The following is a 288358-nucleotide window of genomic DNA, read 5'->3' on the forward strand; positions in this document are numbered from 1 at the left end:
TAATGTCCATTGCTACACCTGTGTCCTGAACCACCCAAATGTCTAGGGGAAAGAAAAGACAAAACACAGTGCAAAGAAAAAAAAATGGTTTCAGAACTTCTTTTTTCCCTCTATTGAGAATCATTAGCACTTTTTGCTTCCTGTACTGTTATGAAACGCAATGCAGAATCACAATGAACATGGAGGTCAGAGCACATACAGTGAACTGACAATAACCCAAAATAATAGAACGAGCTCTGAGACGTGGGAACTCTGCAGACCGCAATCCCTAAGCCTATCAAACCACACTAAAGGTAGCCGTGGAGCGCTCCTGACCAGAACCTAGGCGCCTCGTCACAGCCTGAGAAACTAGCTAATCCTGAAGATAGAAAAATAAGCCTACCTTGCCTCAGAGAAATTCCCCAAAGGAAAAGGCAGCCCCCCACATATAATGACTGTCAGTAAGATGAAAACACAAACATAGAGATGAAACAGATTTAGCAAAGTGAGGCCCGACTAGCTGAACAGAACGAGGATAGGGAAGATAACTTTGCGGTCAGCACAAAAACCTATAAAAAACCACGCAGAGGGGACAAAAAGACCCTCCGCACCGACTAACGGTACGGAGGTGGTCCCTCTGCGTCTCAGAGCTTCCAGCAGGCGAGAAAAACCAATAAAGCAAGCTGGACAGAAAAATAGCAACAAAAAAAACATAAGCAAAACTTAGCTTTGCAGAGCAGCAGGCCACAGGAATGATCCAGGGAAAAAACAAGTCCACACTGAAACATTGACAGGAAGCATAGATCAAAGCATCAGGTGGAGTTAAGTAGAGAAGAAGCTAACGAGCTCACCAGATCACCTGAGGGAGGAAACTCAGAAGCTGCAGTACCACTTTCCTCCACAAACGGAAAATCCCAGAGAGAATCAGCCGAAGTACCACTTGTGACCACAGGAGTGAACTCTGCCACAGAATTCACAACAGGTCACCGAACCCTCACCAGGGCCCCCAGGACGATCAGGACGAGCCAGATGAAAGGCACGGACCAAATCAGCAGCATGGACATCAGAGGCAACAACCCAAGAATTATCCTCCTGGCCATAACCCTTCCATTTGACCAGGTACTGAAGCTTCCGCCTCGAAAAACGGGAATCCAAAATCTTCTCAACAACATATTCCAATTCCCCATCAACCAACACAGGGGCCGGAGGATCAGCAGAGGGAACAACGGACTCCACATATTTCCGCAACAAAGATCTATGGAAGACATTATGGATAGCAAAAGAGGCCGGAAGCGCCAGTCGAAAAGACACCGGATTAATAATCTCAGAAATCCTATAAGGACCAATAAACCGAGGTTTAAACTTAGGAGAAGAAACCTTCATAGGAACATGACGGGAAGACAACCAGACCAGATCCCCAACCCGAAGCCGGGAACCAACACACCGACGACGATTAGCAAAACGTTGAGCCTCCTCTTGAGACAACACCAACTTGTCCACCACATGAGCCCAAATCTGCTGCAACCTGTCCACCACAGAATCCACACCAGGACAGTCAGAAGGCTCAACCTGCCCAGAAGAAAAACGAGGATGAAAACCAAAATTACAAAAGAAAGGCGAAACCAAGGTAGCAGAACTAGCCCGATTATTAAGGGCAAACTCGGCCAATGGCAAGAAGGCCACCCAATCATCCTGATCAGCAGACACAAAGCATCTCAAATAAGTCTCCAAGGTCTGATTAGTACGCTCGGTGTGGCCATTTTTCTGAGGATGAAATGCAGAAGAAAAAGACAAATCAATGCCCAGCCTAGCACAAAAGGCCCGCCAAAACCTAGAAACAAACTGGGAACCTCTGTCGGAAACAATATTCTCCGGAATACCATGCAAACGAACCACATGCTGAAAGAACAACGGAACCAAATCAGAAGAGAAAGGCAATTTAGGTAAGGGCACCAAATGAACCATCTTAGAGAACCGGTCACAAATAACCCAGATAACAGACATCTTCTGGGAGACCGGAAGATCAGAAATAAAATCCATTGAAATATGCGTCCAGGGCCTCTCAGGGACTGGCAATGGCAAAAGCAACCCACTAGCACGGGAGCAACAAGGCTTGGCCCGCGCACAAGTCCCACAGGACTGCACAAAAGAACGCACATCACGTGACAATGAAGGCCACCAAAAGGACCTACCAACCAAATCTCTGGTACCAAAAATGCCAGGATGACCGGCCAACACGGAACAGTGAACCTCAGAAATCACTCTACTAGTCCATCTGTCAGGAACAAACAATTTCCCCACAGGACAGCGGTCAGGTTTGTCAGCCTGAAATTCCTGAAGAACCCGTTGTAAATCAGGGGAAATGGCAGAAAGGACCACCCCCTCTTTCAGAATACCGACCGGCTCTAAGACCTCAGGAAAATCAGGCAAAAAACTCCTAGAGAGGGCATCAGCCTTAATATTCTTAGAACCCGGAAGGTACGAGACCACGAAATCAAAACGGGAAAAAAACAAGGACCATCGAGCCTGTCTAGGATTCAGCCGTTTAGCAGACTCGAGGTAAATCAAATTCTTATGATCGATCAAGACCACAATACGGTGCTTAGCTCCCTCAAGCCAATGTCGCCACTCCTCAAACGCCCACTTCATAGCCAACAACTCCCGATTGCCGACATCATAATTGCGTTCAGCAGGCGAAAACTTACGGGAAAAGAAGGCACACTGTTTCATTAAGGAACCAACAGGATCCTTCTGAGACAAAACGGCCCCTGCCCCAATCTCAGAAGCGTCAACCTCAACCTGAAACGGAAGAGAAACATCCGGTTGGCGCAACACTGGAGCAGAAGTAAATCGACGTTTAAGCTCCTGAAAGGCAGAGACAGCCGCAGAGGACCAATTCGCCACATCAGCGCCCTTCTTCGTCAAATCGGTCAAGGGTTTAACCACGCTGGAAAAATTAGCAATGAAACGACGATAAAAATTTGCAAAACCCAAAAATTTCTGAAGACTCTTCACGGATGTGGGCTGAATTCAATCATGAATGGCCTGAACCTTAACCGGATCCATCTCTATAGACGAAGGAGAAAAAATGAAGCCCAAAAAAGAGACTTTCTGCACCCCAAAGAGACACTTAGACCCTTTCACAAACAGGGCATTGTCACGAAGGATCTGAAATACCATGATGACCTGTTGCACATGAGACTCCCAATCATCGGAAAAAATCAAAATATCGTCCACATATACAATCAAGAATTTATCAAGATAAGTCCGGAAGATATCATGCATGAAGGACTGAAAAACAGATGGAGCATTAGAGAATCCAAATGGCATCACAAGGTATTCAAAATGGCCTTCGGGCGTGTTAAACGCAGTTTTCCATTCATCACCCTGCTTAATACGAATAAGATTACATGCCCCTCGAAGGACAATCTTGGTAAACCAACTAACTCCCTTAATCCTAGCAAGCAAATCGGAAAGCAAGGGTAAAAGGGTATTGAAACTTGACCGTGATTTTATTCAAGAGGCAATAATCTATACAGGGTCTCAAGGAACCATCTTTTTTAACAACAAAAAAGAACCCTGCTCCCATCGGTGAAGAAGATGGCCGAATATGCCCTTTCTCCAAAGACTCCTTAACCCCTTTCTGACATGGGACGTACTATCCCGTCGAGGTGGGGTGGGCCCCCATGACCACGGACGGGATAGTACGTCCAGCGCGATCAGCGGCGTTCACGGGGGGAGCGCCGCCGATCGCGGCCGGGTGTCAGCTGTTTATCGCAGCTGACATCCGGCACTATGTGCCAGGAGCGGTCACGGACCGCCCCCGGCACATTAACCCCTGTCACACCACGATCAAAGATGATCGCGATGTGCCGGCGGTATAGGGAAGCTTCCCGCAGGGAGGGGGCTCCCTGCGGGCTTCCCTGAGCCCCCCACAGCAACGCGATGTGATCGCGTTGCTGCGAGGGTCTCACCTCCCTCCCTGCTTCCTCCAGCCCCGGATCCAAGATGGCCGCGGATCCGGGTCCTGCAGGGAGGGAGGTGGCTTCACAGAGCCTGCTCAGAGCAGGCACTGTGAAGGCTGCAGCGCTGCAAGTCAGATCAGTGATCTGACAGAGTGCTGTGCACTCTGTCAGATCACTGATCTGTGATGTCCTCCCCTGGGACAATGTAAAAAAGTAAAAAAAAAAAATTAAAATGTGTAAAAAAAAAAAAAAAAAAAATATTCCTAAATAATGAAAAAAAAAAAAAAAAAAAATTATTCCCCTAAATACATTTCTTTATCTAAATAAAAAAAACAACAATAAAAGTACAAATATTTAGTATCGCCGCGTCCGTAACGGCCCGACCTATAAAACTGGCCCACTAGTTAACCCCTTCAGTAAACACCGTAAGAAAAAAAAAAAAAACGAGGCAAAAAACAATGCTTTATTATCATACCGCCGAACAAAAAGTGGAATAACACGCGATCAAAAAGACAGATATAAATAACCATGATACCGCTGAAAGCGTCATCTTGTCCCGCAAAAAATGAGCCGCCATACAGCATCATCAGCAAAAAAAAGTTATAGTCCTGAGAATAAAGCGATGCAAAAATAATTATTTTTTCTATAAAATAGTTTTTATCGTATAAAAGCGCCAAAACATAAAAAAATGATATAAATGAGGTGTCGCTGTAATCTTACTGACCCGAAGAATAAAACTGCTTTATCAATTTTACCAAACGCGGAACGGTATAAACGCCTCCCCCAAAAGAAATTCATGAATAGCTGGTTTTTGGTCATTCTGCCTCGCAAAAATCGGAATATAAATCGATCAAAAAATGTAACGTGCCCGAAAATGTTACCAATAAAAACGTCAACTCATCCCGCAAAAAACAAGACCTCACATGACTCTGTGAACCAAAATATGGAAAAATTATAGCTCTCAAAATGTGGTAACGCAAAAAATATTTTTTGCAATAAAAAGCGTCTTTCAGTGTGTGACGGCTGCCAATCATAAAAATCCGCCAAGAAACCCGCTATAAAAGTAAATCAAACCCCCCTTCATCACCCCCTTAGTTAGGGAAAAATTAAAAAAATGTATTTCCATTTTTCCATTAGGGCTAGGGTTAGGGCTAGGGCTAGAGTTAGGGCTAGGGTTAGGGTTTGGGCTAGGGCTAGGGTTAGGGCTAGGGTTAGGGCTAGGGTTAGGGCTAGGGTTAGGGCTACAGTTAGGGTTGGGGCTAAAGTTACGGTTAGGGTTTAGATTACATTTACAGTTGGGAATAGGGTTGGGATTAGGGTCAGGTGTGTGTCAGGGTTAGAGGTGTGGTTAGGGTTACTGCTGGGATTAGGGTTAGGGGTGTGTTTGGATTAGGGTTTCAGTTATAATTGTGGGGTTTCCACATCAGGGGCTCTCCAAACGCGACATGGCGTCCGATCTCAATTCCAGCCAATTCTGCGTTGAAAGAGTAAAACAGTGCTCCTTCCCTTCCGAGCTCTCCCGTGTGCCCAAACAGGGGTTTACCCCAACATATGGGGTATCAGCGTACTCAGGACAAATAGGACAACAACTTTTGGGGTCCAATTTCTCCTGTTACCCTTGGGAAAATACAAAACTGGGGGCTAAAAAATAATATTTGTGGGAAAAAAAAGGATTTTTTATTTTCACGGCTCTGCGTTATAAACTGTAGTGAAACACTTGGGGGTTCAAAGTTCTCACAACACATCTAGATAAGTTCCATGGGGGTCTAGTTTCCAATATGGGGTCACTTGTGGGGGATTTCTACTGTTTAGGTATATTAGGGGTTCTGCAAACGCAATGTGACGCCTGCAGACCATTCCATCTAAGTCTGCATTCCAAATGGCACTCCTTCCCTTCCGAGCCCTCCCATGCGCCCAAACGGTGGTTCCCCCCAACATATGGGGTATCAGCGTACTCAGGACAAATTGGACAACAACTTTTGGGGTCAAATTTCTCCTCTTACCCTCGGTAAAATACAAAACTGGGGGCTAAAAAATAATTTTTGGGGGAAAGATTTTTTTTTTCAATTTTCACGGCTCTGCGTTACAAACTGTAGTGAAACACTTGGGGGTTCAAAGCTCTCACAACACATCTAGATGAGTTCCTTAGGGGGTCTAGTTTCCAAAATGGTGTCATTTGTGGGGGGTTTCTACTGTTTAGGTACATTAGGGGCTCTGCAAACGCAATGTGACACCTGCAGACCATTCCATCTAAGTCTGCATTCAAATGGCACTCCTTCCCTTCCGAACCCTCCCTTGCGCCCAAACAGTGGTTCCCCCCACATATGGTGTATCATCGCACTCAGGACAAATTGGGCAACAAATTTTTGGGTCCACTTTCTCCTGTTACCCTCGGGAAAATACAAAACTGGGGGCTAAAAAAATAATTTTTGTGGGAAAATTTTTTGTTTTATTTTTACGGCTCTGCATTATAAACTTCTGTGAAGCACTTGGTGGGTCAAAGTGCTCACCTCACATCTAGATAAGTTCCTTAAGGGCTCTACTTTCCAAAATGGTGTCACTTGTGGGGGGTTTCAATGTTTAGGCACATCAAGGGCTCTCCAAACGCAACGTGGTGTCCCATCTCAATTCCTGTCAATTTTGCATTGAAAAGTCAAATGGCGCTCCTTCCCTTCCGAGCTCTGCCATGCGCCCAAACAGTGGTTTACCCCCACATGTGGGGTATTGTCGTGCTCAGGACAAATTGTACAACAATGTTTGGGGTCTATTTTCTCCTGTTACCCTTGGTAAAATTAAACAAATTGGAGCTGAATTAAATTTTTTGTGAAAGAAAGTTAAATGTTCATTTTTATTTAAACATTCAAAAAATTCCTGTGAAGCACCAGAAGGGTTAATAAACTTCTTGAATATGGTTTTGAGCACCTTGAGCGGTGTAGTTTTTAGAATGGTGTCACACTTGGGTATTTTCTATCATATAGACCCCTCAAAATGACTTCAAATGAGATGTGGTCCCTAAAATAAAATGGTGTTGTAGAAATGAGAAATTGCTGGTCAACTTTTAACCCTTATAACTCCCTAACAACAAAAAAATTTTGGTTCCAAAATTGTGCTGATGTAAAGTAGACATGTGGGAAATGTTACTTATTAAGCATTTTGTGTGACATATCTCTGTGATTTAATTGCATAAAAATTCAAAGTTGGAAAATTGCAACATTTTCATAATTTTCGCCAAATTTCTGTTTTTTTCACAAATACACGCAGGTACTATCAAAGAATTTTTACCATTGTCATGAAGTACAATATGTCACGAGAAAACAATGTCAGAATCACTGGGATCCGTTGAAGCGTTCCAGAGTTATAACCTCACAAAGGGACAGTGGTCAGAATTGGAAAAATTGGCCCGGTCATTAACGTGCAAACCACCCTTGGGGGTAAAGGGGTTAATATAGCTCTGCATGGCGGTATGTTCAGGCACAGATAGATTAAAAAGTCGACCCTTAGGAAACTTGCAGCCTGGAATCAAGTCAATAGCACAATTGTCATACCGGCCTCATCTGACGCTGCGGCCGCTTCTCCTATCAGTCCCGCTCTCTCCATTTCTCCTCGCTGCTCTCAGTGTCGCGCCGGTTCCCCGCGTCCTCTTCCTGCTGCTCGGGGATTTCGGCGTGGGGTGCACGATCCTCTTCCCTCCAGTCCTGTACCTGCTCCACACATGCGCCTTAGGATGCGGGCGTGCACTTCTTCCTCCAGTTAACCATTTCGGACCCTCCCTGCTCCTGTCTTCTCCAATCAGGTACTTCTTTGGGCTATATCAGGCCTCGACTCCATAATGGAGGTGCCTGCTTGTTGTGTGCAGTTTGTACCTTCGTTTGGCCCTGTCTGGTTCAGATCCTTTTCTGCTCCAGTCTGGTCCGTTTGCTCAGGCTCATTCTCCTCCTGTCTTCCCTCCGTTTTCCCAGCCTGTCTCCCTTGGTTCGTCCGTTCCTCCCCTCTCCCTTTTACTTTCATTCCCAGGATTTCTCCTCCACTTCCGTCCTTCCCTTCTGTCCTTTCCAGAGCCGTCCCTCTTGGTGCCAGCTGTTGCGGTATTGTTCCCCTCGGGCCTGCTCCCCAACTATCCCTGTATAGGGGTTGTCATCTCGGGTTCGCTCGCCCCTGGGTGTATCAGTACCGTGACCCAGAGGGTCCACTCTCTGTCCGGTTCTTCCGTCCTCACGGTCACTATAGGACTGCGCTCAGATTTCATCAGAGTGCAGTCAGATTGTCAGTCTTCCGTCCTCATGGTCACTATAGGACTGCGCTCAGATTTCATCAGAGTGCAGTCAGATTGTCTCAGTCTTCCGTCCTCATGGTCACTATTGGACTGCGCTCAGATTACATCAGAGTGCAGTCAGATTGTCACAACAATCACAGTCCCTGTGCGGTGGAAGAAAACTGGACTTGGGCTCATCGAATACATCCTGAAAAATCAGACAAAAACTCTGGAATCTCAGGAGGTGAAGAAGAGGAGATTGACATCAAAGGAACATCATTATGAACCCCCTGACAATCCCAACCACTGGAGGGAACCCAAGAGCAGAATTCACAACAGTGCAGATAAGAATAAAGTTGACATTAGTGATGAGCGAATATACTTGTTACTCGAGATTACCCGAGCACGTTTGGGTGTCCTCCGAGTATTTTTTAGTGCTCGGAAATTTAGTTTTTATTGCCGCAGCTGAATGATTTACATCTGTTAGCCAGGCAATTCCCACATGTACTTATGCTGGCTAACAGATGTAAATCATTCAGCTGCGGCAATAAAAACTAAATTTCCGAGCACTAAAAAATACTCAGAGGACACTCAAGCATGCTGGGAAATCTCGGGTAACGAGTATATTCGCTCATCACTAGTTGACATCCCTTCAGATATTTGTAGACAGCTATTGTCTCCCCTTAGCATTCTTATGTGCAAACAAAACATTTCCAGACTCTTTAACCGTTCCTTGTAGGACATACTTTGCAGTCCGCTCACCACCCTAGTAGCTCTTCTCAGAACTTGCTCCAGTTTTTCAATGTCTTTTTTAAAATGTGGTGCCCAGAACCGGACACAGTATTCTAGATGAGGCCTGCCCAAGAAGGAGTAGAGAGGGATAATTATTTCACATGATCTAGACTCTATGCTTCTCTTAATACATCCTAGAACTGTTTTTGCCTTTTTTGCTGCAGAAACACACTGTTGACTCATGTGCAGTCTGTGATCTTGGGTGCTCTGGTTCAGTTTCCAAATACCAAGTAGAAGTGGTGAGAAGGTGTGAAGGTCACGGTGAAAAGAATTAACTGATGGTGATAGAAATAAAGTTGGAACAGATGTCTTTTCTGTTCATACTGAAAATGTAACCTGTTAGTAAATCAATCACATCAACGAGACCTTTTGTCAAAGAAAAGATCCTCTATAGGTGGGTATAGAAAATATGGAAGCCTAACAATGCGACCCTGAGATGATTATGTGAACACTCCATGAATCATATGGTTTGATCTCTTATTAACGTTCTGCTTTCTTTTATGTACTATCCAAGGTCTGGGTGCACATTTTATTTGATTGTTTTTCATGTACTATACTCTTATATTAGATTCTTGACTTGGGTGGAAAGAGAAAGCTGCAGCTCCTCAGTATTGCAGGCATTCTATTAGACCCAATCTCTTGCCTAGTAGGACCAGGGCCGTATTTAGAGTTTCTGCTACCCTAGGCACTTTTAGCGCTGCCTCCCCCTTTGGTAAGTACGACACTATCGGCAGTGACTTTGGCAAAAATCCCTGATATGAAAGTAGTCTTTTGCAGCAGATCTGGCAGTTTTTCCGCATCTGCCACGTAACGGATCACTTACGGCAACACTGTGTTTGGCTTCATTCATTTCCTATGGGATTTGTTGACATTTGCGGCACTTGCCGCAATTCGGCAAATGCGGTATCATACCTCCCAAGTTTTGAAGAAGGGAAAGAGGGATAAAGTTTGGGGCGCGCTTTGCGCGCCACGGCTAATGTTAGGCCACGCCTCTGACCACACCCATTTCACAAATAATCACACCCATATCCACATCACAACCACACCCATTTAGTACTGCTGATCACACTGTTTCATAAACAATAATTATAAAAAAAAAAAAATATGGCCACACAGTGCTCCATACTGTATAACCACCCCACATGATGCTCATACTGTATAATGGCCACACATGATGCTCCATACTGTATAATGGCCACACAGTGCTCTATACTGTATAATGGCCGCACATGATGCTCCATACTGTATAATGGCCACACATGATGCTGCATACTGTATAATGGCCACACAGTGCTCTATACTGTATAATGGCCACACATGATGCTCCATACTGTATAATGGCCACACAGTGCTCCATCTATATCTATATATATAATTGCCTAAGGGTTTTTCCGTCTGTCTGTCTGTCTGTCTGTCCTGGAAATCCCGGCTCTCTGATTGGTCGAGGCCGCCAGGCCTCGACCAATCAGAGACCGGCACAGCATCGACATAGAAATCCCGCGTCTCTGATTGGTCGAGGCCGCCAGGCCTCGACCAATCAGCAACGGGCACAGCGACGATTATGTCATAAAGGACGTAGAAATCCCGCGTCTGATTGGTCGAGGCCGCCAGGCCTCGACCAATCAGCAACGGGCACAGCGACGATGATGTCATAAAGGACGTAGACATCTCACGTTTCTGATTCAGCGACGTGCACAGTATCGAAGTAGGGACATGCATATTCTAGAATACGGGGACATGCATATTCTAGAATACCCGATGCGTTAGAATCGGGCCACAATCTAGTACTGTATGATGGCCACACATGATGCTCAATATTGTATAAGGGCCACACATGATGCTCTATACTGTATAATGGCCACACAGTGCTCCATACTGTATAATAGCGCCACATGGTGTTCAATACTGTATAATGGCCACACATGATGCTCCATACCGTATAATGGCCCCACATGATGCTCCATACTGTATAATGGCCACACAGTGCTCCATACTGTATGACCCCACATTATGTTCCATACTGTATAATGGCCACACATAATGCTCCATACTGTATAATGGCCACACATGATGCTCCATACTGTATAATGGCCACACATGATGCTCCATACTGCATAATGGCCCCCTCTCTCCCATCTTGTATGCACGGCTCATCTCCCCCCTCCCATCCTGCATGCATGGCTCATCTCCCCCACTCCCATCCTGTATGCATGGCTCATCTCCCCCCTCCCATCCTGTATGCATGGCTCATCTCCCCCTTCCACTCCTGTATGCATGGCTCATCTCCCCCCCTCCCGTCTTGTATGCATGGCTCATCTCCGCCCCCCTGCCATCTTGCATGCATGGCTCATCTCCCCCTCCCATCCTGTATGCATGGCTCAGCTCTCCCTCCCATTCCTGTATGCATGGCTCATCTCACCCCCCTCTCATCCTGTATGCAGGGCTCATCTCCCCCTCCCATCCTGTATGCATGGCTTATCTCACCCCCCCTCCCATTCTGTATGCATGGCACATCTCCCCCCACCCTCCTGTATGCATAGCTCATCTCACCCCCCATCCTGTATGCATGGCTCATCTCACCCCCCCTCCCATCCTGTATGCATGGCTCATCTCACCCCCCTCCCATCCTGTATGCATGGCTCATCTCTCCCCCCGCCCATCCTGTATGCATGGCTCATCTCCCCCTCCCCCTGCCATCCTGTATGCATGGCTCATCTCACACCCCCTCCCATCCTGTATGCATGGCTCATCTCCCCCTCCCCCTCTCATCCTGTACGCATGGCTCATCTCACACCCCCTCCTCTCCTGTATGCATGCCTCATCTCCCCCTCCCATCCTGTATGCATGGCTCATCTCACTCCCCCTCCGAATCTGTATGCATGGCTCGGCTCCCCACTCCCATCTTGCATCTTGCATGGCTCGGCTCCCAGTCCTCCTTCATCCTCCCCCAAGTCCTCCCTGGCTGTCTTGCTCACCTTTCCCACACCACACCGAACATCCCTCCATCTCTGTCCCGGCGTAGCACCTTCTTCCTGCGTGAGCTATCATGTGGTACCGCTCACTAAGGTCATGAATATGCGTCCATATTCATCACCTTAATGAGAGGTACCACGTGAGTGCTCACACAGAACGAGCTGCCAGTGCTGAGACCAGGCATCGCTGGAGTAGGGTGAGTATGACGTCTTCAAGGAGGGAGGCAGGCAGGTGGGCAGGCGGTTGGGCGGTCGGGAGGTGACCCCGGACTTTAATAATAAAAAGAACACAGAAAAAAAACCTTGCTCAGGTGCAGCCCCCCCGCATCGTCCCACCCTAGGCACGTGCCCTCAAGTGCCTAGTGGCAAATACGACCCTGAGTAGGACTAAGATGGCTGCTATATGGGCTGTTATAGGGCCCTATGCTGTCATAACACATTGACACTCCTGTGATATCTAGGTGGTTAAACTGCAGAGATCAATGTTTTCCCCCGTTTAACCTTAGTTTCCACAGAGCCTTAACTCTTTATGTCAGTTGGTCTATTGCAGCTAATTGCATGGGTAGACAAACAGTGAGAAAGTGTTGGCACCCTTGAAATCAGAAAATAAAGAATTTCTCCCAGAAAATTATTTCAATTACACGTTTTGTTATACACATTTATTTCCTTTGTGCGTTTTGGAACGACTCAGGATGCAGCAAACAAAGGAAGTAAAAATGGCGGCAACACAGATGTTACTGATGAGACAACCACTCACAACCTACCAATTCACTGAGGGGTGATTGCTTAAATTGCACAAAAACGGCTAGTATAGGGCACTGGTTTGAACCTGTGTTGCCACCATCTTTACTACATGGGTTTGCTGCATTCTGAGAGTACACTGGTTCTGGGCAGGCAAATACTGCTGCCCCTTTTTTGCTGTATTAATTGTTGCACTGCGCTGAGCAGTGCAGAATCAGAAAACGCTGAAGAGACTGGGGCAGCGGGGAACAGGAGAGGTATTTGATTTTTTTTAATGTATGGAGAATTGTATAGGGCCCATTACACTGTATGGAACATTATATGGGGCCATTATATACTGTATCAAGCACTATAGGGGGCCATTATATACTGTGTGGAGCATTATATGGGGCCATTATATACTGTATCAAGCACTATAGGGGGCCATTATATACTGTGTGGAGCATTATATGGGGCCATTGGATACTGTATGGAGTAATCTATGGGGCCATTGGATACTGTATAGAGTAATCTATGGGGCCATTGGATACTGTATGGAGTAATGTATGGGGCCCATTATATATTGCATGGAGCACTATTTAAGGCCCATTATGTATAGAGCAATAGATGGGGCATTATATGGGGCCTATTATACTGTATGGAACATTATATACTGTATGAAGCAATATGGGCGCCCATTATTCTGTATGAAGCAATATATGGGGCCCATTACACTACATGGCGGACTATGTGGTCTCCATAATACTGTACGGAGGCAGGGCTGCCACTAGAAATTTCGGGGCCCCATACTGGCAAAATTTTCGGGGCCCCCTTGAGACTCCGCCCAGGCTCCACCCCAGCCCCGCCTCCACGCTCCACCTCTCGAACTGTCCACAGTCCCACCGCTCTCTCTTGGAAAAACTCCACTTCTCACCTATCACACATTAACAGTTCCCATCACCAGATCACATACATAGCCAGCAGCTTTTGTTTTGGCCAAAAGATTTTTTTAAGCCGCCACCATAACACGGTAGACACTTTTGGCCGGGCCCTACTCTACTGTAACCTATTAAATATTTGTTAAAATATGCAATACAATTTAGGTATATTTTTATTTATTTTTCAATTTTTAAAATTACCAATAATATCACATAAAAAGAACAAATACCGCTACACCATGACCAGATGACATATTACCACCACAGTGATCGAATAATATCACATACAAAGAACAAATACCGCTACACCATGACCAGATGACATATTACCACCACAGTGATCGAATAATATCACATACAAAGAACAAATACCGCTACACCATGACCAGATGACATATTACCACCACAGTGATCGAATAATATCACATACAAAGAACAAATACCGCTACACCATGACCAGACCACATATTACCACCACATAGTGACTGAATACTACAATTCTGATCAGTAATTAAAAAAAGCACCATACGATCACCATAAGTGCCATTATGCACAGGAGATCTGTACTTAGTATGCAGTATGCAGATAATACAGTGATCACTAGTGAAATTATACACAGGAGCTCTGTATATAGTATACAGTGTATAGTGTCAGTGTATAGGTAACACACTGACTCACCAGTGACGTCTCTAGGTGAAGTCCTTCATCTTTCATCCAGCAAGCACAGACCGCCATCATTTCATCCAGCCAGGACTTCTCTCTGCAGGAAATAACACAGTTATCTCGAGCTCCACTTGTAGAATACATTACTTAATTTTTCCCAACTTCTACATTACACCACATGAAGAAAAAGAGGCGACATAGTGTCACTCTACACAGTAACAGTACCGCCCCCCCATTTAAAACCGTGTCCTCAAAAAATAAAATAAATACGGTACATCACTGCAGTAATAATATCCCTAAATTAGCCCCTATGGTAATAATATTCCCCATCCTGGCCACCGTGTGTCTCATTCCTGGCGTCAGCCATATGTTCTCCTAATCCTGCCCTCATGAGTATCCATTCTGCCCCATATGATCTCCCCATCCTGCCCCATATGATCGCCCCATGTGATCTCTCCATCCTGCCCCATCTGTCTCCATCATATCCATCCTGCCCCATGATCCTGCACGATCTGTCTCCAATTCTGCTCCTAGTGTCTCCAATCATGCCCCATGTCTCCATTCTGCCCATGTCTGCAATCCTGCCACTTGTCTCCAATCATGCCCCCTATGTCTCCATTCTGCCCCATCTGTCTCCAATCCTCCCCCATCTGTCTCCAGTCATGCCTCCATGTCTTTCATCATGCCCCGTATCTCCATTCTGCCCCGTGTCTCGCATTCTGCCCCAATGTCCAGCATTCTGCCCCAATGTCCAGCATTCTGCCCCCGGGTCTCACAGTCTGCCCCTGTGTCCAGCATACTGCCCCTGTCACTGTGTCCTGCATTCTGCCCCTGTCACTGTGTCCAGCATTCTGCCCCTGTCACTGTGTCCAGCATTCTGCCCCTGTCACTGTGTCCAGCATTCTGCCCCTGTCACTGTGTCCAGCATTCTGCCCCTGTCACTGTGTCCAGCATTCTGCCCCTGTCACTGTGTCCAGCATTCTGCCCCTGTCACTGTGTCCAGCATTCTGCCCCTGTCACTGTGTCCAGCATTCTGCCCCTGTCACTGTGTCCAGCATTCTGCCCCCAGTGTCTCCAGCATTCTGCCCCCAGTGTCTCCAGCATTCTGCCCCCAGTGTCTCCAGCATTCTGCCCCCAGTGTCTCCAGCATTCTGCCCCTAGTGTCTCCAGCATTCTGCCCCTAGTGTCTCCAGCATTCTGCCCCCAATGTCTCCAGCATTCTGCCCCCAGTGTCTCCAGCATTCTGCCCCCAGTGTCTCCAGCATTCTGCCCCCAGTGTCTCCAGCATTCTGCCCCCAATGTCTCCGGTGGTCCCACGCTGCTGCTTGCCTCTTCTCCGCCGTCTGGTCCTCCACCGCAGTGTAGGCCTGGCAGAGCTTCAAAAAGGAGGAAACACAGCGTCTGATGATGTCCATGAGTTCAAGACTTCAGGCAGTCATTGCCCACAAAGGGTTTTCAACCAAGTACAAGAAATGAACATTTTATTTAAAATTATTGAATATGTCCAATTACTTTTGGTCTCTTTAAAAACAAGGTGGCACATGTTAAGGAGCCGAAAATCCTAAACCCTTCATCCAATTTTAATGTGGATACCCTCAAATGAAAGCTGAAAGTCTGAACTTCAACTGCATCTGAATTGTTTTGTTTAAAATTCATTGTGGTAATGTCTATAACCAAAATTAGAAAAATGTTGTCTCTGTCCAAATATATATGGACCTAACTGTATATTATACTCACCTGGGGGGCGGTCCTGTGCGGTCCGGTCCGATGGGTGTCGCAGGTCTGGGTCCGGCGCCTCCCATCTTTTTGCGATGCCGCCCTCCTGCTTCTTCATCACTCCCCAGCATCCGTACTCCTCTGACCTTTCCCAGCGCACAGCAGTACTTTACTCTGCCCTCAACAGGGCAGAGAAGTATGCCTGTGCAGAAGCGAGATGCTGGGGAGCGAGGAAGAAGCAGGAGGGCATCGTCACAGGAAGATAAGAGGCGCCGGACCCGGACCCACAGCACTGGACCGCCGCCGGGTGTCAGTGTCTCCGGTACGTGTGAAAACTGTCACCACACGTGCCGGAGACACAAATGTGTGAAAGAGGCCTAAGAGGTATAGCTTTAACCCCTTCATGACCGGGGGATTTTTCGTTTTTTCGTGTTCGTTTTTCGCTGCCCTCCTTCCCAGAGCCATAACTTTTTTATTTTTCCGTCAATTTGGCCATGTGAGGGCTTATTTTTTGCGGGACGAGTTGTACTTTTGAACGACATCATTGGTTTTAGCATGTCGTGTACTAGAAAACGGGAAAAAAATTCCAAGTGCGGTGAAATTGCAAAAAAAGTGCAATCCCACACTGTTTAGCGATCAGGTTAATACTTTTTTTTATTTGATAGATTGGGCGATTCTGAGCGCGGCGATACCAAATATGCGTAGATTTGATTTTTTTTTATTGATTTATTTTGATTGGGGCGAAAGGGGGGTGATTTAAACGTTTATGTTTTTTTTATTTTTTTCACATTTTTTTAAACTTTTTTTTTTAACTTTTGCTATGCTTCAATAGCCTCCATGAGAGGCTAGAAGCAGGCACAACCCGATCGGCTCTGCTACATATCAGCGATCTGCTGATCGCTGCTATGTAGCAGAATTATGGAAACAGGAACACATGGGCTACTTGCACAGTGAACAAGTCTGTATGATCATGTTCACACACCACCAAGAAACCTGAAGACACAAAAGAGAATAGTAAAACCAAAAACACTCAGTTTGAAAAAATGTTGCAGTAATCCGCAAGTGCTAGTAAAAGATGTAAAAAACAGGGTATTTGGTTGATACGTTTTTTGCAAAAAATGTATACTAAGCTGCTCTACCAATCTTCACGGTATACCCTTATCAGAGCAGTCCTAACTAATGTATGCAATCCCTATCTGATGTATTTAAAAACCTGATCATCTGTATATAACCTGTGTGAACAGGGTTCAGAGAGGAAAAATCCATGTGTGCATACAGGGTAGAACAGCTTTTGTGCAGATAGCCCAAGAGGAGTGGTGGAACTCTCCAGTCTTGTAGACACAAGAGAACAATTATGGAAACAGGAACACATGGGCTACTTGCACAGTGAACAAGTCTGTATGATCATGTTCACACACCACCAAGAAACCTGAAGACACAAAAGAGAATAGTAAAACCAAAAACACTCAGTTTGAAAAAATGTTGCAGTAATCCGCAAGTGCTAGTAAAAGATGTAAAAAACAGGGTATTTGGTTGATACGTTTTTTGCAAAAAATGTATACTAAGCTGCTCTACCAATCTTCACGGTATACCCTTATCAGAGCAGTCCTAACTAATGTATGCAATCCCTATCTGATGTATTTAAAAACCTGATCATCTGTATATAACCTGTGTGAACAGGGTTCAGAGAGGAAAAATCCATGTGTGCATACAGGGTAGAACAGCTTTTGTGCAGATAGCCCAAGAGGAGTAGTGGAACTCCCCAGTCTTGTAGACATTTTTTCAAACTGAGTGTTTTTGGTTTTACTATTCTCTTTTGTGTCTTCAGGTTTCTTGGTGGTGTGTGAACATGATCATACAGACTTGTTCACTGTGCAAGTAGCCCATGTGTTCCTGTTTCCATAATTGTTCTCTTGTGTCTACAAGACTGGGGAGTTCCACCACTCCTCTTGGGCTATCTGCACAAAAGCTGTTCTACCCTGTATGCACACATGGATTTTTCCTCTCTGAACCCTGTTCACACAGGTTATATACAGATGATCAGGTTTTTAAATACATCAGATAGGGATTGCATACATTAGTTAGGACTGCTCTGATAAGGGTATACCGTGAAGATTGGTAGAGCAGCTTAGTATACATTTTTTGCAAAAAACGTATCAACCAAATACCCTGTTTTTTACATCTTTTACTAGCACTTGCGGATTACTGCAACATTTTTTCAAACTGAGTGTTTTTGGTTTTACTATTCTCTTTTGTGTCTTTATGTAGCAGAATTGCACGTGTGCTGTGAGCGCCGACCACAGGGTGGCGCTCACAGCGACGGGCAATCAGTAACCATAGAGGTCTCAAGGACCTCTATGGTTACCATTCACAAGCATCGCCGACCCCCGATCATGTGACGGGGGTCGGCGATGACGTCATTTCCGGCCGCCCGGCTGGAAGCGGTAGTTAAATGCCGCTGTCTGCGTTTGACAGCGGCATTTAACTAGTTAATAGGTGCGGGCAGATCGCGATTCTGCCCGCGCCTATTACGGGCACATTTCAGCTGATCAAAACAGCTGACATATCCCGGCTTTGGTGCGGGCTCACCGCGGAGCCCTGCATCAAAGCAGGGGAGCCGGCATCGGACGGTATAGTACGTCCGATGCCGGTAAGGGGTTAACTTTGTCAGTGGGAAAATAAAAAAAAATGTTCCTTGGGCTTGTGTTTTTTAAAGGGACACTGTCACCTGAATTTGGAGGGAACAATCTTCAGCCATAGAGGCGGGGTTTTTGGGTGTTTGATTCACCCTTTCCTTACCCGCTGGCTGCATGCTGGCTGCAATATTGGATTGAAGTTCATTCTCTGTCCTCCGTAGTACACGCCTGCACAAGGCAATCTCACCTTGTGCAGGCGTGTACTACGGAGGACAGAGAATGAACTTCAATTCAATATTGCAGCCAGCATGCAGCCAGCGGGTAAGGAAAGGGTGAATCAAACACCCAAAAACCCCGCCTCCATGGCTGAAGATTGTTCCCTCCAAATTCAGGTGACAGTGTCCCTTTAATTTTAGATATCAATAGATTGTACTTTTGTGGACACATCTATATTAAAAAAAAAAAAAAAAAAAAAGCGCTTCATTAGGGTTCTTTCACACGCCAGTATCTTCGGTACGTGTGGTGACAGTTTCCACATGTACCGGAGACACTGACATAGTCTGCGCACATATCAGTGTGTTTCCACGGACCGTGTGGTGTGGATGACAGCATGGATCACACAGTCCCATTAAAGTCAATGAGTCCATGTGACACGTACCCCACATGGATGCCATCCGTGCAACACGTATCGGAGCCTGGGAATCAGTGGACACAGGCACTCCAGCTCTTTTTGGCTAAAAAAAATCGTCTCTTCTTGCACATTGCGCTACTTTTCCTACTTTTGTCACTCCAGTCCCTTAGCTAGAAAGCCCGGGCCTCATTATATGGCCGGCTTCACACTCAGCGTATGAAAATACGGTCCGTATATTACGGCCGTAATACGCTGAAATGTCCCGAAAATAGTGGTCCGTAGCTCCTCCGTAGGCAGGGTGTGTCAGCGTTTTTTGCGCATGGCATCCTCCGTATGTAATCCGTATGGCATCCGTACTGCGTGGTTTTCTCGCAGGCTTGCAAAACCAACATACCGCTATAGAAATGATCCATGTGTCCCAAAAAGAAAAAAAAAAAAATATATATATATATATATATATATATATATATATGTCAGTAGACACATATATGTATATATATTACTATTTTTTCCAGCGCTATACAGCTTGAAAGCCGGTAATTCAATTACCGGCTTTTTCTTTCTCCTTCCTAAAACCCGACATGATTTGAGACATGGTTTACATACAGTAAACCATGTCTTCTCTCCATTTTTTTTGCAGATTCCACACTACTAATGTCAGTAGAGTGTATCTGCAAAATTTGGCCGTTCTAGCTCTTAAAATAAAGGGTTAAATGGCGGAAAAAATTGGCGTGGGCTCCCGCGCAATTTTCTCCGCCAGAGTAGTAAAGCCAGTGACTGAGAGCAGATATTAATAGCCTGGAGAGGGTCCATGGTTATTGCCCCCCCCCCTGGCTAAAAACATCTGCCCCCAGCCACCCCAGAAAAGGCACATCTGGAAGATGCGCCTATTCTGGCACTTGGCCACTCTCTTCCCATTCCCGTGTAGCGGTGGGATATGGGGTAATGAAGGGTTAATGCCACCTTGCTATTGTAAGGTGACATTAAGCCTAATTAATAATGGAGAGGCGTCAATTATGACACCTATCCATTAGGGTTGAGCGAAACGGGTCGAACATTTTCAAAAGTCGCCGACTTTTGGCTAAGTCGGGGTTTCATGAAACCCGATCCGACCCCTGTGCGGGGTCGGCCATGCGGTACGCGACTTTCGCGCCAAAGTCGCGTTTCAATGACGCGAAAAGCGCCATTTCTCAGCCAATGAAGGTAAACGCAGAGTGTGGGCAGCGTGATGACATAGGTCCTGGTCCCCACCATCTTAGAGAAGGGCATTGCAGTGATTGGCTTGCTGTCTGCGACGTCACAGGGGCTATAAAGAGGCGTTCCCGCCGACCGCCATCTTACTGCTGCTGATCTGAGCTTAGGGAGAGGTTGCTGCCGCTTTGTCAGAAGCAGGGATAGCGTTAGGCAGGGTCCATTAACCACAAAACCGCTTGTGCTGCAGCGATTTGCACTGTCCAACACCACCCTCGGTGTGCAGGGACAGTGGAAGTTTTTTTTTTTTTTTTTTTCCCCTCAGCGCTGTAGCTCATTGGGCTGCCCTAGAAGGCTCCCTGATAGCTGCATTGCTGTGTGTACGCCGCTGTGCAAACCAACTGCTTTTTTCAAAGCACAAATCCTCTTGTTCCTTCCTTTCTGCACAGCTATCTTGTTTGTTTGTCCACACTTTTTATTTCATTTGTGCATCAGTCCACTCCTTATTGCTGCCTGCCATACCTGGCTGAGATTACTGCAGGCAGGGAGATAGTAATTGTAGGACATTCCCTGTTTTTTTTTTTTTTGGTGGGAGATTAAGATTGGCAATTTGGCATTTCTGCTAGAGTGCCATCCCTGTGTGTGCCATCTCTCTCACATAGTGGGCCATAGAAAGCCTTTTCATTTTTCTGTATTTTTTTTTGTGGGGTGTATAAATTCTCCCTGATAAAAATACAGTGGGAGATTAATATTGGCCTTTGGGCTTGTGTGCCAGTCCTGAGTGTGCCATCTCTCTCACAAATAGTGGGCCATAGAAAGCCTATTTATTTTTTTTTTTGGTTTTATAAATTCTCCCTGAAAAAAAGGGAGATTAATATTGGCCTCTGGGCTTGTGTGCCAGTCCTGAGCGTGCCATCTGTGCCAGCCCTGAGCGTGCCATCTCTCTCACAAATAGTGGGCCATAGAAAGCCTATTTAATTTTTTTTTTTGTTTTATAAATTTTCCCTGAAAAAAGGGAGATTAATATTGGCCTCTGGGCTTGTGTGCCAGTTGTGAGCGTGCCATCTGTGCCAGTCCTGAGCGTGCCATCTCTCTCACAAATAGTGGGCCATAGAAAGCCTATTTAAATATTTTTTTGGTTTTATAAATTCTCCCAGAAAAAAAGGGAGATTAATATTGGCCTCTGGGCTTGTGTGCCAGTCCTGAGCGTGCCATCTGTGCCAGCCAGCCCTGAGCGTGCCATCTCTCTCACAAATAGTGGGCCATAGAAAGCCTATTTAATTTTTTTTTTTGTTTTATCAATTTTCCCTGAAAAAAGGGAGATTAATATTGGCCTCTGGGCTTGTGTGCCAGTTGTGAGCGTGCCATCTGTGCCAGTCCTGAGCGTGCCATCTCTCTCACAAATAGTGGGCCATAGAAAGCCTATTTAAATATTTTTTTGGTTTTATAAATTCTCCCAGAAAAAAAGGGAGATTAATATTGGCCTCTGGGCTTGTGTGCCAGTCCTGAGCGTGCCATCTGTGCCAGCCAGCCCTGAGCGTGCCATCTCTCTCACAAATAGTGGGCCATAGAAAGCCTATTTAATTTTTTTTTTTGTTTTATCAATTTTCCCTGAAAAAAGGGAGATTAATATTGGCCTCTGGGCTTGTGTGCCAGTTGTGAGCGTGCCATCTGTGCCAGTCCTGAGCGTGCCATCTCTCTCACAAATAGTGGGCCATAGAAAGCCTATTTAAATATTTTTTTGGTTTTATAAATTCTCCCAGAAAAAAAGGGAGATTAATATTGGCCTCTGGGCTTCTGTGCCAGTCCTGAGCGTGCCATCTGTGCCAGTCCTGAGCGTCCCATCTCTCTCACAAATAGTGGGCCATAGAAAGCCTATTTTATTTTTTTTTTGGGTTTTAGAAATTCTCCCTGAAAAAAGGGAGATTAATATTGGCCTCTGGGCTTGTGTGCCAGTTGTGAGCGTGCCATCTGTGCCAGTCCTGAGCGTGCCATCTCTCTCACAAATAGTGGGCCATAGAAAGCCTATTTAAATATTTTTTTGGTTTTATAAATTCTCCCAGAAAAAAAGGGAGATTAATATTGGCCTCTGGGCTTCTGTGCCAGTCCTGAGCGTGCCATCTGTGCCAGTCCTGAGCGTCCCATCTCTCTCACAAATAGTGGGCCATAGAAAGCCTATTTTATTTTTTTTTTGGGTTTTAGAAATTCTCCCTGAAAAAAGGGAGATTAATATTGGCCTCTGGGCTTGTGTGCCAGTTGTGAGCGTGCCATCTGTGCCAGTCCTGAGCGTGCCATCTCTCTCACAAATAGTGGGCCATAGAAAGCCTATTTAAATATTTTTTTGGTTTTATAAATTCTCCCAGAAAAAAAGGGAGATTAATATTGGCCTCTGGGCTTCTGTGCCAGTCCTGAGCGTGCCATCTGTGCCAGTCCTGAGCGTCCCATCTCTCTCACAAATAGTGGGCCATAGAAAGCCTATTTTATTTTTTTTTTGGGTTTCAGAAATTCTCCCTGGAAAAAAAAAGGGAGATTAATATTGCCCTTTGGGCTTGTGTGCCAGTACTAAGCGTTCCATCTCTCTCTCTCTCTCAGTCAGTGGGCCATAGAACGCATATTTTTGGTTTTATTTGTTTTCTAAATTCTCCCTGAAAAAATCATTTTATTTTATTTGGTTTCTAAATTCTTCCTGATAAAATCATATTTTTTTTATTATTTTTATTTCTAAAGTCTCCCTGAAAAAAAAAAAAAAAAAACAACCAAAAAAACAGTGGGAGATTAATATTGGCCTTTCTGCTTGTGTGCCAGTCTTGACTCCTGGGTGTGCCATCTCTCTCTCTCTCTCTCTCTCTCTCTCTCTCTCCAATTGTGGTCCATAGAAAGCCTATATTTTTTTTCCTTGATTTGGGTTCTAAAATCTACCAGAGAAAATAACTACATCAATCATTGGTAGAAAAATATTGGCCTCTGGGTTTGTGTGCCACTCCTGACTCCTGTGTGCGTCATCTCTCAGTCAGTGGGCCATAGAACGCCTATTTTTGGTTTTATTTGTTTTCTAAATTCTCCCTGAAAAAATCATTTTATTTTATTTGGTTTCTAAATTCTTCCTGATAAAATCATATTTTTTTTATTATTTTTTTTTCTAAAGTCTCCCTGAAAAAAAAAAAAAAAAACAGTGGGAGATTAATATTGGCCTTTCTGCTTGTGTGCCAGTCTTGACTCCTGGGTGCGTCATCTCTCAGTCAGTGGGCCATAGAACGCCTATTTTTGGTTTTATTTGTTTTATAAATTCTCCCTGAAAAAATCATTTTATTTTATTTGGTTTCTAAATTCTTCCTGATAAAATCATATTTTTTTTATTATTTTTTTTTCTAAAGTCTCCCTGAAAAAAAAAAAAAAAAAACAACCAAAAAAAACAGTGGGAGATTAATATTGGCCTTTCTGCTTGTGTGCCAGTCTTGACTCCTGGGTGCGTCATCTCTCAGTCAGTGGGCCATAGAACGCCTATTTTTGGTTTTATTTGTTTTATAAATTCTCCCTGAAAAAATCATTTTATTTTATTTGGTTTCTAAATTCTTCCTGATAAAATCATATTTTTTTTATTATTTTTTTTTCTAAAGTCTCCCTGAAAAAAAAAAAAAAAAAAACAACCAAAAAAAACAGTGGGAGATTAATATTGGCCTTTCTGCTTGTGTGCCAGTCTTGACTCCTGGGTGTGCCATCTCTCTCTCTCTCTCTCTCTCTCTCTCTCTCTCTCTCTCTCTCTCTCTCCAATTGTGGTCCATAGAAAGCCTATATTTTTTTTCCTTGATTTGGGTTCTAAAATCTACCAGAGAAAATAACTACATCAATCATTGGTAGAAAAATATTGGCCTCTGGGTTTGTGTGCCACTCCTGACTCCTGTGTGCGTCATCTCTCAGTCAGTGGGCCATAGAACGCCTATTTTTGTTTTTATTTGTTTTATAAATTCTCCCTGAAAAAATCATTTTATTTTATTTGGTTTCTAAATTCTTCCTGATAAAATCATATTTTTTTTATTATTTTTTTTTCTAAAGTCTCCCTGAAAAAAAAAAACAAAAACAAAAACAAAAAAAAAACAGTGGGAGATTAATATTGGCCTTTCTGCTTGTGTGCCAGTCTTGACTCCTGGGTGTGCCATCTCTCTCTCTCCAATTGTGGTCCATAGAAAGCCTACATTTTTTTTCCTTGATTTGGGTTCCAAAATCTACCAGAGAAAATAACTCCATCAATCATTGGTAGAAAAATATTGGCCTCTGGGCTTGTGTGCCACTCCTGATTCCTGTGTGCGTCATCTCTCACTCAGTGGCCCATAGAAAGCATATAGTTTGTTACATTTGTTTTCTAAATTCTCCCTGCAAAAATCTATTTTTTTTTTTTTGGGGGGTTTCTAAAGTGTTCCTGAAAAAAATAAAAATAAAAAAAAAATAATAGTGTGACATTAATATTAACATTTGTGCTTCAGTGACAGTCCTGCGTGTGGGGCATCTCTCTAATTTGCAGCCACCAAAAAAAGAGTGTGTAACATTGGGCCTGATTTTCGCTGTGGTCTCACCAACCTGTAAAGGGGTAGCTAAATCATACTGAAGTTATAGCTCACCGTGTAAGTTGTGTGACTGCAACAAATAACGTTAGTTTGGTTACGTTTTTAAAACAATGAGGAAGTCTAGTGGAAGAGGTCGTGGCCGGGGGCGTTCATTGTCAGCTGGTAATGAGGGTAGTGGTAGTGGTGGAGCATCAGGTGGTCGTGGGGGAAAAAATATTGCACCTAAGTCTGGAGCTGTGGAGCCAGGTTCGTCGTCCGGCTACACAAGGCCTCGAACGCTCCCTTTTCTGGGATTAGGAAAACCGCTTTTAAAGCCGGAGCAGCAAGAGCAAGTTTTGGCTTATCTTGCTGACTCAGCCTCTAGCTCTTTTGCCTCATCTCGTGAAACTGGTAAAAGTAAAAGCAGCGCGTCGTTAGTGGATGTTCACGGTCAGGGACAAGTCACTTCCTTGTCCTCTTCAGCAAAAACAACAACAGAGAAGAATGCAGCAGGCGACACAACGGGTTACTCCATGGAGCTCTTTACACATACCGTCCCTGGCTTAGAAAGTGAAGCAGTTAACAGTCCATGCCCATTACAAATTGAATCTGACATGGAGTGCACTGACGCACAGCCACAGCCAGACTACTATGCTGGTCCTTTGACTCAGACCACAACATTGCCCTCGCAGGGTGCTGATCAAGAATCAGACCCTGATGAGACTATGTTGCCCCATCACGAACGCTATACCACCGAACGACACGGTGACACAGACGAAGTTGCGCAGGAGGTACAAGAAGAGTTATTAGATGACCCAGTTCTTGACCCCGATTGGCAGCCATTGGGGGAACAGGGTGCAGGCGGCAGCAGTTCTGAAGCAGAGGAGGAGGAGGGGCCGCAGCAGGCATCAACATCGCCACAGGTTCCATCTGCCGGGCCCGTATCTTGCCCAAAACGCGTGGCAAAGCCAAAACCTGGTGGAGGACAGCGTGGCCATCCGGTTAAAGCTCAGTCTGCAATGCCTGAAAAGGTATCCGATGCTAGAAAGAGTGCAGTCTGGCATTTTTTTAAACAACATCCAATTGATCAGCGCAAAGTCATCTGTCAAAAATGTTCTACTTCCTTAAGCAGAGGTCAGAATCTGAAAAGTCTCAATACTAGTTGCATGCATAGACATTTAACCACCATGCATTTGAAAGCTTGAACTAACTACCAAACGTCCCTTAAGGTTGTTGCACCCTCGGCCAATGAAGCTAGTCATCAACGCAACATCCCTTCCGGCAGTGTAGGACCACCATTTAGCGCACCACCTGCTGTATCTGTGCAGGTATCTTTGCCAGGCCAAAGCAGTCAGGGTCAGGGAATCACCAGTTTCGTAGTAGGAAACACTGCATCTAGGGCACCGGCGGCAACAATACCATCTCCCACCGTCTCTCAGTCTGCCATGTCCACCGGCACCCCCGCTAGTTCCACGATCTCCAGCTCTCCAGTCCAGCTCACCCTACATGAGACTATGGTTAGAAAAAGGAAATACTTAGCCTCGCATCCGCGTACACAGGGTTTGAACGCCCACATAGCTAGACTAATCTCGTTAGAGATGATGCCCTACCGGTTAGTTGAAAGCGAAGCTTTCAAAGACCTGATGGACTACGCTGTACCACGCTACGAGCTACCCAGTCGACACTTTTTTTCCAGAAAAGCCATCCCAGCCCTCCACCAGCATGTTAAAGAGCGCATCGTCCATGCACTCAGGCAATCTGTGAGCACAAAGGTGCACCTGACAACAGATGCATGGACCAGTAGGCATGGCCAGGGACGTTACGTGTCCATCACGGCACACTGGGTAAATGTGGTGGATTCAGGGTCCACAGGGGACAGCAAGTTTGGGACAGTTCTGCCTAGCCCACGGTCTAGTAAACAGTTGTCTGTAGCCGTTCGCACCCCCTCCTCCTCCTCCTCCTCGTCCTCCTGCAGAAGCAAGAGCTCGTCCACAGACCGCAGTCGCACAAACACTCCATCCGCACCTGCCACTGTTGCACACCAGGTCTCCCATTATGGGGCAGCTACTGGCATACGTCAGCAGGCTGTATTGGCTATGAAGTGTTTGGGCGACAATAGACACACCGCGGAAGTTCTGTCCGAGTTCTTGCAGCAAGAAACGCAGTCGTGGCTGGGCACTGTAGATCTTGAGGCAGGCAAGGTAGTGAGTGATAACGGAAGGAATTTCATGGCTGCCATCTCCCTTTCCCAACTGAAACACATTCCTTGCCTGGCTCACACCTTAAACCTGGTGGTGCAGTGCTTCCTGAAAAGTTATCCGGGGTTATCCGACCTGCTCCTCAAAGTGCGTGGACTTTGCGCACATATCCGCCGTTCGCCTGTACACTCCAGCCGTATGCAGACCTATCAGCGTTCTTTGAACCTTCCCCAGCATCGCCTAATCATAGACGTTGCAACAAGGTGGAACTCAACACTGCACATGCTTCAGAGACTGTGCGAACAGAGGCGGGCTGTTATGTTTTTGTGGGAGGATACACATACACGGGCAGGCAGTAGGATGGCAGACATGGAGTTGTCAGGTGTGCAGTGGTCGAAGATTCAAGACATGTGTCAAGTCCTTCAGTGTTTTGAGGAATGCACACGGCTGGTTAGTGCAGACAACGCCATAATAAGCATGAGCATCCCCCTAATGCGTCTGCTGATGCAAAGTTTGACGCACATAAAGGATCAGGCGTCTGCACCAGAGGAAGAGGAAAGCCTTGATGACAGTCAGCGATTGTCTGGTCAGGGCAGTGTACATGACGAGGTACCGGGCGAAGAGGAGGTGGAGGATGAGGAGGATGATGGGGATGAGTATATTTTTAATGAGGAAGCTTTCCCGGGGGCACGGGAAATTGGTGGCGTGGCAAGGCCGGGTTCTGGTTTTTTGAGGGACACAAGTGACGTAGATTTGCCTGCAACTGCCCCTCAACCAAGCACAACCGCAGATTTGACAACGGGAACTTTGGCCCACATGGCGGATTATGCCTTGCGTATCCTCAAAAGGGACACACGCATTACAAAAATGATGAACGATGACGATTACTGGTTGGCCTGCCTCCTTGATCCTCGCTATAAAGGCAAATTGCAAAATATTATGCCACATGAGAACTTGGAACTAATATTAGCAACAAAACAATCAACTCTTGTTGACCGTTTGCTTCTGGCATTCCCTGCACACAGCGCCCGTGATCGTTCTCACACGAGCTCCAGGGGCCAGCAGACCAGAGGTGTTAGAGGGGCAGAAATCAGAAGTGGCGTTGGACAGAGGGGTTTTCTGACCAGGTTGTGGAGTGATTTTTCTATGACCGCAGACAGGACAGGTACTGCAGCATCAATTCAAAGTGACAGGAGACAACATTTGTCCAGTATGGTTACAAACTATTTTTCATCCCTTATCGACGTTCTCCCTCAACCGTCATTCCCATTTGATTACTGGGCATCCAAATTAGACACCTGGCCAGAATTGGCAGAATATGCATTGCAGGAGCTTGCTTGCCCGGCAGCTAGTGTCCTATCAGAAAGAGTATTCAGTGCTGCAGGTTCAATACTAACAGAAAAAAGGACTCGTCTGGCTACCCAAAATGTAGATGATCTAACCTTCATTAAAATGAACCACAACTGGATTTCAAAATCTTTTGCCCCACCCTGCCCGGCTGACACCTAGCTTTCCTATGAAAAGGTCTTGCCTGTGGACTATTCTGAATGACTTTTCCAATCTCGTAATTTTCTTCACCTGATTGTCCAGCATACGACATGTTTCCACCTCACGAAATGGCCAAACTCCCCACACGGGGCCGTGCTATCGCCACTTTGCGCTTGGACCCTTGAGAGTGCTGTTTGTCTGAAGAGGTGGGTGTGGCCGCTTTTGGTCGACGGCACTGCCACTGGGTCCCTCATAGTACAATAAAGTGTCTCTGGCGGTGGTGGTGCGCACCCAACGTCAGACACACCGTTGTAATATGAGGGGCCCTGTGCCTGTACCGCCGGCCACAAGACAGTTCCCCCCCCCAGCTCAAACAGTGCTCTACCACTAGCAAAATTATCTCTCACAGCTTCACCAATGTGTAGTCTAGCCGCTGACATCCTTCAATGCCTGGCACTGACAATACCATTGTTTTGACATTTTTGTTATGTTAGGCCTTCGAAGCCTGTCTGCGGTCCCTTCTTTCTACAACTACTACACTGACCAGGCCACTGCTGGCCGTGTTACCCTGGAACCAATTTAAAAGTGCCTACAGTCAGCCCAATTTTGTTATGTTAGGCCTTCGAAGACTGTCTGCCGTCACTCCTTCCACTAGACTTCCACTGACCATACACTGCTGCCCATGTACCACTGGAACCAATTTAAAGTGCCTACAGCCAGCCCAATTTTGTTATGTTAGGCCTTCGAAGCCTGTCTGCGGTCACTCCTTCCACTAGACTTCCACTGACCAGACCACTGCTGCCCGTGTACCCCTGGAACCAATTTAAAAGTGCCTACAGCCAGCCCAAGTTTGTTATGTTAGGCCTTGGAAGCCTGTCTGCGGTCACTCCTTCCACTAGACTTCCACTGACCAGACCACTGCTGCCCGTGTACCCCTGGAACCAATTTAAAAGTGCCTACAGCCAGCCCAAGTTTGTTATGTTAGGCCTTGGAAGCCTGTCTGCGGTCACTCCTTCCACTAGACTTCCACTGACCAGACCACTGCTGCCCGTGTACCCCTGGAACCAATTTAAAAGTGCCTACAGCCAGCCCAAGTTTGTTATGTTAGGCCTTGGAAGCCTGTCTGCGGTCACTCCTTCCACTAGACTTCCACTGACCAGACCACTGCTGCCCGTGTACCCCTGGAACCAATTTAAAAGTGCCTACAGCCAGCCCAAGTTTGTTATGTTAGGCCTTGGAAGCCTGTCTGCGGTCACTCCTTCCACTAGACTTCCACTGACCAGACCACTGCTGCCCGTGTACCCCTGGAACCAATTTAAAAGTGCCTACAGCCAGCCCAAGTTTGTTATGTTAGGCCTTGGAAGCCTGTCTGCGGTCACTCCTTCCACTAGACTTCCACTGACCAGACCACTGCTGCCCGTGTACCCCTGGAACCAATTTAAAAGTGCCTACAGCCAGCCCAAGTTTGTTATGTTAGGCCTTCTAAGCCTGTCTGCGGTCCATTCTTTCAACTACTACTACACTGACCAGGTCACTGCTGCCCGTGTACCCCTGGAACCAATTTAAAATTGCCTACAGCCATGTGTTATTATTTTAGGCCTTCGATGCCTGTCTGCGGTCACTCCTTCCACTAGGCCTCCACTGACCACACCACTGCTGTCCGTGTACCCCTGGAACCAATTTAAAATTGCCTACAGCCATGTGTTATTATTTTAGGCCTTCGATGCCTGTCTGCGGTCACTCCTTCCACTAGGCCTCCACTGACCACACCACTGCTGCCCGTGTACCCCTGGAACCAATTTAAAATTGCCTACAGCCAGCCCAATTTTTTTATTTTAGGCCTTCGATGCCTGTCTGCGGTCCATTCTTTCAACTACTACTACACTGACCAGGTCACTGCTGTCCGTGTACCCCTGGAACCAATTTAAAATTGCCTACAGCCATGTGTTATTATTTTAGGCCTTCGATGCCTGTCTGCGGTCACTCCTTCCACTAGGCCTCCACTGACCACACCACTGCTGTCCGTGTACCCCTGGAACCAATTTAAAATTGCCTACAGCCATGTGTTATTATTTTAGGCCTTCGATGCCTGTCTGCGGTCACTCCTTCCACTAGGCCTCCACTGACCACACCACTGCTGCCCGTGTACCCCTGGAACCAATTTAAAATTGCCTACAGCCAGCCCAATTTTTTTATTTTAGGCCTTCGATGCCTGTCTGCGGTCCATTCTTTCAACTACTACTACACTGACCAGGTCACTGCTGTCCGTGTACCCCTGGAACCAATTTAAAATTGCCTACAGCCATGTGTTATTATTTTAGGCCTTCGATGCCTGTCTGCGGTCACTCCTTCCACTAGGCCTCCACTGACCACACCACTGCTGTCCGTGTACCCCTGGAACCAATTTAAAATTGCCTACAGCCAGCCCAATTTTTTTATTTTAGGCCTTCGATGCCTGTCTGCGGTCCATTCTTTCAACTACTACTACACTGACCAGGTCACTGCTGTCCGTGTACCCCTGGAACCAATTTAAAATTGCCTACAGCCATGTGTTATTATTTTAGGCCTTCGATGCCTGTCTGCGGTCACTCCTTCCACTAGGCCTCCACTGACCACACCACTGCTGTCCGTGTACCCCTGGAACCAATTTAAAATTGCCTACAGCCATGTGTTATTATTTTAGGCCTTCGATGCCTGTCTGCGGTCACTCCTTCCACTAGGCCTCCACTGACCACACCACTGCTGCCCGTGTACCCCTGGAACCAATTTAAAATTGCCTACAGCCAGCCCAATTTTTTTATTTTAGGCCTTCGATGCCTGTCTGCGGTCCATTCTTTCAACTACTACTACACTGACCAGGTCACTGCTGTCCGTGTACCCCTGGAACCAATTTAAAATTGCCTACAGCCATGTGTTATTATTTTAGGCCTTCGATGCCTGTCTGCGGTCACTCCTTCCACTAGGCCTCCACTGACCACACCACTGCTGTCCGTGTACCCCTGGAACCAATTTAAAATTGCCTACAGCCATGTGTTATTATTTTAGGCCTTCGATGCCTGTCTGCGGTCACTCCTTCCACTAGGCCTCCACTGACCACACCACTGCTGTCCGTGTACCCCTGGAACCAATTTAAAATTGCCTACAGCCAGCCCAATTTTTTTATTTTAGGCCTTCGATGCCTGTCTGCGGTCCATTCTTTCAACTACTACTACACTGACCAGGTCACTGCTGTCCGTGTACCCCTGTAACCAATTTAAAATTGCCTACAGCCATGTGTTATTATTTTAGGCATTCGATGCCTGTCTGCGGTCCATTTTTTCAACTACTACTACACTGACCAGGTCACTGCTGCCCGTGTACCCCTGGAACCAATTTAAAATTGCCTACAGCCATGTGTTATTATTTTAGGCCTTCGATGCCTGTCTGCGGTCACTCCTTCCACTAGGCCTCCACTGACCACACCACTGCTGCCCGTGTACCCCTGGAACCAATTTAAAATTGCCTACAGCCAGCCCAATTTTTTTATTTTAGGCCTTCGATGCCTGTCTGCGGTCCATTCTTTCAACTACTACTACACTGACCAGGTCACTGCTGCCCGTGTACCCCTGGAACCAATTTAAAATTGCCTACAGCCATGTGTTATTATTTTAGGCCTTCGATGCCTGTCTGCGGTCACTCCTTCCACTAGGCCTCCACTGACCACACCACTGCTGTCCGTGTACCCCTGGAACCAATTTAAAATTGCCTACAGCCATGTGTTATTATTTTAGGCCTTCGATGCCTGTCTGCGGTCCATTCTTTCAACTACTACTACACTGACCAGGGCACTGCTGGCCGTGTACCCCTGGAACCAACATCAGAAAATATAAAAATAAGTATTTTGCTTATAAAAAAGAAAATACTGGTGAGATATCAAATGCAGACATTTTAACATTAAAAACAAACACACAACTCTAATCTGGTACAGTACTAAAAATGGCCACCAGCTACAATTACTTTCTCCTGCAAGTAGTTAACTGAAAGTTTTTTTAAATTGAAAACACACATATGGCATCCACCGAGTGTTGTCCTGTCGCGTCTTCTTTATATTATTGCCGAGAAGATGCAAAATAATGAAAATAATAAAATCATTAATTACCAAAATAATAGAGAAAGTCAACACCACATTGCAAATAAACATTCATTCCAAATAAAGAAGCAGGGCGCGTCCGAGGGTGAGTATATACCTAATAAGAATATAATCACCCTCGGACGCGCAATGCTTATTTCCAACAGCCTTCCTTCCTAAGAATCAGCCCTTCCGTCGTGTAGAGAGACGTTGTGTTACACTCCAAGGTGTTCCCCAGGTTGCCTTTCCTGAGCTTCGATCTTCCGGCTCTCGTTTAGTAGTTCTTGGAAACTACTCTGCATTAGGCCTTCAAATTGGGTATGGGGTGTAGAGAGATGGTGTGTTCCACTCCAAGGTGTTCCCCAGGTTGCCTTTCCTGAGCTTCGATCTTCCGGCTCTCGTTTAGTAGTTGTTGGAAACTACGCTGCATTAGGCCTTCAAATTGGGTATGGGGTGTAGCGAGAGGGTGTGTTACACTCCAAGGTGTTCCCCAGGTTGCCTTTCCTGAGCTTCGATCTTCCGGCTCTCGTTTAGTAGTTCTTGGAAACTACACTGCATTAGGCCTTCAAATTAGGTATGGGGTGTAGAGAGAGGGTGTGTTACACTCCAAGGTGTTCCCCAGGTTGCCTTTCCTGAGCTTCGATATTCCGGCTCTCGTTTAGTAGTTGTCGGAAACTACGCTGCATTAGGCCTACAAATTGGGTATGGGGCGTAGAGAGAGGGTGTGTTACACTCCAAGGTGTTCCCCAGGTTGCCTTTCCTGAGCTTCGATATTCCGGCTCTCGTTTAGTAGTTGTCGGAAACTACGCTGCATTAGGCCTACAAATTGGGTATGGGGTGTAGAGAGAGGGTGTGTTACACTCCAAGGTGTTCCCCAGGTTGCCTTTCCTGAGCTTCGATCTTCATGCTCTCGTTTAGTAGTTGTCGGAAACTACGCTGCATTAGGCCTACAAATTGGGTATGGGGTGTAGAGAGAGGGTTTGTTACACTCCAAGGTGTTCCCCAGGTTGCCTTTCCTGAGCTTCGATCTTCCGGCTCTCGTTTAGTAGTTGTTGGAAACTACGCTGCATTAGGCCTTCAAATTGGGTATGGGGTGTAGCGAGAGGGTGTGTTACACTCCAAGGTGTTCCCCAGGTTGCCTTTCCTGAGCTTCGATCTTCCGGCTCTCGTTTAGTAGTTCTTGGAAACTACACTGCATTAGGCCTTCAAATTGGGTATGGGGTGTAGAGAGAGGGTGTGTTACACTCTAAGGTGTTCCCCAGGTTTCCTTGCCATTGCTTCGGTCTTCCGACTCTCGTTTAGTAGTTGTAGAAAAGTACACTGCATTAGGCCATACAAAATGGGTATGGGGTGGAGAGAGATGGTGTGTTACACTCCAAGGTGTTCCCCAGGTTGCCTTTCCTGAGCTTCTATCTTCAGGCTCTCATTAAATTGTGGTTAAATGGAACAACTGCATTTGGCGTACTAGTTGGTTTGGGGCCTACTATCGGTGTCTGCCACTCCTTGCTGTTCTCCTCCACTGAACAAAGCTGTGCCGCCTGTTTACTACGGTTGCCAATTTTGAACTGCATTTCGACTACTTACTGATTTGGCCCTACTCTCTGTGTCAGCCTCTCATTCCAGTTGTCCTCCACTGCAATGCCCCCTGGTTATTCCTGTGTTACCAATTTTGAACTGCATTTAGCCCACTTTCTTCTTTGGGCCTATATCTGTGTTTCCACTTCATCGTGCCCATTGCCCAGCCAGTGATAGATGAGTCTGCTGGTACATTGACCCATAACGCAACATTCCCCGTGCACGCTACACAACAACATTGTGACCCTGCTGAAAGTCAGGTTGCTCTTCCCGCATACCATACCACCTTACACGGGGACAAAGAGGAAGGTGCAGATGAAAGTGCAGGTTCCTTCATCAGGTGGGGGGAGGAATACTAGTTGGCGACGTCACTGGCACAGGGCCTCTCATAGTACGCAAAAGTGTTGCTGCCGGTGGGAGGCGCCCCCGCCGTGCAAACACACCGCTGTACTTTGAGGGGCCCTGTGCCAGTGCCAATGCCAACGAGTGGGCCCCCCCTGCTTGCTCAGGTTCACAGCACTTGCAAAGTTGAAATACTTACCTCTCCCTGCTCCACTGCCGTGACGTGGTCCAGATTTCCTGGGCCCACTAATTACTTGAACCAGCCCTACCCCCCACAACTTTAGCCAAATGACCCCCAATTTCAAATGCCTTCCAATTATTATAAGGTAAATTACGCTTGACAAGCTTCATTAAGAAGAATGGATGGTTTTGACATTAAAATGGCCACTCTAGGTGTTTTCCTGGCCCCCACTCACTGCCGACTATGCTGCCCCATTGACTTGCATTGGGTTTCGTGTTTCGGTCGATCCCGACTTTACGTCATAATCGGCCGATTTCACTCGACCCGACTTTGGACATAGTCGGGTTTCGCAAAACCCGGCTCGACTCTAAAAAGGTCAAGGTCGCTCAACTCTACTATCCATTATTAATCCAATTGTAGTAAAGGGTAAAATAAAACACAAACACATTATTTAAAATTATTTTAATGAAATAAAAACAATGGTTGTTGGAGTATTTTATTCTACGCCCAATCCAGTCACTGAAGACCCTCGTTCTGTGAAAGAAAAAACATAATAAACCAACAATATACTTACCCTCCGCAGATCTGTAACGTCCAACGATGTAAATCCTTCTGAAGGGGTTAAAACATTTTGCAGCAAGGAGCTTTCCTAATGCAGGCTGCTCCTCGCTGCAAAACCCCGGGGAATGAGTCTAAATATAGATCAATGATCTATATTTAGCTTCATTTGCGGTGAGGCGCCCTCTGCTGGCTGTTCCTAGATCGTGGGAACTTTCCTAGAAAGCCTGGGAGCTTTCTAGGTAAGTTCCCACGATCTATGAACATCCAGCAGGGGGCGCCTCACCGCAAATGAAGCTAAATATAGATCATTGATCTATATTTAGACTCATTCCCCGGGGTTTTGCAGCGAGGAGCAGCCTGCATTAGCAAAGCTCCTTGCTGCAAAATGTTTTAACCCCTTCAGAAGGATTTACATCGTTGGACGTTACAGATCTGCGAAGGGTAAGTATATTGTTGGTTTATTATGTTTTTTCTTTCACAGAACGAGGGTCTTCAGTGACTGGATTGGGCGTAGAATAAAATACTCCAACAACCATTGTTTTTATTTCATTAAAATAATTTTAAATAATGTGTTTGTGTTTTATTTTACCCTTTACTACAATTGGATTAATAATGGATAGGTGTCATAATTGACGCCTCTCCATTATTAATTAGGCTTAATGTCACCTTACAATAGCAAGGTGGCATTAACCCTTCATTACCCCATATCCCACCGCTACACGGGAATGGGAAGAGAGTGGCCAAGTGCCAGAATAGGCGCATCTTCCAGATGTGCCTTTTCTGGGGTGGCTGGGGGCAGATATTTTTAGCCGGGGGGGGCCAATAACCATGGACCCTCTCCAGGCTATTAATATCTGCCCTCAGTCACTGGCTTTACTACTCTGGCGGAGAAAATTGCGCGGGAGCCCACGCCAATTTTTTCCGCCATTTAACCCTTTATTTTAAGAGCTAGAACGGCCAAATTTTGCAGATACACTCTACTGACATTAGTAGTGTGGAATCTGCAAAAAAAATGGAGAGAAGACATGGTTTACTGTATGTAAACCATGTCTCAAATCATGTCGGGTTTTAGGAAGGAGAAAGAAAAAGCCGGTAATTGAATTACCGGCTTTCAAGCTGTATAGCGCTGGAATAAATATTAATATATATACATATATGTGTCTACTGACATATATATATATATATACCTATTCTATGTGTACACATTTATTCTACCTATTCTACTGTAAGCTGTCAGTGTGATTTTACTGTACACCGCACTGAATTACCGGCTTTTCTCTCTAACAGCGCTGCGTATTTCTCGCAAGTCACACTGCTTGTCCGTGTGTAATCCGTATTTTTCACGCTTCCATAGACTTTCATTGGCGTATTTCTTGCGCAGTACGGTGACAAACGCAGCATGCTGCGATTTTGTACGGCCGTAGAAAGCCGTATAATACTGATCAGTAGGGTTGAGCGAAACGGGTCGAACATTTTCAAAAGTCGCCGACTTTTGACAAAGTCGGGTTTCATGAAACCCGATCCGACCCCTGTGCGGGGTCAGCCATGCGGTACACGACTTTCGCGCCAAAGTCGCGTTTCAATGACGCGAAAAGCGCCATTTCTCAGCCAATGAAGGTAAACGCAGAGTGTGGGCAGCGTGATGACATAGGTCCTGGTCCCCACCATCTTAGAGAAGGGCATTGCAGTGATTGGCTTGCTGTCCGCGGCGTCACAGGGGCTATAAAGGGGCGTTCCCGCCGACCGCCATGATACTGCTGCTGATCTGAGCCTAGGGAGAGGTTGCTGCCGCTTCGTCAGAAGCAGGGATAGCGTTAGGCAGGGTCCATTAACCACCAAACCGCTTGTGCTGTAGCGATTTCCACTGCCCAACACCACCTTCGGTGTGCAGGGACAGTGGAAGCTACATTTTTTTTTTTTTTCCCCCTCAGCACTGTAGCTCATTGGGCTGCCCTAGAAGGCTCCCTGATAGCTGCATTGCTATGTGTACGCCGCTGTGCAAACCAACTGCTTTTTTCAAAGCACAAATCCTCTTGTTCCTTCCTTTCTGCACAGCTATCTTGTTTGTTTGTCCACACTTTTTATTTAATTTGTGCATCAGTCCACTCCTTATTGCTGCCTGCCATACCTGGCTGAGATTACTGCAGGGAGATAGTAATTGAAGGACAGTTCCTTTTTTTTTTTTTTTTTTTGTGGGAGATTAAGATTGGCATTTCTGCTAGAGTGCCATCCCTGTCTGTGTCATCTCTCACTCAGTGGGCCATAGAAAGCCTATTAATTTTTTTGCTTGATTTGGGTTCCAAAATCTACCTGAAAAAAAATCACTAAATCAATCAGTGGGAGAAAAATATTGGCCTCAGGGCTTGTGTGCCACTCCTTACTCCTGTGTGTGCCATCTCTCAGTGGGCCATAGAAAGCCTATTTATTTTTTTGCTTGATTTGGGTTCCAAAATCTACCTGAAAAAATCAATAAATCAATCAGTGGGAGATTAATATTGGCCTTTGGGCTTGTGTGCCAGTCCTAAGCGTGCCATCTCTCTCTCTCAGATAGTGGGCCATAGAAAGCCTATTTATTATTTTTTTTATTGGGTTTATAAATTTTCCCTGGAAAAAAAAAAAAAAAGTGGGAGATTAATATTGGCCTCTGGGCTTGTGTGCCAGTCCTGAGCGTGCCATCTCTCTCACAAATAGTGGGCCATAGAAAGCCTATTTATTTTTTTGGTTGATTTGGGTTCTAAATTCTACCTGAAAAAATCAATAAATCAATCAGTGGGAGATTAATATTGGCCTTTGGGCTTGTGTGCCAGTCCTAAGCGTGCCATCTCTCTCTCTCAGATAGTGGGCCATAGAAAGCCTATTTATTATTTTTTTTATTGGGTTTATAAATTTTCCCTGGAAAAAAAAAAAAAAAGTGGGAGATTAATATTGGCCTCTGGGCTTGTGTGCCAGTCCTGAGCGTGCCATCTCTCTCACAAATAGTGGGCCATAGAAAGCCTATTTATTTTTTTGGTTGATTTGGGTTCTAAATTCTACCTGAAAAAATCAATAAATCAATCAGTGGGAGATAAATATTGGCCTCTGGGCTTGTGTGCCACTCCTGACTCCTGTGTGCGTCCTCTCTCACTCAGTGGGCCCTAGAAAGCCTATTTTTTGTTTTATTTGTATTCTAAATTCTCCCAGAAAAAAATCATTTTATTTTATTTGGTTTCTAAATTATTCCTGAAAAAATCATTTTTTTTTTTTTTTTCTAAAGTCTCCCTGAAAAAAAAAAAAAAAATCAAATCAGTGGGAGATTAATATTGCCCTTTCTGCTTGTGTGCCAGTCTTGACTCCTGGGTGTGCCATCTCTCTCTCTCCAATTGTGGGCCATAGAAAGCCTATTAAATTTTTTGCTTGATTTGGGTTCCAAAATCTACCTGAAAAAATCACTAAATCAATCAGTGGGAGATAAATATTGGCCTCTGGGCTTGTGTGCCACTCCTGACTCCTGTGTGCGTCCTCTCTCACTCAGTGGGCCCTAGAAAGCCTATTTTTTGTTTTATTTGTTTTCTAAATTCTCCCTGAAAAAATCATTTTATTTTATTTGGTTTCTAAATTATTCCTGAAAAAAAATCATTTTTTTTGTATTTTTTTTTTCTAAAGTCTCCCTGAAAAAAACAAACAAAAACAAATCAGTGGGAGATTAATATTGCCCTTTCTGCTTGTGTGCCAGTCTTGACTCCTGGGTGTGCCATCTCTCTCTCTCCAATTGTGGGCCATAGAAAGTCTATTAATTTTTTTGCTTGATTTGGGTTCCAAAATCTACCTGAAAAAAATCACTAAATCAATCAGTGGGAGATAAATATTGGCCTCTGGGCTTGTGTGCCACTCCTGACTCCTGTGTGCGTCCTCTCTCACTCACTGGGCCCTAGAAAGGCTATTTTATGTTTTATTTGTTTTCTAAATTCTCCCTGAAAAAATCATTTCATTTTATTTGGTTTATAAATTCTTCCTTAAAAAATCATTTTTTTTTTTTTCTAAAGTCTCTTTTTTAAAAAAAAAAACACAAATCAGTGGGAGATTAATATTTACATTTGCGCTTCAGTGACAGTCCTGCGTGTGTGGCATCTCTCTCATTTGTTGCCACCAACAACAGAGTGTGTAACATTGTGCCTGATTTTCGTTGTGGTCTCACCCACCTGTAAAGGGGTAGCTAAATCATACTGAAGTTATAGCTCACCGTGTAAGTTGTGTGACAGCAACAAATACCGTTCGTTTGGTAATGTTTTTAAAACAATGAGGAAGTCTGGTGGAAGAGGTCGTGGCCGGGGGCGTTCATTGTCAGCTGGTAATGAGGGTAGTGGTAGTGGTGGAGCATCAGGTGGTCGTGGGAAAAAAAATATTGCACCTAAGTCTGGAGCTGTGGAGCCAGGTTCGTCGTCTGGCTACACAAGGCCTCGAACGCTCCCTTTTCTGGGAGTAGGAAAACCGCATTTAAAGCCGGAGCAGCAAGAGCAAGTTTTGGCTTATCTTGCTGACTCAGCCTCTAGCTCTTTTGCCTCCTCTCGTGAAACTGGTAAAAGTAAAAGCAGCGCGTCGTTAGTGGATGTTCACGGTTAGGGACAAGTCGCTTCCTTGTCCTCTTCAGCAAAAACAACAACAGAGAAGAATGCAGCAGGCGACACAACGGGTTACTCCATGGAGCTCTTTACACATACCGTCCCTGGCTTAGAAAGTGAAGCAGTTAACAGTCCATGCCCATTACAAGTTGAATCTGACATGGACTGCACTGATGCACAGCCACAGCCAGACTACTATGCTGGTCCTTTGACTCAGACCACAACATTGCCCTCGCAGGGTGCTGATCAAGAATCAGACCCTGATGAGACTATGTTGCCCCATAACGAACGCTATACCACCGACCGACAAGGTGACACAGACGAAGTTGCACACGAGCTACAAGAAGAGGTAATAGATGACCCAGTTCTTGACCCCGATTGGCAGCCATTGGGGGAACAGGGTGCAGGCGGCAGCAGTTCTGAAGCGGAGGAGGAGGGGCCGCAGCAGGCATCAACATCGCAACAGGTTCCATCTGCCGGGCCCGTATCTTGCCCAAAACGCGTGGCAAAGTCAAAACCTGTTGGAGGACAGCGTGGCCATCCGGTTAAAGCTCAGTCTGCAATGCCTGAAAAGGTATCCGATGCTAGAAAGAGTGCAGTCTGGCATTTTTTTAAACAACATCCAATTGATCAGCGCAAAGTCATCTGTCAAAAATGTTCAACTACCTTAAGCAGAGGGCAGAATCTGAAAAGTCTCAATACAAGTTGCATGCATAGACATTTAACCACCATGCATTTGCAAGCTTGGACTAACTACCAAACGTCCCTTAAGGTTGTAGCACCCTCGGCCAATGAAGCTAGTCATCAACGCAACATCCCTTCCGGCAGTGTAGGGCCACCATTTTCTGCACCACCTGCAGTATCTGTGCAGGTTTCTTTGCCAGGCCAAAGAAGCCAGGGTCAGGGAATCACCAGTTTCGTAGTAGGAAACACTGCATCTAGGGCACCGGCGGCAACAATACCATCTCCCACCGTCTCTCAGTCTGCCATGTCCACCGGCACCCCCGCTAGTTCCACGATCTCCAGCTCTCCAGTCCAGCTCACCCTACATGAGACTATGGTTAGAAAAAGGAAGTACTTAGCCTCGCATCCGCGTACACAGGGTTTGAACGCCCACATAGCTAGACTAATCTCGTTAGAGATGATGCCCTACCGGTTAGTTGAAAGCGAAGCTTTCAAAGCCCTGATGGACTACGCTGTACCACGCTACGAGCTACCCAGTCGACACTTTTTTTCCAGAAAAGCCATCCCAGCCCTCCACCAGCATGTTAAAGAGCGCATCGTCCATGCACTCAGGCAATCTGTGAGCACAAAGGTGCACCTGACAACAGATGCATGGACCAGTAGGCATGGCCAGGGACGTTACGTGTCCATCACGGCACACTGGGTAAATGTGGTGGATGCAGGGTCCACAGGGGACAGCAAGTTTGGGACAGTTCTGCCTAGCCCACGGTCTAGGAAACAGTTGGCTGTAGCCATTCGCACCCCCTCCTCCTCCTCCTCGTCCTCCTGCAGAAGCGAGACCTCGTCCACAGACCGCAGTCGCACAACCACTCCATCCACAGCTGCCACTGTTGCACACCAGGTCTCCCATTATGGGGCAGCTACTGGCAAACGTCAGCAGGCTGTATTGGCTATGAAGTGTTTGGGCGACAACAGACACACCGCTGAAGTTCTGTCCGAGTTCTTGCAGAAAGAAACGCAGTCGTGGCTGGGCACTGTAGATCTTGAGGCAGGCAAGGTAGTGAGTGATAACGGAAGGAATTTCATGGCTGCCATCTCCATTTCCCAACTGAAACACATTCCTTGCCTGGCTCACACCTTAAACCTGGTGGTGCAGTGCTTCCTGAAAAGTTATCCGGGGTTATCCGACCTGCTCCTCAAAGTGCGTGGACTTTGCTCACATATCCGCCGTTCGCCCGTACACTCCAGCCGTATGCAGACCTATCAGCGTTCTTTGAACCTTCCCCAGCATCGCCTAATCATAGACGTTGCAACAAGGTGGAACTCAACAATGCACATGCTTCAGAGACTGTGCGAACAGAGGCGGGCTGTTATGTTTTTGTGGGAGGATACACATACACGGGCAGGCAGTAGGATGGCAGACATGGAGTTGTCAGGTGTGCAGTGGTCGAAGATTCAAGACATGTGTCAAGTCCTTCAGTGTTTTGAGGAATGCACACGGCTGGTTAGTGCAGACAACGCCATAATAAGCATGAGCATCCCCCTAATGCGTCTGCTTATGCAAAGTTTGACGCACATAAAGGATCAGGCGTCTGCAGCTGAGGAAGAGGAAAGCCTTGATGACAGTCAGCCATTGTCTGGCCAGGGCAGTGTACAGGACGAGGTAGCGGGCGAAGAGGAGGAGGAGGACGAGGAGGATGATGGGGATGATTATATTTTTAATGAGGAAGCTTTTCCGGGGCCAGTGGAAATTGTTGGCGCGGCAAGGCCGGGTTCTGGTTTTTGGAGGGACACAAGTGACGTGGATTTGCCTGAAACTGCCCCTCAACCAAGCACAACCACAGATTTGAGAACTGGAACTTTGGCCCACATGGCGGATTATGCCTTACGTATCCTCAAAAGGGACACACGCATAACAAAAATGATGAATGATGACGATTACTGGTTGGCCTGCCTCCTTGATCCTCGCTATAAAGGCAAATTGCAAAATATAATGCCACATGAGAACTTGGAACTAATATTAGCAACCAAACAATCAACTCTTGTTGACCGTTTGCTTCTGGCATTCCCTGCACACAGCGCCCGTGATCGTTCTAACACGAGCTGCAGGGGCCAGCAGACCAAAGGTGTTAGAGGGGCAGAAATCAGAAGTGTCGTTGGCCAGAGGGGTTTTCTGACCAGGTTGTGGAGTGATTTTGCTATGACCGCAGACAGGACAGGTACTGCAGCATCAATTCAAAGTGACAGGAGACAACATTTGTCCAGTATGGTTACTAACTATTTTTCATCCCTTATCGACGTTCTCCCTCAACCGTCATTCCCATTTGATTACTGGGCATCAAAATTAGACACCTGGCCAGAATTGGCAGAATATGCATTGCAGGAGCTTGCTTGCCCGGCAGCTAGTGTCCTATCAGAAAGAGTATTCAGTGCTGCAGGTTCAATACTAACAGAAAAAAGGACTCGTCTGGCTACCCAAAATGTAGATGATCTAACCTTCATTAAAATGAACCACAACTGGATTTCGACATCTTTTGCCCCACCTTGCCCGGCTGACACCTAGCTTTCCTATGTAAAGGTCTTGCCTGTGGACTATTCTGAACGACTTTTCCAATCTCGTAATTTGCAGCACCTGATTGTCCAGCATCCGACATGTTAACACCTCCCTAAATGGCCAAAGTCCCCACACGGGGCCGTGGTATCGCCACTTGGCGCCAGCACCCGTGAGAGTACTGTTTGTCTGAAGAGGTGGGTGTGCCCGCTTTTGGTCGACGGCACTGCCACTAGGTCCCTCATAGTACAATAAAGTGTCTGGCGGTGGTGGTGCGCACCCAACGTCAGACACACCGTTGTAATATGAGGGGCCCTGGGCCTGTACCGCCGGCCACAAGACAGTCCCCCCCGCCAGGTCAAACAGTGCTCTACCACTTGCAAAATTTTCTCTCACAGCTCCACCAATGTTTAGTCTATGCGCTGACATCCTTCAATGCCTGGCACTGTCAATACCATTGTATTGACATTTTTCTTATGTTAGGCCTTCGAAGCCTGTCTGCGGTCACTCCTTCCACTAGGCCTCCACTGACCTGTCTACTGCTGCCCGGGTTCCCCTGGAACCAATTTTAAATTGCCTACAGCCAGCCCAATTTATTATGTTAGGGCTTCGAAGCCTGTCTGCGGTCCCTCCTTCCACTAGGCCTCCACTGACCTGTCTACTGCTGCCCGGGTTCCCCTGGAACCAATTTTAAATTGCCTACAGCCAGCCCAATTTATTATGTTAGGGCTTCGAAGCCTGTCTGCGGTCCCTCCTTCCACTAGGCCTCCACTGACCTGTCTACTGCTGCCCGGGTTCCCCTGGAACCAATTTTACATTGCCTACAGCCAGCCCAATTTATTACGTTAGGGCTTCGAAGCCTGTCTGTGGTCCCTCCTTCCACTAGGCCTCCACTGACCTGTCTACTGCTGCCCGTGTTCCCCTGGAACCAATTTTAAATTGCCCACAGCCAGCCCAATTTATTATGTTAGGGCTTCGAAGCCTGTCTGCGGTTCCTCCTTCCACTAGGCCTCCACTGACCTGTCTACTGCTGCCCGTGTTCCCCTGGAACCAATTTTAAATTGCCTACAGCCAGCCCAATTTATTATGTTAGGGCTTCGAAGCCTGTCTGCGGTCCCTCCTTCCACTAGGCCTCCACTGACCTGTCTACTGCTGCCCGGGTTCCCCTGGAACCAATTTTACATTGCCTACAGCCAGCCCAATTTATTATGTTAGGGCTTCGAAGCCTGTCTGCGGTCCCTCCTTCCACTAGGCCTCCACTGACCTGTCTACTGCCGCCCGTGTTCCCCTGGAACCAATTGTAAATTGCCTACAGCCAGGCCAATTTATTATGTTAGGGCTTCGAAGCCTGTCTGCGGTCCCTCCTTCCACTAGGCCTCCACTGACCTGTCTACTGCCGCCCGTGTTCCCCTGGAACCAATTGTAAATTGCCTACAGCCAGGCCAATTTATTATGTTAGGGCTTCGAAGCCTGTCTGCGGTCCCTCCTTCCACTAGGCCTCCACTGACCTGTCTACTGCCGCCCGGGTTCCCCTGGAACCAATTGTAAATTGCCCACAGCCAGGCCAATTTATTATGTTAGGGCTTCGAAGCCTGTCTGCGGTCCCTCCTTCCACTAGGCCTCCACTGACCTGTCTACTGCTGCCCGGGTTCCCCTGGAACCAATTTTAAATTGCCTACAGCCAGCCCAATTTATTATGTTAGGGCTTCGAAGCCTGTCTGCGGTCACTCCTTCCACTAGGCCTCCACTGACCTGTCTACTGCCGCCCGTGTTCCCCTGGAACCAATTGTAAATTGCCTACAGCCAGGCCAATTTATTATGTTAGGGCTTCGAAGCCTGTCTGCGGTCCCTCCTTCCACTAGGCCTCCACTGACCTGTCTACTGCTGCCCGGGTTCCCCTGGAACCAATTTTAAATTGCCTACAGCCAGCCCAATTTATTATGTTAGGGCTTCGAAGCCTGTCTGCGGTCCCTCCTTCCACTAGGCCTCCACTGACATGTCTACTGCTGCCCGGGTTCCCCTGGAACCAATTTTACATTGCCTACAGCCAGCCCAATTTATTATGTTAGGGCTTCGAAGCCTGTCTGCGGTCCCTCCTTCCACTAGGCCTCCACTGACCTGTCTACTGCCGCCCGTGTTCCCCTGGAACCAATTGTAAATTGCCTACAGCCAGGCCAATTTATTATGTTAGGGCTTCGAAGCCTGTCTGCGGTCCCTCCTTCCACTAGGCCTCCACTGACCTGTCTACTGCTGCCCGTGTACCCCTTGAACCAACATCAGAAAATATAAAAATAAGTATTTTGCTTATAAAAAAGAAAATACTGGAGAGATATCAAATGCAGACATTTTAACATTAAAAACAAACACATACAACAAAAATCTGGTACAGTACTAAAAATGGCCACCAGCTACAATAACTTTCTCCTGCAAGTAGTTAACTGAAAGTTTTTTTCAATTTAAAACACAGATATGGCATCCACCGAGTGTTGTCCTGTCGCGTCTTCTTTATATTATTGCCAAGAAGATGCAAAACAATGAAAATAATAAAATCATTATTTACCAAAAAAATAGAGTAAGTCAAAACCACATTGCAAATAAACATTCATTACAAATAAAGAAGCAGGGCGCGTCCGAGGGTGAGTATATACCTAATAAGAATATAATCACCCTCGGACGCGCCCTGCTTCTTTCCGACAGCCTTCCTTCCTAAGAATCAGCCCTTCCGTGGTGTAGAGAGAGGGTGTGTTACACTCCAAGGTGTTCCCCAGGTTGCCTTTCCTGAGCTTCGATCTTCATGCTCTCGTTTAGTAGTTGTCGGAAAGTAGGCTGCATTAGGCCTACAAAATGGGTATGGGGTGGAGAGAGATGGTGTGTTACACTCCAAGGTGTTCCCCAGGTTGCCTTGCCATTGCTTCGGTCTTCCGACTCTCGTTTAGTAGTTGTAGAAAACTACACTGCATTAGGCCTACAAAATGGGTATGGGGTGGAGAGAGATGGTGTGTTCCACTCCAAGGTGTTCCCCAGGTTGCCTTGCCATTGCTTCGGTCTTCCGACTCTCGTTTAGTAGTTGTAGAAAACTACACTGCATTAGGCCTACAAAATGGGTATGGGGTGGAGAGAGATGGTGTGTTCCACTCCAAGGTGTTCTCCAGGTTGCCTTTCCTGAGCTTCGATCTTCATGCTCTCGTTTAGTAGTTGTCGGAAAGTAGGCTGCATTAGGCCTACAAAATGGGTATCGGGTGGAGAGAGATGGTGTGTTACACTCCAAGGTGTTCCCCAGGTTGCCTTGCCATTGCTTCGGTCTTCTGACTCTCGTTTAGTAGTTGTAGAAAACTACACAGCATTAGGCCTACAAAATGGGTATGGGGTGGAGAGAGATGGTGTGTTCCACTCCAAGGTGTTCTCCAGGTTGCCTTTCCTGAGCTTCGATCTTCATGCTCTCGTTTAGTAGTTGTCGGAAAGTAGGCTGCATTAGGCCTACAAAATGGGTATGAGGTGGAGAGAGATGGTGTGTTACACTCCAAGGTGTTCCCCAGGTTGCCTTGCCATTGCTTCGGTCTTCCGACTCTCGTTTAGTAGTTGTAGAAAACTACACTGCATTAGGCCTACAAAATGGGTATCGGGTGGAGAGAGATGGTGTGTTACACTCCAAGGTGTTCCCCAGGTTGCCTTGCCATTGCTTCGGTCTTCTGACTCTCGTTTAGTAGTTGTAGAAAACTACACTGCATTAGGCCTACAAAATGGGTATTGGGTGGAGAGAGATGGTGTGTTACACTCCAAGGTGTTCCCCAGGTTGCCTTGCCATTGCTTCGGTCTTCCGACTCTCGTTTAGTAGTTGTAGAAAACTACACAGCATTAGGCCTACAAAATGGGTATGGGGTGGAGAGAGATGGTGTGTTACACTCCAAGGTGTTCTCCAGGTTTCCTCGCCATTGCTTCGATCTTCCGACTCTCGTTTAGTAGTTGTAGAAAACTACACAGCATTAGGCCTACAAAATGGGTATCGGGTGGAGAGAGATGGTGTGTTACACTCCAAGGTGTTCCCCAGGTTGCCTTGCCATTGCTTCGGTCTTCCGACTCTCGTTTAGTAGTTGTAGAAAACTACACAGCATTAGGCCTACAAAATGGGTATGGGGTGGAGAGTGATGGTGTGTTCCACTCCAAGGTGTTCTCCAGGTTGCCTTTCCTGAGCTTCTATCTTCAGGCTCTCGTTAAATTGTGGTTAAATGGAACAACTGCATTTGGCGTACTAGTTGGTTTGGGGCCTACTAACAGTGTCTGCCACTCCTTGCTGTTCTCCTGGTTTCCTGTCCTGAAATTCCGTTTTCAGGCGCTCGTTAAGTAGTTGTTAATGTTAGACTGCATTTGGCCTACTAGTTGGGTTGGGGCCTACTATCGGTGTCTGCCACTCCTTGCTGTTCTCCTCCACTGAACAAAGCTGTGCCGCCTGTTTACTACGGTTGCCAATTTTGAACTGCATTTCGACTACTTACTGATTTGGGCCTACTCTCTGTGTCAGCCTCTCATTCCAGTTGTCCTCCACTGCAATGCCCCCTGGTTATTCCTGTGTTACCAATTTTGAACTGCATTTAGCCCACTTTATTATTTGGGCCTATATCTGTGTTTCCTCCTCATCCTGCCCATTGCCCAGCCAGTGATAGATGAGTCTGCTGGTACATTGACCCATAACGCAACATTCCCCGTGCACGCTACACAACAACATTGTGACCCTGCTGAAAGTCAGGTTGCTCTTCCCGCATACCATACCACCTTACACGGGGACAAAGAGGAAGGTGCAGATGAACGTGCAGGTTCCTTCATCAGGTGGGGGGAGGAATACTAGTTGGCGACGTCACTGGCACAGGGCCTCTCATAGTACGCAAAAGTGTTGCTGCCGGTGGGAGGCGCCCCCGCCGTGCAAACACACCGCTGTACTTTGAGGGGCCCTGTGCCAGTGCCAATGCCAACGAGTGGGCCCCCCCTGCTTGCTCAGGATCACAGCACTTGCAAAGTTGAAATACTTACCTCTCCCTGCTCCACTGCCGTGACGTGGTCCAGATTTCCTGGGCCCACTAATTACTTGAACCAGCCCTACCCACCACAACTTTAGCCAAATGACCCCCAATTTCAAATGCCTTCCAATTATTATAAGGTAAATTACGCTTGACAAGCTTCATTAAGAAGAATGGATGGTTTTGACATTAAAATGGGCACTCTAGGTGTTTTCCTGGCCCCCACTCACTGCCGACTATGCTCCCCCATTGACTTGCATTGGGTTTCGTGTTTCGGTCGATCCCGACTTTACGTCATAATCGGCCGATTTCACTCGACCCGACTTTTGAGATAGTTGGGTTTCGCGAAACCCGGCTCGACTCTAAAAAGGTCAAGGTCGCTCAACTCTACTGATCAGTAAAATACGGCAGATAGGAGCAGAGGCATAGAGAATAATTGTGCCGTATTTTTTGCGAGTTTTACGGACGTAGTTTTTGCGCTTACGTCCGTAAAACTCGCAAGTGTGAAGCCGGCCTATGGCTGTACGGGCGTCTAGTGAAGGCTTTTTAGCATTGCCAGGTTCTCAAGATTGTAGTTCCTGGGACCAGGCTCTCACTCCTAGTCTGTATTGCTGACTTGTGTTCTTTTATAATCCATGTACTCCCCTGTTCTAATCGTCCCCCTGTAATGCTCCACAGCTCAGGCTCAGCTCAGGGAGAATGACGCCTGCAGCGAGCGGCCCGTTACCTCAGAAATGACAGGACACGCAGCAGCAGCAGAGGTCCAATGACAGGACACGCAGCAGCAGCAGCAGAGGTCCAATGACAGGACACGCAGCAGAGGTCAGGGTATTTATTTTGTATTTTATGCTCATTTTTACAGGTGGAGACAGTGGGAGGAGACTACTACTCTTATCATCTGCTTGTGCTGGGAACCATGATGAGGGCAGCGTTCAGAGCAACCTGTGGGAAGTTGGGAACTGAAGCATAAACTAATCCGAGCTGCCGCCTCCAACTTTCACCGTCACCTAGAATGCACTGCGGGCGGCGCATGCGCACTTGTGCGGCGTACTAGCGTGGCAGGTTTGTAGTGCGCAGGCGCTGTCACACGTGTGCTCCCTGTGCTCCCTGTGCTGCAGCTACAGATCTGTGCCGTGCGGGAGGCCCGGTCCGGTTCCTGTGCAGCCGTGCATCATGTTACCGTTCTCGTTACGGCGTCTGGCCCAGGTGAGTGGCACTGCAGGGTCCGGGGTCAGGACAGCTGGCACATAGATGCCTGTGGTGGGCGCCCTCTGTGCAGGAAGCGGTGATCTATGATCGCTTCTGTGACTTGTGCTGCAGATTTGACTTCTTTGCAGTTCTGTATGTAAGAGCTGGTGAGATGTGTGCTGTGTACACCGCTGCAGGCTATGTGGGCGCCATAGAAATGCATTGTTGTTCCATGGGGACCTACTTGCCGCAGGTGCACAACTTTTTCTTTTTGCAATGTGTGCATTGTGTCACAGTCATAAGGACCTTTAATACTGGGTGTCGGAATCTGATTGGCTGCTGTGACTCGCTGGAGTTTTCCTTTTCACTCCCACTCTGCGCTGTGTTCTGCAGGGGACGGCTCAGCGCTACCGGGGTCTGTCCGCGATCACAAACACTGACTGTAGATGACGCTTATTAGGCTCTTACTACTCATTTCTGTAGTAAAATCTCTATTCATATGTTCATTTTTTAATTTTACGCTTCAGGTTTTAAAAAAACGCATGGAATCCACTGCAAACTAGGCACTGTCCAATCAGAAGGCTGCAAAAAATGCTTTGGGGACAAAAAAAAAGCTCAAATTCCTTTAAGATATGTGCACATGACATCTATAAGATGCTGACTGCCCCAACAAGATGTTCAAGCCGAAAACACATCGGGAAAACGACTTTTTATTTTCCGGAAGCCTCTTTTCTGGCATCTTTTCACTTGTTTTTGCGTTGCATTCACAGCCGCCATCTTTCCCTTTAGAAACTTAAACTAAAGCCGGTAACAGAAGCTCCAAAAGACTGAACAGGCGTTTTGACGTGTTCATCCTTTGTAGCTTTTTGGCCGGCGCTCATAGCAAGTCAGCAATTCTGCTACATACGGGTAATCTGATTATCGCATGTATGTAGCAGAGCTGATCGCATTATGGCAGCTTCTAGTCTCCATTGGAGGCTATTGGAGCATGCCTAAAGTAAAAAAAAAAAAAAAAAGTTTTTAAAAATAAAAGTTCAAATCACCCCCCCCCCTCCCTTTCGCCCCATTCAAAATAAAACAAACAAAACAAGAATGTAAATATACACATATTTGGTATTGGCGGGTTCAGAATTTCCCAATTATTGGTATAAAAAAATAATCCAATTGCTAAATGGTGTAATAAGAAAAAAAGTCAAAACGCTAGAATTACGTGTTTTTGGTCAGTGCAACATTAAAGTAAAATGCAATACTGGGTGATTAAAATATGAAAATGGCGCAATTTTCTTTTTTTTTTTTTTTTTTTTACTTTAACAAACTTTTGGATTTTTTTTTTTCACCACTTAAATAAAAAAAGAACCTTGACATGTTAGGTGTCTATAAACTTGTAATGACATGGAGAATTATAATGGCAGGTCAGTTTTGGCATTTGTTGAACATGGTAAAAATTTTTTCCCAAAAATCCATTATGGAATTGCCCTTTTTTTGCAATTTAACTGCGCTTGGAATTTTTTTCCCGTTTTTGAGTACACGATATGGTAAAACCAATGGTGTCGTTCAAAAGTACAACTCCTGCAAAAAAAAAAAAAGCCCTCACATGCCCATATTGACGGAAAAATAAAGTTAGGGCTCTGGGAAGAAAGGGAGCAAAAAACGAAAAAGGGCTCTGTCATGAAGGGGTTAATGTTTGCTAGGTTAACGGCCATCACTTCTGTCTAGCAGCTGTGGCCGAGCATGCACAGTGCTTAAACATGTAGTGTTGAGCGAACGTGCTCGGATAAGGTGTTATCTGAGCATGCTCGGGTGCTAACCAAGTTACTTCTTCGTGTTTCAAAAATATGTTTGAGCCCCCGCAGCTCTATGTATAGACAGCCACTAGACATGCTGCCGCAGGGACTCTAAAATATTTTTTGAGCACGTCGAAGTCACTCGGTTAGCACACGAGCATGCTCCGATAACAGGCTTGTAAGTGCCGATGTAAAATCATCTTATTTGCTGGAATTCATGATCTGGCGAGCTTTAGTGACTCCGCGTCCTCCGATGCTGCAGAGGGAAAGATGCCTGTGCTTGCAGGATGGAGGGCGCACATTTTGGGCCAGTGGTACACCCATGCCACTTGTCTGAAGTATCAATCCTCCGGACGTCAACCTGATAACAACCCCTTAAATGAATATCAATGCTAAGTGTAAAATACACTAAAACGGCAAAAAAGCACCAAAAATACTTGTTTAAAAAAAAAAAGAAAAAAAAAAAAAGGTTTTAACAAGCCGAAAAATGCAGAAAAGAGTGTAACTGAAACCTGGGGATGGTCCGTACCTTAGTTTGGGCTCGGACCATGAATGTTGGTTGTGAGGGTTCAGCTTGTTGGCGTCTTATCATTCTTCAACACAGCTGAATGTTGAATGTAGATATGGTAATAGCTGCCAGACCCCACTAGTGAGCTTGTCTCTAGGGCAAATGATTCCTACAGGAAAAATCCAATATATTTTTAAGCAAAGGTCTCCTAACCATTTAGGCATTAGGTTGCTCACCCAATTGGAAAATGTTGTATGCTTATGGCCAAAATGTTGACTTTAAGAGTACATTACTCCTCAAATTTTAAAGGGACGATCCAGTTTCTATTGAGTTTTTCTGATGGGGAAAGGGGATAACCCCATTGTAAAGAACTTTTATAGTGTTTTGATGCTACAATATACTACCTGGAGTTCTTCATTAATACTTTGCATACCGTATATACTCGAGAATAAACTGAAACCCCTAATTTTGACACAAAAAAATGGGAAAACTTAATGACTCAAGTATAAGCCTAGGGTGGAAAATGCAGCAGCTACTGGTAAGTTTCAAAAATAAAAATATGTACCAATAAAAGTAAAATAAAATGAGATATCAGTAGGTTAAGTGTTTTTGAATATCCATATTGAATCAGGAACCCCATTTAATGCTCCATACAGTTCATGATGGGCCCCATAAGATGCTCCATATTAACATACGCCCCATATAATGCTGCATAAATGTTGATTATGGCCCCATAAGATGCTCCATAGGAACTTTGCCCTATATAATGCTGCATAAAAGTAGATCATGGCCCCATAAAATGCAGTTTATGCTGATATTATTAACTGTACAGTATATCTGCTGCTGCAATAATAAAAAAAAAAATGACATGCTCACCGCTCATCGCTGCCCGCTACTCCCCAGCTCCCTCCGCAGTGACAATTCAGGCAGAGGGCGGTGCGCACACTAACACATCATCGCGCCCTCTGACGTCACAGACAGAGGACGCTGAAGACGGAGCCCGGGGGTGGAACGAGGACAGGTGAATATCACGCAATGCCCCCCACTTTATACTCACCTGCTCCTGGCGCGGTCCTTGCACGTCCCTGGTTATCCGGGCGCTGACAGCTTCTTCCAGTGTTGAGCGGTCACCTGTACCGCTCATTACAGTAATAAATATGCGGCTCCACCCCTATGGGAGTGGAGTCGCGTCCATATTCATTACTGTAATGAGCGGTACCACGTGACCGCTCAACACTGGAAGAAACTGTCAGCGCCCGGAGAACCAGGAACATGCAGGGACCGTGCCAGGAGCAGGTGAGTAAGATTAGACAGCTGCCGCTCCCTGACCCTGGAAATGACTCGAGTATAAGCTGAGAAGGGCAATTTCAGCCTAAAAAAATGGGCTGAAATTCTCGGCTTATACTCGAGTATATACGGTAATTGTGAACTATAGTTAGATGCCTCCCGTGCTGTGGATGGGATTTCAAGAAAATCTGCAATGTAAAGAGAATGGCGATACCAATGTACACCTTTAAAGGGAACCTGTCACCCCCCAACATCGAAGGTGAGCTAAGCCCACCGGTATCAGGGGCTTATCTGCAGCATTCTGTAATGCTGTAGATAAGCCCCCGATGTATCCTGAAAGATGAGAAAAAGAGGTTAGATTATACTCACCCAGGGGCGGTCCCTCTGTGGTCGTTCCGATGGGCGTCGCGGTCCCGTCCGGGGCCTCCCATCTTCTTCCGATGACGTCCTCTTCTTGTCTTCATGCTGCGGGAAAGGTCAGAGAGGCCGCAGCGTGAATACAAGAAGAGGACGTTGTCCTATGAAGATGGGAGGTCCCGGACCGGACCGCGACGCCCATCGGATCGGACCGCCCCCCAGGTGAGTATAATCTAACCTCTTTTTCTCATCTTTCAGGATACATCGGGGGCTTATCTACAGTATTACAGAATGCTGTAGATAAGCCCCTGATGCCGGTGGGCTTAGCTCACCTTTGATGTTGGGGGTGACAGGTTCCCTTTAAGTTTACAACCGTGCTGCTGTAACGAGCAGCGGATTTTCTGAAAGCAAACAAGCTGCGTTTTTGCTCCACTGGAATATACCCTTAGGCCACATTCACACGTTCAGTATTTGGTCAGTGTTTTACCTCAGTATTTGTAAGCCAAAATCAGGAGCAGAACAGGTCCAATCAGAAACCCGTCAGGAAAAGTGCCCAGAAAACACTTAGAAGAATTATCGTTCATATGCTCAGGATTTTACAGGGAACCTGTCAGCAGGATTTTGCTGATTGTAATACACATGGCCATTATACTGAATAAAATGAAACCTGTGGTGCAGAAATCCGTTTTGTGGATTTTGTGTAATCGGGGTTTGAAGGTTTAGTTTGTAATCATGGCTTTGAGGCGGGACTGTGGGTAGGGTCTTTGGCTCTCCCATGGCCGCCCCTTTGTTCCAGGCGTCATTATCGTCATCCTGGTTTGAACTTCGTGCTGTCTAAGCCGCATGCGTCACTAGCGCAGGTTGACCTGACAGTCTTCAGGAACATGTCGCCGGTGCGCCGCATAGGTAGATTGAGATCTTGGCTTGTTATTGAACCATCGCAAAGTTAAAACCAGGAGGATAATAAAGACAACGTGAGCAGCGGAGGAGCCGTAGCAGAGCCGAAGAACCTGCCCACAGTCCCACCCCGATGCACCTAGCTAGGATTATGAGGAAACTTCAAATGATAATTGCACAAAATCCACTCAACGGATTTCTTCACCACAGTTATCGTTTAATTCGGCATAACAGCACCTATTTGGCCACGTGTATTTTACTTAGCAAAATCCTCCTGACAGGTTCCCTTTAAGCAAAATAACCTGACCAGCACCTCCATATAGTGTGAACAGGTGCAAACTGCAATGTCCGCATAACATACAAAACATACATACTTTATTTTTTAAGTATCGTACTTCTTTTTGTTAGTACATTCCATTCAGCAACAGTGTAGTCTAGATCTCATGTTTGCATTCATCTTGGTCCTTACAGAATGCTGCTGTCCCCCTTTTTTTTTTGTAGGTTCCCTTTAAGCATCTTTTAACCGCTTCAGGTTTCCAAAAATGTCAAGCCGCCAAAAGAAGTGACCTGACCATACTTCAGGCGGGTTCTACATTTAAAGTTTTCCATGCTGTACAATAAAAGTCAATAGGAAGGCTCAAAAGATGCCTGGACATCTTAGGCTACTTTCACACTTGCGTCGGTACGGGGCCGTCGCCACGTGTCGGCCCGACGGACAATGTGTGTTAAATGTAGCACAACGTGGGCAGCGGATACAGTTTTACAACGCATCCGCTGCCCATTGCGATGAGCAGGGAGGAGGGGGCGGTGTTTCGGCCGCACATGCGCGGTCGAAAATGGCAGTCACGACGCACAAAAAAAGTTACATTGAACTTTTTTTGTGCGTCGCGTCCGCCAAAAACACGACGCATCCTTCGCACGACGGATGCGACGTGTGGCTATACATCGCAATGCGTCTCTAATGCAAGTCAATGGAGAAAAAATGTTAACATTTACCAAGACTTCACCGGTAAAAGTCCAATTTTACTTTTCATTTTGAGCTTTTACTGATGGCATCGGTGAATGTCCAGATTGACCGGTAAATGCTAGGTTTTACCGTCCTTCTGACTTTTACAGTAACATACATAAACTGAAGAGCCCGGCGTTGCCTGGGCATAGTAAATATCTGTGGTTAGTTATAGCACCTCACTTCTCTTTTTCCCATCACGCCTCTCATTTTCCCAATCACATCTTTCATTTTCCCCCTCACATCTCTCATTTTCTCCCTCACACCTCTCATTTTCTCCCTCACGCCTCTCATTCCCCCCTAACACTTGTCATTTCGACCTCACATCTGTCATTTTACGATCACTCCACTATTTTCCCTCACTCCTCTCATTTTGCACTCACACCTCTCATTTTCACCTCACACCTCTCATTTTCCCCTCAGTATATACATGTTTGTCATCTCCCCTGTAAATAGTGTATACCTGCTGTATGTCATCTCCTCCTGTATATACCGGTGTCATCTCCTCTTTTATATAGTATATACATGTATGTCATCTCCTCCTGTATATAGTATATACGTGTCATCTGCTCCTGTATATAATATATACAGTACCTGTAAGTCATCTCCTCCTGTATATAGTATATACCTGTATGTCCTCTCCTCTTGTATATAGTATATACCTGTATGTCATCTCCTCCTGTATTAGACCTCGTTCACATGTTATTTGCTCAGTATTTTTACCTCAGTATTTGTAAGCTAAATTGGCAGCCTGATAAATCCCAGCCAACAGGAAGCCCTCCCCCCTGGCAGTATATATTGGCTCACACATAATAGACAGGTCATGTGACTGACAGCTGCCGTATTTCCTATATGGTACATTTGTTGCTCTTGTAGTTTGTCTGCTTATTAATCAGATTTTTATTTTTGAAGGATAATACCAGACTTGTGTGTGTTTTAGGGCGAGTTTCGTGTGTCAAATTGTGTGTGTAGAGTTGTGTGTGGCGACATGCATGTAGCGACTTTTGTGAGATGAGTTTTGTGTGGTGACATGCTTGTAGCAACTTTTTGTGTGTCGAGTTGCATGTGTCAGGTTAGTGTAGCAAGTTGTGTGCAGCAAGTTTTGCGCATGGCAAGTTTTGTGTGGCGCGTTTTGAGTATGTGCAAGTTTTGTGTGAGGCAACTTTTGCATGTGTTGAAACTTTTGTGCATTTGGCAAATTTTCTGCTTGTGCAAGTTCTGCGTGTGGCGAGTTTTCCATGAGGTGAGTTTAGCACGCGTGGCGAGTTTTGCGTGAGCCTAATTTTGCATGTGGCGAGTTTTGAGCGGCGACTTTTGTGTTTCGACTTTTATGTGGCAAGGTTGGTGTATTTGTGGTGAAATGTGTGCTGAGGGTGGTATGTATGTTCAAGCACGTGGCAGTGTGTGGCGCGTTTTTTGTGTGTTCATATCCCCGTGTGTGATGAGTATCCAATGTCGGGGCCCCACCTTAGCAACTGTACGGTATATACTCTTTGGCGCCATCGCTCTCATTCATTAAGTCCCTCTTGTTCACATCTGGCAGCTGTCAATTTGCCTCCAACACTTTTCCTTTCACTTTTTCCCCATTATGTAGATAGGGGCAAAATTGTTTGGTGAATTGGAATGCGCAGGGTTAACATTTTAACAACTTCTTGAAACGTACACCCATATCAACTACTTATCACTTATAAAGGGAACATTCCATATTATAATATGGGTCATATTCTGGACAATGTTGGGGTAATCGTGATTAATAACTAGAAAAAGACCGCGGCAAAAAACGATCAAACACCCATAATTTATAAAAAAAAAAAAATACACAAATAACTTTATTAAGTATTTACCAGGAACAGGAACATAGGACAGTAAGGTTCATGCACATGTCAGAAACGCAAGGGTGCACATCAATGGGGAGATAGTTATATAAATGCAATACATGGGTAGCACAGCCCAACAGTATTTAGCCATGTAAATATGGCCATATAGACAATTGCATTTTAAGTCCAACTATAATATATACAAAAACCCTAGGTAGACATAATGATATAAATATCCAAGTTGTACTTACCCTGTTTCCCCGAAAGTAGGACCCCCCCGAAAGTAAGACAGGGTGGGGGTTTCGGGGGGGTCCTCCAATGTAAGGCCTCACCCGAATGTAAGGCAGGGTTGGGGGGGCCGCTGTGAAATGTAAGGCCCTTACCTTTGGGCCGCCGCTGTCCCCCATTGGGTCCCCAGGCTCCAGAGGTGTCCTCAGGTGCAGCTGGGCGGGTCCAGCGCTCATGGGGTTAACTCGCCGTGTTAACCCCGCAATCCGCCCAGCTCAACAGCTCATTGGCCGCCCCTGCTCCCCACGTCACTGCCGGCCCCCGGCTCGAGCGCTGATTGGCCAATCAGCTCGAGTGCTGATTGGCCGCCCCAGCCCCACGTCACCGCTGTTTCCCTGCTGATTGGCACAGCGTTCCCTGCAGCACAGGCCTTCCGCACCCACAGCCGCACCGCAGAGGGAAACGTCCAGCATTTAAAAACCAAGTAGGGAAACATGTACTGTATAGGGTATGGGGCTGTGTGCAGTGGGATACGGCACTGTTATGGGGTATGGGGCTGTGTGCAGTGGGATACGGCACTGTTATGGGGTATGGGGCTGTGTGCAGTGGGATACGGCACTGTTATGGGGTATGGGGCTGTGTGCAGTGGGATACGGCACTGTTATGGGGTATGGGGCTGTGTGCAGTGGGATACGGCACTGTTATGGGGTATGGGGCTGTGTGCAGTGGGATACGGCACTGTTATGGTATGCAGGCAGAGGGTATACGGCAATTACCGTACAGTACCGTACCGTAGTGTGTACGGTAGTAACAAGATATTCTTGATACGCTACATTTGTTTTATTCTACTGTTTGGTGATGACCGACTCTTCAGCATGTTAATAAATGTTGATTTATTGGTTAAAAAGAAATTGTCATTTTTTTTTCGGCTAATGTAAGACCTCCCCCGAATGTAAGACAGGGTGGGACTTTTTGGGGTAAAATTAATGTAAGACAGGGTCTTACTTTCGGGGAAACACGGTACAAATAGGTGACTACCAGAGCAGATAAGGACGTCCACACACCCACTGAGTGCACCTGCCCCGACGCGCGTTTCGGAGTGATGGCCTTTTCCAAGGGGTGATGGGAAAGGGGAAATGGGGGGGATATAAAAGGAAACCAGCCACCAATCATTCTTCCGATTACAAACATGTGATTTAACACACCAATACAGTCTTCCCAAAGTGCCGCACATAAGTATTGCTGTGATCACTTCCTGGATGTGTTCCATGCATGTGACACGGTCACGTGATGTTTATAAACACGTCATTGCATAGCGCCAAGTCCGCCTCCTATGACGCATGTGTCACCGCGACAACACAGGACGCGAGGCGGCGCCGGCGTCAAGCACAAGGCGAGAGACGTCGCCATGGCAATGGAGACGCCAGAAGCCGCCCAGCGAGCCGAGGTCCGCAATGCACATGCGTACCAGCGGATGGCAGCCGTATAAGAAGTTGAATATCCTAATCATCGCAAGATGTATGACTCACTATAGGAACCGGCACAGATGTCATATAGGTATACGGCTAAGGCCTCTTTCACACTTCAGTTGTTTGGCGTCAGTCTAAAACCGCCATTTTACTCAAATAACGGATCCGTCAATTTTTTTTGACGGATCCGTTATTTTCCCATAGACTTGCATTAGCGACGGATTGTGACGGATGGTCGTCCGTTCCATCCGCCATGCGACGGATCCGTCGAAATTTGGCGGACGTTTTCTGAAAATAGACGGAAATTGGAACTTTTTTTGTCAACGCCGAAATGGCGGATCGCGACGGATCCGTCGCGTCCGCCATTCCATAGAATGGGCGACGGATCCGCCGCAACCGTTTTTTCGGCGGATCCGTCACCCCAATCCGTTTTTTCAATTGCGCATGCTTCAAAAAGTAGATACTTTTCCCAGACAACCCCCAAGTAACGGATCCGTCAAAAAAACGGATCCGTTAGAACCGTTTTCTCAACAATTGTGACGGATCCGTCAATCCGTCACTATGTCGGTAGTGACTGACGCCAAACAACTGAAGTGTGAAAGAGGCCTTACATATACACGGTCATATATAGGAGAAAGAAGTTTGGCAGCAATACAGGAAATATATACAATACATCATAAATAACCATATCTACATAAGACATCGGGCCCAAACATGCTCACAAAGATATTAGATACACAATATATTATAACTATTATTAGGAGTGAAACGCCTCCACCAATACATAGCCACATGTTATGGAACCATATTTTCAATGCGGAATGATACTTCACAAATACATCACTTAAATATTTCATCTGCATGAATCTCCTGACCCATTCAAGATATAAAATGCCAAAATATTTTTACACTTCTTTGATAATATACATATATACAGGCATCAAAAAATACATCTGGAATATGCATACAGATGGTATAATGTTGAGATATGAAGTCATTCCTCAATCCATTTGGCTTCACACGTCAATCTCTGCCATCGCCGCATTGGAAGACTCCAAAGGAAAGGGGAAAGAACGAAAGTTGGACGGTAACTGAGTAAAAAATTATAAAAAAAGTTAAAATCATAGAACACAAACATGTACAATAAACCAGTGGAAGATGGAAACCTAATATAGTTATAGAAATGGAACAAAGCTCATTGTTTCGTTTAGCCCATTAGGATGGACAGTGTCTAATGCCCAGATCCATCTTGTCTCACAGCGTGCTAGTTTCTGTGCCAGATCTCCACCGCGGATGCCAGGGTCAATCATGTCAATCCCTCTTATCATAAGTAGGGAACTGTCACACCCATGGAATTGCTTAAAATGCCGCGGTGGTGTCCTAAGCGTGGTTACGTCATCATGGTCGGCCGCCGCCTGAATCCCCAAAATGTGCTCACAAACCCACACCTTCAATTGTCGAGTGGTCATCCCAATGTAGAGTAACTTACAAGGACATAAGGCAAAATAGACCACATGGCGGGACGTACATGAGATATGCTTCCTAATCTCATATACTCTTGTACCCGATGCATTGAAAAATGTCGTGGTGCGGTCAACTATGAGACAGGTGACGCACCGACCACAAGGAACACAACAACGCCTAGGACGTCCGCCATCCAGAAAGGTAGGCCTGGGTTCACATTCGTAATGGCTGTGCACAAGATGGTCTCTGAGGTTTTTGGCCCGTCTAATCGTAATACTTGGTGTACAGGGCAATAGTTGATTTAAAATAGAATGAGTTTGAAGGATGGGCCACGCCCTCTGAAGACAACCCTTCATTCGTGAGAATTGGGCATGGTAGTTGGTAATAAATCTTATTTTTTGATTCGTTTTTTGAGCCCTCTTTTTATATAATGGGGATTGGTGTGACAAGTATCTGGCTCTATTGTAGGCTCTTTTAACCACTCATCTGCTATATCCCCTCTCATGAAACCTTTCAAAGAGTTCCCGTGCATTTCTTTTGAATTCATCGTCATTAGAACAGATTCTGCAAAGACGCAGAAACTGTCCAATAGGAATAGAGTTAATTAGAGGTCTAGGGTGGGCAGAAGAGGCGTGCAGCAACATGTTGGTGGATGTTTCCTTCCTAAAAATCGATGTCTGTAACATATCTTCAAAATCCCTCCACACTTTCACATCAAGAAAATCAATGTTATTTGTATCAGCCTGATATGTAATGTGGATGTTCTTATCATTGCGATTGATCCCTTCAATGAAGTCCGTCAATTGCACAGAGTTCCCCTGCCAGATCAGGAACACGTCGTCGATGCACCGCACCCAAAAGGGGATGCGGTTCATCGACGTACCCAGATCTGACAGGGGGAGTTCCCTCTCCCACAGCCCCAGGAACAAGTTGGCATATGCCGGGGCAAAGGAAGCCCCCGTGGCTGTGCCCTGGAGCTGTAGGAAGAAGGACCCCTTGAATGTGAAAAAATTGTGCGAGAGGGAAAATTCGAGGAGTTCAAGAATTAGACTACTGATCTCTACAGATAGATTTGACATGTCTAGTAAGTACTTGGTGGCTGCCAAACCGTCTGCATGTTTTATGTTGGTGTACAGGGATTCAACATCACCAGTCACCAACATAGTCTCAGGTCCAATATACAGACCATCCACCCTTTTAAGGAACTCCCCTGTATCCATAAGAAATGAAGGAAGGCTTTCAACCAGGGGCTGTAACTTAGAGTCAATCCAACAATTGACTTTTTCTAGGTAATTTCCTGAGCCAGAGATGATTGGATGTCCCGGGGGGGCCTCAATATTCTTATGTATCTTGGGTAGAAGATACATAGTGGAGATGGTAGGGTCCTGTACTTGCAGTGCTGAATCCAATTCTTTAGTAATTACCTCATTCTGAACAGCAACATTTAAGATCTTAAGTAATTGGCTCACAAATGCTGATAATGGATTGTAAGTGAGGCATTTGTAACATATTTTATTATTCAGCTGTCTATATGCCTCTTTTTCATACAAGGACTTAGGCCAGATTACAATGTTGCTGCCCTTATCACCTGGCTTCAGCACTACATCAGGAAGTAAAATACACGTGGCCAAATAGGTGCTGTTATGCTGAATTAAACGATAACTGTGGTGAAGAAATCCGTTGTGTGGATTTTGTGCAATTATCATTTGAAGTTTCCTCATAATCCTAGCTAGGTGCATCGGGGTGGGACCGTGGGCAGGGTCTTCGGCTCTGCTACGGCTCCTCCGCTGCTCCTATGACGCTCTCGGGGCCCAGACGTGTGACTGTGCAAAATTTTGTGGCTACACACACACTAGGAGCAAAATAAAGGGGAGAAGCCAGCGCAGCCTAAGGTTAAGACGCAATACATAAAGTGCAAATGCACATATTAATTTCTAACTGTATTTTCAAAATGAGACATTTAGCAAACAATTGATCAATTCTTTGAGCCACCCAATATGAGATTGCCGTGAAGAGGCGGGGTGGCTCAAAGAATTGATCAATTGTTTGCTAAATGTCTCATTTTGAAAATACAGTTAGAAATTAATATGTGCATTTGCACTTTATGTATTGCGTCTTAACCTTAGGCTGCGCTGGCTTCTCCCCTTTTTTTGCTCCGTTTTTGGTAAGTGGCTGACCACCACTGTTGCCGTGCGCCGCGCCTGGTTATGTGCGCCATTCTTTCTGTGTCTCAGTGATTGATAGGCTGCTGTTCACATACAGCAGCCCTGCCCTGCCTCAGGCTCTGTTTAATTATGCACCTGTGCCTCAGCCTGTTTAACTCTTCATCTGTGGCTTTAGATGGGCAGTGTGGAGGTTGGATCCGAAATGTCTGTCTGGACCTGGTCAACCTTTATCCTCGCTTGCCTACTCTGGCGCCATGGGGGTGACTCATTATATGCTCCAGGTACAGCATGTTTTTAATGTGGTCTTGCATTTAGTTCATTTAGGAGGCCTTTATGGCACAGCGAATATAAAAAACGTAGTGTAGGACTGCCCCAATATGAGATTGCCGTGAAGAGGCGGGGTGGCTCAAAGAATTGATCAATTGTTTGCTAAATGTCTCATTTTGAAAATACAGTTAGAAATTAATATGTGCATTCGCACTTCATGTATTGCGTCTTAACCTTAGGCTGCGCTGGCTTCTCCCCTTTTTTTGCTACACACACACTCAGCTTTATATATTAGATGTTCACATTTTCTTAGGGTCCTTGGGTAAACGTACCAGTCACAAAAGGAAGCGATGAAACCTGTAGGGGTATGTTCCCACGTTACGTTATCAATGTAAAATTGGGGCAGGCGAGCGCACATTTCACCTTTTGTATTATTCTGCAGACATCTGTGCATTTTAAATACTTTGCAATGCAAAGGGAGAGTGCGTGCGCTGGGGGGGATTCCTAAGTCTGCAGTAACACACAGTGTGTGCAGACTTATCGGTTTTATCTGGACAACCCCTTTTAAGGGCTTGTGCAGACAATCATGTTTTTGGTCCCGAGTGCGACCTGACAAAACATCAGTTCACACTCATGCCAATTTTATTCTGCGGGGCTGTGCACATGTCCAATTTTTTTTTTCTCCTTGCACAGAGTGTATATTTCAAAAAAGTCCCCATGATCCTCAGCTCCTACCCGCATGACCGTGTATGGCACGACCTCTTTGTAGTATTTCATAGCTGAACCTACAGTGGGACGTCTGTCCACTAATGGAGCAGGCACAGAGTGCAACGAGCAGGATGAATAGGTTGCATGTGATGATGAAGGTCTTAATTAACATTTCCCCCACATAGTGTCCCCTCCATAGCGTGCTGTGTTGTCGAGTTAGTCCGCCATCGGTATAAGGGTTAATAATGATCATACTGGAAGCAGAATTGGCATAGTGTTATGTGTAGGAGTAAGTGGCTGGAAATGGGTTTATTATGATCTCTTCAGAGACACGGCACGCTCGGCTGACTTTATAGCCCAATTTTGTTGGCTTTGTACCATGCTGCTGTGTGTGTGTGTCTGCACATCTCTGGCATAAGTAATTTTCCAGCGGCCACAGCTGGCCGGCCCCAGTGCAGACGGCTCCAAGTGTGTGTTTTCTTATTATCTAAAGGCGCTGGACCTTGATTGTTAGTACATGAGCCGAGGGAGGGGAAATAGCGGAGGAGACATTGCACCAAGTCATTGAGCTGAAGAAGTAAACCCACAATTCCCTATTATTCTTTGGACTTGAACTCTGTGACGGCTCAAATAAAAGGATTTGCTTATGTTGGAACGTGCTTGTTTGTAGAGCCGTCCTGTCAATAGGTAGCCATCGATGGCGGCATGTTACATGCAGGCATCCTGTGATTGTTCAGCACGTAAATAGTGTGCGCTTTCAACATTACACAACTGACTTATTAATCAATCTGCGATTTTGTAAAAAAAATGCTAAAAATTTAAAAAAAAAATTTGGACCGAATAGTGTCACAGACGTCTATACGCACAATGTAATAGTGAGGATGAGTAGTACAAACGTCTTTTTCAAGATGGGTCTGCGATTCTGCCGGTTAATGATTGCTGTAAGTGCTCTTGGGGTACGTGATCAGGAATTGCTGCAGGTTTTGACTCTGCGTATTTATGCAGCAGCCAGATGTTACAGCATAGTGGATGGGATTTCTAGAAAACTCATGTCCACTCTACGCCATAGCCGCCTGCAGTCACTGGCATGCGGTGTGTCTTTCAGGACCGCAGCATGTCAATTTCTCTCGCGGAGACGCTGGTCTTCACCACAGAAATGTAATCCATAGAATGTATTGAATGCGGTAAATCCACACAGTTCAGTGGATACATGCGGATTTACCTGCGTTCATATGTCCCGTTTGGGCAGGGTGGACATATAATAGTGGTCCTCTCACCTCTTTGGGACCCGATCACCTACAAAGCAGGAGGAATTGTGCGATATGATGAGCTATTGGACTGCAAAGAGCCCATGTACTCTGCTTGCACAGGATTCCTTTTCTGTCTGTTAGGCCGGGGTCACACTTGCGAGTTCAATGTGAGAAGCTTGCCCAAGTCTCTGGCATCAATACCTGGCACTGCCACCGGCACTCGGGTCCTGAGTGTGCGGCTGCATGAATTGCTATGCAGCTGAACGCTCTGGTCCCGAGTGCCGGCGGCAGTGCTGGGACTTGAGGAGAGAGACTTGTGCGAGTTTCTCGCATTGAACTCGCAAGTGTGACCCCGGCCTTAGGGCCACACTCAGCGAAGTGAAGCCAAAATCCTTTGGACCTAAGTTAGGTTGGTGTATGCTAGCTTTCATCTTCAACAGTTTCTGCTCTGTGGAAAAGAACAGCAGACATGCAGTAAAAAAACCTGCAAACATGTCTGCAGACATTCATCGCATGTTAAAGGGAACCGGTCACCCCCAAAATCGAAGGTGAGCTAAGCCCACCGGCATCAGGGGCTTATCTACAGCATTCTGGAATGCTGCAAATGTTAGTTCTTCTATTTTCTGTTTGTACTTTTTGATCGTTCGCTAGTTGTCACTTAGGCTTTCAAAGCATTTTTTTCCCCCTATTCATATGAATTGGTGAAAAACGCTGCAAAAACTCTTGAAAGAATTGACATTCTGCAGATATGAAACTGCTCAAATCTACATAAGAAATAAGCAGCGTGAGACTTCAGAAATGTCATTCACTTTGCCGGTACAGTAAGATGCTGCATTTTTATTTTTCATGGATGTAAAATGTGTGAGCAAGCTGTTAGAGCATAACCCGTATTTACTGCATTTGTCCATTAATAACGTTTCTCTTGGCAGGAAAAACGCTGCTTAAAATACTCACATTTTTGCTGTGTTTTTTGCATGTGCTGCGTTTAAACACCGGAAAAATGCGGCAAAATAAATACCTTGCGAACAAGCTCTTAGAACTATAATTCTTATTTCTATACATACTCTACATTACAGAGGGGACTTGTACAGACAAAAAAGACATTACGGAATAACTCATAAAATTCAACAGATACCAAGAGGAGTGAGGGCCTGCTCACAGGCTTAGTCTGAGGAAATAGGGGAGACACAAAAGGTAAATGGTAAAAAGTGCCTGTATGGAACGGTCCATCAATAAAATTCAGCCCTTTTTATTGACATCGAGCACTACTCAGCAACTGCAGATTCCAATGCAGATTTGCCGGCCATATCCACAGCGACATCCGGTGACCAATTGACAGGCCGTGGACTGTAAAGGGGTTGTCCACTGCTAGGACAACCACTTTTGAAATATTTGTCCCCCTTAAAATAATAAAGCTTCCCGTGCTGGCGCCATTCCCGCGTTGTCGGCACTTGCTCTCTCGGGGTCTCCGGTGTGGTTGTTGTGACGCCGGTGCCCAGTCAGCGCCGCCTTCGGACAAATCGAACATGAAGAGGAAGTGCTCAATTCGTCAGGAGGCAGGGACAGTGACACCAGCGCTGATTGGCCAGCAGGGTCACGTGTGAGAGCAACCGCACGAGAAGCCCCGGGAGAGTGAGTGCCGACACCGCGGGAACGGGGCGCCAGCACGGGAGGTGAATGTAAGGCTTCTTTCACACTTCAGTTGTTTGGCGTCAGTCACTTCCGACATAGTGACGGATCCGTCACAATTGTTGAGAAAACGGTTCTAACGGATCCGTTTTTTTGACGGATCCGTTACTTGGGGGTTGTCTGGGAAAAGTATCTACTTTTTGGAGCATGCGCAATTGAAAAAGCGGATTTTGGGCGACGGATCCGCCGAAATGACGGTCGCGACGGATCCGTCGCCCATAGGCGGCCATTTCCGGATCCATCGCGATCCGCCATTTTGGCGTTGACAAAAAACAATGTCCGTCTATGTCTAGATCACGTCCGCCAAATTTCGACGGATCCGTCGCATGGCGGATGGAACGGACGACCATTCGTCACAATCCGTCGCTAATGCAAGTCTATGGGAAAATAGCGGATCCGTAAAAAAAAAAAATGACGGATCCGTTATTTGAGGAAAATGGCGGTTTTAAACTGACGCCAAACAACTGAAGTGTGAAAGAGGCCTAAGCTGTAGTATTTCATGAGGGGTAGACGTTGTCCAGGTAGTGGACAACTTCTTTGAACCCTTAATACCAGTCAACATACAATGCAGATTTTCTGGGACTTCATGAACTCTTCCCCAAAAGCTTCTTCCATAATCATGAAGTGAAGCGGATGTTCACCATTTTTGCGCAGTGCTGAGAGAGTGACAGCTGGACCTGCAGCCCCCCGCTGCCTGCACCATACAGCCTGTTGGTTGATGCCGCCATATAGTTGTGCTCAGCTGACATTTTTCTAATGTGTGTCTTTTTTATTTGCTCTGTATTTTACACCTTTTTCCTGAGTTCCCATAAGGTAAAGTGCTGATTAGAAAGCGTGTGTGCAGACATGCCTTCAGAGTTCTCTGCTCCTGAAGTGTTCTGTCTTTATTACATTTCTGTATCCAGACAATGGGCGAGTTCTTCTTGGATGAGTCCTTTTCAGGTCCCTCCTTTTTACTTTATAAGGGTATGTGCACACGTATCTGTGAGGGCTGTGGATTTTTCCGCAGCGGATTTGATAAATCCGCAGTGCAAAACCGCTGCGTTTTTTCCTGCGGATTTATCGTGGTTTCTATTGCTGATTCCGCTGCGGGTTTACACCTGCAGTTTTCTATTGGAGCAGGTGTAAACCCACGGCGGAATCCGCACAAAGAATTGACATGCTGCGGAATGTAAACCGCTGCGTTTCCACGCGTTTTTTTTCCGCAGTATGTGCACTGTGGATTTCGTTTCCCATAGGTTTACATTATACTGTAAACACATGGGAAACCGCTGCAGATCCACAGCAAAATCCGCAGCGTGTGCACATACCCTAAAGTGCTCTTTACTTCTCCCCTGCAGTGGCAGGGAAGTAGGAGTCTTCACTCTCGGCCCCGGGCCTCGGAATGCCGAAGTGTCCAAAAATGAATTTCTATTCACATTGAACACTATTAAATATTTTGAAAGAAAAATCTGTTGAATTAACATTGTTGGGTGGACTAGATCTCCTATCTCCTTAAAGGGAATGTTTCTTTAGAAAATAAAACTGTTTTTAATCTGATTTTTGTGTTAATCAATAATAAATAAATATAAAAAAGTGTGTGTATGTATATGTATGTGTGTATGTGTATATATATATATATATATATATATATATATATATATATATATATATATATATATATATCACACACACACACACACACACACACACACACACACACACACACACACACACACACACACACACACACACACACCTCCCCTTGAGAAAGTGAGGCTGACAGCGGTGGAACATACGTCGGGGTGCATTCAGTGAGCATTAAAGCACACGGTGAGAGATTTTATTTTCCTTTCCCTACCCTCTCCCCTCTATGCCCACTATGTCGGGCACATCTAACTGATATAAAGCCTAAGGCTATGTGCACACGTTGCGGATTAAGGTACCGTCACACTAGACGATATCGCTAGCGATCCGTGACGTTGCAGCCTCCTCGCTAGCGATATCGTCCAGTGTGACAGGCAGCAGCGATCAGGCCCCTGCTGTGCTGTCGCTGGTCGGGGAAGAAAGTCCAGAACTTAATTTTGTCGCTGGACTCCCCGCAGACATCGCTGAATCGGCGTGTGTGACACCGATTCGGCGATGTCTTCGCTGGTAACCAGGGAAAACATCGGGTAACTAAGCGCAGGGCCGCGCTTAGTAACCCGATGTTTACCCTGGTTACCATCCTAAAAGTAAAAAAAAACAAACGCTACATACTTACCTACCGCTGTCTGTCCTCGGCGCTCTGCTTCTCTGGTCTGGCTGTGAGCACAGCGGCCGGAAAGCAGAGCTGTGACGTCACCGCTCTGCTTTCTGGCTGCCCGGCGCTCACAGCCAGAGCAGAGAAGCAGAGCGCCGAGGACAGACAGCGGTAGGTAAGTATGTAGCGTTTGTTTTTTTACTTTTAGGATGGTAACCAGGGTAAACATCGGGTTACTAAGCGCGGCCCTGCGCTTAGTAACCCGATGTTTACCCTGGTTACCGGGGACTTCGGCATCGTTGGTCGCTGGAGAGCTGTCTGTGTGACAGCTCTCCAGCGACCAAACAGCGACGTTGCAGCGATCCGGATCGTTGTCGGTATCGCTGCAGCGTCGCTTAGTGTGACGGTACCTTTAGGCTTAGGAATTTCTGGTGCGGATTCTGCCTCTCCTGGCAGAAAACGCACTTGCGGATTTGTCGTGTTTTTTCTCCAATTTTGCTGCGGTTTTCTTGCGGATTTCTATAATGGAATGGGTACAAAAACGCTGCAGATTCACAAAAAAGAAGTGACATGTTACTTCTTTTAAACCGCAGCGTTTCCGCAGCGGATTTTCTGCAAAGTGTGCACAGCGGTTTTTTTTTTCTCATTGATTTACATTGTACTGTAAATCAATTGCGGATCTGCAGCGTTTCTGCACCTCAAAAAAACGCTGCGGATCCGCAGTGAATCCGCAACGTGTGCACATACCCGTAGAGAGCTGGTTGACATGTATGGCAATTTCCCAGGTGGTAATTTGTGAACATTAATTATGAAAGGGCCTTGATTTATTTAAGAGGGATTCATCCTATTTATTTATTTCTTTATTTTTTTCTTGTTGATATTCAGGGAAGGGATTATTTTCATCTATTGTCCTCACCTACCCATTACCTATATAATTGTCATGATACAAAGTAAATGGTGTGCTGAGTGCTTTAAAGGGACACTGTCACCTGAATTTGGAGGGAACAATCTTCAGCCATGGAGGTGGGGTTTTCGGGTGTTTGATTCACCCTTTCCTTACCCGCTGGCTGCATGCTGGCTGCAATATTGGATTGAAGTTCATTCTCTGTCCTCCGTAGTACATGCCTGCACAAGGTGCAATCTTGCCTTGCACAGGCGTGTACTATGGAGGACAGAAAATGAACTTCAATCCAATATTGCAGCCAGCATGCAGCCAGCGGGTAAGGAAAGGGTGAATCAAACACCCGAAAACCCCGCCTCCATGGCTGAAGATTGTTCCCTCCAAATTCAGGTGACAGTGTCCCTTTAATCTTTCTGTTTTTTTTTCTATAACACATCTATTTATACTGTCTGTGTCTTTATGAGCATTTTTTGTATTGTGATTAAATAATATATATATATATATATATATATATATATATATATATATATATATATATATATATATATATATATATATATATAAATTTTTAGATGGTGGCCCGATTCTAACGCATCGGGTATTCTAGAATATGCATGCCCACGTAGTATATTGCACAGCCACGTAGTATATTGCACAGCTCATGTAGTATATTGCACAGCTCATGTAGTATATTGCACAGCCATGTAGTATATTGCACAGCCCACGTAGTATATTGCCCAGTGACTGAGTATACAGCACAGAGCCACGTAGTATATTGGCCATAAAAGCACAGATGATTGGCCTCGGGGAGACCAAAACATCCAACACCGCGGAGACACCATCACGTGTTTCTCAACGCAGGGATTCCAGATGCATGTAAAGAAGCTGCCAAGCATGGTATATTGGCCAGTCACGTAGTATATTACCCAGCCACGTATGTGACAGGTTAAAAAATAAACATATACTCACCTTCCGAGGGCCCCTTGTAGTTCGGTCACTTGACCGTGACATCATGGCAGGTCCTTCCCGCGCAGGCGTGTAAGACCTGTGATGAAGTTGCGGTCACATGACCGTGACGGCATGGCAGGTCCTTTTCCCATACCGTCCTTGGCACCGGAAACCTGCCGCTTGCATGGAGCGGTCACCGGAGCGTCACGAAAGGTGAGTATATAATGATTATTTTTAACATTAAATATTTTTACTATTGATTCTGCATAGGCAGCATTAGGGTTAAGCGAAACGGATCGGTCATTTTCATAAGTCGCCGACTTTTTGCAAAGTCGGGTTTCATGAAACCCGACCCGATCCCTGTGTGGGGTCGGCCACGCGGTCGGCGTTTCCTATGACTCGTTCAGCGCCATTTCTCAGCCAATGAAGGTGGACGCAGAGTGTGGGCAGCGTGATGACATGGGTCCTGGTCCCCACCATCTTAGAGAAGGGCATGGCAGTGATTGGCTTGCTTTCTGCGGCGTCACAGGGGCTATAAAGGGGCGTTCCCGCCGACCGCCATCTTACTGCTGCTGATCTGAGCTTAGGGAGAGGTTGCTGCCGCTTCGTCAGAAGCAGGGATAGCGTTAGGCAGGGTCCATTAACCCCCAAACCGCTTGTGCTGAAGCGATTTCCACTGTCCAACACCACCATTTCTTTGCAGGGACAGTGGAGGCTAGATTTTTCTTCATCAGCTCTGTAGCTTATTGGGCTGCCCTAGAAGGCTCCCTGATAGCTGCATTGCTGTGTGTACGCCGCTGTGCAAACAAACTGCTTTTTTCAAAGCACAAATCCTGTTGCTCCTTCCTTTCTGCACAGCTGTCTTGTTTGTCCACACTTTTGTGTGCAGCAGTCCTTTTTAATGCTGCCTGCCATACTTTTCTGAGATTACTGTAGGGAGATCGTAAAGGTACCGTCACACTAGACGATATCGCTAGCGATCCGTGACGTTGCAGCGTCCTCGCTAGCGATACCGTCCAGTGTGACAGGCAGCAGCGATCAGGCCCCTGCTGTGCTGTCGCTGGTCGGGGAAGAAAGTCCAGAACTTTATTTGGTCGCTGGACTCCCCGCAGACATCGCTGAATCGGCGTGTGTGACACCGATTCAGCGATGTCTTCACTGGTAACCAGGGTAAACATCGGGTAACTAAGCGCAGGGCCGCGCTTAGTAACCCGATGTTTACCCTGGTTACCATCCTAAAAGTAAAAAAAAACAAACACTACATACTTACCTACCGCTGTCTGTCCTCCAGCGCTGTGCTCTGCACTCCTCCTGCTCTGGCTGTGAGCGTCGGTCAGCCGGAAAGCAGAGCGGTGACGTCACCGCTCTGCTTTCCGGCCGCTGTGCTCACAGCCAGTACAGGAGGAGTGCCGAGCACAGCGCTGGAGGACAGACGGCTGTAGGTAAGTATGTAGTGTTTGTTTTTTTTTACTTTTAGGATGGTAACCAGGGTAAACATCGGGTTACTAAGCGCGGCCCTGCGCTTAGTTACCTGATGTTTACCCTGGTTACCAGCATCGTTGGTCGCTGGAGAGCTGTCTGTGTGACAGCTCTCCAACGACCAAATAGCGACGCTGCAGCGATCCGTATCATTGTCGGTATCGCTGCAGCGTCGCTAAGTGTGACGGTACCTTAATTGTAGTACAGTCCCTTTTTTTTTTTTTTTTTGTTATATCTCTTCAAGCCACTTTCTGCCACAGAAAATATACTCTAATACAGTGGCCGTGATTTCTTCACAATTCTCCCAGAAAAAATAAAAAAGTGGGAGATTAAGATTGGCAAATCTGCATCTGTGCCAGTCCTGTATGTGGCATCTGTCTGTCATTTTCTGCCACAGAAAATATACTGTATTACAGTGGGCCTGATTTATTCACTTTTCTCTCAGAAAAAATAAAAAGGGGGAGATTTTTATTGGCAGTGTGTGCATCTGCGTCAGTCCTGTTAATGGCATATCTGTCTGCCACTTAAGCTGTGTACTGTTATACAGTGGGCCTGATTTTCCCTGCAGTCTCACCCACCTATAAAGGGTAATTTAAATTCAGCACAAGTTTGCGTACACCTTGTAATTGTTTTTACAGTACCAAATACTGTTTGTTTGGTTACATTTTTCTAAGAATGAGGAAGTCTGGTGGAAGAGGTCGTGGCCGTGGGCGGTCATTGCCAGCTGGTAATGATGGTAGTGGTGGTGGAGCATCAGGTGGTCGTCGGAAAATCAATATAGCACCTAAGTCTCGAGTTGTTGAGCCAGCGTCATCGTCTGGCTACACAAGGCCTCAAACGCTCCCTTTTCTGGGAGTAGGAAAACCGGAGCAGCAGGAACAAGTTTTGGCTTTCCTTACTGACTCTGCCTCTAGCTCTTTCGCCTCCTCTTCGGAAAGTGCAAAATGTAAAAGCAGCGCGTAGTCAGTGGATGTTCCCGGTCAGGGACAAGTCACTTCCTTGTCGTCTTCACCCAGCACAACAGAGAAGGATGCGTCAGGCGACACAACGGGTTACTCCATGGAGCTCTTTACACATACCGTTCCTGGGTTAGAAAGGGAAATTAACAGGCCATGCCCATTACAAGATCCGACATGGAGTGCACAGCCACAGCCAGATTATTATGCTGTTCCTTTGACTCGATCAGAACATTGCCCTCGCAGTGTACTGAGCCAGAATCTGACCCTGATGAGACTGTGGAGCCCCGTCACGAACGCTGTAGCACCGGCTTACACGGTGACACACAGGAAGGTGCACAGGACATAGAAGAGGAGGTCACAGATGACCCAGTTGTTGACCCCGATTGGCAGCCATTGGGGTAACAGGGTGCAGGCGGCAGTAGCTCTGAAGCGGAGGAGGAGAAGCCGCAGCAGGCATCAACATGGCAACAGGTTCCATCTGGCAGGCCCCTATCTGGCCAAAAACGTGTGGCAAAACCAAAACCAGTTGTAGGACAGAGTGGCCATCCGGTTAAAGTAGCTCAGTGTGCTATGCCTGAAAAAATATCCGATAGTAGGAAGAGTGCAGCCTGGCATTTTTTTAAACAAGATCCAAATGATCAGTGCAAAGTCATCTGTAAAATATGCTCAAGGACCTTCAGCAGAGGTCAGAATGTTAAAAATCTAAATACAAGTTGCATGCGTAGACATTTAACCACCATGCACTTGCAAGCCTGGACTAACTACCTAACGTCCTTTAACGTTGTAGCACCCTCTCACAATGAAGCTAGTCAGCAACGCTACATCCCTTCCCTCACTGTAAGCCCACCGTTTACCACACCACCTACAGTAAATGTGGAGGTTTCGTCGCAAGGCCAAAGCAGTCAGGGAATCACCAGGTTCGTGGTAGGAAACACTGTATGTAGGGAAACAGCAAGAATACCATCACCAACCCTCTGTCTGCCATGTCCACCGGCACCCCCGCTTGTTCCACCATATGCAGCTCTCCTGTCCAGCTCACCCTACATGAGACTCTCGTTAGGAAAAGGAAGTACTCATCCTCGCATCTGCGTACACAGGGTTTGAACGCCCACATTGCTAAACTAATCTCGTTAGAGATGATGCCCTACCGGTTAGTTGAAAGCGAAGCTTTCAAAGCCCTGATGGACTACGCTGTACCACGCTACGAGCTACCCAGTCGACACTTCTTTTCGAGAAAAGCCATCCCAGCCCTCCACCAGCATGTAAAAGACCACATTGTCCATGCACTCAGGCAATCTGTGAGTAGAAAGGTGCACCTGACAACAGATGCATGGACCAGTAGGCATGGCCAGGGACGTTACGTGTCCATCACGGCACACTGGGTTAATGTAGTGGATGCAGGGTCCACAGGGGACAGCAATATTGGGACAGTTCTGCCTAGCCCACGGTCTAGGAAACAGTTGGCTGTAGGTGTTCGCCCCCCCCCTCCTCCTCGTCCTCCAGCAGAAGCGAGAGCTCGACCGCAGTGGCACGACCACTCCATCCGCAGCTGGCACTGTTGCACACGAAGTGTCCCATTATGGAACAGCTAGTGGCAAGCGTCAGCAGGCTGTATTGGCAATGAAGTGTTTGGGCGACAACAGACACACCGCGGAAGTTCTGTCCGAGTTCTTGCAGCAAGAAACTCAGTCATGGCTGGGCAGTGTACATCTTGAGGCAGGCAAGGTAGTGAGTGATAACTGAAAGAATTTTATGGCTGCCATAGCCCTTTCCCAACTGAAACACATTCCTTGCCTGGCTCACACCTTAAACCTGGTGGTGCAGTGCTTCCTGAAAAGTTATCCGGGGTTACCCGACCTGCTCCTCAAAGTGCGCAGACTTTGCTCGCACATCCGCCGTTCGCCCGTACACTCCAGCCGTATGCAGAACCATCAGCGGTCTTTGAACCTTCCCCAGCATCGCCTAATCATCGACTTTGCAACAAGGCGGAACTCCATACTGCACATGCTTCAGAGACTGTGCGAACAGAGTGTTGCTGTTATGTATTTGTGGGAGGATACACATACACGTGCAGGCAGTTGGATGGCAGACATGGAGTTGTCAGGTGTGCAGTGGTCAAAGCTACAAGACATGTCAAATCCTTCAGTGTTTTGAGGAATGCACACGGCTGGTTAGTACAGACAACGCCAAAATAAGCGTGAGCATCCCCCTAATGCGTCTGCTGATGCAAAGTTTGATGCACGTAAAGGAGCAGGCGTCTGCAGCCGAGGACGAGGGAAGCCTTGATGAGTCAGCCATTGTCTGGTCAGGGAAGTCTACAGGACGAGGTGGCGGGTGAAGAGGAGGATGATGGGGATGAGTATTTTTTGGATGAGGAAGCTTCTCAGGGGGCAATAGAAACTGGTGGCGTTGCAAGGCCGGGTTCAGGGTTTTTGAGGGAGACAAGTGACGTTGATTTGCCCGAAAGTGCTCCTCAACCCAGCACAAGCACTGATTTGACAACTGGAACATTGACCCACATGGCGGATTATGCCTTGCGTATCCTCAAAAGGGACCCACGCATTATAAAAATGATGACTGATGACGATTACTGGTTGGCCTGCCTCCTTGAGCCTCGCTATAAAGGCAAATTGTAAAATATCATGCCACATGAGAACCTCGAACAAATATTAGCAACCAAACAAGCAACTCTTGTAGACCGTTTGATTCAGGCATTCCCAGCACACAGCGCCGGTGATGGTTCTCACATGAGCTGCAGGGGGCAACAGGTTAGAGGTGCAGAAATCAGAAGTGGCGTTGGACAGAGGGGTTTTCTGACCAGGTTGTGGAGTGATTTCGCAATGACCGCAGACATTACAGGTACTGCAGCATCAATTCAAAGTGACAGGAGACAACATTTGTCCAGTATGGTTACTAACTATTTTTCCTCCCTTATCGATGTTCTCCCTCAACCGTCATTCCCATTTGATTACTGGGCATCCAAAATAGACACCTGGCCTAAATTGGCCGAATATGCATTGCAGGAGCTTGCTTGCCCAGCAGCTAGTGTGCTATCAGAAAGAGTATTCAGTGCTGCTGGTTCAATATTGACCGAAAAAAGGACTCGCCTGGGTACCCAAAATGTTGATGATCTAACCTTCATTAAAATGAACCACTCATGAATTTCTAATTATTTTGCCCCACCTTTCCCGGCCGACACCTAGCTTTCCTGTAAAAAGGTCTTGCTTGTGGACTGGTCTTACTGACTGTTCCAATCTCTTAATTTGCAGCTGCCGTTTGTCCAGCATACAACATGTTTACACCTCCCTAAATGGGCTAACTCCCCCCCACGGGGCTGTGGTCTCGCCACTTGGCGCAAGCACCCGTGAGAGTGCCGTTTGTCTGAAGAGGTGGGTGTGCCCACTTTTGGTTGACGGTGCTGCCACTGGGTCCCTCATAGTACAATGAAGTGTCTCTGGCGGTGGTGGCGCGCACCCAACGTCAGACACACTTTTGTAACATGAGGGGCCCTGGGCCTGTACCGCCGGCCACGAGAGAGTGTTTCCCCCCCCAGCTCAAACAGTGCTCTACCACTTGCAAAATTATCTCTCACAGCTTCACCACTGTTTAGTCTATGCGCTGAAATCCTTCAATGCCTGGCACTGACAATACTAATTTGTTGACATGTATGATGGTAGTTAAAATATTCAAAGGCCCTGTCCTACATTTACACCAGTAAATATTTTGCGCCAAATTACAATGTCTGAAAGTCAGCAGAGGAGCCCACCCCTGTACCTAAGTATGCCACCCTTTTTGTTTTGTTGTTTTGCGAGACATTAACATCTATTTATTTTTTAGGAGTACTAACTGTCACACTCCTTCCAATTGTCCCCCGCTGACCACACCAATGCTGCCTGTGTACCCCTGCAACATAATTCTAACTGCATTGAGCCTAATTTGTTTATTTTAGGCCTACTAAGTCTGTCTGCGGTCCCTCCTTCCAATTGTCCTCCGCTGACCACACCAATGCTGCCCGTGTACCCCTACCACATAATCGAAGCTACATTGAGCCTATTTTATTTTAGGCCTACTAAGTCTTTCTGTGGTCCGTCCTTCCAATAGTCCTCCACTGACCACACCAATGCTGCCTGTGTACCCCTGGAACCTATTTAAAAGTGCATAGAGCCTACTTTTTTTTATTTTGGGCCTACTAAGTCTGTTTGCGGTCCCTCCTTCCAATTGTCCTCCACTGACCACACCAATGCTGACCGTGTACCCATGTAACCTTTTTTAAACCTGCATCGAGCCAACTTTGTGTTGTAAGGCCTACTAGCAGTGTTTTTCTATGCCACTCAATACAGCTGTCCTCTTAAAAAAAAAAATAAAAAAAAATAAACTGCAATTGTCAGGTTTTCAGCCTATCGGAATTTTAAAACTGCAGTGGGGCTACTAGTTTGGTTGGGGCCTACTAAGTGTCTGCCGCTCCAAGGTGTTCTCCAGGTTGCCTTTCCTGACCTTCTATCTTCAGGCTCTTGTTAAATAGTTGTTAAATGGAAAAAATACAGTGGGGCTCCAAGTTTTGTTGGGGCCTACTAACGGTGTCTGCCGCTCCTTGCTGTTCTCCTGGTTTCCTGTCCTGAACTTCGATCTTCAGGCTCTCGTTAAGTAGTTGTTAATATTACACTGCATTTAGCCTACTAGTTGGGTTGGGGCCTACTAATGGTGTCTGCCGCTCCTTGCTGTTCTCCTGGTTTCCTGTCCTGAACTTCCATTTTCAGGCTCTCGTTAAGTAGTTGTTAATATTACACTGCATTTAGCCTACTAGTTGGGTTGGGGCCTACGAACGGTGTCTGCCGCTTCTTGCTGTTCTCCTCCACTGAACAAAGCAGTGCCGCCTGTTTACTACTGTTACCAATTTTGAACTGCATTTAGCCTACTTACTGATTTGGGCCTACTCACTGTCAGCCTCTCATTACAGTTGTCCTCCACTGAACAAAACAATGCCGCCTGGTTAGTCCTGTTGCCAATTTTGAAATGCATTTAGCCCACTTTATTATTTGGGCCTATATCTGTGTTTCCTCCTCATCCTGCCCATTGCCCAGCCAGTGCTAGATGACTCTGCTGGTACATTGACCCAGACCGCTACATTCCCCTTGTACGCTACACAGCCAGATTCTGACCCTGCTGAAAGTGAGGTTCCCCTTCCCGCATACTATACCACCTTACACTGGGACAAAGAGGAAGGTGCAGGTTCCTTCATCAGGTGGGGGGGGGGATACTCATTGGCGACGTCACTGGCACAGGGCCATTCCTAGTACGCAAATAGTGTCGCTGCCGGTGGGAGGCGCCCCGGCCGTGCAAACACACCGCCGTACTTTGAGGGGCCCTGTGCCAGTGCCAATGCGAACGAGTGGGGCTCCCCCTGCTTGCTCAGGATCACAGCACTTGCAAAGTTGAAATACTTACCTCTCCCTGCTTCACTGACGTGACGTGGTCCACGTTTCCTGGGCCCACTAAATACTTGACCCAGCCATACCCCCCACAACTTTAGCCAAATGACCCCCAATGTCCAATGCCTAACTATTATTATAAGGTAAATTAAGATTAACAAGCTTCAGTACCAAGAATGGATGTTTTTGCCATTAAAATGGGCACTGTAGGTGTTTTCCTGGCCTCCACTCACTGCCGACTATGCTTCCCCATTGACTTGCATTGGGTTTCGTGTTTCGGTCGATCCCCGAAAATCAGCCGATTTCACTCGAGTCGACTTTTGAGATAGTCGGGTTTCGCCGACTCGACCCTAAAAAACTAAAAGTCGCTCAACCCTAGGCAGCATCAATAGTAAAAACTTGGTCACACAGGGTTAATAGCGGCAGTAACGGTTGAGTTACCCGCAGCATAATGCGGTCCGTTACCGCTTGGATTAACCCTGTGTGAGCCGTGACTGCGGGGAGTATGGAGCGGGCGCCGGGCGCTGACTGCAGGGGAGGGACTAATCGGACTGTGGCCGTCGCTGATTGGTCACGGCAGCCATGACAGGCAGCTGGCGAGACCAATCAGCGACTTGGATTCCATGACAGACAGAGGCCGCGACCAATGAATATCCGTGACAGACAGAAGGAAGAAGGACAGACAGAAAGACGGAAGTGACCCTTAGACAAAATAAATATATATATATATATATATATATATATATATATATATATATATATATATATATATATATATATATATTATATACACGCAGTACAGACCAAAAGTTTGGACACACCTTCTCATTTAAAGATTTTTCTGTATTTTCATGACTATGAAAATTGTACATTCACACTGAAGGCATCAAAACTATGAATTAACACTTGTGGAATTATATACCTAACAAAAAAGTGTGAAACAACTGAAATTATGTCTTATATTCTAGGTTCTTCAAAGTAGCCACCTTTTGCTTTGTTGACTGCTTTGCACACTCTTGGCATTCTCTTGATGAGCTTCAAGAGGTTGTCACCAGGGGTGGTCCTTCAACAATCTTGAAGGAGTTCCCAGAGATGCTTAGCACTTGTTGGCCCTTTTGCCTTCACTCTGCGGTCCATTTCACCCCAAACCATCTCGATTGGGTTCACGTCTGGTGACTGTGGAGACCAGGTCATCTGGCGTAGCACCCCATCACTCTCCTTCTTGGTCAAATAGCCCTTACACAGCCTGGAGGTGTGTTTGGGGTCATTGTCCTGTTGAAAAATAAATGATGGTCCAACTAAACGCAAACCAGATGGAATAGCATGCCGCTGCAAGATGCTGTGGTAGCCATGCTGGTTCAGTATGCCTTCAATTTTGAATAAATCCCCAACAGTGGAAATCTGTGCTTTGGTCTGATGAGTCCAAATTTGAGATCTTTGGTTCCAACCACAGTGTCTTTGTGCGATGCAGAAAAGGTAAACGGATGAACTCTGCATGCCTGGTTCCCACCGTGAAGCATGGAGGATGAGGTGTGATGGTGTGGGGATGCTTTGCTGGTGACACTGTTTGGGATTTATTCAAAATTGAAGGCAGCCTGTTCTTGAGATTCTAAAGCGCTGATGTCAGCGGATCCCAGTGATCAGTAGGTTATCAGTAGGTTACTGAGAGTAAAAATAGTCCCCAAATATTCTTTAACTACGTTAATAGTAAGAAACTAAAAAATGATACTGTTGGCCCCCTTAAAAATAGTCTGGGTGAAATGGTGGATGAGGATGAGGATAAAGCCAATATGCTAAATGACTTTTTTTCATCAGTATCAGGGTGGATTTGATTTAAATCTAACTGATTTAAATCACGATTTAAATCACGATTTAAATCACAATTTAAATCACTAGTCAGTAAGGCTTGATTTAAATCAGTGATTTAAATCAAAGTTTCTACCTAACTGAATTTGACTCCGCAGAGGTCCCAGCCTCTTCTTCACGGCAAAAATGTTACAACATGAACAGAGTTGAGAAAAAGACCTTAATCCTATTGTTCTACAAACCTATGAATACAGAATCAAACCCTTCAGTGCCAAGTCCAAGAAGTTAGACAATATGTTTCTGATTGTTTGGAGTGGAATAGATCTGCACAACACAAGAAGAATGTGAATCTAAGTGTGAGGAGGAGGAAGGGCAAGCAGACAAGAAAATGAAAGTGAAACTTTGAGCACAATACTGCAGCATAGCCACAGACAGACAAGTCTGGATCTGTTTGTGTGTACGATATGAGGTTTATTACATTCTTTCCTTATAATGGCAGCAGGCCGTAAAAGAGACCCAGTTTGGGAATATTTTAATGAAGCTCCTTCGCCTATCGGTAAGGCAGGCATGCGTGCAAAATGCAAACGATGCAACAAAGAGATGTGCTCAAAGTTTAACTTTCATTTTCTTGTCTGCTTGCCCTTCCTCCTCCTCACACTTAGATTCACATTCTTCTTGTGTTGTGCAGATCTATTCCACTCCAAACAATCAGAAACATATTGTCTAAAGGTACCTTCACACTAAGCGACGCTGCAGCGATACCGACAACGATGTCGATCGCTGGAGAGCTGTCACACAGACAGCTCTCCAGCGACCAACGATGCCGAGGTCCCCGGTAACCAGGGTAAACATCGGGTTACTAAGCGCAGGGCTGCGCTTAGTAACCCGATGTTTACCCTGGTTACCAGTGAAGACATCGCTGAATCGGTGTCACACACGCCGATTCAGCGATGTCTGCAGGGAGTCCAGCGACGAAATAAAGTTCTGGCCTTCTAGCTCCGACCAACGACATCACAGCAGGATCCTGATCACTGCTGCGTGTCAAACACAACGATATCGCTATCCAGGACGCTGCAACGTCACGGATCGCTATCGTTATCGTTGTGAAGTTTAGTGTGAAGGTACCTTAACTTCTTGGACTTGGCACTGAAGGGGTTGATTCTGTATTCATAGCTTTGTAGAACAATAGGATTAAGGTCTTTTTCTCAACTCTGTTCATGTTGTAACATTTTTGCCGTGAAGAAGAGGCTGGGACCTCTGCGGAGTCAAATTCAGTTTTGAGAACTGCGCAAGTAAAGCGAGCTTCTGTGATAATATAGGAGAGAAACTGCCCACTAATCCTACAGAAACCTCTGGAAGAGCATGGCATTGTGAATGTTACACATATACAGCCTTTATTCTATTGAGTTAAACAACTCAGCTTTATCTCATGATGGAAGAACCTTTGGATGGTAAAATATTTTCCTCAAAAAGCAGTTTATTGAAAAAAATCCGATTTAAATAAAAAAAAATCCGATTTTTTTTTTTTTTATATATATTTTTTTATTTAAAAAAAAAAAACAAACAAACATTGATTTTTATCCACCCTGATCAGTATTTACACAAGAAAATCCCATGTCAGACAATATGATCAGTGATAAAAATTCCCCATTAAATGTCACCTGCTTAACCCAGCAGGAAGTGCGGCGGCGTCTAAACATCACTAAAATTGACAACTCTCCGGGCCCGGATGGGATACACCCCCGAGTACTGCAGGAACTAAGTACAGTCATTGATAGACCATTATTTTTAATCTTTAAAGACTCCATAATAACAGGGTCTGTACCACCGGACTGGCGTATAGCAAATGTGGTGCCAATATTCAAAAAGGGGACAAAAACTGAACTCGGTAATTATAGGCCAGTAAGCTTAACCTCTACTGTGGGTAAAATCCTGGAAGGCATTCTAAGGCAGAGGTCCCCAACTCCAGTCCTCAAGGCCCACCAACAGGTCATGTTTTCAGGATTTCCTTGGTCTTGCCCAGGTAATAATTGCATCACCTGTGCAATGCAAAGGAAATCCTGAAAACATGACCTGTTGGTGGGCCTTGAGGACTGGAGTTGGGGACCTCTGTTCTAAGGGATGCTATACTGGAGTATCTGAAGAGGAATAACCTCATGACCCAGTATCAGCACGGGTTTACTAGAGACCGTTCATGTCAGACTAATTTGATCAGTTTCTATGAAGAGGTAAGTTCTGGACTAGACCAAGGGAACCCAGTGGATGTAGTGTATATGGACTTTTCAAAAGCTTTTGGTACGGTGCCACACAAAAGGTTGATACATAAAATGAGAATAATGGGGATAGGGGAAAATATGTGTAAGTGGGTTGAGAGCTGGCTCAGGGATAGGAAACAAAGGGTGGTTATTAATGGAGCACACTCGGACTGGGTAGCGGTTAGCAGTTGGGTACCACAGGGGTCCGTATTGGGCCCTCTTCTTTTTAACATATTAATTACAGGATGATTTATGTAAACTAGAAGCTTGGGCTGATAAATGGCAAATGAGCTTTAATGGGGATAAATGTAAGGTCATGCACTTGGGTAGAAGTAATATGATGTATAATTATGTGCTTAATTCTAAATCTCTGGGCAAAACCGTCAATGAAAAAGACCTGGGTGTATGGGTGGATGACAAACTCATGTTCAGTGGCCAGTGTCAGGCAGCTGCTACTAAGGCAAATAAAATAATGGGATGCATTAAAAGATGCATAGATGCTCATGAGGAGAACATAATTTTACCTCTATAACAGTCACTAGTTCGACCACACTTAGTAACATAGTAACATAGTTAGTAAGGCCGAAAAAAGACATTTGTCCATCCAGTTCAGCCTATATTCCATCATAATAAATCCCCAGATCTACGTCCTTCTACAGAACCTAATTGTATGATACAATATTGTTCTGCTCCAGGAAGACATCCAGGCCTCTCTTGAACCCCTCGACTGAGTTCGCCATCACCACCTCTTCAGGCAAGCAATTCCAGATTCTCACTGCCCTAACAGTAAAGAATCCTCTTCTATGTTGGTGGAAAAACCTTCTCTCCTCCAGACGCAAAGAATGCCCCCTTGTGCCCGTCACCTTCCTTGGTATAAACAGATCCTCAGCGTGATATTTGTATTGCCCCCTTATATACTTATACATGGTTATTAGATCGCCCCTCAGTCGTCTTTTTTCTAGACTAAATAATCCTAATTTCGCTAATCTATCTGGGTATTGTAGTTCTCCCATCCCCTTTATTAATTTTGTTGCCCTCCTTTGTACTCTCTCTAGTTCCATTATATCCTTCCTGAGCACCGGTGCCCAAAACTGGACACAGTACTCCATGTGCGGTCTAACTAGGGATTTGTACAGAGGCAGTATAATGCTCTCATCATGTGTATCCAGACCTCTTTTAATGCACCCCATGATCCTGTTTGCCTTGGCAGCTGCTGCCTGGCACTGGCTGCTCCAGGTAAGTTTATCATTAACTAGGATCCCCAAGTCCTTCTCACTGTCAGATTTACCCAGTGGTTTCCCATTCAGTGTGTAATGGTGACATTGATTCCTTCTTCCCATGTGTATAACCTTACATTTATCATTGTTAAACCTCATCTGCCACCTTTCAGCCCAAGTTTCCAACTTATCCAGATCCATCTGTAGCAGAATACTATCTTCTCTTGTATTAACTGCTTTACATAGTTTTGTATCATCTGCAAATATCGATATTTTACTGTGTAAACCTTCTACCAGATCATTAATGAATATGTTGAAGAGAACAGGTCCCAATACCGACCCCTGCGGTACCCCACTGGTCACAGCGACCCAGTTAGAGACTATACCATTTATAACCACCCTCTGCTTTCTATCACTAAGCCAGTTACTAACCCATTTACACACAATTTCCCCCAGACCAAGCATTCTCATTTTGTGTACCAACCTCTTGTGTGGCACGGTATCAAATGCTTTGGAAAAATCGAGATATACCACGTCCAATGACTCACCGTGGTCCAGCCTATAGCTTAGCTTAGCACTTAGAATACTGTGCACAGTTCTGGTCTCCGGTGTATAAGAAAGACATAGCTGAACTAAAGCGGGTGCAGAGAAGAGCGACCAAGGTTATTAGAGGACTGGGGGGTCTGCAATACCAAGATAGGTTATTACACTTGGGGCTATTTAGTTTGGAAAAACGAAGGCTAAGGGGGGGGATCTTATTTTAATGTATAAATATGAGGGGACAGTACAAAGACCTTTCTGATGATCTTTTTAATCATAAACCTAAGACAGGGACAAGGGGGCATCCTCTATGTCTGGAGGAAAGAAGGTTTAGGCATAATAACAGACGAGGGTTCTTTACTGTAAGAGCAGTGAGACTATGGAACTCTCTGCCGTATGATGTTGTAATGAGTGATTCATTACTTAAATTTAAGAGGGGATTGGATACCTTTCTTGAAAAGTATAATGTTGCAGGGTATATACACTAGATTCCTTGATAGGGCGTTGATCCAGGGAACTAGTCTGATTGCCGTATGTGGAGTCGGGAAGGATTTTTTTCTCCAAAGTGGAGCTTACTCTTTGCCACATGGGTTTTTTTTTGCCTTCCTCTGGATCAACATGTTAGGGCATGTTAGGTTAGGCTATGGGTTGAACTAGATGGACATATAGTCTTCCTTCAACCTTAATAACTATGTATGTTACTATCTCTTATCCTATCAATACGGGATTACTTTTATTTTTGGTGACCATTTAATTGCATACGTTTTTCCACGGAGCACTGCCAATAATCCATAGAGGGATGGTCACAAGAAGAGCCTCACACCCCCGAAGTTCCATGAACTTTGTGGCTAAACTCTTGTTTTACTTTCATGGAGGCAAGTACCCTGAACCAGCAGTGAGCAGGTAGGTGGCTTGTCCAATATTTCGAGTTATGCTGAAAAGGTATAAAAAAAAATAAAAATGGTTGAACAGTGACTAGTTAGGTAGCCTCCTCCAATAGGTGTCACCAGGCAGATGATGAAGGGCAATGATGTACTCTCATTATTATTATTTTTTATTTATTATTTTCTGAACCTGATTTTTGTTCTGTATTTCACTGTAAAAAGTTACGTCAAAAATGTTAAATAAAAAGCTGCTCGGTATAACTGAATATACTAAATGAGCTGCTTGTTAAAGTTTTGTTATCTGATGTATTGTAAGGTTTCTATTTGATAACAGTGTCATTGTGTTGCCTGTTTCCGTCTCTGTAACACTAAGTGCAGTAGCCATTACATATGATTACCGGACTCCTTACTTATCTCTTCCAGCCATTAAGAAGATGCTGCCATGTTCGAGGCCAACATACAAGACCGGCATCTCAATTTGGGAGCCAGCCCTGGAATGGACAGGAAAGCTTGGCAGAGAATGACCCCGAAATGTGGGACCTAGTGCGGAAGGAGAAAGACAGACAGTGTCGTGGACTGGAGATGATTGCCTCTGAAGTAAGCGCTTTTCCCGGCACTTTAGATGCATTTTGTACATTTGATTTGTATTTGCTATGTTTCGGATACAGCCAGCATTCTTTAATGTTTCTGCCTTTTTTCCAGACTGATGGTCGGATATCTAATATGAAGGAACCGTGCTACTATCGGCACTATACTGATGGTCATGGTGGTTAGAGCATTTACCGGAGCACTAAAACCATAGGCCACAATTCATCAGCACTTTTAGGCCGACAAACTAGTCAAAATTAGCTTTGGAAATTTTTAAAAAGTAATTTGAGCAATGCGAGGCTGCTCAGAGCTTTTACGATTTATGGGTTTCCGCTACGACACATTGGACAAAGTTGGGGCGTGACGGAATGTGGCGACCACTGCTCCTCAAATTCATAGCGAGCTGTGGCATCCCTTACTCCAGTCAGTGACTAGAGTAAGCTTTGTAGTGTGACACACAGGAAAACGCAAGCCACTTTCATGATTCATTAAAAAGTGTGCACCGCTTAATGAATAAGTCGCCTCTGACTCCAGCACACCCTCTCAGCCAAGACGATGTAAAAATGCCAGTCTTGATGAATCGGGGGCCATAGAAAAGCTAAGGCATCCTAAAACTTCCTACTGTAATCTCATCTTTTTTTCCTTTAAACCTATTTTGCCTCATATTACATTAATCCGTGTAATAAATGTTCTGTGTCTCAGGAGCTCAGCCTTGTCCGTCTTTCTCCTTACAGTCCTGTGTGTGGCTGTGATACAACTGGCTGCAGCAGAATTCTCCCTGCTGTGCTCTGCCTGTATTAGGACCAAAGACAGCAAAGCCTCTCCATGTTAATCTGGTCAATGTGATAGGATCTGGTCTATTGACACTCAGCTCAAACTCTGTCAGAGATTAAGCCGAATGTCACCTTAGTGGGCTCCGATTCTCTTCCATGCAAGAATCTGTCACGGGTGCGGAGAAGATGTTGAACTTAATTTTTCAATCTTCATTGTATGGTTGCGCTGATGTCTGACTGCACTCTTATGACATCAGAGTGCAGTCCGATGTTTCCATCGCACCCATGGACTTGTATAGGTGCATGTGATCCAAATTTGTGAGCCACTCGCAACATTCTATAAATCGACATGAGTGAAAATCACCCCTCTGCACCGCTATAAAACATTGATTAGCACTTAGCCATGTTATACGCGCATGTTAGCGCGCCGTTAAACTGCGGCAGACTAACAAACAATGAGAAAAATTACATTTCTGGTTAAATTAAAGGGAACCCATTGTCAGGATTTTATACCTCACAGTAATGTCCTGTATGTAAAAGTGCTGTGATGCGGAATACCTCCATACTTCACTTGTAGAAATCCTTATTCCCGTTTTAGCCATGTCCATTGTTGAAATCTTCTGCGAGTGAGTGCAGCAGGTCGGGCCATATAACTGCGCCTCTCCCTATCTCCCGCCTGCCTCCGCCGTCTGACTAACATTTCCTATATACCTTCTACTCCAATGTAATCTTCCTTTTTTGTCTTTTCTCCCTTCAATAGAATTTCTGCAGTCGAGCGGCTTTGGAAGCTCTTGGTTCCTGCCTCAATAACAAATATTCAGAGGGCTATCCTGGGAAGAGGTGAGCTGCAGCATCCACAGAAGGATTACTGTACTGATGGTTTGATTGTACTGATGGATTTGGTGTGAGGCTATGTGCACACGTTCAGGAATTCATGCAGAAAATTCCTGAGAATTCCGGACATTTTCTGCATGAAATCCGCAAGAAAACCGCATGCGTTTTTGCCGCGTTTTTGCCGCGGTTTTTTCCGGACACTTCCCAATGCATTTTGGAGTGGGAAATCTGCAAAAAAACCGCAAAAAGATAGAGCATGTCCGGATTTTGTGCGGTATGCGGTTTTTTTGCGGAAAAAAATGCATCGTGCACAAAACATCCGGAATTCATTCTAAATGATGGGATGCTTATTGTATGCGGTTTTTTTGCGGTTTTATAGCGTTTTTATCGGGAAAAACCGCGAAAAAACCGCAACGTGTGAACACAGCCTAAAGGTTTTAATCTTGGGCTGAGTTCACTTAGTTGAGGTGTACAATTTAATTTTTTTTATTACAACATTAAATTTCATTGTTAAAACAAATACCGTATATACCCGAGTATAAGCCCACCCCCTAATTTTGCCACAAAAAAATGGGAAAACTTAATGACTTGAGTATAAGCCTAGGGTGGAAAATGCAGCAGCTACCGGTGAATTTCAAAAGTAAAAATAGATACCAATAAAAGTAAAATGAATTGAGACATCAGTAGGTTAACTGTTTTTGAATATCCATATTGAATCAGGAACCCCATATAATGCTCCATAAAGTTTGATGGGCCCCATTAAATGCTCCATATTAAAATATGCCCCATATAATGCTGCATAAAGGTTAATAATGGCCCCATAATATGCTCCCTAGAGATATTTGCCCAATATAATGCTGCACAAATGCTGATTATGGCCCTATAAGATGCTCCATACAGACACTTGCCCCATATAGTGCTGCACAAACGTTATGGCCCCATAGATGCTCCATACAGACACTTGCCCCATTTGCTGTGATAAAAAAAAAAAAAAAAATCACATACTCACCTCTCCGTCGCTCAGGCCCTCAGCTCTTTCAATATTCATGTGCTGATGGTTCCGGCGCCGCTCCATCTTCAGTACTGGCGTTCAGGCTGAGGGCGCGCACTAACTACATCACCGTGCCCTTTGACCTGAGCGTCACTGCTGAAGATGGAGCGGCGCCGAAACGAGGAGCAGGTAAGTATCGTGCAGCGCAGCGCTCCCCTCCCTGTTATACTTACCTGCTCCTGGCGCTGTGCAGTCCCTGCTTCCCCGGCGCTGCAGCTTCTTCCTGTAGTGAGCGGTCACCGTTAATTTTCCACTCGAGGGGTTGTCTAATCCTGGATCCGGAATATTAGAGGTGAATGGTCCGACAAGGATCTTGGTGCATACTCCATATTGAACAGAGATGGGACATAGATGAATTGCACCACACCATGTTTATTCTCAGAAGTGATTGGCATGAGTATACCTGCGCTGATGGGTTCTTCCACCTCCACACATCTATCCACCCTAGTTAGGGCGTTTCCATTTGGCTGTTTCGCTGCCGATCTTCCAGCCCTGGACATGTGCGTGTTCTCATGTGAATTACAAATGTTATTAAAATTGCCCATAATTATTAGCGGTAATTCTTTTTCTTAATCTGGACATTAGAAAAGGGAGGGGGTGTATATACCACTACAATAATACATTTGAAGCATGCCACCTTACAGTGCACCCTCCCCAAATGTTCACACCTCATCTTTAAAAAGGTCAATATATTGAAAGGGATTTTCCTTTTGATTTAGAATGTGAACCCTCCTTGAGTAACTAGAGAAAACCCGAGTGAAGTGCAAGCCCAATCCATGCTGTATTCATCCAACTAATGGGCTCGGCCACCATGTGCGTTTCTTGCAGACCTACGATCATTGCCCCCAGTTTCCTAATATATTCGAAAATGGCTTGTCTTTAATTTGTCTCCCATGTCTCGGATATTCCATGAGTGACCCTTAACTGCTACCCCTATGAGAATCCAGGGAAATATCTGCCCATGCCCTCCACAACTGTGCATTTCACCTGTCCCAGCAACCTAAATGTATCCCAAGTTCCAACCATATGCACATCCCACAAAAAACACTGCAAAGTAAATAAATTCAGAAGCCAAAATATATATTTTGGTAGCCAGACTAACACCCCTCCCCTAGAGGCAGGAATACTGTTGGGTGTACATCTATGCATCATAGCCAAGTAATATATATTTTTTTAGTTGTATGGAGCTTTGCTTTCATGTTAGTTGCCAGGAGATGTAACCAAAACCGGGAGGATATTCCAGCTTTACAGAGGGCTTGTTACCAGCTGGTCATTATTTTACTCCCACTGCCTTTACTATTCAATTTTTTTATTTTCTTGTAAATCCACCTTATGGTTCCAAAAATATGGGGCATTTGATCTTATTTGGTGCTAATTTTTATGCACTTTACCAAGAGGGTGTTGCTCATGAATTCTCTGGTGGCGTGTCTTTATGCTGCTCTGCACAATTGCGCTGCAAACAATCCTTGCTTGTTAAAGACCATACAGATTTGCACTAAATTAAAAGGCTAGTAGCTCTACAGGCAATATGGTGTGTATGTATGTATGTGTGTGTAAGCCGACCCCCCCCCCCCCCTAATTTTGCCACAAAAAAATGGGAAAACTTATTGACTCGAGTATAAGCCTAGGGTAGGAAATGCAACAGCTACCGGTGAATTAAAAAAATTAAAATAGATGCTCCATACCATTCATTATTGCCCCATATATGCTCCATGTAAAGCTGTGCCACATATAATGCTCTGCACCGTTCATTATGGCCCCATAGATGCTCCATATAAAGCTGTGCCATATATAATGCTCTGCACCGTTCATTATGGTCCCATAGATGCTCCATATAATGCTGTGCCACATATAATGCTCTATACCGTTCATTATTGCCCCATAGATGTGCCATATAAAGCTGTGCCATATAGTGCTCTGCACCGTTCATTATTGCCCCATAGATGTGCCATAGAAAGCTGTGCCATATAGTGCTCTGCCATATATAATGCTCTGCACCGTTGATTATTGCCCCATAGACGTGCCATATAAAACTGTGCCATATATAATGCTGCTGCAATAAAAAAAACAAACTACATACTCCCCTCTCTTGCTTGCAGCTCCTCAGCGTCCCGTCTCGGCATCTCTCCGCACTGACTGTTCAGGCAGAGGGCGGCGCGCACACTAGTACGTCATCGCGCCCTCTGACCTGCACAGTCACTGCAAGAGGACACGAAGACAGAGCGGCGCCCGGCGTGTGGAACGCGGACAGTTAACTATGACATACTTACCTGCTCCCGGCGTCCCTGGCTCCTTCTCCCGGACAGCTGGTCTCCGGGTGCCGCAGCCTCTTCCTCTATCAGCGGTCACTGGCACCGCTCATTAGAGGAATGAATATGCGGCTCCACCCCTATGGGAGTGGAGTCCATATTCATAACTTTAATGAGCAGTCCCACGTGACCGCTGAACAGGGGAAGAGCTGCAGCACCCGAAGACCGTGGGACTGCAGGGACAGCGCCAGGAGCCCCGGAAGCAGGTGAGTATGCCTCAGACCTCTCTCCCCCTCACCCGCCGACCCCACCGCTGACCGTGACTCGAGTATAAGCCGAGAGGGGCACTTTCAGCCCAAAAATCTCGGCTTATACTAGAGTATATACGATATAGATATATATAGCAAAGCAAAAGACATTCTCAAATAAGAGTAAAATCTGGAAACTTATTAATCTGGCAACTCTAAAGGAAACCTGTCACTTTGGAAAACACTAGTTATCTGCAGTTATAAGAGTAACCCCTTAAAGACCGCCAATATGCCATTTAATGGCGGCAGTTAAGGGTACTTATTCCACATCGTCGCTTTATAAATGGCATTGAGAAATAAGTGTATAGCGCCCCCCGCTTCGGAAATTCTCCGGGGTCTCGGCTACCAGGGGTAACTGAGACCCGGGAGGACATGATTCGGGTCGGTTTTTACCAACCCGAGTGTTGCGATCACCGTTATACATGGAACAACGGCGACCACAAAAAAAAAAAAAAAAATAACTTTCCCATTTACCGTATTTTTCGCTTTATAAGACGCACCTGATTATAAGACGCACCCCCAAATTTGGTGAAGAAAAAAATATTTTTTTTATGTTAAATGGGGGTCTGTCTTATAATACCAGTGTCCGTCTTACAAATCATACGTCCCTCATCCTGGTATCTATATAACCCTCATGCTTGTGCTGGCACATGCCCCCCTGCTGTCAGGCACATGCCCACTTGGTCACTATATGCTTCCCTGTGCTGCTGGTAGACACATGCCCCCCCTGGGTTACTATATGCCCCCCTGTGCTGCTGGAAGACACATGCCCCCCCATGGTTACTATATGCCCCCCTGTGCTGCTGGAAGACACATGCCCCCCCATGGTTACTATATGCCCCCCTTGCTGCTGACAGGTACACCCCCCCCCCCCCCCGGTCACTATATGCCCCCCAGTGCTGCTGGCAGGTACAGGCCCCCCGGTCACTATATGCCCTCCCGTGCTGCTGGCAGACACATGATCCCCCTGTGCTGCTGGCACACATGCCCAGACCTTGTGCTGCTGGCAGACACATGCCCCCTCCTCCCCCTGTGCTGCTGGCAGACACATGCCCCCCCCCCGTGCTGCTGGCAGACACATGCCCCCCCCCCGTGCTGCTGGCAGACACATGCCCCCCCCTGTGCTGCTGGCTGACACATGCCCCCCCCCCTGTGCTGCTGGCAGACACATGCCCCCCCCTGTGCTGCTGGCTGACACATGCCCCCCCCCCCCCCCTCGTGCTGCTGGCAGACACATGCCCCCCCCCCCCCCCGTGCTGCTGGCAGACACATGCCCCCCCCCCTGTGATGCTGGCAGACGCATCCCCCCCCCCCTGTGCTGCTGGCACACACAAACCCCCCCCGTGCTACTGGCAGACACATTCCCCCCCCCCCCCCCCCCCCCCCGCTGGAGGCCACATGGCCCCCCGACCTCCACCCCCGCTGATGGAAGACACATGACACCCCCCCCCTTACCCTTCCCGCTGCTGGAAGACACATGACTGGGGGGGCGATATCCATGATGGGAGGGGGGGGGGGGGGATATGCAGGCACATGTAATATTTGCTGCTCCCCTGTGGGTCAACTCGTACAGCTTCAGCACCAAGGTGATGGACAGCGGGTGCAGTGAATACACATGCCCCCCCTGTGATGCCCCCCTGTGCTGCTGGAAGACACATGCCCCCCCTGGGTTACTATATGCCCCCTCTGCTCTCTGCAGCCTGGAGCCAGCCCACCCCAGCCCCCTGACACCACTTCAGAGCCGCATCCCTCCTCTACAGCACAGCACATCACCCCCACAAAAGTGCATCTTATAATCCGAAAAATACGGTAATTTCTCTTTCCGCTGATATAATCTAGCACATCAGAGGAGAGAGAAATGGGGTCCCCCGAGAACACCCCTCTGGTATCTCTGGACCCTCCTGCATCCCCCGATCCTGTTCCCCGGCCGTCGGCGTCTTCCGGGAAGTAAATGTTGGGCACATGCGCAGTTATAAAAAATTATGACAAAATAAAAATTTATTTCCATTAGGGTTAGTGTTGGACTAGGGTTAGGGTTGGGCTAGAGCCAGGGTTAGGGTTGGGCTAGGGTTAGGGATGGAACTAGGGTTAGGATTGCGGTTAGGGTTGTGATTATGGTTGGGATTAGGGTTGTGTTGGGAATTAAAGGTGTGTTGGGGTTGGGATGTGTGTTGGGGTTAGAATTGGGGGGTTCCACTGTTTAGGTACATCAGAAGGTCTCCAAACATGACATGGCACCCACCATTGATTCTAGCCAATTTTGCATTCAAAAAGTCAAACTGTGCTCCCTCCCTTCTGAGCCCTGCCATGCACCAAAACAGTGGCTTTCCCCCACAGGATATCTGTGTACTCAGGAGAAATTGCACAACATATTTTGCAGTCCAGTTTCTCCTGATACCATTGTGAAAATAAAAAAAAATTGGTTCCAAAGTTAATTTTTTTGAGAAAAAAGTAAAATGTTCATTTTTTTCCATCCACATTGCTTTAGTTCTCGTGAAGCACTTGAAGGGTTAATAAACTTGAATGTGGGTTTGCGCACCTTGAGGGGTTCAGTTTTTAGAATGGTGTCACTTTTGTGTATTTTCTGTCATATTGACCTCCAAAACTCACTTCAAATGTGAGATGGTCCCTAAAAAAATAAGTTTATAACTTTTGTTGTAAAAATGAGAAATCACTGGTCAACTTTTAACCCTTATAACGTCCTAACAAAAAAAAAAATGTTTCCAAAATTGTGCTGATGTAAAGTAGACATATGGTAAATGTTAGTTATTAACTATTCTGTCCCACATATCTCTGATTTAACCCCTTTACCCCCAAGGGTGGTTTGCACGTTATGGACCTGGCCAATTTTTACAATTCTGACCACTGTCCCTTTATGAGGTTATAACTCTGGAACGCTTCAACGGATCCCGGTGATTCTGACACTGTTTTCTCGTGACATATTATACTTCATGATAGTGGTAAAATTTCTTTGATATTACCTGCGTTTATTTGTGAAAAAAACGGAAACATGGCGAAAATTTTGAAAATTTCGCAATTTTCCAACTTTGAATTTTTATGCAATTAAATCACAGAGATATGTCACACAAAATACTTAATAAGTAACATTTCCCACATGTCTACTTTACATCAGCACAATTTTGGAACCAAAATTTTTTTTTGTTAGGGAGTTATAAGGGTTAAAAGTTGACCAGCAATTTCTCATTTTTACAACACCATTTTATTTTAGGGACCACATCTCATTTGAAGTCATTTTGAGGGGTCTGTATGATAGAAAATACCCAAGTGTGACACCATTCAAAAAGCTGCACCCCTCAAGGTTCTCAAAACCACATTCAAGAAGTTTATTAACCCTTCAGGTGTTTCACAGGAATTTTTGGAATGTTTAAATAAAAATGAACATTTAACTTTTTTTCACCAAAAATTTACTTTAGCTCCAATTTGTTTTATTTTGCCAAGAGTTACAGGAGAAAATGGACCCCAAACCTTGTTGTACAATTTGTCCTGCGTACGCCGATACCCCATAAGTGGAGGTAAACTACTGTTTGGGCGCATGACAGAGCTTGGAAGCGAAGGAGCGCCATTTGACTTTTTAATGCAAAATTGACTGGAATTGAGATGGGACGCCATGTTGCGTTTGGAGAGCCACTGATGTGCCTAAACATTGAAACCCCCACAAGTGACACCATTTTGGAAAGCAGACCCCCTAAGGAACTTATCTAGAGGTGTGGTGAGCACTTTGACCCACCAAGTGCTTCACAGAAGTTTATAATGCAGAACCGTAAAAATAAAAAATAATTTTTGTGAAAAAAAAATGATCTTTTCGCCCCCAATTTTTTATTTTCTCAATGGTAAGAGAAGAAATTGGAACCAAAAAGTTGTTGCACAATTTGTCCTGAGTACTCTGATACCCCATATGTGGGGGTAAACCACTGTTTGGGCGCATGGGAGACCTCGGAAGGGAAGGAGCGCCGTTTGACCTTTCAATGCAAAATTGATAGGAATTGAGATGGGACGCCATGTTGCGTTTGAAGAGCCTCTGATGTGCCTAAACATTGAAACCCCCCACAAGTGACACCATTTTGGAAAGTAGACCCCCTAAGGAACTTATCTAGAGGTGTGGTGAGCACTTTGACCCAGAGAAAAGTATAATACCAGATGACCAAATTAGTATCAATCAAAAAAATAATACCAAAACTAATATATACAATAACTTTATTTCAAAACCAAAAAATGCGATTAAAAACTTAGCACAACGCCCAAAATCCCTATCGTTAGGGATTGGGTAGATAAAAAATCTGGCCTGATAGTTAAAGGGCAGACGGGTGGGAGCAGGATAAAAAACCCTATATGTCCCTGATTACTCCCTGCCTGTCAGCGGAGGTTGGCACCCTCTTGGACGCAATATGGCGCCCCCGCTCCTCGACTGCTAACCCTAAAGGCCCTACAAATCCCTATAGTAATGTGGGGATGCTAAATACCTCTAGATACCTACTAACTAGCACCCAGACACACCAAACCACATATACCACCAAAAACACCAGACGGTGAATCACCAATAATAAATTAAGTTAGGAAAGCACGATCTGACCGTACCACGCCCTACAGATATGTTGATATAAGGCTATCCTACTTAATGGCTATTGCACCCTCCAAAAACCCTACCTGGTAATACCTGCCTGACGGCGGAGGTTGGCACCCTCTTGGACGCAAATTGGCGCCCCCGCTCCTCGGCGGCTGTCCCTACTGACCCTTGGACGATCCCTATCAAACAGGGAACCTGTAAATATGTGTCTAAGGGGCTACACTAGTGTGCCTTGCCAAATTACCCCTATTGCTCGGTCAGACCAAACTCAGATACCCAATGACACAAGCACACCGTGGTCTAGAACGCTATCCTTGTTAAAGCCCACCAGAGTATTCAACAGATATTAGCACATATTAAATGGGTATAACAATAACCTCCCCCAGGTAAAGTTTTATAAATCTTAGATGCTCATAGCCACAACACTAACTCAGATATGGAGATCTCATGTTACCAAGGGCACAATACAACTGATATATAAACATTCATACGGTGCCCCAATTGTAAACGTACAAATGGTGAAATACCAAAAAGAATACCAATAAAAGACCAGATACACTTATCTGTGTTCAGGTCTCGCCTCTACGCGTTTCCCCCCCATGATATGGTTCCTTAGGAGGCGTATGGGTAAGTCAAAATCCGTGTGCTGAAGACACATCAGAGATAGGTGCTGTGCCTGGTTGTGAGCACTTTGACCCACCAAGAGCTTCACAGAAGTTTATAATGCAGAGCCGTAAAAATAAAACAAAATTTTTTTCCCACAAATATTATTTTTTAGCCCCCAGTTTTGTATTTTCCCAAGGGTAACAGGAGAAATTGGACCCCAAAAGTTGTTGTCCAATTTGTCCTGAGTACGCTGATACCCCATATGTTGGGGTAAACTCCTGTTTGGGCACACGGGAGAGCTCGGAAGGGAAGGAGCACTGTTTTACTTTTTCAACGCAGAATTGGCTGGAATTGAGATCTGACGCCATGTCGCGTTTGGAGAGCCCCTGATGTGTCTAAACAGTGGAAACCCCCCAATTATAACTGAAACCCTAATCCAAGCACACCCCTAACCCTAATTCCAACGGTAACCCTAACCACACCTCTAACCCTAATCCCAACCCTATTCCCAACCGCAAATGTAATCCAAACCCTAACCCTAACTGTAGCCGTAACCCTAACTGTAGCCGTAACCCTAACTGTAGCCGTAACCCTAACTGTAGCCGTAACCCTAACTGTAGCCGTAACCCTAACTGTAGCCTGGAAATAAATACATTTTTTAATTTTTTTTTATTTTTCCCTAACTAAGGGGGTAATGAAGGGGGGTTTGATTTACTTTTATAGCGGGTTTTTTAACGGATTTTTATGATTGGCAGCCGTCACTCACTGAAAGACGCTTTTTATTGCAAAAAATATTTTTTGCGTTACCACATTTTGAGAGCTATAATTTTTCCATATTTGAATCCAGAGTCATGTGAGGTCTTGTTTTTTGCGGGACGAGTTGACGTTTTTATTGGTAACACTTTCGGGCACGTCACATTTTTTGATCGCTTTTTATTCCGATTTTTGTGAGGCAGAATTAGCAAAAACCAGCTATTCATGAATTTCTTTTGGGGGAGGCGTTTATACCGTTCCGCGTTTGGTAAAATTGATAAAGCAGTTTTATTCTTCGGGTCAGTGTCGGGGTCGTCACGACAATACCCTTCCTTCACCAGTCATTCCAAATCAGATTTAAAGCAGTGGTACCGGAGTGAAGAATGAGTCAGACAAAAGCTGGTTCAAACTCAGTGCCTGCTTATGCTTCCACACGTAGTGGTAACCCCACAGCAACTACTTTATTTTCTAATGCACAACATTATATGACCTATTGGGGGAAGGTGTGCAGAGGGCGGGGTTTAAGCAATGTATCTAGTATTCAGTCCTTCTGGTTGGTCTGACATCATATGATGGATCCTCCTTCCTCCACGTCACTTAAAATTTCCATTTCTCCAAGAACGATACCTTAGCTTCAGAAACGAAAGTGGATTCTTGGCAAGAACTAAAACTAAGGCGTCACGTTAAGTTTCGATTTCCAGAGAAATGATACTTGGCTTCTGGAATGTGAAACTTGTTTCTTCAGCAGAGTGAATCTAGGACAAAGGTGAATACTGGCAGCCATCTTAACTACAGTTAAATTTGCATTAATAAGCATGAAGGGGAAAAACTTATTGTTTCACAGCATAAGAATATACAAAAGAGTATAAAGACATATATTTTCACCTTGACAATCCCCCCTAAACACTAAGTTTTTCCCTAAAAAGAAAGATCCTTCGAGACTGTCCATGTGATGGGGAAAGGGGAGGTGGATTTCTTCATCCAGACACCTCAGAAGCTCTCCCCTTGTGAGAGGCCTCCAGGCAGCTGAACCCTTCACTAGCTTCACATGGAGTTCTCCCACTGTCCCTAAACTAAATCTCTTAGCATCATCTGAGAATAAGGGGTTTTGTCTAATTTCTTGAGGGGGACATACTTGGGGATCTCCCCTGGATCAGTGCCATCGTACTCTGGTGAGTCTACTTCTTGGTTGAGGAAGGTGCCAGTCGGAGTTGCCTCAGTGATAATCTTTTTATACAGGGGAATAACACAACAGAGAACTATTGATCCAACTACAAGGAGAGCAATCAGTACTAGACAAGCTTGTTGAAGGAATCCTTTGAGCCCACCCAACCAACCGGAAAAGAAAGATGTGTCTACTCCAGCATTAGTTTTTAATTCTGCTGCTAACCCATTTATCTTTTTAAGGGCTATCATGGTCTTTCCATTTACCCCAGAGTTCTGAGGGATATAGGTACAACACTCCTCTCCCACCATCCCACAGACTCCTCCTTTCTCAGCTAAGATCATATCAAGGGCTAGTCTGTTTTGGAGGGTCATTCTAGTGTTAGGGCCTAACTCCTCAACTATACCTTGGAAAGCACCATAGATAAAATTGACAAACCTTTGTTCACTGTAATATATGTAATTGATCCCATCAACATTTTTATTAATCTGCACTTGTGGATTAAAGAAGCAAAGCTAGCATAGATCTGGTTCTGGGCTTTAAATTGGTCAGGCACTCCAATGCCATCGACATATACCAATAGATCTTCTTCATAACTCATATGGAGCTGATCGAGACTTCTCCTCTTTCTGGTATATTCATCAGCTGTTTCCGGATCCCAAGGTAAAATCTTGAACTGCATAGCTAGTTTAACAAGGGTGCATTGACCTGTCCAGGCATTAGGCAACCTAGGACGGAGCTTACCATCTCCACATAACCATTAAATGTCGTACATATACTGTGTATGATTAGCTAGCAAATCAGTATCTAGAGAACTGTTCTCTTTGCAGAAACCTGTCTCGAAGACCCCTACTGGTGTACCTGTAGTGTCGTGGGTATTATAGCAGGTATAATTATCAGCTAATACGGTTATCCCCCCTGGGACCTTTAGTTTGGGTTCTTCATGAATTAGTGGGACATAATCTGAGCAATCAGTGGACTTTAGACCCTTCAACAGATTCATAACACAGGCAGTAGTATTAAGTATATCCAATATATCCCAAATTTGATCATCTGGATAATCTGTGGCCCTAACCAATTTATCCCACATTTGTATAACTGACAATTTTATTGGCTACACCCATCTGTACTACTAATCTTTCATGATATTGTACAAACTTATTATTCAAGAATATTGGAGAATTTAGACTGTCCCATGCGGTTACCAGTATTATTATATGGAACTACGAAAAACTAAAACATTATGTCCCCTTATTTGCCACTAGTCTGTTTGACCAGCTTGCAGTGCGATATGTGGATCCATGTCGGCCTTCCTTCCAGCTTTACTGACATAGGAGTGATGAGGACTTGGTAGGGACCGTCATACAAGGGTTCTAGTCCGTGTTTTCTGACATAGCTTTTCACGACCATAAAACCACCAGGCTTCAAATTGTGACCAATATCGGTTTCTGCTGAATCTGGAAGGGAAGAAGAAACTAAAACATGGGTGTTAGCAACATTTTTACTAAGCTGAATAACATATTGAACAGCACGGTCAATTTCTTCTGACAACTACTGAGACTGAAAATTTGCAACTGAGAACCTAGCACCAAACAATATCTCCTATGGGGACAGGCCATATTTTGCAATAGGGGTAGTATGAATGTGTAAGCCCTGGCCATGGAGCCGTAGTCTCCTGCATCATTTTGGTCAATTGTCCCTTCAGTGTGCCGTTCAGCCTCTTAACTTTCCTACTAGATTGTGGATGGTACGGAGTATGGAGGGCTACAGTGGATCTAAGCATTGTCAGAACCTCCTGATACACGAGAAGAAAAGGCCGGGCCTTGGTCACTTTCATCAACTTCTGGAACACCATATCTGCATATAACTTCTATCACCAGTTTCTTTGCAGTCACGTTGGTAACGGGGAATACTTCTGGCCAACTGGAGAACATATCGACAACCACCAGACAATATTCATACCTTCCAGACTTGGGCAACGTGATGTGGTCCTGTCGTCCACCTGGAGCTTTTGGAAAGGATAATCGGGCTTAGCAAGATGCTTCGGGGGTACACGTTGAAGTTGACCGAGATTGCAGGTCTGACAGATACCTCGATGTGTGGGCCCATGCGCCCACGTGGCAATAGCAGGGTACATCCGCTTAGGGAGACACACAAGTTGGTCCTTTTTCCAGTGACCATTGTCCATACGTGCTCCATCAGCTTTCCACTGCTTCACTTCTTCCTTTGGAAACATTCTCTGCATCGTCATTAAGCGGTCTTGCGGGGTCCGGCAGAAAACCTCAGTCTGTCGTAGATCATCAGGTTCCTGTAGAGTCAGTGTTTCTTGTAACTGTTTACGCTGAGAGCGTGTGGTCACCATAGCTGGTATGGTCTGTTCAACGGGTAGGAGAGCATCAGCTTTTGCTTGCATATCTGCAAAGGTGTTACCAACAGTCTGTGGACTGTTCCATAGTACCATGCTCCTTAACTTTGATAATGGCCACCTGGGTAGGTAATTCGATTGCGTCCATGAGGGTTTTAACAGCTTCAACATTCTTCACTGAGTCCCGGCAGTAGTAACAAATCCTCGATTGGCTCATAGGGCTCCGAAATCATGAGCAATACCAAATGCATACTGTGAGTCCGTGTATATATTAGCCCGCCTGTCTTTGGCCAAAGTACATGTAGTAGACAGATCCTGAAATTCTGCTTCTTGTCCTGACAGGATGGGAGGGAGTGAGTGCAGCTCCGTGCACTACAGTGTCTTCCATAGTAACAGCGTATCCTGTGTGGAGTCTGCCAAAATCATCAGCATATCTTGAACAGTCTTTCAGGGCTTTGTAGAGAAATTGCATTATGCGGGGTGCGTCTGGTATCCACTGACAACAATAAGTACATAGTCCAAGGAAACGTTGGAGTTCAGTCTCATCTTTTGTAGCTGCCGGCTATTTTTCTTCTGTGAGGTGTCTACCACCCCGAAGGAGACAGTGACCCAAAAATATCACTTGACCAAGGCAGAACCGAAGTTTCGAGGCCGAAACCCGACAGTTCAGATCTGCCAGATACTTGCGAAAACTAACAGTGGCAACAATGGCTTCCTGCTCTGTCTGTGCACACAACAAAAAACAAAAAATTTACCCACATACTGAAGCAACGTGACATAGGTATATTCTAACTGCCAGGGTTAGAGACACTATCCCCCCTATTTTTTTTTTTTTTTTACAAACTGATTGGGAAAGGGCATGTAAGATACACATCTCATTATACTCATCTACATAGGGGTTATATAACGTAAGGACCATCTGACCATCATCTTGGCTCACCAACTCTCTAGGTCTGCTCAGGTGCACTTATACGTCCATCATATTGTCTTTGTCTGTATAATGGGAAAGGTTTGTTCTCAGGGTCAGCCAATTATTTTAGCGTAGCTAGCTAGTCAGAGGGCTTCCAGGGATAATACTCCTGTATCTGTCTTGCACTACCTGATGTGGTTGGTTCTCTGGTGGTGGGGGGTGACTAGATGACCGGTTGGGGGTGACATGACATGCTGGTCTACAGCTCCTTCCCAAAAGGATTACTGTCAGCTTACTCCCAAAAGTTAATGTCCCCACTAACCACAATCCTGTGTCAGCTTCTTATATCACTACATGTGATCTTATCTGGACAGGATTCAGCGTAATTCACTTAGGTTGGGTTGCAGCACAGATTATACAAGTATTTCTCCAGTCTGGGTTTGTCTGATCGCAATGTTTACAAATCCATCTGTCTTGTCTTGGTCTGAGAATTAACATGGCAAGGGAGATTTCCAGACACAGGGTTAAAATGGATATTGGAGTATGAGACTGGATTTGTGTAGGGGAGGGGGAGCTGGAGCTGAAATCTGTTTCTTGGGCCACTGATAAGGAAGCGAGCTGCGAGCTGTGTCCTTGAAGCTGTGGGGGCCAGAGAGCGTTGGGGGCTACAGAGCGAGCAGAGATCGCTGCAGCTGCTGATACAGAATGGGTTAAGTTCTTCTGGAAACTTTGTACTACTTTTAATGCATCGTCCGGAGTGGAATTCTCGATGTCAGGTCTAACTGACATTATTGCCTCTTTCAATTCAGATTTAAAACTCTGACATCAAAGCTACCACAAAAATATGTGAATGGGCTTTATTATACAGTGAAAACCCCAGATCTTTAAACACTACCATAAGGACACCCATAGAACTTCTCGGCAGTCTAGGATATATTGGTGCCTTGGGGTTAAGGGGCACAGAGCTTAGTCGGGAGGGACCATATTACCTAACAGGGAGCCCCCCTGTACCAAATTTCTTATTGTTTGCTTTCCCAACACATTAATCTCAGTCACTTTCTCAGTTCCTTCCTGCACCATAAACATCCAGTTTTTTTTTGTTTGTTTTTTTTTCAACGTAACAAAACAGATCCAAATTCACTTTCTCTGTTAATCCTTAATTTGCTATATATCAACCATTCAACTTGAAACAGGTGAATCTTTTACCAATTTTTTTTTTTTTTTTTTCAATTACACTGATAACCAAACAATCTCTTACAAGTGCCTTCTAAAACAAAACACCATATTTTACTTTAAACTTACAATAATTCTTACTACACAAAGGGAAAACGCAGCGACTCGACCCCCTCCATAGCAGAAACACGGAACAGATAAGAACATCACAGCATTCCTCAACACAAAAGAAAGCAATAGCGCAGCGGTTTGACCCCTCCCATCGGGTGTCTCGGAAAACCACACAGAGTAACGAAATTCAGCAGTTCTCAGACTCAATTGATTTCTACAAAACCTTCACACAACTCATATGCCAGAACACCCTAGGAAAACTAATGATTCAGGTATTTTATAACCAAACACGGGCTCTGCATCCTTTCATCTTTCCTCTCCATCAACCTTTTTCAATTCCTCGTTCTTTAAACCTCGCGCAACTAGCAGATGAGCTTGCGCTTGTTCTAACAGTCCTTCATCTTTCAACATTCTTGACTGCCTTCTTGCCCTCCCGTGACTCTACTATTGTCTAGACTTCCACAGCATCCTCACTTAACTCGTGGGGCACGGACTTCTTCTGCTATAAGAGACGCAACATGACTCACAGAATACTATGCCCTTCTGCAGCAGGCCGCTGACAGCGACAGCAACACTTGTGTCCTAAGCACGGAGCCTCGCGTTCGACGTGCTATGAATAAAGAGCCTCGCGCTCAATATTTTTCCCTAACCTGAACACCAGTGATTACAGTCTGCCCTGTCACGATATTCTAAACGTTGGGAGGCGGTCTCCTAGTGAGACCCCTCCACTGAGATTCTGATGGTCCCCCCACTTGGGACGTCTTAATTACCAATGTGATTCTGGTGGTCCCCCCACTTGGGACGTCTTAATTACCAATGTGTGCAAGTAAGTGATTCTGGTGGTCCCCCTCTTGGGACGTCTTAATTACCAATATGTACAATATCACAGAGGCTGCGTCTCCTATCCCTTTCTCACAGCCGCCCCCAATCCACAAACTTCCTCAATCTTTCACTCTATCACTACTAGGCAATAGTCACGGGTAGGGTGGTTGAATGGAGTACAATGACCGGTGGAGGAGGTGTGGTGTACACGAGGACGTGCAGAATGCAACGTCTCTCAGTTGCTGGTTCGAAGCGTGGCACGGGATCGCGCTCGGTCTCACCACTCGACCGGTCACTCCCCAGACCCAAGGAGACCACCCACAGACTAACCAATAACGGCTGAAACACTAGCAAGTGTGACACATACATAGTATGCGATCTCCACTTACCGTGCTTAGAGGGTGATCAGTCCTCGAGGTCAGCCACTACGGGTGTCATCCACGGACGTCCAGGCATAGGTCCAGGGGGTCTCGGATCGCGGGCCACGCCCCACGTTTGTTGCGCCAAATTGTCGGGGTCGTCACGACAATACCCTTCCTTCACCAGTCATTCCAAATCAGATTTAAAGCCGTGGTACCGGAGTGAAGAATGAGTCAGACAAAAGCTGGTTCAAACTCAGTGCCTGCTTATGCTTCCACACATAGTGGTAACCTCACAGCAACTACTTTATTTTCTAATACACAACATTATATGACCTATTGGGGGAAGGTGTGCAGAGGGTGGGGTTAGGCGGGGTTTAAGCAATGTATCTAGTATTCAGTCCTTCTGGTTGGTCTGACATCATATGATGGATCCTCCTTCCTCCACGTCACTTAAAATTTCCATTTCTCCAAGAACGATACCTTAGCTTCAGAAACGAAAGTAGATTCTTGGCAAGAACAAAAACTAAGGCGTCACGTTAAGTTTCGATTTCCAGAGAAATGATACTTGGCTTCTGGAATGTGAAACTTGTTTCTTCAGCCGAGTGAATCTGGGACAAAGGTGAATACTGGCGCAGCCATCTTAACTACAGTTAAATTTGCATTAATAAGCATGAAGGGGAAAAACTTATTGTTTCACAGCATAAGAATATATACATATACAAGAGTATAAAGACATTATATTTTCACCTTGACATCAGTACGATTACAGCGATACCTCATTTATATCATTTTTTTTATGTTTTGGCGCTTTTATACGATAAAAAACATTTTATAGAAAAAATAATTATTTTTGCATCGCTTTATTCTGAAGACTATAACTTTTTTATTTTTTTGCTGATGTTGCTGTATGGCGGCTCGTTTTTTGCGGGACAAGATGACGCTTTCAGCGGTACCATGCTTATGTATATCTGTCTTTTTGATCGCGTGTTATTCCACTTTTTGTTCGGCGGTATGATAATAAAGCGTTTTTTGCCTCGTTTTTTTTTTTTTTTTTTTCTTACGGTGTTTACTGAAGGGGTTAACTAGTGGGCCAGTTTTATAGGTCGGGCCGTTACGGATGCGGCGATACTAAATATGTGCACTTTTATTGTTTTGTTTTTTTTATTTAGATAAAGAAATGTATTTATGGGAATAATATATATATTTTTTTATTCATTTAGGATTTTTTTTTTTTTTTTTACACACTTGTAAAAAATTTTTTTTACTTTTTTACTTTGTCCCGGGGGGGGGGGGGGGGGGGGACAATACAGATCGGTGGTCTGCCAGTTTGCACAGCACTCTGACAGATCACCGATCTGTCAAACAGCGCTGCAGCGTTACCAAGTGCCTGCTCTGAGCAGGCACTTGGTAAGCCACCTCCCTCCCTGCAGGACCCGGATCCGCGGCCATCCTGGATCCGGACTTGCTGCAGGGAGGAGGTGAGAGACCCCCGGAGCAACGCGATCACATCGCGTTGCTGCGGGGGTCCCAGGGAAGCCCGCAGGGAGCCCCCTCCCTGCGCGATGCTTCCCTGCACCGCCGGCACATCGCGATCATGTTTGATCGCGGTGTGCCGGGGGTTAATGTGCCGGGGGCGGTCCGTGATCGCTCCTGGCACATAGTGCCGGATGTCAGCTGCGATAAGCAGCTGACACCCGGCCGCGATCGGCCGCGCTCCCCCCGTGAGCGCGGCCGATCGCCTATGATGTACTATTCTGTCCTTGGGAAGTAAAGCCCACCCCACATGGACGGAATAGTAAGTCTAATGGCAGAAAGGGGTTAAGGGTATAAAAATTTAAAGTTTGAAAATTGCAAACTTTTTGCCAAATTTCCGTTTTTTTCCATAAATAAACGCAAGTAATATCGAAGAAATGTTACCACTAACATGAAGTACAATATGTCACAAAAAAAAAACAGCCTCTGAATCAATGGGACCCGTTGACGCGTTCCAGAGCTATAACCTCATAAAGTGACAGTGGTTAGAATTGTAAAATTTGGCCTGGTCATTAAAGGGACACTGTCACCTGAATTTGGAGGGAACAATCTTCAGCCATGGAGGCGGGGTTTTGGGGTTTTTGATTCACCCTTTCCTTACCCGCTGGCTGCATGCTGGCTGCATTATTGGATTGAAGTTCATTCTCTGTCCTCCGTAGTACATGCCTGCACAAGGCAATCTTGCACAGCGCAGGCGTGTACTATGGAGGACAGAGAATGAACTTCAATCCAATATTGCAGCCAGCATGCAGCCAGCGGGTAAGGAAAGGGTGAATCAGAAACCCCAAAACCCCGCCTCCATGGCTGAAGATTGTTCCCTCCAAATTCAGGTGACAGTTTCCCTTTAAGTTCCAAATTGCCTTTGTCACTAAGGTGTTAACCTCTAGGTGAAGAGTGTTCCAATGCTGGAAGTAAGGCTACCAGTGAGCTGTCGGCTTTCAGTCATTGTGGGCGGTGCAGGGAGCATTGCCATACTGTGAGTGCCACTGTAAGCACGCCCCTGTACTTTAACAGATGGCGCTGTAGAGCATCTGTGCAGATCAGGCTGTCAGTCTCCGAGAGTGCTTACATCGGTACTGTGAGTGATGAGTACAATTGCTGCCTGCACCGCCCCCATGACTGAAAGCCGGCAAAATAAGTTAATTTTTTTTCCTGAAAGGTACAATTCTAGTAATATAGCTGTACAGCATGTTAACTCAGTTTACCTGCAGATTAACCCTATATTTCCAGGTAAATAGTATTTTTTTTTTTTTTAGTTTAAGTAGTTATAATCTCTCCACTAGATTTGCAGCGCTGCAGTTGAGGAGTTTGGATTGAGTGGCAGTCGGGTATGTACCCAGCTACTCCATTCAGTGTCTGTTTTTGTTGGTGCCATATATTTTGCGTCTTCTGAGCGGTGTCACTCAGTCTCGTAGGCAGCGGCAGGGCACATGCTTGATATCTACTTGCTTTAATCTTGCTGCTGGGAGAAAATCTCTTTAACAAAAGTAGCATTCCTATTCAGTAGTTCATGACTGTCAAAAAATTCTTTTATTTTCCAACACCAGGTAGAATTCATATTTTATTGCTAAATATTGGTTTATTTTAATATGAAAATGCTAGATGTCCATTATGGTGTCTCAGTTAGGGCTCTCCTAAAGTTATTCCCACTCCCAGCGCCCCCCAAAAAGTTATCCTATATCTATAGGGTGTCTCGGCGAACCCAAGATCGGGCTTTTGAACCCTCCTGTCTTGAACGGAGAAAAGGTAAATGTGCTCTGCTTCTTCTCCATTTATTGCCTATGGGACTAAGTGCAGCACTCGACTATTTTTGGCAGTCCCATAGACAATGAATGGAGTAGACACCTCATCTCCACTCCTTTGAGAACAAGACTGCATAGGCTTGTTCTTGGGGTCTGATCTCAAGATCGCTGGGGGTCCCAATGGTAAGACTGCTAGTGTTTAGGGGATGACTTTATTTTGGGAGGTGGGGGCACACTATTAAAATACCAAATATCTTGAAATTGCAGAAAATGTAATTTGTGCTTGTTTGTGTCTTTTCTATAGGTATTATGGAGGGGCCGAAGTGGTGGATCAGATTGAGTTGCTGTGTCAGCGACGGTCATTGGAGGCCTTTAAATTGGACCCAGAAAAGTGGGGTGTGAATGTGCAGCCATATTCTGGCTCCCCAGCTAACTTTGCAGCGTACACCGCACTTCTGCAGCCACATGACCGTCTCATGGGGCTCGATCTCCCAGATGGAGGACAGTAAGTATACAGGAGTCGAGTACATTGTCCACTCGGTGATGAAACCAAACATACAAAGTCTGTGCATCAGGTGAGAAAGGAACCAAATGTGGTTTATCCGCTCACACTTACTGATGGGCACTGACAATCCAATTCATAGGATATTAAAACATTTTTATTTTAAATGCTTTAGAGCCTAAAATAAATACAAAAAATACAGTTTTAATGTCCTACAAATTGGATTTTCATGACCTTTTAGAGAGCTGGGCTCAGCCACATTTGGCTCCTTTTCTTCTGATCTCTGGTCGGAAGACTCTTGGACCTGCAGTAGCTGTTCATACCTATATATGCATCTCAGGTTAGAATATCCTTCATGGCGTTATTTGTTGTTCTTCTCGAAGACCCTTTTTTCCGCTTTTCTTTGCTCTACGTTTCTGCTATGTCTTTGCATTAGGACATGTTTCTACATCTGATAGAATTATATAATCCCAGTTGCAGTTTCCCACTGATTTATTGCTGAATTTGTAATTAACCGCCTGTATCTCGCGGTGACGTTACCTTTCAGTTCACACTCTACCCTTTTCTATACATTACAATAGACTGTCTCTTCTTTTTCTATGTGCCTTGAACGTTACTGATGCCGCCGGTTTGGCTTATGAGATTTGTCCAGTCCATTGATAAGGATTGAAGGGGAATTCTCCTCTCACCAAGTGGTGGTCGGGAAGTGCTATCACTTGGCAATCTCTGGGGGTCCAATACTTATCCGAGAGTGGAATAGGCTGTAGCCTTCACATATTTTCGGCACAGAAGAGTTTTCAGCTACTCGCCACTCCAGGAAAATCCTGTGAAGGTGAAGCGGCACTGTGACACCTTTATTCTGAGGATCAATGGGGGTCCCAGAGGTGGGATCATTACATCCTGGCATACCCCACCAATATCGCTTACTAAGGTGGGAAGACGCCTATAAGGCATGGATATATCTTCTCGAAAAGCTCATCACTCCCAAGTAGCCTCCATTCAGTTCTGTGCGTTTCTGCCAGTTGTCGTTGATTTACATAGAAGTGGCGCTATATAGATAGATTATAATTTATTATATTCTGGTATTAAGGAGGTTGTCCACGACTTCTTGATTAACACCCAGCACCCCTGTCATTCAGCTGTTATCGGTGGTGACCGCTGGCCAGAAGTACTCACTTGCCGATCTGCTATAGCGGCTGAGGCTGGGTACTGCACATCTGCCGTGAAATCATTAGGATCCGGATGTGTAGTACCTGCTGTGAGAAGACGACCAGCTTGGCAAGTGCGTACTTGTGGCTGCTGACACCGGTAACAGCTGATCGGCGGGGATGCTTAGGTGTCGGACCCTGGCCGATCAGACATCGATGGCCGGACATGCCATCCATGTAAAATTAGTGGACCGCCTCTTTAATGCTATGATACATTGTCATCTTCTAATTTCACACATTGATACCATTTTACATTATTGTCACAATTATGTATTTTTTATATTTTAACTCTCTCCCTCCCACCCGACCATAAGCTGCACGTTATTGCTTGTATGTAGGAGTTGGCGATCTCTTCTTTCTCTGCTGCGTAATTCTGAGCTCTTACTCAATGATTACAGAAAAACCCCTTATACTCTGACAATTTCTGTAATAACACAGGTCTGCAAAAAAAAATTTTTTTCAAGAGCTGTTTTGGTTATTCCACATAATCTTTGTTTTTAAGTGCGCTGAATCCGAAAATGACCTCCGTTTTGTCATAGGGCATCACGTTTTTCTGACAATTTAAGTAACTAGGTTAAATAAGACAATACCTCAAAATAAATGAAAAGACTCATAAAATTAATTTTTTATTACAAATGTTTCATGAAAATCATTTTTTAACTGCAATGAGATCACTAACACTTAGTAAAATGGATTCTTCTTCCCCGTGAGGCTTCTCTTGGTACATTTACGCTTGTGAGGAGCATCTGGAACGTCTCTCTGAAGCGTCCAACAGTAGTCTGCCATCATTGTAATGCTCCATCTTCCCTGGTATCTTCTTTCCATCTCGTTAATGTCCTGGTGGAATCGTTCACCTTGCTCTTGACTCACAGCTCCCAAATTTTCAGGAAAGTTATCAAGGTGGGAATGGAGGAAATGAACTTTCATACTCATCAGGCAACCTAAAGCTTGAAATGCTTTCAGCATTCGTCCGACGACTTTTTTTTTTTGTAGTCAGGGTCTTGTATATCTTCAATGCATTGATGTGAATTAATTAATAGTAATTTTGACTTTCAAAACCCTAAGATAAAAAAAATACCAAAAATTGAGAAAAATATACTAAATTTGAAGAGAATTTTGCAGCAAATCCTGACGTCCAGGATTTTTTTTTCAACATTTTTTTCCGTTTTCAGCACACCAAAATACATGGAAATTAGATGAAAATAATCAAACAGCTTTTCAGTTGCAGACCTGTGTATTCTGCTTTACCTAGTTACGTCGTATTGTAACCTGACAATCTGTTCTTTTTCCCAGCTTGACCCACGGGTACATGTCCGATGTGAAGCGCATATCTGCTACCTCCATTTACTTTGAATCTATGCCTTACAAGCTGAATGTAAGTACCCACTTGTGGCTACTATTTGGCCCCCATAAGAGGCGAGTTTCCAAAACTGTAGCAAAAAAGTGAAGTAGTTAGGCATGGCAACCAGTCAGGTTTCTGCTCCTATACACCACTGACCAATCCGATGCCTTTTGGTTGGTTGCCATGGGCAACTACTGCCTATTGGTTGCCAAGGACCAATTATTACTGCACTTTCGGTCCATTGTGAGAAAAGCGAACTACAGGTGTCGTTTTACTTTGCACCTGTTTTAATACATCACTTCCACCACGTCATAATAATTTTTATTTTTTTTTTTTATTCCCAGCGATTCTGACATTTACATAAGAGCTGAATCTAAATGAAACCTAGTACATTTCAGCTAATACGACTGTGCCCAATATTGTGTGTGAATATGGACATGTTTGTGGGGTGTGCACAGCCCCCTGATGTAATGGTATGGCCAGTAAGCCGGCGTGGTGCACTACACGTACCTGGCACCGGCGTCCTATCTAAGCCTTTTTGTGTGCATTTCTATTACTGGACAACCATCCCCTCATGGAGGATCGGTGTGCGAGTGGTTGTTAATCTGTGTTTTGCACCCGGGGCATATACTCTCTACGTTATATATATTGGTATCACCATATCAATTCTTCGGATTTGCTGGTACATAAAGGACAATGGGTTATTAAACAAATCTCAGACTCAATTATGATTTAATTTTTTTTTTTTTTATATAATTTTGAGTAGAGAGCAATCACGTTACATATGATAAAATGCACATCTGTACATATACTGTATTTTGCGGATTATAAAACACACCAGATTATAAGACGCACCCCAAATTTTGAGGAGAAAAATAGGAAAAATAAACTTTTTTTTTTTTTTTTAAATAAAATGATGATGCTTCTTATAATCCATGCGTCTTATTTCTTACCGAGGGTGGTGGCTACGGTGAAGTGGGGTCCCAGGGTCGCTACCGGAGGAGGCAAGAGTGGAACGTTGCTGCAGGCTGGGATGAGGGGACGTTTGGTTGTGCGGGGGTGCTGAGGTCTCCATCTGTGCATGCGCTGCCCCCGGCAGCCATTTTGCCGGAGTCCACCGCATAGTAAACCATGTAAGTGCAGGGGCTCTGGGGTTTCACAAAATGTCGACAGAGCCCCCGCAGCACCGAACATCCGCAGCAGCGTATAAAAAAAATGTGTATTAAAGCACTAATAACCATGTAATACAACCAGGAATCTGAATACTAAAAAATAGGTCACTTTAATCTATACTCTGAAGGAACAAAATCACATTAAAAACAATTTAAAGCAAAAAGTGATCAGTTTTTTTTTTCAATAGGATAAACTAGATCTCCACATTGCAACATTTCCCTGAAGAAACCACTAATTGCTGGCGTAATACGTGGGGCTCATATGTTCTCCCTTTCTATATTTCTAGGGTAGAACCGTTAGGTCACACACCGATATTTGATCTGGTATTTATATTACTTATAAAGCTTTATATTAATATTAATTTATGATCTGTTTGACTTATTACAGCCACCATTTTGCTTTAATGTTTTATTCTTGGGGTATGTTTCTATGTTCCGTAAAGGCAATGCTTTGGACGCAGCAGATCCTCGCTCCGCCCAAAGCGCTGCCGGCTTTTGTACGCGTGGTGATTCCGCATGTGTTCAATGAACACATGCGGAATCACCGCATCCTATACATAGACTGTGTTATTTATCTTGCAGTGACTGAGTGTCTCCATAAGATATACTTGATGCAGTCTAAAAAGACGCGCAGCATGTGCGTATACACAGGGGAGCTGAAGGCGTCCGTGCACGGATAGTGGAGATTGCATTTCATAAAATCCCATCCATTATGCTGTAACATCTGGGCGCTGCAGATGTACGCAGCGTCCAATCCGCAGCAAATACTGAATGTGGAAACATACAGTTATAGGAATTTTTCGATTGGTTACTATATATATGATTGTTATATTTACTTTTCAGTCCTTTTGTTTGGTAGAAATATATAATATACACATAGTAAGTGTTTTATTTTTTCTGTACCCTGTTGTAGGGAGGTGTTTTGGCTCTCCACATACCGTATTTTCCGCTTTGTAAGACGCACTTTATTTCCCCCAAATTTGGGGGGGAAATGTGGGTGCGTCTAACAAAGCGGATATACCGCTTACCATTACAGGCTGGGAGGAGGGGGTGTCCGCCGCCGCTACCGCCTGCCGCCGCTGTCGTCCGCCGCCACTGCCGGGGTTGTCCGCTGCTGCCCCGGGTGATGCTGAAGGCTCCGGTGCTGCGGGGGGCTCTGGCGACATATTGTGAAAGACCAGAGCCCCCCGGCAGTTCTTCCATGCGTTCCAGTATGACTAATTCCGGGAAAATGGCCGCCGGAATCTCGGGAGATGAGATTTCAGCGCTGAGATCTCATCTCTCGAGATTCCGGCGGCCATTTTCCCGGAGTTAGTTCCAGTATGACTGACTCCGGGAAAATGGCCGCCGGAATCTCGGGAGATGAGATTTCAGCGCTGAGATCTCATCTCTCGAGATTCCGGCGGCCATTTTCCCGGAATTAGTCATACTGGAACGCATGGAAGAACTGCCGGGGGGCTCTGGTCTTTCACAAAATGTCGCCAGAGCCCCCCGCAGCACCGGAGACAGCCCTACAGCACAGGAGCCCCCTGCAGACCCCTCATCCCAGCCTGCAGCAAAGGAGCCCCCTGCAGACCCCTCATCCCAGCCTGCAGCAAAGGAGCCCCCTGCAGACCCCTCATCCCAGGCTGCAGCACAGGAGCCCCCCTGCAGCACAGGAGCCCCCTGCAGACCCCCTCATCCCAGCCTGCAGCAATGCTCCACTCCTGCCTCCGGCAACGAGCCTGGGACCCTGATCCACCACAACCACAACCCCTGGTAAGTAATAAGACGCATGGATTATAAGACGCCCCACCAATTTATTAAAAAATAGTTTTTTCCTATTTTTCTCCTCAAAATTTGGGGTGCGTCTTATAATCCGGAGCGTCTTACAAAGCGAAAAATACGGTATATATTATGATCCATTGTGGAGATCTAATTTGTCCCATTTCAAAAAACTCATCCTTTTTTTGTTTTTGTGCTTTTGTTCACTTTTGTATTCAGATTACCTGTTGTATTTTATGGTTACTATTGCCTTTATACACAGCTTTTCTCTTTCATTTATGGATTTTTGGAGTAAGTACAAGAGTTCTGAAAGATCGATTTCAAAATGTGGATAGTCTGTACTATGAAATCTGGTGATGCATCCACTTTAAACTGGTTCTCTTCAATCTATGCCTCCAAAATGCCCCCAGGGCCGGTAGTATTCAGCCTTGTTCTACTCTAAAGATGGCCATACACAACGGTCAATCGGTTGTCCGCTCTCGCTCCTGACTTTCCCATACACATAGTGTTATTGTGTTTCCACTGGGGAGACAGGAGAAAGCTGCTGCCAGAAATTCTGGCAGCTGGTTATTTCTTGGAGAACAAGGGTGTTGGGCATTGAAATTTAAACTCCGCTATCCTTAACTCCATCAACACCATCTGTTGGGAGGTTCCCCTACACATGAGATGTTTAGCTGATATCTGTGGACTTGGCTGACTTTTAAAGTGAATTGGGACCTTAAAGGAGTTCTCGGAGAATGTGATAAAAATGTCACCTGCATCAGCTTTGAAGCTGCAACCCATCCTAGTCATGTCAGGACAGGTTGCTATCTGAAGAAGCACAGACTGACTGGTGTCTCAATTGTCAGGGGAGCAGCATCCAACTTAATGTGTTCACTCCGTGCTCAGTCTTCGCTGACTGTCAAAAACTGGTTAAGAAATGATCACGGAGGAGGACTGAGGCTACAGCTCTGAGTACGGTAACTCATGGCTGAGTGAGCAGATCAGGTTACGATGCTGCTCCTCTGACAGTTGAGACACCTGTCTCGAGCTGTTTTTCTTTAGATGACTACCCATCTTGACCGGTAACTAAGACAGGTTTCAATGTGAAATACGTTGCAATGTTCATTTTTATCACCGTTTTGGAGAACACCTGTGTGTAGAAGCCACATCAGATGTATGGAAGGGATTTCAAGGATGAAATGGAGATCAGGTTACGATGCTGCTCCTCTGACAGTTGAGACACCTGTCTCAAGCTGTTTCTCTTCAGATGACTACCCGTCTTGACCGGTAACTAAGACAGGTTTCAATGTGAAATATGTCGCAATGTTCATTTTTAGCACCGTTTTGGCGAACAGGTGTGTGTAGAAGCCACATCAGACGTATGGAAGGGATTTCATGGATGAAATTCAGTCAGGGGCACCCTAAATGAACAATTCAAGAAAAAAGTTTGACAAAATAAGTTAGTGAAAAATAAATGCGCAATTAAAGAGAAGTGAGTAGAATGTGAAACATTACAAAAATGCAAAAGATGAATGAAAACATATGAAAAAAAAAAGTGAAATGGTGTAAAATCGGGACTTGTAGTAAAGTGTAAGTAGCTCGAAACACAGCCAGGTTGAACCGTATAAATGGCCATAAAACAACCTGCACACACAAAATAATATATAAAAAAATTGACATTTCCAAATCAATAAAAGTAAACGACACCGGTGGGAAGCTAAAAGATGTTTTCTTGGATTCATACTTCACCTCCCCCGCATACACATTTTACTTCTAAAAGAAAGGTTCACTGATGCAACTTCCAAACCATTATGGAAAATAAGGGATAAAAATGCTGCTCAGTGGTGATGGATCATTTGTGGTCATTGTAATAAGCGTAAAGAAATAATCGTCTTTGCAGACTTCTACATAAACAGGATTCTTCCATGCCGGCTTATAATGTAGTGTTTGTTCTCCCGCTGCTTTCGCTTCCCGGGGCTATTTAAGTCTTTTATTACAGAATATAAATGCAAGGTATTTAGAAAGTTTCTTTTGAAACTGAAGATGACAACTGAAAAACTATTTTATCCAGATTATAAATAATGCTGAAACGATTAGAATGGCACCGAAAAGTTGCTGTAATTCAGTTGTGACACCATCAGGTAAGCCCAGGTTTCAGCATCCCAGCTGTTCTTTATGAAGCTGTGCGGAGTTGGAATGGCACCAGGTACAGTCCCTGCCAAATAAAGCTGTGAAATACACAATCCTAAAACGATCACGTGGAAGGCTGTCGAGTGGGGAAATTAGAAGGAATGCTTACCGGGGGAGCTGTGCGGTATAATTAACATCTTTATCTACCAAAAGCGTGGAAGCCTTAGGTATTGGGTAAAAATGCTGTAATGTGCTGGGGTAGTTATTCCTTAAAGCAGATCTGGCACCAACGCTCCTAATAAAATGCATTCATTATTAACTAGATCTCTTGTATCTGATGAGGCTGGTGTACTTACTTTAACATGTGTATGCATGGCTATACAATCCTCTTTAAAGATAGACAAACCTTATTTTCATAAAATGCACATCTTAATATGCGCAGTATGCAGCCATTTTGACCTGGATTTTCAAAGTATTTTCATTGGCCTCATCAGGTCGAATAGATCCATTTAATATTTTGGGAAGTATATATTGTGCACTCTTGTGTCAGATCTGCTTTTTAAGGGAACTTTTCACCAGGTTTTCCCAGTATAAACGTGTATTATTATTATTACAACTAGTCCCTATTCACTTCAATGAGCTGAGCTTGATGTAAGTGACCTACCCATAAACAAATATACAGTAGGGAAAATATGTATTTAATACACTGCCGATTTTGCAAGTTTTCCCACCTAGAAGGAATGTAGTAATTTTTATCGCAGGTACGCTTCAACTGTGAGAGACAATGTGATTTTCTGGATTTTTTTAAAATCATTTTTACATAATTAAATTGAATCTTATTGCATGAAATAAGTATTTGACACAGTAGGAAAACAGAACCTAATATTTGGTACAGGAACCTTTTGTTTGCAATTAGGGGTCAGACTTTTTCTATAGTTTTTGACCAAGTTTACACACACTGCAGCAGAGATTTCGGCCCAGTCCTCCATACAAATCTTCTCCAGATCTTTCAGGTTTCGGGGCTGTCACTGGGCAACATTGAGTTTCAGCTCCTTCTAAAGATTGTCTATTGGGTGCAGGTCTGGAGACTGGGTAGGCCACACCAGAACCTTAAAATGCTTCTTACGGAGCCACACTTTAGTTGTCCTGGCTGTGTCTTTCAGGTCATTGTGCTGGAAGACCCAGCCACGACCCATCTTCAACTCTCTACTGAGGGAAGGAGGTTGTTGGCCAAAATCTCACAATACTTGACCCCATCCATCCTCCCTTCAATATTGTGCAGTCGTCCTGGTCCCTTTGCAGAAAAATACCCCCAAAGTATGATGTTTTCCCCACCACGCTTCACGATTGAGTAAGTGTGCTTGGGGTTGTACTCCTCTTTCTTTTTACTCCAAACATGACGAGTGGAGTTGATACCAAAAAGTTCTATTTTGGTCCATCTGACCACATGACCTTCTCCCATGCCTCTGGATCATTCAGATCAGATGGTCATTGGAGAACTTCAAACAAGCCTGGTCATGTACTTGCGTGAGCAAGGGTGTACCCTACAGGATTATAATCCATGATTGCATAGTGTGTTACTCACGGTAATGTTTGAGACTATGGTTCCAGGTCTCTTCAGGTCATTGACCAGGTCATTGACCAGGTCCTCCCGTGTACTGTAGTTGTGGGCAGATTCCTGACTTTTCTCAGATTCAGCCTGACCCCAAGAGATGAGATCGTGCATGGAGCCCCAGAACGAGAAAGATTGACAGTCATCTTGTTTTTCTTCCATTTTCTAATAATTTGTGCCAAGAGTTGTTACTTTATTACCAAGCTGCTTGCCTATTGTCCTGTAGCCCATCCCAGCATTGTGCAGGTCTACAATTTTGTCCCTGGTGTCCTTAGACAGCTCTATGGTCTTGGCCATGGTGGAGAGGTTAAGTGTGTGGACAGGTCTGTCTTTTATACAGGTAACGAGTTCAAACAGGTGCAATTCATACAGGTAATGAGTGCAGAGTAGGAGGGCTTCTTAGGGTATGTGCACACGCTGCGGATCCGCAGCAGTTTCCCATGAGTTTACATTACAATGTAAACCTATGGGAAACAAAGAACGCTGTGCACATGCTGCGAAAAAAAAAAACGTGCAGAAACGCAGCAGTTTACATTCCGCAGCATGTCACTTCTTTCTGCGGATTCCGCAGCGGTTTTACAACTGCTCCTATAGAAAACCGCAGTTGTAAAACCACAGTGAAATCCCCCCCCAAAAAAAACGTGGTAAATCCGCGATACATCTGCAGCAAAAACGCAGCGTTTTTGCCCTGCTGATTTTTCAAATCCGCAGTGGACCATTCTACGTGTGCACATAGCCTTAAAGAAAAAATAACAGGTCTGGGAGAGCCAGAATTCATGCTAGTTTGTAGGTGACCACATATTTATTTCATGCAGCCAAATGCAATTTAATTATTTAAAAATCATACAATGTGATTTTTGGGATTTTCTTTTCTTTTCTTTAAGATTCTGTCTTTGACAGTTGAAGTCTATGTACGATAAAAAATTACAGACCTCTCCATTGTTTGTAGATGGGAAAGCTTGCAAAATCGGCATATTTATTCTCCCCACTGTTGTGCTTGCTATGCTGCAGACTCAGATGTCACTCAAGTTGTATACTAGTCATAAATATAAACCGTATATGTTTTTTATCTGTTTTACCTATTAATGGGCACATCAACTTGTAACTAATTCACTATAGATTTCCTATAAGAAAAAATGCACAGCAGCAAAATACCCACAAAATTGTGCAGATTTTGTTGTGGGAATGCTGCTTTCTCTGCTGAAGGCGCTATCTTTAATCTCCACCCGCAAGCTGTCACTTGTCACATTAGCCTTCCATGCGCTAAACACACAGATTTCCTGCTCTTGGGTATCACACAGACTGGAGCAATAGAGGCATGGAGGAAATTCTACTGCACTACTCAGCAGTGTAACTGTGAAACCTGCACACGGATAAAATGGCTAGAACCTGCACAACTAGTTCCTGCATAGACTACAATAAGCAGTGTAACATGACATCACACTGTGCTGGCAGTCTGTCTTGCTTTGACCTAGATTAGTGTTTCCCAAACTCCAGTCCTCACGGACCCCACGGGTCATGTTTTCAGGATTTCCATAGTGTTGCACAGGTGAGACAATTCCTGATGCCTTGATGATACTTCCACTACTTGTGCAATACTAATGAAATCCTGAAAACATGACCCGTGGGGTCCGGGAGGGCTGGAGTTTGGGAAACACTGACCTAGACAAAAGTTGACTTTGTTTTAATGTATATAGCATGAATGAGGAGTTCACGGGTGAGGCGAGGGAACTGATTTTTATTATGGCACTAGCACTGCTTGTAAATGAAGTGGATGTATTACACTCCTAAGCGGCGCCTCATTCTAGATGCCCTTGAAAGAGGTCTGTCTGGACCAAAATGTGGATTTTTTTGAATATCTGGATAGTAATCTTGGATCTTATACGTTCTTCAGATGAAATATTTGATTATTTTTCGCCCCCATGTGATCTCTTTGATGTATTAGGTGTTTACTTGCAGTAGTTTTCTTCTTTTTGAAATATTTACTCAATACGGATTTGATGAAGCCTTCTGCAGACCACCAACATAGTACAGAGTGTGGCACTTCTCTATGAGGGATCTGACTATGACATAACTGATCCATAAAATCTGCCATAGTCCCCCTATAAATGATGACTGTGTGAATAGAACCGAGACTAGAGATGATGTGTGTATATACAGTGGATGAGTCAATGTCACAACTGTAAGTGTGATATTAGAAATAAGCGATTTCTTTCCATTATGTTGGAATCAATGTAACATCTAAAAGAACATTTTTATCTATAGAGATACAAATATCTACAAAAGCCACATATATTATGTAATATGTACACATTACAATACAGCGAGGAAATGGAACTTTTTTCCCAAACCCTTGTGTTTCCTTTCTGGTTATTCAATGAAGCCTCTTAATTGAGTACAATATATTATGATTGCAAAGGTATTAGTAATTATGTGGGTTCGGATTTCATCCATTGAATGCATCATAGCCATTTATATTCACATTTACATCTTTTGTCAGCGGTACAATTGATTTCTTACCTTGTGGGCAGCACTTTCTGTAGATCACGCTTGCTCATTTTTGGTGATAAGTTTATTGGAAACAGTATTTTTAAGATTCCCTTTTGAGTAACTACTTTTTTTAAAATAATGTTGCCACATAAGGCTCTTAGGTTCCCTGTATATGGCAAAAGTATTATTGTGCTCTTTGCACCAGCAGTGTCGGTGTGCTACTAAAACTTGGGTTACATCCATAGATCAGTTACCATTTAGTAGGAAGCCATATGATTGACAGTTATATCTTTGATACACTTTATCCCTTTAAATACATTCCTGTAAACCAGCAATGGCTCCCTGGGTAAAGGATATGCAACTAAGCCTTTTACAACAAGGATGTGGTCTCTCTAGTGATCTGAAATGGTCACTCTATAAGTTTATGTCAATTAGTGATGAGCAGACTGTCTAATAGGCAATCGCGCATGTGTTCAGGCTGTCTAACAGCTGAAAACATGCAGCCGCAGGGACTCGAACATATTATCCGAGCACACCCGAGATACTCTGATAACACCTGAGATACTCTGATAACACGTTAACTGAGGTTCCCTCATTAATGTGGACCCTATCTCCTATAGATGGACTTAAGAGCTCCAACTTCCTCTTGGAAAAGGCTAATTTGTACATGCCTTTCTTGGGGAGCATTAGCACATAATTTAGAGTACTCAAGCGGAAAAAAACTCCATCTTCAGACAGTTGTTTTGGGGTTCTTGACCCTCAGCAGTGCTGAGTAGGATACTGGTTGGCTGGCTTAGATGACTTTGAGGTCTTCAGAGTAAAGTCTCTCTTTGAGGAGACTGCCAAGCTGGCGTAAAGAGTCTTGTCTGTTTTGACTGATTATCTAAGTCATATTGTATGGCCTTATTATAGGACTGACCTTGACTAGAGTAGTTACCTCCAATAAGAGGCACTAGAGAGCTTTTCTTGGAAGAGGCTGAATTGTATAGGAAAATGTAGGCAATGTCTTGAGGTTTTCGTATACTTTATGCACTTTCCGTGTAATTAGAATAGCCAGGCCAGAAGGCAAAGCTGGTTCTTTGCCTAATAAAGTGGTCTGCTGAACTCGACTACACGTGTGGCGTTTATGGATTTTGAGGGGTTGTCTCCTACTAGACAACCACTGCTTACTCAATTCATGACCCCGTGGAAATAATCAGTGTCGCCATTCCTGTGTCGTCAGTCCTGCTGTTCCTAGCAGGGCTGTGGAGTCGGAGTCATGGAGCAGGAGTCAGTCAGAGCCCATTTTGGTGGAGTCGGTGTCATGGAAATTGAGAAGTCTGAGGTTTGGCTTACCAGCTCCACAGCCCTGGATCCCAGCAGGTGACATAATATTGTTGTCATAGGACTGCTGCAACCAGTCACCAACCGCCGATCAGCTGCAGCTCATCAATATGCCATCAGAGCAGAAGTCTGCTCTAGCAAAATAGTAAAGTCTGCAGCCTATCCAAAGCTGCTGATTGGCTGCATCAGTCACGTGACGCAACAATATCGCGTCACCCCCTGACAAGTTCAGCACCGCCTTTGCTGGAATGACGCTGCAGGAGGCGAGTATGCATGGCTTTTATGCTCTATGGGACCCTGAGTTGGTTAGGCTTTTGTCGAGGAGTGGATAACCCCTTCAACAGAGAAATTGGAAGCAAAGCTTTGTAATGTTTAGGAACTGTCTGTCTCCTATTCACAATGGATTTGGTTCTACGTAATCTACGAAGTGTAAAAGCCTCTTACACTAATGTCATCTGAACCCACTGATATTGATGGGTTCGGCCCACAATCTAATGTGAATGGAAGCCAGCTGACCATCGGCAGAGACGTGGATCGGGCATATGCAGTTGTGGACTGACGGTCGCTTTCTTCTCAGAGATAAGCCGCCTGCAGACAGGAGCGCTCAGCCAAATTAGTGTTGATGTGGATGGGGGAGATGATGGCTGTAGGATCAACGAAGTGTTGTTTGATCGACAGCCATCAAATGTGTATGGCCAGCATAAGTATTTTCAGTGCTATGATGGTATCCGTCATTGTTTGTTGTTGTACATGATGATGTTATTGGTGCTTGTCTGTCGTCAGCACCTCGATTGCTAGCAAATGTTTGTATTTGTGTTCTTTATTTTATGCATTTTTCTCTTAAATCCATTAGCTAGCACTGAAAAATATCAGTGAACGACACAAATGTACCTTTAGGTGTTAGGGTATGGGGCCACAATCCGGAATGGCTGCGGTTTTGACACTGCGTATTTATGCCGCAGTGGCCAGAAATCCCATGACCGCGGGCACTGACATGTGTCGCCTCTTTCAGGAACGCAGCATGGCAATTTCTTTGGTGGAGACGCTGGTCTCCGCTACAGACGTTTCATCAATACAGTGTATGGGATGCGGTAAATCCGCACGGTTCAGTGAACACGTGCGGATTTACCGGTGTTCAATAAAACGCATTGAAAGGATGCTACTTCCAGATGGTGGGCACATAGTCTTAAGATGATTTCTGGAGCTGTGATTATATCTGTGTGTGAGGTGATTTTGTGTTACTTGGCTGCATAGGTGAACAGCTGCTGGGAAACATAAAATTACTATTCGCACAGACGAATTAAAATGAAGGGGTGGGAATATTTATGCTCGATCCTTTATTGATCCATTAAGGAGTTGACTTGTAAAAACTAGCACTTATGCAATTTGACGCTCATTAAAATTTACAGCAGCCGTTGAGATATGAACACTTTACCTTTTTTAATTTGTTTAATGCTCGTTGTTTAGGAGATCGACCACTGCTGCTGTCTAGCTTGTAAGAACTACACTGAAGTTGCTTGGAATTAGGCAGTAATATCATGCCCCCAGCGATCCTGGGCAGCTTCAAAAGAGTGCTTACAAGCTCAGTAGAAAAGAGCTTGTAAGCGCTGCACACATTCTGCTTCTCTGAGCAGCGGTCGGTCTCCAAGGCAATGAGCTGTAAACAAAATAATATCTCAAGAATGGCTGAAAATTTTAATAAGTAGTAAATTGCATAATTTCTTGTATTTGTTAGCACTATCCGACAGTATCAATTTATAAAGATAAGAATTACCTTTTAAGATCTGTGAAAGTTAGAGAATGAGCCTTGCAAGCAACACTTTGGTATATTATAAATGCTTTAGATGCTAGTACCCTTATACGTCTCCTTAAGAAATGCAATATTTTCAGCCTTGTAGAAAAAGATATGCAAAAAAAGGCCCCATACAAAGGCTATGTGGCATTGAAGAAGAAAAAAACGTAAAGTGCAATACAAAAACCTATAGAATGATAGTCTGAGAATTTACAGAATATAAAGAATACACAAGTGGTAGAACACATACAAAATAAGGCTAAGGCCACGTTCATGTGATGGCTCCATTAATCAAATGGGCGGCCCTCCTAGCTCTTCGCCATCTAATGGTTAGGAAACGCTTGGAAACCTTTATTTTTTTTAAATTTTTTTTACATACTAGAAAAAAAATGCCACACTGATGGAAACTTGGAGACACAAACCAAATAAACGAATGAAAAGCGAATAAAAGGTACTGATCAGAATTTGATGTAAAAAAAATAAAAATAAAAAAATTTGGTGTGTGAAACCGCATTTTTCACATAAGCGACCTCAATTTTTTTTTTTTTTGCAAAGCGTGATGAGGAAAGCAGGTCAAGTGATCTGTAATGGGAAGTGCTATAAGGGGACAGGTTGACACTCCTGAAACGCATGTTGTTTAACCCCTTTACCCCCAAGGGTGGTTTGCACGTCAATGACCAGGCCAATTTTTACAATTCTGACCACTGTCCCTTTATGAGGTTATAACTCTGGAACGCTTCAACGGATCCTGGTGATTCTGACATTGTTTTCTCGTGACATATTGTACTTCATGATAGTGGTAAAATTTCTTTGATAGTACCTGCGTTTATTTGTGAAAAAAACGGAAATTTGGTGAAAATTTTGCAATTTTCAAACTTTGAATTTTTATGCAATTAAATCACAGAGATATGTCACACACAATACTTAATAAGTAACATTTCCCACATGTCTACTTTACATCAGCACAATTTTGGAACCAAAATTTTTTTTTGTTAGGGAGTTATAAGGGTTAAAAGTTGACCAGCAATTTCTCATTTCTACAACACCATTTTTTTTTTTAGGGACCACATCTCATTTGAAGTCATTTTGAGGGGTCTATATGATAGAAAATAACCAAGTGTGACACCATTCTAAAAACTGCACCCCTCAAGGTGCTCAAAACCACATTCAAGAAGTTTATTAACCCTTCAGGTGTTTCATAGGAATTTTGGGAATGTTTAAATAAAAATGAACATTTAACTTTTTTTCACAAAAAATTTACTTCAGCTCCAATTTGTTTTATTTTACCAAGGGTAACAGGAGAAAATGGACCCCAAAAGTTGTTGTACAATTTGTCCTGAGTACGCCGATACCCCATATGTGGGGGTAAACCACTGTTTGAAGGAGGGCAATTTGACTTTTCAATGCAAAATTGACAGGAATTGAGATGGGACACCATGTTGCGTTTGGAGAGCCACTGATGTGCCTAAACATTGAAACCCCCCACAAGTGACACCATTTTGGAAAGTAGACCCCTAAGGAACTTATCTAGAGGTGTGGTGAGCACTTTGACCCACCAAGTGCTTCACAGAAGTTTATAATGCAGAACCGTAAAAATAAAAAATCATATTTTTTCTCAAAAATTCTTTTTGCCCCCAATTTTTTATTTTCCGAAGGGTAAGAGAAGAAATTGGACCCCATAAGTTGTTGTCCAATTTGTCCTGAGTACGCTGATAGCCCATATGTGGGGGGGGGGGACCACCGTTTGGGCGCATGGGAGGGCTCGGAAGGGAAGGAGCGCCATTTGGAATGCAGACTTAGATGGAATGGTCTGCAGGCGTCACATTGCGTTTGCAGAGCCCCTAATGTACCTAAACAGTAGAAACCCCCCACAAGTGACACCATTTTGGAAAGTAGCCCCCCTAAGGAACTCATCTAGATGTGTTGTGACAGCTTTGAACCCCCAAGTATTTCACTACAGTTTATAACGCAGAGCCGTGAAAATAAAAAATCTTTTTGTTTTCCCACGAAAATTATTTTTTAGCCCCCAGTTTTGTATTTTCCCAAGGGTAACAGGAGAAATTGGACCCCAAAAGTTGTTGTCCTATTTGTCCTGAGTACGCTGATACTCCGTATGTTGGGGTAAACCCCTGTTTGAGCACACGGGAGAGCTCGAAAGGGAAGGAGCACTGTTTTACTTTTTCAACGCAGAATTGGCTGGAATTGAGATCGGACACCATGTCGTTTTTGGAGAGCCCCTGATGTGCCTAAACAGTGGAAACCCCCCAATTATAACTGAAACCCTAATCCAAACACACCCCTAATCCCAACAGTAACCCTAACCACACCCCTAACCCTGACACACCCCTAACCCTAATCCCAACCCTATTCCCAACTGTAAATGTAATCTAAACCCTAACCCTAACTTTAGCCCCAACCCTAACCCTAAATGTAGCCCCAACCCTAGCCCCAACCCTAGCCCCAACCCTAGCCCCAACCCTAGCCCCAACCCTAGCCCCAACCCTAGCCCCAACCCTAGCCCCAACCCTAGCCCCAACCCTAGCCCCAACCCTAGCCCTAGCCCTAACCCTAGCCCTAACTCTAGCCCTAACCCTAGCCCTAACCCTAGCCCTATCCCTAGCCTTAATCCTAGCCCTAACCCTAGCCCTAACCCTAATGGGAAAATGGAAATAAATACATATTTTTTTTATTTTTCCCTAACTAAGGGGGTGATGAAGGGGGGTTTGATTTACTTTTATAGCGAGTTTTTTAGCGGATTTTTATGATTGGCAGCCGTCACACACTGAAAGACGCTTTTTATTGCAAAAAATATTTTTTGCGTTACCACATTTTGAGAGCTATAATTTTTCCATATTTTGGTCCAGAGTCATGTGAGGTCTTGTTTTTTGCGGGACTAGTTGACGTTTTTATTGGTAACATTTTCGGGCACGTGACATTTTTTGATCGCTTTTTATTCCGATTTTTGTGAGGAAGAATGACCAAAAACCAGCTATTCATGAATTTCTTTTGGGGGAGGCGTTTATACCGTTCCGCGTTTGGTAAAATTGATAAAGCAGTTTTATTCTTCGGGTCAGTACGATTACATCGACACCTCATTTATATCATTTTTTTATGTTTTGGCGCTTTTATACGATAAAAACTATTTTACAGAAAAAATAATTATTTTTGCATCGCTTTATTCTCAGGACTATAACCTTTTTATTTTTTTGCTGATGATGCTGTATGGCGGTTCATTTTTTGCGGGACAAGATGACGTTTTCAGCGGTACCATGGTTATTTATATCTGTCTTTTTGATCGCGTGTTATTCCACTTTTTGTTCGGCGGTATGATAATAAAGCGTTGTTTTTTGCCTCGTTTTTTTTTTTTTCTTACGTTGTTTACTGAAGGGGTTAACTAGTGGGCCAGTTTTATAGGTCGTGTCGTTACGGACGCGGCGATACTAAATATGTGCACTTTTATTGTTTTTTTTTATTATTATTTAGATGAAGAAATGTATTTATGGGAATAATATATATATTTTTTTTCATTATTTAGGAATATTTTTTTTTTATTTTTTTTTTACACATTTGGAAATTTTTTTTTTTACTTTTTTATTTTGTCCCATGGGGGGACATCACAGATCAGTGATCTGACAGTTTTCACAGCACTCTCAGATCACTGATCTGACATGCAGCGCTGCAGCCTTCACAGTGCCTGCTCTGAGCAGGCGCTGTGAAGCCACCTCCCTCCCTGCAGGACCCGGATCCGCGGCCATCTTGAATCCGGGCCTGCAGCAGGGAGGGAGGTAAGACCCTCGCAGCAACGCGATCACATTGCGTTGCTGCGGGGAACTCAGGGAAGCCCGCAGGGAGCCCCCTCCCTGCGCGGTGCTTCCCTGCACCGCCGGCACATCGCGATCATCTTTGATCGCGGTGTGCCGGGGGTTAATGTGCCGGGGGCGGTCCGTGACCGCCCTGACACATAGTGCCGGATGTCAGCTGCAATAAGCAGCTGACACCCGGCCGCGATCGGCGGCGCTCCCCCCGTGAGTGCTGCCGATCACATATGACGTACTATCCCGTCCAAGGTCAGATAGGCCCAGGGCACCTCGACGGGATAGTACGTCTAAGGTCACAGAGGGGTTAAAGAATATCTGTCAGCAACTTTTTGCTATTTAAGCCACGTTCACCCGGGCAGTATTTGGTCAGTATTTTACTTCAGTATTCATAATACTATATAATAAAAAGTATAATAGAAACATGTCACCACTTCTGGATTTATCACCCACTCCTGATTTTGGCTTACAGATACTGAGGTAAAATATTGACCAAATACTGAATATGTGAATGTGGCCTTAATCTGAGGTAGGGGCTGAGACGCTGACTTAAGTGATGTCACTTATTAGGCTATGTGCTGTTGCTTCAACATACGGTAAGTATTTTTTCTGAGCAGGAGTTTATCACGACATGACTACAGTTCCTGTGCATTCTGGTCCAGCTCCACCTCCAATGGTATGTCTGCCCCAGGGGTGTGGTCGGGGGCAGCTTTTGAGCTCTGCTGCAACTGGAACTCTTGTTTTGATTGTGTTTCAATCAGGGTCTCTCTTCCTATATTATTCTGCTCTCAGATGAGGTAGCAAAAACCTGCTGACAGATTCCCTTTTAAGAGTGTGTGTACGTGTGTTTAGGAGCATGAAGGGATAATCCTATCGTTATGGGGCTTGTTTTTTTTTTTTTTTGTTTTTTTTTTAATTCTAGCTTTGCGTCGGCCTGGGAAATGTGAGCCATTATTACTTGTGACATTGCCCTTCAAAACAAGTGTATCTGTATTGTCTGACAGTAAATTATACCAATTTTGTTCCACAATGTCATTCACAACTCCTTCCTGATATTGTGTGAGACTTGCAGCTTTCCAGCCAAAATTTTCAGTCATTTTTCACTGCTTGATTTGTGCCTTCATAAATAGTAAACTTTTTTTTCTTGGTCGTGGTTGACATAACTCACCTGTCCTTGATTGGGTTCATTAGCCCCTCTGACTTTCTCCAGACTACCAAATAATCTGTAACAGTAATTCCATCCTGGGGCGAACATGCCACCGGGGCAACCTGTGTAGCCACAGAGCGGCCCCCAGAACATGTGGAATTGTGCATAATGGCGAGTTATTGGACTGCTAAGGGCTCATGTATTGTTCTTGCACAGGGGCCCTCTTCTGTCTCCGTCCAACCTTGATTGCATCCATTTGCTTAGCCATCTCACTGGCCCTGTCCAGGCCTGATTGTATTCCATGGGTTGTGATGACTGAGCTGGTCCCGAGAATGACACCTTTGGCTACGTTCACATTAGCGCTGTGCGGCGCAGCGTCGGGCGCAGCCGCGGCGACGCATGCGTCATGTGCCCCTATATTTAACATGGGGGGCGCATGGACATGCGTTGTCTTGCGTTTTGTGACGCATGCGTCATTTTGGCGCAACTGTCAGGGCGCAGAGGACGCTGCATGATGCAGTTTTTTTCTGCGCCAAAAATCCTGCAAAAAATGAACGCATGCGTCACAAAACGCTGCGTTGTGCATGCGTTTTGCATGCGTTGTGTCGCCGACGCTGCGCCGCACAACGCAAATGTGAACATAGCCTTTCTAATATTTGTCCGTGATGTCACCAATATTAGTAGTGGCCAACACTGTTTTCGTAAACTTACTCTGTACAGTAGTTGGCTGGAGAACCTATATCATGAGCAAGAGTGATGTCTATCTGCATTTACATTTGGATTTTCTCTCCAAGCCAGCCACTGGGTTGATTGACTATGACCAACTGGAGGTGACAGCCAGACTCTTCCGCCCAAAACTCATCATCGCTGGGACTAGCGCCTATGCAAGACTGATTGATTATGCCCGGATGAGGAAGGTACGTTTTATATATCAGGGCTTCAATTGCTTATGTTGGGGTACATATATATAACACCTAGACTGTTTTCTCTAAATGTACTATGGCTTTGATGTGTGAGACCGCCAATATGTTCCTCTAGATGATGACAGGCCCACCAGAAGCCTTTGATCATCTTCATTTCAGCACTCTTCTCACATGTGGCTCTACTGTTCCTCCTGTACGGGTTTTTATGTACATGACCTTTCCAATATCTCTGTTCCAACATTTTATTAAAGTTTGTTGCTGTGGAAATTAATATCCTGAAACAAAAAAAACAAACATGAGATATATATCAATCAGGCCAACTCTATAGCAAAATAAGTTTTCGGCTGGGTTCAGATGATAATCTGTTTGAGGATAATCCATATTTATCAAGAGGTATCCGGCTACAACACTTTTTTAATAAATGTGATGAGGTGGTCTGGATGTTTCATCATGGCATACGATATGCATCGGTAAAAGACAACGCGATTAGACTGTAAGAACAAACAACTCATAGAATATAACTCTTTGACCTGTTTGGTCGATCCAGAGATACTACTCCGTGTAAGCCCATGAGTATAAGAATGAGCCTCTCGTAGACTTATATTGGGAGCTTCCAGTAAGTCAGAAGCTGCTGTCACAAGATGGCGGCGTGGGACCAGATCAGAGGAGCGCAGGCAAGAGCTGAAGATGGCGCCTGTTAAGTTTATTGCTAGAGGCAGGGAACTTGCATAATCAATACCACTTCAGCGCTGAAATAAAAAAGTGCTGGAGTGGTGCTCTAAAGGAACACTTAAGAATTAATACAGCCATATTTGTGGAAATTCTGCAGAGAACAAGAGGTTTATCTCCTGTTCATTAATTCCATCTATGTTTGGTGGCCAGCTGAAGTGCTACTCCTTTACTTAAGGGAGTAGGTGTTTGAGTCACAGTTGTGAGGCTTCTGCTGCAGCCACTTGTCTTACAGCCACATGACACTAAGGGTATGTGCACACAATGATTTTTTCAGGTGGGTATTTTTTGAGCCTGCATAACCCAAAGTGTCCTCCTGAAAAATTGCCAGGTTTAACTTGAAACATTCATTTCAGTCACAAATGCAATGACTATCATCTTTATAGGTCATTTGTCATCAGTTAATTGGATCTGCTATCTGACATCTGCTAGTCTGGATGGTGGGGTAATGACATATGCTAGTCTGGATGGTGGGGTAATGACATCTGCCAGCCTGGATGGTGGGGTAATGACATCTGCTAGTCTGGATGGTGGGGTAATGACATCTGCCAGCCTGGATGGTGGGGTAATGACATCTGCCAGCCTGGATGGTGGGGTAATGACATCTGCTAGCCTGGATGGTGGGGTAATGACATCTGCTAGTCTGGATGGTGGGGTAATGACATCTACTAGCCTGGATGGTGGGGTAATGACATCTACTAGTCTGGATGGTGGGGTAATGACATCTGCCAGCCTGGATGGTGGGGTAATGACATATGCTAGTCTGGATGGTGGGGTAATGACATATGCTAGTCTGGATGGTGGGGTAATGACATCTGCTAGTCTGGATGGTGGGGTAATGACATCTGCTAGTCTGGATGGTGGGGTAATGACATCTGCTAGTCTGGATGGTGGGGTAATGACATCTGCCAGCCTGGATGGTGGGGTAATGACATCTGCTAGTCTGGATGGTGGGGTAATGACATATGCTAGTCTGGATGGTGGGATAATGACATCTGCTAGCCTGGATGGTGGGGTAATGACATCTGCTAGTCTGGATGGTGGGGTAATGACATCTGCTAGTCTGGATGGTGGGATAATGACATCTGCTAGCCTGGATGGTGGGGTAATGACATCTGCTAGTCTGGATGGTGGGGTAATGACATCTGCCAGCCTGGATGGTGGGGTAATGACATCTGCTAGTCTGGATGGTGGGGTAATGACATCTGCTAGTCTGGATGGTGGGGTAATGACATCTGCCAGCCTGGATGGTGGGGTAATGACATCTGCCAGTCTGGATGGTGGGGTAATGACATCTGCTAGCCTGGATGGTGGGGTAATGACATCTGCTAGTCTGGATGGTGGGGTAATGACATCTGCTAGTCTGGATGGTGGGGTAATGACATCTGCTAGTCTGGATGGTGGGGTAATGACATCTGCTAGCCTGGATGGTGGGGTAATGACATATGCTAGCCTGGATGGTGGGGTAATGACATCTGCTAGTCTGGATGGTGGGGTAATGACATCTGCTAGCCTGGATGGTGGGGTAATGACATCTGCTAGCCTGGATGGTGGGGTAATGACATCTGCTAGCCTGGATGGTGGGGTAATGACATCTGCTAGCCTGGATGGTGGGGTAATGACATCTGCTAGCCTGGATGGTGGGGTAATGACATCTGCTAGCCTGGATGGTGGGATAATGACATCTGCTAGTCTGGATGGTGGGGTAATGACATCTGCTAGCCTGGATGGTGGGGTAATGACATCTGCTAGTCTGGATGGTGGGGTAATGACATCTGCTAGTCTGGATGGTGGGGTAATGACATCTGCTAGTCTGGATGGTGGGGTAATGACATTTTCTTGTCTGGTTGAGTGGGGTCATCTTATTTTCTAGATATTGCATATCCAGTGAAGGGTGCACACGGTGATCTGAAAATTTTCATACTGGCCGTAAGATTGCAGTTATCTGGCAAGAAGCAGTGATCTCCCCATAATTCAAGGCCATAGGAAAGTGAGACTTGATTGAAGCGAAGAGATTTTGCCCAAAAGGGAATTTTCCCCTTTTTTTTAAATGTTGCCCAGGGTGGCTTCCTTATGATTTCCAATGCATAAGCGAGCGCTTGCATGTCTTAATAGAATGAGCTGATGTGGTTTATTTTTACTACTCTCCTGTTTCACCCTTTGTGGAGAATTTCTTCCTGAGCACATTAGTAAGCCTGGCTCAGTGCTGATGGTGTATCCGAGCTAATATAGCGTGTGTATCAGCAGTGAGTACCTGGGGGACCTGATTCATGCTTGTAGACGGATGCACCGAGTCTGCTGAGATTCTCATCTGAATGAGATGACAGAAGGTGCAGCATCTTGGCTGTGTTAGTCTTTCATTGTCTTTGGACCCTTTGGGTATAAATCATAGGCAGGAAAAAGGATGTTTAGCTATTTTAAGCAAAGTATTACCAGTCTGGGCACAACATTCTCCAGAGTTCTAGTAGGGAAAGCCAGAGAAGTCTCAACCTGAGAGTCACCAGACGGCAGCTCTCAGAAGACTGAATTAGGACTAAATTTACAGCTGATGTATGGAAACAGAAGTCATTATTACATAGTAACATAGTTAGTAAGGCCGAAAAAAGACATTTGTCCATCCAGTTCAGCCTATATTCCATCATAATAAATCCCCAGATCTACGTCCTTCTACAGAACCTAATAATTGTATGATACAATATTGTTCTGCTCCAGGAAGACATCCAGGCCTCTCTTGAACCCCTCGACTGAGTTCGCCATCACCACCTCCTCAGGCAAGCAATTCTGAAATGTTTTGTTACTTGAAACACTGAGCTAGAGGGGAATATGCTCTGGCCCAACACATATGTTGTAAAGGGCAAGAAGTGAGGTATTGTCATCATGTACTTACTGTATGTGTAATTGGTTATTGATATTATAGGGTTAAATCTAGTGTTTGTCAGATTGATTTTATTTTGAAATCCCAAAATTAGCCGTAGTTTTAATTTATTTCTCTGGTTAAGAGTATTACCATCTGTACAAGGGTAGTCTCATTTTATTAAATTGCTTCAGTTAGCGTGAAAATATGCAATTTTACAATTTATTTGCTTTTTCTATCTGCTATCATTCCTCTGACATGAGAGCCTTTATCTTACATAGTGTACAGCTTGTTGCCAAGGAGATTAGCCACCAGAGTCTTGTATGTATGTTCTGTAGTTACAGGTTGAGGAGTTAACTCCTGAGATCCCAATCAGCTCTCTCCATTTCACTGATTTCTGTAGAACAGTTAGCTTCTTCCTTCCTCTTTCCTCTCAGCTCCTGACCTGTTATCAGTTCTACATAATCATAATCTCTCAGCATTTTCCAGGCCAGTTCTCCTAATCCCAGTTCTCACACTTTCCTTAGACCCTTAGTTCTGTGCTGCTTCAAGGGTCCTGCTGTCTCTGTATTTAAATATAGTGATAAAAGTGTTGACATAAAACAACCGCTTATAGGCTGTTAATAATGTGTAACAGTAGCTGGAGAAGCTACTGACCAGAACTGTCACTCCAGGAGTAGTGCCCGCCCTTATTAACCAGGGAGTATGGAGACTGCTGAGCTGAGTGCTGCTCAAAACAGACCTTTAAAAATACCCCTTTAAGTGACAATCTAACACCAGGGTATTCTACAACGTTTGTTACCGAGCGTAAACAAGAGCTGTGGCCCCAAGCAGTGAAGCACTGATTTAGCGCTGCTGCATCTCTATTCTCAGAATTTGTGCAGTCAAAATCTCCCACCATTCTACAGCCATAAAGTAATTGGCCTATTATGATGCCATATAAGGTGAACGCTCCTTCCGAGCTCTTTACTAGAGAGCTTGTAAGTGCTGCTCAGAAGTTGGCTAGAGCTAGCCTTATTTTCCTTTGATGCTGAAGAGTCAAATCTGCTTCTAATAAGGGCGAGTGCAAAGTTCAGGTTAGTGGCGCCAACCTGCCACCTGTCTGATCTATCAATAGTCAGGAGTGTACCGACCCCACCTCAGAAAGGCGGAAATCAAAAGCAGAAGAATAGTGCTCTCCTGACAATAGATGCCACAATTCCTTTAATAAGGACCTGATACCATACAATCTGGGTATTATTTGTGCTGCCCAGTCTGTTCACATCCAATGTCAATTTGGGTGATAGGTCGTAATTGGAGCGACGCTGTTCCTCCATTTTTCCTTGGTTATCTCCCTATGCCTGTTTTCATATTCAAGTAACTAATCTGCCAGCTCTGCAATTGAGGTTGTGTAGAGAAGTCCATCCAATAAAGGTGGATTTCAATGATCCATTTTCCATATGCGCCCCACGTGTATTTTTGAATACTGGATGTCCTATTAGTCATCTTGTCATATACATATACAGGGTGGGCCTTTTTTTATGGATACACCTGGGTGGGCCATGTATATGTATACACCTAAATAAAATGGGAATGACTGGTGATATCAACTTCCTGTTTGTGGCACATTAATATGAGAGGCGGAAAACTTTTCTAGATGGGTGGTGACCATGGCAGCCATTTTGAAGTTGGCCATTTTGGATGTAACTTTAGAAATGGCCCACCCTGTATAATGGCAGCTTCAGACTCTAGCCTGTATGTTTGCGCATCTTTCATGATTTGTTTTCCTGCTTCCAGGTATGTGACGAGGTGAAGGCGTACCTGCTGGCTGATATGGCGCACATCAGTGGTCTTGTAGCAGCAGATGTTATTCCAACTCCATTTGATTACGCAGATGTTGTCACCACAACTACTCACAAGACTCTCCGAGGAGCCAGGTAGAACAAATTCCATGTATTCTCAATGTTGGTTCAATGTTGAGACTCTTAAGTTAACTAGGAAAATTAGGTTTTGCCTTTTTCATGGGGTAACCCTTTATTCCCTATATGTAGTAGATGGAAACACACGAATGGGGCTCTGCGGTCGCCTCTTGAATGAAGTGGAGGAGCCCATGCTCAACCTTACTACTCATTGTCTATGGGACTAAGAAGTACAGCGGTCAGATATTTCCAACAGTCCCGTAGAAAATGAATGAAACCAAGGTCGAGCAAGGCCACCTCCATTCCTCTCAAGATGGAGCTACAGAGCCAAAATCACAAGATCACCAAGGGTCCTCACAGTTGGCCACCAACTATAAGAATATTATACTCTATCCTGTGGATAGAAGATGAAGGGTTTTGTGATGGTGTAAGATAATGACCATGTCTCCATGACTTCATGAATTTTCTGGCAATATATACATAACTTTGTACAATCCTTAATCCCATTGGACGTACTATCCCATCAAGGTGACCTGGGACTTAATTCCCAGTGATGGGATAGTAAGTCCTGACTATCGCAGCTGACATCCGGCACTATGTGCCAGGAGTGGTCACGGACCACCCCTGGCACATTAACACCTGGCACACTGCGATCAAACATGATCGCAACGTTCCGGGAGCATAGGGAAGCATCGCGCAGGGAGGGGGCTCTCTGCGTGCTTCCCTGAGACCCTCGGTACAAGGCGATGTGCTTACCTTGTACCGAGCGTCTCCTCCCTGCAGGCCCCGGATCCAAAATGGCCACAGGGCTGCTTCCGGGTCCTGCAGGGAGGTGGCCTACCAGCGCCTGCTCAGAGCAGACGCTGGTAAGCCAGGAGCCCTGCATGTCAGATCGCTGATCTGACACAGTGTTCTGCAAAGTGTCAGATCAGCGATCTGACCCTATAACATGATGCCCCCCTCCCCCAGGGCAATGTTATAAAGTAAAAAAAAAAAAATTTGACGTGTAAAAAAATAAATAAATAAAAAAATAGATAAAAAAATTCCTAAAGAAGAAAAAATATATTGTTCCCATAAATACATTCCTTTATCTAAATAAAAAAAAAACAAAACCGTAAAAGTACACATATTTAGTATCGCCGTGTCCGTACCGACCCGAACTATAAAACTGTCCCACTAGTTAACCCCTTCAGTGAACACCGTAAAAAAAGAGGCAAAAAACAACCCTTTATCATACCGCCGAACAAAAAGTGTAATAGCACGTGATCAAAAAGACAGATATAAATAACCATGGTACCGCTGAAAACGTCATCTTGTCCCGCAAAATACGAGCCGCCATACAGCATCAGTGAAAAAATAAAAGTTATAGTCCTCAGAATAAAGCGATGCAAAAATGTTTTTCTATAAAATAGTTTTTATCGTATAAAAGCGCCAAAACATAAAAAAAATCTAAATGAGGTATCGCTGTAATCGTACTGACCCGAAGAATAAAGCTGCTTTATCAAGTTTACCAAACATGGAACGGTATAAGCGCCTCCCCCAAAAGAAATTCATGAATAGCTGGTTTTTGATCATTCTGCCTCACACGAATCAGAATAAAAAGCGATCAAAAAATGTCACGTGCCCGAAAATGTTACCAATAAAAATGTCAACTCGTCCCGTAAAAAAAAAAAAACCTCAAATGACTCTGTGGACCAAAATATGGAAAAATTATAGCTCTCAAAATATGGTAATGCAAAAAAAATATTTTTTGCAATAAAAAGCGTCTTTTAGGCTACGTTCAGACTAGCGTTGTGCGCCGCTGCGTCGGCGACGCAACGCACGCAAAAACGCGGCAAAACGCACGCAAAAACGCTGCGTTTTGCGACGCGTGCGTCGTTTTTTGCAGAAAATCGGACGCAAGAAAAATGCAACTTGTTGCGTTTTCTTGGTCCGATGCTTGCGGCAAAAAAGACGCACGCGTCGCAAAACGCAACAAACAAAAATGCATGCGTCCCCCATGTTAAACATAGGGGCGCATGACGCGTGCGTCGCCCGACGCACACTAGCACAACGCTAGTGTGAACGTTGCCTTAGTGTGTGACGGCTGCCAATCATAAAAATCCACTAAAAAACCCGCTATAAAAGTAAATCAAACCCCCCTTCATCACCCCCTTAGTTAGGGAAAAAAATAAAAAAAGTATTTATTTTCCCTTCCCCCATGACGGCACACCTGAGAGAGGGGATCCGCCCAGCCAGGACAGGAAACCCTACTGAAAATAAAAGGGTGGTACCTCTCCCTCGCTTCAGTTGGGTTTCCTGTCCTGACAGGGACCCTCTTACTGAACACGGTGGTTCACTTACCCAGGTCCCGTCCCGGCGTGGAAGAACAGGCAGCGCCTGTGCGTCGGGTTCGGGGGTCTGGAAGCGCCGTCCGCAGGTCCTCCGGGTCTCTGCGTCCGAGCGGGCGTTGAGCAGCGTGGTCAGAGGGCTGGGTTCCCTTCCATGGCTGCCACGCCGCCCTCCCCTCTCTGCCGGCGTCCAGGTGCGGTGGCCGCTTCCGGGTCGTTCGTCTGACGTCACGCGCAAGGCACGCTGGGAATGGGCGTGCCCGCGTGACGTCGGGGGCGGGCGCCGGATCCAAGATGGCGGCGCCCATGATGAGAGCGCCGGCCGGTGAAAGGGAACTCCGGCGGCACGGCAGAGAGTGGGAGGGGGTTAATTTGGGCACCGAAGGAGGCGGGGAGTGCAGTGGTCTCCCCATAAAAGGGGGTTAGACCACAGAAGACGCGCTCATGTCCATAAACTTCACCATGGAAGTAGGACAACAGGAGCAGCAGCAGCCGCCTTCACAGCAGCAGCAGCAAATGGAGCTCTCCCCAGATGCCTTGCCGAGCCACCAGCATACCAAGAGCAGCCGCTCAAGTGGTAGAAACAGCAGTCGTTCTGTACGGCAGGATTCGTCGGCGTCCAGGAGGGACGCTTCACGTGCATCTGTCCAGCCTCCAAAATCGGTACCCTTGATTGTCGGTAGTGGTGAGTGATCTACGTGAATGTCACCCTTATGGTAACAGGGTCCATTTTTGTCTGTTTTGATCACTAGGGGTCCAGGAAAGCGGTTGGTAAAACAAAGAACCGAGAGTGTGCCCTTTGTAGAAACCCGCTTGCAGTTCAGTGGCAGAAGGATCTGTGTGCTGATTGCATTACTAAAACCATACAAGAAGAGACCCCTAATTTTGCCACTAGCCTAAAAGCCATAATACAGGCTGAAATAAGACTCCTTGAAATTGGCCCTTAGCGAACCAGGAAGGAGAAGCCGTAAGGCGTCCACAGACTCCAGATGCCTCTCAGAGACAGGGGAGTCATAAAACATCCCGGTCTCCCTCTACCTCCTCGGCCTCTGTCCAGTCTTCAGATTCCTCCTCGGACAGTGATTCAGGAGGTCGTCCATGTTTCCCAACTGAGGACGTAGATAAATTGGTTAAAGCAGTTAGATCTGCAATGGGGCTTAAAGAGGAGTAGACACCTAGGTCTCTAGAAGATGTCATGTTTGGTGGCCTAGAAGAGAAAAGGAAACGCACGTTTCCGGTTAATGCAAAAATAAAAGCATTAATTGACAAAGAGTGGAAAAAGCCCCCAAAAAATGGGTTCCTTACCCTCTTCATCCAAAAGGAGATATCCTTTTGAGGATAAAAACTTCGAGTCCTGGGAGAAAATCCCTAAGATTGACGGGGCAGTAGCCAAATGTTTAAAAAGATCATCCCTTCCGTTAGAGGACTCTGGTGTTCTCAAAGACCCGCTTGATAAAAAAGCAGATAGTTTCCTGAGACACATCTGGGAAGCCTCAGCGGGGGGCCTTAAGCCGGCGATTGCGGGAACATGTACGGCCCGTGCCCTAATGGTCTGGCTACAACAGATAGAAGATCAGCTGAAAAACAAAGTACCCAGAACTGACATCCTTGCAAATATTTCTTCGCTACAAGGAGCAGCAGCTTTTTTGGCAGACTCTTCTGCGGATTCCGCAAGACTAACCGCAAGAGCCGCGGGTTTGTCCAACGCGGCAAGAAGAGCCCTTTGGCTCAAAGGCTGCCCGGGGGATTTGCCATCTAAACACAAACTGTGTTCTATTCCATGTGACGGCCAACTTCTCTTCGGGAAAAAACTTGAAGACATCCTGGAACATACAGGAGATAAGAAGAAAGGTTTTCCCAACATCCCTAAAGATCCTAAAAAACCTTTTTTTCGGAGGAGAAGATATAATAGAGGTCGCCCCCCAGGGGAGAGGAAAAATTGGGACTTTAGAGATTAAACATATAGCCCGATCCTCTTTTAAGGCCCCTCCACATCGGCAAAAAAATCCCCCCAATGACATTACGCCAGAAGTGGGAGGAAGACTCTCCCTCTTCTTTCCGGCCTGGGTAAATATCTCCCCCAGTATCTGGGTCACGAACATCATCAGAGACGGCCTAAAAATAAAATTCGTCTGTCCTCCCAGACGAAACTTCATCATAACTCCTCGTCGGAAGTCTCAGCAGGAACAATCTGCCCTAGAAACCGAGATCTTGGGACTTGTCCACAAAAAGGTTCTTCAGGAAGTCCCGGTTCAGGAAGAGGGAGACGGGTTTTACTCCCCCCTCTTCTTGATCCAAAAACCGGATGGTTCTTGGAGAACTATTATAAATCTAAGGAAGCTCAACCAATCCATAGAGAACTACACTTTCAAGATGGAGTCTATAAACACGACCATAAAACTTCTCTTCCAACACTGCTTCATGGCAGTAATAGACTTAAAGGATGCTTACTACCATATACCAATACATCAGGAATATCGGAAATACTTGAGAGTAGCTCTCTATATTCAAAATCAGGTAAAGCATTATCAATATACAGCTCTTCCATTCGGCCTGTCTACAGCCCCCAGAGTTTTCACCAAAGTGATGGTGGAAGTAATGTCATACCTCCGGTCCCGGGATGTAGTAATTGTCCCATATCTGGACGATTTCCTGGTAATAGGGAGGTCAGAGTCCCACTGCACTCATCAAGTATCAGTGGTAACATCAACTCTAATGGAGCTGGGTTGGATAATAAACATCCCCAAATCCAGACTACTGCCAGTAAAAATACAGTCCTTCCTGGGGTTAATACTGGACTCCGAGCGTCAGCTCTGCCTCCTTCCACAAAACAAAGTGGACAAGATAATAAACCTGACCAGTACAGCAATACGTCAACCTGCAATGACTCTCAGAAAGGCGATGTCCCTTCTAGGCTCGTTAACATCGTGTATACCGGCAGTAGAATGGGCACAATTCCACCTAAGACATCTACAGTGGGAAGTTCTCTCAGCTCAAAGACTGTTAAGAGGGCATTTAGAAGGAAATCTATGTCTCTCCCTGAGCGTAAGGGATTCCCTAGCTTGGTGGACTGTAGAACACCACCTGACAAAGGGGGTCCGGTGGAAAAATCCGGTCATAGACATCATCACGACCGATGCAAGCGGTACAGGTTGGGGAGCTCATCTGAGATCTCACTCTGTACAAGGTACCTGGTCCATACGAAAAAAAAACTATGGATCAAACGAAAAAGAGCTATGGGCAGTGGAGAAAGCCCTAAGACATTTTCTCCCTTTACTCCAGGGTCGCCATACTCGAATCCTAACAGACAATCGAGCAGTGGTGGCGTATGTCAATCATCAGGGGGGAACGATGTCCAAAGGCCTCATGAATGCGTCAAAACTCCTCTTCCAACTGGCGGAACAACACCTGTTATCTCTGTCGGCACTACACATCAGGGGCATAGAAAACACTCAAGCAGACTTCCTGAGTCGCAGAGGCTTAAGACAGGGGGAATGGTCCTTAAACCCCCAGATATTTCAGCAAATAGTCCAAGCCTGGGGCTCACCAGAAATAGACTTGTTTGCCAACTCACACAACAAAGTCAGAAAGTTCTGCTCCTTAAATCCAAAAGAACATCCCTTCGCAGTAGATGCCCTACTAATACCTTGGGAAGTTTTCTCTAGCCTACGCATTCCCCCCCGATAGTGATGATCCCAGCTGTGATCCGGAAGATCAGAGGATCAGGCGAAAATTATCCTCATAGCTCCATTTTGGCCAAGGAGACCATGGTTCTCACTTCTAAGGCAGATGTCGGTAACAGATCCATGGATTTTGCCAGAAATTCCAGACCTACTAACCCAGGGCCCAGTAACCCACTTTCAGATGAAGGGCTTCCATCTGGCAGCCTGGAATTTGAGAGGGCGTTACTAAGTCGCCATAGATTCTCACCAGGATTAATCTCCACCCTGTTGAAAAGCAGAAAACCCATAACTTCTAGAATCTATGGTAGGACATGGAAAAAATTTCTTGACTTCCTGGGTGAACCATTGGGGGAGGTGGCTCCAGTGGGTCCTATCCTAGAATTTCTGCAAACAGGATTACATCTTGGGTTAGCAACCAGCACCCTTAAAGTTCAGGTTTCAGCCTTGGGGGCCCTGTATAACTGTAATCTTGCCTCAAATAGATGGGTTTCACGATTCATAAAATCTTGCAGTAGATCTCGGCCGGTCGTTATCCCAAAAATCCCTCCTTGGGATCTAAATTTGGTCTTAGAAGCTCTAACTAAACACCCTTTCGAGCCCTTACAGGAGTTATCACCTAAGTTACTTACCCTTAAAACAGTTCTTCTAGTAGCCCTAACATCGGCACGTAGGGTAAGTGATTTGCAAGCCCTGTCAATATCCCCTCCTTATACTCAGGTTTTTGATGACAGGATCGTTCTAAGACCAGACCCGGCTTATCTCCCCAAGGTGGTTCAAAAGTTCCATAGGAGTCGAGAGATTACCTTACCATCTTTCTGTAGTAATCCCAAAAATCCAGGGGAACAAAAGTTCCACATGCTAGATGTGAGAAGATCTATGTTACAGTACATATCTATGACTAGTCAGTGGAGGAAAGACCAAACCCTATTCATAGCCTTTCAGGGTAGCAAAAGAGGGTGTGGGGTAGCTAAAAGTACTATTGCTTGATGGATTAGGGAGGCCATTAGTTTATCCTACTCTGCGGGTGGCACTCCGGTTCCTGAAGGCATCAAGGCTCACTCTACCAGAGCCATGGCTACCTCCTGGGCGGAAAAGGCTGAGGTATCAATTGATCAAATTTGCAAGGCTGCTACTTGGTCCTCACCTTCAACTTTTTTCAAGCACTACCGGCTAGACCTTTCCTCCTCTGCTGACCTAACCTTTGGTAGAAGGGTACTCCAAGCGGTGGTCCCTCCCTAAGGTTTCATTCTACAAAAGTCTCTCAGGTGTGCCGTCATGGGGGAAGGGAAAACACCAGGGTTACTTACTGGTAACAGGTTTTTCCGGAACCCATGACGGCACCTGTATATTCCCCCCCTTTATCACCTTTTCGGTGTGCACTATTGTTTTGGGTGCTTTTTTAGTTAATATGATGTGGTGTTGGATTGCCATGTGTACTAACCAGGGGGGCCTCTCATGCTCTGAAAACCAACTGAAGCGAGGGAGAGGTACCGCCCTTTTATTTTCAGTAGGGTTTCCTGTCCTGGCTGGGCGGATCCCCTCTCTCAGGTGTGCCGTCATGGGTTCCGGAAAAACCTGTTACCAGTAAGTAACCCTGGTGTTTCCATTTTCCGGCTGGGGTTGAGGTTAGGGTTTGGATTACATTTACGGTTGGGATTAGGGTTAGGGTTGTGTCAGGGTTAGGGGTGTGGTTAGGGTTATGGTTGAGATTAGGGTTATGGGTGTGTTGGAGTTAAAGGTGTGGTTAGGGTTGTGATTAGGGGTGTGGTTGGGATTAGGGGTATGTTTGGATTAGGGTTTCAGTTAAAATTGGGGGTTTCCACTGTTTAGGCACATCAGGGCTCTCCAAACGCGACAAGGCGTCCGATCTCAATTCCAGCCAATTCTGCATTGAAAAAGTAGTAAAACAGCGCTCCTTCCCTTCCGAGCTCCCGTGCGCCCAAACAGAGGTTTACTCCAACATATGGGGTATCAGCGTACTCAGGACAAATTGGACAACAACAATTTTCACGGCTCTGCGTTATAAACTGTAGTAACATAGTTAGTAAGGCCGAAAAAAGACATTTGTCCATCCAGCTCAGCCTATATTCCATCATAATCAATCCCCAGATCTACGTCCTTCTACAGAACCTAATAATTGTATGATACAATATTGTTCTGCTCCAGGAAGACATCCAGGCCTCTCTTGAACCCCTCGACTGAGTTCGCCATCACCACCTCCTCAGGCAAGCAATTCCAGATTCTCACTGCCCTAACAGTAAAGAATCCTCTTCTATGTTGGTGGAAAAACCTTCTCTCCTCCAGACGCAAAGAATGCCCCCTTGTGCCCGTCACCTTCCTTGGTATAAACAGATCCTCAGCGAGATATTTGAATTGTCCCCTTATATACTTATACATGGTTATTAGATCGCCCCTCAGTCGTCTTTTTTCTAGACTAAATAATCCTAATTTCGCTAATCTATCTGGGTATTGTAGTTCTCCCATCCCCTTTATTAATTTTGTTGCCCTCCTTTGTACTCTCTCTAGTTCCATTATATCCTTCCTGAGCACCGGTGCCCAAAACTGGACACAGTACTCCATGTGCGGTCTAACTAGGGATTTGTACAGAGGCAGTATAATGCTCTCATCATGTGTATCCAGACCTCTTTTAATGCACCCCATGATCCTGTTTGCCTTGGCAGCTGCTGCCTGGCACTGGCTGCTCCAGGTAAGTTTATCATTAACTAGGATCCCCAAGTCCTTCTCCCTGTCAGATTTACCCAGTGGTTTCCCGTTCAGTGTGTAATGGTGATATTGATTCCCTCTTCCCATGTGTATAACCTTACATTTATCATTGTTAAACCTCATCTGCCACCTTTCAGCCCAAGTTTCCAACTTATCCAGATCCATCTGTAGCAGAATACTATCTTCTCTTGTATTAACTGCTTTACATAGTTTTGTATCATCTGCAAATATCGATATTTTACTGTGTAAACCTTCTACCAGATCATTAATGAATATGTTGAAGAGAACAGGTCCCAATACTGACCCCTGCGGTACCCCACTGGTCACAGCGACCCAGTTAGAGACTATACCATTTATAACCACCCTCTGCTTTCTATCACTAAGCCAGTTACTAACCCATTTACACACATTTTCCCCCAGACCAAGCATTCTCATTTTGTGTACCAACCTCTTGTGCGGCACGGTATCAAACGCTTTGGAAAAATCGAGATATACCACGTCCAATGACTCACCGTGGTCCAGTCTATAGCTTACCTCTTCATAAAAACTGATTAGATTGGTTTGACAGGAGCGATTTCTCATAAACCCATGCTGATATGGAGTTAAACAGTTATTCTCATTGAGATAATCCAGAATAACATCCCTCAGAAACCCTTCAAATATTTTACCAACAATAGAGGTTAGACTTACTGGCCTATAATTTCCAGGTTCACTTTTAGAGCCCTTTTTGAATATTGGCACCACATTTGCTATGCGCCAGTCCTGCGGAACAAACCCTGTCGCTATAGAGTCACTAAAAATAAGAAATAATGGTTTATCTATTACATTACTTAGTTCTCTTAGTACTCGTGGGTGTATGCCATCCGGACCCGGAGATTTATCTATTTTAATCTTATTTAGCCGGTTTCGCACCTCTTCTTGGGTTAGATTGGTGACCCTTAATATAGGGTTTTCATTGTTTCTTGGGATTTCACCTAGCATTTCATTTTCCACCGTGAATACCGTGGAGAAGAAGGTGTTTAATATGTTAGCTTTTTCCTCGTCATCTACAACCATTCTTTCCTCACTATTTTTTAAGGGGCCTACATTTTCAGTTTTTATTCTTTTACTATTGATATAGTTGAAGAACAGTTTGGGATTAGTTTTACTCTCCTTAGCAATGTGCTTCTCTGTTTCCTTTTTGGCAGCTTTAATTAGTTTTTTAGATAAAGTATTTTTCTCCCTATAGTTTTTTAGAGCTTCAATGGTGCCATCCTGCTTTAGTAGTGCAAATGCTTTCTTTTTACTGTTAATTGCCTGTCTTACTTCTTTGTTTAGCCACATTGGGTTTTTCCTATTTCTAGTCCTGTTATTCCCACAAGGTATAAACCGCTTACACTGCCTATTTAGGATGTTCTTAAACATTTCCCATTTATTATCTATATTCTCATTTCTGAGGATATTGTCCCAGTCTACCAGATTAAGGGCATCTCTAAGCTGTTCAAACTTTGCCTTCCTAAAGTTCAATGTTTTTGTGACTCCCTGACAAGTCCCCCTAGTGAAAGACAGGTGAAACTGCACAATATTGTGGTCGCTATTTCCTAAATGCCCAACCACCTGCAGATTTGTTATTCTGTCAGGTCTATTAGATAGTATTAGGTCTAAAAGTGCTGCTCCTCTGGTTGGATTCTGCACCAATTGTGAAAGATAATTTTTCTTGGTTATTAGCAGAAACCTGTTGCCTTTATGGGTTTCACAGGTTTCTGTTTCCCAGTTAATATCCGGGTAGTTAAAGTCCCCCATAACCAGGACCTCATTATGGGTTGCAGCTTCATCTATCTGCTTTAGAAGTAGACTTTCCATGCTTTCTGTTATATTTGGGGGTTTGTAACAGACCCCAATGAGAATTTTGTTACCATTTTTCCCTCCATGAATTTCAACCCATATGGACTCGACATCCTCATTCCCTTCGCTAATATCCTCCCTTAAAGTGGACTTTAGACAAGACTTTACATAGAGACAAACCCCACCTCCTCTCCGATTTTTATGATCCTTTCTAAACAGACTGTAACCCTGTAAGTTAACTGCCCAGTCATAGCTTTCATCTAACCATGTCTCGGTTATTCCCACTATGTCAAAGTTACCTGTAGATATTTCTGCTTCTAGTTCTTCCATCTTGTTTGTCAGGCTTCTGGCGTTTGCGAGCATGCAGTTTAGAGGATTTTGTTTTGTTCCAATCTCCTCACTGTGGATTGTTTTAGAAATGTTCTTACCTCCCTTCTGAGTATGTTTTCCTGGGTCGTCTTTGTTCGAGTCTAATGTTTTTCTTCCCGTCCCCTCTTCTTCTAGTTTAACGCCCTCCTGATGAGTGTAGCGAGTCTTCTGGCGAATGTGTGTTTCCCAGGTTTGTTGAGGTGTAGTCCGTCTCTGGCGAGGAGTCCATCATACCAGTAATTCACACCGTGGTCCAGGAATCCAAATCCTTGTTGTCTGCACCATCGTCTTAGCCAGTTGTTTGCATCAAGGATCCTGTTCCATCTCCTGGTGCCATGCCCGTCTACTGGAAGGATAGAAGAAAAAACTACCTGTGCATCCAGTTCCTTTACTTTCTTCCCCAACTCTTCAAAGTCCTTGCAGATTGTCGGTAGGTCCTTCCTTGCCGTGTCATTGGTGCCAACATGTATCAGAAGAAATGGGTGGACGTCCTTGGAGCTGAAGAGCTTTGGTATCCTATCGGTCACATCCTTGATCATCGCACCTGGAAGGCAGCATACTTCTCTTGCAGTTATGTCCGGTCTGCAGATGGCTGCTTCGGTGCCTCTCAGTAGTGAGTCTCCCACCACCACCACTCTTCGTTGCTTCTTGGCTGTACTTTTTGCTGTCACTTGTTGCTGTGTGCCCTTTTCTTTTTTGCTTGCTGGTATTGCTTCATTCTTAGGTGTGCCATCTTCATCCTCTACAAAGATTTGATATCGGTTCTTCAGTTGTGTGGTTGGTGATTTCTCCATGGTCTTCTTGCTTCTTTTGGTCACATGCTTCCACTCATCTGCTTTTGGAGGTTCTCTGACACTTTTTGCACCTTCTGTGACCAGTAGAGATGCTTCTGTTCTGTCTAGAAAGTCTTCATTCTCTTTGATGAGTTTCAAAGTTGCTATTCTTTCTTCCAGACCCCGCACCTTTTCTTCTAAAAGGGCCACTAGTCTACACTTCTGACAGGTGAAATTGGATTCTTCTTCTGGTCGATCTGTGAACATGTAGCACATGCTGCAGCTCACCATGTAGGTTGTCACATCTGCCATGTTGCTCCTAGATCCTGCTGACTTGCTGTGTGTTTTCCTTCTTGTGTAATCTACTCAGCCAAGCTCTCTTGCAATAATGTCCTACAGGCAAAAATTCTGTACCCAACGATCTTCTAGCTTAGGGAGACTTCGCTTCTCCCAGAAGGCACCTGGAATATGCAAATTAGCCTCCTGAAGCTTGAATCCCTGGTTTGGTGATGCTTTCGAAGCAGCTGGTCCCGGCTGTACCCAACGATCTTCTAGCTTAGGGAGACTTCGCTTCTCCCAGAAGGCACCTGGAATATGCAAATTAGCCTCCTGAAGCTTGAATCCCTGGTTTGGTGATGCTTTCGAAGCAGCTGGTCCCGGCTGTACCCAACGATCTTCTAGCTTAGGGAGACTTCGCTTCTCCCAGAAGGCACCTGGAATATGCAAATTAGCCTCCTGAAGCTTGAATCCCTGGTTTGGTGATGCTTTCGAAGCAGCTGGTCCCGGCTGTACCCAACGATCTTCTAGCTTAGGGAGACTTCGCTTCTCCCAGAAGGCACCTGGAATATGCAAATTAGCCTCCTGAAGCTTGAATCCCTGGTTTGGTGATGCTTTCGAAGCAGCTGGTCCCGGCTGTACCCAACGATCTTCTAGCTTAGGGAGACTTCGCTTCTCCCAGAAGGCACCTGGAATATGCAAATTAGCCTCCTGAAGCTTGAATCCCTGGTTTGGTGAAATACTTTTAGTGAAATACTTGGGGGTTCAAAGTTCTCACAACACATCTAGATAAGTTCCTTGGGGGTCTAGGTTCCAATATGGGGTCACTTGTGGGGGGTTTCTACTGTTTAGGTACATCAGGGGCTCTGCAAATGCAAAGTGACGCCTGCAGACCAAACCATCTGAGTCTGCATTCCAAATGGCGCTCCTTCCCTTCCGAGCTCTGCCATGCGCCCAAACGGTGTTTCCCCCCCACATATGGGGTATCGGCGTACTCAGGCCAAATTGCACAATAACTTTTGGGGACCAATTTCTCCTGTTACCCTTGGGAAAATACAAAACTTTGTGTTAAAGATAATTTTTGTGGAAAAAAAAAATGTTTTTTTTATTTTCATGGCTCTGCGTTATTAACTGTAGTGAAACACTTGGGGGTTCAAAGCTCTCACAACACATCTAGGTAAGATCCTTAGGGGGTTTACTTTCCAAAATGGTGTCACTTGTGGGGGGTTTCAATGTATAGGCACATAAGGGGCTCTCCAAACGCAACATGGCGTCCCATCTCATTTCCAGCCAATTTTGCATTGAAAAGTTAAACGGCGCTCCTTCCCTTCCGAGCTCTGCCATGCACCCAAACAGTGGTTTACCCCCATATATTGGGTATCAGCGTACTCAGGACAAATTGCACAACAACTTTTGGGGTACAATTTCTTCTGGTACCCTTGGGAAAATAAAAAATTGGGGGCGAAAAGTTCATTTTTACGGCTCTACATTATAAACTTCTGTGAAGCACTTGGTCGGTCAAAGTGCTCACCACACATCTAGATAAGTCCCTTAGGGGTTCTACTTTCCAAAATGGTGTCACTTGTGGGGGGTTTCAATGTTTAAGCACATCAAGGGCTCCTCAATGCAACATGGCGTCCCAGCTCAATTCCAGCCAATTTTGCATTGAAAAGTCAAATGTCGCTCCTTCAATTCCGAGCTCTGCCATGCTCCCAAACAGTGGTTTACCCCCACATATGAGGTATCCGGGTACTCAGGACAAATTGTATAACAACTTTTGGGGTCCATTTTCTCCTGTTACCCTTGGTAAAATAAAACAAATTAGAGCTAAAGTAAATTTTTTTTTTTAAACATTCCAAAATTTTCCGTGAAACACGTGAAGGGTTAATAAACTTCTTGAATGTGGTTTTGAGCACCTTGAGGGGTGCAGTTTTTAGAATGGCGTCACACTTGGGTATTTTCTATCATATAGACCCCTCAAAATGACTTAAAATGTGACGTGGTCCCTAAAAAAAAAAAAAAAAATGGTGTTGTAAAAATGAGAAATTGCTGGTCAAATTTTAACCCTTATAACTCCCTAACAAAAAAAACTTGTTTTCAAAATTGTGCTGATTTGAAGTAGACATGTGGGAAATGTTACTTAAGTATTTTGTGTGACACATCTCTGTGATTTAAGAGCATAAAAATTCAAAGTTGGAAAATTGCAAAATTTTCAAAATTTTCGCCAAATTTCCGTTTTTTTCACAAATAAACGCAGGTAATATGAAATAAATTTTACCACTGTCATGAAGTACAATATGTCTCGAGAAAACAATGTCAGAATCACCGGGATCCGTTGAAGCGTTCCAGAGTTATAACCTCATAAAGGGACAGTGGTCAGAATTGTAAAAATTGGCCTGGTCATTGACGTGCAAACCACCCTCGGGGCGTAAGGGGTTGGATTCACACATAGTTGTTGTAAAAACTGTTTAAAAAAATATGAAGACTGGCTGTGTGGCAGTAGTCAAGTAACATGGCACTCCTTTATGTAAATTGTACTGTGCAATCTAAAATAAAGGTCTGCAACACTGGACCTTTTTCAGACAAAACAGATTGCTTGTGATGCCTTGAGACCGAAGGTGCATAGTATACTTGGGCGAATGCGTCCTGCGCCGGGTCACCAGTGAAATCATATTACTTATCTATTGCTGCATGGAGTGTAATCCTACCCTGGCACCCGAGTTACAGCAGTGACTTCTATCCTAAGGTTAGCTGTGCTCATATTGCACATTCAGAGACAATCCACAATTGTCATTATTCACAATGAAAAAGATAAACATGCAAGTACCAATATACTAGCGTTAAATAAGCAAGATTTACTAGAGTATTGTGCTAATAGTATTGCCTTGAGAGATGGAGACACCTTTTGAAGCATTTATTTTACTTAAATATGTGTAATTTGGGTTGAAAAGCATTTCTGCAAAACAGTGTAATTAAAGATCTTGAAGTTTGACTTCTGCAGCCTCTGTGTATCACCATACATGGCAGATTGCAGAATTAGATCTGTACTATGACACGTAGAGGTTGTAGAGTCCAAACTGTTCCACATTTTCCAATAAAATTATTGTAATATTGTGGGAAAAAAATTTTTTGTTTCTAAAATGTATGTCTTTAAGGAAAAAAACAGGAACGCCTTTCCTTGATTACCGGCTACTCGGAGAATGTCGGGTGGTTGGTAACCTAAGCATTATAAAGTTGAGAATGGAGAGGATTTTTAATAAGTAAAATGCTTGTTTTTACAAACAATTTTCAATTTTAACCACGCACAGATTTGAGATGCCCTCTCTAATACATTGTGGTTGGTATGCTAAAAGGTAGATCCACTGTTCTGTGCTTGCCTTTATATCCCTAGGTTGGCCCATATTTTCTTTTTTTATAATTTTTAATGGAAAATAAAAGGCTTATAGTGACTCTCAATTCTAAATATTTTAGTGACCAGCAAATACTGTTCCACTGGACGGAAGTTTCCGCAAGATGTAGAACACAGTGATACTGGCTATGAGCATGCCGGACTATTGCCGTCCAGCTGACTGCTAGTGACTAAATACATCAGCCTCTTGTTTCCTGGAAGTTGAGAACTGTCCTCGCAGCTATTCTCAGTGTCGATATTTTTCCTCCTCCGTAGTAGATATTTTTATTTATTTGCTGGCATATAACAAGAGTGGATTCTAATAATAAAAGATAGCAGTATTCTGCCGTCAGCCCTGTGCTCCCCGGTAGTTTCAGTTATTGTAATGTTGACGTGCGAATCCTGCCAGCATTTCTTCGTGCTGCGCTCTTCACCTTCCAATCAAAGCAATTAACAAACAGGTCTCGGCACACGTATGTCTCTGCCCTCACCTCCCCTGCATTTTTCCTGATCTTTGGAGTTTTACGTGGTGATTATTTTTTGGCACCTCTCTTGCTTTCGTCAGTTTCGCACCCTGGAGTGGAGCGTGAATCAAGAAACTGTGTGAAACTGAGCAGCTGGGCTCCTATGTCCTCACGCTGGGCTTCATTCACCCTTTCTCTGCTCCGGAGATCTGCTGGATGCAACCTTACTAAATGTTTGGTGTTTGCAGAGTGAGGAGCCAGCGAGGCTACGTAGTGTTACATATAGTTGCAGCGGATTGGGACTGCACGCTTACACTGTAAGAGCTTGATGCCAAGTCCTAATTATAGATCATTAAATTATTGATTAGACAATATGCGCATGGTCAAACAGATTATCGTATGTTTATTTATTTTACTTGTATAGCGCCTTTAATTCCACAGCGCTTTACCGACATCATCACTGTCCCCGATGGGCCTCACAATTTAGATTCCCTATCAGTATGTCTTTGGAGTGTGGGAGGAAACCGGAAAACCCGGAGGAAAACCACGCAAACACGGGGAGAACATACAGACTCCTTGCAGATGTTGTCCTTGGTGGGATTTGAACCCAGGACTCAAGCTCTGCAAGGCAACAGTGCTAACCACTGAGCTGCCGTGCTGTTTATATACACTGATATACTATCCTGGGCTTTGCCTGCCTGGGCTAATCATATATTTCTCTTTATCTGAATGCCTTCCCATTTATGTAGTTTGGTTATAATTTGCTTCTAGGAAGCACCAGTGCAGCAGCATACATGAGATTAGGCTTTATTCCTACTGGTTTCTAATGTGCCTCCTCTCAGTTTCTTTAGTATTCAACATCAATGACCTGTTCTGTCACAAAAGGATGCAAGAAGTGGTCATAGACCTCATAGTGAGGCGAGCACCTGGTAATTTGATAAAAACGAACACCAAAAAGTCTCCTTATACCACAACGAAATTTGACTCTAAAGTGTTAAAGGGATCTGTGAGCACCGAATGACTGTTGAAGCAAAGTACAGGTGTTCGTAGCACCCTTGGCATGTCCAAACCTTTAAGTGCACCTCCCACCTACTGGTTATCCCTCGACCGCCAACCTTCTCTTCTTTCATTGACGGCTCTGGCTTTATAGAGCAGGAGATATGATGGGAAGGTGTACTAAAATGTTTGGCGACGCGAAGGCTCCAACAGGCTCCTGTGCGTGGTTTGAACACTCACTCTGTGCTGACAGTCCCTTTCAATCATGCGTCCACTCAGGAATAAGATAAAGTTGAATAACCACCAATTTAATAGCTACAGCTGCCATGCGATTGTTGGCGGGCCCAAAAGTTGTGACTGCATTTGGACCAACATGGCTCTGCCAATACAACTTGGCCAGCGTATACCAAATGGTGCACAGAGTAACATCCAAAGGCTTTTAGAAATGAGACGCCAGCTTTATCTGAAGTCAGACTAACTTCTTTTTTCATTCACAAGAAAATAGAGCAAAGGGCAACATTACTTTCCCACTGCTTAGTGCTTTCCCAGGCTGTATCTTGCCTGTCTTATAATAGTCTTATGCGATGGTCATTCTGATCAATGAATCCTAGGGTACCATGGACATACATCTTCGTGATCCTGCTCACTACTGTAGTGATCCCTCAAGATTTAAGAACAAATTACTCCACCCCCATTCACATTGATCTTATTTGAATTATGTATTATTTTACTTGTGGCAAAAGATTTATAATGTTCCCTGAAAGCATAGTTTTGCCTATGTAGAAGTCAACCTTAAGGCCCCATCACACATTACCCTAAAGTTGCCTTAACCTGCCGATATTCATGGATTCGACCAACACTGATGTGAATAGGCTTCTCCAGCAGATGTCGAGGAGTTAAAAGGGTATTCCCATCTCAATATGCAGTAGGTGTAGTAACATTAGCAAATTCCTCCAATTAGAAATGTAGTATAGTTCTTCTGATATGCTAGATCGCTTACCCCATGTGCAGGCATTGCAGTAGCATAGGTATCCATTCTTGGTAGTCTCAACCAAGGATACCTAAGCTACTGCGATGTCTGCACATGGGGTTAGCGATATTTCTTATTAGAAGAACAATTCTACTTTTCTAATTGGAGGTATTTGCAAATATTCTTATGAATAAACCTACAACCTATGAGGATAGGATCTTGGAGATGGGAATACCCCTTTAAAGATTTGGTATGTCCAATTTCAGACTGCCATCCCTTTTTGTTCTCTAGAAATAAAGAGCTAAGCCACTGGCAGGGATGTGTGGCAGCGGCTCCCTCATAGAAAGCAAAGGAGCGCTCGGGGCAGAGCAAGTAATCCAGCAATATGGCTGGCGCCCGAACGATCAGCCAACTCGTGCCCACTTTGTGTAAATTTATGCGTCACTCCTCCATTCTTCAGGAGTAAAACATAAAAAACAAAATGACTATGCGTACATGTTATGCGGTTCCTCATTGCCGGTCATGTTTTTGTTGGCAATACCCAAGGAAGCAAAAAGAAAACTGACTTTATTTTGTTTGTTTTTTTTAACCCTTTAAATTAGGTCTGGACTTATATTTTACCGAAAAGGTGTGAAATCTGTCGATAAGAAAACTGGAAAAGAAATTCCTTACAACTTTGAAGATAAAATCAACTTTTCAGTGTTCCCCTCCATCCAGGGAGGCCCTCACAATCACGCCATAGCAGCAGTCGCGGTAGCATTGAAGCAGGTGAGACCTAAGCAGATCTTTCTTATGCTGCATTACATTGTGGAAACAGATGGCGATCGCTACAGACAGACTAGTCGAGTATGCTTTCCATAGCGGCTAGTGGCGGCTGCGTTACAGCTCCCGTCAGCTCCTCAAAAATGCGATTGCGTAGAACTGATGAGTTACTATGGCAGCTGAAAGCCCCCATAACTCACTTCTTTGTCGTCCTGTGAAGCTCAGCCACAGACTGGGCTTCATAGGAGAACTGCGTTTTTATTGTACACTGCAACACTGATATTATTTGGTATAAGCAATCCAGCGATCAAGAGTTTTTTCCCTCAGGGGATTAATTATTATGCTTTACATTATATAGCTCCATCCTAATCCGCAGCTCTTTACATATATCATTTCTGTCCCCATTGGGGCTCACAATCTACATTTCAGTATGACGGTTTTGGGGGGAGGGTGGAAACGGAAGTCAGCGGAGGGAAACCCACACAAACACAGGGAGAAGATACAAACTACTTGCAGATATTGTCTTTGGTGGGATTTGAACTCTGGACCCCAATGCTGCAAAGCACTAGTGCTAACCACTGAGCCACGGGATTAAAAAAAAAAAATAAAGTAAAATGAAGAAAAAAAAGAGTAAAACAAAAAAACTCTATGAATTTTTAAACCGCCTGCTTATCCACTTGAAGGATAAAGAAACTGAAAGTGATTTATTGGCCCATGTGCGACGTCCAGGATGTGCACCTATATACATACACACAGTGTGTATGTATATATGTGTGTGTGTATATCTGTGTATATATGTGTATGTGTATATATATATATATATATATATATATATATATATATATATATATATATATATATATATATATATATATATATATACATACATATACACATACACATACACATACACATACACATACACATACACATACACACACACACACACACACACACACACACACTATATTTAAACCGTCAAGGCATAAAATAAAAAGTCAGCGCATCAAAGTAGCCACATTTTCCTAAAAGAATGTATTAAAAGCTATGAAAATATCAAAGGTACCGCACGATGGTAATAATAAAAATGTCAGCTAAGAGAACAAAAAAAAGTCCTTCATTCAATTCCATCAACTAAAAAAATTAAAAAGTCAAGATCGATATTGCCGTAATCGTACTGACCTTGGAGAATCATCTAGACATTGTTGCCGTACCATGAACACCATAGAAACAAAGCCCCCAAAATGGCAAAATTGTATTTTTTGTTTTCTCCTTTAAAAGGTTATTGCTTTTGGACCACGGAGAGTAAAAAAGGAAACCTCCCTGAGCGTGCAGTGCTTGTAATTTAGGTGCTGTAGGTGACACTGCTGGATTGTACAGTGATTATAGTCCATATATGCATTTCTATATGTACGTAGCAGGATTGTGTGTATGTGATCTGTATCGTTTCTGCTCCTTACAAAATGCAGACACTCCGACCGAAAGCTTTTCTTAGTTAAATGGCGTACCGGTTTCCTTGTGAAACACCTGCTGGCCGATAACCACCGAGTAGGTGATTCCAATAGGAAATGCAGTTATTAATCAACTTGTGACAGCGCTGGAGAATACTGCGGATCCAAAACCACCGCCTCACCCTGTGAAACTATTAATTGCTGACTCTAGGTACAAATAGACCCTGTGTCTTAAATTGGTTATTTTTCTCTAAAAATAATAAAAAGGTGTAAAAGACGATCTGCGGCTTCTATATTGATGTCATACATGATATCTGCAAGGAATGAAGTAATGAAAATGTCCATAATAATGAAAGGCAACGTGCACTAGTCAGTACGCATCTTGCTGTCAGTCCATGTGACTACAGACTGCCGGATGAGTCACGATCCCGTTTCCCAGCCCGAGTGGGAGATCACTGGTTTGCCATTTCCATAGTTGCCGTCACGTGTCGACTATTCCTCTCTGAGTATGCTATTGAGGAAAGAGCAGGGAAGTCTTTTGGGAATGTGCAGTTATTTCTTCTTCGTTCAGAAAAGACCTTTAAAGGGACTCTCCCTTTTAATCTTCTGCATGTCTTTATTAAAAAGTAATGAGTTTAGCCATGTCCGAAATGATGGGATTAGCCAGTACTGAGCCGTCCCCAGTCCAGCACTGGGTCTCTCCTATTATCTATTTTTTTTAACATCTGTAGCGGTGATGTCACGTCAATAGCACTGTGACCGACCGCTAAAGTCAGCGGCTCTACCAATGTAGGCAGCACAAGCCGCATTAAGTGATTGGCCGCAGCCATGTTGGCATGATGTCACCGCTGCAGCCAGTAAACAGTGAGGATGCATCGCTGAGTTGCAGCAAGGTGAGTACCGGCTATTTTGTGAAGTTTCAACACTTGTGCGCAGAATGCTGAAAGGGTAAAACCACTTTCACCGATCATTTTTCCATAAAGTGAAAGCTATCGTGTATTGTACAGGTCAGCTTGCCATTCAGGTGTCCAGGACAGCAGGTTGTCCACTCGTGAGACTGTATTTTCATAAATTGTACTCCTTCTTCTCCAGTTGTTCTCCAGTATTGGGCTTCACTGTAACTCAAGCTTATTTTGTCCTGGGATTCTACGTTGCAGAATGCTGTGGTATGGATGGGAAATCAAATTATTATTCAAGAACATACTTTTTTTTTCATCTACAGGCCAGTTCTCCAATGTTCCATGAATATGCTCTGCAGGTCCTGAAAAATGCCAAGGCCATGGCAGCCTCCCTGCTCAAGAAGGGGTACACGCTTGTGTCAGGTATACTAATTATGGTTCACTATATGGGCCTTTGCTACATATTGTCTTACCGATGTAGCATCGTCATCTGGATAGGTTAATAGCATAATGCACTATCTAAGCAAATTGAGTAGCATGCCACTAGTCTTCTGCATATCTTTTAAATGAGGACTTTCATCTTGGCTTGCAATGCAGTCAGTTAGGCCTCTTTCACATTTCCGTCGGCCCGACGTACCGACGGACGTTGTGCAAAATTGTGCCCAATGTGGGCAGCGGATGCAGTTTTCCGACGCATCCACTACCCATTCTGAAGTCCGGGGAGAAGGGGGCGAAGTTCCGGCCGCGCATGCGCGGTCAGAAATGGCGGATCCGACGGACGAAAAAACATTCCCTTGAACGTTTTTTCGTCACAACAGTCCGCTGCATGACTGATGCGACATGTCGCCATCCGTAGCAATCCGTCGTCAATAAAAGTATGGCAAAAAAAGCATCCTGCGGGCACATTTGCAGGATCCGTTTTTTTTTACCAAAATGACGGATTGCGACGGATGGCAAAAAACGGAAGTGTGAAAGAGGCCTTATCTAATGCATTTTCAGAAGATCCATCAATGTTTTTATTGAAGCTATGATAATCTTATATTTTCTTTCTGTTTACAGGAGGTACAGATAACCATCTGGTTTTAGTAGATCTGAGGCCCAAGGGTATGGATGGAGCCCGAGCTGAGAGGGTGCTGGAACTGGTATCCATAACTGCTAACAAGAACACATGTCCTGGAGATAAGAGTGCTCTTACTCCTGGTGGGCTCAGGCTGGGTAAGTCCTCCTTTTGGGTTTACCATGTTACCCACTCACAACACATATTCTATTGTCCATGTATAGAATATATTCATGTGTTTTTACCACAAATGGACACTAATCTGCTCGTTGAGTTGCCATGTTTAAAATTGCATTTTATGGACTGATTTACCCGAACTACCATTTTTAACGCACAGAACCTACTAGACCAGTAAGTTATGGACTACATTGGGTCTTTCTGGAGCATTACTGATTGATTTTTAACTATTGACCCACAGCTGCCATCCAAGAGACTGCATTGAGTTGTGTTCCAAGTGTTGAAAATGTCCTTTTGTGGTTACTCTACATCGACAATGTGTTTGTCATACGAAAGGGTGATGTTCTGAGTTTGTGAGAATATTAAACGTCAATATCCTAGGTCTGTTCTTCACCTCTGAATCAAATAGTCACAGACTCCCATTTTTGGATATCCTGATTGAAAGAACAACCCAGACTTCTAGAAAACAGAAGGCGACTAATTCGCTGATAAGGTGGGAGAGCAGCCCTAAAGAAGGAGATCCCAAAAGGACAAGCTTTCAAAGTGTGTAGGAATTTTCCGGACAGGGATGTTTTTAAAAAACAGCAGACTTGGGTTCATTAAAACAGGGTGCCACAGTAGCATCTTTAATCAAGCCTATGTGACAGCCAAGTGTAAAGATAGAAATTAAGTGCTCACCCCTTCATCAGAAAGGGAAAAAACAATAATATATCGTGGTTCATTACCACTTAGAATAATGGGGCACAGGATATAAGAATGATCCTACAGAGATATTGACAAGTTCTGAGAATGGACAAATATATCAAGGATTTCATTGCCCCTTATCCACAGATCACATTCAAGAGGGGAAGATCTCTCGGGGAGCGGCTGGTGCACGGCCATTTTGTTTCCCCTAAGCAGACCGCTTAGTTATCCTCAGACCTAAAGGGATGCTGTAGATGTGGTGGCTGTACAGCTTGTTCCTTAAAGCCAGCAAGAAATGTACAAGCTCTGTCATTAACCATGATTATCCTATTAGGTCATTCATTAAGTGCTGTCCAAAAAGGGTTGTGTGTAATCTGTAAATGTGGCCTAGATGATGTAGGCACATTAGAGATATTATTAAAGGTATACCCCTGTAGGAAGACATGTTAGGGCATGTTATATTAGGCTATGGGTTGAACTAGATGGACTTAGTCTTCCTTCAACCTTAATAACTATATTAATGGAGTACATGACAGCTCTACATGCTTAAATTCCTTTTTGGGCATGGACAAAGTCAAGGTGTTTGTTTCATATGAGCTGTGGTATTGCTGAGAAATCCTCTTTTATCACTTCTTATAAATGGCCTCTTCCTCTGGACCGAATGGTGCGTGGAAGATGACTCTGCTCCCAGAGCTTGTTTTAAATAGAAGGGGGTGTTGCCAGTGTGATATGTAATTGATGCCAGTGTTACCTGTGTGATGTATGATGGCTGCTCTCCTGATCTCACTGCAGAGCTGTGTGTGTTTATAACTGACACATTTGCAGTTCCCCTCAGATTCAGCTTCCATCACACAGGCAGACAGGGCAGCAATATTGTTGCAATACAGCAGAGCTCAAGAGCTGCAAAATGTGTTTGCAAGAAGACAAATTTCATTTCTCCTGTTCTGTGTTAGTTACTTGTCTCTCACTGGTAACTCCCCTTCATGCAAAATAATCTCTGGAGGCAGAGTTATCCTCCAGGCACCATCCGCCGCGTAGCCTGGAAGATTTAATTTACATAAAGTGATAAAAGATGATTTCTCAGCAACAACACAGCTGATATGAGAGACACGGAGGACTTTTTCCAACATTCTATAGCCTGTATGTCCTTATTAATACAACCTACAAAAAAAAGTCCTCCAAAGAGATCGTATAAAAATAATTTTTATTGAACCATATTTAAAACATAGTTAAAAAGGGATGGCATCATACAAAAAGGACAAGCAAAAATTGGGCAGAGATATGAAACAGGTCCAAGAATAGTAGTACTTGTATACATAACATTAATAATAACCCACCATGAATAGATCAATAAAAAGCACAATGCTTAGAATGGATCAAATAAAAAAGTGCATATGCATATGGCCCAGACTATACCAAAGGACTGGGTATAAATATTTCAGTAAAAAAGTGCGATGTATAATAAGCACCGTTGCTTAGGTATTCCTCTGCACATCATAGTCATACATAAAATGGAATGAGAGAAAGTTCATAATGGATGTTAGACTAATGAAAACACATAGTTACCCAAAGTCCAAACTGCCACAACGTTTTGAGAATCTCTTCCTCAGAACGGGTGCACCCTGAGGAAGAGATTCTCGAAACGCGCGTCAAGGCGTACTTTGTGGCAGTTTGGACTTTCGGTAACTGTGTTTTCATTCGTCTAACATCCATTATGAACTTTCTCTCATTCCTTTTTATGTATGACTATGATGTACAAGTGTGAAAGTAGCCTAAGAGGTTGTGTTTTTCAATATTGTGATACCTGACTCCTCCCTGGTGTTCTCATTATTTGGGTGTATATGGGTTGGGGCTTGAATACCCCCACACATGAAAATGAGTTAGGGATGTTGTTATTCCCTGTTAATGGCGCCAGCTCTTTTGTCTTCCTGGACCTTTGTATGATTTGAACCTCTATGATTCAATATGGCCTCTGACCACAATCTGAATGACATCTGCAGTTCAGGAATGCGTTCACTGAACATGCGACAATGACGTCCGTGTCTAACCAGAAGTGACAGCTGAGGTCCATGAATGCTTTATTGCATTCCATTGATCTGGGACACTGACCAATGACGTCGGTGTCCCACCTGAATAGGCGTCTCGCGTTCCAGTGGTTTGCTGGTTCGCATTATAAATGGAGAAGGACCGCATTTGGAGGGCGAGGATTGCACCCCACAGGTGCATTATGTAGATTAAAAGAAATAAAATGGCCAGTTGGTCTTATATTGCAGACGATGCGTATGCCCTGATAGTGAAGAAATGTGAGATAGCTATGTGGATTTCGAGGGCTTTAGTAGCGGCGACAGTGATGGCTCAGAAATTAGCAGTCTTTCTGGTCCATCCTGAAACACAAGGACCAGCACAAGAAGGGTAAAGGTGGCTACTGGAGAAACGTGTCCAAATCCTGGAACATTGCCCAGTACAAGCGCTGTCCCTGGTACTAGGGAATTGGCGCATGCCAATGTGCAAAATGCTTTGCCAATTGATGTAGCATTTCCCAGATGGGAAGCCTCGTATTTGGATGCTCCATTCATGCTTGATTTTATTGCTATTCTTGGTATAAATGTGGAGGTGCAAGATTTTAGACCAATTCATTTTTTTAATTTGTTTAGAACAGGTTGCCGGGCATCTAGGAAATAGCGACCACAATATTGTACAGTTTCACCTGTCTTTCACTAGGGGGACTTGTCAGGGAGTCACAAAAACACTGAACTTTAGGAAGGCAAAGTTTGACCAGCTTAGAGATGCCCTTAATCTGGTAGACTGGGACAATATCCTCAGAAATAAGAATACAGATAATAAATGGGAAATGTTTAAGAACATCCTAAATAGGCAGTGTAAGCGGTTTATACCTTGTGGGAATAAAAGGACTAGAAATAGGAAAAACCCAATGTGGCTAAACAAAGAAGTAAGACAGGCAATTAACAGTAAAAAGAAAGCATTTGCACTACTAAAGCAGGATGGCACCATTGAAGCTCTAAAAAACTATAGGGAGAAAAATACTTTATCTAAAAAACTAATTAAAGCTGCCAAAAAGGAAACAGAGAAGCACATTGCTAAGGAGAGTAAAACTAATCCCAAACTGTTCTTCAACTATATCAATAGTAAAAGAATAAAAACTGAAAATGTAGGCCCCTTAAAAAATAGTGAGGAAAGAATGGTTGTAGATGACGAGGAAAAAGCTAACATATTAAACACCTTCTTCTCCACGGTATTCACGGTGGAAAATGAAATGCTAGGTGAAATCCCAAGAAACAATGAAAACCCTATATTAAGGGTCACCAATCTAACCCAAGAAGAGGTGCGAAACCGGCTAAATAAGATTAAAATAGATAAATCTCCGGGTCCGGATGGCATACACCCACGAGTACTAAGAGAACTAAGTAATGTAATAGATAAACCATTATTTCTTATTTTTAGGGACTCTATAGTGACAGGGTCTGTTCCGCAGGATTGGCGCATAGCAAATGTGGTGCCAATATTCAAAAAGGGCTCTAAAAGTGAACCTGGAAATTATAGGCCAGTAAGTCTAACCTCTATTGTTGGTAAAATATTTGAAGGGTTTCTGAGGGATGTTATTCTGGATTATCTCAATGAGAATAACTGTTTAACTCCATATCAGCATGGGTTTATGAGAAATCGCTCCTGTCAAACCAATCTAATCAGTTTTTATGAAGAGGTAAGCTATAGGCTGGACCACGGTGAGTCATTGGACGTGGTATATCTCGATTTTTCCAAAGCGTTTGATACCGTGCCGCACAAGAGGTTGGTACACAAAATGAGAATGCTTGGTCTGGGGGAAATTGTGTGTAAATGGGTTAGTAACTGGCTTAGTGATAGAAAGCAGAGGGTGGTTATAAATGGTATAGTCTCTAACTGGGTCGCTGTGACCAGTGGGGTACCGCAGGGGTCAGTATTGGGACCTGTTCTCTTCAACATATTCATTAATGATCTGGTAGAAGGTTTACACAGTAAAATATCGATATTTGCAGATGATACAAAACTATGTAAAGCAGTTAATACAAGAGAAGATAGTATTCTGCTACAGATGGATCTGGATAAGTTGGAAACTTGGGCTGAAAGGTGGCAGATGAGGTTTAACAATGATAAATGTAAGGTTATACACATGGGAAGAAGGAATCAATGTCACCATTACACACTGAATGGGAAACCACTGGGTAAATCTGACAGGGAGAAGGACTTGGGGATCCTAGTTAATGATAAACTTACCTGGAGCAGCCAGTGCCAGGCAGCAGCTGCCAAGGCAAACAGGATCATGGGGTGCATTAAAAGAGGTCTGGATACACATGATGAGAGCATTATACTGCCTCTGTACAAATCCCTAGTTAGACCGCACATGGAGTACTGTGTCCAGTTTTGGGCACCGGTGCTCAGGAAGGATATAATGGAACTAGAGAGAGTACAAAGGAGGGCAACAAAATTAATAAAGGGGATGGGAGAACTACAATACCCAGATAGATTAGCGAAATTAGGATTATTTAGTCTAGAAAAAAGACGACTGAGGGGCGATCTAATAACCATGTATAAGTATATAAGGGGACAATACAAATATCTCGCTGAGGATCTGTTTATACCAAGGAAGGTGACGGGCACAAGGGGGCATTCTTTGCGTCTGGAGGAGAGAAGGTTTTTCCACCAACATAGAAGAGGATTCTTTACTGTTAGGGCAGTGAGAATCTGGAATTGCTTGCCTGAGGAGGTGGTGATGGCGAACTCAGTCGAGGGGTTCAAGAGAGGCCTGGATGTCTTCCTGGAGCAGAACAATATTGTATCATACAGTTAGGTTCTGTAGAAGGACGTAGATCTGGGGATTTATTATGATGGAATATAGGCTGAACTGGATGGACAAATGTCTTTTTTCGGCCTTACTAACTATGTTACTATGTTACTATGTTGCTAGATCATATTAACCTCCAAACAAATTTATACTCTTCTCAATATATCAGCCAGAAACTGCGATCCTATTATGCTAGGTCAAATGTATGGACAGCAGGTAATCTTTCGGAAATTAAAACATTTTTAGGACTTGCATTTGCCATGAAGCTCGTTTAATAAAATAAATAAATAAATAACGACCATTCGTTCCTACTAGTCCAACAACCCTGTTCAAGCTACCCCTATGTTTGCTGTTTTTCTTTGGACCTGTTATTAAATGCTCATGAGAATTTGACATTTTATGACAATAGTCAATGCCTGCCTTGAAATGCCTGAGAACATGACAGACTATTTAAAATCAGACCAATCATCGAAGACTTGACAGAAAACTTAAAGCTCTACACCCAAACATAAAACATTTCTATTGATGAAACCTTTGTGAAAGTCAAAGGAAGACTATTTATTCCATCTAAGAGGGCAAGTTGGGATAAAGCTCTATAAAAGTTCAAAAGGATATACATCAGCTTTCTGCATTTATGAGGGGAAAGTTATGGCCCCTTCACATTAAGCGACGCTGCAGCGATACCGACAACGATCCGGATCGCTGCAGCGTCGCTGTTTGGTCGCTGGAGAGCTGTCACACAGACCGCTCTCCAGCGACCAGCAATCCCGAAGTCCCCGGGTAACCAGGGTAAAAGTAAAAAAAAAAACCAAACACTACATACTTACCTACCGCTGTCTGTCCCCGGCGCTCTGCTTCTCTGCACTCCTCCTGTACTGGCTGTGAGCACAGCGGCCGGAAAGCAGAGCGGTGACGTCACCGCTCTGCTTTCCGGCTGACCGATGCTCACAGCCAGTACAGGAGGAATGCAGAGCACAGCGCCGGGGACAGACAGCGGTAGGTAAGTATGTAGTGTTTGTTTGTTTTTTTACTTTTACGCTTTTAACCAGGTTAAACATCGGGTTACTAAGCGCGGCCCTGCGCTTAGTTACCCGATGTTTACCCTGGTTACCAGTGAAGACATCGCTGGATCGGTGTCACACACGCCGATCCAGCGATGTCCACGGGAGATCCAGCGACGAAATAAAGTTCTGGACTTTGTTCAGCGACCAACGATCTCCCAGCAGGGGCCTGATCGTTGGTCGCTGTCACACATAATGATATCCTTAACGATATCGTTGCTACATCACAAAAAGCAACGATATCGTTAACGATATCGTTATGTGTGAAGGTACCTTTAGCCAACTAAACTCACCAGGATACCCTCCTTATCTGGGAAAATCTGGAATAATTATTTGGGAACTGATAAGTCAATTTTTACATAAAGATTACAATCTGCATATAGACAATTATTACACCTGCATATCCCTATTTAAAAGTCTGGTTGAACACAACATGGGGGCTTGTAGGACCATTCGTAAAAACAGTCTGGGGTATCCACAATCGTTGGTCAATGAAAAGTTCCAAAAGGGGTGTCATGGGATGTAAGCAATGGAGAGTTGCTTGCCCTCAAGTACAAGTATAAGGATAAGAAAGATATTGTTATCCTCAGCTCGATCCACACAGATGGCACAAAGGCCACTGTAGAATTATGGTCCACAATTACAAAGCGAAAACCCGTGTCAGTCATTGATTACAATAAATACATGGAGAATGTGGACCTTGCAGACCAGGTTCTACAGCTTTACCAGGTAGTAAGAAAATCATATACCTGGTATAAAAAGTTAAACATTTATTTGTTTCAGGTGGCCACATATACCGTATTTTCTGGTGTATGACAACCCCCAACTTTTCCATATAAAATATGGAGTTTGGGATATACTCGCCGTACAAGACAGGGGTCATCTTATACGGCGTTCGTGGTGCGGATGGCTCCCAGGGTCTGGAGGAGAGGAGACTCTCCTTCATTCCCTGGGATCCATATTCATGTAAAAAAAAGAATAAAAAAAAAAAATATGGGATATACTTACTCTCAGATGGCCCGCCACTCAGCGGTGCAAGCGGCGGCCTCCGTTCCTAAGGAAGCATTGAGCGAAGGACCTTCTATTACGTCGCGGTTGTGTGACCATGATGTCATTGAAGGTCCTTTGCTCCATGCATCCTTAGGAACGGAAGCCGCCGCTTGAGCCGCTGACCTTCGGAGGGTAAGTATATCCCAGATTTATATTTTTATTCTTTTTTTTTACATGAATATGGATCCCAGGGCCAGAGGGAGAGTCTCCTCTCCTCCAGATCTTGGGAACCATGCAGGACCGCTCCCTGCACACGCCGTACCCGGCGTATAAGACAACCCCAGACTTTTGAGATGATTTTCCTGGTTTAAAAAGTCGTCTTGTAAGCCGGAAAATACGGTAATTCTTTTATGTTGTACAAAAAGGCAGAAAATTCGGATAATTGTATTGATAATCAGGAAAAGGTCATTCAAAATCTAGTTTTTGAAAATGTTGGCCCCTTTTATGCATTAGAATCTGAAGATATCAAAAGACTCAATGAGCAATGTTTTATTGTACTCATTCCAGCAATAGAAACAAGAAAAAAAACAGTTGATGTGTATGTTCCAAAAGAGGAATGACCCGCTATTATCGCCCATTATGCCCATCATTGCCAGAACAGCAGAATTCCCCTTGAAATGACCCAATTTGGAAGTGACACCCCTCTGTGAATTTATCTAAGGGTGTATGTAAAATGTGAGGTTAAAACAATATTTTAGTGGTAAAAATGTATTTGTTTTTTTACCTCCCAATGGTATAAATTTCTGTGGAACAGATGTGGTGTCAGTATGCTCACTACACCACTAGATAAATTAATTCAGGGGCGTAGGTTGTAAAATACAGGTCTCTTTTGAGAGGTTCTTGCACTTTAGCGCCTCTGACAGTGTGACATGTCACGCACAAACCTTTTTAGCAAAATCTGCTCTCCAACATGGCGCTCCTTCTCTTCTGAGCTCTGTCTGAAATGTAGTTTCCGACCACATATGGGGTATTGACATGCTCAGGAGAAATTGTACACTTTGTCTATTTTTCTCCTTTTACCTTTGTGAAAATGAGAAATTTGAGGAAAAATCAATTTAATATTTCATTTTCCCCTCCCAATATTTTAAAATTCTGTGAGGCACCTATCATATCAAGATGGTTATCACACCAGCCGATAAATTCCTCAAGGGGTGTAGTTTCCTAAATGGCGTCACTTTTGGGAGGTTTCCACTGTTTAGGCTCCTCATGGGCTCTCCAAACGCCACATTGCGTCCTTTACAGATTCCAGCCTATTTTGGATTCTGAAAGTCAAATGGTGCTGCTTTCCTTCCGAGCCCTGCTGTGCTCCCAGACAGTAGTTTTCCACCACATATGGGGTTTTGGCGTACTCCGATGAAATTGCATAACAAATTTGGGGGTCCGTTTGTAACGGGGTCCACTGTGCTGTAGTACCTCGTTCAGCACCCCCCGTGTTTCAGGAGGTCCACTCTGCTTTTGCTGGATTCTGAATGAAGGACGCTGGCTGGAATTCCTTGATTACGTGAGAGCATATAAAAGCTGACTGCTACTCCACGTATTTCCAGTCTAAAAGAAGACACTTTATTCACAGGACACAGAATATATAGCACAGATACACAGGGCAGGCCAATAGAAAAAACAGGCCAGACATACATTACAATAGCCGCAGAGGGCCGGAGCCTGCTGGTATTTACTGTGGGAATTACAAAGGTGGGGGAGGTCAGAAGGAGAATACCTTGTCCCCTCTGCCCAGGGATGCAGCCTGTGGACTGATGCATTTCACATGTGACCTATTATACATAATATATACTGCATAACATATTCTTGGTGCTGGGGATTCTGTAACACCGTTTTTTTTTTTTGTTACCTTTGTGAAAATAAAAATATTGGGGCTAAAATAGCTTTTTTGTGGGAAAAATGTTTTACTTTTCACGGCTCAATATTATAAAATTGTGATGACCCTGGGGGCTCAAGGTGCTCACCACACATCTAGATAAATTCCTTGAGGGGTCTAGTTTCCAAAATGGGGTCACTAGTTGAGGGTTTCCACGGTCTAGTCACCTCAGGGGCTCTCCAAGCACGACATGGCCGTCCGCTATCGATTCCAGCCAATTTCGCATTCCAAAACTCAGTTGGTGCTTCTTCTCTTCTGAGCCCTGCTATGCATCCCAACAGTAGTTTTTTACCACATATGGGGTATTGGCGTACGCTTGAAAAATTGCACAAATTATATGGTGCATTTTCTTCTGTTACCCTTGAGAAAATAAAAAACCTGGGACTAAAGTAACATTTTTCTGGGAAAAAGGAAAAGTTTCATTTTTTTTTCTTCCATATTCCATTAATGCCTGTGAAGCGCTTTAAGAATTAATAAACTTCTTGAGTGTGGTTTTGAGCACCTTGAGGGGGGCAGTTTTTAGAATGATGTCACGTTTGGGAATTTTCTGTCACGTAGGCCCCTCAAAATCACTTCAAATGTGATGTGGTCAGCAAAAAAAAATTAAATGGTTTTGTAAATTTTGTTGGAAAAATGAGAAATTGCTGATCAACTTTTAACTCGTCTAACTTTCTAACAAAAAAAATTGTGCTAATGTGAAGTAGACATGTGGGAACGGTTATTACCGGTAACTATTTTGTGTGACATAGAATAAAAATAAAAAGTTTGAAAATTGCAACATTCTGATATTATCAGAAATAAAGTTATATTGAACAAATGTTACCACCATCATGTAGTACAATGTTACAACAAAAAAAAAACTTTCTCATCACCGGGATACTTTGAAGCGTTCCAGAGTTATTACCAGATAAAGTGACACTGGTCATAATTGTAAAAATTGGCCCAGTCACGAAGTTGAAAACCTGCCCTGGCTCGAAAGGGTTAAAAGCCACAATAAAGTGATCTATTAGGATCAATCTGGACAAGTTTCTCTGTTGTCCAAAACAATAGAAAACCAAATAGTCTCTTGAATTTGTTTGTTCTTGAGGATTTTGGAGCTCTAAACATACCGTAAATCTTCTACATGCTTTTAATGGTTGTAATTGTTCATAAAGATGATGCGGTTATCATCCATCTGCTGAATTCATCCAAGTAACAATTACAGTATCGCACAGCGAACTCGGCAAAGAGTAGATTAGGCAGTCTTGAAATACAGACAAGGTGCTATTACCACTTGACATGTGACAGGTGGGACAGATAAACTTAGAGACCATTTGTCAACAGGTCAGAAGTGGCCAATTCTTGCTCTTATACGGGATTTAATTTTCTGCTTGTCCCAAAATCAGTCTTAGGATTTTTTATTTTATGGTTTATAGTTACTTAACTTTTCTTTATCGCCTCTCATTGGGGGACACAGGAACCATGGGTGTATGCTGCTGCCACTAGGAGGCTGACACTATGCAAATAAAAAAGTTAGCTCCTCCTCTGCAGTGTACACCCCACCGACTGGCATTAAACTCTTCAGTTTAGCTTAGTGTCAGTAGGAGGTGGACACGGGTCTTTCATTAGACCCTTATCTACCTCAATATGCGTCGTTTCTTTTTCAGGTTTTCGGAAGGGATACAGGGTGAACAGTCACACCTGTAGTCCCACAAAGCGGACTATGAGTACGGCGTGTACTGCCACCCCGTATCCTCATAGATCCCTCTCCAGGACCAAGATCCTAGCACACAAGCGTGCTCAGAAGTCCGGTCCTGGCTCCGTCCCCCACCCACTCGCCTTCCAGAGCCTGTCGGTCGGAGGAGACGAGGACGTCCATCAGCTCCAAGGACGTCTAATATCTTCCACGTTTTTAAGGTTAGTAGACGGCGTGGGATATTAGGTGAGTATTTGGGGGGCCTCGGGATTCCCTTCTTCCTGCATTTCTGCGGCCGCACTGCTATTCCTGCGGCAGCACCCTTCCTGTACTAGCAATTAGGGACAATTTCCGGGGCCCATCTTTTGCGCGGCGGCTCTTAATTCCGGCCGCGCTACCTTCCCACGGTGGCTCTGCACCTCTAATCGGTGCCCCAGACCCTTTCCTCTGCGGCGCGGCCCCACTACAGACAGCCGCTCTGTTTTTATCTCCATTCCCCACCCACCGGCGCCATCTCGGCTGGCTCCGCCCCTTCCTTCACGCCGCTGCTGGACGCTCAGGGCACGAGTTCTCTTCATCGTGCCACGCTCCTGCGCCGGGGGAACTTCGCAGAGCGCTCTTTCTGGGAACACAGCACGCCATCTGCGCTGGGGATCCACAGCATCTTCCTCCAGGCCTGCAGCTCCTGGTATCCGGGGTTTATCTGCAGACTGACACCCTCCTCTGCCCCACTGTCCCCTAACCTGCTGGCATTTTCTTCAGGGACCTCTTCAAAATGTCTAACTCTAAAGGGGGCCACTCTCGTCCTCCGACTTCTTCATCTTCTGCCTTAGTCACGTACTTTGCATGTTAGTCCTGTAACAGCAAACTTCCCTCAGGTCAGCCCTCCCCGCTGTGTCAGTCCTGCAGCAACCCGATTGTTCCCACCGCCCAGGATCCCCCGGCTGTTCTGCCCGAGAGTGATCCCCCCATCCCAGGCTGGGCCGCCTCTCTGTCACAATCGGTGGCCGATTTAACACGGGTATCTCAAACCCTAGTGTCCGCGCTGGATCGGTTACCCCTGCAGACCCCTGCAGTGGCCAGCGGGTCGCAGGAACCGCCGCCCGAGCCCTCCTTGATAAGCCACAAAAGGTCCAGACAGGAATGTCGGTCTGAGTCCTCTTCGTGCTCCATCTCGCCGCTTGGCCCTCCCCCGCGGTTGGTGTCCCACCGATCCTCCTCCCCTGATTCGGGCGAGGCATTATCTGATGCGCCTTCGGAGGATATTTCAGAGCTGGATCCTAACCAAATCGCCACCATGAGTGAGACAGTACAGAACCTCATTGGGGCAATAAACCAAACCTGTGGCATCAAGGATCCCTCTACGGAACCCGCAGATCAGGAGGTTTTGTTTAGACGGGCCAAACCGCCTTCTAAATTTTTCGCTCCTCATCCTGAATTCGAGGAAATCTTGTCCAGAGAGAGAGAGAACCCCACTAGGCGTTTTCAGAGGGGAAAACGCCTGGGTGTGCTATATCCTTTTTCTCCAGAACTTACCGCCAATTGGACGGTCTCTCCCTCAGTGGATCCACCTGTGTCCAGGCTGTCCACCAACACGGTGCTTCCACTGTCCGGCGGAGCATCTCTGAAGGATTCAAACGATAGTTATAGAATCCTTCGCGAAATCTGCTTTTGAAGCGGCTTCAGCGGCTCTATGTCCAGCTTTTGCGTCCACTTGGGCTTCAAAATCCATTTCAAAATGGGCCAAGGATCTTCGGCGAGGTATCCTGGACGGGGCGCCTCCCGCGCAATTAGCGGAACTTGCCAACCAGATTTCCCACGCTGGTGAATACCTGGTTTCCGCCTCCCTGGATGTCGCGTCTTGTGCGGCTCAAGCTTCCAGCAATGCCGTTGCCATCCGCCGGACCGTTTGGCTCAAGGCCTGGCAGGCGGACTTGTCCTCCAAAAAGTCCCTCACTAGTCTGCCCTTCCAGGGCTCTCGCCTCTTTGGTTCCCAGCTGGACCAAATAATTAAGGACGCCACCGGGGGTACAAGTTCTCTTCTCCCCCAGGCTAAGCCTCGTCGCCCTCCTCCTAGACGACAGTTTCGTTCTTTTCAGCCTTTTCGTCGCTTCGCTGCGTCAAACTCCTTTTCCCAGCAGCAACAGAGGCCACAGGCACGTCAAGAGAAGATGGCGGTGTCCTTTAGGCCCACTCTGTCCTGGCGTCCTCGTTTCTCCCAGGGTAGATCCTCCAGGCCCAGGACTGGAAGATCCACCTCGGCATGACTCTCGGCAAGACTCCAGCCCAACTCCCAGATTGGGCGGCCGTCTTCTCCTTTTCAGGGACGTCTGGATTTCCGCAGTAGAGGATGCATGGGTCAGGGAAGTTGTATCCTCGGGATACAAAATAGAGTTCGCTTCCCGACCTCGGGATCGTTTCTTCCAATCCCGTCCTCCAAGAGACCCCGCTCTAGTTCCGGGCTTCTTCTCAGCCATCGCTTCTCTGCTCAAATCCGGGGTAATCGTTCCCGTCCCAGAAAAAGAACGCTTCACGGGTTTCTACTCGAATCTTTTTGTGGTACCGATAAAAGATGGCAAAGTTCGCCCCATTCTGGACCTCAAATTGCTGAACAGGAGGGTTCGCCTGAGACACTTCAGGATGGAATCCCTTCGTTCAGTAATTGCTTCCATGGAGGCTCAGGAGTTTCTATGCTCAATAGATATCCAGGACGCCTACCTCCATGTCCCGATATTTCCCGGACATCACCGTTTCCTGCGCTTCGCAGTGCAACGAGATCATTTTCAGTTCGTCGCCCTGCCGTTCGGTCTCGCAACCGCGCCAAGAGTGTTCACGAAGATCATGGCGGCGCTGATGGCCATCTTGAGAGTCAGAGGCTTGGTCCTATTTCCATATCTCGACGACATCCTCATCAAGGCTCCGTCCTTCGCTCAGGCCCACGAAAGCCTGTTCATTGTTCTCGACACCTTAGCCCGTTTCGGGTGGCTGGTAAACCGGAATAAGTCCTGCCTTATTCCTTCTCAGCGCATCATCTTTCTGGGCATGCTTTTCGACACTCGTCAGAGCAGAGTCTTCCTTCCCAAAGACAAGAGATCCACTCTTTGTCGGGACATACGCTTGCTCCAGGGTCCTCGACCTCCCTCCCTCCGTTCGGCCATGAAGGTTCTGGGGAGGATGGTAGCTACATTGGAAGCGATTCCCTTCGCCCAATTCCATTCGCGACCCCTTCAGCAAGCCATTCTGTCTGTGGGACAGGTCGGTCTTCTCCCTGGATCGACCGATCAAACTCTCCTTTCGGGTCAGGCGGTCTCTCAACTGGTGGCTGACGTCACCTCTCATCTCCCAGGGCAGGTCCTTCCTTCCGGTTCACTGGCAGGTGGTGACAACGGACGCCAGCCTGATCAGCTGGGGTGCGGTTTTTCGCCACCTGACGGTTCAGGGCCGTTGGTCGCCGCAGGAGTCCTCTCTACCGATCAACGTCCTCGAAATTCGGGCCATCTTTCTGTCCCTCCGCCACTGGGAAAGGATCCTCAGGGGCCTTCCAGTCCGGATCCAGACGGACAACGCCACGGCTGTGGCATATGTCAACCATCAGGGGGGGACTCGGAGCTCCTTGGCCCTTGCCGAGATATCCAAGATCCTCCTTTGGGCAGAGGCAACAGTTCCGGTGATATCCGCGGTGCATATCCCCGGCGTGGAAAACTGGGCCGCCGACTTCCTCAGCCGCGAGGGCCTCGCGGCAGGGAAATGGTCCTTGCATCCGGAGGTCTTCCATCAGATTTGTCTTCGATGGGGAACTCCGGATGTGGATCTCACGGCGTCCCGAGTCAACAGGAAGGTTCCGCAGTTCGTCTCCAGGTCCCGCGATCCTATCGCAGTGGGCGTCGATGCTCTGGCCATTTCTTGGTCACAGTTCGAGCTGCCCTACCTGTTCCCACCCCTTCCATTATTTCCCAAACTGTTGAAGAAGATCAAAGCGGAAGGGGTGCCGGTCATCCTGATCGCCCCGGATTGGCCCAGGAGAGCTTGGTTCGCGGAGCTCGTCAACCTTCTCGCGGACGCTCCCTGGCGCCTTCCAGACAGGCCCGATCTGCTGTCCCAGGGTCCGATCTGCCACCCGAATTCTCGGTCGCTCAGTTTAACTGCGTTGCTGTTGAGACCGCGGTTCTAAGAGCGTCCGGCCTTTCGGACCGGGTGATTCACACCATGATTCAGGCTCGGAAGCCTTCGTCTTCCAGGATCTACTACCGCACCTGGAAGGCCTACTTCCGTTGGTGCGAGTCCAACCGCGTTCCGCCTATGGTTTTTTCCTTGCCTTCTCTTTTGGCCTTCCTTCAGGCAGGACTGGATTCGGGCCTGGCTCTTAGTTCCCTGAAGGGTCAGGTCTCTGCGCTTTCCATCCTCTTTCAGAAGACCTTGGCCTCTCGGCCACAGGTTAAGACCTTCTTTCAGGGGGTAGCCCACGCCGTCCCGCCGTACAGGGCCCCTGTGGAGGCATGGGACCTAAACCTGGTACTGGACGTTCTGAAAGTTTCTCCCTTTGAACCTCTTAGGGAGATTCCTCTATCAGTTTTATCATGGAAGGTAGCCTTTCTTGTGGCCATCACGTCCATTCGCCGCGTTTCCGAGCTGGCGGCCCTGTCTTGCCGTCCTCCGTTTTTGGTCATTCACCAGGACAAGGTGGTCTTTCGGCCCCCACCTTCTTTTCTTCCTAAGGTGGTTTCCACCTTCCACCTCAACGAGGACATCGTTCTACCTTCCTTTTGTCCAGCTCCGACTCATCCTCTGGAGCGATCGTTGAACAAGCTGGACCTTGTCAGGGCTGTGAGGATCTATCTGGACAGAACGTCCACTTTCCGGAAGACGGATTCCTTTTTCGTCATTCCTGATGGCACGCGCAGAGGCCAGCCGGCTTCTAAAGCGACTATTGCTCGATGGATCAGAATGGCAATTTTGGAGGCTTACCGGGTCAAGAACAGAGTGCTCCCTCCTGGGATTAAGGCTCACTCTACCCGGGCAGTCGGCGCCTCCTGGGCGGTGCACCACAGGGCTTCCGCCCTACAGCTGTGCAAAGCGGCAACTTGGTCTTCCATCCACACGTTCGCCAAATTTTACAAGGTCCATACCTGCGCATCGGCGGACGCCAGCCTAGGCAGAAGGATCCTGCAGGCGGCAGTGGTGAGTCCTCTGACCTGATGGAAGTCTGTTTTTCCCACCCTTGGGACTGCTTTGGGACGTCCCATGGTTCCTGTGTCCCCCAATGAGAGGCGATAAAGAAAACAGGATTTTTGGTTGCTTACCGTAAAATCTGTTTCTTGAAGCCTCCATTGGGGGACACAGCTCCCTCCCAATGTTTTTGTTATATGTTCTCTGACTGTTCTCACGTTTACAGTTCTCAAGTTTGTGGTTAGGGTTTTTCAACCTTGTTTTTTTCTCCTACTGCTTTCTCACTAACTGAAGAGTTTAATGCCAGTCGGTGGGGTGTACACTGCAGAGGAGGAGCTAACTTTTTTATTTGCATAGTGTCAGCCTCCTAGTGGCAGCAGCATACACCCATGGTTCCTGTGTCCCCCAATGGAGGCTTCAAGAAACAGATTTTACGGTAAGCAACCAAAAATCCTGTTTTTATTACTAATTTTTATGATCTTTACAATGGGGGTGTGGCTTACAGGTAATTATACATAGCAGCCTAAAGATGGCACCAGAAAATCTGATGAATCACACCTTACTGGGAAAGACCATAAAAATTAGCACTACATAAAAATGCCCATATCTTTAGAACCATTTGCTGGATTAAAAAAAAAACACAAAAAAACGCTTGAGTACCCAGGAGAGCAGTGGGAGTAAAACAGGAGCAAACACTGGCGACTTTTGACCTGGTGACAAGTCCTCTTTACAGAAACCTTTACATTCCTTTATCATTTTTCTTAAAAAAAAAAAAAATTCTGCAGTTACACATTTTTGATGGCCTTTTTTGCATCTTTTTTCCTAGTCATATGATTCTTTGGTAATGTGGTTTGAAGGTTTTTCAAAGAATTTAAATTATTTTTTGTGTGACCCAAAGGTCTTTTTCTTGTCTTACATACAAGTCAGGTTGGGGGCAGATATACAGCATTATAGAAGGCGGTATATGAGGCCGCCTGAAAGGTGGTGGCCATATCTCCTATCAGTCAAACCTGGTGCTGGTGACAGCTTTGCTTTAATGAATTCTTCACGTGTTCACAGTGGTGTAGTTAGCTGGAATTACTACTACAGTCATTGACTGGAGTAACATTTCTAGTGTAAAAACCGCTGTCACTTTTTGCTAAATTTGATGGGCGGGCGTAGCCACGCCTTAGCAACTACTCGGCTCAATAAAACATCTGCCCTACTCTGTGCCCCTGAATGAATAGTTGCGTGTCATTTGGACAGTAAGATACACCGGACCATAAGATGCACCACAATTTAAAAATAGGAAAAAAGGTTTTTAATATAATGAGGGGTCAGTCTTATAGTCCAAATTTACAGTAACTTAACTTTACCTGGGGTGCGGCAGCAGTGGAGCGGGGTCACAGGAAGGCCCTGCTGTAGGAAGCCAGCGACAGCAGCAGAAGTGGGGCGATGCTGCGGTCCCTGGGTGGAAGGAAGGGGTGTCCCATCGATGCAAGACTGCGGATCCTGGTCTGGAAGGGGGGTTATCAGCGGTGAGGCAGAGCGGAATGCATTGATTTCCTGACCATGGGCTTTAGGATAATGGCCTCTGGAGGTGGCACATGCACAGATTGAGATCTCTGCTGAGTTGAGATCTAAATCTGCGCATAAGCCGCCAGATACGGCCATTTTCCTGAATCCCACTGCCAGGAAATCAATGCGCAGAGCTGGGACTCTTCTCCAGCCTCATCGCCGACACCCCTCCTTCTAACACAGGGCCCGCAGAATCACCCCATTTCTGCTTTCTGCAGTAAAGTACCCTGCCTTCTGTGACTCCGCGCCACCGCCGTCCTTCCCTAGTAAACTACATTTGGACTATAAGACGCACCCACGTTTTCCTCACAAATTTTTTGGGAAAAAGTGTTTCTGATAGTCTGAAAAATATGGTAACTGGTTTACAAATGGCACCAGGATATACTGTGGGAAGCGGGCAAGATGGTGATTCTCTGGGCAATATTCTGTTGTGAAACCTTGGGCCTGACATTCATGGATGTTACTGTGCCATGTACCACTTATGCTACGTTCACATTTGCGTTGTTGGGTGCAGCGTCGTCGACGCAACCCAAAACGCATATACACAACGCAGCGTTTTTTGACGCATGCGTTGTCCTAAAATAGGAAAGTCTGGTGCGCCGAAATGACGCATGCGTCGTACAACGCTTGACAACACATACCGGCACATGTCCATGCGCCCCCCATGTTAAAGATAGGGATGCATGCGTCTGTATCCGTCGACGATGCTGCGCCCAACAACGCAAATGTGAACGTAGCATAACCTAAACATTGTTGCAGACTAATTTCTCCCCTTAATGCTTTCACAAGGCAGAGCTATCAGAGCGGCATGATGGGGACCTACACAATATTGGGCTGGTTCCCTCATTGCTGCTTCCTCAGACGTATGTGAATATATGATATATAGTGGATGTGTTTCCCCTCTGGCCACACTGCCTATCACACGTATAGGTGAAAGCAGCAGAATGTTCACTTGTTAAAATCCAATTTGTGTAACACGCACACAAGTTTAGCATCATTTCCCTAGTCAGAATGTGCAGACATGCTTTTGGCCTCCATTGGCTGAATGCAGACCTGCATGCACCAGACTTGTTAGTCAAACACAATGTGAAAACAGCCTTGCAAGCAAACTCATGGGTTTTGGCTTAGTCAGGAGCTAGGTTTTGCCAGTAATACTTTTATCATCTCAAATTATGTTGCTCTCTATCTCCACAGGCACTGAAAATAATAATAAACTATGTTGTATGTATATACACTGCTCAAAAAAATAAAGGGAACACTAAAATACCACATCCTAGATATCACTGAATGAAATATTTCAGTTGCAAATCTTTATTCATTACATAATGGAATGTGTTGAGAACAATAAAACATAAAAATAATCAATGTAAATCAAAATTAATATCCCATGGAGGTCTGGATTTGGAATGATACTCAAAATCAAAGTGGAAAATCAAATTACAGGCTCATCCAACTTCAGTAAAAATGCCTCAAGACAAGGAAATGTTCAGTTGTGTGTGTTGCCTCCACGTGCCTGTATGACCTCCCTACAACGCCTGGGCATGCTCCTGATGAGGCGGCAGATGGTCTCCTGAGGGATCTCCTCCAGACCTGGACTAAAGCAGCCGCCATTTTGCAGGGCTCCTCCTGTTCCTTGCACAAAGGCGGAGGTCCTCTGCTGGGTTGTTGCCCTCCTACGGCCCCCTCTACTTCTCCTAGTGTACTGGCCTGTGTCCTGGTAGCGCCTCCAGCCTCTGGACACTACGCTGGCAGACATAGCAAACCTTCTTGCCACAGCTTGCATTGATGTGCCATCCTGGATGAACTGCACTACCTGAGCCACTTGTGTGGGTTGTAGAGTCCATCTCATGCTACCACTAGTGTGAAAGCACAACCCACATTCAAAAGTGACCAAAACCTCAGCCAGAGAACATTGGTACTGAGATGTGGTCTGTGGTCCTCAATTGCAGAACCACTCCTTTGAGTGTCTTGATAATTGCCAATTTCCATCTGTTGTCTATTCCATTTGCACAACAGCATGTGAAATTGATTGTCAAACAGTGTTGCTTCCTAAGTGGACACGTTGATTTCACAGAAGTTTGATTTCACTTGGAGTTATAGTCTGTTGTTTAACCCCTTAACGACCGCCGATACGCCTTTTAACGGCGGCAGTTAAGGGTACTTAAACCACAGCGCCGTTAATTAACGGCGCTGTGGAAAAAGCAAATAGCGCCCCCCCCCCCAGAGCCCGATTTTCTCTGGGGTCTCGGCTGCCGGGGGTAGCTGAGACCCCAGAGAACATGATTCGGGGGTTTTTTTACCGACCCCGCTTCTGCGATCACCGGTAATTAACCGTTTACCGGCGATCGCAAAACAAAAACAAAACGCGATTTCCCTTTTCATTTCTCTGTCCTCCGATGTGATCGCACATCAGAGGACAGAGAAATGGGGTCCCAGATAGCCCCCCCAATATTCACCTGTCTCCCCCGGTGCTCCTCGTGGCTCCCGATGGGCGCTGCCATCTTTTTCTGGCAAAAAAAATGGCGGGCGCATGCGCAGTGCGCCGGCCGGCACAGGGAGGATCTTTGGGGTCTCGGCTGCCGGGGGTAGCCGAGACCCCAAAGAACATGATCGGGGTCGGTTATACCGACCCCTGTTTTGTGATCGCCGGTATTTAACTGTTTACTGGCGATCGCAAAAAAAAAAAAAAAAAGTGGTGTGTAATTCTCTGTCCTCTGATGTGATCGCACATCAGAGGACAGAGAAATAGGGGGATTCGGGGACCCTATTATACTTACCGGTGTCCCTGGGTCCTCCTGTGTCCTCACCTGCCCGCCGGCGTCTTCTTTGGGAAACAAAATGGCGGGCGCATGCGCAGTGCGCCCGTCATCTGTCGCCGTCTGCCGGCCGGCAGGAGAAAGCAGTTGGGGCTAAAATTAGGGCTAGGGTTAGGGCTAAATTTAGGGTTGTGGCTAAATATAGGGTTACGGTTGGGGCTAAATATAGGGTTAGGCTTATTTCACACTTGCGTCGGTACATACCGACGCACGTTGTGAAAATTGTGCACAACGTGGGCAGCGGATGCAGTTTTTCAATGCATCTGCTGCCCTATCTATGTCCTGGGGAGCAGGGGGCGGAGTTATGGCAACGCATGCGCGGTCGGAAATGGCGGACGCGACGTACAAAAAAGGTTACATTGAACGATTTTTTTGTGCCGACGATCCGCCAAAACACAACTGATCCAGTGCACGTCGCGATCCATCGGCAATACAAGTCTATGGGCAAAAAACGCATCCTGCGGGCACATTTGCAGGATCCGTTTTTTATCCAAAACGACGGATTGCGACGGATGCCAAACGACACAAGTGTGAAAGTAGCCTTAGGGTTGGGGCTAAAGTTAGGGCTAGGGTTAGGGTTGGAGCTAAAGTTAGGGTTGGGATTGGGGCTAAATTTAGGGCTAGGGTTGCGGCTAAAGTTAGGGCTAGGGTTGCGGCTAAAGTTAGGGTTAGAGTTGGGATTAGGGTTAGGGTTTGGATTAGGGTTGGCATTAGGGTTACGCTTGGGATTAGGGATAGTTTTGGGATTAGGGTTAAGGTTAGGGTTGGGATTAGGGGTGTACTGGGATTAGGGTTAGGTTTGAGGTTAGGGTTGAGATTAGGATTAGGGGTGTGTTGGATTTAGGGTTATGGTTAGGGTTGACATTAGGGTTGTTTTGGGGTAAGGATTGTGATTAGGATTATGGATCGGGTTGGAATGAGGGTTAGGGGTGTGTTGGGGTAAGGGTTGGAGTTAGAATTGGGGGGTTTCCACTGGTTAGGTACATCAGGGGGTCTTCAAACACGACAGCCAATTTTGCGCTCAAAAAGTCAAATGGTGCTCCCTCCCTTCTGAGCTCTGCCGTGCGCCCAAACAGTGGGTTACCCCTACATATGGGGCATCAGCGTACTCGGGATAAACTGGACAACAACTTTTAGGGTCCAATTTCTCCTTTTACCCTTGTGAAAATAAAAACTTGGGGGCTACAAAATCTTTTTTGTGGAAAAAAATTTTTTTTTATTTTCACGACTCTGCATTCTAAACTTCTGTGAAGCACTTGGGCATTCAAAGTTCTCAGCAAACATCTAGATAAGTTCCTTGGGGGGCCTAGTTTCCAAAATGGGGTCACTTGTGGGGGGTTACTACTGTTTAGGTACATCAGGGGCTCTGGAAACGCAACATAACGCCCACAGACCATACTATCAAAGTCTGCATTCCAAAACGGCGCTCCTTCCCTTCCGAGCTCTGCTGTGCGCCCAAACAGTGGTTTACCCCCACATATGGCACATCAGCGTACTCGGGATAAATTGGACAACAACTATTGCTGTCCAATTTCTCCTGTTACCCTTGTGAAAATAAAAACTTGGGGGCTACAATATCTGTTTTGTGGGGAAAAAAAATATTTTTTATTTTCACGACTCTGCATTCTAAACTTCTGTCAAGCATTTGGGCATTCAAAGTTCTCACCACACATCTAGATAAGTTCCTTAAGGGGTCTAGTTTCCAAGATGGTGTCACTTCTGGGGGGGTTTCCACTGTTTAGGCACATCAGGGGCTCTCTAAACGTGACATGGCGTACAATCTCAATTCCAGCCAATTCTGCGTTGAAAAAGTCAAAAGGCACTCCTTCACTTCCAAGCTCTGCGGTGCGCCCAAAAAGTGGTTTACCCCCACATATGGGGTATTGGCGTATTCAGGAGAAATTGCATAACAAAATTTATGGTTACATTTCTGTTTTTACACATGTGAAAATAAATAAAAAATGGTTCTGAATTAAAATGTTTGCAGAAAAAAGTTAAATGTTCATTTTTTCCTTCCACATTGTTTCAGTTCCTGTGAAGCACGTAAAGGGTTAATATACTTCTTGAATGTGGTTTTGAGCACCTTGAGGGGTGTAGTTTTTAGAATGGTATCACTCTTGGTTATTTTCTATCATATAGACCCCTCAAAATGACTTCTATGTGATGTGGTCCCTAAAAAAAAAAATGGTGTTGTAAAAATGAGAAATTGCTGGTCAACTTTTAACCCTTATAACTCCCTAACAAAAAAAAAATTGTTTCCAAAATTGTGCTGATGTAAAGTAGACATGTGGGAAATGTTATTTATTAACTATTTTTCGTGACATATCTCTCTTATTTAAGGACATAAAAATACAAAGTTTCAAAATTGCAAAATTTAAAAAATTTTCGCCATATTTCTGTTTTTTTCATAAATAATCGCAAGTATTATTGAAGAAATGTTACCACTATCATGAAGTACAATATGTCACAAAAAACAATCTCAGAATCAGCAGGATCCGTTAAAGCGTTCCAGAGTTATAACCTCATAAAGAGACAGTGGTCAGAATTGTAAAAATTGGCTCGGTCTTTAAGTACCAAATTGTCTCTGTCACTAAGGGGTTAAGTGTTGCCTTTATTTTTTTTGAGCAGTGTATATCTATGTAGTGATGAGCGAATATACTCGCTACTCGAGATTTCCAGAGCACGCTTGGGTGACCTCCGATTTTTAATTTTTTTTTAGTGCTCAGAGATTGTTTTTATTGCCTCAGCTGAATGATTTACATCTGTTAGCCAGCATAAGTACATGTGGGGGTTGCCTGGTTGCTAGGGAATCCCCACATGTACTTATGCTGGCTAACAGATGTAAAATCATCTTTATAAAACAAATGTATATTATACCAACCTATCAGTAATATTTATCTTATTTCTTTTTATTAAGGTGCCCCTGCTCTTACCTCCCGCAATTTCGGAGAGGCAGACTTTGAAAAAGTGGTTGATTTTATTGATGAAGGGATCAAGATTGGACTTGATGTGAAAAGCAAGACAGGTGGGTAATAATGGGTTTAAATGGCACATTAAAATAAATCATCAAATATTGTTTTAATGGGGTTTTCCACTGCTAGGAAAATCCTTTCTTGAATTTGGCTGTGATAAAGTTATAAGGCCTTTACTCACCTCCCATGCTTGCGCCGTTCCAGCAGAATCGGCACTCATTCTGTGGCTCCCGTGCAGTTGCTGTGACATGTGAGTCCGGCGCACAATCAGCTCTGGCGTCACTGTCCCCATCTTCGTACGGATTGAACATGAAGACGAAGTCAGGGTTGCAGCTGATCTGACTTTCTTTTCATGTTCAATACGTACGAAGGTGGAGACAGTGATACCAGCGCTGATTGGGCATCGGGCACCACATGTCATTCCACCACACCAGGACATCAAGACCGCAATTGCTGACACCACGGGAACGGCACCGGCACGGGAGGCAAGTATAGTTTATTTTATTGGGGCCAAATATTTAGTTCAAGAAGTAGTTGTCCTAGTAGTGGACAACCCCTTTAAGTAACACATGTACAGTATATACAAGACGTGGCGTGTGTCTAAGCTCACTGCACTGTACAAGTCCGCCACAAGTACAGGTCTCAACATCAGTGGGCACTGTATCAGCATCACAATGAGGACTGGTAAGAACCATGGAATATCTTCATGCCTCAACATTGATATTACAACATCAAGAAGGAAATGTGGAACCAGTGAGGAAGACTAAACGATGGTGTACTCAGCATCTGGGCCGCACCAAAGGTGCGATTTTTATATGGGCTATATACCCTACAAGACTAAGATTGGTTTAAAATGTCAGCTGACACTCCTTTGATGTTCTCTTATAAAATGATGGCATATTAGTAGCGTATGTCCTCACTTTCTGAGCACTGGGTGTCGAACGTCCACTGATCCTGAGAATGAAGCGGCAGCACTGGTTTAGCGCTGGAGCTCCTTTTCCAGTCTTGTTTTGCATAGCAGCACCCCTGATCACCTGCTTTGCAACGTGGGACCCACTGCAGTTCCCTGCACTATTTTGTAGCCAGGAGCAACTTTTGAAAAAAAAATATTGAATGTATCTCAGTTAAAGGGAATCTGTCACCTACTTTTTTCATATATAAGCTTTGGCCACCGCCATCAGGGGCTTATCTACAGCATTCTGAAGTACTGTAGATAACTCCCGATGTAACCTGAAAGATAAGAGAATCAAGTTAGATTATACTCACCTTGGGGGGGCGGTCCGGGTCCGATGGGCATCGCGGTCTGGGTCCGGGGCCTCCCATCTTCAAGTGATGACATCCTCTTCTTTGCTTCCTGTCTTGGCTCCTTTTGAGGGCAGCGCAAAGTACTGCAGTGCGCAGGAGCTGGGCCTCTAAGACCTTTCCCAGTGCCTGCGCACTACAGTACTTTGCTCTGCCCTCCACAGATTGCTGTAGATAAGCCCCTGGTGGCGGTGGCCGAAGCTTATATACGAAAAAGTAGGAGACAGGTTCCCTTTAATTCTGAGGATCAGTGGGAGGCCCGATGGATTGTAAAGCAATGTTCCATCATTTTACAAGATTGCAATACCTGTTTAAAGGGAACCTTTCAGCTGATGCATGCAGCCCAAATCGTGTGCAGCATGCATCAGCCACTGGCTGTAATATCCCAACCAGGTATGTTTATTTTAATAGCTTACGGGCACCAAGCCATGCGAAGCACTAGTCGCACAGGCTGAACCCTGGCAGTTTCTTCCCATCCAAGTGACAAGTCTCTCCCCACGCGTATAGGCATGGACCTGTCAGTCACTACCAGTGGGCTGATAGAAGCCACTGGGAACCCACATATACAACTGGTGCTCGGTGGTGCGCCGTCCACGGCAGCTATTTAAAAGTATGTTTTTCTTTAAAATGTTGGAGGGTTTCAGAGTAAAACATACCTGGCTGTGATAATACAACAGTGTCTGATGCATGGTGCCCATGGTTTGGTCAACATGTATGAGCTGACAGTTTCCCTTTAACCTGTTTAGGCCATTTTTGTGAGGTAAGAGGAAGCTGATCCTTGATTAAATGTGGGGTCCTATATAATATCAATATAATGAATCCACTGAATGATTATATATTCACATTTAAATGTGCATTTACTTCCATCGAAGCTAAATTTCTGTTCCCATCATGTCTTAATGGCTAATAACCGTTCCGCTTCCAGCTAATGTTATTGTCTGTCTGTATTTATCTATGCTCCGGGTGGCTTGTGTGAGAAGTTTACATTAAGTAAAACAATTTTATTGAAGGATTACTGGTAGCAAACCTAAACACTTCTCGAGCCAAAAAGTGTTTCCTGCCGGTCACTGGAGCGACTTTCTCATCTCGTAGAATAACAAATTCTTCTGTGGGAAACCAAACAATTTGACGTATGTTTCACGTGAGGTCTCAAGATTAGTAAAGTGGTTGACCTCCTATAATCTCCCTGCCTGTTTTTCCTAAAATCTACGTGATACTTTGGTGTTTCTTGAACTGACTACCTTATATACTCGAGTATAACCCGAGATTTTCAGCCCACTTTTTTAGGCTGAAAGTAACCCTCTCGGCTTATACTCGAGTCATACGCAGGGGTCAGCAGTGGAGGGGGAAGGAGCTGTGTAATAATACTCACCTGCTCCTGGCGCAGTACCTGCATGTCTTTTCCCCGACGCCAGCAGCTTGTTCCTGTAGTGAGCGGTCACATGGTACCGCTCATTACAGTAATGAATATGGACCTCACTCCACTCCCATAGGGGTGGAGCCACATTCATTACTGTAATGAGCGGTACCATGTGACCGTTCACTACAGGAACAAGCTGCCGGGGAACAGACGTGCAGGGACTGCGCCAGGAGCAGGTGAGTATAACGCAGTGTGCGATATTCACCTGCTCCCCGTTCCATCGTCGGCGCCGCTGTGTCTTCCGCGTCCTCTGCAGTGGTACTCAGGTCAGAGGGCGCGGTGACGCGATTAGTGTAGAGGACGGGGAAGACACAGCGGCGGTGGAGCGGGGAGCAGGTGAATATAGCAAGTGTCGGGGGCCTGAGAGGTGAGTGTGTGATTTTGTTGGGGGGGATTTTTTTTTTTATCGCAGCAACAGCATATGGGGCAAATATCTGTATGGAGCATCTTATGGGGCCATAATCGACATTTGTGCAGCATTATATGGGGCAATTATCTGTATGGAGCATCTTTTGGGCCATATGCAGCATTATATGGGGCAAATATCTGTATGGAGCATCTTATTGGGCCATGTGCAGCATTATATGGGGCAATTATCTGTATGGAGCATCTTATGGGGCCATGTGCGGCATTATATGGGGCAAATATCTGTATGGGGCCATGTGCAGCATTATACGGGGCAAATGTGTCTATGGATCATCTTATGGGGCCGTAATCAGCATTTGTGCAGCATTATATGGGGCATATTTTAATATGGAGCATCTTATGGAGACCATCATAAACTGTATGGAGCATTATATGGGGCATATTTTGTATGGAGCATTGTATGGGGCCCATCGTGAACTGTATGGGGCCCATCGCGAACTGTATGGAGCATTATATGGGGCCCATCATGAACTGTATGGAGCATTATATGGGGCTCCTGATTCAATATGGATATTCAAAAACACTTAACCTACTGATGTCTCAATTCATTTTACTTTTATTGGTATCTATTTTTATTTTTGACATTAACCGGTAGCTGCTGCATTTCCCACCCTAGGCTTATACTCGAATCATTAAGTTTTCTCAGTTTTTTGTGGCAAAATTAGGGGGGTCAGCTTATACTCGAGTAAGTACGGTAATTATCTACATGCATCGTGTTCAGTCCATAAAAATCTGCTTGTTGACCATTACAGCAATACTTATACTCTACACTGTCATGTAAGGGTATATAATGAAATGGCTTCCACAGCAGCTCAAACTTGCAAGTTAAAAAATAGTCTGGTTATCCAAGAAAAACCTGGCACAGATCAGAGCTGGAGTTTTTATTTTAATACAAAATGTTTATTTTGTTTTAGATAAATAAGTAAATACAAGCATAAAATGTGCAGTGTGGACACACATTTTGGGACACCTGCACATTACAACTTTGGCGCATTTATGACATCCCATTGTAAATCCATCAGCACTATTATGCCATTTTTCCTACTTGGCAGCTAAAACCACTCCCACTTTTCTGTTTTTACAAGATTTTTGAGTGTCTGGGATTTTTTTCTCTTTCATCAAGAAGACCAATTTGTGAGTTCAGACATTGATGTTTGACTAGAGGGTCTGGTTCTCAGTCTCCTTTCTTATTCATACCAAAGTTGTTCTATGGTGTTGAGTTCTTGACTCTGGGGCCAGTCATGTTCTTCCACACTAAACTCGCCCAACCATGACTTTACATATCTTGCCTTGTGCGCTGGGGCACGGTCATGAGGAACAGAAAAGAGCCTTTCCCAAATTGTTCCCACAAACTTGGAAGCATACAATTTATGGGAACAGTTCAAAATGTCTGGGTATTTTGAAAAATTAAGATTTTCCCTTCACTGAATTTAAAGAGCCCAAGACAACCTTTGAAAAACAAGCCCATGTGTATCATCTGTCCTCTACATACCTTGTTAGTCCACAGACTACATTTCTACTACTCCAGAGTCCACTGGCGGCAGTGTTACACGACTCATTTCTTAACGGGAACTTGTCACCATGAAAATGCTGTCCAGGCACCATGTTATAGAGCAGGAGGAGCTGAGCAGATTGATCTATAGTTTTGTGAGAAACAATACAGCATAACCTGTATTTAAATAATTTAACACTTCAGTCTTTCTGGGATTTTGGTCCAGTGGGCGGTCCGATCAGTGACTGACAGTGATCTGGCTATGCACACTTATACAGAGTTGACTGTCGGTCACTCGTAGGACTGCCCACGGGGCCAAAAATCCTAGAGGGAGCTGAAGTTTAAATGATTAAAACACAAGTTATACTGAATATTTTCTCATATACCTATATATGAACCTACTCGCAAGGGGGGGGGGGGGCCCTTGCTCTATAGCATGGTGCCTACAGATTGGACTGTATTTTCATGGTGACAGGATCCCTTTAGCATTCTGTTTGGTGATGAATGGTTTTAGTGCAGCGGCTCGGCCACAGACACCCGTGTCATGAAGCTATCCGTGGACAGTTTTTTGTGCTGATAATACCTGCATAGTCGGTACCTCCTCTAGCATTGAGTCAGCAGAGAGTTGGTGACTTCTATGTTCTATGAACCTATGCACTTGGTGGCCCCACTCTGTAACTCTAGGTGGTCTGGCATTTCATGGCTGAGTTGCTCTGGTTCCTAAATGTTTCCATTTTTAAATATTACGACCCACAGTTGATTTTAATATGCAAATTGCCTCTTCAGAGAGGAAGAGGACTTGAACTCTATAGCGCCACCTTTTGGAAGCAGCAATCTTACAAGTCACTATTGACCCGTTAACAAGCCTTGCAATATGACTTGGGATAAAAGCCAAATCAGAATTTCAATTTGCAGACAGTGTTTTGGGGTACTGCCCCTCGTCAATGAAAAGTATCAGAACTGATTTGGCATGGTGAGAGGCTCTGGACTGAGGTCTACCCCTTAGACCTCAGATGATTTTGTTAAATTTCTTCCCTCCTAAATTTTTCAAACTGACTTGTTATACTGGTGACTCCTATTGCTGAACCACGCTGGTGTTACTGAGCTCTTTAGAACAAGCCATTCTTTCACAAATGTTAGTAAAAGCAGATTGCATGGCAAGGGTATGGATATTGTATGCATGTGGCAATGGGACTGAAGGAAAAACCTCAATGCAGCTATTAAGAAAGTGTTCCAAAACTTTTGGTCATCTATTGTACTGTGTATATAGTAAGACTGGGTAAAACAGTAAATATAAGCACTTCAAATGTTTGGCTGAAAAACAAAGGGGAACAGAAAGTAAGGCTAGGTTCACATTGCGTTAATGGACAGAAAGTAAGGCTAGGTTCACATTGCGTTAATGGGTGTCCGCTAGCGGACTCCGTTACATGGCGCAATTAACGCCATGTAACGGATCCGTTAGCGCACCCATTGACTGCAATGTGCTAACAGATCTCTAGCGCATCGCTAGCGCGTGCCATTTTTGGCATGCGCTAGCGATGTCTCGTTAGTCTCGGACGGACCGCGGACGCTGCTTGCAGCGTCCGAGGTCTGTTCCTCGCTAGCGCAGATCGGGATCGCCAAACGCGATCCCTTTTGGGACATTGCGTTAGTGCAATCCGCTAGCATATGCGCTAAACGGATTGCCCTAATGCAATGTGAACCTAGTCTAAGAATAAAAAGAAAAACATGGTGTGGGGGGTGGAGAAATTGCAAGCATTATTCACGAATAGCAGAGATGTGGAAAACAAGAGTCAAAACAAACCATGGCCCATTATAAGAGGGAGCGAGTAGTTGGCATAGATTCAGTATTTCAGCTGTAAATATGTCCAGTCAAAGAGTTTCATGCTAAGAAAAGAAGTCCTGTAATTGTGACCATATACAAGTGAATATCTTCAAAGGTTAATTTGTTTCAGTTCTTCAATACAAAAAGTGAAACTCATGTTATATAGAATCATTACAAACAGAGTGATCTATTTCATATGTTTATTTCTGTTAGGCTGTATGCACACGTTCTGGATTTTGTGTTTTTTTTCGCTATAAAAACGCGATAAAACTGCGAAAAAAAGCTCACATTAAGCATCCTATTTAAAAGAATGCAATCTGCATTTTGTATGCACATGATGCGTTTTTTTCCTGACCGGAATCGCATTCTGGAAAAAAACGTAGCATGTTCATTAATTTGCGGAATCGCGGTGATTCCGCACACATAGGAATGCATTGATCCGCTTACTTCCCGCATGGGGCTATGCCCACCATACAGGAAGTAAGCGGATCATGTGCGGATGGTACCCAGGGTGGAGGAGAGGAGACTGTCCTCCACAGACAGGGCACCATATAATTGTTAAAAAAAAAGATAATTTTTTCCCGCCTCTCAGCGGTGCACGTGGCGGCTTCCGTTCCCAGGGATGCTGTGTGCGAAGGACCTGTGATGACGTCGCAGTCACGTGACCGTGACGTCACCACAGGTCCTTTGCACACAGCATCCATGGGAACGGAAGCCGCCGCGTGCGCCGCTGAGGAGATCGGGAGGCCAGAAGGTTAGAATAACCATTTTTTTAAATTATTTTTAACACTGTATCTTTTACTATTGATGCTGCATAGGCAGTATCAATAGTAAAAAGTTGGTCACACTTGTCAAACAGTGTTTGACAAGTGTGACCAACCTGTCAATCAGTTTTCCAAGCGATGCTACAGATCGCTTGGAAAACACTAGCATTCTGCAAGCTAATTACGCTTGCAAAACACTAGTGTTTAGCGGGAATACACATGCCAATTCCGCATGCGATATACCCGCGGCAGGAGTGGCGAAATTGCCGTGGAAATTTCTGCGGCAATTCTGCAACGTGTGCACTTAGCCTTAATGTTGATGATTATGGCTTACAGCCAATGAAACCTAAACGTCATTATCTCAGTAAATTAGAATACTTAACAAAAACACCAGCAAAGGCTTCCTAGGTGTTTAAAAAAGGTCCCTTAGTCTGTTTCAGTAGCTCCACAATCATGGGGAAGACTGCTGATTTGCCAGATGTCCTGAAGGCAGTCATTGACACATTCTACAAGGAGGGTAAGCCACAAAAGGTCATTGCTAAAGAAGCTGGCTGTTCAGAGTGCTGTATCCAAGCATGTTAATGGAAAGTTGAGTGGAATGAAAAAGTGTGGTGGAAAAAGGTGCACAATCAACCAGGATAACTGCAGCCTTGAAAGAATTGTTAAGAAAGTCCATTCAAAAATTTTGGGGAGATTCACAAGGAGTGGACTGCTGCTGGGTCATTACTTCAAGAGCCACCACACACAGACGTATCCAGGACATGGGCTACAAGTGTTGCATTCCTTGTGTCAAGCCACTCATGACCTATAGACAACGTCAGACATGTCTTACCTGGGGCAAGGAGACAAAAAGCTGGACTGTTGCTCAGTGGTCCAAGGTGTTATTTTCAAATGAAAGTAAATTTTGCATTTCATTTGGAAATAAAGGTCCCAGAGTTTGGAGGAAGAGTGGAGAGGCCACAATCCAAGCTGCTTGAGGTCTAGTGTGAAGTTTCCACAATCTGTGATGGTTTCAGGAGCTATGTCATCTGCTGGTGTATGTATGCTGTGTTTTATCAAGACCAAAATCAGTGCAGACGTATACCAGGAAATTTTAGAGCATTTCATGCTTCCGTCTGCCAACAAGCTTTTTGGAGAAGGAAATTTCATTCTCTAGCAGGACTTGGTTCCTGTCCACACTGCCAAAAGTACCAATACCTTGTTTAAAAACAACAGTGTCACTGTGCCTGATTGGCCAGCAAACTCGTCTGACCATAACCCCATAGAGAATCTATGGGGTATTGTTAAGGGGAAGAGGAGAGACACTAGGCCCAACAATGCAGATGAGCTGAAGGCTGCTATCAAAGCAACCTGGACTTCCATAACATCTCAGCAGTGCCACAGGCTGATCGCCTCCATGCCACACCACATTGAGGCAGTTATTGATGCAAAAGGAGCCCTGACTGAGTATTGAGTGCATTTACTGAACATTCATTTCAGTAGACCAAGATTTTGGATTTTAAATTCATTTTAAGCTGGTGTTATAAAGTATTCTAGTTTACTGAGATAATGACTTTTGGGTTTTCATTGGCTGTAAGCATAATCATCAACAATAACAGAAATAAACACTTGACATAGATCACTCTGTTTGTAATGACTCTATATAGTATATGAGTTTCACTTGTATTGAAGAACTGAAATAAATTAACTTCTTGATGATATTCTAGTTTAGTGAGAAGCATTTGTATCCTCATGGTGGAATTGCTACAACATGTTGAAAGTTGTGACTATCTCGACTGTAACTAAAAATCACATTTGTTCCTCTTCCGATTCTAAAGCTTTGCCTACTTTGCAGTGGGGGGGAAATATGTAAATATTTTGCCCTGCCTTTTGGGGATCTTCGGATTTGGAGCATTATTTAGGTCTATTTAAGATAAGCTGACGTGGAGTCATTTTTTTCCCCCTAAATCAGTCTTTGTACCACAATTGGTTGGGAATGTGCCACTTCCCTAAATGCACTGAAGCATAGATTTAAATGGGTAATCCAACTCCGCTCACTCCTGCACAGAGGTCATTAGGGCCGGTGATGTTCTGTCTGATATCCTCAGGCTCATGTACATGAATGGTAGCTATCGGGCACTTGGCCTGTTCTAATGAATAGTAGAGGTGAATGATACCTGTCCACTTCACCGCGTCTCTGCAGATATCAGTAGACTCGCTTGTGATGCGGACATGAACACATCCGGGTTAGCCCTTTAATTTAGACAGCAACATTTTGCCGTTAGGAGTCTGGAGTTAGATAGCATTTTGGAGATGTTTTACTGCATTCTGGTATTTGGTTTCTAACCTAATTAAAATGCAACTGTTTTTGTTAAGCATTTCCCATTTTTATTTTTACAGCCAAATTACAAGACTTCAAGAACCTCCTTCTAGAGGACCAAGACACTGTTCAGCGTATTGCAGATCTGCGTCAGCGGGTAGAGAAATTTGCCCGTGCCTTCCCTATGCCAGGATTTGAGGAACGTTAAACTATCAGCTGCTTCACTTTGCCCTCTGCCATCTGTACCTCTATACGTCTTCACTTTGGACATACTTTCCCGTTACTATGCATTTCTAATTCTCCAAACCTTTTTCTACTTTTCTGCGGTTTTCTGATATACTCTTTCCTCTAGATTCAGTATGCCACGTGAGAGCCAAATATTGGACTGTGTGGACAGCAGTGAATGCTTCATTTGTAGACTAAAGTGTCAATAAAGCAATAACATCCATTATGTGGACTCCATTCCCATCTTGAATTAAGACTTGCCAGCAAGTACCACCTCACTCATTTTTAAAACATTGCTACCTTCAACCTTTTCTTCTTACCTTTTATTAAGACTGTTATTTTGGTATTTTAGGTGATGCGTCATGAAGACCATTTATTGGATACACTTATTATTTAGTGTCTTGTGGGCTCAATTATAGAGAACCTCCAGTGTAAAAGATAAACTTTGCATAGCTATCGGATCCTCACTAATGGCACCTTTTGTGAATCCTTTCTCTTTAAGGCCATGTTCAGACTAGCATATGAGAAATCTAATTTTTCATCCAGGAAAAAAAAAAGACAATTTATAGTGCATGTTACATCCATATGTTGTCTTTGTTTCATCCGTATGTCCGTTTTTTTACATCCGTATGACAGGCATATGGCATCTGTTTTTATACATTTTTAGTTAATAGAATTAACAAAGACAAATATTTTTTTTGTTCATAATTATTATTAGAATTATAATTGCAATGTTTCCGTAAAAATGGATGCCGGATGGATGTTGTTTTTTTTTCAACACCCATATACTTGAATAGGCGAGTCTCATCCCAAAAAAATGAAGGAGACTAGTGCGTGCTGAATTTTTTTTTTTTTTTTTATGCACGCATTAAATATGCTAGTCTGAACAAGTCTTAAAGCTCATTCCTTTGTGTTGCAGATATTTCCTTCTTGCTCCACTAAGACCTTATTGAACTTGTCTGCCATGTTAAATATACAGTAAAACAACAAGCCAAGTCCTAAACACGCTGTCTGCAAGCTCTCTATCTCACAGTACACTTTTCCTTCCTCTTGCTACAACTGGTGCCAAAGTGACTTTTCTACCAATTTTTTTCTACAGAAACACAAGCAGCTTGTAGTTCTCTGGGTAAAATATTTAGGTTTTCTCAGCAAGGAGGAAGTAAAGGTCTGCAGTACTTCAGCTGTGCTCTTGCTATGGTCCATGCATTCTGCAAGTGGATAGTTTTGTTATTCTCCAATAGAAATTTTACTTTACTAAATACTAATATCGAAGAAGTATTGTTTCTCCTTGCGGAGATTGACATGCTAAGCATGCCGAGATGAGGAGACTTAAAGCCGCAATGCTCCTCTGGGAAATATGCAAATTGTCTCTTCAGAGAGGAGGAGAACTAGAACTCTAGTGCCACATATTGGAAGTAGAAATCCTAAAAGTCAATGTCGACCCTATATCGAGTTTAAAGGGTAGACATTGACTTTTAGGATTGCTACTTCCAATAGGTGGCACTAGCGTTCTAGATCTCCTCCTCTCTGAAGAGACAATTTGCAATTTACATACTAATGTGATATCCATAGAAGAGGAGTTCTTAACAGGACTACTCGTGCTACTATTGCCAATGTACCTGTGATCAGAGGAACATTTCTACTAAGTTCTTTCTGCAGAAACACAAGTAGCATGTAACTTTCTGGGTGCAATATTTAGGTTTTCTCAGCAAGGACGATGTAAAGGCCTACAGTACATCAGCTGCTGTTCTCTTACTTATCCCCATATTAAATTTGATGGCTCATGCATCATGAAAATGGTAACACAAATTTGAATTTACATACTAAGGTGATATCCAAAGAAGAGGATCTTTGGTGGTATGCTTTAAACCTGGTTATCATCTTTGTGACTGGATATAGTATATTCATGTAGCTTGTGTGAATAAAGGCAATCGGGTGTGTAATGTGAAACTATATGTAAATCTGATTGATAATTGGCTAATGACCGTAATACCACCTTCTCATTACCTCTAGAGCACTTTGCTTTGAGGCACCAGTGAGAGCTACGCTGCAAATTACGTCTAAAAAGTATCTTTTTATCTCACCCGACATTGTCTCCGCACCTAACATGAAAAAACTTAAAGCCAATTGTCAACTGATCACTGAGCAAAACATTTGTTTGTCGTGCAAAATGAATTTTCAGCTGGTTTCAAAGGCTGAATCCTCGCCAGCACATCGTCACATTGTCTTATGTAAACAAGAGATATGCTGCTGCCGAGAACATGATCTGTCCTCATGGAAGAGTCAGTCCAAACAGGCCATTGAAAACCGCTAGCTGGCATGCATATTTAAAGGGAACCTGTCAGCAGCATTTTACGAAGTATAGTACAGACAAGGCCATGTTGGCGCTGTCATACTGATTAAAAAGATACTTCAGGTGAAGAAATCCATTTTGTAGATTTTCTTTAACTTTGAAGTTTCCTTGTATTAATATCTTCGTACATCGGGGTGGGTAGGGTCTTCAGCTTTGTTCCATCACCTCCTCTGTGTCTGGGTGTCTTTTCTTTATTTAAAATTTCCCGCCGGCGCCTGGCAGCTCTTGCACAGATTGAGCTCTTGGAAGTTTTCAGAAAAAATGGCCATTTTACTGAAGCCCACCATCAGTTCTTGCCGTCGACCGCACATGCATAGATTAAGCTCCTGGAAGTCTTGAGAAAAATGGCCATTTTACTGAAGCCCACCATCAGTCCTTGCCGTGGACAGCGCATGCGTAGATTAACCTTAGCTACTGGAAGTCTTCAGGAAAATGGCCATTTTACTGAAGCCCGCCATCAGTCCTTGCCGTGGACAGCGCATGCGTAGATTAAGCTCCTGGAAGTCTTCAGGAAAATGGCCATTTTACTGAAGCCCCCCACCAGTAATTGCCGTGGACAGCGCATGCATAGATTAACCTTAGCTACTGGAAGTCTTCAGGAAAATGGCCATTTTACTGAAGCCCACCATCAGTCCTAGCCGCAGGTGGCGCTTGCGTAGATTGATGCTGACAGGTTCTCTTTAATAGCGGGCATAGCAGTGATTAGGATTGTGACATTTAACGATTCTAGTTCTTTACATAGAATTCTAACTGCGTCTCAGCAGGCGATTACTTATGTTTGGCTTACTTTAAACATTCCTATAAAGTATCATACCTTTTTAATATAATGAAGCTCGAAAGTGTGAAGAAAAGCCCAGAAGTGTGTTTTAGAAGGTGGGGAATGAAATCATCTGCTACTTTCCAGATAATATACATAAAGAACGGAGCAATAATTAATACACACGTGTATTATAATGCAAAACAATCTGTTCACCGGTTTCATAATACTAATTTAATTGATGATATTGGCAGGCTACATCCACCTCCAGCTAAATACTTGTAAGAGCCATGCCTTGGCGGCATGCCACCCTGATGCTAATCTTAAAGGCGTTCTTCCTGTGTGGAGCCATAGATTGTGACGTGGTTTTTCTCTCTGCCTCATGCAGGGCTCCACAGCTATAACTTCCCATCACATCCAGAGAACTATTATCACAAAACAAATTCAATTTGTTAGATGAAATTGTATTTGCCCCGAGGCTGTGGTTGTGTTTCGTCCATGGAAGGAGCAGGCAACAGCTTGGGAAGTAGACTCCTCGCATTTTTGTTTTTTAAACGATCCCGGCGGTCAAATTAGAATCGATTAACAAACAAACGGAGTAAATGTAATGAAATGAGACTGGATATTGGCGTAATGTTCCCATCTGCTCACTGCCTGGAGTGACATACACACTTCTGTGTTATTAACCCTTTTTTTCTATAAGGGGGCAGCAGTATAACGCTCAGCTGGGCTGAATGGGTTCTCCTTCCAGGAATGGAAAGCTGCGTGCTAATAAATTAAGGCACATGGTTCTCTGCCGCATCTCTAAATATTAAAAAATCATGTTCAGATTAGTCTTTATTCTTCCAAAATGAAGTTATACATGATTCAGGAAAATTACCAGACTATTTTTCGGAAGCATTATAAGGACTGGCTTCTTATAGGTAGCAACAGTACAGACTTAAGATTGTGAACATGCATTATTCTGTTCATACCAGGTCTGAAATCTAGATAGGAGCTGGATATGTCCTTGCCTTATATTGCATGTTGTATAGTAAGATGTCATGTGAATAAAAGTTAATATAAATATCTGTGTCATTCCATAATTATCTCAGACCACTATCTTGCAAATGTCCATTACTTGCTCCTAACTCCCAAGCCCAATCATAGCTCAGTGAGTGATGCAAATCAATGTTCTGGTGCTCCAGTTATGTTCCGACTTATGGTCCATGTAGAAAATATCACAGCATGCACTAGTTATTACAATTTCCAAACAAGATGGTGCCATTTTCAGTGGCACAGAACTTATGCATCATTTCATAATTTACGGATGTGACGGAGTTGCCTTATTTATCTGAACAAGCCTTGGGGTATGTTCACACATGGCATTTTTTGGAACATTTTTTTTTCTACCCAAAAAAAACAATACGATGGCAGGGAAAATACTACATTAACCCCTTCCCGACCTTTGACGCATACGCTGCGTCATGAAAGTCGGTGCCATTCCGACCCATGACGCAGCATATGCGTCATGGAAAGATCGCGTCCCTGCAGGCCGGGTGAAAGGGTTAACTCCCATTTCACCCGATCTGCAGGGACAGGGGGAGTGGTAGTTTAGCCCAGGGGGGGTGGCTTCACCCCCCTCATGGCTACGATCGCTCTGATTGGCTGTTGAAAGTGAAACTGCCAATCAGAGCGATTTGTAATATTTCACCTAAAAAAATGGTGAAATATTACAATCCAGCCATGGCCGATGCTGCAATATCATCGGCCATGGCTGGAAACACTTATGTGCACCCACCCCACCCCTCCGATCGCTTCCCAGCCCCCCGATCTGTGGTCCGCTCCCCTCCGTCCTGTGCTCCGCTCCCCCGTCCTCCTGTCCGCTTCCCCCGTGCACCAATCACACCCCCCGCGCTCCAATCAAACCCCCCCGCACTCCGATCCCCCCCCCGCACACAGCGACCCCCCCCCCCCGTGCTCCGATCCACCCCCCCCCGCACAGCGATCCCTCACCCCGTGCTCTGATCCTCCCCCGTGCTCCAATCCTCCCTCCCGTGTTCCGATCCACCCCCCCCATGCTCCGATCCACCCCCCCCGTGCTCTGACGCCCCCCCCGTGCCCTGATCTCCCCCCCCTTATACTTACCTAGCCGCCCGAGGTCCGTCCGTCTTCTTTCCTGGGCGCCGCCATCTTCCAAAATGGCGGGCGCATGTGCAGTGCGCCCGCCGAATCTGCCGGCCGGCAGATTCGTTCCAGAGTGAATTTTGATCACTGAGATAGGTTATATCTCAGTGATCAAAATAAAAAAAATAGTAAATGACCCCCCCCTTTGTCACCCCCATAGATAGGGACAATAAAAAAAAATAAAGAATTTTTTTTTTTTCACTAAGGTTGGGGTAAGAACTAGGGTTAGGGGTAGGGTTAGGGTTAGGGGTAGGGTTAGGGGTAGGGTTAGGGTTAGGGTTTCGGTATGTGCACACATATTCTGGTCCTATGCGGATTTTTCCGCAGCGGATTTGAAAAATCCACAGTGCTAAACCGCTGCCGATTTATCGTGGATTTACCGCGGTTTTTCTGCGCATTTCACTGCGGTTTTACAACTGCGATTTTCTATTGGAGCAGTTGTAAAACCGCTGCGGAATCCGCAGAAAGAAGTGACATGCTGCGGAATGTAAACCGCTGCGTTTCCGTGCAGTTTTTCCGCAGCATGTGTACAGCGATTTTTGGTTCCCATAGGTTCACATTGAACTGTAAACTCATGGGAAACTGCTGCGGATCCGCAGCATTTTCTGCAGCGTGTGCACATACCTTTAGAATTAGGCTATGTGCACACGGTGCGGATTTGGCTGAGGATCCGCAGCAGTGTTCCATCAGGTTTACAGTACCATGTAAACATATGGAAAACCAAATCCGCTGTGCCCATGGTGCGGAAAATACCGCACGGGAACGCTGCGTTGTATTTTCCGCAGCATGCCAATTCTTTGTGCGGATTCCGCAGCGTTTTACACCTGTTCCTCAATAGGAATCCGCAGGTGAAATCCGCACAAAAAACACTGGAAATCCGCGGAAAATCCGCAGGTAAAACGTAGTGCCTTTTACCCGCGGATTTTTCAAAAATGGTGCTGAAAAATCTCATACGAATCCGCAACGTTGGCACATAGCCTTAGGGTTGGGTTGGAATTAGGGTTGTGGTTAGGGGTGTGTTGGGGTTAGGGTTGTGGTTAGGGGTGTGTTGGGGTTAGGGTTGTGATTAGGGTTATGGCTACAGTTGGGATTAGGGTTAGAGGTGTGTTGGGGTTAGTGTTGGAGGTAGAATTGAGGGGTTTCCACTGTTTAGGCACTTCAGGGGGTCTCCAAACGCAACATGGCGCCACCATTGATTCCAGCCAATCTTGTATTCAAAAATTCAAATGGTGCTCCCTCACTTCCGAACTCCGACGTGTGCCCAAACAGTGATTTACCCCCACATATGGGGTACCAGCATACTCAGGACAAACTGCGCAACAATTACTGGGGTCCAATTTCTCCTGTAACCCTTGGGAAAATAAAAAATTCTGGGCTAAAAAATTATTTTTGAGGAAAGAAAACGTATTTATTATTTTCACGGCTCTGCGTTATAAACTTCTGTAAAGCACTTGGGGGTTCAAAGTGCTCACCACATATCTAGATAAGTTCCTTGGGGGGTCTAGTTTCCAAAATGGGGTCACTTGTGGGGGGTTTCTACTGTTTAGGCACACCAGGGGCTCTGCAGACGCAACGTGACGCCCGCAGACCATTCCATCAAAGTCTGCATTTCAAAAGTCACTACTTCCCTTCTGAGCCCCCACGTGCGCCCAAACAGTGGTTTACCCCCACACATGGGGTATCAGCGTACTCAGGAGAAACTGGACAACAACTTTTGTGGTCCAATTTCTCCTGTAACCCTTGGGAAAATAAAAAATTCGGGGCTAAAAAATTATTTTTGAGGAAAGAAAACGTATTTATTATTTTCACTGCTCTGTGTTATGAACTTCTGTGAAGCACTTGGGGGTTCAAAGTGCTCACCTCACATCTAGATAAGTTCCTTTCGGGGTCTAGTTTCCAAAATGGGGACACTTGTGGGGGGTTTCTACTGTTTAGCCACATCAGGGGCTCTGCAAACGCAACGTGACGCCCGCAGAGCATTCCATCAAAGTCTGCATTTCAAAACGTCACTACTTCACTTCCGAGCCCCAGCATGTGCCTAAACAGTGGTTTACCCCCACATATGGGGTATCAGCGTACTCAGGAGAAACTGGACAACAACTTTTGGGGGCAAATTTCTCCTGTTACCCTTGGGAAAATAAAAAATTGCGGGCTAAAATTCATTTTTGAGAAAATAATTTTTTTTTTTAATTTTCATGGCTCTGCGTTATAAACTTCTGTGAAGCACTTGAGGGTTCAAAGTGCTCACTACACATCTAGATTAGTTCCTTTGGGGGTCTAGTTTCCAAAATGGGGTAATTTGTGGGGGATCTCCAATGTTTAGGCACACAGGGGCTCTCCAAACGCGACATGGTGTCCGCTAATGATTGGAGATAATTTTCCATTTAAAAAGCCAAATGGCGTGCCTTCCCTTCTGAGCCCTGCCGTGCGCCCAAACAGTGGTTTACCCCCACATATGGGGTATCTGCATACTCAGGACAAACTGGACAACAACATTTGTGGTCCAATTTCTCCTATTACCATTGGCAAAATAGGAAATTCCAGGCTAAAAAATCATTTTTGAGAAAAGAAAAATTATTTTTTATTTTCATGGCTCTGCATTATAAACTTCTGTGAAGCACCTGGGGGTTTAAAGTGCTCAGTATGCATCTAGATAAGTTCCTTGGGGGGTCTAGTTTCCAAAATGGGGTCACTTGTGGGGGAGCTCCATTGCATAGGCACACAGGGGCTCTCCAAATGCGACATGGTGTCCGCTAACAATTGGAGCTAATTTTCCATTCAAAAAGTTAAAAGGCGCGCCTTCCCTTCCGAGCCCTGCCGTGTGCCCAAACAGTGGTTTACCCCCACATATGAGGTATCGGCGTACTCGGGAGAAATTGCTCAACAAATTTTAGGATCCATTTTATCCTATTGCCCATGTGAAAATGAAAAAATTGAGGCGAAAATAAATTTTTTGTGAAAAAAAAGGTACTTTTTCATTTTTACGGATCAATTTGCGAAGCACCTGAGGGTTTAAAGTGCTCACTAGGCATCTAGATAAGTTCCTTGGGGGGTCCAGTTTCCAAAATGGGGTCACTTGTGGGGGAGCTCCAATGTCTAAGCACACAGGGTCTCTCCAAACGCGACATGGTGTCCGCTAACGATGGAGATAATTTTTCATTCAAAAAGTCAAATGGCGCTCCTTCCCTTCCGAGCCTTACCATGTGCCCAAACAGTGGTTTACCCCCACATGTGAAGTATCGGTGTACTCAGGAGAAATTGCCAAACAAATTTTAGGATCCATTTTATCCTGTTGTCCATGTGAAAATGAAAAAATTGAGGCTAAAAAATTTTTTTCTGAAAAAAAAGTACTTTTTCATTTTTACGGATCAATTTGTGAAGCACCTGGGGGTTTAAAGGGCTCACTATGCATCTAGATAAGTTCCTTGGGGCGTCTAGTTTCCAAAATGGGGTCACTTGTGGGGGAGCTCCAATTTTTAGGCACACGGGGGCTCTCCAAATGTGACATGGTGTCCGCTAAAGAGTGCAGCCAATTTTTCATTCAAAAAGTCAAATGGCGCTCCTTCCCTTCCAAGCCCGGCCGTGCGCCCAAACAGTGGTTTACCCCCACATATGAGGTATCAGCGTACTCAGGACAAATTGGACAACAACTTACGTGGTTCAGTTTCTCCTTTTACCATTGGGAAAATAAAAAAATTGTTGCTGAAAAATCATTTTTGTGACTAAAAAGTTAAATGTTCATTTTTTCCTTCCATGTTGCTTCTGCTGCTGTGAAGCAACTGAAGGGTTAATAAACTTCTTGAATGTGGTTTTGTGCACCTTGAGGGGTGCAGTTTTTAGAATGGTGTCACTTTTGGGTATTTTCAGCCATGTAGACCCCTCAAACTGACTTCAAATGTGAGGTGGTCCCTAAAAAAAATGGTTTTGTAAATTTCGTTGTAAAAATGAGAAATCGCTGGTCAAATTTTAACCCTTATAACTTTCTAGCAAAAGAAAATTTTGTTTCCAAAATTGTGCTGATGTAAAGTAGACGTGTGGGAAATGTTATTTATTAACTATTTTGTGTCACATAACTCTCTGGTTTAACAGAATAAAAATTCACAATGTGAAAATTGCGAAATTTTCAAAATTTTCGCCAAATTTCCGTTTTTATCACAAATAAACACAGAATTTATTGACCTAAATTTACCACTAACATGAAGCCCAATATGTCACGAAAAAACAATCTCAGAACCGCTAGGATCCATTGAAGCGTTCCTGAGTTATTACCTCATGAAGGGACACTGGTCAGAATTGCAAAAAACGGCAAGGTCTTTAAGGTCAAAATAGGCTGGGTCATGAAGGGGTTAAATGCATGTGTTTTTTATTCATTTTTACTTGTGTATTTTTCCATTCATTAGACTGAGTGAAAACCGCTGAAAGAATTTATATACTGCAAATTTAATTTTTTGTTTAAATTCTGTGGAAGCATGGTCGAAAAGCAATGTCTAACTTTCATTTGTTCTTTTTCATAGATCTTTTATTATTACTTTTGTCAGATTCAAGTTATGTGAGCATTGTGGGTTTTTCTGTCTTTAAACGAGGGGTACCAACAATTTTGACCACGTGTGTAGATAACTGCTGAAATGGTGTAATACGTCATATGTTAACAAAAACTTGGTTAAAATGCAGAAGCTGTGTGAAATTTTAAGGGCAGCACGGTGGTGCAGTGGTTAGCACTGCAGCCTTGCAGCGCTGGGGTCCTGGGTTCTAATCCCACCCAGGATAACATCTGCAAAGAGTTTGCGTGGGTTTCCTCCCACATTCCAAAGACATACTGATAGGGAATGTAGATTGTGAGCCCCAACGGGGACAGCGATGATGATGTGTGCAAAAGTGTAAAGCGATGTGGAATATGTTAGCGTTATATAAAAGTAAAGATTATTATTATTTAGTACACCCTTACTGCTACAATAGGAATGAAGAATGTAAGAAGCATAAGGCACCACTAAACAAATGTTCTTGATTTATTGTTTATGAGCAAGTGTGACCACCTCTATAAAAGCAGGAGTTTTGGCAGTTTACTGGTCTGGAGCATTCAGGCATGTGTTAATACAATGCCAAGGAGGAAATATATGAGCAAAGATCTAAGAGAAGCAATTGGTGCTGCCCATCAACCAGGGAAGGATTATAAGGCCATTTCTAAACAATTTGGAGTCCACTATTATACGGCAAGAAAGAACTTTGACAATCTGGACATCTCAGCAAAGACTTGAAGTCCTGTCAAATTCATCCTAAAGTCAAACTGTGCAATGCTCCGAAAACATGTAAAAAACACAAGAGCTTAAGCTGTGACTCGTAAAGGTCTCGGCAGTATAAACGTTCAGTTTATTTCTAATTGCATTGTCATGAACTTGAACAAATATAGTTTTCTTTGCATCCTTTAGCCATGGTGTCATATTCCTTTTAGAAAGAAAAGGCGTTCTCCTGGTAAGAATGCAAAGCTTGCATCTGAAAAACCCACAACACTTCTGGAACAATGTATTTTTGGGTAGACAAGACCAGTGGAGATGTTTGACCATAATAATAACATAGTAACATAGTTAGCAAGGGCGAAAAAAGACATTTGTCCATCCAGTTCAGCCTATATTCCTTCAGAGTAAATCCCCAGATCTACGTCCTTCTAAAGAACCTAATAATTGTATGATACAATATTGTTCTGCTCCAGGAAGACATCCAGGCCTCTCTTAAACCTCTCGACTGAGTTCGCCATCACTACCTCCTCAGGCAAGCAATTCCAGACCTCACTGCCCTAACAGTAAAGAATCATCTTCTATGTTGGTGGAAAAACCTCTCCAGACTTAGAGAATGCCCCCTTGTGACCATCACCTTCCTTGGTATAAACAGATCCTCGGAGAGATATTTGTATTGTCCCCTTATTAGATCGCCCCTCAGTCATCTTTTTTCTAGACTAAATCCTAATTTTGCTAATCTCTCTGGGTTTTGTAGTTCCCCCATGCCCTTTATTAACTTTGTTGCCCTCCTTTGTACTCGCTCTAGCTCCATTATATCCTTCCTAAGCATCGGTGCCCAAAACTGTACACAGTACCACATTACCCAGTGCCACATTTGTGTTTGTTCGCACTGTGAGCTGTCAAGTATGGTGGTTAAGGGGTGATGATTTGGGCTTGTTTGCAGTCACAGGACTTGGCACCTTGCAGTCATTGAGTCTGCCGTGGACTTCTTTGTATACAAAAGTATTCTACAGTAAACACATGAGACAATCTATCCAAATACTGAAACTTAGTCCAAACTGGGTGGTGCAACAGGACAACAATCCTTATTAAACCAATAAATCTACTTTAGAATTGCTGAAATAGAAAAGTATCAAGGCATTGCAATGGCCTGGTAAAAGTCCAGACCTCAACACAATTGAAATACTGTGGTAGGACTTTTAAGGGAACTTGCAGGCGATTGAGGCTGCTTGTTACAGTATTCTCTGAAATGCTCTGGCTATGAAGGTTCCAGCACCGTTGCAGGTGATTGACAGGTCTTTTTTCCTCTCATCATCATTTGGATGGATGTATTAATCACCTCTAGCACTGCTGGATAGAGCCAGATCTTCAGAGTAGTATACCTGGCTGCAGTGGCGTAACTTGAAACTTATGGGCCCCGATGCAAATGCTTCAACGGGGCCCCCAAATATTTTAAATCTTTAATAGCAATAGTCTTTTGCTTTAGGGCTCCAGTGCCCAGGTGCGATTGCAACCCCTGCACCTGTTGTAGCTACACCCCTGCCTGGCTGCAGTCATGTAGCCTGGCTGTGATTCTTGGCCACGGTTTGGGCTGTACACATTGCCTCACAAGTTCTCTTTTAAGAGAGCTATGCTTTAATGACTGCTTTCAAACAACTTAACATTGTCATTTGCCATGCATGTGGTGTTCATCTGAGATTTTATTTACCCAATTTAAAGACCTGCTAACAAGGGATAACAATCCAGAGAGTGGGGCTGAAAAGTGCCCCATCTAAATGGAGCGAAGGTTGAAAATATGTACCTCTAATTCTCTCTGGGACTGATACTTGGCCATCTCTAACAATTGGAACCCAAGAGATCAATAAATTATTCCCAATTCTATGTTAAGGGATAATTTGCTAATTTTTTTAAATTCCTTAAACCGTGTTATACTATCATGAACATTTATGGCATGTCCATAGGATATGCTATGCATGTAATGAATAGCCAGGTCTTTCACCGGGAAGGAACAACCACGGGAAGGGCAGCATCCAATAAAGGAAAATCACCTATGCCAAAACATGGTATCCATCCACAGACAGCTGTTTCGGGGTATTTGCCCCTTATCAGTGTGGAGTAGGAAACTGGCTATTAGGAGCAGTGCCTAGTGAAAAGACTATAAACATAAGGATGAATGACCTCGGGGAGATCAAAACATCCAACACCGTGGAGACACCATCACGTGTTTCTCAACGCAGTGATCCAGAACACTGCCCCCATCCCTTATGGGAAATATGCATGGGAAATTTGCGTTAAAATTTATGTATCTGTATATGTTTAATGTCCAGTATATTCTTTTAGTGAACTGGTCCCTAGTCTTTTAAAATACCTGGATGTGTTTCTCCAGAAGATTCTCATAGAGATGTTGAGGACCACGGCCAATTGGCAAACAAGCCTAGATACTTACATGATACAGTGTAATATCTTGGAAACAGAGAGGCTCAGGAACAAAAGTAAAACCACTCCCGATTCAGGAGAATACCTGACCTCTACATGTGAGAGAAACTCTTGGCTCCTTGCGGTTCCATAGCCGCTGTGCATAGTTTGAAAGAAAATGTCATCAGGATTACACAATAGTAAAAACAAAATACCGTAACTGTGTAAACTGTTGAACATTACTTTGCGCTGTGGAAATATCCAGCATGCTCTGTATTGCTGGACTACTTACAAGGAAGAAGAAGCAACCTTACTGCATGTTGAGAATGATTTCACAATTCAGGTTAGGACTCCATGAAGCAGCATAGCTTGCGTTAGGCAGTGCTCTACAGCTTCTTACCGCATACTATTTCTGCTCCAGTTCTGGGTAATATCCCAGAATAATATGTAAATGAACAGATACATTTTAATTTAAAAGTAGAAGGGGTTAATTGAATATAGTCCGATAATTGCTGCCTGATTATATCTCTCAATTTAAGATTAATCCCAGTAATATCCCAGCTTTATATCGATCTACTCTGGGGCGTTAACACTTCTAATCATTGGTTTATTTCATTCAGCTCAATAGCGACATTAATCATAGTAATTAGTGGTTTCAGGGAGTACAGAATGAAAGGTTGAATGAGGGGCAGATATACTCAGTGGGGGGAGTTTGTGCTGAAAAAAACATGACCTTTTGTGTTCCTTGGTCTTCATGGTGCTCTCTGTGCTTCAAACAACCCCGAGACTCACAGAGCAGGTGCATTTATACGGAGACTTGATTACACACAGGTGGATTATATTTATCATCATTAGGCATTTAGGACAACATTGGATCATTCAGAGATCCACAATGAACTTCTGGAGTGAGTTTGCTGCACTGAAAGTAAAAGGTGCCTAATAATATTGCACGCCCCACTTTTCAGTTTTGATTATCCACATAAATTTAAAATAACCATTACCAATAAATTTCGTTCAACTTCACAATGGTGTTCCACTTGTTGCTGATTCTTCACCAAAAATTTACATTTGGTATCTTGATGTTTGAAGCATGATATGTGGGAAAAGGTTGAAAAGTTCCAGGGAACACTTTCGCAAGGCACTGTATATCTATTCCTGTGCTTTGTGCCTCATCATACACTCCATTTTGCTTCCCTTACATGGGTTAGGTGTAGTGATGAGCGAGTGTACTCATTGCTCGGGTTTTCCCAAGCACGCTCAGGTGGTCTCCGAGTATTTGTAACTGCTCGGAGACTTAGTTTTTGTTGACACAGCTGCATGATTTACAGCTGCTAGCCATCCTGAGTACATGTGGGGGTTGCTAGGGAATCCCCACATGTATTCAAGCTGTCTACCAGCTGTAAATAATGCAGCTGAGGTGACGAAAACTAAATCTCCAAGCACTAACAAATACTCGGAGATCACCTGAACGTGCTCGGGAAAAGACGAGCAATGAGTATACTCGCTCATCACTAGTTAGGTGGTAATGTTACTGAAAGCATAACTGAAAAATCACTCTCATCCTATCCAAAGACAACTAACATCATCTGCTACTGGACAGGCTACTTGATTCCCCTTCTTTGGCAGCTGCACAGTGGTACGCCTTGTATATGAAGGCCAGAAAGAGTATGTGCTCCAGTGGCTGGCAAGTGCTGCATCAAGTGACCTCTCCCTCCACTTTAACATCACACACAGTACAATTCTTAGAGGTGGCATCCCAATTACCTTTGTTGCCCCCCTCAAAAGTGTCCAATCACCCAACTGACTGGTGAACCATAGATGGGTGAGTCAGCTTATCTGTTCACACATTGAATTCCATGGGGTCTGCTCCAAAAATACACAGAATCCAGAACAGGAAAGCATCTGCACCGATGTCCCAAATTTTATTCCTGTTGGATCTGAGGCCGAACAAAGTAGGGTCCAAGCAGAATCCAGGCCCTCATCACCAGACGTTTACCACAAAGGGTGGAGGTGATCCTGATGAGACTCAGATATCAGAGGTGCACGTGGACTGTACTGTGCTGTCAGGCAAGGGAAGAGGAGAAGGGTGACTCAGCGAGGAGTGGGAGAAGAGCGAGGATGACTATGAGGCTGTAGATCCCATTTGGTGAGAACCCAGAGGCATGCAGCGGAGTAGCTCAGCAGAGGAGGTGGAGGAGGAAGAAGACGAGGTTACATTGCATCTTCCCTCACAGACACAGAGTGATACAATCACAAGTACTCTATCCTCAGCTACAACTCTGCCTGTGGCCAGCAGTGCTCACGAGTCTGCAGTTCACGGGGGGCGGCAAGGGTTGCCTAGCTTGGGCCTTTTTTGAGACCACAAAGGATGTGTCACAGAGTTACAGCAACACAGCAGTGCCAGAAGACCGCAGCATCTGATGGCTCCTGCTTTGCCGCTGAGAAGAAACTCCTCTCTGATGTATTAAGGCTGCGTGCATGCATTCCGGATTTTTTGCGTTTTTTCCCGTTTTTTCGTTATAAAAACAATAAAACTGCGAAAAAACCGCATCCATTAAGCATCCTATTAATAGAATGCAATCTGCAGTTTTTGTGCACATGTTGCGTTTTTTTCTGCGAAAAAATTAATCGCGGTAAAAACCGCAGCATGCTCATTAATTTTTTGGATTTTTCACGGATTTTCCTCTATTTAATGCATTGAGAAGCTTCGGAAAAAAACGCAAAAAAGCCTCACAAAAACGCCAGACAAACGGCCCAAAAAACGCATGCGGATTTCCTGCGGAAAAAGTCCAGTTTTGTTCAAGAAATTTGTGCAAAAATTCCTGACGTGTGCACATAGCTTGAGGGTATGTGCACACGTTGCAGATTTCCTGCAGATCTGCAGCTTTTTGTTTCCCGCGCAGAAATGCTCCAGATCTGCAAGTGATTTACAGTACAATGTAAATCAATGGCAAAAATAAAAATGCTGTGCTAATGTTGCAGAAAAATCTGCACGGAAAACGCAGCAGATTCAAAAAAGGACCATGTCAATTCTTTGTGCAGGTCTGCTGCGTTTCTGCACCCATTACATAATAGAAATCTACAGGGCTAAAAAAGGAAGAAATCTGCACAAAAATCTGAAATGTGTGCACATTCCAAAAAAAGGTGCAGATTCTGACCTGCGTTTTCTGCCAAGAAATGCAGAATCTGCACAGAAAATTCCACAGTCAAATCTGCAATGTGTGCATATAGCCTAAATGTGTTTGCTTTCTTTCAGCAGGGCAGGGGTTAATTGACCTTGTTGAAATCCCTACATTCAGCTGTGCTCTTTTAGCCACTCCTCTCCCCTATAAAAGCTAGGCCTTCTGGCCAGGTCCTTGTCTGAGTTAACACTACATAGATCTGGAGAGTGAGGAGCTGGTGTTTGCAGAGCTGGTGGAGTTTATTCTGTGACTGTTGCTTGGTTTGTACGCTTGGAAATTCCTCATTAAGGCTACTTTCTCACTAGCATCGTACGACGCACGTCGCAATGCGTCGTTTTGCAGAAAAAACGCATCCTGCAAAGTTGTTTGCAGGATGCGTTTTTTCTCCATAGGCTTGTATTAGCGACGCATTGCCACACGTCGCAACCGTTGTGCGACGGTTGCGTCGAGTTGTGGCAGACCGTCGGCACCAAAAAACGTTGCTTGTAACGTTTTTTGGTGCGTTGTGTCCGCCCCCTCCTCCCCGCAACTCACAATGGGGCAGCAGATGCGTTGTAATAATGCATCCACTGCCCCCTTTGTGCTGCGTTGGCACAGGATGCGTCGGCCCGACACACTGCGACGGGCCGACGTCAACACTAGTGTGAAAGTAGCCTTACCTGCCTTATTTTCTTCCCCCGTCCTTCACACCCTGGTGAATACCTCTGTTATTTGTGAGAGTATGTTTTGTGTGAGTGGAATTTTTTACCCTTGTCTTTGTTCCCCTATCTGTGGGGTTGGTGCAGGGCCGCCATCAGGGCATTACTGCCCTGACTGGTGTATGGAGCCCGGTGGGCAGAGGGGGCCCACATCGAGCCCCGTCTCATCTACTCACCGGGCCCCTACCCTACCACCGCTGCAGCAGTTTAACAATATTGGCGTGCGGTTGCGGGCTCGCGCTCACACGACAATAGTTAACAGCCGCCAGCCAATCGGAGGCTGGCAGCTGACATGAGCCGCAGCACGCACTTCGCCGGCAACGGACGTCATTGTCAGCCGCCGGCAAGTGCTCGCTTCACCTGCGTGGACGGAGGGAGCTTTGCTGCCCGCTGCAGGAGCGCAGCCAGGTAAGAACTCGTGTTTTTTGTTTTTTTTGGGAGCGGCGATCCAGGGGGCCCAGGGCAGAAATGCTGGACACACTGGGGGCAGAATGGTGGAGACACTGGGGGCAGGACTGGAGACATAGGGGGCAGAATGGAGATACGGGGCAGAATAGAGATACGGGGCATGATTGGAGACACGGGGCAGAATGAAAGACATGGGGGCATGATTGGAGACAGATCAGGCACGATCATGGGGCAGGATGGATACAATGGAGACAGATGGGGCAGGATGGGGAGATCATATGGGGCAGAATGGATACTCATGAGGGCAGGATGCGAGAACATATGGCTGGAGTCAGGAATGAGACACACGGGGGCTAGGATGGGGAATATTATTACCATAGGGGCTAATTAAGGGATATTATTACTGCAGTGATGTATTTATTTTATTATTTTAGTATAATAATAATAATAATAATTTTTATTTATATAGCGCCAACATATTCCGCAGCGCTTTACAAATTATAGACGGGAATTGTACAGACAATAGACATTACAGCATAACAGAAATATAGTTCAATACAGATACCAGGAGGAGTGAGGGCCCTGCTCGCAAGCTTACAAACTATGAGGAAAAGTATACTGTTTTAAATGGGGGGGGCGGTCCTGTTACTGTGTAGAGTGATACTATGCCGCCTTTTTTTCATCATGTGGTGTAATGTAGAAGTTGGGAAAAATTAAGTAATGTGTTCTGCAAGCGGAGCTCGAGATAACTGTGTTATTTCCTGCAGAGACAAGTCCTGGCTGGAAGAAGTGACGGCAGTCTGTGCTGGATGAAAGATGAAGGACTTCACCTAGAGAAGTCTCTGGTGAGTCAGTGTGTTACCTATACACTGACACTATACACTGAATACAATATACAGAGCTCCTGTGTGTAATGTCACCAGTGATCACTGTATAACCTCTACACAGACACTGCATACTAAGTACAGATCTCCTGTGTATAATGGCACTTATGGTGATAGTATTGTTTTTTTAATTACTGATCAGTATTGTAGTATTCAGTCACTATGTGGTGGTAATATGTGGTCTGGACATGGTGTTGCGATATTTGTCCCTTGTATGTGCTATTTGGTCACTTTGTGGTGGTAATATGTGGTCTGGTCATGGTGCGGTGGTATTTGTTCCTTGTATGTGATATTATTCGGTCACTGGTGGTAATATGTGGTCTGGACATGGTGAGGTGGTATTTGTCCCTTGTATGTGCTATTTGGTCACTATGTGGTAGTAATATGGTGTATGGTCATGGTGCTGTGGTATTTGTTCCTTGTATGTGATATTATTGGTAATTTTAACCCCTTCACGACATGCGCCGTACTAGTACTGCGCATGCCGTGTCACCCCCTTTGATGTGGGCTCCGGCGGTGAGCCCACATCAAAGTCGCGACATGTCAGCTGTTTTGTACAGCTGACATGTGCGCGCAATAGCGGCGGGTGAAATCGCTATTCACCTGCCGCTATTAACCTGTTAAATGCCGCTGTCAAACACAGACAGCGGCATTTAACTACCGCATCCGGCCGGGCGGCCGGATATGACGTCATCGCCGCTATGATGATCGCTGCTATGTAGCAGAGCCGATCAGGCTATGCCAGCTTCTAGCCTCCCATGGAGGCTATTGAAGCATGGCACAAGTAAAAAAAATGTTTTTAAAAATATGAAAAAAATATAAAAAATATAAAAGTTTAAATCACCCCCCTTTCGCCCCATCCTAAATAAAACAGTAAAAAAAAAACAAACCTACACGTATTTGGTATCGCCGTGTTCAGAATCGCCCGTTCTATCAATTAAAAAAAAGCATTAACCTGATCGCTAAACGGCGTAGCGAGAAAAAAATCCGAAACGCCAGAATTACGTTTTTTGGTCGCCGCGACATTGCATTAAAATGCAATAACGGGCGATCAAAAGAACGTATCTGCGCAAAAATGGTATCATTACAAACATCAGCTCGGCACGCAAAAAATAAGCCCTCACCCGACCCCAGATCACGAAAAATGGAGACGCTACGGGTATCGGAAAATGGCACTTTTTTTTTTTTTTTTTAGCAAAGTTTGGAATTTTTTTTCACCACTTAGATAAAAATTAACCTAGTCATGTTAGGTGTCTATGAACTCGTAATGACCTAGAGAATCATAATGGCAGGTTAGTTTTAGCATTTAGTGAACCTAGCAAAAAAGCCAAACAAAAAACAAGTGTGGGATTGCACTTTTTTTGCAATTTCACCGCACTTGGAATTTTTTTCCCGTTTTCTAGTAAAAGACATGGTAAAACCAATGGTGTCGTTCAAAAGTACAACTTGTCCCGCAAAAAATAAGCCCTCACATGACCATATTGACGGAAAAATAAAAAAGTTATGGCTCAGGGAAGGAGAGAAGTGAAAAACGAAAACGCAAAAATGAAAAAGGGCCGCGACTTGAAGGGGTTAAAAATTGAAAAATAACTAAAAATATACCTAAATTGCATTGCATATTTTAATTAATATTTAATAGGTTACAGCAGCGTAGGGCCCGGCCAAAAGTGTCTACCGTGTTATTTTATTGTGGCGGCTTAAAAAAATCTTTTGGCCAAAACAAAAACTGCTGGCTATATGTGTCTTCTGGTGATGGGAACTGTTAATGCGTGATAGGTGAGAAGTGGAGTTTTTCCAAGAGAGAGCGGTGGGACTGTGGACAGTTTGAGGGGTGGAGCATGGAGGCAGGGCTGGGGTGAAGTCTCAAGGGGGCCCTGAAAAATTTGCCAGTATGGGGCCCCGAAATTTCTAGTGGCAGCGCTGGGTTGGTGTACTGCGGTATATGGTAGCGCCTCTCTTCCCCGAGTTTGGGAGGGGGACAGACACAGGCTGCAGCTAGGAGACAGGGCAAGGGCAGAGGCCCCGGCATCCTCGCCATCTGAGGTATCCCGGGAAACAGGGCGAGCTAGGGTGCCCCCTAGTGCTAGGGCCAGGAAAGGTGTCCCTGGTTCCAGTTTATTCGCCAGTCCTATCGTGACAGGATGGGTATAAATTACATTTTTAGGCATCTTTTCCTTATTTCATTCTATCTTGGATTGAGTAAAGCGCACACACAAAAAAAATCCTGTCCCAATTTAATGGCAATTATCCTGTCTCAATTTAATGGCAATTATGTTTAAAACATTTTTGTAGTGAAACTAAAGAATTACTCTCCAAATACCAACTGAGCACATTTTAATCACAAAGTAGGCATCATCTCAAGCCTGTTCAGTCATCCACGTGCAATTGAGCCTGTTTATTATATGCTGGACTGGGAGAGTTTGCAGGGACATGTATCAGAAGATGTGGCACAGATTGTTGAATCCACAGTATGGAGAATTCAGGCTATTCTGATCTCGATATTGGTAAGGAAGGTAAGCTTTTATTTACTTATGGAAAGCATGGCAAAATAGCCAGGAATACATGTCATTAAAATATGGGTTGTCAGCATAAATTTGGATCCAGATGTTAGCCTGTCAACCAGAAGGAAACTCTTTTGGCACATATTTGACTCATAGAAACATAAAATATTATTAGCCCAAAATGAGCTAGGTAATGGGCCAAAATGGCCACTGGAACTGATGATACAGTGTAAGGTCCTTGAATTATGGATGTAGCCCATATATATTGATTACATACATTAACCCAATAACTTTTAGCTTTACTACTACTGGAGAGGCAAAGGGTGAAGTCATCACTAGCATGCAAGGAGGCACGTTTCAAGGATTTTCACCATCTGCTCAGTGTCAAAAACCTCTCCTGTGCTGAGAGTATTTAGCTCTCCTCCTGGCTTGAGCTTTTTGCTCCAAACATAGACAGCTGCTCAGAGGTCCTTAAGGTCCATTGAATTTTACAAACTGCTTACAGACTTTAACTCTTGCCATGCAATATTTAGTTTTATAGCATGGATCCTTTATTGAAGTTTGTTCACATGGGAATATTTGAGTTTATTCTCAGGGCATGGCATCTATTACAGATGTAGTAGAGCTGAATTTACCATTGTATTGCCTCTGTTGTGCACCATGATAACTCAACACTATACATTTGTAAGCTCTCTATAGACTATTACTGTCTCATCTGCATTGCTGGACCCTGCTCCCTCCATCCCTCTGTGACAGTACATTTAAGGTTACCATGGTACCACGTACACCTCTGATGTCATCTTCACGCACTCTGCACACTCCACCCATATCTGTCACTCTCTCCTCCCTTCCCCTATGTACTTAACCCCTTCACCCCCAAGCCTGTTTTCACTTTCCTGACCAGTCCAAATTTTACAATTCTGACCAGTGTCTCTTCATGAGGTAATAACTCTGGAATGCTTTATCAGATCCGAGTATTTCTGAGACTGTTTTTTCATAATACATTGTACTTTATGTTAGTGGTAAATTTAGGTTGATATTTTTTACGTTTTTGTGAAAATATTAGAATTTTGGTGAGCATGTCGCAATTTTTAAACTTTTAATTTGTATGCCCTTAAACCATATAGTTTTATTATGACGCAAAAACATTAATAAATAACACCACATGTCTACTATACATCAGCATCATTGTCACGTACGCAGATCATGGACCCACTGTGCCACAGGCCGGGCATGCCCTGGAGAGGTGTAGCTAAGCAGCTACATGGTTTTCGCTAGAGCTCCTGATGGTGGAGTTAGTATTGAGCTGCAGGTAGCTACCAGGTACCACTCCAAGGGCAGTCCCCAGAACTGAGGCAGCTGACTCCAAAGGTCAGGATCACAGACACGGACACGGATTAGGAGTCCTAGACAGGCCGGACACTGGTTCTGGTTTAGACAGTGTGGATTCTGGAAAACTAATCCGGATGGACACTGGTTCTGGTTTACTTACCACCAGAGTGGTTTCAGATTCAGGTGCCATTGGAGCAGTTACAAGTTCAGGCACTGTTGGAGTAGTTACAGGTTCAGGCGCCGCTGGAGCGGATTCAAGTTGAGACAACACAAGTAATAGGGAAAGGTTCTGGTTTAAACAGTATGGTTAATTTTTTTTTTTCCTATAAATGAAAGAATACATTTTTTCCTGAAAACTTGCTGCTTTAGCCCCAAATTTTTCATTTTTACAATGATAATAGGAGAAAATTGACCATAAAATTTGTTGGGCAATTTCTCCCATATGTGGTGGGAAACTACTGTTTCGGTGCACGGCATGGCTCAGAAGAGAAGGAGTGTCAATTGGATTCTGGAGCGAAATTATGGCTGCAATAGATTGCAGATGCCATGTCACATTTAAAGAGCCCCTTACATGCCAAAACAGCATAAACCTCCCACAAGTGACTTCACTTTGGAAACTACAACCCTTAAAGAATTCATCTTGGGGTGTAGTGAGCTTTTTTGGCCCTTAGGCGAATCTCAGAATTGTATAACATTGGACTGAGTCAATGGATAATTACCAATTTTTAGACTAACATGTTGCTTTGGCCCAAAGTTTTTAATTTACAAAAGGGATAATAGGAGAAAATGAACAGTACAATTTGTTACATGATTTCTTTCTCATGAGTATGCTCATACCCCATATGTAGTCTAATACTACTTTGAGGCACAGTGCAAAGCTCAGAAGGGAAGAAGCACCATATTTGGGATCAGCTTTTGTTTGAATGGTTTGAGGGTACCTTGTCACATTGGCACAGTCTCTGAGGTGTCAGTGGAACCCCCATAAGTGACCCCATCTTACAAACTACACCCCCAATTAATTAATCTAGGGGTGCATTTTATACCACTTGGTGGTGAAGAAAAAAATAATCACATTTTTGCTAGTAATGAATATTGATGAGTTAGCGTGCTTGTCAATGCTCATTACTTGCTCGAACATCAGTGTGCTTGGAATGCTCGTTACTCAGCGAGTAATTTTTTTAATGCTCAAGCGGGAGCTTGAGTTCCCACTCAAAATGTTTAGTGCTTTTTATACAGCCAATGAACATGTAGGGAATGCCTGCCAATTACTGTAATGCTGTAGCCATCTTGGTTGTGGCATCACTGTGATTGGCTAGTCGCATAGCATCATCAGGTCTATATAAGACCCGTGATGCTATGCTCAGCAAACTGTACCAAGCAGAGCAGGGAGAGGTGCTATTGAGAGAGTGACAGAATTGTAGCTGCTTTTTAGACAGGAATTCATCCACTTTCATATTTCTTTTAAGTATAAAAACAGTCCTTCTTAGGGCTAATGATAATCAATAGTAATACTTCTGTTAGCAACAATTAAGGAGAGATTGTGTTGAAGGGATAGTGTACGACAGGATAGGGTGAATTGCATGTCATTTATGCTGCAGCGTGCAACTCATATCAAAACCCCTTTTCAGGGCTAATAATACTTTTTTGTTCTTAATCTTGCAAATTTTTCTAAGCAGATAAATATTATACACAATTTTCACTGTGGCAGTTGTGCGTTGAAAGCATACAGCCAGACTTGGATGTATCTCAATAGCATTGCTATATTGATATTGCAGTCTCATACGACCATCTAAGGTGTGCAAATTTGCCTGGCATTATAATACTGCATTTTTTTGAGCAGTGAAGTTTTATATGGCATTTATTATGATAGAGTTGGGCTTTAACCGCCCCAAAGAAAAAAAATGTTTGTTAAATAAATTGCATTGCTGTATTGATACTGCAGTCTCATATGTCCATGTGAAGTGGGCAAATTATGTTGGCATTGTAATACTGCAATTTTGTTGTGCAGTGAAATTTTGGGGGGGTTTTGAGGCCTAGAGTTGGGCCTCAAAACCCCCCAAAATAGCTATTGTTTGTTAAAAAAAAAATTGCATTGTTATAGTGATACTGTAGTCTTAGTCTGAAGTTGGCACATTTTGCTGACATTGTTGTACTGTCTGCAACGTTTTCTCAACTGGGATATATCATATGTAATTTAAAATGGGCAAGGCCCGTGGTAAGGTACGGGGAAGTGGATGTGATGGTGAGCGCAGAGGCCAAGGCAATGAGCAAGGGGAAATCTAGCTTCCTGCCCCACTTTGTAGGGGGGTGTGGAACACCACTCTTGAAGCCAGACCAGTGTGAAAAGCTTGTTGGATGGATAGCCGATAATGCTTCCAGTAACTTTGCCTGCACCACCCTGTCTACCACATGGTCCAGTCTCAGCCATGATTCTAGACCAAACAACCCTCACTCTGATCCTCATACCAACTACCAGCCTGACCGCTACCAGCATGCTCAGGCACATGCAAGCAAAACACCTGACTACTTGGGCCGAATGCCAGGGTCCAAAGCAGTGTGTGGGTGACACAACTGCCTGTTCCCCTGTTCTATGTGCACACCAATCCCATGTCCATGACATAAGTGAAGATGCCTCCAAACCTGCATCTGTCATTGCACACTTGCAACCACCATCAGCAACCAGCACAGCATTCAGTTGTAACTACCCCAGTCCTTGGAACGCATGCGTAAATACGCAGCCACCCACTCACAGACCAGAAGTCTAAACAGCCACATTTACAGGCTGCTTGTCCTGTAAATGTTGCCATTTGGGCTTGTGGAGATGGAACCTCATGGTGGCAGTCGCCCCTCGGTACTGGGTCCACAGCCACCACTATTTCTCGTGGGGTGCCGTCCCCGCCTTACAGAAGCCCCTGTCCCATGACATCAGCTGTGCCCATACCAATGCTGTGATTAAGTGGACGTTTCCAACCACAGACACCTGTACAAGTGTTTCTGGCGAGGGACACTACATTTCCCTGATGGCACACTGTGTGAACATTGTGGAAACCTAGGCGCAGTTGGTCACTGGGACGGAACACGTGCTACCAACATCAAGGATTGCAGGCCCTAGTTCAATCAGGGTTGTCCTCACCTTCTATAGAAGTTCCTGCATCTCCTCCTCAGACTGCCATCACACTAGCAGTATTTGGTCAGTATTTTACATCAGTATTTGTAAGCCAAAACCAGGAGTGGGTGACAAATGCAGAAGTGGTGCATATGTTTCTATTATACTTTTCCTCTATTTGTTCCACTCCTCGTTTTGGCTTACAAATACTGATGTAAAATACTGACCAAATACTGCTACTGTGATGGCAGCCTCACCCTCCATCTCAAAAATGTCAACATCAGTTGCAAGCTGGAAGCTCTGCAGCACTGCCTTAGCCAAGTGGCAACAAACTGAGCTGAAGCTAATCTGCTTAAGTGACAAACCGCACACCGCCGCAGAGTTGTTGAAAGGTATAACAGACCAGACTGATCTGTGGCTCTTGCTCCTGAAACTACAACCAAGCATGGTCACGTGTGACAATGGCCGTAACCTGGTGGCAGCTCTGAAGCTTGGCAATCTTGCTCACGTACCATGCCTGGCCCACTTGCTCAACTTAGTGGTTCAGCGATTTCTCAAAACCTACCCAGATCTGCCTGAGCTACTAATGAAAGTATGATGCATGTGTGACAGCTGCCGCCACTCTGGCAGTGCTTCAGTAGTGTTTGCAACTTCCAGCTCGGTGTGCGATGTCACCACTCATTGGAGTTCACTATTACATACTGTATGTTGACAGGGCTGTCTGCACTGTCTGTATTGTCTGTACTGTTACGTATTTAGGCTGTTAACTGGTTCATGCAGCTTTATATGAATACCTGATTCTTACACTATGGCTGGTCCGAACAATGAAAGCAATTGTTACCATCCTCCTCTTGTATCTCCCATTTTTCCTCATAGTTTGTAAGCTTGCGAGCAGGGCCCTCATTCCTCTTGGTATCTGTTTTGATCTGTGTTTATTGTTATGCTGTAATGTCTGTCTGTGCAAGTCCCCTCTATAATGAAAAGTGCTGCGGAATATGTGGGCGCTATATAAATAAAAATTATTATAATTATTATTATAAGGTATTGTGAGCAGCAAAGTGCAGTAGTTGAATACCAGCTACACCATGCACGTCGATATTCCAGTCAGCTTCCACACATAAGAGTTGATATGTGGGCATTGATGTCTGCCATCTGTGCAGTTCTCTAAATATTTGAGGACTTGACTGAGATTCTGAGCGACGATGACGCTATAATCAGCATCACCATCTTGTTTCTCTTTCTACTGAAACACTTGATGCTCACAATTAAAGTGGAGGCTTTGCATGCTGAAAGAGTACCTAGCCGACCATACCAGCATCATCCATGTTTCCTCTGTGCCTTACAACTTTTGGGTATCCAAGCTAGACACATGGCATGAACTGTCTCTCTACACCTTGGGGGACCTGGCCTCCCCTGCCACTAGCGTTTTGTCAGAGCAGGTTTTTAGTGCAGCCGGGGGTATTATAACTGATAGGCACTTCAGCTTGTCAACTAAAAATGCTGACAGGCTGACTCTCATCAAAATGAACAAGGGCTGGACTGGGCCAGACTTTTGTACATCATCAGATTAGAGCAGCGGAACAAACTCAAATCCAGTGGGGTTTCTTTTCTAGTCTATTCCCATGCACCCCTTCCCACCCAAATATGGGCATACGCTTCAGGATTTTGTCTTTTTAGTGTTGTCCTCCTTCGCTTCCTCCACCACCATATCAACAGGGTGATCAAGCTACCCTCGCTGTAAATTCTTTAAGGGTGTTTATGATGACCGCCTTGACAATTTTTAGAGGCCCATCTCGAACATTCTTTTATAAATATGTATACCCGCCATGGGTAAATGTTTTTCAGCCCATGCACTTAGTGCATGGGCATTACCAGTCTAGGATAGCCATTCCTTAATAATGGGGAAAAAATGAGGCCATCCACTATGTCTCTTCAAAGGGGTATTGGAGTGCCTCCTTCTAATATTTGTAAAACAACAAATGGCGGTTTGTAAAAGGAGCGCTAGCGGCCATCCCAATGAGGAGGAAATAAGTGCGCAGGTCCCCGCAGCTCCAGCCGGATACCCCACAACGGAGGAGAAAGACTTGCAAAAGGAACAGAATAGCCTGTCTCAGGAGCGCAGAAGGAGAACACAGACACCAGTTAGGGTAAAACCACAACGTGTTTCAACGGCGTGCGCCGTCTTCTTCAGGTAGAAATATCCACCTGAAGAAGAGGGCGCATGCCATTGAAACGCGTTGTCGTTTTACCGTAACTGGTGTCTGTGTTGTCCTTCTGCGCTCCTGAGACCGGTTATTCTGTTCCTGTTGCAAGTCCTTCTAATATTTGGCATCCCTTGCTCTTAGTGCATACGCTTTACCACTGTAGGAGACCCACTCCTTAGTAATGAGAAAAAATACTTTTCTGTGGATCTACCTCCTAGTTGAGGGAAACCTTTTTGAAACCAAAAAAGCCGATGGGTTTTATTAGTGTATGATCTAGTGACTTGTTGTGGGCTGTCAGGTGGTTGTCTCATAGGGAGTTCTCACACTGCATACAGGATTTCACAGCTGGTAAAGGAGATTTTGTACAGTAAGTATAGAAGTTAATGAAATAACAGTCCTTGATGCTGCTAAATTAAACTAAACACTATTTTCAGTGATAAATCAAATAGATTCTATTCTATTATAATAATATCGCTCTTATCTTCAGTTCGTCTACCGCAAGGTGTTCCTATAGGTATAGGGTATGACAGGCATCTAGTCAGAGATTATTGCCTTATAAATTCTAAGTCTTGCTGATGTTTTTTTCCATGGACTCATTGACTGATTAATGTTTTTTACATTAATACGTACTCAGAAATTCATCTAAGCTGCCAGTATTACTTGCATTCCTCCAGACTTTGTGGCTGCCACGTACAAGAAAAAATATTTTAGGGCCAGATAACATCCATTCTATATTCTACAATAACACCTCTCTTATCTGCAATTTGTCTACAGTGAGGTGTTGCAGTAGTTATAGCGTATGACAGACATCTAGCCAGGGATTATTGCCTTATAAATTCTAAGCCTTGCTGTTGCTTCTTTCTGTGGACTCATTGACCGATTCATGTTTTTATGGTATTTTGTAGTCTGAAATTCTTCAAAGCTACCAGGGTTACTTGCGTTCCTCCAGACTTTGTTGCCCCCACATACAATAAAAAATTAATTAACTAAAAATAAACATTGACCGCACACAGATGGAACACATGTGCCATAGATTGTATTTAGACATGTGAACAGCAGCATAGATTATAATTTGTATGTATTATATCCATGAAAAAAGCCAACCCAACACATTTGTGCAACAAGGATGTCTGAATGAGGTTTACCTATAGCTCTCATCTTTAGCTCATTAGCAGAGCACAGCGTGAGCCGGAAGTGGTTGCTGCTAAAGCATATGGTGCCCCACAACAAGGCTCCATAGGCGTTGGTCGACAGATTTGGGGAATGTTGAAGGGAAGAGCTGAACTACGTCAGACCTGCATGGCAACTTTATTTATATTAAATTGGTGAATATTGGACAGTGTCTTGTTTTTATTTGTCTCTCTTTACTTTTTTCGGATTTCCATTTGTGAACTATGTCAGTTTCCCTGGACTATGTTGGACCTGCTTGGGAGTTGTTGTTTTTTAATAAGTTGGTGAGAGTTTTTTTAAATAAAGTATTTTTGTATGTGTGTTTTTCCTTTTTATTACTGGGCTAGCAAGAGCAGTTTCTCTCCATTACTAACATCAGTGCTTGATTCACAGCTGACATCAACCCCAAGCCCCATTACCCTGATTGCCAATGCACCATGGCATTGGGAAGAGCTGAGGCAAAGCACCAGAATTGGAGCATCTAATGTCATGCTTCACTTCTGGGGAAGCTGTGGGCAGGTATTTTTAGTATGGGAATGGACCAATAGCTATCTATTTATCTATCTTTCTTTATCTTTATCTTTGTATCAAAGAAGAAAAAATAGGAACAGCACTGAAAAAAGCTATTTAGGTGCAAAGCCACCCAGGTATTTACCAAACCTTTAATATAAGTCCAAATATTGGAGGCAGCACACAATTCAAGTTAAAAAAGTTTCTTACTTAATGACCCAGCATGGCGACGTTTCGGTTCCTTAGTGAGAACCTTTCTCAAGGCTTGAGAAAGGTTCTCATTTTGGAACTGAATCGTTGCCATGGAGGGCCAGTAAATAAGCTTTTATCACTTGAATGGTGTCATGCCTCCAATCTTTGGACTTATCTTTACATCTGCACATCTTTATCACATAAAAATCTTTAATCTCTTTATTTCTTTCCGCATTCTATTCCGGTACATGTCACACGGATGGCGCACATATGTCATCCGTATGCACATGTGTCTTCTGAGCAGCCAGAAAAAAACAGACGTGTATATGTGTGGATCACAAAGATGTACGTATGAAAACACGGACATGTGCGCAGCTCCATAGACTATAATGGGTGTGCATGGGTGTACATGATTCCGGTATGTGAGAGAATGGATGGCATACGTACCAGAAACACGGACATGTGAAGAGGGCCTAAGTGTGTATGTATTTATTTGTTTCTAATGAAGTAGAACACTATTTTATTATTGCGATCAGTAACAAATTGTTTTAGTCTATCCTGGGAAGTACAATTTGTTCTCCAAATGTCATTTCATTGGGGAATAAAATGTCGTCTGCTTCGTGACAGATAGTATATGAAGCGTATTTATTCACTGGAATGAACACTCTGCTGCTGAGATAGGAGCTACCATATGTTGCCTGGGGCAGGTTGGGCCTGTCCCAGAATGCAAGTCACTTAAGCTTGCTGATTGTTGTGATTTTATTGTGGGATGTACACAATTTGGTAACCTTGCTCGCTTCTCTTACCATTGTACATTGCTATACACTAGGGATGCAGACTTTATTTTACTTTCCCACTGGGAACATAGAGTTCTGCTTGAGTTCCTTGATAAAATGTAACGTTTAAGAACAAACTCTGTACAAGAGTTTCTTACACTGAGAACATGGAATTATTTCTCGAGTCCTCTATACAAACACTTTAAGAATAGTTATGATCTGTCACTGTCACCTTTTATTATCCTCAAAAAGAGATAATTTCAGCTCCGTGATTGTCTGCAGCTGGCAATGTAATGGAAAATTGAAATACAAAAAGTGTCTGGACATCTCGTGCTTTACTGTCAGCTACAGATCTATTCACAATGATACAAATAAGAAAGCAAAGGTATTTATTTATCAAAAAGTAGATAATATACTCAATCTCATAGCCTTTGGTTATTGCAAGGATAAAAATTACAACTGGGCACAATTCCATTCCCCCCGCCATATTTAGAAGGGAGCATTAAAAAAAAGTTGCTGCAATGACTTCTGTATCCGGGGTTATCACTAGGTCTTGTGGCATGTCAAATAATCAGGTGTAAAGCCAAGGTATAGTTTTTGCATCGGAAAACATCCATAAACTTCTTTGGACCAAATGATTCAAAGATGAACACCGTTTACCTTTAACCCTGCTGTTGTCTTCGGTCAAAAACGACCGACCTTGAACTTCAATATTCTTTAAAATATTCAAGATGCGGCTCTGAAACCCGTGGCCGACCGACCCATCCTCATTTAAGTCAATCAACCATAAGTTTCAGAACCGCATCTTGAACACCCCAAAAATACCAAAGTTCAAAATCGGTCTCCCCAGACCTAAGACAACAGCAGGGTTAAGGCCCTTTTACAATTTTGGTCCAATAACAAGAACTGAGCAGCTATATGAAAATTGATCAGCGCTTGTCTATTGGTTTGCTTACATAAGGCAGCTCAAACTGATTAATATAGAAAGGGATTAATACAATAGTTAAAGGGCTCTACTTAGTGGATAACTTTCCGATCTCTGGGTGTCCGATCATCGTGGCACCCCTGATTCTGAGAAGGTCAATCGTGCACATTGCCACTCCATTTATTATCGGAGTGCGAGAGATTGCCGAGAGCAGTGTTTGGCTAATCTTTCTTGCTCCTGCCAGCATGAATGGAGATGAAACACGTATGATCGTCCTCTAGTCCATTCATCTGGGGCTCAGGTTCCCGGGATCAGTGGGGACTACGGAGGTCGAATCCTAGCAATTGAAAAGTTATCCACTATTCTTTAGATAGGAAATAACTTTAAAACTAGAGCACCTATTTAATACAATCATTATTTCACATTCAAAATATATGTTTGTGGCAGCATATCCCTTCTTTATACTGGGCACTATGCTGCCAACAGGGATGATATTTAAGCCGTCATAAACCTTCCATTCAGCTGACAATGAGCATTTGATCACAGTATGATTGGGAAGAAGAATTCTTATGCACACATGTGAGTCATAGAATTTTATACCATTGGGCCGTGGAGAAAGAATAATTGCATTTTGTACCACTAAAATGTTGTTTTAGCCTCAAGTTTTTAATTTTTATAAGGGCTAATGGGGAAAAATGACCCTCAAAGTTGTGCAATTTTTTCTTAGTTCAATAATACCTTACATGTAATCGGGAAATACATTTCAGGCACAGTGCAAAGCTCAGAAGGGAAGGAGTGCAATATTTTAGTTCAGATTTTGCTGTTATGGTTTGTGGTTGCCTAGTCACATTGGCACAGACCCTTAGGTGTCAGAGCAGCAGAATTCTCCAGTTTTATACCATTGTTACATTTTTACTACAAAAAAATTGTTTTGGCTCCAAATTTTACATTTTCACATGGGGAAATGGGTAACAATGGCACTGAAATTTGTCACACAATTTCTGCTGAATGTGGCTGTACCCCATATGTGGCTGTACAGTACTGCTTAGCCATACAGCGAGACTCGGGAGGGGAGGGAAGGGACGCTATTTCACTTTTGGAGAAAAATTTCCTAGAATAGTTTTCAGACTTCATATACAGAGCCCCTTAGTGCCCCCTCAAGTGACCCCATTTTGGAAATTACACCCCCCCTGGGAATTTATGTACAGGTTTAGTGATAATTTTGACTCTGGGGTGTTTTCCATAAACAAGCAGCATTGTATTTTGCTGAATGAAAATTGCTAATCTGCCAGGGAGGGAGAATTGACTAGTTGGAGGGATTACAGTAGCTGGGAAGAAATAAAGTAGTATGGGGGTGAATGTAAAAAGAAACCAAAACATTATAGCAGTTTTCTATTCCTTTACCTTCCAGTCAATGCCAGTCCAATTCTAGTGTAATTCAGAGTAATTAGAAATCTGTATTTTGAAAGATGGAATTTGAAAGATGGTCAGACACGTCTGGTCAGACTCATGGTTTTGAATTTATCTGCACCTGTATTGATGTAGGTTTGTTTGGAGAGGTGAAGGGCAGAGTTGTACGTATTAAGCATAAACATATAATGGATGAAATCTTTGGCGAGATTGATTTTCTCCACAAATGTTCAGTACACCTGGATCAACACTGTAGAAAATGTGTTTGCAAATTGAGCAAGGGTTGCTGCCGCCTGTGCTGAGTTGTTTTATGTGTAGGATGTGCAGCTTCAGCAGGGCACTTTTCAGTGTTTCATTATGATGTTTCAGTGCAGAGTCAGGACATAAGAGGCAGGAGATATGGGCTAATGATGACTGCAAATTCTTCATAAGTTTGAGTATTAATGGCACTTATATTCCTTTAAAGGGACTCTGTCACCTGAATTTGGAGGGAACAATCTTGAGCCATAGGGGCGGGGTTTTCGGTTGTTTGATTCACCCTTTCCTTACCCGCTGTCTGCATGCTGGCTGCAATATTGGATTGAAGTTCATTCTCTGTCCTCCGTAGTACATGCCTGCACAAGGCAATCTTGCCTTGTGCAGGCGTGTACTATGGAGGACAGAGAATGAACTTCAATCCAATATTGCAGCCAGCGGGTAAGGAAAGGGTGAATCAAACACCCTAAAACCCCGCCCCTATGGCTGAAGATTGTTCCCTCCAAATTCAGGTGACAGAGTCCTTTAAGGGTGGTAAGTGGAGGTGTCCTGAGTGGGAGGACAGTTCTTGATAGAGAATGAATAAAGGTTGTGGTTAGAGAGCAGGAGGGGAGTTAATAAAATCATGCACTGACCAAAGTCGGAAAAGGATCAGGTCCAGCCTATTTCCGTCTTGATGTGTAGGAGAAGAACAACACCTCCACCTTGTCTTCTCTCAGGTCTGGGGGTATATGAAAAATGTAGGCCAATATATGAGAGAGCAGCAACAGCAGTGGTAGTGTCCCACTGCTAGATCCAGGTTTCAGGAAAAGCCAGATGGTTAAGTGAGTTTGAAAGTAAAAAATCATGAATGTAGGAGCGTTTGTTACATGCTTGAGTTCCAGAGGGACTCTGGACAACATATATATCAGGTGATTTCACTATTTTGTGTGAACATATTTAAGGATGTCATATATGAGATACAGACATGCTTAGAAACGGGCATCATGATCTTGCTGAAATGACAACAAAGTATCTCACGGCAAGATATTTATGAAACCCTCTTGATGAACCATAAACTGAGGTTGGGAAATGCATTGAGGTCATAGTGAACGGGTAGATATGTAGGTAAAATCTGCCTTCCCCTTAAGTCTGTTTAAGTATATAGGAAGGTTAGAGCCTAAGCTCTAGCATTAATTTAACTAATTTATTTTGTCATTTAAAAAAATATATTTTTACAATTTTTTTTTTTACTTTTTTTTTACTTCACTTCTCTATTGGACTTTATTTTTTGTTACTCTTATCGCTGGTATAATGCATTGCAATGTACATGTGCTGCAATGTAATACACCTGTCAGTGTGACACTGACAGAATGCATTTTAGACCATGCTCTTGGCATGGTCTAACAGGTCACCATAGCTGGTAGACCTGGAGGTCGTCATATGACCACCGATTGCCATGGTAACCATTGTCAGCCAGCGATTACATCCATCGCCAAGTCTTCTAATACTGCGATCGCTATTGATTATGGCATTTATAGGTGCCTTGGTGGTCATGCCTTGGCTGTGACAGCCTGAGCTCAGCTATCACTTAAGCTCCCAGCGGCGATAGTGCAGTCACAGCCCTTGTGCCCTGCACAATCACTATGATCTAACTGTACCTCATTGGTAGGAAACCCCTTACTGACAATGGAGTATAGATACAATATGTCAAAGATTATGAAGGGTTTAAAATATGATCTTCACAACACACGTTTCTTCAAGTGAAGAAGGGGTGTTGATGCTGATCAGGCAAGAAAGGTTTCAAAACCTTGCCTAGAGAGATTACACCCCACCAATCCACAGTCTGACAGTTTGGGTACAAATGAAGGAAATTCAAGACCATAATTATCCTTTCCAGGAGTGCTTGACCAACAAAGATCACTCCAAAAGTGAATAATAGTCCACCAAGTCACAAAGGAACACAAGATAACCTGTAAGCAACTAAAGATTTTTCTCACATTTGCTAATGTTCATGAGTCAAGTTTATGAGATGACCATACAGAAGCCAGTGACCAACATGGTATTCATGGCAAAATTTTAAGGAGAACATCGCTGCCCGACTTGCAATTAGCTATATATCACCAGCACAAGCCAGAAGGCTATTGAAACAATGTTTTGTGGAAAGATGAGACCTAAATAGAGCATTTTAGGTTATGTTTGGGGAAAAAAACATTGGATTATAGCATAAATAGCTGGTATCATCTTGGCCAAGATGACTTGCAATAATTGAAGGAACGATGAATTCTAAATTTACTCTGCAAATTCTAAAGGAAAACTCAAGACACCTGTCCTTAAAATGAATCTCAAGATCATGTGGGTCAGACAGCAATAGTACTATCCAAAGTCCACACGTTGTTCTCCAAAAAAATAGTTATAGAAAAATAAAATTAAAGTTTTGGAATGGTCAAGTCAAAGTCCTTATCTTTATTCTAAAGAAATATTGTGGATGAACCTCATGGGAGAAAATCCACTGACATAACAGAAGTGCAGCTGTTTTATAGAGAGGAATTGGTAAACTGCTGTCCAAGCCAAATTCTGCAACAATTACCCACAAAAGTTAGGATGCAGCTATTGGTGCACGCTAGATACTGAAAGAGAACATTCACATAGTGTTGCCTTTCACAGATGTGATATTAAAGGGACACGGTCACCTGAATTTGGAGGGAACAATCTTTAGCCATGGAGGCGGGGTTTTTGGGTGTTTGATTCACCCTTTCCTTACCCACTGGCTGCATGCTGGCTGCAATATTGGATTGAAGTTCATTCTCTGTCCTCCGTAGTACATGTCTGCACAAAGCAATCTTGCCTTGCGCAGGCGTGTACAATGGAGGACAGAGAATGAACGTCAATCCAATATTGCAGCCAGCATGCAGCCAGCGGGTAAGGAAAGGGTGAATCAAACACCCAAAAACCCCGCCTTCATGGCTGAAGATTGTTCCCTCCAAATTCAGGTGACAGTGTCCCTTTAAAGTAGATCATTATCCTCATTGAAAAAAATGACAACATCTAAAATGTTTTACTCATTTGTTTGATTTGGTTCTTTATCTAATATTAGGACTTGTGTGAAAATCTGACATAGGTCAAATATGGAAAATTCTGAAGGGTTCACAAACTTTCAAATACCAAGGTAGATTTAACATCTGTCTCAGGCCACAGGCTCAAAAAGGCTACTTCATACAGATTTGGCATAAGCCACTCCGTTTGGCAGACTCCAGAAAAATCCCAATACCCTTTAACCCTTATACGTGGATCTGATTTTACAATAGGAGCCAGTGGAATGCTACCATGGAAGACTGCCATACAGAGTTAGGAATGGTCGCTAAGTAAGGTTATAGACAATAGCTCAAATTAAGGACAAAATCAGGATCCATAAGAATAGTTGGAAACAAGCCAGATTCAAAGCAGGAATACACTAAACAAACCAGGAGGAGAAGATGCACACCTAGCAAGGAAACACTAAGCTATATCTGGCAGCTTTCAGCAGCAAGAAGCTTTAGTAGGGTGTGGTGCTTTCCAATTGGCTGGAGCAGGGAGCTGATAACTCCAGCTGGAAGCACACATATTGCTGGACTAACTGCACTACATGGTCCTAGCTACTCTAACCTTAGGCTAGGTTCACATAGCGTTATGGCGGTACGTTTAACGGACTACGTTACACTGTGGCATAATGCGGTGTAACGTAGTCCGTTAACGCCGCCATTGCTTGTAATGGTGAACGCATATCTAGTGCACGCATTGGGCGTGCGCTAGTGATGTGCCGTCATTTGAGTGACGGACCGCGAACGCTGCTTGCAGCGTTCGCGGTCTGTTCCTCGCTAGCGCAGATCGGGCATCTGCGATAGCGGGATCGGCAAACGCGATCCCTTTTGGGACATTGCGTTAGCGCAGTCCGTAGTGCTATGTGCTAAACGGACTGCCCTAGCGCAATGTGAACCTAGCCTTAGTGGCTTGACAGAGCCTGCCGTGCACAGCTTCTGGTTCTTATATTTCTATCACAAGCACCACCCACAGAGTGAATACAGCAACACATGGCTACAGAAGCAGAAGTCACAGAAGCAGGTTCTGGTGGAGATGTGAGAATAGAGTACATTTAGTTGCAGGTTGCTGGTTATGGTTTCCCTACTCCTTAAAACTAAGCTCCCTACGCATGCTGATCTTCAGACACTGTGGAAAGAAACATATTGCTGCTTCTTATGACATTTTGCTACCCAGAAGCATCTAGGGCTTTTGCCACCATATGTCATGTCTCTCATCTTCAACCCACACACAATCATATGCCCAAACACATAAGGACAGTGGGCCTGATTCATTAAGAATAGTGTTGTGCACGTCAGTCTTAATGATGGGCGTGCTGAAGTAAGGCGCACCAAATTCATTAAGAGGCGCACACCACTGAATAAATTAGGCAGATCTTACAACTTACCCCTAAGTCAGTAACTTTTCTGGTATACGTTAGCCACAACTTTTTATGAATTTTTCAGATGGTCTTTGCCAAGACCTGTCCCACCCCTGATCTGCCCATGTTGACTGAGCTGGCTGAAACTAGAGTGAAAATGGCGAAAGTCTCAATATGTTTGAACAAAATTGACCATTAGGAGGCAGGGAAAGTACTAATACATTTGTAAATTGATTTTAATTGTGGCTGGTGCCACCCTCGCAATCTTTTGCTCAAGGCACTTGACTGCCATGGCCAGCTGCACATGGTCCTGCTTTGACATAACTTCCACATATGCACCTGATACACATAATGTTTGATGAATTTACACAAATTCAAAGATTCTATTTTACTCTATTGCTTTTTTTTTCACAATTTTAGAGTAAAAAGTCGCTTGATCAATAACTTTTAATGTTGTGTTAGTTTTCAACTATGCAAGAAAAAAAAAAAGACAGATTTTGTACTCAGCTAGGGTAATAAAGTACAATTGCTCAAAATTGCATGACATTTCAAAAAAACCACAAATACATAATTAGGATTAAAGATCTGGATAACGAAAACTATGGCCCGAATGCTGATCAAACAAACAGACAAAAAAAAAACAGATGAAACCAGTAGAAGCTAAAATTAGACACAAATTACGTAAATAATAAGGTACAAATAAGAGTCACTATGAGAACCCTTTTTGCTCCAATAAAAAAGCAGCAAAAGCAATGATTAATCACCCCCTTACGTTGTGTTGTGCTTTTGCAGAGCTTTCTGATTACTTTTTTATTTCAAATTAAAAGCTTTTTCTACAGTACCAGCAAAAGCTTTGAGATTTCAGAAATCTCATGCTCACAAGTCCTGTCTTTCCTGTCTGAATTTCAAAAACTAAAAAACTACCGCTTTTTGAAAACTACAGCATGTCACTTCTATCAGCTTTTTTGGAGCATTTTTTCGCAATAGAAAGCAATGAAAAAGTGAAAAACCAGTGCAAAAAATGCAACCATGAATCTTTCCTGCTTTTTTTTTTGGTTAGTATTTGGAACCTAATTTTATTTAACATGTACTGTAGACAAATGACAAATATAATCTGCACCACAAGCACAGTAAAAAGAGCAGCAAAAGCTACTTTTTGTAAGCAGCTTTTTTACTGCCAAGAGAGCAGGTTTTGGCTATTGAAAATAATGCAGCAAGAAAGCAACGTGCGAACATAGCCTTAGGTTATACATTTCTGCACCCCGAAGCACTGCTAGTCTGTCTCTATGAGTACCATGTTTGTGCTTTGGCGCGGCCTATGAGCAGGTCTTTCTTTTGATTCTCTGGCTGCAGGAAGATAAGACTGCCTACTATTCCATCCCTGATCTCGGGTATCTACCTGAAAATTTCTAATATTACACAAGAACCACAAGACGGATTTCTTCACGTCAGACATCATTTTAATCAGTGTAACAGTGGCAACATGACAATGCCTGTAGTTTACTTAGCAAAATTCTACTGACAGGTTTGCTTTAAGTAAGATACAGGTGCATCTCACAAAATTAGAATATCATCAAAAGTTAATTTATTTCAGTTATTCAATACAAAAACTCAACCTCATATATTATATAGAGTCATTACAAATAGAGTGATCTATTTCCAGTGTTTATTTCTGTTATTGTTGATGATTATGGCTTACAGCCAATGAAAACCCAAAAGTCATTATCTCAGTAAATTAGAATACTTTATAACACCTGCTTGAAAAATGATTTTAAAATCCAAAATGTTGGCCTGTTGAAATGTATGGCCACAATAATTGCACTCAACACTTGGTCGGGGCTCCTTTTGCATCAATTACTGTATCAATGTGGTGTGGCATGGAGGCAATGAGCCTATGGCACTGCTGAGGTGTTATGGAATCCCAGGTTGCTTTGATAGCAACCTTCAGCTTGTCTGCATTGCTTGGTCTGGTGTCTCTCATCTTCCTCTTGACCATACCCCAATATATTCTCTGTAGGGACAGTGATAATGTTGTTTTTAAACCAGGTATTGGTACTTTTGGCAGTGTGCACAGGTGGAGAATTAAATTTCCATCTCCAAAAAGCTTGTCGGCAGAGGGAAGCAGGAAGTGCTTTAAAATTTCCTCGTAGACAACTTTGGTCTTGATAAAACACAGTGGACCTACACCAGCAAATGACATGACTCCCCAAACCATCACTAATTGTGGAAACTTCAGACAAGACCTCAAGCAGCTTGGATTGTGTGCGTCTTCACTCTTCCTCCAGACTCTGGGACCTTGATTTCCAAATTAAATGCAAAATTTACTTTCATCTGAAATCAACACCTTGGACAACTGAACAACAGTCCAGTTCTTTTTCTCCTTGGCCCAGATAAGATGCTTCTGGTGTTGTCTATTGGTCATGAGTGGCTTGACACAAGGAATGAGACACTTGGAGCCCATGTCCTGGACATGTCTGTGTGTGGAGGCTCTTAAAGCAATGATTCCTTGTGAATCTTCTCCAAATATTGGAATTGCCTTTTCTTAACAATCCTTTCAAGGCTGTGGTTATCCCAGTTGCTTGTTCATCATTTTCTACCACACTTTTTCCTTCCACTCAACTTTCCATTAATATGCTTGGATACAGCACTCTGAACAGCCAACTTCTTTAGCAATGACGTTTTGTAATTACCATCCTTGTGGAGTGTGTCAATGACTGCTTTTTGGACATGTGTCAAGTCAGCAGTCTTCCCCATAATAAAATAATAATAATCTTTATAATTATATAGTGCTAACATATTCTGCAGCGCTTTACAGTTTGCACACATTATCATCGCTGTCCCCATTGGAGCTCACAATCTAAATTCCCTATCAGTATGTCTTTGGAATGTGGGAGGAAACTGGAGTACTCGGAGGAAACCCACGCAAACACGGAGAGAACATACAAATTCTTTGCAGATGTTGTCCTTGGTGGTGTTTGAACCCAGGACTCCAGCGCTGCAAGGCTGCTGTGCTAACTACTGCGCCACCGTGCTCCCCATGATTGTGAAGCCTACTGAAACAGACTAAGGGACCTTTACATGCTCATGAAGACTTTGCAGGTGTTTTTTGTTAAGTATTCTAATTTACTGAGATAATGACTTTTGGGTTTTCACTGGCTGTAAGCAATATTCATTAACAGAAATAAACACTTGAAATAGATTACTATGTTTGTAATCAGATACATTTTTATTAAGGAAATCAATTATAACATATGACATCAAGCTATTATTCACATATAATCATATATTTTTAAGAACAAAACTCCCCCCCCTTTTCCCCCCTACCCCCCCTTCGAGACCCCTTTAGTGCCTTCCTCATTTCCCATCCGATATTCCTTCCCCAATCCAGATACAATTATATAGTATGAACATCATCTATAACAATATGCATCCTCCCGACCAATCTAATTCCATTCAATCCATGGCTGCCATATCTTTTGAAATACATCGAGTTTATTTCTCTTAGTGTATACATACTTTTTTCCAATAAAATTATATAATCCGCCTGCGTAAGAAAGTCTCGTCTAGTGATCACTATGTTTGTAATGACTCTATATAATATGAGTTTCAACTTTTTGTATTGAAGAACTGAAATAAATGAACTTTTTGATGATATTCTAATTTTGTGAGAAGCACCTGTATGTTACTTGCATTTTTTCCAAATTACACTGCATCAAAATCTCATCATGGGAACTTAGCCTTAGTGTATCATCTATCAAAATAGTCAATTTGTTTATTATGGAGAATATTAGCTCCTGCAGCTTCCTCTTGATTTCAGAAAAATGCTTATGTTTTATGCAGCAAATGGCCTACCGAATATTCAGTAAAAAGAACGAAGATATATATATATATATATATATATATATATATATATATGACAGAAATCATTTCTGCTGTTCATTTCAACGTCATTGCATTTTTCTAGTTTATTTATAAGCTGGGCCGCCATCAGGGCATGACAGCCGTGACTGGCGTATGGGGCCCGGTGAGCAGAGGGGCCCGTCTCATCTGCTCACCGGGCCCCCACTGCAGGCGCTGCGGGCGGCACACTATTGACATGCGGGCCCGCGCCCGCACGTCAATAGTTAACAGCCGCCAGCCAGTCTGAGGCTGGCAGCTGAATAGGGCCCCGGCCGCAGTGCGCACTCGCCGGCGTCGCCGGCGTCTGACGTCATTGTCAGCCGCCGAGCCCGGCGAGTGCGTCTGTGTGGAGCCAGGGGGGATCTTCGCCCGGCGCTGGAGCATGGCCAGGTAAGAAGTCGTGTTTTTTTTTTTTCTGAGAGCGGCATCCAGGGGGGCCCGGGGGGCAGAATGCTGGACACACAGGGGCAGAAATGCTGGACACAGTGGGGCAGAAATGCTGGACACAGTGGGGCAGAAATACTGGACACAGTGGGGCAGAAATGCTGGACACAGTGGGGCAGAAATGCTGGACACAGTGGGGCAGAATGCTGGACACAGTGGGGCAGAATGCTGGACACAGTGGGGCAGAAATGCTGGACACAGTGGGGCAGAATGCTGGACACAGTGGGGCAGAATGCTGGACACAGTGGGGCAGGAATGCTGGACACAGTGGGGCAGAAATACTGGACACAGTGGGGCAGAAATGCTGGACACAGTGGGGCAGAATGCTGGACACAGTGGGGCAGAAATGCTGGACACAGTGGGGCAGAAATGCTGGACACAGTGGGGCAGAATGCTGGACACAGTGGGGCAGAATGCTGGACACAGTGGGGCAGAAATGCTGGACACAGTGGGGCAGAATGCTGGACACAGTGGGGCAGAAATGCTGGACACACAGGGGCAGAAATGCTGGACAAATTGGGGCAGAATGCTGGACACAGTGGGGCAGAATGCTGGACACAGTGGGGCAGAATGCTGGACACAGTGGGGCAGAATGCTGGACACAGTGGGGCAGAAATGCTGGACACAGTGGGGCAGAAATGCTGGACACAGTGGGGCAGAATGCTGGACACAGTGGGGCAGAATGCTGGACACTGGGGCAGAAATGCTGGACACAGTGGGGCAGAAATGCTGGACACAGTGGGGCAGAATGCTGGACACAGTGGGGCAGAAATGCTGGACACACAGGGGCAGAAATGCTGGACACAGTGGGGCAGAATGCTGGACACACAGTGGGGCAGGAATGCTGGACACACAGTGGGGCAGGAATGCTGGACACAGTGGGGCAGAATGCTGGACACAGTGGGGCAGAATGCTGGACACAGTGGGGCAGAATGCTGGACACACAGTGGGGCAGAATGCTGGACACACAGTGGGGCAGAATGCTGGACACACAGTGGGGCAGAATACTGGACACACAGTGGGGCAGAATGCTGGACACACAGTGGGGCAGAATGCTGGACACACAGTGGGGCAGAATGCTGGACACACAGTGGGGCAGAAATGCTGGACACACAGTGGGGCAGAATGCTGGACACAGTGGGGCAGAAATGCTGGACACAGTGGGGCAGAATGCTGGACACACAGGGGCAGAAATGCTGGACACAGTGGGGCAGAATGCTGGACACACATTGGGGCAGAAATGCTGGACACAGTGGGGCAGAAATGCTGGACACAGTGGGGCAGAAATGCTGGACACAGTGGGGCAGAATGCTGGACACACATTGGGGCAGAAATGCTGGACACAGTGGGGCAGAAATGCTGGACACAGTGGGGCAGAATGTTGGAGACAGTGGGGCAGAATGCTGGAGACAGTGGGGCAGAATGCTGGAGACAGTGGGGCAGAATGCTGGAGACAGTGACAGGGGCAGAATGCTGGAGACAGTGACAGGGGCAGAAATGCTGGACACAGTGGGGCAGAATGCTGGACACACAGGGGAAGAAATGCTGGACACACAGTGGGGCAGAATGCTGGACACACAGGGGCAGAAATGCTGGACACAGTGGGGCAGAATGCTGGACACACAGTGGGGCAGAAATGCTGGACACAGTGGGGCAGAAATGCTGGACATAGTGGGGCAGAAATGCTGGACACAGTGGGGCAGAATGCTGGACACACATTGGGGCAGAAATGCTGGACACAGTGGGGCAGAAATGCTGGACACAGTGGGGCAGAATGTTGGAGACAGTGAGGCAGAATGCTGGAGACAGTGGGGCAGAATGCTGGAGACAGTGGGGCAGAATGCTGGAGACAGTGACAGGGGCAGAATGCTGGAGACAGTGACAAGGGCAGAAATGCTGGACACAGTGGGGCAGAATGCTGGACACACAGGGGAAGAAATGCTGGACACACAGTGGGGCAGAATGCTGGACACACAGGGGCAGAAATGCTGGACACAGTGGGGCAGAATGCTGGACACACAGTGGGGCAGAAATGCTGGACACAGTGGGGCAGAAATGCTGGACATAGTGGGGCAGAAATGCTGGACACAGTGGGGCAGAATGTTGGAGACAGTGGGGCAGAATGCTGGAGACAGTGGGGCAGAATGCTGGAGACAGTGACAGGGGCAAAATGCTGGAGACAGTGACAGGGGCAGAAATGCTGGACACAGTGGGGCAGAATGCTGGACACAGTGACAGGGTTAGAATGCTGGACACAGTGACAGGGGCAGAATGCTGGACACAGGGGCAGACTGTGAGACCCAGGGGCAGTATGCTGGACATTGGGGCAGAATGTGAGACACGGGGCAGAATGGAGATACGGGGCATGATTGGAGACACGGGGCAGGATGAAAGACATGGGGGCATGACTGGAGACAGATGGGGCAGGATTGGAGACAGATGGGGCAGAATGGAGACACAGGGGGCATGATTGGAGACAAGTGTCAGGATTGCAGACATGGGGGCATGGTTGGGGACATAGGGGGCAGAATGGAGACATGGGGCATGATTGGAGACACTGGGGGCAGAATTGGAGACAGAGCGTGCAGGATCATGGGGCAGGATTGATATGATGGAGACAGATGGGACCGGATGGAGAGATCACATGGGGCGATCATATGGGGCAGGATGGGGAGATCATATGGGGCAGAATGGATACTCATGAGGGCAGGATGGGAGAACATCTGGCTGACACCAGGAATGAGACACACAGGGCCAGGATGGGGGATATTATTAATACCATAGGGGCTAATTTAGGGATATTATTACTGCAGTGATGTATTTATTTTATTTTTTGAGTATACTGTTTTTAATGGGGGGCGGTCCTGTTACTGTATAGAGTGATACTATGTCGCCTTCTTCATGTGGTGTAATGTAGAAGTTGTGAAAAATTAAGTAATGTGTTCTGCAAGCGGAGCTCGAGATAACTGTGTTATTTCCTGCAGAGAGAAGTCCTGGCTGGATGAAATGATGGCGGTCTGTGCTGGATGAAAAATGAAGGACTTCACCTAGAGACGTCACTGGTGAGTCAGTGTGTTACCTATACACTGACACTATACACTGTATACTGTATACAGAGCTCCTGTGTATAATTTCACTAGTGATCACTATATTATCTGTACAGACACTGCTTACTAATTACAGATCTCCTGTGTATAATGGCACTTATGGTGATAGTATGGTGCTTTTTTTTAAATTACTGATCAGAATTGTAGTATTCAGTCACTATGTGGTGGTAATATGTGGTCTGGACATGGTGTTGTGGTATTTGTTCCTTGTATGTGATATTATTCGATCCCTGTGGTGGTAATATGTGGTCTGGTCATGGTGTTGTGGTATTTGTTCCTTTTATGTGATATTATTCGATCACTGTGGTGGTAATATGTCATCTGGTCATGGTGTTGTGGTATTTGTTCCTTCCTTCCTTTTAAAAATTGAAAAATAAATAAAAATATACCTAAATTGTATTGCATATTTTAACAAATATTTAATAGGTTACAGCAGAGTAGGGCCCGGCCAAAAGTGTCTACCTTGATATGGTGGCGGCTTAAAAAATATTTTGGCCAAAACAAAAGCTGCCGGCTATATGTGTGATCTGGTGATGGGAACTGTCAATGTGTGATAGGTGAGAAGTGGAGTTTTTCCAAGAGAGAGCGGTGGGACTGTGGACAGTTCGAGGGGTGGAGCCTGGAGGCGGGGCTGGGGTGGAGCCTGGAGGTGGGGCTGGGGTGGAGCCTGGGCGGAGTCTCAAGGGGGCCCCGAAAATTTTGCCAGTATGGGGCCCCGAAATTTCTAGTGGAAGCCCTGTTTATAAGTGAAAAGTTTATTAGCCTTTTAATTAACTGATTCCCATTCTTATTCAGACAGGCTTGTGCCTGAGCATTTCCTTCCTAAAAACCAGGACTTACTCCAAAATTTGATTTGCATTGACCTCTCACATCTTGAACATCTGCAGTCCTAGTGGAAACTTTTTTCTTGCACGTAAAATGTTATACAATGTCTTGTCCTACTTCATTACAACAGTTGCATGGGTGCAAAATAAAACCTAATTTTCTGACATAGGAAATTGTATGAAGCTGATACCTAAATTACTGTAAATGAAATGTATCTGATCAGGTCATGTTTGTCATAGGAGTTATGCTGAGCTCTTTATATGTATTTCTTATACTAGTGTTGTCAACAAGGGATCAATTACACTGTCGGGTACCCTGGGTTTTATCAATTTTAGAAAACATAGTCATTGTAACATTCAACATTCATTCAACTATAGCATATGGAATAAAGCTTAGAGTTTCACAAATCATATACAAGTGCTTCTCACTAATTTAGAATATAATCAAAAAGTTAATTTATTTTAGTTCTTCAATACAAAAAGTGAAACTCATAAATGTACGCCCGTAAATGTATGCCCGATCTCGGTAAGGGGCTAAAAAGGTTCCTTAGTGTGTTTCAGTTGGCTCCACAATCATGGGGAAGACTGCTGACTTGACACATGTCCAGAATGCAATTGTAACACCCCAGGTAACCGGCTGTTACAATGGTGTTGCCTTCCTTTCGGGGAGGGTGATGTCATGCTCGGAAGCGAGGAAGGCTCCCTTGAACAGGAAACCAGTGCATGCAACACTGTTCTGACTCCAGGCCAGAAGGGGGAGCTCGAGACCCGTATTCAGGGGAACTTACCTAGATATATATTCTGGCTTGGAGGAGTTAGTCAGTCTGTCGGAGGGAGTCTGAGAGAGCAGTCTGTCAGAGGACAGAGGAGAGAGGAAGCAGACAGAGAGAATCTGAGAGAGGAAAGCTGGAGCTGTGCAGACCAGTAGTGCTGCAGCTACTGGAAGGAAGAACAAGAAACAGAGCAGTCTGTAGGAGACTGAAAGGGGAAGAGAAGCAAAGGAGAGTGAAGAGCTGGAGAGAAGCTGAGACTGAGCTTCCTCCACGCTGAAGCGCAGGAACCAGTGGCCGGAAGACCGAGGCTGTGTGGGACTATATGCCCCCCAGCAGAAACCGGCAGACAGCAGATTGCACTTTGCCTATCCACCATTAACACCAGAAGGTACATCAGCGCATAGAGCCCAGAGTCATCTGAGAGACCAGTGTAAAAAGGCTCAAGTTGCCTGCCATACAGGCAGTGTCCTACCAAAAAGGGACAGAGAGAGAGTGAGGACCTTGTGTGAGGCCTAAGGCAGCAAGGGACTACAATACAGCGCATAGTGGAAGGCTTCCAACCCCACCTGGCTAGGGGGATTCCTGAATTGCTTCCAAGCCAGCCGGATCACACCAGCACCTGTTATCTGTACCCTGGACTGTGGCTGCCTTACACCAGTAAAAAGGTAAAGAGACTGCAACCTTGTGTCCTCCACTTCTTTCCGGCACCACACCATCATTGCCAATACACCAGGAGCCCTGAGGACCCAGCTTTACCTGTGGGAAGCCATACCATTTCAGCTGCAGTACCATCACCCCAGTGGACTCCTTTAAGCAGCGTCGGTAACCCCTTACTGAAAACCACAGGTGGCGTCACGAATAAACTTTATTCTTTATTTAACAATCACTTTAAAGACATTTCCCTTTTACTTGGATGCCCAGGGCCTTGAACCAGGTCACTGCCACTGTGACACATCCCTTTAACAACTGGACCCAGTACCGATTACCTCGCGGCCCTGGCGGGTGCTCTGAAGAGATGGCCGGGGAACCACCACAGTGTAGGGAGACTACAGTAAGATGAGGTGCAAACAACAAAGGGTAAATTTATTGGAAGGCAAGGAAGGAAGTGGAAGAGGAAGATGCAAACAGGGGTATGCAATGGCAAAGGATAATTTTCAATGGTCTTCTCCTTGCTTCTGGGTCAGGGAGGTGCTCCTGGAAACTGTAAATCCCTTTCTCTGTATCTTTGTGGCTTCTCAAACTAGCACAGGACAGCCACCCTTGCTGCACCCGAAGAATCTGTCCAATTACATGAGTCCACTCCATCGCAGGTTGTGGGTCCTCTTTCACAGCTACAAGCACAGACGTTCTCTCCAGCAGCTCAAAATTGTTTTATTTTACCAAGGGTAACAGGAGAAAATGGACACCAATGGACCCCAAAAGTTGCTGTACAATTTGTCCTGAGTACGCTGATATCCCATATGTGGGGGTAAACCACTGTTTGGGCGCATGGGAGAGCTCAGAAGGGAAGGAGCGCCGTTTGACTTTTCAATGCAAAATTGCCAGGAATTGAGATAGGACGCCATGTTGCGTTTGGAGAGCCACTGATGTGCCTAAACATTGAAACCCCCCACAAGTGACACCATTTTGGAAAGTAGACCCTCTATGGAACTCATCTAGATGTGTTGTGAGAGCTTTGAACCCCCAAGTGTTTCACTACAGTTTATAACGCAGAGCCGTGAAAATAAAAAAAAAATTTCCCACAAAAAATATTTTTAGCCCCCAGTTTTGTATTTTCCCAAGGGTAACAGGAGAAATTGGACCCAAAAGTTGTTTCCAAATTTGTCCTGAGTACGCTAATACCCCATATGGGGGGGGAACCACCGTTTGGGCGCATGGGAGGGCTTGGAAGGGAAGGAGCGCCATTTGGAGTCCAGACTTAGATGGATTCGTCTGCAGGCATCACATTGTGTTGGCAGAGCCCCTAATGTATCTAAACAGTAGAAACCCCCCACAAGTGACCCCATATTGGAAACTAGACCCCCCAAGGAACTTATTTAGTTGTGTTGTGATAACTTTGAACCCTCAAGTGTTTCACTACAGTTTATAACGCAGAGCCGTGAAAATAAAAAATCTTTTTTTTTCCACAAAAATTATTTTTTAGCCCTCAGTTTTGTATTTTTCCATGGGCAACAGTTGAAATTGGACCCCAAAAGTTGTTGTCCAATTTGTCCTGAGTATGCTAATACTCCATATGTGGGGAGGGACCACCGTTTGAGCGCATGGCAGAGCTCAGAAGGGAAGGAGCGTCATTTGGAATGCAGACTAAGATGGATTGGTCTGCAGGCGTCACTTTGCATTGGTAGAGCCCCTAATGTACCTAAACAGTAGAAACCCCCCACAAGTGACCCCATATTGGAAACTAGACCCCTAAGGAACTTATCTAGATGTATTGTGAGAACTTTGAACCCCCAAGTATTTCACTACAGTTTATAATGCAGAGCCGTGAAAATAAAAAATCATTTTTTTCCACAAAAATTATTTTTTAGCCCCCTGTTTTGTATTTTCCCAAGGGTAACAGGAGAAATTGGACCCCAAAAGTTGTTGTCCAATGTGTCCTGAGTACGATGATACCCCATATGTTGGGGTAAACCCCTGTTTGGGCACACGGGAGAGCTTGGAAGGGATAGAGCACTGTTTTACTTTTTCAACGCAGAATTGGCTGGAATTGAGATCGTATGCCATGTCGCGTTTGGAGAACCCCTGATGTGCCTAAACAACGGAAACCCCCCAATTATAACTGAAAAACTAATCCAAACACACCCGTAACCATAATCCCAATGGTAACCCTAACCACACCCCTAACCCTGACACACCCCTAGCCCTCATCCCAACCCTCTTCCCAACCGTAAATGTAATCCAAACCTTAACCCTAACTTTAGCCCCAACCCTAACCCTAAGTTTAGCCTTAACCCTAGCCCCAACCCTACGCTTTTTATTGCAAAAAATATTTTTTGCGTTACCACATATTTTTCCATATTTGGGTCCACAGAGTCATGTGAGGTCTTGTTTTTTGCGGGACGAGTTGACATTTTTATTGGTAACATTTTCGGGCACGTGACATTTTTTGATCGCTTTTTATTCCGATTTTTGCGAGGCAGAATGACCAAAAACCAGCTATTCATGAATTTCTTTTAGGAAAGGCGTTTATACCATTCTGCGTTTGGTAAAATGGATAAAGCAGTTTTATTCTTTGGGTCAGTACGATTACAGCGATAACTCAATTATGTCATTTTTTTTATGTTTTGGCGCTTTTATACGATAAAAACTATTTTCTAGAAAAAATAATTATTTTTGCATTGCTTTATTCTGAGGACTATAACTTTTTTATTTTTTTACTGTATCATGGCTTGTTTTTTTGTGGGACAAGATGACGTTTTCAGCAGTACCATGGTTATTTATATCCATCTTTTAGATTGCGTGTTATTCTACTTTTTGCTTGGCGGTATGATAATAAAGTGCTGTTTTTTGCCTCATTTCTTTTTTTTTTTACGGTGTTCACTGTAGGGATAAGCTAGTGGGACAGTTTTATAGGTCGGGTCGTTACGGACACGGTGATACTAAATATGTGTACTTTTATTGTTTTTTTATTTAGATAAAGAAATGTATTTATAGGAGCAATATATTTTTTTATTTTTTTATTTTTTTTAGGAATTAAAAAAAAAATTTTTTTACACATGTGAATATTTTTTTTTTTTTTACTCTATAACATGGCCCCAGGGGGGAAATCATGTTATAGTTTAAGATCGCTGATCTGACACTTTGCTGTGCACTGTGTCAGATCAGCGATCTGACATGCACTCCTGTAGGCTTACCAGCGCTTGCTCTGAGCAGGCGCTGGTAAGCCACGTCCCTGCAGGACCCGGATGCAGCCCCGCGGCCATTTTGGATCCGAGCCTGCTGCAGGGAGAAGGTAAGAGACCCTCGCAGCAATGCGATCACATCGCGTTACTCCGAGGATCTCAGGGAAGCACGCAGGGAGCCCCCCATAGTGCCGGATGTCAGCTGCGATAGTGAGCGTGACCGATCGCATATGACGTACTATACCGTCGGTGGGCATACGGGCCCACCTCACCTCAACGGGATAGTACGTCTAATGTCAGAAAGGGGTTAAAAGGGTCATACTTATTTCCTTTCCTTCTTAATAGTTGTTTTCTGGTCAGGTATTCTTACCTTGGTTGGCCATATTGATTTTAACATATTTTTGAGAATATTTTCTTATTTTAAGAGATTAATAAAAGTGATGTTTTAACATTACGTCTATAGCGTGTATGGTCTTATGAATGATTCAATGTCTTTTCATCATGATAATGTGAGTTATTCATGTTTAGCTCTCCAAATGCCGAATTATGGAACTTTATGTGATTCATATGAATTATGTACAAGAGGTATTTAACCCTCCGTCACATACAATATTCGGACTAACGAGTTCACATACAATGTGCCTGTCAGGCGCCTGCTGGAAAAATACCTATAATATCTAATGTTTGCAATTTCAGTGCTCTAAAAGTGATCAGTGACCTTCATAGGGATGTAATAAAAGAGACTACACATAATCAGTTGCAAAAAAAAAACATTTACTTAACATAAAACTAATAACTATGAAATACAAACTTTTCAAAACTCCCGCCAAATAGTCCCCAGTTCGACTCTCTCAAAAAAATGTACAAAGAAAATTTTTGAACACAAACTTAATTTTAAGGTACCTTAAGTACTATTAAAAACATATTCAATCAGAAGTAGATGCTGAGGTTTCCCCAGAAAAGTCACACTTGCAGAGCAAATAGCAAGAATTACACACCATTTTTGCATGTCAGGCAAATTGCTTTATGACATTTGAGACATTCATAATTTGAAAGCCTTCTGGTTCCGCTTTCCGTTTGGCAGGTGGTGCATCGCCTTCTTTTGTGAGGTGGTGCAGATGGTGACTTTTCACCATCATCTTCTGGGCGGAACCTTTTGAGCTGAACTTGAAGGCGAGAGGGGATACCGATTGTTTTCACGCTTCTCCTGCGTAGCTCTCCAAGTACTAGTTCATGGGCCAATTTTTTCAGATACAATCGTCTACGGAGTGGTTCAAGCTTGTTTTCAAGATAAATTACTTGTGAATTTATACCACCCAAATTCAACATAGCAAAAAATATGACCATTGGCCAGCGTTTGATGTTTCTGCTGACGTTGAAAGTGGAGCACATCTGATCTGCTGTATCCACACCCCCTTTGGTGGCATTGTAAAATGTAATTATCTCCGGTTTTTTTTCTGCCCCAGTCCCAGGATCGATGGCAGCATCATCATGAAGTGTTGATAGAAGAAGTACGATTTTTTTGGCATGTGGTACATAGGAAACTAAAGCCTTTCCATTATGGAATGCAAACATACTGCTGTACTGTTGTCTCTCTTTCACACTTACAAACTGTGGCGGCAATTCCCTTTTGTTTTTTCTTACAGTTCCCACATATGACAGCTTCTGAATTTTCAGATAATCAATCAGATCACAACTTGTAAACCAATTGTCAGCTGTAATATTGCGACCCGATCCAAATAAGGGTTCAGCCAGTCTTTTTACAACATCAATGGGTTTGTTGCTCACACAGTAAGGACCTTCTGGTTGTTTTCCTGCATAAACTTCCAGGTTGTAAGTGTAGGTCTTACTGGCATCAACAAGGGCATACATTTTTATTCCATATTTGTTTGGCTTTGATGGAATATATTGACGAAAGGCACATCTACCACGAAAACCAGGGAGCATTTCGTCAATAGTGAGATTCTCTCCAGGGTAATAACTTTGTTTACAGTTTACAACAAATCTTTGAAATATATCACGAATTGGAGCAAGTCGGTCATGTGTTTTGCGTTCGGTTCGGGTAGTTCTGTCGTCAAACCGAAGGCAACGAATTAGAATCTTGAATCTGTTTATGGACATAACAAGGCTAAATTTTTCAACTCCATCCCCATCTTTACCCCAAAGTTCCTCTAAACTTTGTCTATTTGCCCTATAAGCTCCTGCAAGTTACAGTAATCCAAAAAAAGCACGCAGTTCTATTTCATCTGTGGGCTTGATGGTTCTGTTGCAGATGTACTTGTCCTTTATAATGTCTATATATTGGTTGGTATATGTGACAATAGAGTCCAGAATGTCATCTGTAAATATACTGTTCCAGCATTCAACTGCAGTTTTTGCATTACGTGCAGTTCCTATTACTGCAGGAAGGTGAGTAATAATGTTTAAAGGTTCCCTACGTTTTTTATGGAATGGCTTCTTGTTCCATTTAGTATTTTTATCTTTTCCAATATAATATGATCCAACTTCTTCATCCTCACCACTGTCACCATCTTGCTCTGTTTCAGAATCCAGGACACATTCTTCCACCTCATCATGAGAATCAATCTCACTTTCCTCTCCTAAATCCTCATTCAGTGTGAGGTCTCTATCATCTAACAGCATGTTTGTTACTTCCTCAACATCAAGTTGTTTGGATAAATTGTACATTTTCCTCTCCATTTCAGCAGATAATCTGAAGCAAGAGAAGGAATATGTTAGGGAACTACTGTATATGCCTGAGCAGCACACTTTCTTTTATAAAATCTCCCTTATTTCTATGAAATATCCTCACATTTTGTGCTATACATTCATAAAACAAGCTAAATAAACTATTGTGATGAATAAAAACATAAAATACCAACCTTACTGAATGTGACGTATTCACATACAATGAGCCTGAGAGATCTGTGCAGCTATATCCTCTCCCCTGAAGCTCTGAAATCCAACTGTGATATCAGGTTTCACAGACCTTCAAGAGACAGGAGACTACCTGGAGGGAGGGGGTTTCCTCACAATCTGGTGAGGAAGGAGAAATGAAAGTAAAAGAGAAGCGCCTGTCAGATCAGTTGTATGTGACGGAGGGTTAAAGGAGTTCACTGTAAAAGTACATTTCTTTGGGGTCAATATGCTGGTCCTGTGAATATGCAGTACATTTTCATGCAGAAAATTGTCTGCAAATTATAGTAGTAGCTTTGTAAATGACATTTCACGAAATCTAATTCACAGGCTGCTGAGAAAATCTGCAGCGTCAGTTGACCAATGCTACAGATTTAAAACCCACAGCTTGTCAATTTGTGCTGTGGAGGTCACTTCGTATTTCACCCTCTGAAGTACATATGCTGAAAAGATGCACTTTTCCTACAGTGGAGTCTGAACAGGCATTTACTGCTGAGTGCTGAAACACATTTCCATTATTCTTACTGATTAACATGATTTAAAACACTATTTTTAGTAAATGCCCTCTAGATATGCTTTGAAGCAAATAACTGTAGAATACAATAGTGCATACTGCGCACAGGTGGTCCTACTATAAGCAGGTTGCGGGATTCAGTGACAAACGGGAGGCAGAGCAAAGGTTAACAAATTTAATTAACAGTAAAGGTACTCCTCACAGGGAGATAAACAGTAAAACTGGGAAAGAATAAAGGTGAATAGCAAAAATAGCAACAGCTCATTCAGTAAACTTATCATGTCTATGGTTTCCTGAGCCGCAAATGTTCTGATGAGAGTACTAGTCCTTGTAGCTGTCAACGAAATGTCCAAGGTTAATGATCCATCTTTTGGCGGCAGCGGTCGGTCTCCGGTACCTTCCGCTGAGCCCCTAGCCCATAAGCTGGTTCAGCCAACGCAACAATAGCTGCAGCAATCTGGGGGTTAAATGAGGGTTGTGGTACTCTGTCCAGTAGTACAATCCGCAGGGTAATGTCCTGTAACCGGCCCTGGGCTCTCTGCATGCGCACCGTCTTCACTCTAGCTGTCACGCTGGTGGCATCGGGAGCTGTCTGCTGCAGTCCTTTGCAGCAACGGCACTTTGGGTGCAGAGCACTCTGCCCACCTTGCTGCTCACATGCTGGACCTCCCTGTCACTTCGTACGCTTTTGCCTCAGCTTCTGGACAGGTTTTCTGTTTACCCACCCCCACTGCCCTGGTCATGGGTCCTGTGTGGTCCCCTATTCCTTTCCCTGAGAAACATGGGATGCAGCCTTGACAGTTCCAGACCCGGCTTAGTGCAGGTACCCACAGCCCGGTCTAGCTCCGTACACTACTATGCTGAGCAACACTTGCAGTACCATCTTTCAGGCCAGCACCACAGGATGCTTAGTTTTAAAGAAGTGTGACATGAAGAACAGTGACATTTGCATAATTATTTTTCTGTTTTTTAGTAAATGCCCTCTAAGTAAACTTTAAAGCAAATAATAACTTTGGGGTAGAATAGTGCATACTGTGCCCAGGTGGTCCTACTACATTGATTAGCACATGCAGTACCACATTGAAATGCTTAGTTTTAGAAAAGTGTGACATGAAGAAAAGTAACATTTGTATAGTCAGTTTTCTTATTAGTAAATGCCCTCTAAGTAAGCTTTGAAGCAAATAGTAACTGTAGAGTAGAATAGTGCATATTGTGTCTACAGATGGTCCTACCTCATTGAGCAGCACATGCAGTACCATCTTGTAGGCAACCACCGTAGGAGGTTTAGTTTTGGAGGTGGGACATGAAGAACAGTGACATTTATATAGTCAATTTTTCTTTTTAGTAAATGCCCTCTAAGCAAGCAATGAAGCAAATAGTAATTGTAGCTTAGTGTATACTATGTGGTACTACCACTTTGGGCAGCACATGCAATGCCATCCGGCAGGCTACTGTAAAGGTACCGTCACACTAAGCGACGCTGCAGCGATACCGACAACGATCCGGATCGCTGCAGTGTCGCTGTTTGGTCGCTGGAGAGCTGTCACACAGACAGCTCTTCAGCGACCAACGACGCCGGTAACCATGGTAAACATCGGGTTACTAAGCGCAGGGCTGCGCTTAGTAACCCGATGTTTACCCTGGTTACCATCGTTAAAGTAAAAAAAACAACCACTACATACTTACCTACCGCTGTCTGTCCCCGGCACTGTGCTTCTCTGCTCTGGCTGTGAGCGCCGGGCAGCCGGAAAGCAGAGCGGTGACGTCACCGCTCTGCTTTCCGGCCGCTGTGCTCACAGCCAGAGCAGAGAAGCACAGCGCCGGGGACAGACAGCGGTAGGTAAGTATGAAGCGTTTGTTTTTTTTACTTTAACGATGGTAACCAGGGTAAACATCGGGTTACTAAGCGCGGCCCTGCGCTTAGTAACCCGATGTTTACCCTGGTTACCAGCGAAGACATGTCTGCGGGAGATCCAGCAACGAAACAAAGTTCTGGACTTTCTTCCCCGACCAGCGATATCACAGCAGGGGCCTGATCGCTGCTGCCTGTCACACTGGACGATATCGCTAGCCAGGACGCTGCAACATCACGGATCGCTAGCGATATCGTCTAGTGTGACGGTACCTTAAGAGGATGAACTGTGATAACATCAGGAGATTACTAGGACCCAGCTGCTGCTGTTGCACATCTGAGCAGAGAGAAAAAGCTCGGGAAAGTGTGTGTGCAGGGGGTGGGGTCTAGTGTCTGCTGTATATGACGCTAATAGGTGATGCTCCTGGAAGCAGAGAGACTGCCATGTGAGACGCAGAGTGAGGCAGCTGTAAGGAGTGAGAAATTTGGACTCTGTAAAGACTGTTTGCTGCCAGCATTTTTGTGAGGGTGTTAACCTATTCCTCTTGTGAACCTGTGGTTTTGCTGTGAAACAAGTACAGAGAATTCATGAGAGCTGTGTGACTTTGGAGCTCTGTGGAATCCCTGCTGTGCTGAAGAGACATTGTAGACATTGATCCTGTGCAGACCCAGGTGGGTTGCTTTCAGAGAAGTTATGAGTGACTGCTGGATGAGAGACAGTATCCTGTACCATCCATATTGAGAGAGACCCGGACAAGCCCAGTTGTAGTGCTATCCCATACCGTATCCTGAGGCTGCAGAACTGTAAGTCCCTGGCGTGTGGGCTCGGCATCAGCCGACAAGACGTGGAGCTTTGTTTTGCTGTAGCTGTTTTAGCGCTGAAGAATTTAGGACTGGCTGCAGCCGATGCAAGTTAAATGCCTGAGAAGAGACGCACCTCAGGTTAACAGTACCGTAATAATAGATACCCGAGTATCCCCAGATTAAGTGTTTAAGAACTTCTGTTATATTTATATATTTATTGCTATTGTGGGTTTTGAACGGTTTATACTCAGTGCGCCATCCCAGGGGGTCCCATAATACCACCCTATCCAATTTACACCTTGTTTGAACTTTTGGACAGGTAAATTTATTCTAAACCTCAGTGTGAGGGTATGTGTCCACATTCAGGATTGCATCAGGATTTGGTCAGGATTTTATGTCAGTATCTGTAAGCCAAAACCAGGAGTGGCTGATAAATACAGAAGTGGTGCATATGTTTCTATTATACTTTTCCTCTAATTGTTCCACTCCTGGTTTTGGCTTACAAATACTGACATAAAATCCTGACCAAATCCTGATGCAATCCTGAACGTGGACACATACCCTAACACACCCATAGCGGGAACATTGGGTTTGACACTTTGATTTCAGCTCTGGCTGAATGAGTGTAATAGAAAGGGAATTCAGTCTGTTTCCTTCAATACTAAACCTCACTCAAACTGTCGTTTTAGTAAAGACAGTATTGTTATTTCTGCCTCAGTCTTGGTTTGTGACCACCTGGATCTTATTTGGACCTATGGTCTTTACACTATTATCTTAGGATGCTTAGTAGTGATTAGCTACTAGTGATGAGCAAATTGGAATACTCGGGTCCTCGACCCGAGCAACAAGCGCAATGTAAGTCTATGGGAAAACTGAGCATTTTTGCCGCAACCACCCCGGGGGTCCTTTTAGGGTCTAAAAACGTCTGAAATTGATGGAAACAGTCCTCAAATTACATGGGAACATCATGGGGAATACCCCAGAAGCATTTCTGACTCCCAGGTCACAGCTGAGAACAATGTTGTCAGAGTCTTATGCCACTTTTACAGGTGCAGAATAAAACATACAAAAATGAAACGAAAATGGATTTTCCTGGGAAATAAGTTAAGGAACATCCTTTCCAGGGTAATGATTTGTATGTAAGGCAAACTAGAGTGCTATCAGCCGGCTATGCTTTGTTGTTCCCATTATTAAACAGTGGGTCCCTTATACTCTTATTGCATTTGCATTTAAGTGGCAGGGCTGCCCAAAATTTGGACACACCCCAACAACCCTTTGAACAGACATCATGCTTGACCACATGCCACCAAAAGTTCCCAGTGTTTAATTAGTACTCCCATGCTGTTTGCTTATGCATTGAATGCAAGGCCTGCCCCGTATCAACGTTACATGCACCCCATTAAGCCTTTGAACACATGTACTGGATGGCCATATGAAAACTAAGTTCACATTATTCATTTGGTGCTCCCATACTGTTTTCTTATGCATTGAATACTAGGCCTGCCCTGCACCAAAGTTACACGCACCTCAATAAGCCTTTGAACCTACGTACTGGATAGCCACATGAAAACCAAGTTCACATTATTTATTTGGTACTCCCATACTGTTTGTTAATGGATTGAATGCAAGGCCTGCCCTGCACCAAAGTTACACATACCCCAATAATCCTTTGAACACACATACTGCATGGCCACATGAAACCAAAGTTCCCATTATTATGATTTTTGATTTTTTTTAAGTCAACTAAAGTTTGCCCATGAAGTGAATACAAGGCCTGCCCAAAATTTGCACGCACTCCAATACCCCAAGGAACAAAGGTGGAAGATTGCCTCCGAATAATGTTTTCCCAGTTTAAAGGAGCGAGTCTCCTATACTTGTAAAGCCCATAAACTAAGTGTATGGGCTGCCAAACATTTCCCCCTGGGGGAGTACACATCAACATACTGTGTAAACATTTTTGGAACGGGCATCATAAATACCGTTGAAAAAAATTACTTGGCTGTTGTGCAGCACCCCAGTGATCTGGTCGTTGCAGTATGACACTCTGCCGCTAAGGGGAGTGATGGTACGTCTGATGGCACTAAAGGAGTTCTGACCAGGTATCACAAACACACATGACACTTCACACTCCGGCCACCAGGGTGAGTGGTTCTATCTAGTAGGCCACTCTTCACACTCTGGTAAAACTGGGGTTGGACAGGAAGTTAGACAGAAAGAGCCCGGGAGAGTTCGAGAGAGGACCTGTCAGGGGTGGGATCCTGACAGCGGTCTAGAAAGATAACAGATCGTTACGGAGCCGCGCCTGCACTACCTTGCGGCGGTATTCTAAGAAAGGACACGAAGCGAAGTTGATTGTGGAGATGTGAGAAGCGGGATCACAGTGTAAAGGAGATAGAGCCAGTAGGAGTCGTGCCGTGAGACCGAGGCAACATCCTTCTGAGGCGCATACGGTGGCCGGAGCACCGAGAAAGTAAGAGACTTTACGCATTACTTCAACACGGCAGGACAGTTATTTATAGGTTGGCTGTCTCACCTAAATCACCTAAGCAGACAAGGGAGGCAACTGTAGGAGAGGGGCGTCTCTAGGGTCCCAGAATAACTCCAGGCCTACCCGTCATACAGGTGCGTCCTAGCCATATCATCTGGGGGACGAAGAGAGAGAGAAAGAACAATGAACACAGACACAACAGTTGTGAGGACTATCCCGTGGTGCTCAGCAGGGAAGGACTACAACACACAGGCGCTAGTTGGTAGGCACTGATTTCCACCTGCAAAGGAAACTCTGGATGTGCCTTCGGACCGGCCGGTCTCAGCCACCCCTGTAGCAGTGCTCTGGATTGCGGATCCCAAAGCCTTCAGTAAAGAGGTAAAGAGACTGCAACCCTGTGTCCTTGTTATTCATTGCGCCTCGTACCACGCATCACACCATCACCTTTCATTGGGCGCCCCTTAGCAGGGTCACGGACCGGGTCTAGCCACCGCGACAACCCTAATACAGAGACTGAGGGGCCCGGTATTGAGAACTCATGGCCCTGTGTCTGGGGGCGCTCAAGTTGCATCATGGAACACTTTCACCCAGGTAATCTAGTGGTGGTGTCAGAAGACACGTGGAGGATGGCCTCCGAAAAATGTTTTCCCAGTTTAAAGGAGCAGGTCTCCTATACTTGTAATGCCCATACACTAAAGGTACCTTCACACATTATGATTTTGTTAACGATATCGTTGCAACATCACGCTTTTTGTGACGTAGCAATGATCCCGCTAATGATCTCATTATGTGTGACAGCGACCAACGATCAGGCCCCTGCTGGGAGATCGTTGGTCGTTGGGGAATGATCAGGACCTTTTTTTGGTCGCTGATCACCCGCTGTCATTGCTGGATCGGCGTGTGTGACGCCGATCCAGCGATGTGTTCACTTGTAACCAGGTTAAATATCGGGTTACTAAGCGCAGGGCCGCGCTTAGTAACCCGATATTTACCCTGGTTACCATTGTAAAAGTTTAAAAAAAAACAGTACATACTCACATTCCGATGTCTGTCACGTCCCCCGCCGTCAGCTTCCCTGCACTGACTGTCAGCGCCGGCCGTAAAGCAGAACACAGCGGTGACATCACCGCTGTGCTCTGCTTTACGGCCGGCACTGACACAGTCAGTGCGGGAAGCTGACGGCGGGGGACGTGACAGACATCGGAATGTGAGTATGTACTGTTTTTTTTTAAAACTTTTACAATGGTAACCAGGGTAAATATCGGGTTACTAAGCGCGGCCCTGCACTTAGTAACCCGATGTTTACCCTGGTTACCCGGGGACTTCAGCATCGTTGAAGAAAGTTTCAACGATGCCGAAGTCTTTCCCCTGATCGTTGGTCGCTGGAGAGAGCAGTCTGTGTGACAGCTCCCCGGCGACCACACAACGACTTACCAACGATCACGGCCAGGTCGTATCGCTGGTCGTGATCGTTGGTAAGTCGTTTAGTGTAACAGTACCTTAAGTGTATGGGCTGACAAACATTTACCCCTGGTAGTATATCAGAAGAAAAAATATGGCACTCACCCCTAGAAATGCTGTGATGAAGTCCTTAATTTGCTACAAACAGCAATCAGGTACACATGGAGAGGCGGCAGGACGTGAACAGGAGAGGGTGCGGGGAACCGGTAAGGACTACGGCCGTTTCGCGCAAAGCGCTTCAACGGGTCCAGGTGCAAAATACACATATGTCACTTCCTTTTAAGGGGATGGACAATCACGTGAACAGAACATACAATTAAGTGAAGAGTTAAAAAAATTTCAATTTGCAAGTAGAAATGTGTACAAAGGCATAATATAGTTAATTTAATAATATCTATAGGCTGTAAGTGTATTGCTATCGGAAGAAAAACATTTTATAAAAAAAAAAAAAAAATCATAAATTTATCCTTTTTTCTTTTTTTTTTTTTTTTTTTTCCTTTCTTTTCCTTTTTCTCTTTTAAATTTTTTTAAAAAAATTCTTCAAAAAACCTTTCAAAATTTTTTTCATTTTATAAGAAAACCGCCATATCAAGTTTATCATTGAGCCCGATGGGGCCTTGGGCATTAGTATCCAGGATCCACCTGGCTTCATGCTGAAGCAGAACCTTATTGCGATCACCACCTTGGTGGGGGTTTTTTACAATTTCCAGGCCGGCGAAACGCAGGACATCCGGATTAGCCCCATGTTTATTTTTCACATGTTCAATTAATCGCAGAGAACCTTTTCCCGTTGAAATTGATCTCTGGTGTTCCCGGAATCTGGTAATTAACGGGCGGATAGTTTTCCCGATATAAAAGAAAAGACATGGACAAAAAATAATGTACACCACGTATTTGCTTCGACAATAAATAAAATCACGAACGGTATGCGTTATGGAACCTATGCGTAACGGATTTGATGTTAGATGAAGGTGACAATAATTACAGTTACCGCATTTATGATTTCCTTTGGGTCGGGACATTTCTAACCAATTTTGACTTTAAGATAGAAGTCTATTGTGGACCAAGATATCTCCGATATTTCTAGTACGTTTATACGCAAATTGTGGTTGTGACGACGTGAGTTTAGACAGATCCCTGTCTTTTTGTAACACATACCAGTTTTTTCTGATCGCAGAATAAATCACATTATCCATCTCGCTATGCGTAAAAGCGAAAGTGAATCTTTGTTCTTTTTGTGATGATCCTTAAATTTTTTTACGATTCTTTAACCCCTTAAGCCCCGAGGCTGGTTTGCACGTTAATGACCGGGCCAATTTTTACAATTCTGACCACTGTCCCTTTATGAGGTTATAACTCTGGAACGCTTCAACGGATCTTGGAGATTCTGACATTGTTTTCTCGTGACATATTGTACTTCATTTTAGTGGTAACATTTATTCGATATAACTTGCGTTTATTTGTGAAAAAAATGGAAATTTGGCGAAAAATTAGAAAATTTCGCAATTTTACAACTTTAAATTTTTATGCCCTTAAATCACAGAGACATGTCATGCAAAATACTTAATAAGTAACATTTCCCACATGTCTACTTTACATCAGCACAATTTTGGAACCAAAATTTTTTTTTGTTAGGGAGTTATAAGGGTTAAAAGTTGACCAGCAATTTCTCATTTTTACAACACCATTTTTTTTTTAGGGACCACATCTCATTTGATGTCATTTTGAGGGGTCTATATGATAGAAAATACCCAAGTGTGACACCATTCTAAAAACTGCACCCCTCAAGGTGCTCAAAACCACATTCAAGAAGTTTATTAACCCTTCAGGGGTTTCACAGGAATTTTTGGAATGTTTAAATAAAAATTAATATTTAACTTTTTTTCACACAAATTTTATTTCAGCTCCAATTTGTTTTATTTTACCAAGGGTAACAGGATAAAATGGATGCCAAACATTGTTGTACAATCTGTACTGAGTACGCTGATACCCCATATGTGGGGGTAAACCACTGTTTGGGCGCATGGCAGAGCTCGGAAGGAATGGAGCGCCATTTGACTTTTCAATGCAAAATTGACAGGAATTGAGATGGGACGCCATGTTGCGTTTGGAGAGCCCCTCATGTGCCTAAACATTGAAACCCCCCACAAGTGACACCATTTTGGAAAGTAGACCCCTTAAGGAACTTATCGGTATGTGTGGTGACCACTTTGACCCACCAATTGCTTCACAGAAGTTTATAATGCAGAGCCGTAAAAATAAAAAATCATATTTTTTCACAAAAATGATCTTTTCGCCCCCAATTTTTTATTTTCCCAAGAGTAAGAGAAGAAATTGAACCACAGAAATTGTTGGCCAATTTGTCCTGAGTACGCTGATACCCCATATATGGGTGTAAACCATTGTTTGGGCATATGGCAGAGCTCGGAAGGGAAGGAGCGCCATTTTACTTTTCAATGCAAAATTGACTGGAATTGAGATGGGATGCCATGTTGCGTTTGGAGAGCCCCTGATGTGCCTAAACATTGAAATCCCCACAAGTGACACCATTTTGGAAAGTAGACCCCTTAAGGAACTTATCTAGAGGTGTGGTGAGCACTTTGACCCAACAAGTGCTTCACAGAAGTTTATAATGCAGAGCCGTAAAAATAAAAAATCATATTTTTTCACAAAAATGATCTTTTCGCCACCAATTTTTTATTTTCCCAAGGGTAAGAGAAGAAATTAGACCACAAAAGTTGTTGTGCAATTTGTTCTGAGTGCGAAGATACCCCATATGTGGGGGTAAACCACTGTTTGGGCGCATGGCAGAGCTCGGAAGGAAAGGAGCGCCATTTGACTTTTCAATGCAAAATTTACTGGAATTGACATGGGATGCCATGTTGCGTTTGGAGAGCCCCTGATGTGCCTAAACATTGGAACCCCTCACAAGTGACACCATTTTGAAAAGTAGACCCCTTAAGGAACTTATCTAGATGTGTGGTGAGCACTTTGACCCAACAAGTGCTTCACCGAAGTTTATAATGCAGAGCCGTAAAAATAAAAAATCTTATTTTTTCACAAAAATGATCTTTTCGCCCCCAATTTATTATTTTCCCAAGGGTAAGAGAAGAAATTAGACCACAAAAGTTGTTGTGCAATTTGTCCTGAGTGCGACGATACCCCATATGTGGGGGTAAACCACTTTTTGGGTGCATAGCAGAGCTCGGAAGGGAAGTAGCGCCATTTGACTTTTCAATGCAAAATTGACTGGAATTAAGATGGGACGCCATGTTGGTTTGGAGAGCCCCTGATGTGCCTAAACATTAAAACCCCCCACAAGTGACACCATTTTGGAAACTAGACCCCCTAAGGAACTTATCTAGATGTGTTTTGAGAACTTTGAACCCCTAAGTGTTTCACTACAGTTTATAACGCAGAGCCGTGAAAATAAAAATCCTTTTTTTTTTCACAAAAATGATTTTTTAGCCCCCAGCTTTGTATTTTTACAAGGGTAACAGAATAAATTGGACCCCAAAAGTTGTTGTCCAATTTGTCCTGAGTACGCTGATACCCAATATGTGGGGGGGAACCACTGTTTGGGCGCATGGCAGAGCTCGGAAGGGAAGGAGCGCCATTTGGAATGCAGATTTAGATGGATTGGTCTGCAGGAGTCACGTTGCATTTGCAGAGCCCCTGATGTACCCAAACAGTACAAACCCCCCACAAGTGACCCCATATTAGAAACTAGACCTCCCAAGGAACTTATCTAGATGTGTTGTGAGAACTTTGAACCCCCAAGTGTTTCACTACAGTTTACAACGCAGAGCCGTGAAAATAAAAAATCCTTTTTTTTCCCCACAAAAATGATTTTTAGCCCCCCAAATTTTTATTTTCCCAAGGATAACAAGAGAACTTGGACCCAAAAAGTTGTTGTCCAATTTGTCTTGAGTACGATGATACCCCATATGTTGGGGTAAACCCCTGTTTGGGCGCACAGGAGAGCTCGGAAGTGAAGGAGCACTGTTTTACTTTTTCAATGCAGAATTGGCTGGAATTGAGATCGGACGCCATGTCGCGTTTGGAGAGCCCCTGATGTGCCTAAACAGTGGAAACCCCCCAATTATAAATGAAACCCTAATCCAAACGCACCCCTAACCCTAATCCCAACTGTAACCCTAACCACACACCTAACCCTGACACACCCCTAATTCTAATCCCAACCCTAATCCCAACCGTAAATGTAATCCAAACCCTAACCCTAACCCTAGCCCTAAACCTAGCCCTAACCCTAACCCTAGCCCTAACCCTAGCCCTAACCCTAATGGGAAAATGGAAATAAATACATTTTTTTTAATTTTATTATTTTTCCCTAAGGCTAGGTTCACATTGCGTTAGGGAAATCCGTTTAGCGCTAGCGGATTGCGCTAACGCAATGTCTTTTTAGGTGTCGTGTTTAGTGGTCGCGTTAACGTCCCCGCTCTGGAAGATCGGGGATCGGACCTCGGGCACGCCGCGGACGCTGCAAGCAGCGTCTGAGGCGCGCCACAAAAGAACGGCACCTTGCTAGCGCGAGCCGAAAATGGCACGCTCTAGTGATGCGCTACACCCGAAAATCACATTGCTGTCAATGGTTGTGCTAACGGACCCGTTGCACGGCGTTAATTGTGACATTTTCGCCGTGCAACGCTGTCCGTTAGCGTTAACCCATTAACGCAATGTGAACCTAGCCTAACTAAGGGGGTGATGAAGGGGGGTTTGATTTACTTTTATAGCGTTTTTTATATCGGATTTTTATGATTGGCAGCCGTCACACACTAAAAGACGCTTTTTATAGCAAAAAAGTTTTTGCGTCTCCACATTTTGAGACCTATCATTTTTCCATATTTTGGTCCACAGAGTCATGTGAGGTCTTGTTTTTTGCGGGACGAGTTGACATTTTTATTGGTTACATTTTCGGACACGTGACAGTTTTTGATTGCTTTTTATTCCGATTTTTTGTGAGGCAGAATGACCAAAAACCAGCTAATCATGAATTTCTTTTGGGGGAGGCGTTTATACCGTTCCGCGTTTGGTAAAATTGATGAAGCAGTTTTATTCTTTGGGTCAGTACGATTACAGCGATACCTCAATTATATCATTTTTTTATGTTTTGGCGCTTTTATACGATAAAAGCTATTTTATAAAAAAAATAATTATTTTGGCATCGCTTTATTCTGAGGACTATAACTTTTTATTTTTTGGTTATGATGCTATATGACGGCTTGTTTTTTGCGGGACAAGATGACGCTTTCAGCGGTACCATGGTTATTTATATCTGTCTTTTTGATCGTGTGTTATTCCACTTTTTGTTCAGCATTATGATAATAAAGCATTGTTTTTTTGGCTCGTTTTTTTTTTTTCTTACGGTGTTCAGTGAAGGGGTTAACTAGTGGGACAGTTGTATAGGTTGGGTCGTTACGGACGCGGCGATACTAAATATGTGTACTTTTATTGTTTTTTTGTTTTTTTTTTAGATAAAGAAATGTATTTATGGGAATAATATTTTTTTTTTCTGCTTTATTTAGGAATTTTTTTTTTTTTTTTTACACGTGTGGAAATTTTTTTTTTTCTTTTTCACTTTGTCCCAGGGGGTTTCATCACAGATCACCGATCTGACAGTGTGCACAGCACTCTGACATATAGCCGGGCAGGATTAGAGCTGCAGCTGCAGCCTGATCCTGACCCGGAAGTGCTCCCTGCCGGACCCGGATGCAGCCCGGCGGCCATTTTGGATCCGGGGACTGCAGGGAGAAGACGCTCGGTACACGGTGAGTACATCACCGTGTACCGATCGTCTCAGGGAAGCCCGCAGGGAGCCCCCTCCCTGCACGATGCTTCCCTGCACCGCCGGCACACCGCGATCATCTTTGATCGCGGTGTGCCGGGGGTTAATGTGCCGGGAGCGGTCCGTGACCGCTCCTGGCACATAGTGCCGGATGTCAGCTGCGATAGGCAGCTGACACCCGGCCGCGATCGGCCGCGCTCCCCCCGTGAGCGCGGCCGATCGCATATGACGTACTATCCCGTCACTGGGAATTAAGTCCCAGGTCACCTGGACGGGATAGTACGTCATATGGGATTAAGGGGTTAAGAGTGCACCTTGTGACAATTGATTAACCCTGTGTTCGGCTTCCGTTAAAATGCTAAGAGGATATTTTCTTTCTAGAAATCCTGACTTAAGCTCGGTAAGTTGCTCCTTAAGAATTAAATCATTATTATTAATTTTTCTATACCGAACCATTTGACTGTACGGGATACATTTTTCGTTCGTATAGGGTGCACACTGTTAAAGTGAAGCATGTTGTTCGTGGATTTTTTATGTACCCGGGTGATAAATTCGCCATCGGAGACATTAATTTTAACGTCGAGAAAATCTAACTGGTTTTCGACGAAAGTGGAAGTGAACTGCATATTTTCTTTATTCACACTATTAATGTGCGCTACGAAATTATCAAACTCGCTTTTAGAACCGTCCCAAATCATAAAAATGTCATCCGCAAATCGTACATAAAATTTCATGTGTCTCAAAAACGGATTAGCAATCGATGTGATGTACTCTTCCTCGAACGCAGCGAGAAATAAATTCGCAAAAACGCATGCGACCGGCGTGCCCATGGCCGTACCAGTAAATTGTAAAAACCATCTGTCCATGAATTTAAACGCATTGTGCGATAGTACAAAATCCAGACTTTCTATGACAAAAGCAATAAAGGTGGGATCTTTTTCCGTGTTGCTTAGGATTCTCTTGATGGCCTCCAAACCTTTATTGTGCGGAATACGGGTGTATAGGCTAACGACGTCTATGGAAGCAAGAGAAAACCCAGGTTGCCAGTCTACGATTTTCAGAGCTAACAAGAAATCTCCAGAGTCCTTCACAAAAGATGGAATTTTTTCTAAAAGTGGTTTTAAAAGCCAATCTAAAAATTGAGATAATGGCTCAGTAAGGGACTCGTTCCCTGAGATTATGGGACGTCCCGGGGGGTGCGTGGCGTTTTTATGTATTTTTGGGAGGCTATACCAATGTGGTATTTTTGGATATTCTGGTAACAGTTTTTCAGCTCTTTTCTTAGATAGAGCTCACTTAATTGTATGTTCTGTTCACGTGATTGTCCATCCCCTTAAAAGGAAGTGACATATGTGTATTTTGCACCTGGACCCGTTGAAGCGCTTTGCGCGAAACGGCCGTAGTCCTTACCGGTTCCCCGCACCCTCTCCTGTTCACGTCCTGCCGCCTCTCCATGTGTACCTGATTGCTGTCTGTAGCAAATAAAGGACTTCATCACAGCATTTCTAGGGGTGAGTGCCATATTTTTTCTTCTGATATACCGTCAGTGAAGCCTTTGGTCCTCTGTGGATTGTTCTGTAAGCACCACCCTGAGCTGTTTTCTCTGGATAGTGTTGCAGCCGCCGCTGCCGCCGCTCATCCACACACCTGTGAAAAGTTGTGGTTCTAGTGCCGCACGGCTACCATTCTTTGGTTTGGTTCTATTTACCCCTGGTAGGTACACATCAACCTACTGTGTAAATATTTTTTTACAGCCATCATAAACACCCTTACAAAAAATTATAGTGGCTGTTGCATCACGAAAAATGTTCACTCTCGTGTTCTAGTGGTGGTGTCGGAAGAGACGTGGAGGATGTCCTCCTATGAATCTTTTCCCAATTTAAAGGAGCAGGTCTCCTATACTTGTAATGCTGTATACTGACAAATATTTCCCCCTGGGGGTACACATCAACATAATGTGTAAACATTTTTTGTAAAGGGAATCAAAAACACCCTTTTACACAATAAGTTGGCTGTTGTGATCTAGTGGTGGTGGATGATGAGAAGGAGGAGGATAGCACCAAATAGCCAAAATCAGGAAGCATATACCCATGTGTGGGTGTGTAGAGGTGCATAGGAATTCACCTCCCCCCCCAAAAAAAAACACTGTATTGGATGTTATGTTTCGCTGTTATCATTCGGTGTTGTAGAAAAGTCTGGCCCAATCCAGCCCTTTTTTTTATGAGTCAGCCTGTCAGTATTTTCAGTTGACAGGCGGATGCACTTATCAGATTTAATTCCACCAACGGCACTAAAAACCAAAATGCTAGAGGCAGGGCAGGCCAGGACCTCCAAGGCATAGAGAGCCGGTTCATACCATGTGTCTAGCTTGGATACCCAATAATTAAAAGGCACAGAGGAATCACGGAGGATGTTGCTACGGTCAGCAAGGTACTCCCTCACCATCTTTCCAAACTTTGCACTCCTTGTGAGAGTACCCTTCGCCCCTGGGCCAGGGCGATGGGAGGGTCTGAGAAAACTCTCCCAGAACTTTGCAAGTGTCTCCCTGCCTCTGCTGGTTTGGAATTGTGTCTCTCTCGACTGTGACCTCTGCCGCTAGTATTTTCAGATGAGAATTTTTTTTAATAAATTCGCATCAATGGCCCACTGGTACTGCAACATTTTGGTACACCTATCTGCCTCTGGAAGATGAGATTGAAAGTTCTCCTTGTAGCGTGGGTCTAGATATGTCACCAACCAGTTATGAGCGTCACTGAAAATATTGGTAATGCAAGGGTCACGGGAAAGGCAGCGCAACATAAAGTCAGCCATGCGTGCCAGACTGCTAACAGGCAATACTTCTGTGTCCTCATCAACAGGACGACTGACCTCCTCCTCTTCCTCATTGTCCACCAATCCACGTTGGGATGACATGAGGTTGGGCTGTGTGTAATCATCCTGTATGGTTCCTTGCTCCATCTCATCGTGCTCCGCCTGCAATGCATCCTCTTTCATTGTAAGCAGAGAACTTTTCAGAATGCAGAGCAGCGGGATGGTGACACTAATTATGGCGCCATCGCCGCTCATCATCTTGGTGGACTCCTCAAAGTTTTGGAGAATGGTACATATGTCTGACATCCATGTCCACTCCTGAGGTCTTTTGTGAAGTCTGAAGTGAATACGGATGGCTTTGTTAATGCAGGTAGTCAACAGCTGCCCTCTTCTGCTCACAAATCCTTTCCAACATATGCAGTGTAGAGTGCATGGGGACATCACACACCAGTTGGTGAGCAGGAAGCTGCAAATGATGCTGAAAAAAGGCAAGGGCGGCTGAAGCTGTAGCTGACTTTCTAAAATTTGCACACAGGCTGTGTACTTTCACAAGCAGATATGGCAGATCCGGGTAGCTTTTGAGAAACCGTTGAACAACGAGGTTAAGCACATGGGCAAGGCATGGTACGTGTGAGCTCGCCTCACCTCAGAGCCGCCACCAGGTTCCGGTCATTGTCACACATGACAATGCCAGGCTATAGGTTCAGCGGTGTCAGCCATAGATCTGCCTGCTCTTTCAGAGCTGTCCAGAACTCTTCAGCATTGTGCGGTTTGTCACCTAAGCATATTAGCTTCAGCACAACCTGTTGCCACTTGGCTGAGGCAGTGCTGCAGTGCTTCCAGCTTGTGTCTGATGTGCTCATTTTGGAGATGGAGGCTGAAGAGGAGGAGGAGGTGGAGGAGCTGCAGGAGCTGTAGACTGTGGGGACAACTCTGATTGATGTAGGGCATGCATTCCTCGGCATCGGGAGGACATTTTCCTGGGTCCCAGTTTCCACTATGTTAACCCAGTGTGCCATCAGTGAGATGTACCGTTCCTACCCACAATCACTTGTCCACGTGTCCATGGTCAGATGGACTTTCCCAGTAACAGCATTGTTGAGGGCACGACTAATGTTGTGGGACACGTGCTTGTGTAATGCCAGGATGGCACACCGGGAGAAATAGTGGAGGCTGAGGACAAAGTACCTTGGGATGGCTACCGCCATCAGGTTGCAAAAAGATTCCGTCTCCACGAGCATAAAAGGCAACAATTCGAGCGCAAGCAGACAAGAAATGTGTGAATTTAGTGATGTGGCCTGTGGGGTGTTGGCTGCGTATTTCCGCTTGCATTCCAATGACTGGGACAACTGAAGGCTGCGCTGGGACAAGGACGTGGACGTGCTTGATCATGGTGCTAGTTGAGTGTGGGCAATGACAGGTACAGGGCAGTAGGCATGTTGGCATGCTGCGTGGACAGGGGATTGGCTTGCATGAACAACAGTGGGAGAAGCAGTGGTGTCACCTGCAGACACTGTTCCTGGAGTCTGGGGTTCAGCCCACAAAGTCAGGTGCTTTGCTGCGATGTGCCTGATCATGCTAGTGGTGAGGCCGGTACTTTTGCTACCCCTGCTGATGCGGGCATGGCAGGGGGTGCAAATGGCCTGTTTGGTGTTATCAGCTTAGTCCTTAAAAAACAACCAGACTCGGAAAGATCTAACAGTTGTACTGCCAACTTCCGTCATGTTGATGTTACGAGAAATGGTTGCCCACCTTCTGTCTGCGGCCACCACACTGCTTCTTCCTGCCTGTTGAGGTTCTACACCTCCCTCCCCCTGTGTGCTGCTGTACTCGCTCTGCATGTTCTTCTGCGAGGTTGGGTCAGTTACTATATCATCTACCACCTCATCTTCCACTTCCGCATCCTGGTCCTCCTCTTGACTTTCTGGCAATTGTGTCTCGTCTTCGTCCACCTCTTGTGACACCTTCCTACTGTCGCCTTCGTCTGACCGTGGCTACACAAATATTTAGGCATTGCTACATGCAATATCTTCTTATCCTGCTTCAAGAGGACCGGGCGAGAGGCCAGAATATATAAATGGAAAAGTGAACAGCTATTCAAAGTGTACTAGTGTGGGATCAGTTGTCTCCAGGCACTCGGCATGGCGGGAGGAAGGAGGATCAGGGTGAAGAATATGCTATCCAGATTCATGGCTACTCAGACTTGACCGTGTGGAAGACAGGGTGATGGTGGTGGTGGCAAAGTGACTGGAAGCATTATCCGCTAACCAGCCAACAATCTTTTGACACTGCTCTAGGTTCAATAGTGGTGTCCTGCGGTCCCCTAGTAATTCAGACAGGAAGGTCGGGCGAGAAGATGTGGGTGTTTGTTGTGGCACAATTTCAGCTTGCTCACGGCCTCAGCCTCTGCATGCATCATCACAATCACGTTCACGTCCCTGTCCCTTACCACGCTCCTTGCCCATTTTAAATGTAGTACAATATTTTCCACGTTCACTACAAATGGCTGAATTTGGAGCAAACTTATACGTGATCCATGTGTGGGAAAACCACAGTTTAAAATATCTGGACTGTAGGTAACAATTTTTTTTAGCAAACTGTTGTCAATAACTAGGGCAAGACACAGCAAAAACAGTTGAATGGAGGCTTGAAATGCCACAATTTGTAGCCTACAGATAGATGAGGTGTCTGACGGAGATACCACACTGTTCAATACGTGGGCGGTATTTTTTGTTTTTTAATGCAAAATAGTGTATAGAACTATGGTAACAGACAGCCAAAACAGTTGAATGGAGGACTCAAATGCCACAATTTGTAGCCCACAAGCAGATGAGGCGTCTGATGGAGATACCGCACGGTTCAATATGTGGGCTGCATTTTTTTAACGCAAAATAGTGTATAGAACTAGGGTAACAGACAGCCAAAACAGTTGAATGGAGGTCTCAAATGCCACAATTTGTAGCCCACAGATAGATGAGGCGTCTGACGGAGATAGCCCACTTTCAAATATCTGGTCTGTATTTTTTGTTTTTTAATGCAAAATAGTGCAGAGAACTTAGGTAACACACAGCCAAAACAGTTAAATGGAGGTCTCAAATGCCACAATTTGTATCCCACAAATAGATGAGGCGTCTGATGGAGATACCACACTGTTCAATATGCGGCCTTTTTTTAACACAAAATAGTGTATAGAACTAAGGTAGCACACAGCAAAGACAGTTGAATGTAGGCCTCAAATACCACAATTTGTAGGCCACAGATAGATGAGGACTCTGACAGAGATACCAAACTGTTGAATATGTGGCCTGTATTTTTTAATGCAAAATAGTGTATAGAACTAGGGTAACAGACAGCCAAAACAGTTGAATGGAGGTCTCAAATGCCACAATTTGTAGCCCACAGATAGATGAGGCGTCTGACGGAGATAGCCCACTTTCAAATATCTGGCCTGTATTTTTTTTTTTGCCCAGCTAAATTGTGTCAATGAGTAGTCTAAGGCTACGGTCACACTATCAGTATTTGGTCAGTTTTTTACATCCGTATTTGTAAGCCAAAACCAGGAGTGGGTGATAAATGCAAAAGTGGTGCATATGTTTCTATTATACTTTACCTCTATTTGTTCCACTCCTGGTTTTGGCTTACAAATACTGATGTAAAATACTGACCAAATACTGCTAGTGTGACGTCAGCCTAAGGCTACTTTCACACTAGCGTTTTCTGCAATCCGTCACAATGCGTCGTTTTGCAGAAAAAACGCATCCTGCAAAAGTGCTTGCAGGATGCGTTTTTTCCCCATAGACTTGTATTGACGACTAGTGTTGCGCGATACCGTCCGATACTTGAAAGTATCGGTATCGGATAGTATCGGCCGATACCCGAAAAGTATCGGATATCGCCGATACCGATACCCGATACCAATACAAGTCAATGGGACACCAAGTATCGGAAGGTATCCTGATGGTTCCCAGGGCCTGAAGGAGAGGAAACTCTCCTTCAGGCCCTGGGATCCATATTAATGTGTAAAATAAAGAATTAAAATAAAAATATTGATATACTTACCTCTCCGGAGGCCCCTGGACATCACCGCTGGTAACCGGCAGCCTTCTGTGCTTAAAATGAGCGCGTTTAGGACCTGAGAATGACGTCGCGGCTTCTGATTGGTCACGTGCCGCTCATGTGACCGCCACGCGACCAATCACAAGCCGCGATGTCATTCTCAGGTCCTAAATTCCTAGAATGAGGAGTTTAGGGCCTGAGAATGACGTCGCGGCTTGTGATTGGTCGCGTGGCGGTCACATGAGCGGCAAGTGACCAATCAGAAGCCGTGACGTCATGGAAGTCCCTAAACGCGCTCATTTTAAACAAAGAAGGCTGCCGGTTACCAGCGGTGATGTCCAGGGGCCTCCGGAGAGGTGAATATATCAATATTTTTTATTTTAATTCTTTATTTTACACATTAATATGGATCCAATACCGATTCCCGATACCACAAAAGTATCGGAACTCGGTATCGGAATTCCGATATCGCAAGTATCGGCCGATACCCGATACTTGCGGTATCGGAATGCTCAACACTATTGACGACGCATTTGCGACGGATTGCCACACGTCGCATCCGTCGAGCGACGGATGCGTCGTGCTTTTGCGGACTGTCGGGAGCAAAAAACGCTACATGTAACGTTTTTTTCTCCTGACGGACCGCTTTTTCCGACCGCGCATGCGCGGCCGGAACTCCGCCCCCACCTCCCCGCACCTTACAATGGGGCAGCGGATGCGCCGGAAAAATGCATCCGCTGCACCCATTGTGAAATGCGGCAAACGCTAGCGTCGGAATCTCTCCCCGACGCATTGCGACGGGGAGATTCCGACGCTAGTGTGAAAGTAGCCTAAGACACAGCAAAAAAAATTCTATGGGGCCTGAAATGGCACAATTTGAGGGCAATGATATGTGATCCATGTGGCCGCCAAAACCCAGTGTAAAATATCTGCCCTGTAGCTAAATATTTTTGGGCAGCGAAATAGCTGGATTTTCACGCTGTACTATGAAAAGGATCTGGCTGGATTCTGCAGTGTCACCAAGCAAATGGATAAAAAAAAAGTGGGCCCTGGATTGCTTTGGAATAAAATAATCAGGATTAAGATGCAAAAAAAATATTCATGGCCACTGATACCTGGAGCTATTTATTTACAGTCAATATGCAGCAATAAACAGTCAATATTAATTTGACCATTTCTCCTTTTCAAGAAAAAAAATGCAAAATGTATTGCTTGGAAATTTGGAGACATGTCAGAAGTTTATAGAACAAAAAAAACAATTTACATTTTACTCAAAAATATACATATAAAGCGAAAAATAAAAAAAACTGAAAATTTTGCAGTGGTCTATTAATTTTTGCCAGAGCTGTATGTAATAGGCAGCAGCAGCAGACAGTAATGGAATGGACCCTCTTGATGTATGCAATGAAGTATGCCACATACAATACCTGCCTGCTACTGATATCTACAGTATATACCCACAGACACTCCCTGCCTACCTTTCACTGCAATCTACACTGTGTGCAGAATTATTAGGAAAGTTGTATTTTGATCACATGATACTTTTTATACATGTTGTCCTACTCCAAGCTGTTCAGGCTTGAGAGCCAACTACCAATTAAGTAAATCAGGTGATGTACATCTCTGTAATCAGGAGGGGTGTTGTCTAATTACATGAAAACTCTATATAAGGTGTGCTTAATTATTAGGCAACTTCATTTCCTTTGGCAAAATGGGTCAAAAGAGAGATTTGACGGGCTCTGAAAGGTCCAAAATTGTGAGATGTCTTGCAGAGGGATGCAGCAGTCTTGAAATTGCCAAACTTTTGAAGCATAATCACGTTTCATGCGTTTCATGGCAAATAGCCAACAGGGTCGCAAGAAGCATGTTGGGCAAAAAAGGCGCAAAATAACTGCCCATGAATTGAGGAAAATCAAGCGTGAAGCTGCCAAGATGCCATTTGCCACCAGTTTTGCCATATTTTAGAGATGCAATGTTACTGGAGTAACAAAAAGCACAAGGTGTGCGATACTCAGGGACATGTCCAAGGTAAGGAAGGCTGAAAACGACCACCTTTGAACAAGAAACATAAGATAAAAGTCAAGACTGGGCCAAGAAATATCTTAAGACTGACTTTTCAAAGGTTTTATGGACTGATGAAATGAGAGTGACTCTTGATAAGCCAGATGGATGGGCCAGAGGCTGGATCAGTAAAGGGCAGAGAGCTCCACTCCGACTCAGGCACCCGCAAGGTAGAGGTGGGGTACTGGTATGGGCTGGTATCATCAAAGATGAACTTGTGGGACCTATTCGGGTTGAGGATGGAGTGAAGCTCAACTCCCAGACCTACTGCCAGTTTCTGGAAGACAACTTCTTCAAGCAGTGGTACAGGAAGAAGTCGGTATCGTTCAAGAAAAACATGATTTTCATGCAGGACAATGCTCCAACACATGCCTCCAACTACTCCACAGCGTGGCTGGCCAGTAAAGGTCTCAAAGAAGAAAAAATAATGACATGGCCCCCTTGTTCACCTGATCTGAACCCCATAGAGAACCTGTGGTCCCTCATAAAATGTGAGATCTACAGGGAGGGAAAACAGTACACCTCTCACAACAGTGTCTGGGAGGCTGTGGTGGCTGCTGCACGCAATGTTGATCGTAAACAGATCAAGCAACTGACAGAATCTATGGATGGAAGGCTGTTGAGTGTCATCATATTGGTCACTAATATTTGGGGTTTTGATTTTGCATGTCAGAAATGTTTATTTCTTAATTTTGTGCAGTTATATTGGTTTACCTGGTGAAAATAAACAAGTGAGATGGGAATATATTTGGTTTTTATTAAGCTACCTAATAATTCTGCACAGTAATAGTTACCTGCACAAACATATATCCTCCTAAGATAGCTAACTCTAAAAAAAAACCACTTCAACTTCCAAAAATATTAAGCTTTGATATTTACAGTTTGTCCTTTGGGTTGATTGAGAACATAGTTGTTGATCAATAAAAAAAATAATCCTCTAAAATACAACTTGCCTAATAATTCTGCACACAGTGTATGTACCCAGTAATTAGTCCTTAGAAGGACTGTTGTTTAAGCTGGATTTGTGTATTCTATTATGGTATACCCACACTAACTTATAAACCCCCAAATCTGACCATATCTCAACAGGAAATCTCCCTACACTGTCTGATTCCGGAGGTGACTGTGGTGAGCAGTGCGCGCCAGGTCTGATATAGACCTGATGACACTATGCGGCCAGCCAATCACTGTAATACCGCAACCAACATGGCTACGGTATTACAGTGCATGGCAGACAAGAGGTGTGACATGACGAACAGTGACATTTGTATAGTCAATTTTCTATGTTTTAGTAAATGCCCTCTAAGTAAGCTGTAAAGCAAATAATAACTTTGGGGTAGAATAGTGCTTACTGTGCACAGGTGGTCCTACTACATTGATCAGCCCATGCAGTACCATTTTGAAGGTTATCACCTTGAGGTGTTTAGCATTATAGAGGAGTGTGACATGATGAAAAGTGAAATTTACATAATCACTGTCACTTATTAGTAAATGCCCTCTAAGGCTACGTTCACATTTGCGTTGTGCGGGGCTGCGTCGGCGACGCAACACACTACGCAAACAAGAACGCATGCAAAACGCATAGTTTTGTGACGCATGCGTCCTTTTTTTGCCGGATTTTGGACGCAAAAAAAATGCATCTTGCTGCGTCCTCTGCGCCCTAACACTTGCGGCACAAAAGACGCATGCATCGCAAAACGCATGCAAACGCATGTCCATGCGCCCCCATGTTAAATATAGGGGCGCATGGCGCATGCGTCGCCACGGCTGCGCCCGACGCAGCCCGGCAGAACGCTAATGTGAACGTAGCCTTAGTAAGCATTAAAGCAAATAACTGTAGAGTAGAATATTGCATACTGTGTGCACAGGTGGTCCTATCTTGTTGAGAATTAGGGTTGAGCGACTTTTAGTTTTTTATCTATCTCAAAAGTCGAGTCGAGTGAAATCGGCCGATTATCGCAAAAAGTCGGGGATCGACCGAAACACGAAACCCAATGCAAGTCAATGGGGAAGCATAGTCGGCAGTAAGTGGAGGCCAGGAAAACACCTACAGTGCCCATTTTAATGGCAAAAACATCCATTCTTGTTACTGAAGCTTGTCAATCTTAATTTACCTTATAATAATAGTTAGGCATTGGAAATTGGGGGTCATTTGGCTAAAGTTGTGGGGGGTAGGGCTGGTTCAAGCATTTAGTGGGCCCAGGAAATGTGGACCACGTCACGGCAGTGGAGCAGGGAGATGCAAGTATTTCAACTTTGCAAGTGCTGTGATCCTGAGCAAGCAGGGGGGGCCCACTGGTTGGCATTGGCACTGGCACAGGGCCCCTCAAAGTACGGCGGTGTGTTTGCACGGCGGGGGCGCATCCCACCGGCAGCGACACTTTTGCGTACTATGAGGGGCCCTGTGCCAGTGATGTCGCCAACGAGTATTCCCCCCCACCTGATGAAGGAACCTGCACTTTCATCTGCACCTTCCTCTTTGTCCCCGTGTAAGGTGGTATGGTATGCGGGAAGGGGAACCTGACTTTCAGCAGGGTCACATTCTGGCTGTGTAGCGTGCACGGGGAATGTAGCCTTCTGGGTCAATGTACCAGCAGACTCATCTATCACTGGCTGGGCAATGGGCAGGATGAGGAGGAAACACAGATATAGGCCCAAATAATAAAGTGGGCTAAATGCAGTTCAAAATTGGTAACAGGACTAACCAGGGGGAATTGCTTTGTTCAGTGGAGTACAACTGTAATGAGAGGCTGACACAGTGAGTAGGCCCAAATCAGTAAGTAGGCTAAATGCAACAACTACTTAACAAGAGCTTGAAGATAGAAGCTAGGGAGAGGCAACCTGGAGAACACCTTGGAGCGGCAGACACCATCCCTACAACCCAGACCCAACTTGTAGGCCTAATGCAGTGTTGTTTCAACAACAACTTAACAAGAGCTTGAAGATAGAAGCTAGGGAGAGGCAACCTGGAGAACACCTTGGAGCGGCAGACACCGTCCCTACAACCCAGACCCAACTTGTAGGCCTAATGCAGTGTTGTTTCAACCACTACTTAACAAGAGCTTGAAGATAGAAGCTAGGGAGAGGCACCCTGGACAACACCTTGGAGTGGCAGACACCGTCCCTACAACCCAGACCGAACTAGTAGGCCAAATGCAGTGTAATATTAACAACTACTTAATGAGAGCCTGAAAATGGAAGTTCAGGACAGGAAACCAGGAGAACAGCAAGGAGCGGCAGACACCGTTAGTAGGCCCCAACCCAACTAGTAGGCCAAATGCAGTGTAATATTAACAACTACTTAACGAGAGCCTGGAAATGGAAGTTCAGGACAGGAAACCAGGAGAACAGCAAGGAGCGGCATACACTGTTAGTAGGCCCCAACCCAACTAGTAGGCCAAATGCAGTGTAATATTAACAACTACTTCACGAGAGCCTGAAAATGGAAGTTCAGGACAGGAAACCAGGAGAACAGCAAGGAGCGGCATACACCGTTAGTAGGCCCCAACCACACTAGTAGGCCAAATGCAGTGTAATATTAACAACTACTTAATGAGAGCCTGAAAATGGAAGTTCAGGACAGGAAACCAGGAGAACAGCAAGGAGCGGCATACACCGTTAGTAGGCCCCAACACAACTAGTAGGCCAAATGCAGTGTAATATTAACAACTACTTCACGAGAGCCTGAAAATGGAAGTTCAGGACAGGAAACCAGGAGAACAGCAAGGAGCGGCATACACCGTTAGTAGGCCCCAACCACACTAGTAGGTCAAATGCAGTGTAATATTAACAACTACTTCACGAGAGCCTGAAAATGGAAGTTCAGGACAGGAAACCAGAAGAACAGCACGGAGCGGCATACACCGTTAGTAGGCCCCAACCACGCTAGTAGGCCAAATGCAGTGTAATATTAACAACTACTTAACGAGAGCCTGAAAATGGAAGTTCAGGACAGGAAACCAGGAGAACAGCAAGGAGCGGCATACACCGTTAGTAGGCTTCAACCACACTAGTAGGTCAAATGCAGTGTAATATTAACAACTACTTCACGAGAGCCTGAAAATGGAAGTTCAGGACAGGAAACCAGAAGAACAGCACGGAGCGGCATACACCGTTAGTAGGCCCCAACCACACTAGTAGGCCAAATGCAGTGTAATATTAACAACTACTTAACGAGAGCCTGAAAATGGAAGTTCAGGACAGGAAACCAGGAGAACAGCAAGGAGCGGTATACACCGTTAGTAGGCCCCAACACAACTAGTAGGCCAAATGCAGTGTAATATTAACAACTACTTCACGAGAGCCTGAAAATGGAAGTTCAGGACAGGAAACCAGGAGAACAGCAAGGAGCGGCATACACCGTTAGTAGGCCCCAACCACACTAGTAGGTCAAATGCAGTGTAAAATTAACAACTACTTCACGAGAGCCTGAAAATGGAAGTTCAGGACAGGAAACCAGGAGAACAGCACGGAGCGGCATACACCGTTAGTAGGCCCCAACCACACTAGTAGGCCAAATGCAGTGTAATATTAAGAACTACTTCACGAGAGCCTGAAAATGGAAGTTCAGGACAGGAAACCAGGAGAAGAGCAAGGAGCGGCATATACCGTTGGTAGGCCCCAACCAAACTAGTAGCCCCACTGCAGTTTTAAAATTTCGATAGGCTGAAAACCTGACAATTGCAGGTCATTTTTTTTTAAGAGGACAGCTGTATAGAGTGGCACAGACAGACACTGCTAGTAGGCCTTACACCACAAATTTGGCTCAACGCAGGTTTAAAAAAGGTTACATGGGTACACGGTCAGCATTGGTGTGGTCAGTGTAGGACAATTGGAAGGAGGGACCGCAGATAGACTTATTAGGCCTAAAATAAAAAAGGAGGTTCTATGCACTTTTAATTAGGTTCCAGGGGTACACAGGCAGCATTGGTGTGGTCAGTGGAGGACTATTGGAAGGAGGGACCGCAGACAGACTTAGTAGGCCTAAACTAAAAAAAGTAGGCTCTATGCACTTTTAATTAGGTTCTAGGGGTACACAGGCAGCATTGGTGTGGTCAGCGGAGGACTATTGGAAGGAGGGACCGCAGACAGACTTAGAAGGCCTAAAATTAAAAAAGTAGGCTCTATGAACTTTTAATTAGGCCCCAGGGGTACACAGGCAGCATTGGTGTGGTCAGTGGAGGACTATTGGAAGGAGGGACTGCAGACAGACTTAGTAGGGTTAAAATAAAAAAGTAGGCTCTATGCACTTTTAATTAGGTTCCAGGGGTACACAGGCAGCATTGGTGTGGTCAGCGGAGGACAATTTGAAGGAGGGACCGCAGACACACTAAGTAGGCCTAAAATTAAAAAAATAGGCTCAAAGCACCTTCGATTATGTGGCAGGGGTACACAGGCATCATTGGTGTGGTCAGCGGAGGATGATTGGAAAGAGTGTCTGACACAGTTAGTACTCCCAAAAAAGAAATAGATGTTAATGTCTCGCAAAACAACAAAACTAAAAAAAAAAGGGTGGCATACTTAGGTACAGGGGTGGGCTCCTCTGCTGAGTTTCAGACATAGTAATTTGGCACTAAGTATTTACTGGTGTCAATATAGGACACTGACCCTGACTATTTTAACTAGCATCATACATGTCAACAAATTGGTATTGTCAGTGCCAGGCACTGAAGGATGTCAGCACATAGACTAAACATTGGTGGAGCTGTGAGAGATAATTTTGCAAGTGGTAGAGCACTGTTTGAGCTGGGGGGGAAGGAAACTCTCTTGTAGCTGGTGGTACAGGCCCAGGGCCCCTCATGTTACAACGGTGTGTCTGACGTTGGGTGCGTGCCGCCACTGCCAGAGACACTTTATTGTACTATGAGGGACCCAGTGGCAGTGCTGTCGACCAAAAGCGGGCACACCCACCTCTTCAGACAAACGGCACTCTCATGGGTGCTTGTGCCAAGTGGTGAGACCACGGCCCCGTGGGGGAAGTTAGCCCATTTAGGGAGGTGTAAACATGTCGTATGCTGGACAAACAGCTGCTGCAAATTAAGAGATTGGAACAGTCAGTAAGACCAGTCCACAAGCAAGACCTTTTCATAGGAAAGCTAGGTGTCAGCCGGGAAAGGTGGGGCAAAATAATTCGAAATCCATGAGTGGTTCATTTTAATGAAGGTTAGATCATCAACATTTTGGGTAGCCAGACGAGTCCTTTTTTCGGTCAATATTGAACCAGCATCACTGAATACTCTTTCTGATAGCACACTAGCTGCTGGGCAAGCAAGCTCCTGCAATGCATATTCTGCCAATTCAGGCCAGGTGTCTATTTTGGATGCCCAGTAATCAAATGGGAATGACGGTTGAGAGAGAACATCGATAAGGGATGAAAAATAGTTAGTAACCATACTGGACAAATGTTGTCTCCTGTCACATGAATTGATGCTGCAGTATTTGTCCTGTCTGCGGTCATTGCGAAATCACTCCACAACCTGGTCAGAAAACCCCTCTGTCCAACGCCACTTCTGATTTGTGCACCTCTAACACCTCTGCCCTGTTGCCCCCTGCACCTCGTGTGAGAACCATCACCGGCGCTGTGTGCTGGGAATGCCTGAATCAAACATTCTACAAGAGTTGCTTGTTTGGTTGCTAATATTTATTCAAGGTTCTCATGTGGCATGATATTTTGCAATTTGCCTTTATAGCGAGGATCAAGGAGGCAGGCCAACCAGTAATCGTCATCTGTCATCATTTTAATAATGCGTGGGTCCCTTTTGAGGATACGTAAGGCATAATCCGCCATGTGGGCCAAAGTTCCAGTTGTCAAATCTGCGCTTGTGCTGGGTTGAGGGGCAGTTGTCTCCCTCAAAAAGCCTGAACCCGGCCTTGCAACACCACCAGTTTCTATTGGCCCCGGAGAAGCTTCCTCATTCAAAAAATACTCATCCCCATCATCCTCCTCGTCCTCCTCCTCCCGCTACCTCGTCCTGTAGACTGCCCTGACCAGACAATAGCTGACTGTCATCAAGGCTTTCCTCTTCCTCAGCTGCAGACGCCTGATCCTTTATGTGCGTCAAACTTTGCATCAGCAGACGCATTAGGGGGATGCTCATGCTTATTATGGCGTTGTCTGCACTAACCAGCCGTGTGCATTCCTCAAAACACTGAAGGACTTGACACAGGTCTTGTACCTTTGACCACTGCACACCTGACAACTCCATGTCTGCCATCCAACTGCCTGCCCGTGTATGTGTATCCTCCCACAAATATATAACAGCACGCCTCTGTTCGCACAGTGTCTGAAGCATGTGCAGTGTGGAGTTCCACCTTGTTGCAACGTCGATGATTAGGCGATGCTGTGGAAAGTTCAAAGACCGCTGATGGTTCTGCATACGGCTGGAGTGCACGGGCGAACGGCGGATATGCGAGCAAAGTCTGTGCACTTTGAGGAGCAGGTCGGGTAACCCTGGATAACTTTTCAGGAAGCACTGCACCACCAGGTTTAAGGTATGAGCCAGGCAAAGAATGTGTTTCAGTTGTGAAAGGGCTATGGCAGCCATAAAATTCCTTCCGTTATCACTCACTACCTTGCCTGCCTCAAGATGTACAGTGCCCAGCCATGACTGAGTTTCTTGCTGCAAGAACTCGGACAGAACTTCCGCGGTGTGTCTGTTGTTGCCCAAACACTTCATTGCCAATACAGCCTGCTGATGCTTGCCATTAGCTGTCCCATAATGGGACACCTCGTGTGCAACAGTAGCAGCTGCGGATGGAGTGCTCGTGCGACTGCGGTCTGTGGACGAGCTCTTGCTTCTGCAGGAGGACGAGGAGGAGAAGGAAGAGGGGGGGCGAACGCCTACAGTCAACTGTTTCCTAGACCGTGGGCTAGGCAGAACTGTCCCAATATTGCTGTCCCCTGTGGACCTTGCATCCACCACATTAACCCAGTGTGCCATGATGGACACGTAATGTCCCTGGCCATGCCTACTGGTCCATGCATCTGTTGTCAGGTGCACCTTTGTACTCACAGATTGCCTGAGTGCATGGACGATGCGGTGTTTTACATGCTGGTGGAGGGCTGGGATGGCTTTTCTCGAAAAGAAGTGTTGACTGGGTAGCTCGTAGCGTGGTACAGCATAGTCCATCAGGGCTTTGAAAGCTTCACTTTCAACTAACCGGTAGGGCATCATCTCTAATGAGATTAGTCTAGCAATGTGGGCGTTCAAACTCTGTGTACGCGGATGCGAGGATGAGTACTTCCTTTTCCTAATGAGAGTCTCATGTAGGGTGAGCTGGACTGGAGAGCTGCAGATCGTGTAACTAGCGGGGGTGCCGGTGGACATGGCAGACTGAGAGAGGGTTGGAGATGGTATTCTTGCTGGTGTCCTACATGTAGTGCTTCCTACCATGAACCTGGTGATTCCCTGACTGCTTTGGCCTGGCGACGAAACCTGCACATTTACTGCAGGTGGTGCGGGAAATGGTGGGCTTACAGTGAGGGAAGGGATGTAGCATTGCTGACTAGCTTCATTGGCCGAGGGTGCTACAACCTTAAGGGATGTTTGGTAGTTAGTCCAGGCTTGCAAATGCATGGTGGTTAAATGTCTACGCATGCAACTTGTATTTAGACTTTTAAGATTCTGACCTCTGCTTAAGGTAGTTGAACATTTTTGACAGATGACTTTGCGCTGATCATTTGGATGTTGTTTAAAAAAATGCCAGACTGCACTCTTTCTACTATTGGATACCTTTTCAGGCATTGCACACTGAGCTTCTTTAACCTCGCCAAGTTCTTTGGCCACGCTCTCCTACAACTGGTTTTGGTTTTGCCATGCGTTTTTGGCCAGATACGGGCCTGGCAGATGGAACCTGTTGCGATGTTGATGCCTGCTGCAGCTCCTCCTCCTCCGCTTCAGAGCTACTGCCGCCTGCACCCTGTTCCCCCAATGGCTGCTAATCGGGGTCAACAACTGGGTCATCTATGACCTCCTCTTCTATCTCGTGTGCAACTTCGTCTGTGTCACCGTGTGAGCCGGTGGCATAGTGTGCGTGACGGGGCACCAAAGTCTCATCAGGGTCAGATTCTGGATCAGTACACTGCGTGGGCAATGTTCTGGTCTGAGTCAAAGGAACAGCATAGTAATCTGGCTGTGGCTGTGCATCTGTGCACTCCATGTCCGATTCAACTTGTAATGGGCATGACCTGTTAACTATTTCACTTTCTAACCCAGGAACGGTATGTATAAAGAGCTCCATGGAGTTACCCGTTGTGTCGCCTGACGCATCCTTCTCTGTTGTTCTTGGTGAAGAAGACAAGGAAGCGACTTGTCCCTGACCATGAACATCCACTAACGACGCGCTGCTTTTACATTTAGTAGTTTCAGAAGAGGAGGCGAAAGAGCTAGAGGCAGAGTCAGCAAGGAAAGCCAAAACTTGTTCCTGCTGCTCTGGCTTTAAAAGCGTTTTTCCTACTCCCAGAAAAGGGAGCGTTCGAGGCATTGTGTAGACAGACGACGAAGCTGGCTCAACAACCCGAGACTTAGGTGCTATATTGCTTTTCCCACGACCACCTGATGCTCCACCACCACTACCATCATTACCAGCTGGCAATGACCGCCCACGGCCACGACCTCTTCCACCAGACTTCCTCATTGTGTGAAAAACGTAACCAAACTAACAGTATTTGTTACTGTACAACCAGTTACAAGGTGAACTCAAACTTCTGTTGGATTTATATATCCCTTTATAGGTGGGTGAGACTGCAGGGAAAATCAGGCCCAATGTATAACAGTACACAGCTTCAGTGGCAGACTGGCACAGAGGCAGAATGGCCAATCTTAATCTCCCACTATTTTTTTTTTGGGGGGGGGAATTTTGTCAAAAAATCAGGCCCAGTGTTACACACTAGGTTTTCAGTGGCACAAAATGAGAGACAGATGCCACACACAGGACTGGCACTGAGGCAGAAATGCCAATCTTAATCTCCCACTATTTTTTTTTCTTGGAGAATTGTCAAAAAATCTGGCCCAGTGTTACACACTAGGTTTTATGTGGCACAAAATGAGAGACAGATGCCACACACAGGACTGGCACTGAGGCAGAAATGCCAATCTTAATCTGCCACTATTTTTTTTTTCTGGGAGAATTGTCAAAATATCTGGCACCGTGTTACACACTAGGTTTTATGTGGCACAAAATGAGAGACAGATGCCACACACAGGACTGGCACTGAGGCAGAAATGCCAATCTTAATCTCCCACTTGTTTTACTTTATTGTGGGAGAATTGTCAAGAAATCAGGCCCACTGTTAGACTGTATGTTTTCTCTGCCAGAAAATGAGACACAGATGCCACACACAGGACTGCCACTGATGCAGATTTGCCAATTTTAATCTGCACCCTTTTTTTTTTTTTTCTTCAGGGAGACTAGTGAATAAATCTGGGCCACTGTATTAGAGTATATTTTCTGTGGCAGAAAGTGGCTTGAAGAGATATAACGAAAAAAAAAAAAAGGACTGTACTACAATTACTATCTCCCTGCAGTAGTCTCAGCAAAGTATGGCAGGCAGCAATAACAAGGGTTGGACTGCTGCACAAAAAAGTCAAAAAAGTGGACAAACAAACAAGATAGCTGTGCAGAAAGGAAGGAGCAACAGGATTTGTGCTTTGAAAAAAGCAGTTGGTTTGCACAGCGGCGTACAAACAGCAATGCAGCTATCAGGGAGCCTTCTAGGGCAGCCCAATGAGCTACAGCGCTGAGGCAAAAAAAAGTACCCTCCACTGTCCCTGCAAACAAAAGGTGGTGTTGGACAGTGGAAATCGCTACAGCACAAGTGGTTTGGGGGTAATGTACCCTGCCTAACGCTATCCCTGCTTCTGACGAAGCGGCAGCAACCTCTCCCTATGCTCAGATCAGCAGCAGTAAGATGGCGGTCGGCGGGAACGCCCCTTTATAGCCCCTGTGATGCCGCAGAAATCAAGCTAATCACTGCCATGCCCTTCTCTAAGATGGTGGGGACCAGGAACTATGTTATCACGCTGCCCACACTCTGCGTCCACCTTCATTGGCTTAGAAATGGCGCTGAACGCATCATCGAAACGCGACTTTGGCGCGAAAGTCGCGTACCGCGTTGCCGACCCCACACAGGGATCGGGTCGGGTTTCATGAAATCCGACTTTGCCAAAAGTCGGCGACTTATGAAAATGACCGATCCGTTTCGCTCAACCCTATTGAGAATCAGATGCAAAGCCATCTTGCAGGTTACCACCATAGGATGCTTAGCTTTAGAGAAGTGTGACATAATGAACAGTGATACTTTTTGAATTCTCTTTTTCTCTCTCAAAGGATGTGAAGGTGTGAAATAGTGCCTACTGATTTGCTAATGCCTGGGTATATGACAGGTCAAAGCACAGGATAATGTTCACTATTGCAGCAATGATTTATCCTGCTGCTCAACATGAAATATCACTAAATTATTTGTATTTCTTTTGTTGGTTCATAACTATATGTAAAAACAAAACAGAAAGCCTGTCTGGTGTAGCAATGTTTATTTGCATTGGTTTTCTTAGCAATTTTTGCATCAAGAAATGCTGTGGTCAGATGGTGGCTGTAAGTCAATAGAAAATGATTACACTTATTTTGTGTTTCTTCTCTTAAAACGTTTGGATCATTGTCTGGTGCCCTGGAAAAAAGCATGAATAACTCCACTCAAACAATGAAGAAAAAAATAATGGCATTTTTATAAGCCCTACAAAAATATTGTAAAAAACAAAAAAAATGACATTTGAAGGCAATGCTTTTGAGCAAGCTAATGAGTTCTTGCTGCCCCTCAAACCAAAAAGAGTGACTGACAAATTTGTAACCCCGTCCTACTTATCGGCATAACTGTACATCCTGCACTGAGGTGAGTTGTCAGGAAGTCCAAGGTCAGAAGCCAGGAGGGTACGTCATAAACAGAAGGAAGAGACAAAAGCATAGTCAGGGAACGTTCCAAGGTCAGAAGCCATGAGAGTAACGGATCAGAACTGAAGGGATTAAACAAGCGAATGGTCAGTGCGAAGTCCAAAGTCAGGCAACAGATTAAGCATATAGAATTCAAGGCTCAGGGAGCACAAAGCACAAACCTCACAAAATGAATGTACATCTGTCAGTGGTCTGGAAGAAGCTGCTCTGTTAAGTAGGTATGGCCATTACCCAGGACATTGAACACCTGAGACAGCTGACACCTCCCAATCACAGATTGGCTAGTCGAGCTGTGAATAAACACACAGACAGCTCAGCACGCCTCTGAACCAGACTGGACGGTCATGCTGTCAATCAAAGTAGTGACAGCTTCAGCACGTCCCTGTACCAGATTGGATGGCCGAGCTGTCAGCAACTGCATCCTAGACACCCTGAGGGGTGGAACTTTGACAGTGCCCCCTCTTTTAGGGGATCCACAGGACCCCCGGGTTTCCCAGGAAATTTTAGATGGAAGGCCCTGACTAACCGATTGGCCTCAAGAAGGGACCAAGGATCTCTCCTCTGGTCCGTATCCCCTCCAGTGGATGAGGTACTGGAGTGAATTATGGACACTCCGAGAATCCAGGACCCTCTGAACCTCATACTCCAGGCCACCATCAACTGAAATCAGAGGAGGCGGGGATGAGGGAGACAATATGCAGAAGGGACATGCTCCTTTAATAGGGATTTATGGAATACATTAGAGATGCGAAGGGATGGAGTAAGCTTTAACCTAAATGCCACAGGAATGACCACCTTTAAGATCTCATATGGACCAATAAACTTTGGACCCAACTTCCCTGACGGCACTTTAAATTTAATGTTCCTAGATGACAACCAAACCTTATCCCCAATCTTAAAAACAGGACCTCCCAACCGTCCTCTATTGGCCTTACGTTTTTGGTGAATCTGGGCAGTCCCAATATTCTTTTGAACCTCCCTCCAGACATCCCCAAGTCTCTGCACGGTGACCTGCACCCCAGGGCATTCAGAACTAATCCTAGAAAATTTACCAAAATGGGGATGAAAACCATAATTACAGAAGAATGGTGAGGTTCCGGTAGATTGATTTACCTGACTGTTGAAAGCAAACTCAGCGAGAGGTAAAAACTAGAGTTGAGCGACCTTGACCTTTTTAGAGTCGAGCCGGGTTTCGCGAAACCCGACTATCTCAAAAGTCGGGTCGAGTGAAATCGGCCGATTATGGCGAAAAGTCGGGATCGACCGAAACACGAAACCCAATGCAAGTCAATGGGGCAGCATAGTCGGCAGTGAGTGGGGGCCAGGAAAACACCTAGAGTGCCCATTTTAATGTCAAAACCATCCATTCTTCTTAATGAAGCTTGTCAAGCGTAATTTACCTTATAATAATTGGAAGGCATTTGAAATTGGGGGTCATTTGGCTAAAGTTGTGTGGGGTAGGGCTGGTTCAAGTAATTAGTGGGCCCAGGAAATCTGGACCACGTCACGGCAGTGGAGCAGGGAGAGGTAAGTATTTCAACTTTGCAAGTGCTGTGATCCTGAGCAAGCAGGGGGGGCCCACTTGTTGGCATTGGCACTGGCACAGGGCCCCTCAAAGTACAGCGGTGTGTTTGCATGGCGGGGGCGCCTCCCACCGGCAGCAACACTTTTGCGTACTATGAGAGGCCCTGTGCCAGTGACGTCGCCAACTAGTATTCCTCCCCCCACCTGATGAAGGAACCTGCACTTTCATCTGCACCTTCCTCTTTGTCCCCGTGTAAGGTGGTATGGTATGCGGGAAGAGCAACCTGACTTTCAGCAGGGTCACAATGTTGTTGTGTAGCATGCACGGGGAATGTTGCGTTATGGGTCAATGTACCAGCAGACTCATCTATCACTGGCTGGGCAATGGGCACGATGAAGTGGAAACACAGATATAGGCCCAAAGAATAAAGTGGGCTAAATGCAGTTCAAAATTGGTAACACAGGAATAACCAGGGGGCATTGCAGTGGAGGACAACTGGAATGAGAGGCTGACACAGAGAGTAGGGCCAAATCAGTAAGTAGTCGAAATGCAGTTCAAAATTGGCAACCGTAGTAAACAGGCGGCACAGCTTTGTTCAGTGGAGGAGAACAGCAAGGAGTGGCAGACACCGATAGTAGGCCCCAACCCAACTAGTAGGCCAAATGCAGTCTAACATTAACAACTACTTAACGAGAGCCTGAAAATGGAATTTCAGGACAGGAAACCAGGAGAACAGCAAGGAGTGGCAGACACCGATAGTAGGCCCCAAACCAACTAGTACGCCAAATGCAGTTGTTCCATTTAACCACAATTTAATGAGAGCCTGAAGATAGAAGCTCAGGAAAGGCAACCTGGGGAACACCTTGGAGTGTAACACACCATCTCTCTCCACCCCATACCCATTTTGTAGGCCTAATGCAGTGTACTTTTCTACAACTACTAAACGAGAGTCGGAAGACCGAAGCAATGGCAAGGAAACCTGGGGAACACCTTGGAGTGTAACACACCATCTCTCTCCACCCCATACCCAATTTGTAGGCCTAATGCAGTGTAGTTTCCAAGAACTACTAAACGAGAGCCGGAAGATCGAAGCTCAGGAAAGGCAACCTGGGGAACACCTTGGAGTGTAACACACCCTCTCTCTACACCCCATACCCAATTTGAAGGCCTAATGCAGTGTAGTTTCCAAGAACTACTAAACGAGAGCCGGAAGATCGAAGCTCAGGAAAGGCAACCTGGGGAACACCTTGGAGTGTAACACACCCTCTCTCTACACCCCATACTCAATTTGAAGGCCTAATGCAGTGTAGTTTCCAACAACTACTAAACGAGAGCCGGAAGATCGAAGCTCAGGAAAGGCAACCTGGGGAACACCTTGGAGTGTAACACACCCTCTCTCTACACCCCATACCCAATTTGAAGGCCTAATGCAGTGTAGTTTCCAAGAACTACTAAACGAGAGCCGGAAGATCGAAGCTCAGGAAAGACAACCTGGGGAACACCTTGAAGTGTAACACAACGTCTCTCTACACCACGGAAGGGCTGATTCTTAGGAAGGAAGGCTGTTGGAAATAAGCATTGCGCGTCCGAGGGTGATTATATTCTTATTAGGTATATACTCACCCTCGGACGCGCCCTGCTTCTTTATTTGGAATGAATGTTTATTTGCAATGTGGTGTTGACTTTCTCTATTATTTTGGTAATTAATGATTTTATTATTTTCATTGTTTTGCATCTTCTCGGCAATAATATAAAGAAGACGCGACAGGACAACACTCGGTGGATGCCATATCTGTGTTTTCAATTTAAAAAACCTTTCAGTTAAATACTTGCAGGATAAAGTAATTGTAGCTGGTGGCCATTTTTAGTACTGTACCAGATTTTAGTTGTGTGTTTGTTTTTAATGTTAAAATGTCTGCATTTGATATCTCACCAGTATTTTCTTTTTTATAAGCAAAATACTTTTTTTTTTATTTTATGATGTTGGTTCAAGGGGTACACGGGCAGCAGTAGACAGGTCAGTGGAGGCCTAGTGGAAGGAGGGACCGCAGACAGGCTTCGAAGCCCTAACATAATAAATTGGGCTGCCTGTAGGCAGTTTAAAATTGGTTCCAGGGGAACACGGGCAGCAGTAGACAGGTAATTGGAGGCCTAGTGGAAGGAGGGACCGCAGACAGGCTTCGAAGCCCTAACATAATAAATTGGGCTGGCTGTAGGCAATTTAAAATTGGTTCCAGGGGAACACGGGCAGCAGTAGACAGGTCAGTGGAGGCCTAGTGGAAGGAGGGACCGCAGACAGGCTTCGAAGGCCTAACATAATAAAATGGGCTGGCTGTAGGCAATTTAAAATTGGTTCCAGGGGAACACGGGCAGCAGTAGACAGGTAAGTGGAGGCCTAGTGGAAGGAGGGACCGCAGACAGGCTTCGAAGGCCTAACATAATAAATTGGGCTGCCTGTAGGCAATTTAAAATTGGTTCCAGGGGAACACGGGCAGCAGTAGACAGGTAAGTGGAGGCCTAGTGGAAGGAGGGACCGCAGACAGGCTTCGAAGGCCTAACGTAATAAAATGGGCTGGCTGTAGGCAATTTACAATTGGTTCCATGGGAACACGGGCAGCAGTAGACAGGTCAGTGGAGGCCTAGTGGAAGGAGTGACGGCAGACAGGCATCAAAGGCCTAACATCATAACATTGGGCTGTTGGCAATTTAAAATTGGTTCCAGGGGTACACGGGCAACAGTGGTCTGGTCAGTGGAAGTCTAGTGGAAGGAGTGACGGCAGACAGGCATCAAAGGCCTAACATAATAACATTTGGCTGTTGGCAATTTAAAATTGGTTCCAGGGGTACACGGGCAACAGTGGTCTGGTCAGTGGAAGTCTAGTGGAAGGAGTGACGGCAGACAGGCTAAGAAGGCCTAACATAACAAAATTGGGCTGGCTGTAGGCAAGTTTAAATTGGTTCCAGGGGAACACGGCCAGCAGTGGCCTGGTCAGTGTAGTAGTTGTAGAAAGAACGGACCGCAGACAGGCTTCGAAGGCCTAACATAACAAAAATGTCAAAACAATGGTATTGTCAGTGCCAGGCATTGAAGGATGTCAGCGCATAGACTAAACATTGGTGAAGCTGTGAGAGATAATTTTGCTAGTGGTAGAGCACTGTTTGAGCTGGGGGGGAACTGTCTTGTGGCCGGCGGTACAGGCCCAGGGCCCCTCATATTACAATGGTGTGTCTGACGTTGGGTGCGCACCACCACCGCCAGAGACACTTTATTGTACTATGAGGGACCCAGTGGCAGTGCCGTCGACCAAAAGCGGGCACACCCACCTCTTCAGACAAACAGCACTCTCACGGGTGCTGGCGCAAAGTGGCGATACCACGGCCCCGTGTGGGGAGTTTGGCCATTTTGTTAGGAGTAAACATGTCGTATGCTGGACAATCAGGTGCAGAAAATTACGAGATTGGAAAAGTCATTCAGAAGAGTCCACAGGCAAGACCTTTTCATAGGAAAGCTAGGTGTCAGCCGGGCAAGGTGGGGCAAAAGATTTCGAAATCCAGTTGTGGTTCATTTTAATGAAGGTTAGATCATCTACATTTTGGGTAGCCAGACGAGTCCTTTTTTCAGTTAGTATTGAACCTGCAGCACTGAATACTCTTTCTGATAGGACACTAGCTGCCGGGCAAGCAAGCTCCTGCAATGCATATTCTGCCAATTCTGGCCAGGTGTCTAATTTGGATGCCCAGTAATCAAATGGGAATGACGGTTGAGGGAGAACGTCGATAAGGGATGAAACATAGTTTGTAACCATACTGGACAAATGTTGTCTCCTGTCACTTTGAATTGATGCTGCAGTACCTGTCCTGTCTGCGGTCATAGCAAAATCACTCCACAACCTGGTCAGAAAACCCCTCTGGCCAACGCCACTTCTGATTTCTGCCCCTCTAACACCTCTGGTCTGCTGGTCCCTGGAGCTCGTGTGAGAACGATCACGGGCGCTGTGTGCAGGGAATGCCAGAAGCAAACGGTCAACAAGAGTTGATTGTTTTGTTGCTAATATTAGTTCCAAGTTCTCATGTGGCATAATATTTTGCAATTTGCCTTTATAGCGAGGATCAAGGAGGCAGGCCAACCAGTAATCGTCATCGTTCATCATTTTAGTTATGCGTGTGTCCCTTTTGAGGATACGCAAGGCATAATCCGCCATGTGGGCCAAAGTTCCAGTTGTCAAATCTGCGGTTGTGCTTGGTTGAGGGGCAGTTGCAGGCAAATCTACGTCACTTGTGTCCCTCAAAAAACCAGAACCCGCCCTTGCCACGCCACCAATTTCCAATGACCCCGGGAAAGCTTCCTCATTAAAAATATACTCATCCCCATCATCCTCCTCATCCTCCACCTCCTCTTCGCCCGCTACCTCGTCCTGTACACTGCCCTGACCAGACAATGGCTGACTGTCATCAAGGCTTTCCTCTTCCTCTGGTGCAGACGCCTGATCCTTTATGTGCGTCAAACTTTGCATCAGCAGACACATTAGGGGGATGCTCATGCTTATTATGGCGTTGTCTGCACTAACCAGCCGTGTGCATTCCTCAAAACACTGAAGGACTTGACACATGTCTTGAATCTTCGACCACTGCACACCTGACAACTCCATGTCTGCCATCCTACTGCCTGCCCGTGTATGTGTGTCCTCCCACAAAAACATAACAGCCCGCCTCTGTTCGCACAGTCTCTGAAGCATGTGCAGTGTTGAGTTCCACCTTGTAACAACGTCTATGATTAGGCGATGCTGGGGAAGGTTCAAAGAACGCTGATAGGTCTGCATACGGCTGGAGTGTACAGGCGAACGGCGGATATGTGCGCAAAGTCCACGCACTTTGAGGAGCAGGTCGGATAACCCCGGATAACTTTTCAGGAAGCACTGCACCACCAGGTTTAAGGTGTGAGCCAGGCAAGGAATGTGTTTCAGTTGGGAAAGGGAGATGGCAGCCATGAAATTCCTTCCGTTATCACTCACTACCTTGCCTGCCTCAAGATCTACAGTGCCCAGCCACGACTGCGTTTCTTGCTGCAAGAACTCGGACAGAACTTCCGCGGTGTGTCTGTTGTCGCCCAAACACTTCATTGCCAATACAGCCTGCTGACGTTTGCCAGTAGCTGCCCCATAATGGGAGACCTGGTGTGCAACAGTGGCAGCTGCGGATGGAGTGGTTGTGCGACTGCGGTCTGTGGACGAGCTCTCGCTTCTGCAGGAGGACGAGGAGGAGGAGGAGGAGGAGGGGGTGCGAACGGCTACAGCCAACTGTTTCCTAGACCGTGGGCTAGGCAGAACTGTCCCAAACTTGCTGTCCCCTGTGGACCCTGAATCCACCACATTTACCCAGTGTGCCGTGATGGACACGTAACGTCCCTGGCCATGCCTACTGGTCCATGCATCTGTTGTCAGGTGCACCTTTGTGCTCACAGATTGCCTGAGTGCATGGACGATGCGCTCTTTAACATGCTAGTGGAGGGCTGGGATGGCTTTTCTGGAAAAAAAGTGTCGACTGGGTAGCTCGTAGCGTGGTACAGCGTAGTCCATCAGGTCTTTGAAAGCTTCGCTTTCAACTAACCGGTAGGGCATCATCTCTAACGAGATTAGTCTAGCTATGTGGGCGTTCAAACCCTGTGTACGCGGATGCGAGGCTAAGTACTTCCTTTTTCTAACCATAGTCTCATGTAGGGTGAGCTGGACTGGAGAGCTGGAGATCGTGGAACTAGCGGGGGTGCCGGTGGACATGGCAGACTGAGAGACGGTGGGAGATGGTATTGTTGCCGCCGGTGCCCTAGATGCAGTGTTTCTTACTACGAAACTGGAGATTCCCTGACCCTGACTGCTTTGGCCTGGCAAAGAAACCTGCACAGATACTGCAGGTGGTGCAGAAAATGGTGGCCCTACACTGCCGGAAGGGATGTTGCGTTGATGAGTAGCTTCATTGGCCGAGGGTGCTACAACCTTAAGGGACGTTTGGTAGTTAGTCCAAGCTTGCAAATGCATGGTGGTTAAATGTCTATGCATGCAACTTTTTTGACAGATTACTTTGTGCTGATCAATTGGATGTTGTTTAAAAAAATGCCAGACTGCACTCTTTCTAGCATCGGATACCTTTTCAGGCATTGCAGACTGAGCTTTAACCGGATGGCCACGCTGTCCTCCAACAGGTTTTGACTTTGCCACGCGTTTTGGCCAAGATACGGGCCCGGCAGATGGAACCTGTTGCGATGTTGATGCCTGCTGCGGCCCCTCCTCCTCCGCTTCAGAACTGCTGCCGCCTGCACCCTGTTCCCCCAATGGCTGCCAATCGGGGTCAAGAACTGGGTCATCTATTACCTCTTCTTGTAGCTCGTGTGCAACTTCGTCTGTGTCACCGTGTCGGTCGGTGGTATAGCGTTCGTGATGGGGCAACATAGTCTCATCAGGGTCTGATTCTTGATCAGCACCCTGCGAGGGCAATGTTGTGGTCTGAGTCAAAGGACCAGCATAGTAGTCTGGCTGTGGCTGTGCATCAGTGCACTCCATGTCAGATTCAACTTGTAATGGGCATGGACTGTTAACTGCTTCACTTTCTAAGCCAGGGACGGTATGTGTAAAGAGCTCCATGGAGTAACCCGTTGTGTCGCCTGCTGCATTCTTCTCTGTTGTTGTTTTTGCTGAAGAGGACAAGGAAGCGACTTGTCCCTGACCGTGAACATCCACTAACGACGCGCTGCTTTTACTTTTACCAGTTTCACGAGAGGAGGCAAAAGAGCTAGAGGCTGAGTCAGCAAGATAAGCCAAAACTTGCTCTTGATGCTCCGGCTTTAAAAGCGGTTTTCCTACTCCCAGAAAAGGGAGGGTTCGAGGCCTTGTGTAGCCAGACGACGAACCTGGCTCCACAGCTCCAGACTTAGGTGCAATATTTTTTTTCCCACGACCACCTGATGCTCCACCACTACCACTACCCTCATTACCAGCTGACAATGAACGCCCCCGGCCACGACCTCTTCCACCAGACTTCCTCATTGTTTTAAAAACGTTACCAAACGAACGGTATTTGTTGCTGTCACACAACTTACACGGTGAGCTATAACTTCAGTATGATTTAGCTACCCCTTTACAGGTGGGTGAGACCACAACGAAAATCAGCCACAATGTTACACACTCTGTTGTTGTTGGCAACAAATGAGATGGCACACAAGGACTGTCACTGAAGCGCAAATGTAAATATTTATCTCCCACTGATTTGTGTTTGTTTTTTTTAAAAGGGAGACTTCAGAAAAAAAAAAATAAAAAAAAAATTATTTTTTACAGAAGAATTTATAAAACAAATAAAATGAAATGATTGTTTCAGGGAGAATATAGGAAAAAAAAAAAAAAAAAAGGCTTTGTAGGGCCCACTGAGTGAGAGAGGACGCACACAGGAGTCAGGAGTGGCACACAAGCCCAGAGGCCAATATTAATCTCCCACCGATTGATTTAGTTATTTTTTTTGGTAGATTTTGGAACCCAAATCAAGCAAAAAAATTAATAGGCTTTCTATGGCCCACAATTGGGGAGAGAGAGAGAGATGGCACACCCAGGAGTCAAGACTGGCACACAAGCAGAAGGGGCAATATGAATCTCCCACAGATTTTTTTTTTTTTTTTTTTTCAGGGAGACTTGAGAGAAAAAAAAATACAAAAAAAATGATTTTTTTCAGGAATAATTTAGAAACCAAAGAAAATAAAATGATTGTTTCAGGGAGAATTTAGAAAACAAATAAAACAAAAAATAGGCTTTCTAGGGCCCACTGAGTGACAGATGACGCACACAGGAGTCAGGAGTGGCACACAAGCCCAGAGGCCAATATTAATCTCCCACTGATTGATTTAGTGATTTTTTTTGGTAGATTTTGGAACCCAAATCAAGCAAAAAAATTAATAGGCTTTCTATGGCCCACAATTGGGGAGAGAGAGAGAGATGGCACACCCAGGAGTCAAGACTGGCACACAAGCAGAAGGGGCAATATGAATCTCCCACAGATTTTTTTTTTTTTTTTTTTTTTCAGGGAGACTTGAGAGAAAAAAAAATACAAAAAAAATTATTTTTTTCAGGAATAATTTAGAAACCAAAGAAAATAAAATGATTGTTTCAGGGAGAATTTAGAAAACAAATAAAACAAAAAATAGGCTTTCTAGGGCCCACTGAGTGACAGATGACGCACACAGGAGTCAGGAGTGGCACACAAGCCCAGAGGCCAATATTAATCTCCCACTTATTGATTTAGTGATTTTTTTTGGTAGATTTTGGAACCCAAATCAAGCAAAAAAATTAATAGGCTTTCTATGGCCCACAATTGGGGAGAGAGAGAGAGAGATGGCACACCCAGGAGTCAAGACTGGCACACAAGCAGAAGGGGCAATATGAATCTCCCACAGATTTTTTTTTTTTTTTTTTTTTTCAGGAAGATTTGAGAGAAAAAAAAATACAAAAAAAATGATTTTTTTCAGGAATAATTTAGAAACCAAAGAAAATAAAATGATTGTTTCAGGGAGAATTTAGAAAACAAATAAAACAAAAAATAGGCTTTCTAGGGCCCACTGAGTGACAGATGACGCACACAGGAGTCAGGAGTGGCACACAAGCCCAGAGGCCAATATTAATCTCCCACTGATTGATTTAGTTTTTTTTTTTGGTAGATTTTGGAACCCAAATCAAGCAAAAAAATTAATAGGCTTTCTATGGCCCACAATTGGGGAGAGAGAGAGAGATGGCACACCCAGGAGTCAAGACTGGCACACAAGCAGAAGGGGCAATATGAATCTCCCACAGATTTTTTTTTTTTTTTTTTCAGGGAGACTTTTTAGAGAAAAAAAAATACAAAAAAAATGATTTTTTTCAGGAATAATTTAGAAACCAAAGAAAATAATATGATTTTTTCAGGGAGAATTTAGAAAACAAATAAAACAAAAAAAGGCTTTCTAGGGCCCACTGAGTGACAGATGACGCACACAGGAGTCAGGAGTGGCAGACAAGCCCAGAGGCCAATATTAATCTCCCACTGATTGATTTAGTGATTATTTTTGGTAGATTTTGGAACCCAAATCAAGCAAAAAAATTAATAGGCTTTCTATGGCCCACAATTAGGGAGAGAGAGAGAGAGATGGCACACCCAGGAGTCAAGACTGGCACACAAGCAGAAGGGGCAATATGAATCTCCCACAGATTTATTTTTTTTTTTCAGGGAGACTTTAGAGAAAAAAAAATACAAAAAAAATGATTTTTTTCAGGAATAATTTAGAAACCAAAGAAAATAAAATGATTTTTTCAGGGAGAATTTAGAAAACAAATAAAACAAAAAATAGGCTTTCTAGGGCCCACTGAGTGACAGATGACGCTCACAGGAGTCAGGAGTGGCACACAAGCCCAGAGGCCAATATTAATCTCCCACTGATTGATTTAGTGATTTTTTTTGGTAGATTTTGGAACCCAAATCAAGCAAAAAAATTAATAGGCTTTCTATGGCCCACTATTTGTGAGAGAGATGGCACGCTCAGGACTGGCACACAAGCCCAGAGGCCAATATTAATCTCCCATTTTTTTTTTTCCAGGGAAAATTTATAAACCCAATAAAAAAAATAATAATAAATAGGCTTTCTATGGCCCACTATCTGAGAGAGAGAGATGGCACGCTTAGGACTGGCACACAAGCCCAAAGGCCAATATTAATCTCCCACTGATTGATTGATTGATTTTTTCAGGTAGAATTATGAACCCAAATCAACCAAAAAAATAAATAGGCTTTCTATGGCCCACTATTTGTGAGAGAGATGGCACGCTCAGGACTGGCACACAAGCCCAGAGGCCAATATTAATCTCCCACTTTTTTTTTTTTCCAGGGAAAATTTATAAACCCAATAAAATAATAAAAAAATAGGCTTTCTATGGCCCACTATCTGAGAGAGAGAGAGATGGCACGCTTAGGACTGGCACACAAGCCCAAAGGCCAATATTAATCTCCCACTGATTGATTTATTGATTTTTTCAGGTAGAATTTAGAACCCAAATCAAGCAAAAAAATTAATAGGCTTTCTATGGCCCACTGAGTGAGAGATGGCACACACAGGAGTAAGGAGTAGCACACAAGCCCTGAGGCCAATATTTTTCTCCCACTGATTGATGTTGTGATTTTTTCTGGTAGATTTTGGAACCCAAATCAAGCAAAAAAATAAATAGGCTTTCTATGGCCCACTGAGTGAGAGATGACACAGACAGAGATGGCACTCTAGCAGAAATGTCAATCTTAATCTCCCACAAAAAAAAAAAAAAAAAAAAGGAACTGTCCTTCAATTACTATCTCCCTGCAGTAATCTCAGCCAGGTATGGCAGGCAGCAATAAGGAGTGGACTGATGCACAAATTAAATAAAAAGTGTGGACAAACAAACAAGATAGCTGTGCAGAAAGGAAGGAACAAGAGGATTTGTGCTTTGAAAAAAGCAGTTGGTTTGCACAGCGGCGTACACACAGCAATGCAGCTATCAGGGAGCCTTCTAGGGCAGCCCAATGAGCTACAGCGCTGAGGAAAAAAAAAAAAAAAGGAGCTTCCACTGTCCCTGCACACCGAAGGTGGTGTTGGGCAGTGGAAATCGCTACAGCACAAGCGGTTTTGTGGTTAATGGACCCTGCCTAACGCTATCCCTGCTTCTGACGAAGCGGCAGCAACCTCTCCCTAAGCTCAGATCAGCAGCAGTAACATGGCGGTCGGCGGGAACTCCCCTTTATAGCCCCTGTGACGCCGCAGACAGCAAGCCAATCACTGCAATGCCCTTCTCTAAGATGGTGGGGACCAGGACCTATGTCATCACGCTGCCCACACTCTGCGTTTACCTTCATTGGCTGAGAAATGGCGCTTTTCGTGTCATTGAAACGCGACTTTGGCGCGAAAGTCGCGTACCGCATGGCCGACCACGCACAGGGGTCGGATCGGGTTTCATGAAACTCGACTTCGCCAAAAGTCGGCGACTTTTGAAAATGTTCGACCCGTTTCGCTCAACCCTAGTAAAAACAAAGACTAGTCCTCCTTAAGTGCTGCCACAAAGCATCTTAAAAGTTGTTACGA

At 44.7% G+C, this 288358-nt stretch overlaps 1 protein-coding gene across 1 annotated transcript; it reads left to right on the forward strand.

Annotated features, from left to right (window-relative positions):
- The first annotated feature begins 49193 nt into the window (after nt 1-49193).
- SHMT2 (serine hydroxymethyltransferase 2) lies at nt 49194-189446 on the forward strand. Its single transcript, XM_069758545.1, has 12 exons — nt 49194-49500; nt 85441-85614; nt 87139-87218; nt 107252-107452; nt 109951-110032; nt 128021-128143; nt 133509-133648; nt 152030-152195; nt 154863-154962; nt 155599-155754; nt 179413-179520; nt 189076-189446. Exons 1-12 carry the CDS (start codon nt 49468-49470, stop codon nt 189201-189203), a joined length of 1491 nt encoding a protein of 496 aa, XP_069614646.1. The 5' UTR covers nt 49194-49467; the 3' UTR covers nt 189204-189446.
- Nucleotides 189447-288358: the final 98912 nt, after the last annotated feature.

This window comes from Ranitomeya imitator, chromosome 3 (genome assembly GCF_032444005.1).
Source record: "Ranitomeya imitator isolate aRanImi1 chromosome 3, aRanImi1.pri, whole genome shotgun sequence".
Taxonomy (NCBI): Eukaryota; Metazoa; Chordata; class Amphibia; order Anura; family Dendrobatidae; genus Ranitomeya; species Ranitomeya imitator.

Coding starts and splice junctions, on each gene's coding strand:
- SHMT2 (XM_069758545.1), top strand. CDS start 49,468: ATGTTACCGTTCTCGTTACGGCGTCTGGCCCAG. Junction 110,033..128,020: donor CTATGCCTTACAAGCTGAAT/GTAAGTACCCAC, acceptor TTTCTCTCCAAG/CCAGCCACTGGGTTGATTGA. Junction 179,521..189,075: donor TGATGTGAAAAGCAAGACAG/GTGGGTAATAAT, acceptor TTATTTTTACAG/CCAAATTACAAGACTTCAAG.